Source organism: Mobula hypostoma, chromosome 12 (genome assembly GCF_963921235.1).
Source record: "Mobula hypostoma chromosome 12, sMobHyp1.1, whole genome shotgun sequence".
NCBI classification, from domain to species: domain Eukaryota; kingdom Metazoa; phylum Chordata; class Chondrichthyes; order Myliobatiformes; family Myliobatidae; genus Mobula; species Mobula hypostoma.
This window is the reverse complement of record NC_086108.1, coordinates 22,239,163-22,487,727: the sequence shown is the minus strand read 5'-3', so window position 1 is coordinate 22,487,727 and position 248,565 is coordinate 22,239,163. Positions and strand designations below refer to the sequence as shown.

The 248,565-nt window shown below is 42.9% G+C and overlaps 2 protein-coding genes across 3 annotated transcripts; both read right to left on the bottom strand.

Moving 5' to 3' along the window:
• Positions 1-86,578: 86,578 nt before the first annotated feature.
• LOC134354659 (torsin-1A-interacting protein 2-like) lies at positions 86,579-117,349 on the bottom strand. 2 transcript variants are annotated; one of them, XM_063063744.1, is made up of 8 exons: positions 117,247-117,349; positions 99,881-99,943; positions 96,601-96,645; positions 96,352-96,447; positions 94,645-94,698; positions 93,105-93,161; positions 92,229-92,291; positions 86,579-89,206 (listed from the first exon to the last, which is right to left on the bottom strand). In XM_063063744.1, the coding sequence occupies exons 1-8, from the start codon at positions 117,278-117,280 to the stop codon at positions 88,425-88,427; spliced, it is 1,194 nt and encodes a 397-aa protein (XP_062919814.1). In that variant the 5' UTR covers positions 117,281-117,349; the 3' UTR covers positions 86,579-88,424. The 2 variants fall into 2 exon arrangements, with proteins under 2 accessions (XP_062919814.1, XP_062919815.1); XM_063063745.1 differs by having other exon boundaries at positions 117,183-117,302.
• Positions 117,350-129,757: 12,408 nt separating this feature from the next.
• Positions 129,758-245,237, bottom strand: LOC134354660 (torsin-1A-interacting protein 2-like). The gene is made up of 20 exons (XM_063063747.1): positions 245,029-245,237; positions 235,848-235,922; positions 231,029-231,136; positions 229,863-229,979; positions 228,503-228,607; positions 226,285-226,389; positions 224,381-224,479; positions 181,188-181,235; positions 177,234-177,314; positions 171,412-171,489; positions 169,882-169,932; positions 162,716-162,796; positions 158,091-158,147; positions 157,170-157,232; positions 151,684-151,752; positions 147,738-147,827; positions 146,283-146,372; positions 145,881-145,970; positions 143,697-143,786; positions 129,758-134,349 (listed from the first exon to the last, which is right to left on the bottom strand). The coding sequence occupies exons 1-20, from the start codon at positions 245,066-245,068 to the stop codon at positions 133,571-133,573; spliced, it is 2,316 nt and encodes a 771-aa protein (XP_062919817.1). The 5' UTR covers positions 245,069-245,237; the 3' UTR covers positions 129,758-133,570.
• Positions 245,238-248,565: the final 3,328 nt, after the last annotated feature.

Below are 248,565 nucleotides of genomic sequence, written 5' to 3'. Positions count from 1 at the left end.
TGAGTGTCAGGGAGCAGGGGAAAATGCCATTGTTATTATAAAGGGAAAAGTGCTAGGTAAGCTCAAAGGTGGATAAGTCACCTGGACCAGATGGACTACATCCCAGAGTCCTGAGAGAGGTTGCCGAAGAGATAACTGATGCACTGGTCATGATCTTTCAAGAATCACTCGATTCTGACATGGTCCCAGACAACTGGAAGATTGCAAATGTCACTCCACTCTTTAAAGAAGGGAGGAAGGCAAAATAAAGAAAATTATAGGCCAGCTAGCCTAAGCTCAGTGGTAGGGAAAGTGTTGGACTCTGTTATTGAGAATGAGGTTTCAGGGTACTCGGAGACTAATGATAAAATAAGTCAAAGTCAGCATGGTTTCTTTGAAAGCAAATCTTTCCTGACAAATCTGTTAGAGTTCTTTGAGGAAGTAACAAACAAAGTGGACAAAGGAGAGGCAGTAAACTTTATTTACTTGGATTTTCAGAAGGTGTTTGATAAGGTGCCACACATGAAGCTGCTTAACAAGATAAAATCCTATGGCATTACAGGAGAGATACTGGCCTGGATAGAGAAATAACTCACAGGCAGGAGGCAGCAAGTGGGAATAAACAGGACCTTTTCTGGTTGGCTATCAGTGACTAATGGTGTTCCTCAGGGGTCAGTATTGGGACTGCTACTTTTCACATTGTTTGTCAATGATTTAGATATGGAATTGATGGCTTTGCAGTACAGTTTGCAGATGATACGAAGATAGGTGGAGGGGTAGGTAGTGCTGAGGAAGTCATGCAATTGCAGCAGGACTTAGACAAATTGGAAGAATGAACAAAAAAGTGGCAGATGGAATGCAGTGTAGGGAAATGTACGATAATGTATTTTGGTAAAAGGAACAGTAGTGCAGACTATTATCTAAGTGGGGAGAAGGTTCAAACATCAGAGGTGTAGAGGGACTCAGGAGTCCTCGTGCAAGACTCCCAGAAGGTTAATTTACAGGTTGAGTCAGTGGTAAGGAAGGCAAATGCAATAGAATATAAAAGCAAGTAGATAATGCTGAGCCTTTATAAGATATCAACAATTTTGGGACCCATATCTCAGAAAGGATATGTTATCATTGGAGAGAGTCCAGAGGTGGTTCACGAGGTTTATTCTGGGAATGAAGGGGTTCATGTCTGAGGAGCATTTAACAGCTTTGGTCTGTACTCACTGGAATTTAGAAGAATGCAGGAGATCTCTTTGAAACCTACCGAATGTTGAAAGGACTGGAGAGGATGTTTCCTATGGTGAGAGTATCCAGAACTAGAGGGCACAGCCTCAAAATTGAGGGGCGACCTTTTAGAACAGAGGTAAGGAGGAATTTTTTTTTTGTCAGAGAGTTGTGAATCTGTAGAATGCTCTGCCTCAGACTGTGGTGGAGGTTAAGTCCATGGATATACCTAAAGCGGAAGTTGATAGTTTCCTGATAGTTTCAAAGAATATGCCGAGAAGGCAGGTGTATGGGGTTGAGTGAGATCCAGGATCAGCCATGACGGAATGGCAGAGCAGACGTGATGGGCTGAATGGCCTAATTCTGCTTCTATGTCTTATGGTCTTAAATGCTTCTTCTACATGAACCCTTTCTTTCCCAGGATCTATTTCATAAACCTTCTCTGGACCTTCTCCAGTGCCAGCACATCCTTTCTTAAAAATGGGCCCAAAACTGTTCATAATACTCTAAATATGGTCGGACCAATGCCTCATAAAGCCTCAGAATTACATCCTTGCTCTTATATTTGAGTCCTCTTGAAATGAGTGCTAACATTGCATTTGTCATCCTTACAGTACCGCATGGTAGTATAGTGGTTATCAAATCAAATCAAGTTTAATTATCATTCAAACCATATATGGATATAGTTGAATGAGACAACTTTCCTCTGGGGCCAAGGTGCAAAACATCCATTCAAAACAGCGGAGAAAAAACACACACACATCGTTACACAGAAAAACACACAGATAGTCCAAGACCCTGAGCAACATGCAAACTGATGATACAGCTCCTGGCAATTCAGTCTGTCATTCTACCGGTCGAACACTGGAGGGCAGCCCCCAACCGAGCACAGACGCCACCCATCCGCTGACTTATCTTTCTCCGACCCGACCGCTGGCTCATCTTTCTCCGACCCAACCGCTGGCTCCTTTGACACCCTGGACAGCAACGCCAAACAACTTTAGCGCAACTCTTTACAGTACCGGTGATCAGCGATCAGTTCCCACCATTGTCTCTAAGGTGTTTGTACATTACCCATGACAGCATGGGTTTCCTCCTGGTGCTCCGGTTTCCTCCCACAATCCAAAACCTTATGGGCTAGGGTTGGGTTTACTAAGGCGCAGGTATGCTACTTTGACACTTGTAGTCTGCTACAGCACATCCCTGGGCTGTGTTGGTCTTTGATGCAAATGACACATTTCACTGTATGCTTTGATATTTCAATGTACATGTGACAAATAAAGCTAATATTTAATCGTTACTGAATCAACCTGCACTTAACTTTTTGGGAATCGTACACGAGGACTCCCAAGTCCCTTTGCACCTCTGGTTTCGGAATTTGCTTCCATTTAGAAAATAGTCTACATCTCTATTCCTACTATCAAAGTGCTTAACAATAAACTTCCCTACACTATACTCTATATGCCACTTCTTTGCCCATTCTCCTAATCTGTCCAAATCTTTCAGCGGTCCTGCTTCCTCAACACTACCTGCCCCTCCACTTATCCGCAAACTTGGCGACGAAACAATCAATTCCATCATCTGGATCATTCACACATGTCGTGGAAAGTAGTGGACACAGCACTGCCCCTGCGGAACAGCACTAGTCACCAGCAGCCGACCAGAAAAGGCCTCTTTTATTACCATTTTCACCTTCTGCCAGTCATCCAATCTTCAGTCCATGCTAGTACCTTTCCTGTAATATCATGGGCTCTTATCATGTTCAACAGCCTCCAGCAACTTGTCAAGGGCCTTCTGAAAATCCAAGTAAACAACACCCACTAGCTCTCCTCTGTCTATTCAGCCTGTTATTTCCTCAATGGATCCAACAGATTTGTCAGGCATGATTTTCCCTTAAAGAAACCATGATGACTTTGGCCTATTTTATCATGTGCGTCCAAGTACCCCAAAATCTCATCCTTAATAAAGGACATTAACATGTGCCAACCACTGAAGTCAGACTAACTGACCTATAATTTCCAGTCTGTTGCCTCCTTCTCTTCTTAAAGGGAGGAGTGACATTGGCAATCTTCCAGTCCTCGGGACCATTCAGTGTCTAGTGATTCTTGAAAGATCATTACCAATGACTTCACAGTTTCTTCAGCTACCTCTTTCAGAACCCTGGGGTCTAGTCCACCTGGTCCAGATGACTCCAAGCACCTTCTCCTCATCTTTAGCAACTACAATCACTTCTGGCCCCAGACACTTTCAAAAGTCTGGCATACTCCTGGTGTGTTCTACCGTGAAGACTGACATAAAATACTTATTCAGTTCATACGCCATTTTTCAGTTCTTCTCCCCATTACTACCTTTCCAGTGTCCTTTTCCTGCAGACCAATGTCCATTCTTGTCCCTCTTTACACTTTATATATCTGAAAGAAATTTTGATTTCCCTGTTTGGACTACCTTACATGCACATTACATCTTTTCTCTCCTTGATTGCGCAACCACCAACTGCAACTCCAGCCTTGAACTCCAGGCCGGGTCTTCAAGTGCTGCTGTTGTGACTCCCGTCTCCCCTTCCCCCATCAATACTCTGCAATCCCGTCTCCTTCAGATCCCATCGTCAGCTCCTGGGCCCTCAGAGCCTCCATCTTCCTCTCACCCCAACCCTCCCCTCTCCGACACCCCCAGCCTCCCCCCTCCCCCCTCTGATCCCAGCTCTCATCCGTGCCGGGTCTTTACCATCCCCTCCGACCTTCAACTGTCGGAGGCAGAACGCTCTGTCCTCAGTAAGGGCCTCACCTTTGTCCCTCTTCGCCCACACCCCAGCGAGTTCTGTGTTCGCCACGATGCGGAACTTTTCTTCCGCCGTCTCCAAGCCTACTTCTTCAGCAAGGACTCTTCCACCCCCACCGATGACCCCTTCTCCCGTCTTCAACCCTCCTCTTCTTCATGGACACCCCGCTCTGGTCTTCTGCCTGCTCTGGATCTCTTTATTGCTAACTGCCGACGGGACATCAACCGTCTCGACTTCACCGCACCTTTTCCCCATTCCAACTTCACTCCTTCGGAACGCTCTGCTCTCCACTCCCTCCGCACTAATCCTAACCTTATTATTAAACCTGCCGATAAGGGGGGTGCTATTGTAGTCTGGCGTACTGACCTCTACCTTGCCGAGGCACAGCGACAACTCACGGATACCTCCTCTTATTTACCCCTCGATCGTGACCCCACTAGGGAGCACCAGGCCATTGTCTCCCACACCATCACCGACTTTATCCGCTCAGGGGATCTCCCATCTACTGCTACCAACCTTATAGTTCCCACACCCCGCACTTCCCGTTTCTACCTCCTACCCAAGATCCACAAACCTGCCTGTCCTGACCGACCTATTGTCTCAGCTTGCTCCTGCTCCACCGAACTCGTTTCTGCATACCTCGACACTGTTTTATCACCCCTTGTTCAATCCCTTCCGACCTATGTTCGTGACACTCCTCACGCTCTTAAACTTTTCGATGATTTTAAGTTCCCTGGCCCCCACCGCTTTATTTTCACCATGGATGTCCAGTCCTTATATACTTCTATCCCCCATCAGGAAGGTCTCAAAGCTCTATGCTTCTTTTTGGATTACAGACCTAATCAGTTCCCCTCTACCACCACTCTGCTCCGTCTAGCGGAATTAGTCCTTACTCTTAATAATTTCTCCTTTGGCTCCTCCCACTTCCTCCAAACTAAAGGTGTAGCTATGGGCACCCGTATGGGTCCTAGCTATGCTGCCTTTTTGTTGGGTTTGTGGAACAATCTATGTTCCGTGCCTATTCTGGTATCTGTCCCCCACTTTTCCTTCGCTACATCGACGACTGCATTGGCGCTGCTTCCTGCACGCATGCAGAACTCGTTGACTTTATTAACTTTGCCTCCAACTTTCACCCTGCCCTCAAGTTTACCTGGTCCATTTCTGACACCTCCCTCCCCTTTCTAGATCTTTCTGTCTCTGTCTCTGGAGACAGCTTATCCACTGATGTCTACTATAAGCCTACTGACTCTCACAGCTATCTGGACTATTCCTCTTCTCACTCTGTCTCTTGCAAAAACGCCATCCCCTTCTCGCAATTCCTCCATCTCCGCCGCATCTGCTCTCAGCATGAGGCTTTTCATTCTAGGACGAGGGAGGTATTTTCCTTTTTTAAAGAAAGGGGCTTCCCTTCCTCCACTATCAACGCTGCTCTTAAACGCATCTCCCCCATTTCACGTACGTCTGCTCTCACTCCATCCTCCCGCCACCCCACTAGGAATAGGGTTCCCCTAGTCCTCACCTACCACCCCACCAGCCTCCGGGTCCAACATATTATTCTCCGTAACTTCCGCCACCTCCAACGGGATCCCACCACTAAGCACATCTTTCCCTCCCCGCCTCTCTCTCAATTCCACAGGGATCGCTCCCTACACAACTCCCTTGTCCATTCGCCCCCCCCATCCCTCCCCACTGATCTCCCTCCTGGCACTTATCCGTATAAGCAGAACAAGTGCTACACATGCCCTTACACTTCCTCCCTTACCACCATTCAGGGCCCCAAACAGTCCTTCCAGGTGAGGCAACACTTCACCTGTGAGTCGACTGGGGTGATATACTGCGTCCGGTGCTCCCGATGTGGCCTTTTATATATTGGTGAGACCCGACGCAGACCAGGAGACCGCTTTGCTGAACATCTATGCTCTGTCCGCCAGAGAAAGCAGGATCTCCCAGTGGCCACACATTTTAATTCCACATCCCATTCCCATTCTGACATGTCTATCCACGGCCTCCTCTACTGTGAAGATGAAGCCACACTCAGGTTGGAGGAACAACACCTTATATTCCGTCTGGGTAGCCTCCAACCTGATGGCATGAACATCGACTTCTCTAACTTCCGCTAAGGCCCCACCTCCCCCTCGTACCCCATCTGTTACTCATTTTTATGCACACATTCTTTCTCTCACTCTCCTTTTTCTCCCTCTGTCCCTCTGAAAATACCTCTTGCCCATCCTCTGGGTTCCCCACCCCCTTGTCTTTCTTCCCGGACCTCCTGTCCCATGATCCTCTCGTATCCCCTTTTGCCTATCACCTCTCCAGCTCTTGGCTCTATCCCTCCCCCTCCTGTCTTCTCCTATCATTTTGGATCTCCCCCTCCAACTTTCAAATCCCTTACTCACTCCTCCTTCAGTTAGTCCTGACAAAGGGTCTCGGCCTGAAACGTCGACTGCACCTCTTCCTACAGATGCTGCCTGGCCTGCTGCGTTCACCAGCAACTTTGATGTGTGTTGCCTGTCTTTTCTCTCCTTATTGCCTTTTTAGTTACCTTCTGTTGGTGTTTAAAAACTTACCAATCCTCTAGCTTCCCACTAATTTTGCTAGATTGTACACCCCCACTTTTGCTTTTATGCTGCTTTGCCTTCCGTGTGGACTTCTACGCTGTCTTTGACTTCTCTATCAGTCTCAGTTGCTGTATATTCACTTCAGAATGCTTCTTCTTCTTTAGAATTAATCAATCCAGCATCTTCCAAGTTACTCCCAGAAATTACAGCTGTTGCTGCTTTACCATCTTCTCTGCTAGCGCCTTCTTCCAATCAACCTTGGCCAGCTCCTCCCTCATGCCTCTGTAGCTAGGTTTACTCAACAGTAATACCAATACGCCTGATTTTAGCTTCCCCCTCTCAAACTGCAGGGTAATTTCTATCATATTATGATCACTGTCTCCTAAGGTTTCCTTTATCTTAAGCTCCCTCATCAAATCTGGTTTAAAACACCCACTCCCTCATCAAATCTGGTTCATTACATAACATACAATCAAAAATTGGCTTTTCCCCAATGGGGTCAACCACAAGCTGTGCGAAAAAGCATCTTGTAGGCATACTACAAATTTCTTCCCTTGAGATCTGGCACCAACTTGATTTTCCCAATCAATCTGCATATTGAAAATGCTAGGGCTATCATAACATTGCCCATTTTACATGCTTTTTTTTTTAATCTCCTATTGTTATTTGTAAACCACATCCTGGATATTGTCCAGAGGCCCACATATAACTTTCATCAGTCTTCAGTTTCTTAACGCTACCCACAAGGATTCTACACCTTCTGATCCCATGTCATCTCTTTCTAAGGATTTCATTTTTTACCAACAGAGCCACTCAACTTCCTCTGCCTATCCACCTGTCCTTTTGATACAAAGTATATCCTTGGATATTGAGCTCCCAACCAGAACTTATTTTCTTTTTGATTCTGCACCTTAATTTAATCCCTAGCTGCTCAAATTCCCTCAGCGGAATCTCTTGCCTTGTGCTTTCTACATTGTTATCCACATGGACAGATCAACTGGATCTTTCCCCTCCTACTCTAAATTCCTCTGCAGGTCAGTTGAGGTGATAGTCCTAGCATTTTCAATATGCAGATGGATGGGCATCAGGCAAATAGCACAGCCTTCAGGATTCTCAATCCCTGCAAAAAAGAATTGTGTCTATTCCCCTGACTATACTATCCCCGATTACAACTACATTTCTCTTCTCTCCCCTTCTAGAACAGCTCCCTGAATCACGGTGTCACAATTCAATTCCTCTTATTTCATACAGCCCACTCTTACCCTCACAGGGAGTGACAATCTCAGATCTTTCGGGCAAGTTTAAGGGCTGAGGCTCCTCCAGCACTACCTGTTGGAACCCCTTACCTGCCTCACTCGCAGTGACACCCTCACATCCCGGGCCAGAAAACCGAATTTAAAGTAGTTAATCTAATGGGTGTGACTGCCCAGCTCCCTGAAACACAGTGTCCATGTATCTCTTCCCCTCCCTGATGCATCACAAAGTTCAAAGCTCAGATTCCAGTCTGAGTTCCTCAAGCCACTAAACATGCAGCAGACATGCTCACCAGGAACCACAATGGGGTACACCTGCTCCCACATCATGCAGCTACAACACATCAACTGATCCTGCATCTTGGCTTTGTTTAATTAGATATAATTTGGTATCTTTTAAATTACTATTAAAAAACTTACCCTTCTATTTGCCATTCACCTGTCCTCCTTGCTGCAGCCTCTTGAGCCAAACCCTTAGACCTCAGGCTCCTCCACTAGCCCACTCACACGATGCTCCCACAATGGCTAAGATAATTTAAGAAATGTCATAATATTAAAAATTCTACAGGCCATTTTCACTCAGTGCAATACTAAAAAAATACAGATAAATACATGTCCAGTCTATTCGCTGTTTGAAGGATAGCCCCAGGGTTCTCATAGAATAATGTTTTGGGATCCTTCACTTCCATATAAAAGGGTGGGCTCGGATTACTGTCTTGTGTTATTATTCTTTTGGACAACAGCACTGACAATGCAGCATTATAATTTACCAAATCATACATAGGATGCATTTCCATTAAAGGCAACTGTTTGGAAACACACTTAAACCCCTTCTTTAAACCCCACTGGCTGGTTGGCAGAAGCATCCAAAAGACTTTTTCTTTGAAATTTCAGTCATCACCTACATTGTAGGTGCTACTGGGGAAATAACGTCAATCATGTCAACAATGCAGCAGTTGGCTCCTTGGGCTTGATCAAGTTAATATTATCTCTTTGAAATGGATTGCCGAGTATGTTGGTGTGCAGATTATTGGAGCCTTCAACTGCACTAGAAGATCAAAAAAATTGTAGGCACCAGTAATCTAAAATCAAAACAGAAAATACTGCAAATACTTAGTGTGTTGGGCAGCATCTGCGAAAAGAGAAACAGATGTTTCTAGATGGTGACCTTTCATCAGAACAGGGACAGTGAAAAAAATGTTTACTTTAAGTTTAAAAAAAGAGAGAAAATCTGCAGATGCTGGAAATCTGAGCAACACACACAAAATGCTGCAGGGACTCAGCAGGCCAGGCAGCATCTACGGAAAAGAGTACAGTCAACGTTTCGGGCCCAGACTCTTCAGCAGGGCTGGAGAAAATAAAGCTGAGGAGTAGATTTAAAAGGTGGGGGGGAAGGGAGAGGGAAACTCCAGGTGATAGGTGAAGCTTGGAAGGGGAGGGATAGAAAAGAGCTGGGAAGTTGATTGGTGAAAGAGACAGAAGGCCATGGAAGAAATAAAATTGGGAGGGGTGGGGACAGGAGGAGCACCAGAGGGAGGTGATGGGCGGGCAAGGAAATAAGGTGAGGGAGAGAAAAGGGGGTGGGAAAAGGTGAAGGGGGGAGGTGAGAAGCAATTTCTCAAACTTCCAATAATGGTGACTGACTTCCCATAGCTGAGCATGGCCTGATCCACCTTTAGATGGAAGGTCTTTTCACTCTAGAGTTATTCCACAATGGGACTGAGACTCTCAGCAATATTTGCCAGTAGGCTCTTCACCAATGCATCAGGGAACTCACCCTTCATAGGTAGAGAGTATCAGGTAGCCATGGGCACTTACAAGTGCTGCAGGGTCACTAATGGTTCAGGAGATGATTGACCACATTCACATCATCATAAGAGCCTGCCCCACCAGAGCAAGGGGTTTCATTCAAACACCAGGAATTCTGCAGATGCTGGAAATTCAAGCAACACACATCAAAGTTGCTGGTGAACGTTCGTTCAATATGTCCAAGTATCTGCAACCACAAGCTGAAAATCTTCATTAGCACTGTCTGTAGTGTTCTCATGCAGTGTGTTGAAACTCTGACTAAACACCAAGTTAAACAGGAGCCAATGAAGGCAGAGTCGTAGTAAGGTTAACCATTTACTGTGCACTCTTCCACATTAACATCGTATGGTGAAAACTGTTGATAAAAAAATACAAACATATACAGCATCTGTTTCATTCTGGAAACCAGGCGCGCTCTCTTTTAGCGAGAGTCTCCAGCCGCCCCGAGTAGTGGGCGAGGGGGTCGCGTCAAACCGCCATCGGGCCCGAGCCCACCCCGCGTCTGAAATTGAAAAGCCGCCCCAACAGCCGCATCCTTAACAGAAACCGCGTTAATATTTTTACTTCAAATACATTCTTATGAACTTACGGCGTTGCTTCTATAATGTTTCTTTGTGGGCAGAAACGGAGCGCTTCACGATCACGCTGCACGCAAAGCACCCACCTTCACACCTTCTCCGAGCCGCAGTTACACATAAGACGCGGCGAAACCGGAGGTGACGTCATCACGCCGCGATATACCATAGACAATGAATTTACCTTCGTTAAACTGTAACATAATTATCAACTTTTAACTTTAACTAGAAAATAGTTACAAACAAATTATCTAAAGCATAGACCCAACAAAGTCAAATAAATGCCTTAAGGACAACACACTGTCAAACACCTCATGCACAATAGTGATGTATCTGATCTTGCAGCCACCAAGACAGATTAAAAGCCCACCCTCATATCACTTATGAAAGAAGATGATGCTGGAGGAACTCAAACATAAGAGATTCTACAGATGCTGGAAATCCAGAGAAACACACAAAATGCTACAGGAATTCAGCAGGTCAGGCAACATCTGTGGAGAGGAATAAAGAATCGATGGTTCTGGCTGAGACTCTTCATAAGTACTGTTGAAAAATTTCGGCCTGAAACATCATTCCTTTATTCCTTTCCATATGAAGGGTCTTGGCCCAAAACATCAACTCTTCATTCCTTTCCAGACATCCCACCTCTCCCGGAAGTTCCGGGAATCTCCCGCATATTAATAGTGGCTCCCTGATGCCCGCAAATTATATACAATACCACGGAAATCAATTTTTTTGAGAGCGAACGAGCTTGAGAAAGCAAGTGAGAGCGCAAGAGCAAGCAAGCGAGAGAGAAAGCAAGTGAGAGCGTGAGAGCAACCATGAGAGAGCGAGCGCGAGAGAGAGAGAGAGCAAGAGCGCGCCATGGCAGTAGTGTTCCAAAAAAAAATATAAAATGTACGTCACCCCAGACTACACTAAAGTGCACCCCTGCCTAATAGGGGTCAAAAATAATGACAGTGTTTCTCGCTGGGCTGTTTGCAACAGTGACTTTTCTATTGGCCATGGTGGGTTAAGACTGTAAAAGACATGTAGAGGTGAATTTAACAGGTGTTATTCATTCATTAGCATAGCTAACATTATTTAAACTAGCTGGCTAGCTGCTAAGGAGCTACTCTATTGCAGACATCCCACCTCTCCCAGAAATCAGTTTTTTGCAGGGTGGGATGTCTGCCTTTCCACAGATGCTGCCTGACCTGCTGAGTTCCTACTGAAGGAACTCAGAAGTTTAGGCAGCATTAGTGAAGGTAAAAGGAAAAGTAAAAGAAACACAGCCTTATAGAGCGGGCAGAGTAGTTTGCGGGCTGCGGAGTGAGCCAGGAGCAGAGTGAAGGCTTAAGGGCTTTGGCTAAACGGGCTTAGGCGGAAACGGGCGAGGCGAAGAAGGTTTGGTTTTTCATTTTTTTCCCCCTGTTATTTGAGGAGAGGGGGAAGTATGAGTGTGAGGGCAGCTTGTTGTTCTCAGTGCCGGATGTGGGAGGTCATGGAGTCTCTCAGCCTCCCGGACATCCACATCTGCGCCAGGTGTGTAGAGATGCAGCTCCTAAGAGACCATGTTAGGAAACTGGAGCTGCAGCTCGATGACCTTCGTCTTATCAGGGAGAGTGAGGAGTTGATAGAGAGAAGTTACAGGCAGGTGGTCACACTGGGGCCATGGGAGGCAGACAAGTGGGTCAAGGTTAGGAGGGGGTATAGGAAGAATCAGGTAATACAGAGTACCCCTGTGGCTGTGGCTGTGCCCCTTGACAATAAGTACTCCTGTTCGAGTACTGTTGTAGGGGACAGCATACCCAGGGGAAGCAACACCGGCCGTGCCTCCGGCACAGAGTCCGGCCCTGTAGCTAAGAAGGATAGGGAACGGAAGAGGAGGGGACTCAATAGTTAGGGGTTCAGATAGACGATTCTGTGGACGAAGTCCGGAGATCCGGATGGTAGTTTGCCTCCCTGGTACCAGGGTCCAGGATGTTTCTGATCGCGTCCAAGAGATCCTGAAGTGGGAGGGAGAGGAGCCAGAGGTCGTGGTACATATAGGTACCAATGACATAGATTGGAAAAGGGGAGAGGTCCTGAAAGAAGAATATAGGGAGTTGAGAAAAAGAACGACAAAGGTAGTAATCTTGGGATTACTGCCTGTGCTACGTGACAGTGAGAGTAGGAATGCAATGAGATGTAGGATAAATGCATGGCTGAGAGATTGGAGCAAGGGGAAGGGATTTGGGTTTTTGGATGATTGGGACCACTATTGGTGCAGGCGTGACCTGTACGGGGGGGGGGGGCGGGTTGCACTTGAATCCTGGGGGGTCCAGTATCCTGGCGGGGAGATTTGCGAGGGCTACTGGGGTGACTTTAAACTAGAATGGTTGGGGTGAGGGAATCAAATTAAGGAGACTAGGAGAGAGGAGGTTGATGTAGAGGAAAAATAAGAAAAAGATAACAAGGTTTTTGCTCAATTAAGGATAAACAGAGAGTGGGAGGTGGAGAGTTTCTTAAATGCATCTATTTTAATGCTAGGAGCATTGTAAGAAAGGTGGATGAGCTTAGAGCATGGATTGATACCTGGAAAGATGACGTTGCAGCTATTAGTGAATCGTGGTTGCAGGAGGGGTGTGATTGGCAAGTAAATATTCCAGGATTTCATTGCTTCAGATGTGATAGAATAGGAGGGGTAAGAGGGGGAGGTGTTGCATTGCTTGTCAGAGATTATATAACAGTGGTGCTCTGGCAGGATAGAGTAGTGGACTCGTCTAGGGAGGCTATTTGGGTGGAATTGAGGAATAAGAAAGGTGTAGTAATGCTTATAGGGGTGTATTATAGACCACCTAATGGGGATCGAGAACTGGAGGAGCAAATTTGTAAGGAGATAGCAGATATTTGTAGTAAGCACAAGGTTGTGATTGTGGGAGATTTTAATTTTCCACACTTTAATAGACTGGGAAGCCCATTCTGTTAAAGGGCTGGATGGTTTGGAGTTTGTAAAATGTGTGCAGGATAGTTTTTTGCAGCAATACATAGAGGTACCAACTAGAGAAGGGGCGATGTTGGATCTCCTGTTAGGAAATGAGACAGGGCAGGTGACGGAGGTATTTGTTGGGGAGCACTTCGAGTCCAGTGATCACAATACAAATAGTTTCAGTGTAATTATAGAGAAGGATAGGACTGGACCTAGGAATGAGATTTTTGATTGGAGAAAGGCTAACTTTGAGGAGATGTGAAAGGATTTAGAAGGAGTGGATTGGGAAAATTTGTTTTATGGGAAGGATGTTACAGAGAAATGGAGGTCATTTAAAGATAAAATTTTCGGGGTTCAGAATCTTTATGTTCCTGTTAGGTTGAAAGGAAAGGTTAAAAGTTTGAGAGAGCCATGGTTTTCAAGAGATATTAGAAACTTGGTTCAGAAAAAGAGAGGGATCTTTAATAAATATAGGCAGCTTGGAGTTAATGAGGTACTCGAGGAATATAAAGAATGTAAAAAGAATCTTAAGAAAGAAATTAGAAAAGCTAAATGAAGATATGAGGCTGCTTTGGCAAGTAAGGTGAAAATAAATCCAAAGGGTTTCTACAGTTATGTTAGTGCCAAAAGGATAGTGAGGGATAAAATTTGTCCCTTGGAGAATCAGTGGACGGCTATGTGCGGAGCCAAAAGAGATGGGGGAGATTTTGAACAATTTCTTTTCTTCAGTATTCACTAAGGAGAAGGATATTGAATTGTGTAAGGTAAAGGAAACAAGTAGGGTAGTTATGGAAAGTATGACAATTAAAGAAGAGGAAGTACTGGTGCTTTTAAGGAATGTAAAAGTGGATAATTCTCCAGGTCCGGACAAGATATTCCCTAGGACCTTGATGGAAGTTAGTGTGGAAATAGCAGGGGCTCTGACAGAAATATTTCAAACGTCATTAGAAACGGGGATGGTGCCGCAGGATTGGCATATTGCTCATGTGGTTCCATTGTTTAAAAAGGGTTCTAAGAGTAAACCTGGCAATTATCGGCCTGTGAGTTTGACGTCAGTGGTGGGTAAATTGATGGAAAGTATTCTTAGAGATGATATATATAATTATCTGGATAGATAGGGTCTGATTAGGAACAGTCAACATGGATTTGTGCGTGGAAGGTCATGTTTGATAAATCTTATTGAATTTTTTGATGAGGTTACTAAGAAAGTTGACGAGGGTAAAATGGTGGATGTTGTCTATATGGACTTTAGTAAGGCCTTTGACAAGGTTCCACACAGAAGGTTAGTTAGGAAGGTTCAATCATTAGGCATTAATATGGAAGTAGTAAAATGGATTCAGCAGTGGCTAGATGGGAGAGGCCAGACAGTAGTGGCGGATTACTGTGTGTCAGATTGGAGGACGGTGTGTAGTGGTGTGCCTCAGGGATCTGTACTGCGTCCAATGTTGCTTGTCATATATATTCATGATCTGGATGATGGGGTGGTAAATTGCAGATGATACTAAGATAGGTGGTGTTGTGGATGATGAGGTAGGTTTTCAAAACTTGCAGAGAGATTTAGGCCAGTTAGAAGAGTGGGCTGAAAGATGGCAGATGGAGTTTAATGCTGAAAAATGTGAGGTGCTACATTTTGGTAGAACTAATCAACATACATGGTAAATGGTAGGGCATTAAAGAATGCTGTAGAACAGAGGGATCTAGGAATAATTGTGCATAGTTCCCTGAAGATGGAACCTCATGTGGATAGGGTGGTGAAGAAAGCTTTTGGTTTGCTGGCCTTTATTAATCAGAGCATTGAGTATAGGAGTTGGGATGTAATGTTGAATTTGTATAAGGCATTGGTAAGGCCAAATCTGGAGTATTGTGTACAGTTCTGGTCACCAAATTTTAGGAAAGATGTCAATAAAATTGAGAGAGTACAGTGGAGATTTACTAAAATGTTGCCTGGGTTTCATCTCCTAAGTTACAGAGAAAGGTTGAACAAGTTAGGTCTTTATTCTTTGGAGTGTAGAAGGTTGAGGGGGGACTTGATAGAGGTGTTTAAAATTATGAGGAGGATTGATAGAATTGACATGGTTAGACTTTTTCCATTGAGAGTGGGGAAGATTCAAACAAGAGGACATGGGTTGAGAGTTAGAGGACATAAATTTAGGGGTAACATGAGGGGGAACTTCTTTACTCAGAGTGGTAGCTGTGTGGAATGAGCTTCCAGCAGAAGTGGTTGAGGCAGGTTCTATGTTGTCATTTAAAGTTAAATTGGATAGATATATGGACAGGAAAGGAATGGAGGGTTATAGGCTGAGTGCAGGTCAATGGGACTAGGATAGGGTAAGAGTTTGGCACAGACTAGAAGGGCCGAGATGGCCTGTTTCCTTGCTGTAATTGTTATATGGTAATGGTCAAAGGATTAGGATCAAATGGACAGTCAATAGTGAGGTCAAGATGCAGAGTTGGCTCTAATGCAGAATCTCCTTCTGAAACATTGTCTATCCTGTTGTCTTCATAGATGCTGACCCCACTGCAGATTGGGTTTTACTCCAGATCCCAAGGTCTACAGTCACCAGTGTCTCCTTTTACAAGTTGCTGATTTGCATATTGATTCAGCATGTAAAAGCAGAATATTTTCACATACAAAGTTAGCACACACAATTCTGCTTTCTGAACCACCCTGGAGGTGCACTCTAGTACAGGGCAGACCTGTGAATATATTGCTTCAAAATCTTTGACCACATTGAACCTTGCCCTCCTCTGCAGCTGCAGAATAAATAGAGGGTGAGGGAGAGAATGGAAGATGGTGGCAATAGGGTTTCCTGGTATAGTTGGAATGAAAGGGAAGATTTAGTAACTTGAAGTTCTGTGGGGAAATATAAGATGTGTGGAGTATGATCCTGTTCATGAATGCTCAAGAATGTGTCACAATGAGGTGCTGGGAACAGACCCAAATGCGAGACACAGACACTGAAGTACAAGGAACAGGACTTGACCAGAGTAGGGATGTGACAGGATACAGGCAAGGAGCAGGGACAAGAACACAGGCTTGGGCTAGGGAAGGTGGGACCAGGACAAGAAACCATGGACTAGGAAACAAGGCTTCAACTCTGAGCCCAAGTCCAAGACTGGACAAGGACCCAGAACCTGGGTCTTGCCACGGGCTTGGACCCCAGAACCAGGCAAAGACATGACATGGCTTCAGACAGGACATGGCTGGGGTCTAGAGGCCTGAGCTTGGCTACAGGCTGGGGACTTCAGGCTTGTGTTCTTGGAGCTTGGCTTGGGATCTTCGAGGCTTGTGTTCTTGGAGCTTGGCTTGGGATCTTCGAGGCTTGTGCTCTTGGAGCTTGGCTTGGGATCTTCGAGGCTTGTGCTCTTGGAGCTTGGTTTGGGATCTTCGAGACTTGTGCTCTTGAAGTGTGGCTTGGGATCTTCGAGGCTTGTGCTCTTGGAGCATGGCTTGGGATCTTCGAGGCTTGTGCTCTTGGAGCTTGGCTTGGGATCTTCGAGGCTTGTGTTCTTGGAGCTTGGCTTGGGATCTTCGAGGTTTATGTTCTTGGAGCTTAGCTTGGGATCTTCGAGGTTTGGGTTCTTGGAGCTTCTTCTGGGCAGCATGCGGAACTCCTGGGCAGGACGCAGAACTCCTGGGCAGGATGCAGAACTTCACCCCATGGAGGCAAGGACAGGGAGGGACGGACCCAACAGCAGGGTAACTGCAAACAGCCCTGCTTACCTGACGGAGGCAAGGGACAGGAAAGGACAGAACCAACCACAGGGTAACAGCAATCAGCCTGGCTTACCCAATGGATGCAAGGGACAGGAAAGGAGCTCAATCCAGGGTGGCTCTGAGTCTCGGGGCAGCCTGCAACCTTGACTGGCTACAGAAACAGCCAAATCCATACCACTGACGAGTGGCAACAAGGCTCCATAAAGCAGTGGACCTCCAACCAGTCCTGGAGATCACAAATGGTTTCACTAGCCTTCCATCAGCAGGTTGCTCCAAGGAGGATTGACAAGACAAACCAGCAGCTCACACTCAACCCCAAGGCTACTTATATTCCAAGACTCAAGATGAGAATCAGGTGCCTATGCTTAACTCCATCAAAACAAGGGACAGCTGGAAGACCCGGAGTCCTGAGTCCACGGAATGGACCGTGAACTGGAATGCGGATTTCACAGACCGGACCATGACAGAATGAAGCTTAGTCTATTACCCAGAACAGGGGTTTCTGAACTTTTTAATCCCATAGGCCCTTACTATTAACTGAGAGGTTCGTGGATCCTAGGTTGGGACCCCCAAAGAGGCAGCTATAATTGGTCTAGATAGGGGAAATATCCTTTCTGCATCCAACCCTTTCAGATTCTTTTACCTTTCCATGAGATCTACTCCCATAGTCTAAAACTGTGATCTTCATTTTCCTGGATGAATTCAGATTTAGCAAAACTCAAGAAGCCCCACACTATGCAGAACAAATTAGCTCACATCTGGTCAACCACCATAAACCTTCGCTCCCTCCACCATCCTGTGCAGTTAGACCAATCAACAGTTATTAGCTGTCAGAGAATCTCCAACAGGCGTTACTGAAGAGCCATGCCCTGCAGGCCAAAGTACTTACACTGGAAGGGGCATTATGCTGACTAGTTCTTTCTCAAGGGGCACACAGACCTCATGGGTGGTATGTTCTCTTTAGAACATAAAGTTGTACAGCACTAGAACAGACACTCCCACCCATGTTACAGGTAGAAAGTCTGATGCCAACTTAAGCTAGTCCCTTCTGCCTGCTGTTACGTAATCAGCAACAGTGAATATATAATTGAGTCAGGTTTATAAACAAACAAACATTTAATAAACTCTGCTCAACAATAGCGGAAAAATATTTAAAGGACTAACTTAACCAGAAGTTAACAGCTACACGTCAGCTCTGGAACAGTTCTTAAAGTGGTAAATTCGAAAGTCCAAGTGATTTACACCGTCAATACGGAGAGACTTCTCTGGAAACGGATTTCTTTGAAGACATGACGTTACTGCTGATTCTCCAAAGGATTCATGACCAAGGAAATAAAACGGCTTAAAGGAACTGACCTTTTTTCTGGTGAGTGAACACTGCACAAACTTCCCTGCTCTTGCAGGAGTTATCTCAGATACATGTCACTATTTCTGAACGAAGACTCAATAAGGTCGATCCTATATAAAACCTCCAAACGACTCCAACTTTATTAACTTCTTTCTTCACTCTCCAATCCTGGACTGTAAAGTAAAAATTATAGATGCGACACACAAAACTGGCAGCAATTGGCGAAACTGCCAGCACCAATCTTTGCATCTAAAAATAGAAAAGAAAACTCCGTTTTAAAACGAAACTGCGTCTTGAGACAAATACGCAGCATAATGGAGTAACTGACGAACTAACACAAAACTAAACAAACTAACTGCGTCACAACAGGGTTTCCCTTTATATACCTGTTGAGAACAGGTCATCATGTGACCTCACACTGGCAGGAAAATTACATCATGTGACCTCCACAAGACCATTACATCATGCTCATAAGACAGTCACAAGATACCCACGAGGTATGGAACACTGCACATGATCGATTTTCCTCCATTCCCTCGTGCTTCTGCACCTATCTAAAAGCCACTATTGTCTCTTTCTCCACCACCACCCCGGCAGTGTGTTCCAGAAACCCACCACTCTCTGTGTAAAAGAGCTTCCCTCTCTTGCCTTAACACTATGCCATCTAGTATTAGATATTTCAGTCCTGGGATAAAGATTCTGACCGTCTCCCTTATCAATGTCTTCATAATTTTATAAACTTCTATTAGGTTTCCACTTTATCTCTGATGTTTCAGAGAAGATAATCAATCCTTCTGTGTCTTAAACCCTCTATCATTCTATGACGGCAAGATTCACACCCCTAAAGGATAAAGGGAACAGTTGTGTCGGCACACCAGCATTCACAAGTTCACCTCCAAGGGAAATGCCAGCCTGACTTGGAAATGAATTTTACACCTATCTCTCTGTTCCCCAGGTCAAATTCCAAAATCTGTGCTTTACAGAATCATGAGAGAACCTTCACTGCAACAGACAAAGAGCCAGACTAGGAGGTGGCTCACTGTCACCTCCTTGGGATTATCATTGAATGTTGACCTGCAATGGTCCACATATGATTAGCAAATAAAAATAAATACATTTCTCCTAATTCCATAAAGATTACCTTTGTTTGTCACATGTCCATTGAGGCATTGAAAGATAGTGAAACGTGCTGTCTGAGGGCATGCTGGGAGCAGCCTGCGAGTGTAGCCACGTTTCTGGCACCAGCATACCAGGCTCACAACTTGCTGTGGGAATTACAGACAGTGATGGGAATTGAACCTGCATCCCTGGTGCTGTGAAGCATTTTGCTAACCGTTGTGCTACTGTGGCACCCTTCACCATGTTTCTCATTCTACTACTGATCTTCATTTTCAATGGAAAATCAAATTATCTTTCCAAATCATATACACTAGGCCATAAAATATGACTGTCAGCTCCACATACTATTATTTCCTACCTCTAGTTTAGATATCCGTCTCCGACTCCTACAAGGTTCTGTAATAGCTGCACTAAAGCTTATTGAAGGATTGAAAAAAGTCACAGACCTGTGAGCTCATGTGGCCTAGCCTCAGAACACATGATTGTGTCAGTCATTTGGATGATTTGACTGACAGGCAATGAGACTAGAAGAGTACCAGTGATGTGATCACAAAGCCATCATTTTCAGCAAAGATAGGCAATCCTGTTCTGAGGAGCCACTATTATTCCCCCAGGGCATTAATCCTTGTAAATTGTTGGAATAACTTTGAATAATGCTTTGAACTGTGGTACTCAACATCATGACCTAAACCTGCATGCCATAAGTCTGAATTTCCACTTTGTTTCCATGTTTACCATGGATAGTTTTTGGCTTGGTTGCAATAAAAAACTGAGAAATTGTCTATTAGACTGGGTCTATAAATGTAATTCCCGTCACGTACAAGCTAGGCTCTCTGCTGATGTGTGTAAGACTGAAGAGCTGAGAATTGGATAAGGCTTGCCCTTTTCGTCCTCCCCACCGAATGAAGGAAGTTATATAACGTTTTGAGAGACACAGAAAGGCAGAAAGAGTCTGTTTCCTATGTCAGGCATGTCTAAAACTCAGACATCATTTTAAGGAGGAGGTTGAAAGGGGATCCAAGAGGGAAATCTTTCACATGAAAAGCATTTGGCATCTGGAATGAGCAGCCAGTGGAAGTGGTGGAGACAGGACCAGGACCACCATAAGAGACATCTTGATAGGAACTTGAATGGATAGGGCCTAGAGGAAATATAGAATGAATGCCAGTAGGATTAATATACTGTGGATAGTCATAATGATCAGCATAGACATAGTTGGCTGAAGGGCCTATTTCTATGCTATCCAATGCTACAACTCTATGAGCTTCTTTGTCTCCTAACTTCTTTGCTCAGACCATTAGGGAGGACCTACACGGTTTGTTGTTTATGCCAAACCACCTTTGTCCTATCATAGTGCTTTTCTGAATTGTCTGGAGCTGAAACTGTGTATGGCTTGTGACAGGAATACACATAGATTAAGATGTTAGCTGTCCTGTGGAATCGACAGTTGGTCTGCCACCTGTCTTCAGGAGAGAGAGAGATAAGGAAAACAATGGAGCAGCATTTGGAGATGTGTAATGAAGGGACGGGAGAGAGAGCTGTCTAGAGCGGCTCTCCCTTTGAACCCTGAACTGTTTGAAGTGATGGACAGGCGATACCCCAGCAGGGGGATAAAAAGGGACGGGTTCGCTAAGGCAGGACACACACGACACCCGAGGTAACAAGACCCTGGAAGCGGTGCGTCTCTTACAAGTCGGTGGGAAGTACCGGGCCATAAACGCACAGGGTGGAAAGGTACGATCGGCGGGAACCTGGTGTGTGTCCACCCTTGCCTGGGTGCCAGGTTCAGCGCAGGGAAACGGTCGTGTCTGGAAACGGAGGGGTCACGGTCGGTGACCTCAGATGACATCACAAAGGACTCACCCGAAAGCTGACTGCGAAGGTCTGTGTGTGGAAGCCTTGAATATTCATTCGTTTTTGCTCTCTCTCTCCTCCCCCCCCCCCACCACTGTCCATTGCCACGGCAGCGATTACCGCGAACTGAACTGAACTTTGCGTTACTTTGAAACTGGTCATTTACCCCTAGACAACAATAGAGCTTGATTGATCCTGTTATCTTAATTCTGTGTACATGTATGTTTATCATTGCTGAACTGTTGCATTCATTATCCTTTTGATTAGAGTACTGTGTTGCTTGTTTCTTTAATAAAACTTTCTTAGTTCTAGTAATCCAGACTCCAACTGAGTGATCCATTTCTGCTGGTTTGGCAACCCAGTTACGGGGTACGTAACAGGCTATCCCAGCCGGGGCCTACCCTTACCTCTAGCCCTCTACCCTGTTGCAATGCTAATGATTTATTTGTCAAAATGTCACATCCAAACTAACCACTACTATACGTGCAGTGGCAGGAGGTGAGGAGTCAGCTGCTATTTCGTTTTCCCTGATGCAATGCAAGATATATCAAATTATAAACATAATATCTAAGCACTTCTTAGTTGTAATCTTACTTTGACTGAACATCATGGAGCATTGATGGGGAATCACTGCAGTGTGTTAATGCTGTGCTCTAATTCCAGGCAGCATCGGTCATGGAAGTCTACCTCTGTGTGATACTTCTGGATTTCTAACAGTATGAATCTTCAAGAACCATTCAGCTCTTGAACCAACCAGCACAACCCTGGTCACTGCCCCAGTATAACAACACTATGACCACTTGAATCTCCTTGCACTGCAATGGGCTATGCTTTCTTTTGGTCTAATTTTGTTCTTTCTTGTAAAAATCCTGTATAATTTATGTTTTTGTGTGAATACTGCTTATATGATACTTTGTGATGCTGCAGCAAGTTAATTATTTTATTACACCTTTTCGTATATGCACTTGTGCATATGACAGTATGACTTTGACTTTGACAATTGACGTGGGAGCCATAGTATCAACATGATTGGATAATAGTTAATCTAATCCAAAAATAACACTTTCACTTAAATTGACTTCCAATGCTAACTACAATAAGATTCTAATAAATTGGTAAACTAGTTTGTTACATGCTGAGGTACAGTAAACATTCATTATCCAACTGTTCAGAAATCATGACGGTACATTACAAGCTAGGACATGCACAAGAGAATTGTGAATATTCTTATATTTTTGGAGCGTGGAAGATGGGATCACAGCCTTCAGTTTACTGGAACAGGCAGGTCTGGAATTAAGAACAACCTGAATGAGGGTTTCACTGACAGTTGAGCTAAGTCATTGTAGAGTTGGGTAATACCACAGAGGTGGAAGTAGACAATTTTATTGACATTGTGGATATACAGATATAAACACACCTCAGAGTCAAGTATAATGAGAGGTTGCAAACAGTCTCAGACCGTTGCCAAGGAGACAGGCAGAGTAGGTGACTAGGAAACAGAATTTGTGGCTTTGGCTTTCTCGTTTTTTTGGCCCAAATTTCTATTTAACCTGACTTGGGTGTCTGAATTGTGACAATATCATGACATCAGAGGGGCCGGGGAGATGTCATAGATGTGTGTTGTGTAGCTACTCTGCTCCACAGGACATTGCCAAAGGACAACATCTGAATATCAAGATGTAAAGATTTGGGAGTGGGAAGCTTTATTTGTCACATGTAAGTCAAAACATTGAAACATACTGTGAAAGCATCATTTGGCTCAATGACCAACGCAGTCCAAGTGAGTACTGGGGCTGCCAGCAAGTGTCACCACACTTCCAGAGCCAACGTAGCAGACCTGCAATTCACTGACCCCAGCTCAGACACCTTTCAAGTGTGAGAGGCAACCAGTGCACGTGGAAGAAACCCAAATGGTTACAGGTATAAATCCAAGGATGACCAGCAAATCCAATCAATGAGACAGTTGATCATGTAGTCCAATTTCCAGCAGTAAATTTCTTCAGTAAACTTTTGAGAAAAACAGTGAACATTAAAATGTAGGTGCAATAGGCTATGAAGTCTGCTCCATTATTCAAGAAGTTCAGAACTATCTGCATTCCACTTCATTGCTCAATCCCCACATGCTTTCATTCCAAAACTCTATTGCTCTCGGTCTTGAATATTATCAACATCTAAGCCTCACAGCCTTCTGCAGTAGAAACCTCTGGTGTTAAGAGTTTCTTTGCATCTAAAACTAAATGTGTAACTGCTGATCATTAGACAACACAACCAGAGTTCAAGACATTTCACCTAAGTGAACCTATTTGTTAACAATACACACACAAAACGTCCTGATGAAGGGTCTCAGCCCAAAAAGTCGGTTATTTACTCTTTTTCGTATGCTGCCTGACCTGCTGAGTTCTTCCGGCATTTTGTGTGTGTTGCTTTGGATTTCCAGCATCTGCAGATTTTCTCTTGTTTGTGAACCTATTTGTTAACATCACCCTACTGTCGTCATCGTAGCTATCCCTCGAGGTTGAGGATGATGGTCTTCAATCTGAAGAAGTGGCCCACAGAGTGAAGACGCCTGTGCATGTATTTGTTTAACATGTACTTGATGTTGCACTCCAAGAAGCACGCAATACTTCACAAATCAACCAACTGATTCCAATGGCATGGAAACCATGATGATTGGAGCTGATGGATTTGTTGCAGCCTTCATCTGCCTTCACAGCCGTTGAGTTCGAAGTAACTTCGTCCACCTATTCCACCGCTGAGGTCTCGGTTGGATTGTTCTTTGTCAGGGACCTCACCCTTGACCTTATCGCCATGGGTAACCCTACCAGGAGCATAGCTCCAGACGGCATTGCTCTCGGGATCACAGGACCACACAAGCTTCTCCACCATGACAAGGTGACAATCCACAGAGAAGATCACCCTACCAGGTTATTGTGTACACTTCAATAATCAGCATTCATTCAATTAAACTTGAGAAAATATTGTCCCATTCTACACAATTTCATGCAATCCCTCTCCCAAGCCGATCACAGTAATTGTGTTAATTTTTTGTGACCACTGGCCTTCCTATTTCATTGTTACTGCAGATGCTGGAAATCATAAATGAAAATTAAAACTGCTTGAAAAATGCAGCAGGTCAGAATGCATGTGTGGAAAGAGAAAGTGGGTTAATATTTCAGGCACATATTCAGAACTGGAAAAGAGAGAAAGAAAAAGTCATCTTTAAATTGCGGAGGTGGGGAGAGGAGTAGGTGGAATAAAGGGAGTATCTGTGGTAGGGTGAAACTGGGGTTACCAGGCAGATAAGGAGAGGTCAGTGGTTTAATGGTGGCACTTAGGAAGAAGAGGAGAGCCAGAACTGAGTGACCTACCCAGTGATCCAATATCTGATGGACTTACAATGTATTTGTTGATCTGCTCCCATTTAAAATGCTCCCCATTGCCTTCAACTCCCCTCCCCTCATCTCCATTGCCTATTTTAGCTATAAAACCTTCAAAGCTTCTTTCCTTTTCAAGCATGCTGCATGTCCCCCACTTTACATTGATTTTACTAACTGGCTCAATTCCCATGCTTTGAAATATCAGATACTTAGACAGAAAACAAAACAGCACAGGAACACAATATCAATCCCGAGTTAAAATGCCGTATAATCAGTCTCTTCACTTTAAGTTATAGGTAGGACTTACACAATGAATGGCAGGGCACTGAGGAGTGCAGTAGAACAAAGGGACCTGGGAATACAGGCCCATAATTTGTTGAAAGTGGTGTCACAGGTAAGTTGTAAAGAAAGCTTTTGGCACACTGGCCTTTGTAAATCAATGTATCAATGTATTGAGTGCAGAAGAGGGGATGTTATCTTGAAGTTGTACAAGACATTGGTAAGGCCTAATTTGCAGTATTGTGTACAGTTTTGGTCACCTGTCTACAGAAATGATGTAAATAAGGTTGAAAGAGTGAAGAGAAAATTTACAAGGATGTTGCCAGGTCTGGAGGACTTAAGTTATGAGGAAAGATTGAATAGATTTGGACTGTATTCCTTATAATATAGTAGATTGAGAAAAGATTTGATGGAGCTATACAAAATCATAGATAGGGTAATGCAAGCAGGCTTTTTCCACTGAGGTCGGGAGGGACTACAATCAGAGGTCGTGGGTTAAGGGTGAAAGGTGAAAAGTTTGAGGGGAACATGAGGGGAAGCTTCTTCACTCAGAGGATCATGAGAGTGTGGAATGAGCTACCAACAGAAGTGGTGCATGTGAACTTGGTTCAACATTTAAGAGGAGTTGGAATAGGTACATGGATGGAAAGGGTATGGAGGGTTACTTCCGGTGCAGGTCAATGGGAGGTGGGCCAAAGGGCCTGTTTCTGTGCTGTACTTCTCTATGACCCTACGTAGTTCAGAAATAGATGGGATCCATGCACTAATTCTTGAAACATTCCATTGTAAGTGCCTAACTTAAAATTGATGCTTTATTCTGTTTTCTTAGTGAATCAACCTCTTTTCACATTCATTTATTACCCTCCATACCATGAGTCTTTATCTTGAGTAACGTTTTATGTGACAACTTGTCAAAAAGCCTTTGAAAATCTAAATATATCATGTTCACAGGCATTCATTTATTGAGTTTCAAGACTCATCCTTACAAACTTCTTATAGCTTTATCAAATATATTTTTTTCTGATGAATAATGGTACTCTGCTTAACTCAAGTGTTCAAGGGAATGAAGGTAACCTTCTCTGGTTGACTACTGGTGATTTGAGATGTTCCGCAGGTGTCAGTGTTGGGACTGCTTCTTTTTACATCATATGTCAATGATTTGGATGATGGAATTGATGGCTTTGTGGGGAAGTTTGCAGGTGATATGAAGATGAGTGGAGGGACAGGTAGTGTTGAGGAAGCAGGAAGGCTGCAGAAGGACTTGGACAAATTGGGAGAATAGGAAAAGAAGTGGCAAATGGAATACAGTGTTGGGAAGTGTGTGGTCATGCACTTTGGTAGAAGGAATAAAAGGATGGACTATTCTCTAAATGGAGAGAAAATTCAAAAATCCAAGCTGCAAATGGACCTGGGAGTCCTCATGAAGGATCCTGGGAGACCCCTTTGCTGAACATCTACGCTCTGTCCGCCAGAGAAAGCAGGATCTCCCAGTGGCCACACATTTTAATTCCACATCCCATTCCCATTCTGACATGTCTATCCACGGCCTCCTCTACTGTAAAGATGAAGCCACACTCAGGTTGGAGGAACAACACCTTATATTCCGTCTGGGTAGCCTCCAACCTGATGGCATGAACATCGACTTCTCTAACTTCCGCTAAGGCCCCACCTCCCCCTCGTACCCCATCTGTTACTTATTTTTATGCACACATTCTTTCTCTCACTCTCCTTTTTCTCCCTCTGTCCCTCTGAATATACCTCTTGCCCATCCTCTGGGTCCCCCCCCCCCCGTCTTTCTTCCCGGACTTCCTGTCCCATGATCCTCTCGTATCCCCTTTTGCCAATCACCTGTCCAGCTCTTGGCTCTATCCCTCCCCCTCCTGTCTTCTCCTATCATTTTGGATCTCCCCCTCCCCCTCCAACTTTCAAATCTCTTACTCACTCTTCCTTCAGTTAGTCCTGACGAAGGGTGTCGGCCTGAAACGTCGACTGCACCTCTTCCTACAGATGCTGCCTGGCCTGCTGCGTTCACCAGCAACTTTTATGTGTGTTGCTTGAAATTCCAGCATCTGCAGATTTCCTGTTGTTTAAGGATTCCCTAAAGGTTAGTTTGCAGGTTGAGTCAGTGGTAAGGAAGGCACATGTGATGTTAGCATTCATTTTGAGAGGACAAGAATGAAAAACAAGGAGGTAATGCTGAGGCTTTGTAAGGCACTGATAAGGCCTCACTTGGAGTATTGTGAGCAGTTTGGGCCTCTTATCTAAGAAAGGATGTGCTGACATTGGAGAGATTTCAGAGGAGGTTCATGAGAATGATTCCAGGAATGAAAGAACTATCATAAAAGCAGTGATTAAAGGCTCTGGGCCTGTACTTGCTGGAATTAAGAAAATACTTCCTATGGTGGGGACCATAGCAGAGCCTCTAAATATAAGCACATCCATTTAGAACAGAGTTGAGGAGGAATTTCTTTAGCCAAAAGGTGGTGAATCTGTGGAATTCGTTGCCTTAGGCAGCTGTGCAGTCCAGGTCATTGGGTGTATTTAAGGCAGAGGCTGATAGATGCTTCATCTTTCAGGGTGTGAAAGGTTACAGGGAGATTGGGGCTGAGACGGAAATGGATCAGCCATGATGAAATGGTGGAGCAACTCAATAGGCCCAATGGCCCAATTCTGCTCATCTGCCTTATGGTCATAGTGTCCTAGAATAATACAGCAGGGCAACAGGGCCAGCTTGTCAAATGAGCTAATCCCACTTGCTCACGTTTCATCCATATCCCTCTTCTAAACCTTTCCTGTTGACCTATTTATTCAGGTAATAGACTCCAGAACTTTCTGGCAGCAGACATGAGACGAACAGGCCTGTATTTTCAGGTTTTTCCTTCCTTGAATAGTAGTGTTCCATTTGCTACTTCCAAATTCATCAGGAATTTTATGATCTTACACCAATCCCTCCATTATATCTGAAACAAGCTCTTTTAAAACGCTATGTAGCCAACAGGGCATTTGCCAACTTTTAATCTAATTAGTTTCCTAAGTAATTTTTATACTAAAATTAAGTACTCTACATTCTTCACTCTGATAAGCTCTTTGGTCCCCTGCACAAGTTGGAATGCTTTTTATTCTGTCTACCATAAAGACAGATAGTCTCCCTCTAATCTCCCTGCCAGCACTTATCCCTGCAAGTGGCCTATGTGTTACACCTGCCCATTCACCTCCTCCCTCACCTCCATTCAGGGCCCCAGACAGTTCTTTCATGTGAGGCAAAACTTCACCTGCAAATCTGCTGGGGCCGTCTATCGTGTCCAGTGCTCCCGATGCGGCCTCCTCTACATTGGTGAGGCTTGTCATAGATTAGGGGACCACTTTATCGAGCACCTCTGCTCCGTCCGCCACAAGTGTAACTTCCTGGTGGCTAAGCATTTTAATTCCAATTCCCATTCACATTCCGACGTGTCAGTCCATGGCCTCCTCTTGTGCCAAGAAAAGGCCACCCGCGGAGTGGAGGAGCAACACCTTATATTCCGTCTGGGTAGCCTCCAACCTGGTGGCATGAATATCAATTTCTCCTTCAGGGTAAAAAAAAATTGTTTTCCTCCCCTTCCCCTCATCTTCTACTATTCCCCACTCTACCTCATCTCACCTGCCTATCACTTCCCCCTGGGTCCCCTCCTCCTTGCTTTTCTCCCACAGTCCACTCTCCTCTCCGATCAGAGTCCTTCTTCTCTAGCCTTTCACCTTTCCCACCCACCTGGCTTCACCTTTCACTTTCCAGCTAGCCTCCTTCCCCTCTCCCCTCCCGCAACCTTTTTATTCTAGTGTCCTCCCCTTCCTTCTCAGTGCTGATGAAGGATCTCAACCTGAAACGTCGACTGTTTAGTCATTTCCAGAGATGCTGCCTGACTTGCTAGGTTCCGCCAGCATTTTTGTGTGTTTCTACAGAAAAATGTCTCAGCCTTCTGCACCCAGTGAGCACACAATCATGATCATCAAAGCTAAGCCCGAACTTTTTGGCATCTTCCACAGGTGGGTTTTTATTAAAATTCTCAATGATGTCGTTTTGATGTGAACTCATGGTTGTAACATCACAAAAGCAGCAAGCTGTCAAGCATCGCAAGAAGAGAATGCCAAGTTACGTTTCGGTCATACCGCATGGCTTCTCTGCAGATTGCCACCTTATCATCATGGTGGAAAGCCTTGTGAGTGTCTGAGATCCCCAGAGTGATGCCATCTGGAGTTTAGCCATCCGGCACTTAGTTCCTGGTAGGGTCACCAAATGGTTCAATGGTTCAATTTAATATCACAGTAGATAACCTGAAATCCTTACTCTTCGCAGACATCTACGAAACAGAGAGAAAAAAACCCCAAAGAATGAATGACAGAAAAATGTTAGAACCCCAAAGTCTCTGCCCCCTCTCATGCACAAACAGCTGCAAAGCATCAATCCTCCCCCCACTTGTTCCAGCAAAAAGCATCAGTAGCCCCCCACCACCCGCCAAGCAATAGCAAGCCCCCAGAGACCACGATCTGGGGACCATCACAAACTACTGTCCATCCCACTCTTCAACGTCTCAACAGGCCCTCTCTCTCACTAACGAGGGAGAGGGAAGTACCGCTCCTGCCACAGCGAGAGGGGTGGCAGCAGCTCGCTGTTTCAATGTTACGGTGTCGCTTATTTCGAGCTCCCCCAACACAAGAATCAGAAGACGAGAGAGAGAGAGAGAGAGAGAGAGAGAGAGAGAGAAAGAGAAAAAAAAAATCACTTGAGTGTAAAGGCCTCCAGCAGCCACATCTGCTGTTTTGATGTTTTGCTGACTGCGATGCTTCAGTCAGCAACATCAATGAGGAATCGGGTCATCTACGAGGCCACACCCCGAAGGCACTTGTCTTTCAAGCTGCTCCTGAGATCCAAAATGCAGGCCGCTTGGTGAGTTCTGAACAGCAAGTACCCACCGTCCATGAAGAATGTAAATCTGTAGATCATGGACTCCAACAGGACCCCAGCCACCTTGAAAAGGAAAAAAAAGACATGGGAACAGATTTAAACCGTCTCACGGATGAGCTTGAAGAAGTCACCCAAGTCCACAAAAACCCCTGGCACCAAGGCAGTTAAGATCATGGAAGAAGTTCCAGACAAAGACCTCAACAGTGGAGCTGGCGGATGATAATGACACGTCACAACAGCGAAGGCAGAGGAAGGCTACAGCAGAGAAGGGTCTCCAATCCCCAGACTTCCTCTGCACCCCGACCATGACCTGTCAAGGAGCACGTGGTGGTTGCCTGTGCATCAGCCTCCCCACCTTAGGCAAAGTCACGCACAGGCGTTCTCCATTCATGGAATCCACAACAATGTCCTGGGCAGGTCCCATGGCAATCAGCAATTGGGAAGGGGCAGGGTTTAGATTATGTGGATCCCAGACTGGACTCTACAGCCACCTGAAGAGACAACCCCTTAGGAGAACATCATACTCGACTCGATTGATCACTCTACAGAATGGAAACAAGCCATTTGGCCCATCACGTGCATCTGTCTATATTAATCCCACATTCCAGCATTTGGTCTTCAGGCTTCTATGCCTAGGTGATATAAATGCCCGTCTAGAAGTTTCTTAAATACTGTCATCACCTCTGCTTCCACCACTCTCTCCTGAAGCATGTTCCAGGTACTCAATACTCTGTGTGATCTCTCTCAGATTCCTCTTAAATCTCTTGCCCAAAGTAATGTTGATGGTGGATAAATATTGGCCGCAACATCATGGAATACTCCACAGCTTGAGTTATCTTTTGTGCTTCATGAGAGGTCAATTGAGCATCCTATCTGTCAGTAACAGAGGAATCCCTGGATTCTGCATTGCGATCCCAGCCTACCTTTCGTACTGTAGTAAGGCAGGAATCACGCAGAGATGAAAGTAATATTTACTGACCCACAGCTGACCACTTATGGTTGAACACCATCTTCCCCAGTCACCATAAAAAAGCATATAATACCTATGTCTTCATTCATAACATTGACAATCCAAATTAAAATGATACAACAGGACTGCAGCAGTAAGAGACTTGATGTGTTAAACTCCTGAAGTGGAGAAGTACTGTGGTGAATGGGTTACTGATTGGACAGGGATTGGCTGCATTCCCAGCAGTAACAGCCACTCAGACATGTTTCCTGCTGGAGTAGGTTTTGTACAACATGTCTGGACAGCAGACTGTGTGATAACAGCTATTTAATATAAACCATACCAGGCCCTCAATGGTCTTGCTTTAAAACCACACAATCATTCCCTTATTACACTTTCCTGTCAATCCTCTAAGCATGTGGTAAGTGAACCCGGTGCAGACTCTCCCGGTCGGTTGTAATTCCAATGATGTTACCCATTTTATTTTCTTTTTTTTAAATGGATGTCTCCACAAGCAGAAATATTCTAAAGCAGGTGACACCCACCCCACCCTTCCTCCCCTGCCCCCAACAATTTCAAGCTAAGCCTGATAGGGTGATTACTGCTGTCTCTGTAAGTAACCAGTGTTCAGTCCTGAGCCTTGCACAAACTGGAAATGGCAGTCCAATCCCAGTGCTATTTCCAATACGTATCCACCCATACAACTTTCCAGCAGAGGTTCCTGGATCCCAACAGGGAATGATTTTGCTCAAACCAGATTAGAGTTCCAATAAGAGGAGGTAATACACCATTGTCCAGTTGTTAATCAGGTGCCTGAAAATCATTTCAGAGACCGGAGAGTGTTCTTGGGGCAAGCATCTAATTCAGTGTGTGGGGAGTATTGCATTGAGGGTGCGGTGGGTCAGATGAAGTGTTAAACCAAACCAACGAGTTACAGTCACAGAGCCAGAGAACACAAAAGCAAAAACTAAAGCAGAAAAAAAACACTGGAAATACCAGCAGGTCAGTCTACATCTGTGGGAAGAGGAACAGAGTTAACTTTTCAAGTTAGAGATCCTTTTTCAAAATGAGGCAAATGAAGTTACTTATCTATTGAGATACAACACAGAATAGGCTCTTCCAGCCCTTTGAGCCAGGTCACCCAGCATTCCTCCAACCTATTCCCAGCCTAATCATGGGAAAATTTACAAATGACCAATTAACCTACTAACCAGTATATCTTTGGACTGTGGGAGGAAACTGAAGCATCCGGAGGAAACTCCATGGGGTCATGGAGAGTACGGACAAACTCCTTACAGGCAGCAACGGGAATTGAACCTGGGTTGCTGCTACTGTAAAGCGTTGTGCTAACCATAGGAAGGGTAGAGGGTGGGATCGTGTAAAACCAAGGTGGCCACGGGGATAAGCAAAGTTATCTGGTCAATGAGTGAATGGGAGCTGTTACAGAGTCAGACATAGACAATAGGACATATGCTCTCACTCACCCTCCCTGCAGCTTTACCAGCTTCTCGTCTCCTTTTCAGTCTCTCAGAGGGTCTTTTAACTGAAACGTCGACTCTTGCTATTCCCACAGCTGAAGCCTGCCCCGCTGAGTGTTTCCAGCACGTTCTGTTTTTGTTTTAGATTTTCAGCGTCTGCAGTTTTCTTTGATTTTCACAACACAGAGACAAGTCCTTCAGCTCACCTCATCCATGCTGACCATCAAAGACTTGACTCCACTAATTTCATTGTACCCATTAATCCACAGCAACTTCCCACTCAGCAAAGGGATGATCTGCACCTGCCAATTAACAAGCTAATCGGTGTGTCCTTGGCACATGAGCACCAAGAGGAAACTCATGAGGTCACAGAGAAAACATGCAAACTCCTCATAGCAGCCAAGGTCAGGATCTCTGAAGCTGTGAGGTAGCAGCATTAACCATTATGCTGCCCCATAGACCATATAGTAAATAGTACTATTTACCAAATAGTACTATTCACCATTTCAAGGAATGGGGAGCTCTCTTGAAATCCCAAACAATGATTATCTCTTAGTCAACTCTACTAGTTGGTTTGGTCCTTAGCACATCTTCAGTATGATTAAGGCTACATTTCAAAAATAATTCATTGCCCTCCGCCTCTTCAGGGTGTTCCAGGGGTGTGAAAGATAAGCTATACAGTATAAATGCAATTCTAACTTTCTTTCTTTGCTCCTACTGAAATAGTTAAGTCCCAGGTGGTCAAACTATAATAATGTTGTACCTTGCAACTCTTTTGTTTTGCATCTTGTTCATATTAGTGGAAATCACTGCATTTATCCTGGTTCCTCACAGGTCTGCAGTTCATTTTCATCTTAAACTTTGACTGGAGACAAACTGGGGATGCTCTGAGAGTGAAATTTGTCAGTGAGTTACTCCGCCAGTGGTGGTAGAAATACTAATTGCTGGAATAATACCTACTTGCTCTAAGTAGTCCGTGAAGACTGAATCCACTTCCCACCTGGGGAAGAAATCCATGGAAAGAGAGTGTCATCCTTGGTTCACCCGGGGAGGTCACAAGCTAGCTGCTTTGACAGTGGTCCTGTAGCACATGCTTTGAAGTTGGGGCTGAGGCCTATTGTTGGGTCTCCCTCTGTGCTGTTCTTCATCTGAGGGTACCACACGCCAACTGTGAAACAGGAAATTCAACAGCCTTTCTTACCTCTCGGCCTGAAGGTACAATTTACTTTGTAAAACTAAGTTCATGAGTATATAATTAACACTACAGCATGCTTTCTTTTCACCTCCAACAGCTTTTCACCACCTACTTCCCAGAATTCTTCCCATCTTGGATTTTCTATATTTTTCTTCGAGCTTCAGTTCCATATAGATGACTGGGATTTCTTTGGTACTTCTCTCAATACTGCTGGGGTTAGTTCAGTGATTCATTTCCCCTCTTGGGAAGTCGTATTTCCATACATTTTTCAGTTAGATTTTACTATAATGAAGTAGCTTCACTGCAATGAGTTTGGATGCCTGAGTCATCCATTGTTGAAGATAGAGGGATGGTACAGAAATCGGAAGAGTTACAGGAGGAGTTATACAGGAAGAAAGCATTCACTATCCTCCTCACTAACCCCCACCCCCTGCCCAAACATTGTCTACCATTCTATTAACTAATCTAAATTTATGGTGCAGTTCATTCTATCCATTTTATAAATTTGCATAGAAATAACATGTCACTGAAAGTTTTAAGTAAGTCAGCATCCCCTAGTTTGAAGGAAAGAGTTCCAAATTTCTGCAAACTTTTCTTTCACTAAGTGCTTTGTAACTTCACCCTGGAGGCTAGGGATTCCCAACCTTGTTTACGCCATGGACCCCTACCATTGACCGAGGGATCTGTGGACCCCAAGTTGGAAACCCTTGCTGTAGGCTCTCTCCTAAACCCTAAGATTGTAGCCCAGTGTTATCGCATGGCTTTCCAATGTCTCGAAACTACTTTCCTCAATAACTTCCTGGACAGCCTTCAACCTTGCAACCTCTGTCAACTCTAAGGCAAGTGCTGGTGCTATTAGCCTTTCCTCTGAAGATGCTTCCCCATCCCCACCAATCCTCTCCTCCCACCTTCTTTTGGTTCCTGTCCTAATATCTTGGTACTATTTATCAAACATTGTTGGTAAGGGCCCTGTGAATTTGATTGGCATACCTTCCAATTTAAAAGGCATTTAAGAAATACAAATACTTGCTGAGAGGCAAGAGACTATATCTGTTGGAATCTGGGGCAACAAATTATTTAAAAACGCAAACACGAGGAAATCTGCAGATGCTGGAAATTCAAGCCACACACAACAAAGTTGCTGGTGAACGTAGTAGGCCAGGCAGCATCTCTAGGAAGAGGTACAGTCGACGTTTTGGGCCGAGGCCCTTCATCAGGACTAACAGAAAGAAGAGCTAGTAAGAGATTTGAAAGTGGGAGGGGGAGGGGGAGATCCAAAATGATAGGAGAAGACCGGAGGGGGAGGGATGGAGCCAAGAGCTGGACAGGTGATTGGCAAAAGGGATATGAGAGGATCATGGGACAGGAGGCCCAGGGAGAAAGAAAGGGGGGAGAGGAGAAAACCCAGAGGATGGGAAAGGGGTATAGTGAGAGGGACAGAGGGAGAAAAAGGAAAGAGAGAAAAAGAATGTGTGTATATAAATAAATAACGGATGGGGTACGAGGGGGAGGTGGGGCATTAGCGGAAGTTTGAGAAGTCAATGTTCATGCCATCAGGTTGGAGGCTACCCAGACGGAATATAAGATGTTGTTCCTCCAACCTGAGTGTGGCTTCATCTTTACATTAGAGGACGCCGTGGACAAACATATCAGAATGGGAATGGGACATGGAATTAAAATGTGCGGCTCTGTCCGCCAGAGAAAGCAGGATCTCCCACCGGCCGCACATTTTAATTCCAAGTCCCATTCCCATTCTGATATGTCTATCCATGGCCTCCTCTACTGTAAAGATGAAGCCACACTTAGGTTGGAGGAACAACACCTTATATTCCGTCTGGGTAACCTCCAACCTGATGGTATGAACATTGACTTCTCAAACTTCCGCTAATGCCCCACCTCCCCCTCGTATCCTATCCGTTATTTATTTATATACACACATTCTTTTTCTCTCTCTCCCTTTTCTCCCTCTGTCCCTCTCACTATACCCCTTGCTCATCCTCTGGGTTTTCCCCCCTCCCCCTTTTCTTTCTCCCTAGGCCTCCTGTCCCATGATCCTCTCATATCCCTTTTGCCAATCAACCGTCCAGCTCTTGGCTCCATCCCTCCCCCTCCTATCTTCTCCTATAATTTCGGATCTCCCCCTCCCCCTCCCACTTTCAAATCTCTTACTAGCTCTTCTTTCAGTTAGTCCTGATGAAGGGTCTCAGCCCGAAACATCGACTGTACCTCTTCCTAGAGACGCTGCATAGCTGCTGCGTTCATCAGCAACTTTGATATGTGTGGCAACAAATTATTTGCTGGAAGAACTCATTGAGTCATGCAGCATCTGTGGGAAGACAGGAATTGTCAATATTTCAGATTAAAATAATGTAGGGTTTCATCTTGAAGCACCAACAACTTAATTATTTTGACAGTTGGTCAAAGGAAAACTAAGAACTCACATTTTACTACAAATAAAATGAGGATATAAACACCCTCTGGGTTTGACAAGGATAAGAAAAGCCAAACACTGTCAGATGGACTTTACCCTCAAAATGTTCAATTTTCAACTTAGATCAAATACACTAATGGCAAGTGTTTCTGGGAATAACGCAGAAGGTGCAAGATCAGTTCATTCCAAAGAGGAAGAAAGATCCTAAGGGGAGTAAGGGGAGGCCGTGGCTGACAAAGGAAGTAATGGATAGTATAAAAATAAAAGAGAAGTATAACATAGCGAAGACGAGTGGGAAGCCAGAGGATTGGGAAACTTTTAAAGAGCAACAGAAGGTAACTAAAAAGGCAATACGCGGAGAAAAAATGAGGTACGAAGGAAACTAGCCAAGAATATAAAGGAGGATTGTAAAAGCTTCTTTAGGTATGTGAAAAGGAAAAAAATAGTTAAGACCAAAATTGGGCCCTCGAAGACAGAAACAGGTGAATTTATTATGGGGAACAAGGAAATGGCAGACGAGTTGAACAGGTACTTTGGATCTGTCTTCACTAGGGAAGACACAAACAATCTCCCAGATATAATCCTGACGAAGGGTCTCGGCCTGAAACGTCGACTGCGCCTCTTCCTATAGATGCTGCTTGGCCTGCTGCGTTCACCAGCAACTTTGATGTATGTTCCCAGATATAATGGTGGCCAAAGGACCTAGGGTAATGGATGAACTGAAGGAAATTTATATTAGGCAGAAAATGGTATTGGATAGACTGTTGGGTCTGAAGGCTGATAAGTCCCCGGGACCTGATGGTCTGCATCCCAGGGTACTTAAGGAGGTGGCTTTAGAAATCGTGGACGCATTGGTAATCATTTTCCAATGTTCTATAGATTCAGGATCAGTTCCTGTGGATTGGAGGGTGGCTAATGTTATCCCTCTCTTCAAGAAGGGAGGAAGAGAGAAAACAGGGAATTATAGACCGGTTAGCCTGACGTCAGTGGTGGGAAAGATGCTGGAGTCAATTATAAAAGATGAAATTACGATACATCTGGATAGCAGTGGTCCGAGTCAGCATGGATTTACGAAGGGGAAATCGTGCTTGACTAATCTTCTGGAATTTTTTGAGGATGTAACTATGAAAATGGACAAGGGAGATCCAGTGGATGTAGTGTACCTGGACTTTCAGAAAGCCTTTGATAAAGTCCCACATAGGAGATTAGTGGGCAAAATTAGGGCACATGGTGTTGGGGGCAGAGTACTGACATGGATTGAAAATTGGCTGGCTGACAGAAAACAAAGAGTAGCGATTAATGGGTCCCTTTCGGAATGGCAGGCAGTGACCAGTGGGGTATCGCAGGGTTCAGTGCTGGGACCGCAGCTGTTTACAATACATATTAATGATTTAGATGAGGGAATTAAAAGTAACATTAGCAAATTTGCCGATGACACAAAGCTGGGTGGCAGTGTGAAATGTGAGGAGGATGTTATGAGAATGCAGGGTGACTTGGACAGGCTGGGTGAGTGGGCGAATGCATGGCAGATGCAGTTTAATGTGGATAAATGTGAGGTTATCCAATTTGGTGGCAAGAACAGGAAGGCAGATTATTATATAAATGGAGTCAAGTTAGGAAAAGGGGAAGTACAACGAGATCTAGGTGTTCTTGTACATCAGTCACTGAAAGCAAGCATGCAAGTACAGCAGGCAGTGAAGAAAGCTAATGGCATGCTGGCCTTCATAATAAGGGGAATTGAGTATAGGAGCAAAGAGGTCCTTCTGCAGCTGTACAGGGCCCTGGTGGGACCCGGAGTACTATGTGCAGTTTTGGTCTCCAAATTTGAGGAAGGACATTCTTGCTATTGAGGGAGTGCAGCGTAGGTTCACAAGGTTAATTCCCGGGATGGCGGGACTGTCATATGTCAAAAGATTGGAGCGACTGGGCTTGTATACTCTGGAATTTAGAAGGCTGAGAGGGGATCTTATTGAAACATATAAGATTATTAAGGGATTGGACACGCTGGAGGCAGGAAGCATGTTCCCACTGATGGGTGAGTCCAGAACCAAAGGCCAGAGTTTAAGAATAAGGGGTAGGCCATTTAGAATGGAGTTTAGGAGAAACTTTTTCACCCAGAGAGTGGTGGATATATGGAATGCTCTGCCCCAGAAGGCTGTGGAGGCCAAGTCTCTGGATGCTTTCAAGAAAGAGATGGATAGAGCTCTTAAAGATAGCGGAATCAAAGGTTATGGGGATAAGGCAGGAACTGGATACTGATTGTGGATGATCAGCCATGATCACAGTGAATAGCGGTGCTGGCTCGAAGGGCCGAATGGCCTACTCCTGCACCTATTGTCTATTGTCTATTGTCTAATAGATTTGAGAAAATAACCTAAGATCACCCAGGAGCAATGGATTTGCATGAAATCAGCAATACAAGCAAAGTAGACAAGGCAGTAGCCTGCCTATGACAATTTTCTTGCCTTCCCTGAAGGTGGCAAAGTGTATTGTAATAAGCAGGAATAGCAACATGACATGGCACACAAGACTATATCCAAAACCGTGATATCAAATACCACATAAGGCAGCTGGTGGTGTACAAGGTGAACTGGCCATCACTTTTTATCATGCTCTGTTACAAGCTGAAAAATTTGATTATTCTGCTCAAACATGACAAAGGCATTGTGTAGCAAGAAATTTGAGCAGGTAAGGAGCTTCTAAGAAGCTAAAAGCAGGCAGCAAGAAATTTGAGCAGATAAGGAGCTTCAAAGAAACAAAAAGCAGGCAGATGTTGGGTACCAGGTGCCTGAGTTGGGCCAGAAGCTCTATTTCCATGCTGCATTACTCTAGGACTATTTCTAGCAGATGGTCTTTCGTATCTTAACTTACTCCAGCAGTCCCTTGATCCCACTTTTGTATGCAAAACCTAATGCAACATGATAGGTTATTCCCATTCCTCGTTCTCCTCATTGGCAATTCGTTGGTTAATAAATTCATAAGGATTCATGAATGTGTTGCAAATACGAACAGCTTTTGAAATGCATGCAAAAGGCTCTAGGGCAGTGCAGTAACAGAGCAGTGTGTCAACCAATGACATTGCCTCGCCAGTTGACGTGAACAAAGACCAGAACTGCCTCAAAATCAAATGTGAGTCAGGCATTGAACCACTTCCAGGTCAGTGGGTAGCTCTTTCAGCTCTGAGTCAAAGAGGTGTGGATTTAAGCCCCACTCCAAAGTCATCAACACCAAAATCTTAGTGATAGTTTTGTGCAGCACTGAGGGAGTACTGCACTGGCTGAAAGTGCCTTCTTTCAAAATGGAATGTTAAACCAATTTGAAATTGGTTTCAAATTCAATTAAATTGAATTTCAATTTTCAACAATCTGCTCTCTTGGGTGCACTTCAGAGATCTTTTTAATATTACCTGCATATGTTGTGAGATTTGCTAACTTTGCAGCAGCAGTACAATGCAATGTGTTAATGAGAAAAAAAAACTGAATTACAGTAAGTATATACAGTATATGTATATCAAATTGTTAAATTAAATAAGAAGTGCAAAAACAGAAATTAAACAAAAAGTAGGTGAGTTAGTGTTCATGGTTTCAAAAGTCCATTCAGATATCGGATGACAGAGGGAAAGAAGCTGTTCCTGAGTCACTGAATGTCTGCCTTCTGGCTTTTGTATCTCCTTTAGGGTGGTGACAGTGAGAAGATTGCACGTCCTGGGTGGTGGGGGTCCTTAATGATGGAGGCCACCTTTTTGAGGCACCGCTCCTTGAAGATGTCTAAGATACTACGGAGGTCTACCGAAATAGTTATCCCCAGAACCCAAGGTAATATTTAACTCTCAACCAACGTTCCCAAAGTAGAGTCTTGGGATATTCACTATTTGTGAACATTGCTCTGTTCAAAATGACCTCACTTCCCTCACATTACAATTGAGATTTCATTTCAAAGTACTTAATTAGCTGTAAAGCTTTTGGTATATGTCACTAACACGGACATGTTATAGAAATACAAGCCTTTCTATTTGAGATTGAATAATGCTAAAAAAATTAATTTAAATTTAAGATCTTTTGAATTTTATATAGCTGTAAGGAATCAACCATGAATGAGTGATTAAAGAACAATAAAATCTATACTCAGTCACACTTGATTTGTTTAACAAGCAGAGTACCGGGTTAATCCAAACACTCCTCAAAAGGGTTCCATACCCTGCTGAAGTCTGACCCATTTTTCAAGTGTATATCATGCCCCCATTTAGTCCAGCCAAAGATTATAATTGAAACAAGGTTTATTAAGTGCTGTGCTGTTTTATAGTGCAAAGCATCTGGAATGTGTTCTCTTTTCCTGCAAAACTCCTGCCTAACTACATAGCTACATCCAAGTAGTCAGGAAGAAGCTGAAATTTGGCCACAAGGTCAAAGACTGGCCTGTTTAAGCGGCCTCCAAAACACTTGTGTCGAGCCCCTGTTTCATGCCAGGTAACCCAGAGTAACAGTCCCAAGGCTGGAGAGCCAATTCTAAACACCCAAGAGAACACAGGAGGAAGTGAAATTCCAGATCGTGAAGCCCATTGTTGTTTTTAATTGAAAAGGGAGAGGCATCATCTAGTAGTTTGTCAACAAGCAAAACACATTGCTTTGCTTTTGTCTGCGTCTGAACCAGTGCGAGAGGAGGGGCTGTTGCCCACTCATCCTGACAGAAACCTGGTTTCAAGACACCATTCTAGACTTGGCCATCCAACTAGATGAGCTAACCTCCTTTCAGGGGGGCAGGATTGCTGCAACCCGGCAAGACCCGTGGTGGAGCTCTATGCGTCTACATCAATAAGAACTGATGCAGTGAATGGCTAGGTAATAACCGCCCACTGCTCACCGCAGGTAGAGTTTTTAATGGTGAAGTGCAGGCCCATCGATGTACCGAGGGAGTTCACTAGCATTGTGATTATTGCTGTTCACATACCCCACATGCTAGTGCTGGGGAGGCACGGCAGGAACTCAATGGCACAATCTGCAACCTCAAAGCTGCTCACCCTGACAGTTTCTTCATTGTTACTGGTGACTTCAATCATGCCAACTTAAAATCAGTCCTGCCAAAGTTCTACCAACATGTCAACTTCTCAACCGGAGGGGAAACTATATTAGACAGAGTTCATACCAACTTTCATGGAGCCTACAAGACTATCACCCACACTCACCTCGAATACTTAGACCAAATATCCATTTTGCTGATTCCTGCACACAGAGCATCGGTTAAACAAGTCAAACCAGTTCACAAGGAGATCATGATCTGGCCAGAAGGTGCCACATCAGCGCGGCAGGACTGCTTCGAAAACACAGACTGGGGCATATTCAGGGAGGCAGCTACCTATGATTATCACATCAATATTGATGACCATTGGGATCAGTGACTGGCTATATTAGAAAGTACATTGAGGACATTACTGTGATTGAGCACTTCACTGTCAGGGCAAACCATGGCTGACTGCAGAGGAATGTGCACTGTTTAGAGATCAGAACGCTGTTTTCAGATCAGGGGACAGGACAGCTCTAACATCAGCAAGAGCCATGGTCTCCCATGCCATCAGGAAGGCAAAACATTAGTATGCACAAAAAACCTCACAGTCACCTTTGTAACACCAGGGACACACAGTGCACGTGGTAAGGTATACGTCCACCCGCATGTCAATGACAGTAATGTCTCCCTTCCTGATAGGCTGAATGCTTTCTATGCACAATTTGACTAACTGAATGGTGTGACTTTGAGGAAAGCCCCTTCTCTTCCTGAGGAACAGGCAGCCTGTTTGGCTGCAGCCAAGTTGAGGGGGACCGCAGCCAGGGTAAACCTATGTAAAGCTACAGGGCCAGACAACATACCTGGTCAGGTGCTGAGGGGCAGTGCAGCCCAGCTAACAGAAGGCTTTACAGACATCTTTAATATCTCTCTAAAAAAGTCCAATGTCCCTGCAGGCTTCAAGGCAGCCACCATCATTCCAGTGCCCAAGAGAGCAACGTTAAATGGCCTAAATGATTATCGGCCAGTGGCACTGACTTCAACAATCATAAAGTGCTTTGAACGTCTGGTGGATGGATTGCATAAATTCCAATCTTCCAGCTACATTGGACTCCTTCCAGTTTGTCTACAGTGGAAAGACCCCAGTCAGTCCAAGTTGGCAGCCAACGTCACGCTGAGCACTGATGTCCTCCAGGGTTATGTTCTCAGTCCACTGCCTTTCACGCTGCTGACTTATGACTGCACAACCAGACCCAGCTCAAACCATATCATCAAGTTCACTGATGATGCAACAAAGGTTAGCCTCATCAACAACAATGAGTCAGGATACAGAGAGGAAGTAGAGAGGCTTATCAAAATGGTGCAAGAACAACAACCTGGGTCTCAACATGAAAAAGACAAAAAAGACAATTGGCATGCGTCAACTTCTCTCCATTGCACATCAACACCTTTGCCACGGTGAGAGTGAAGAGCACAAAGTTCTTTGGTGTGCACATAACAGTTGATCTAACCTAGACTCACACCACTTCCTCACTAGTAAGAAGGCACAGCAGCATCTACACTTTCTGAGGAGACAATGAGGGTATGCAAGGCTCTCCATCCCATTCTAACAACCTTCTACAGGAGCACTAAGGACAGTGACCTGTTTAGCTGCATCATGGTGTGGTACTAAGGGCGTCAGACTGAAAAACCCTACAGCTGCCAAAAGAATCAATGGGGTCTCCTTCCCCGTTATTTGTGACATTTATCAGGAGCATTGCAGATGAAGGGCTGAAAGCATTATTGAGGATCCCCATCATCCATCCCACAATCTCTTTGACCCACTACCATCAGGAAGGAGGTATGGAAGCATTAGGACTAGGAGTGCCGGACTGGGTAGTATCTTCTTCCCTTAGGCTGTGAGATTAGTGAATACCCCATCACCATCGAGGTCTCGCCACTAGTAGAGCAAGCTGTTTTCTGTTTACTTGTGCTGCGCTCTACTACATGCATTTAGAATTATTTTTATTAACTTATTGATAGTATGATATTTTTGGATTATGTGCTGTGTACGATGTATGTCATGTGGGTGCACCATCGTCCAGAGGAACATTGTTTTGTTCAGTTCTACAATATATAAGTATGGTTAGATGACAATAAACTTGAACCTGAACTTGAATGGCAATATACAAATCACATATATGCTAAAGTCCCAGTTTCATACAGGACACACAAAGGGGAGGAAAGAAGGGATATCATAATGGTACAAGTGACCCTTTTAATGGTGACTGGGTAAGAGCAAAACAGTCTCTCCTGATCACTATCCAGACATATGTGGATGAACAGAAATTTTCAACAAGAATGAGATATGTAATCAGTATATAGGTTTGCTTGATCAATTCTTTGTTTAGAATGGGCACATCACAGAATTGCCAGCTTTTACCGCCCGACCCTAAATACCCTTGAATACATGGTGGTAGGCCATCACCTTGGGTGGGTTAGAAGTTCCAGAATTAAGACCCAATAATGATGAAAGACAAGCAATATATTTCTAAATCAGGATGGTGTACAACTTGGAAAGGAACTTGCAGGTGAAGGTGTTCTGCTGTCCTCGTCCTTTGTCCTAGAACTTATGAGTTTGGGAGGAGCTGTCAGAGTAGCCTTGGTGAATATAGCAGTGCATGTTGTAAATGGTGCTCACTGCTATCACCGAGAGTCGGTGGTAGAGAGAACTAATATTTAGTGTGGTTGATGGGATGCCAACCAAGCAAACTATTTTATGCTAGATGGCATTGAGCTTGTTCAATGTTGTTGGAGCTGCACCCAGCCCAGCAAGTAGAGAGCATTCCACACCTTGTAGACGGTGATAAAGCTTTGGACATCAGTAACAGAGTCACTTACTCTGATCTGCTCTTGTATTTCCGGAGTTGGTTCAGATGAATCCCCACTCCCCATCATCCCCAGGGAACCTGATGATGACAAGGACGAATGATTAGATTCTTGCTTGTTGGAGGTGGTCAGTGTCTCGCATTTTTGTAGAGTGAATACTCTTTTTGTCACTTTTAGTCCATCCCTTAATGCTGATTAGAGCCAGCTGGTGCCAGCAAAGACTGTTTCATTTGCTCAAGAGTTGTAAATAGAAATGAACTTTCTGAAACCATCTGCGAACATTTCCGCTTGTGATGGCATTGAAATAACTACTGATGGCAGTTAGGATTAGGATTCCTCCCGGAAGAACTCCTGCATTAGGTGTCAAGGGGATGAGATGACCAATCTCTGGCAACCATCATGATGGTGCTTTGTGTAAGGCATGACTCTAACCATCGGTTTTACAATGATTCCTGAAGTCATTTTGTATCATGGGAAGTCACTCTCACTTTACCACTGACAGTCAGCTCTTTGGTCCATATTTCAACCAGGTCAATAATGAGGACAGGACCTGAGACAGAAAAACTGACGTCAGTGAGTAGGTTATTGGTGTCACTTGATAGCACTGGGATGACGCTTCAGTCACATTGTCACAAGCAAGATGAGTAGGGTGATTGGGTGGTAAATACTGGATTAGATATTTCCTGTTCGTTGGCAAACAGAACATAGCCAAGCAGTTGCCCAAGTTGTCAGATAAGCACAGAAAAAATTTGGCTGAATGGTGCAACGAGTTTTATAGTGCAGGTGATCAGTATTACAGCTGGGATATTGCCTGGTGCTGCCATTTCCCCCTGTGTCTAATTCTCTCAGCCATTTCTTGATATTGAACAGAGTGAATTGAATTAACTGAAGATTGGGTTCTGTGATAGTAGGAATCTCAGAAGGACTCCAGAGTCCAACATTACAATAGATCTGGTCTAACATGCCCATGTTGCCACACCAGTTGCTTTGGTGAATAATCTGAAGGAAACTCTGAATGATGTGAAACACATCTTCTCAACAACTAGGCTGACTCAATCTATCAGCTGAATGATAGTCATGCCAAAAAAGAACATGGCTTCTTCAGTCCCAAAGACTTACAAATGAAAATGCTAACCATGGATGAATAGGGTTTAAGTCTTCATGTACCTCAGTATACAAAAGGGCTCTTGATCACACTTGTTGTACAGCATGTTACAGTACTTCACATACCTTTTAGGTGGATCTTTTTGGAAGCATCTCATTTGTGATCAGTTTGCTGTTATATGTTTTCCAACTAAAGCTGGTGAGAACAAGGAAGAGAGGAGACATTTTTTATTTGCTTTGAAGAAATATTTAAAGTAACCATCCAAGACCAGAATTATTACTGACAAGCCTTCTTTTGCCCATACAGCACTGACAAAATTAAATTTCAAAATAAACCATCAAATTTGGTGGAGTCTTTGGAATGGAAAAATTGGACTTGACTTAGCTACCAACAGAGGTAAAGCACTTTAGAGATGCAGATCTTAATTGATGTTACAGGAACTCAATGGTTGTTTGGATTTCCTTAAGACTCAAAAAAATGTTCTGCTTCATCTGTCAAACTGAGCAAAATTTCTTAGAGATTTAATGCAGAGGGATGTATGCCAATAACCTGACTGGTCCAACCACATTGACATCACAGCCAACAATACTTTCTGAGGACATCATGGAAACTCGCCTCCCCTCCAAAGACGCTGTCTACACCTTGTTGCCTGGGTAAAGCAGCCAATGTAATCAAAGACCACATTCTCTCCAGACATTTCCTCTTCTTCTCCATTCCATCAGGCAGAAGATGCAACAGCCTGAAAACGTGCCATCATGATCAAGGTCAGCTTCTATTCCACTGTCGTAAGACTACTGAATAGTTCCCTGGTAAAATAAGATGGAATCTTAACTGCACAATATACCTCAGTGTGGCTTTGCACCTTATTATCTGCCTGCAATGCATTTCTCTGTAAGTGTAACACTTTACTCTGCATTGTATTATTGTTTCACTTACACTAACTTAATTCACTGTTGTAATGAAATGATCTGTGTGGGTGGCATGTAAAACAAAGTTTTACCCTGTATCTTGGTACATGTGACAATAATAAACTAATTTACAAATTTTAGAGACAACAACCAGAGTGACTTAATGTCTTGGTTCAAATGCTTGCCAAACCTTAATCTTAAGGGAAAAGATTGAATACAGAATGTCCAAGGGCGTTAACAACAATGGAGGTGAGAGGGCCATTAATCAAGAGGAATCTTCTTGCATTATGTTCATTATTACTTACCTTGCAGTTTACATGCTCACCTAGAAATTGATGAACAAGGAAATTGATTGTCACCTGTCAGAATTGACAGTGTACAAATCCCAAGATGGTAGTACAGCACTGGTACAGGCTCTCCAGCTCGTCCCAATTTCCTGCATTCGGCCCATATCCCTCTATGTCCTGCCCCTCCACATACTTATAAATGATACTATTGTGTATGCCTCAACCACTTCTTCTGGCAGCTTGTTCCATACCCTCACTACCCTCTGCGTTAAAAGGTTTCCCCTTAGATCCCTTTTAAATATTTTCCCTCTCACCCTAATTCCATGCCTCACAGTTTTGGGCTCCTCTACCCCAGAGGGTAGACTGTTAACACCCAGCTTATCTATGCCTCTCATCATTTTAAACACTTAGAGTCATAGAGTCATAGAAAACTACAGCACAGAAATAAACCCTTTGGCCCATCTAATCCATGCCGAACCATTAAACTGCCTCCTCCCATCAATCTGCACCAGGACCACAGCCCTCCATAACTCTACCACCCATGTATCTAACCAAACTTCTGTTAAATACGAAATTGTGCTTGCATGCACCACTTGCACAGGCAGCTCGTTCTGTACTGTCACCATCCTCTGAGTGAAGAAGTTTCCCCTCATGTTCCCCTTAAACTTTTCACCTTTCTCCCTTAACCCATGAACCCTGGTTATAGTCCTACCTAACTTCAGTGGAAAAAGCATTCTTGCATTTACCCTATCTATACATCTCATAGCTCTATCAAATCTCTTCTCAATCTTCGACATTGCAAGGAATAAAGTCTTAACATGCTTAATCTTTCCTTATAACTCAGGCCAATTTTTCTCTGTAATCTTTCAAACTTATTCTAGTCAGACTCTGTCTAACAATTGCTTGTATATTCTACCCCTCAGAACTCCCTTCAGTAGCTCCACCATTACCCATTTCAGGCTGGTTGGACTATAGTTCCCTGGCCAATCCTTGCTACCCTTCTGAACCAACAGAACAAAACTCACCACCTCCAGTCTTCAGGAACTTCACCAGTAGTTAATGATGAAACAAATGTCTCTGCAAAGGCCTCCACAATTTCCTCAAACACGAGGAAATCTGCAGATGCTGGAATTTCAAGCAACACACATAAAAATTGCTGCGTTCACCAGCAATTTTTATGCGTCCACAATTTCCTCTCTAGTTTCCCACAAGGACTTCTGTCAGGCCCTGGACCACTACCCATTTTGATGTGCTGTCAGACTGAAAATACTTCCTTCCAGATGATATGAATGTTCCTCAAAATATCTCCACTTGTTTTCTTTATACCTTGAGCAACCATAATTTTCTTATCAGTAAAGGGCGGGGAGAAATATGTTAAAATTTTGCCCCCACCCCCACCCTGGCTCGAGGCAGAACCAGCTCTGCTGATCTCTAAGGGGACCTGCTCTCTTGCTAGGAACGCTTTTATTTTAAATACAGCAATATGACCTCTTGGGATTTTCCGTAACCTTACCTGCCATATCCATCTCATAGCATCCCTTGGCTCACCTAATTTTCCAATTAAGAATTTTCTTAATCTTGATTTTGTCGTCAAGGAATTGACTTGATTCTGACCTCCTAAATCCAATGTGTGCTTTCTTCTTTTTCTTAACTAGAACTTCAATATTTCTCATCAGTTAAGGCTCCCTAAACTTGCCAGGTTTACCCTTCACCCTAACAGGAACATGCTGCTCCTGGACACTTGATATCACACTCTCAAAAGCTTCTCACATGCTATTCATTCCAATCTTTCACATGGGTTCACTCAGTCATAGAGTCATAGAAAAGTACAGCAGAGAAACAGGCCCTTTGGCCCATCTAGTCCGTGACAACAATTTAAACTCCCTACTCCCATCAACCTGCACCAGGACCATAGCTCTCCATAACCCTACCATCCATTTACCTATCGAAACTTCTCTTAAACATTGAAATTGAGCTCGCAATCACCACTTGCGCTAGAAGCTCATTTTACACTCTCACCACCATCTGAGTGAAGTTTCCCCTCATGTTCCCCTTAAACTTTTCACCTTTCTCCCTTAACCCATGACCTCTAGTTGTAGTTCCACCCATTCTCAGTGGAAACAGCCTGCCTGCACTTACCCTATCCATAACTCTGTTAATTTTGTATACCTCAATTAAATCTCCTCTTAATCTTCTACATTCTAGGAAATAAAGTTCTAACCTATTCCATCTTTCTTTATATCTCAGATCCTACAGTCCTGGCAACATCCTTGTAAATTTCCTCTGTACTCTTTCAATTTTGTTTACATCTTTCCTGTAGGTAGATGCCCAAAACTGCACACATTCAAATTAACCCTCACCAATGTCTTAAGCAATTTCAACATAACATCCCATCTCCTGTAGTCAATACTTTCATTTATGAAGGCCAATGCACCAAAAGCTTTCTTTACGACCCTATCTACCTGTGACGGCACTTTCAATACGCTATAGACCAGTATTCCCAGATCCCTTTGTTCTACAGCACTTCTCAGTGCCCTTACATTCACTGTGTAAGACCTATCCTGGTTGGTCCTACCAAGATACAACACCTCACACTTGTCTGCATTAAATTCCCCTCTGCCGTTTTTCAGACCGTTTTTCCAACTGGTCCAGATCCCGCTATAAGCCATGATCATCTTCCTCGCTGTCCACTACACACCCAATCTTGGATCTAGTTAACCACACTATCATCCATATCATTGACATTGATGACAAACAACAATAAAGCCAGCACTGATTCCTGCAGCACTCCACTAGTGACAGGCCTCCACAGAGAGACAACCATCTACTAACACCTTCTGGCTTCTCCCACAAAGCCAGTGCTAATCCAATTTACTACCTTATCTTGAATGCTGAGTGACTGAACTTTCTTGACCAACCTCCCATGCAAGACCTTCAAATGTCTTGCTAAAGTCCACGTAGACAACACCCACTGTCTTGCTTTCATCAACTTTCCTTAAAAATTCCTCGAAAAACTCTACATGATTGGTTAGATATGACCTACCATGCATGAAACCATGCTGACAATCTCTAATCAGTCTATGTCTATCCAAAAACTCATATATGCAGTCCTTTAAAATACTTTCCAATAATCTTCCCACTGTTGATGTCAGGCTCACCGGCCTATAATTTCCTGGTTTATTTTTAGAGCCTTTCTTAAACAGCAACACTGGCCATCCTCCAATCACCAGTTGCTAAGGATGATTTAAATACCTCTGTTAGCGCCCCTGCAGCTTCTGCACTTGCCTCCCACAGGGTCTGAGGGAACACCTTGTCAAGCCCTGGGTATTTAACTTGCCTCAAAACAACAAACACCTCCTCCTCTGTATAGGGTCCATGAAGTTGATGCCACTCTGCCTCACTTCTATAAACTTTTTGTCCATTTCCTGGGTAAATACAGATGCAAAAATTTCATTTAAGATCTCCCACATCTCTTTTTGCTCCACGCATGAGTTACCATTCTGATCTTCCAGAGGACCAATTTTGTCCTTTGCAATCCTTTCTCTCTTAACAGATCTGTCGGATGTATAAGGACTCTCCTTCCCCTTGTCTGCTAGGGCAACCTGATCTCTTCTTTTAGCCCTTATGATTTCTTTCTTAAGTGTTCTCTTGCATTTCTTATAGTCCATAAACATCTCCTTTGTTCTGGCCTGCCTATACCTGCATCTATACATGCATCTCCTTTGTTTCTCAACCAGGGCCTCAATATCTCTTGAAAACCATGGCTCCCTACACCTGTTATCTTTACCTTTTATTCTGACAGGCTAATACAGGCTCTGTACTCTTACATTTTTCACTTTTGAAGGCCTCCCACTGACCAAGTACACCAAAAACAGCCTGTCCCAATCCACACTTGCCAGACCCTTTCTGGTACCCTCAAAATTAGCCTTTCTCAAATTTAGAATCTGAACCACAGGCCAGACCTATTTTTTTTTTTGCATATTTACTTTGAAACTAATGGAATTATGATTGCTAGATATAAAGTGTTCTCCTACAGAAACTTCTGTCACCTACCCTGCCTCATTCCTTAATAGCAGATCCAGTATCACACACTCTCTTATTGGGACTTCTATGTACTGATTAAGGAAAGTTTCCTGAACAGATTTGACAAACTCTATCCCATCTAATCCTTTTTACAGTATGGGAGTCCCAGTCAATATGCAGAAAGTTAAAATCACCTACTATAACAACCTTATGTTTCTTGCAACAGTCTGCGATCTCTGCAAATTTGTTCCTGTCAATCCCGCGGAGTGTGTGGCGGTGTGTGATATAGCCCCATTACCTTTCTCATTCCTCGGTTCCACCCACAACGCCTCACTAAATGAGTTCTCCAGTTGGTCCTGAGTGGACTCTGCCATGATATTTTCCCTGGCTAGTAAAGCCACTCCTCCTCCTTTAATCCCTCTCACTCTGTCGTGTCTAAATGGAACGCCAGGATACTGAGCTGCCAGTTCTGGCCCTCCTGCAACCAAGTCTCACTAATGGCTACAATATCATACTTCCATGTGCGGATCCATGCCCTGAGCTCATGTGCTTTTCCTACGACATTTCATGCGTTGAAATATACACAGCTCAGAACATTAGTCGATCCATGCTCAACTTTTGATTCCTGATTTTGTCTGAGGTCTTAACAACATCTGTCTCTACAATCTCTCCTCTATCTGTTCTGGCATTCTGGTTCCCATTGAATTGAATTGAACTGAATTGAATTGAATGATCTTTATTGTCATTATACATAGGTACAATGAAATTCTGTTTGGCTTCCTCTCAGGCAATTAAATAAACCGGTAGATAAAAACAAGACAGTAATAGAAAAACAGTATTAAATAGATAAGTAGCAGAAAATAAGTTGCAGCAGCACCAGAATATCACAGTAATGCACAAAGTGCCATTAGTGCATGTATTTGAATCCTTGTGTGTGCATGTGTGTGCTCACAGTTTCAGTCATTGTTCTGTGGGAGTGGTGTGATGGAGGCCACAGCTCTGGGATCCTGCGACACCAGTTTAAACCCCACTGTGCAGCACTAGCAAACTTTCCCATTTGGATATTAGTTGCCTTCCAGTTCAGATGCAAACCATCTCTTCTGTACAGGTGCCACCTTCCCTGGAAGAGAGCACAATTATCCAAAAGTCTCCTACACCAACTCCTTAGCCACATGTTAAACTGGATGATCTTCCTATTTCTGGCCTCACTAGCAAATGGCAGGTGTAGCAATCCTGAGATCACAACCCTGGAGGTCCTGCCCTTTAACTTAGCACCCAACTCCCTGAACTCACTTTGCAGAACTTCATTAGTCTTCCTACCTAAGTCATTGGTACCTACATGGACCATGAGCTCTCACTGCTCTCCTCCCACTTAAGAATGCTGAGGACTCATTTTGGGATATCCCAGACCCTGGCGCCCAGGAAGCAACATACCATCTGGGAATCTCGTTCTCATCCACAGAACCTCCTTTCTGTTCCCCTAACTAATGAATTCCCTATCACCATAGCTCTCCCTTCTCCCCTCTCCCCTCCTGAGTTATAGAGCCAGACTCAGTGCCAGAGACCTGCCCGCTGTGACTTTCCTCTGCTAGGTCATTCCTTCCCCACCGCCCCCCCCCCCAACAGTATCCAAAGTGATATGCCTGTTGTTGAGGGGGATGGCCACAAGGGTAACTCTGCACTGGCTCCTGAACCCCTTTCCACTTCCTGACAGTCACCCAGTTTCCTGTGTCCTGCACCTTGGGTGTAACTCCTTCTCAATATGTCCTATTTATTACCACCCCCCCCCCGCCTCCAAATTGATCTGGAGTTCATCCGGTTCCAGCTCCAATTTCTTAACCTCTGCCAGATCCTGGCTAACTCCCCAAAAATTACCCCAGCTAGAGTTTAGGACCCTAAGCTGTGGAGCTGTTCTACTGTTTTTCATCACTGTCTTAAAACCAACAGAATTGTGGTCACTAGACCTCAGTGCTCCCTGACTACCACCTCATTTACTTGCCCTGAGGAAAGCCTCAATAGATTGACTCAGGAATTGATCCCTTACACATTTCACAAATTCATTTCCACTCAATCCCTTAACACATCATGTCCCAGTCAATACGAGGGAAATTGAAATCTCCCACTAATGCAAGTCTTACCACTATGAACAATTTCGCTACACACCTGCTCCTCAAATTCAAATCGGACTTCAAAGTTCAAAATTCAAAGTAAAATTATTTTCAAAGTACGTATGCATCAGCATGTACTACCCTGAGATTTATTTTCTTGTGGGCATTCACTGTAGATACAAAGAAATATAATGGAATCAATGAAAAGTGACACACAAATTAAAACAGACAAACAACCAATGTGCAAAAGAAGACAATTTGTGCAAATAGAAAAAGAAACAAATAATAAATAAATAAATAAATAATATTGAAAACATGAGTAGCAGATTTCTTGAAACTGAGTGTATAGGTTGTGGAATCACTTTAGTATTGAGGTGAGTGAAATTATGCATGTTGGCTCAGGAGCTTGAAGGTTAAAGAGTAATAAGTGTTCCTGAACCTCATGGTGTGGGACCTAATGCTCCAGCACCTCCTTCCCAATGGCAGCAGTGAGAAGGGAGCATGATCTTGATGGTGGGGTCCTTGATGATGGATGCTGCTGTTCTGGGCAGTGCTCCTTGTAGATGTGCTTAATGTCGGGGAGGGCTTTGCTGCGATGGACTGGGCTGTGTCCACCACTTTTTGTAGGCTTTTCCATTCATGAGGATTGGTGTTTCCATACCAGGCCATGATGCAAGCTGTATACTCTCCATTGTGCATCTATAGAAGTTTGTCAGAGTTTCAGATGACATGTTAAATCTGCACAAATTTCTATGAACATTAAAGGTTCTGCCGTGCTTTGTTTGTAAAGGCAATTCCATGCATTTCCCAAGACAGATCCTCTAAAATGATAACGCCAAGGATTTTAAAGTTACTGACACTCTCCACACCTCCAATCTCCTTATGAGGACTGGCTTATGGACTTCTGGTTTCCTCTTCCTAAAGTCAATAGTCAGCCCTTTGGTTTTGCTGACGTTGAGTTAGAAGCTCTTGCTGTGGCACCATTCAACCAGGTTTTCAATCTCCCTCCTATATGTTGATTTATCACCACCTTCGATTCTGCCAACAACAGTGGTGTCATCAGCAAACTTAAATATAGCATTGGAACTATACTTGGTCTCACATTCATCAGTATAAACTATAAACTCCAAGTTCAACCCATATGGCCTCACTGGACAATCCTCCAAGGATGTCATTCTTACATACTGTTTTTAGACCTCAAGACATGGATAGGAGCAGAATTAGGCCATTTGGCCCATCGAGTCTGTGCCACCATTCCATCATAGCTGATTTATTATCTTTCACAACCCTATTCTCCTACCTTCTCCCTGTAACCCTGACTAATCAAGAACCTATCAACCTCCACTTTAAATACTTTCAATGGCTTGGCCTCCACAGCCGTCTGTGGCATTGAATTCCACAGATTCACCACTCTCTGCCTAAAGAAATTCCTCCTTATCTTTGTTCTAAATGGACATCCCTCTATTTTGAGGCTGTGTCTAGACTACCCACTACAGCAAACATCCTTTCCACATCCACTCAATCTAAGTCTTTCAATAGTCGACAGGTTCCAATGAAATCTCCACTCATTCCTCTAAACTCCAGCGAGTGCAGGCCCAGAGCAATCAAATGCTTTTCATTCACTGAGCATTTAACTCCCGGAATCATTCTCATGAACATCCTCTGGACCCTCTCCAATGCCTGCACATCTTTTCTTAGATAATAGGCCCAAAACTGCTCAAAATACTCCCAAGTGTGGTCTGACCAATGCCTTACAAAGCCTTTGTATTACATGCTTTTACATTGCAGTCCTCTCAAAATGAATGCCTTCCATACCACTGACTCAACCTGCAAGTTAACCTTCAGGGAATCCTACACAAGGACTCCCAAGTCGTTTTCCAGTGGTCCAACATCCACTTACACCTCTCTTTTACTCTTTATACTGCATATCTAAAAAATCTTTTGGTATCCTTTTTTATATTATTGGCCAGCTTACCTTCATATTTCATTCTTTCTCTCCTTGTGGCTTTTCTTAGTTGTCTTCTGTTGGTTTTTAAAAGCTTCCCAATCCTCTAACTCCCCACTAATGTTTGCTATATTGTATGCCCTCTTCTTTGCTTTTATGCTGTCTTTGACTTCTCTTGTCATCCTGGTTGCCTCATCCTTCCTTTAGAATATTTCTTCATCTTTTGGATGCATCTAGCCTGTGCCTTCTGAATTGCCCACACAAACTCCAACCATTGCTCCTCTGCTGTCATTCCTGCTGGTATCCCTTTCCAAACAACTTTGGCCAGCTCCTCTCTCATGCCTCTGTAATTCCCTTTACTCCACTATAATACTGACATTGTTAATCTGATTTTATCTTTTCCTTCTCAAACTGGGTGAATTCTTTAATATTATGATCACTGTCTCCTAAGGGTTCCTTTACCTTAAACTCCTTAATCAAATCTGGTTCATTACACAACTCCCAATCCAGAATTCCCTCTCCCCTAGTGGGATCAACCACAAGCTGCTCTAAAAAGCCATCTTGCAGGCACTTTACAAATTTCCTCTCTTGGGATCCATCACTAACCTAATTTTCACAAATCTCCCTGCATATTGAAATCCCCCATGACTATTGTAACATTGCCCCTTTTACATGCCTCTTCTACCTCCCAATGTAATTTATATCCAACATCCTGACTACTGTTTGGAGACCTGTATATAATTCCCACCAGGGTCTTTTTACCCTTGCATTTTCTTAACTCTACCCACAAGGATTCTACATCTTCCAAACCTATGTCACCTCTTTGTAAGGAGTTGATTTCATTTTTTTTTACCAACATAGTCACTTCAACCCCTCTGCTGACCCGCCTGATCTTTTGATACAGTGTGTATCCTTGGATGTTAAGCTCCCAACTATGACCTTCTTTCAGCCACAACTCAGTGATGCTCACAGTGTAATATCTGCCAATCTCTAATTCCTCTAATCATTTTTAATCATCGACCTTATTCTGTATACTGTGCGTGTTTAAATATAACATCTTCAATCCTGTATTCATCATCCTTTTGATTTTGCCCCCATGTTACACTTCAACTCATCCCACTGACTGCAATTTTGCCCTATCATCTGCCTGTCCTTCCTCACAGTCTCACTGCACACTGTATCGAGTTGTATACCATCTGCCCCATCCCGCTGTCAAATTAGTTTAAATCCTCCCCAAAAGCTCGAGCGAACCTGCCCACAAGGATGTTGGTCCCCCTCGGTTTCGATGTAACCCATTCTTTTTCTACAGGTCATACCTTCCCTGAAGTGATCCCAATGATCCAGGAAACTGAAACCCTGTCCTTTACACCACTTCCTTAGCTTCTCATTCACCTGTACTATCATTCTGTTCCTGGCCTGACTAGCTTGTGACACTGGGAGTAATCCAGAGATCACTGCCTTTTCAGTCTCTTCCCTAGCTCCCTGTACAAACTACTCAGAACCTGTTCCCCCCTTCTGTGACATTGGTGCCAATGTGCACCATGGCCTCTGGCTGCTCACCCTCCCTTTTGAGAAGATTCTGCAGCTGCTCTGAGACATCCTGGACACTACAGCTGGGAGGCAACACATCAACCTGGCTTCTCTTTCCCGGCCAGAATCTCCTGTACCTCACCCTAACGATTGAGTCTCCTATCAATACTGCTCTGCCTGACTTCACCCTTCCCTGCTGAGCCTCAGTGCCAAACATGATGTCACTGGCCTGGCTGCTGCTGCTGTGCCCTGAGCCCTGAGAGGCCATTTCCCTCCCCCCAACTGTACCCAAAGGGGATACCCGTTGCCGTTTGCAATATCCACAGGGGGACCCTGCACTGACTGCTTACTCCCCTTACGTTCCCATTGGTCACACGTCCACTATCTGAAGCCTGCGATCTGGGTGTGACCACCTCAGTAAAAGTCTCATCTATGAGGTTTTCAGCTCCCAGATGATCGTGAGTGCACCCAGCTCCAGCCCAAGTTCCTTGACCTCGTCAGTCAGGAGCTGCAGTTGGATGTATTTCCTTCAGATGTAGTCATCAGGGAGATTGTAAGGTACCCTGAAATCCCACATCTCACAGGAGGAACATTCCACTGACCTAACCATCATCCTGCCTACACTTGTTATGTCTCTAACTTCTCAAGCTTAAGTTCGAGCCTGTGTCTGTTCTCACCCAAGCCTGTTGAACCAAAGCCTGGCCACTCTAACACTGTTCACTCCAACAATGGCCACTCAGCTTACACCTCACTTTTTATCTGCCCCAGCTGAGTGCCTAAAAGATCATTATGATTGCAGCCCATCAAAAAGTTCCAAAATGCCCCAAGCTCTTTTGAAACCTCACATTGCCCCACCAGGATTGTAGCCCGCCAATTCCCAGAAAGGCTACAGTACCTCCTCACCGACCGTCCCACATGAAGGTGAACTGGACTCAGAGAACGGAGAAAAAGACACTGCTGAGGTGCACTATCACATGCCAATGCTTCCCCCTCCATCCTCCCTAGTTCCTCGATAATGGTCACCGCATCTGAGACACAGCTGTGAGAGGCCGTGCATCCGTCAATAATTGACCATCATGCACCATGTTCCATCCCCCTTCCGCACTAGCTAGAGAGGGAGGTGGCAGGGCAAGTTACTCCCTCCCACAAAAGGGCATCTACAATCTCCCCAGTCTCTGTGGTGCAGTACTGTTTAGTCCTGACCAGCCTCGAGGGGAGTGGAAACACCAAACGCTCACATTTGGCCAAACCCACCAGTACCTTCGCCTGGCCTACCCCAAAGGTAAAAAAAAACTTTACTTGCTTGCAGGATCTACTCCTCAGCATATTCATACCCAGAGTGCACAGGGGATGCTGCCACTGAGACATTCATGGGTACTGGCTGGCCTAGTCCAATGGTCAGCTGCAGGGTAACCTCCCAGCTGGGAAGAAGGGAACCCCCTAAATCCCCAATTGTAACCTGGGACCCCACCATATCGGGGTTACCTGGAATGATTTTATGCTCGCTCACGGTGTTCATTCATCGCTGTACCTTTCCTTTCCTCCAATGTACCTCAATGTGTACACAAAGCCTCTGGCTCCCCCAGCTGCCAAGCATATCCGCAGGGACCCTCAACCTCACCGCTAGGTGAGGGGGTTGGGAAGGTGCCACCCAGCGTTGGACCCCTGCAGCCACTGGAGGGCCACCATTGCCCCTCGTAGGGCCTCCAGTGAGGGATATAGGGAACCCTAATTCCAAGACAAGGAAATTAGCGAGGGATAAAACAAACCCTCATTCGGGTAGGGCTTAGAAGATGATCCCACCACCCCCCCCCCACTTAACAGCTCCCTCCCTTGCCAAATGTCTCCTCACACTGTTCTCTCCACATCACATAGAGGATAAGAGTGGGAATCCCATCGACCTGCCCAAAGCAGTCACACAGCATCCCATGCTCCTGATCTGTTTATCCGGCTTCTAGACCCAGATGGGCATGCCTTCTCCCATGTACTCCAACCAAATCAGTGCACTTACAGTACCCCTGAATGCCAGCCCCATCAAAGACAGCACTACCCCTTTCAAGTGGGGAGCTGCTGTATTAACCAAGTGCCCTACCAAGGCAGGGGTTAGTTCAGAATCCTCTGGTGGTCTATCACTGTATACACCTGTAATTGGAGCCCACTGGCAAGGGCTCTGGTCCCTTCCTCTACTGTGCTTTACTCTGCCTGGGGCTTTATCCCACAAGAACCGAGGAGTACCCGGCCTTGACCACCACTGCCACCCGATCCCAGAAGAATTTATTCCCCTCATGGCAGCGGGCTGCACCCTCAGGGCGCTATTGACCGCTTGTTGGGCTGACAGCCACGATAGGGTGCCATCTCTCTATTTGATAAACTCACTCCAGTACCATTCCATCCCATATCCTCAACAACCATATGGCCGGAGGTTCTCTCAGCTTCTGCCAGTATTTACTCCTCCGAATCCTGCCAGTTCTTTGGCGGAGAACTCCTTGATCTCTGTCGTATCGGAGGGGTCCGTTGTACTACCCCCCCACATTCCTCATTCACCTCCTGTCCCATGAGGGTCAAGAGGGGTCATGGGCTGAAGCCTCTCACGCCAGGTATGGGACCACGTGGTCACCACTCTGGCCTGTATTTCCTCGGGTGCGTGGGGGGGGGGGGAGGTCGATCATTTTGAGGGAGGTTCATAGGAACCTGCTCTACTCTTTCCTCCCCATCCTCACCATGCAGCCAGATATCCCCAGCTCCCACCCTGCTATTTCCAGCTCTCTCTGTGTGGTCATCTGGTGTTAGTGCTTTATGATGGCTGCCAGCAGCCTAAAGGCACCCCTTTAGCTCTCCTTCTTGTCTGTGACCCCTACTTCATTTAACACAGACACAATATTGTGTCTGATCTTCTCCCCGTGGGACTCCAACTTGTCGTCCAATCCCAGTCCGGCGTGCCGTGACTTGCCAGTAGATTGTTGAGACCGCCAAGCCCAGGACTTGGCACTCCTCATACAAGGGGGTACCTCATTCGCTCTTACCCCTGAACATTTTAAATTCCTGTTACACTCACCGAACCCTGTCAACTATGCCATATGTTATGCAAAAGCATATTCACAGATTAGGTAAGCGGAAGAGAAGACACCTACTGTGAGTAAGCACATTAACTGTTCAGTTACAGGCAAACTGTGAAACACAACCGAGCAGCCAAGTCAAACAAGTTCTTATCTAGGCCCACCCTCCAGGTCACAAAACTATAGCACTAAACATTCAATAACATTTCTAACTCAAAAAGGTACTTCCTTAAATCTCAAGTTACAAAGACGCTAAACTTCCAACAAACAGGTACTCAGCTAAGTGTGTACATGGGCCCTCCTTCGACAACACACTTTCCCAATGGTTCTTCAGGCCCAGCCTGAAGGGAGCCCCTAGCTAAGAGACAGACTGTCTTGTGCACACTGTTCTAATACCCCTGGCATGCCCGAAACCAGAAGCTGATGCAGTGGTGCAAAAGCCAGCCAAAGGGAGACAGCATCTGCATACAGCGGAACAGGTCAATCGGCACCCACCACAGGAAAAGTGGCTTCTGACTGGCAAGTAAGCTAACCCCTCGCATTACAGCCCCCTAAAACGATTGAATCTCATCTCAAATACTGACCTTGTCTGAATAGTGACAAGGCAAAAATACTGAGCCCCTGTAGTCCGGCGCATACTATGATACCAAATATGTCTGGCCTGTAAGATTTAGTTTACTGGAGCCAAAGCATCACATTTCCACCATCCTGCCTCCCCTAAACTTGACTTTCCCCAAGAATTCCTTGGCTTTATTCAGACGGGTTTGAAAGGAATGTTTCGGCCTCTCTCGCCCCGGCAGGCAGCTCCTTCACCATGTACAGAAAGAGAATAAGAAAATTTTCTTCACAGAGGTTCTTGCAGTGAGTGATGAATTCATTAGTGTGCCAGATGTTTGCAATTTTTACAGCCAAGGCCATTAATACTTAAGGGTCCATCCAAAGAGAATCAAGCTTGCTCTGATGAATTACTGGTAAAAATTGCAGCTTTAAGTTTCATCCCTGTAATAATTCAAGAGAAATCTGTTATTCCTCTCACCTGTGATAGTTTAGTTACTCTTTACATGCACACTGTCATGAACAGTATCCAAAATACAAAGGAATGCAGCTTTCTTTATGCCAATAAAATTCTCTTTGTATGAAATGTAAATTAGTTTACCAGAGCACTTAAATGCTTGTGCCTGTGTGCTAGCATTATGGGAATTAATGACACTGAGCTACATCCTAGGATACTCTGGGACACATCATGACCGATGTGACCTGGGGTCATTGGGTGTTTCAACATCAGACACCTTCGCCCAGGTTGATCAGACCCCAGCAGCATTGGTCCACGGGTCACACCTCTTGATCCATGGCCATGTGGAGGCTCGTTCAGCAGCCCCTGTGACGGTCCTGAAGGCTCCTTTCTTTGCAACCCCATAATTCCAGAGCGAGCAGCCAGCAAAACATCTACACCCCACCCCACCTCTACATGCTCACATCATGCCCTCCACCCCGGTCTCTGGCACTGCCCTACCAGCTCCTGGGATTTGGCTTTCTTATACTCAAACGCCTCCTCAATCTGGTCTTCCCAAGGCACTGTCAGTTGCTTCAAGGTTTCTGACAGAATGATCATGTCAGGCCTCAGGGATGATGAAGTCAGGAACGTTAACTGGGAATTCAATGATGTTTCATACCCCATTGTCACCAATTTCACACACCTGATAATTTTGCAGCAATTACATTGGTTCTCTACCAACATCACCTCGAAATCAAACCTCTCCTTTGAGACATCTTAGTCATATTTTATTGATCCCGGGGGAAATTGGTTTTCGTTACAGTTGCACCATAAATAATTAAATAGTAATAAAACCGTAAATAGTTAAATAGTAATATGTAAATTATGTCAGGAAATAAGTCCAGGACCAGCCTGTTGGCTCAGGGTGTCTGACCCTCCAAGGGAGGAGTTGTAGAGTTTGATGGCCACAGGCAGGAATGACTTCATATGACGCTCAGTGTAGCATCTTGGTGGAATGAGTCTCTGGCTGAATGTCCTCCTGTGCCCACCCAGTACATTATGTAGTGGATGGGAGACATTGACCAAGATGGCATGCAACTTGGACAGCATTCTCTTTTCAGACACCACCATCAGAGAGTCCAGTTCCATCTGGCTGCCTGGTCAAATCCTGGAACAGCAAGACAGGTAGCCAGCCTTTCCAATTTGTTCTTGTGAAAACTGGTCTGTTCTGATTATTGTATTGTGAACAAAGTCACTGGTCAGACACTGAAGGTAGTGGATTTAGAAGTTTATTCAGCACAACAGGCAGCTACTTGAGAATCTTTTGTAAGCAAAGGCCTTCCAGCTCAGTATTACATGATATTTTTATATGCTTGAGATCAAAGGCTAACGCCCTAATGCAGGGAAATTCTGTCATTACAACGTATCTACGTACAATGCTTCCTTTGAATTACATATCGTTTTCACACCTCCTTCTTCGCTCCCACACTCCAGACACCCAATATGAATGTTAATCTCCACTGATTAACATGGCATGGATAATCTTCACATACAGCCTAGTGTCTGAGGTCTAATTAATCTGAGCTGTGTTTTAAATCCAGTCTGCAATCCACATCCAAATTTGAAGATTGGTTGCTGGTGAAATTAATACTTGTTAGATACCCTAACTCCGGCATGCACCCCAACACTGATGAAAAGTCACCAATATCAATCAGATTTTCTATGCAGAAATGCTACCTGCCTTCCTCTTAACATTCTCTTTCATTTAGATTTCCAGAAACTGTGTTTAGTCCTGCATAGTTCTAGCTTTCTTTATTTTAACTTCTCTCTGTCTTCATTCATCCCATTCTCTTAGAACGTCCTCCAGGCTCATCAACGACAATTAACAAGCCTTCACCACCTTGCTCAGGCGGAACCCCCACCATCTGAATTTCCATTCCCTCTCAGTCTCAGCTACATTGTACACATCCCCTTCGGAATCTCAACCATTCCTCTTTCTGGAAATCAAACACACATATAAAATGCTGGAGGAACTCAGTACGTCAGGCAGCATCTACGGAGGGGAATAAACAGGCGATGTTTCGAGCTGAGGCCCTTCATCGGGACTGGAAACCAGGATACGAAGCTGAGGGGGGGAGTGAGAGGAAGAGTAGAAGCTGGCAGGTGATGGACCAGACCAGGTGAGGGGAAAGGTGGGTGTGTGGGGAAAAGTGATGAAGTAAGGAGCTGGGGAGGGGGGTGATAAATGGAAGAGATAAAGGGCTAAAGGAGAGCACAGTGCATTGTGGAAGAAAGGGGAGGAGGGGAACCAGAGGGAGGTGATAGGAAGCTGAGGAGAAGAGAAGGGATAGAGAGGGTAACCAGAATGGGGAATGGCAAAAAGAGAGAAGGGAGGAGGGGAGAAGAAATTAACAGAAGTTGGAGAAAGCGATGTTCATGCCATCCAAGTTGGAGGCTGCCTGGAACAGAATGTGAGGTGTTGCTTCTCCAGCCTGACAGAGGCCTCATTATGTCAGTAGAGGAGGCCATGGATAGACATATCAGAAAGGGGATGAGAAATCGAATTGAAATCAGTAGCCACCAATATATCCTGCTCTTGGCGATGGACAGAGCAAAGTTGCTTGACAAAGTAGTCCCCTGATCTATGTCGGGTCTATAGAGGAGGCGACACTGGGAACAATGGATATAACCGATGTCCCCAACAGACATCCAGGTGAAGTGTCACCTTACCTGGAAGAACTGTTTGCGGCTCTGAATGGTGGTGAGGGAGGAGGGTAGGAGAACATGTAGCATCTGTCCCACTTGCAGGGATAAGTGCCAAGAGGGAGATCAGCGGAAAGGAACTAGTGCACAAGGGAGTCACATAGAGAGCAATCCCAACTGAAAGCAGGAGGAGGGGCGAGGAGGGGGAAAGATATGTTTAGTGATAGGATCCCGTTGGGGATGACAGGAGTTATGGAAATGATTAGATTAGATTATGAGAACACTCAGTCCTCTTTTATTGTCATTTAGAAATGCATACATGCATTAAGAAATGATACAATGTTTCTCCGGAGTGATATCACAGAAAACAGGACAAACCAAAGACTAACACTGACAGAACCACATAATTATAGCATATAGTTACAGCAGTGCAAAGGAATTCCATAATTTGATGCAGAATGAACCATAGGCACAGTAAAAAAAAGTCTCAAAGTCCCGAGTCGATCGACTCCTGAGTCCCCGATAGCAGGCGGCAAAAGAGAGAAACTCCCTGCCATAAACCTCCAGGCACCATCAACTTGCCGACGCCTTGGAAGCAGCCGACCACAGCCGACGCTGAGTCCATCCGTCCAAAAACTTCGAGCCTCCGACCAGCCTCTCCGATACAGCCTCCCGAGCGCCTTCGACCTCGCCCAGCCGCTGAAACACCCAAAGCCGAGGATTCAAGGCCTTCTGCTCCGGAGATTCCAGTTACCACACAATAGCAGTGGCAGCGAAGCAGGCATTTCAGAAGTTTTCCAGATGTTCCTCCGTACTCTCACGTCTGTCTCCATAAAATCAGAATTGTGCACAGTCCCCTACTTGACAGATAACAGATATTCATCACCGAAGTGGCCGCGCGCGCTGCCGTTGCGCCGTCATCTTCTCCTCCTCACTGTATATGATGCACTGCATACAGAGACTTGGGGGGTGGTTGTTAAGGATAAAGGGAACCCTATCCCTGTTATGATCATGGGAGGATGGGGTAATGGCAGATGTGTAGGAAATGGAGGAGATATGGGTGAGGTTTATTAGGCACTCCAGTACATCTGCTTGTTAATGCAAATATTTAATCAGCTAATCATGTGGCAGCAACTCAATGCATAAAAGCGTGTAGAAATGGCCAAGAGGTTCAGTTGTTGTTCAAACCAAGCATCAGAATGGGGAAGAAATATGATCTAAGTGACTTTGACATTGGAATGATTGTTGGTGCCTGATGGGGTGGTTTGAGTATCTCAGAAACTACCAATCTCATGTAATTTTCACGCACAACAGTCTCCAAAGAATGGTAAGAGAAACAAATAAAAAAACATCTAGTGAGCAGTGTGTGTGAAAGTGCCTTGTTAATGACAGAGGTCAATGACCAGACTAGTTCAAGCTAACAGGAAGGCAACAGTAGATCAAGTAACCATGCGTAACAACAGTGGTGTGCAGAAGAGCATCTCTGAACACACATGTCGGTTGTTGAAGTTTATGGGCTATAGCAGCGGTCCCCAACCACCGGGCCGCAGAGCATGCGCTACCGGGCCGCGAGGAAACGATATGATTTGACGATATGAGTCAGCTGCACCTTTCCTCATTCCCTGTCACACCCACTGTTGAGCTTGAACGCACGCGAGGTCATTACCTGCGCATCATCCACTTCAGCGCGGGAAGGAGATCAACTCCTCGAGCTTGCAAATGATGGCGGGCTGAAAAGTATGTTTGACATAACATCTCTTCCGGCATTCTGGATCAAAGTCAAGGCTAAATATCCTGAGATAGCCACAAAAGCACTGAAAACGTTACTTCCATTTCCAACATATCTCTGCAATGAATGCAACGAAAACTAAATTGCAGAATAGACTGGACATAAGGAACCTCCTTCGAGTATCGCTGTCTCCCATCACCCCTCGATGGGACCGTCTTGTTGCAGGGAAACAAGCCCAGGACTCCCACTGATTCAGCGATACTGGTGTGTTGCAATGATTTTATATGTTCATATGGGGAAAATACATGCTATGTGTTTAATATCCAAACGTTACTTAAAATGTTATGATGCTATTGACTTATATAACCATATCACCATATAACAATTACAGCACGGAAACAAGCGATCTCTGCCCTTCTAGTCAGTGCCGAACGCTACTCTCACTTAATCCCACCGATCTGCACTCAGCCCATAACCCTCCATTCCTTTCCTGTCCATATACCTATCCAATTTTTCTTTAAGTGATAATATCGAATCTGCCTCTACCACTTCTACTGGAAGTTCTTTCAACACTTACTTCAAGCTCCCCTGTCCTCCCCTGGTAATTGACTTATCACTATATTCATGTGAGGAAAATACGTGCTGTGTGTTTAATATTAAATTCATTAGATAAACCCTTTTAGAAACGAAAGTGAGTGTATTAGCCACTTATCACCTATATTCCGGTCGTGATTAACACCCCACCCCCGAACAGAATCGGCAAAAGCGATTTGTAGAAAAAAATCGGCACGTACACGAATGTACAAGTCATGCATGCGCACTTGTGCCCGCGCAAGGCTTCATGGTCATTGTAGTCTTTCTCTGGGTAAACCCAACGTATTTGACTGCTACTCTTGTCCGTTGGCAACCCTACCCTCCACCACCCCCCGCCCCCACCGGTCGGCCGGTCCGCAAGAATATTGTCAATATGAAACCAGTCCGCAGTGCAAAAAAAGGTTGGGGACCCCTGGGCTATAGAAGCAAAAGGTACAAGAAGTATCTAATAAAGTGGCCACTGAGTGCATTTCTGACAAAGGGTTACTGATCTCATTAACTCTGTGCTTCTCTCCACAGACACTATCTGACACAAATAGAACCACAGATTTAAATTCAAATTCAGATTTAAGGTAACTACAATTTTTGTTCGCAAACAACCGGAATTCTGCAGATGCTGGAAATTCAAGCAACACACATAAAAGTTGCTGGTGAACGCAGCAGGCCAGGCAGCATCTCTAGGAAGAGGTGCAGTCGACGTTTCAGGCCGAGACCCTTCGTCAGGACACAATTTTTGTTGTTTTGCTGTTCCCTACTTAAACCAGACCTATGATATATCAATTCACACTTTTAAAATCAGATTTTGCAGATTTTCTTTGCATCCTCTCCAGGGCCTTAAAGATGGGCAAAAGCAGATTTAATACCAACTTTCAAAGCAGAATTACACAAATAATGGAGGATTCTGCAAGGATACGGGGAAACAGAGGGGAATGAGACCAATCGAATAACACATTCAAATAGCTGGCATAAGCCAAACAGGCCAAATGACCTCATTCTAAGCTGGATAACTCACTAACTAACGACTCAATGGGAACAGTATACAAATGCATGAATATAAAGTTCAAATGCTCTTTACTGTACAGCATTTACATATTCTGTACATATATTTTTGTCATGTTAGACAAGGATCGCAAGATCTTACATCCACAGGCCCCAGAGCCTGCCAGCTCTGACGAAATCAATCTCAGTGGCTCCAACACCTCAGGGCATATTCAAAACCCGGACTCCAGCAATGACCATGGACACCTTCAAAGCGATTGCGCAAACACCAACTGCGACTCCAGCCTTGAACTCCAGGCCAGGTCTTCACGTGCTGCTATTGTGACTCCCGTCTCCCCTTCCCCCACCACCACTCTGCAGCCCCGTCTCCCTCAGATCCCACCGTCAGCTCCTGGGCCCTCAGAGGCTCCATCTTCCTCTCACCCCAATCCTCCCCTCTCTACTGACACCACCAGCCTCCCTCTGCCTCCCCCCTCTGATCCCAGCTCTCATCCGTGCCGGGTCTTTACTATCCTCTCCAACCTTCCACTCTCTGGGGCAGAATGCTCTGTCCTCAGTAAAGGCCTTACCTTTGTCCCCCTTCACCCACATCTCAGTGAGTTCCGCGTACACCATGACACTGAACTCTTCTTCCACCGGCTCCGTCTTCGAGCCTACTTCTTCGGCAAGGACTCTTCCGCCCCCACCGATGACCCCTTCTTCCACCTTCAAGGACACCCCGCTCTGGTCTTCTGCCTGCTCTGGATCTGTTTATTGCTAACTGCCGACAGGACATCAAACGTCTCGACTTCACCACACCTTGTTCCAATTCCAACCCCACTCCTTCGGAACGCTCTGTTCTCCACTCCCTCCGCACCAATCCTAACCTTACTATAAAACCCGCAATCATTTTGGATCTCCCCCTCCCCCTCCCACTTTCAAATCTCTTACCATCTCTTCTTTCAGTTAGTCCTGATAAAAGTTCTCGGCCTGAAACGTCGACTGTACCTCTTCCTATAGATGCTGCCTGGCCTGCTGTGTCCACCAGCATTTTGTGTGTGTGTGTGTGTGTTGCATATATTTTTGTGTCTTTTTGAGTAGATAGCAAGAGAGAAAAGCAGAGTGTTGGCATAAAGATGCAGAAATCTAAAATATATGGGACAGAGAAAAGAATAAATAGATGTGGGTATAAAAATAGAGGTAGATTGTATGCAAAACTGCCTTGTGTGGATGAATGAGATTTGGTTTGCATATGTACCATTAGCATAAGGCTTAAATATGGCTTAATGAGAAATTTTGCTCCTTCATCACCTGCAGCACGTGGAATTGCCACTATAATCACCCACTCCACAGAGCTTCCAACACAACCACAGAATCGTAAGGAGAGGCCTCTCAACCCAATATTACGTGATATTCTTATATGCTAAAGATCAAAAGTAACAGCAGGATAATTCTCTGGTTACAATCTATCTGCAATGCTTCCTTTGAATTACATATGGTTATCACACACCACCTTCTTTGCACCCACACTCCAGACACCCAAAGTGACTGTTGACCTCCACTGACACTGGGCCGCATGTGCAGGCGTCTGAGGTCTAATTGTTCTGAGCTGTGTTTTGAATCTAATCTGCAATCCACATTGAAATCTGAAGATTGGTTGCTGGTGAAATTAATATTTGCTGTATACCCTAACTCCCAAAGATGCCTGAACAATGGCCAGAAGCAAGGAACTGGACCCACTGCAGTTTGCTTAATGCTACAGTGGTCTATAGCATTGCAGTATCACTGGCTCTTCACTTGACTGTGGATCACCTGAACAGTAGTAATGCTCATGTCAGCCTGCTGTTCATTGAATACAGCTACAGCATTCTTTTCTTTTTCAATCTTTTTATTAGATTCAAGAACAAACACGTTACAAAAAAGTACGTAATAACTGGGATTGTGTTAATTGATAATAATTATTAAAGTTTACAGTCAGGTAGCAAATAGTTAGAAACATCCCAAAATCAGACAGATTAACAAAAAAATAGAAAGAGTATACATAAAATATAAAATATCGTAAAAAGAGAAAAAGAAAAAAAAACCCTAAAAAAATACCCAAACTAAAGAAAACTATGGAAAAAAAGAAAAGAAAGGGCTATTATGATATCTCAGATAGAACCAATAGTGTCACCACTTCCGCTCCTCTCCCCATATATTGAAATCACAAGATAGATTGACAAGGGACAGATTACATCATGTGGAAGTATTGAATAAATGGTCTCCAAGTCTCATCAAATTTAATAGATGGGTCAAAAATAACACTTCTAATTTTTTCTAGATTTAAACAAGATATAGCTTGAGAAAATCAATGAAATGTTGTAGGAGGATTAATCTCTTTTCAATTCAATAGTATAGATCTTCTAGCCATTAAAGTAACAAAAGCGATCATCTGACAAACTGAAAGGGTCAAGAGATGTTTTTCAATCATTGGTAAACCAAAAACAGCAGTAAAAGGATGAGGTTGTAAATCAATGTTCAAAACAGTGGAAATAATATCAAAAATATCGTCCCAATATTTCTTCAATAAAGGGCAAGACCAAAACATATGAGTTAATGAGGCTATCTCTGAATGACATCTATCACATACAGGGTTTATATGAGAGTAATGACAAGCTAATTTATCCTTAGACATATAAGTCCTATGTACAACTTTAAACTGTATCAATGCATGTTTAGCACAAATAGAGGAAGAATTAACTAATTGAAAAAATTTTTGCCATTTCTCAGTAGGTAAGGTAAGCTTAAGTTCCCTTTCCCTGTCATTCTTAATTGTATTGGAAACATCTGGATTTATTTTCCTTATCATATTATAAATAATTGCTATTGAACCTTTCTGAAAAAGGTTTAAATCCAAAATTTTTTCCAATATATCAAGAGAATATGAAATCGGAAAGGTAGTAAGAACAGTATTTAAAAAGTTTCTGATCTGTAGATAGCTAAAAAAAATGTGATCTAGGTAAATTATATTTATTAGATAATTGTTCAAAAGACATAAAACAATTATCTGAAAATAAATCAGAAAAACATATTATACCCTTTGTTTTCCAAACCAAATATGCTTGATCCAAAAAGGAAGGTTGAAAAAGAAAATTAGATATAATAGGGCTAGTTAAAATGAATTGATTCAGTCCAAAAAATTTTCAAAACTGAAACCATATTCGAAGAGTATATTTAACTATTGGGTTATCCATTTGTTTGTCCAGTTTAGAAAAGTCAAAAGGAAGTGGGGTCCCTAAAATAGAACCCAATGAAAATCCTGAAACAGAATTACATTCAAGATTAACCCATAGTGGACTTGAAACTGTATCCCAATTCCATGTCCAAAATTTTAAATAATGAATATTAATCGCCCAATAGTAGAATCTAAAGTTTGGCAATGCTAAGCCACCCTCCTTTCTGGGCTTCTGTAAGTGTCTTTTACCTAATCTAGGATTTTTATTCTGCCACAGGTATGAGGAAATTTTTGAATCAACATTATCAAAAAAGGATTTTGGAATAAAAATTGGCAATGCTTGAAATAAATATAGAAACTTAGGTACAGCTACAGCATTCAACACAATCATACCCTCAGTTCTAATCAAAAAGCTCCAAGACTTGGGCATCTGTACCTCCCTCTGGAACTGGATCCTTACCTTCCTCACCAGAAGATCACAGTCCGTGTAGATCAGAAATAACATCTCCTTGCTGATAGTTTATACTCGTGCACCTCAAGGGTGCCAGGTTAGCCCACTGTTCTACTCTCTACACCCACAAATGCGTGGCTACGTACATCTCAAGCAGCATGTATAAATTTTGCTGATGACATAACAATTATTGGCATAATTTCAGATGGTGATGAGAAGGCATACAGGAGCTAGATAGATCAGCTGGTTGAGTGGTGTTGCAGCAACGTTCGTGCACTCAATGTTCAATAAGACCGAAGAACTGATTGTGGACTTCAGGAAGGGAAGCTGAAGGAACACACGCCAGTCCTCATTGAGGGATCAGAAGTGGAAAGAGTGAGCAGTTCCAACTTACTGGATGTCAACATCCCTGAAGATCTATCCTCGGCCAAAAATATTAATACAATTACAAAAAGGGCACGATGGTGACTATATTTCAGGAGTTTGAGGAGAATTGGCACGTCACCAAAAACACTCTCAAATTTCTACAGGTGTACTGTGGAGAGCATTCTAACTGGTTGCATCACCGCCTGGTATGGAAATGCCATCTCACAGGATCTAAAAAAGATGCAGAAAGCTGGAAACTCAGCCAGCTCCATCATGAGCACAGCCTCCCCAGTGTCCAGGACACCCTCAAAAGGCAATGGCTCAGAAAGCTGGTATCCATCATTAAGGACCCCATCAACCAGGACTATTGCTGCCATCAAGTTGGTGGTAGGGGAGCCTGAAGACACAGACTCAACATTTCAGGAACAGCTTCTTCCCTTCCGCCATCAGATTTCTGAATGGACAATGAACCCACGAAACCTTCTTCAGTATTCTATTTTCTCCCCTCTCATTTTGCACAACTTATTTAATTAAGTATATATTCTTCTCATTGTAATGTATTGATCTATCATTTTTATTACTACGTTTGTATATATTGCAATATACTGTTGCCGCAAAACAACAAATTTCATGACATATGCCAATGAAATTAAACCTGATTCTGACTCTGGTTCAATGTCTTAAATAACAGGAGGCTGGTGGTTACAAAGGCTTGTGATGAGATAGTCTAAACTGGAGCTGTCCAAAGGCCAATAAAAAAACGAATTAAGTTAATGTCTAGAAGTAGGGCCACTGTTCTTGTGCAGCAGTCATCTTATTCACATAAAACAATTTAGACTGTGTGGTAGTGAAGAAATAGGGGGATGTATGGGTTGAGAATATTCATGAAGCTTCTTACTCCCAGTTGCTCTCTAGGTTCTCCAAACATTTACAACTAAGTGTGACAAGGCTGCAGAGCTTTGATCTGATCCGCTCTCTATGAGACATTTGTATACTGCTAAGCTGCCACTTTTGTCGGACTGGCATGAAGTTTATGATTGCCGAACATCACCTTCCTCAGATCCTTTTGCACTTCACATTGAATCAGAATCGATCAATTAATGTGACAGTAAAGGAAGAGTAAAGAGAGGTTTGGAGTTTATATCCCAGCCAGTAGACAGTGCATTGTGATTCTCTTGCTGATAGATCACAACATTCCATGGAAGCTCAGTTTGAGACATCATACCTGTACAGAAGTTATTCGATTCAGTGCTATGGTAGGGCCACACATCACCACAGCGGGAGATCTTGTTGTGAAAGTAAACGTTTATCTCCGTGTTGACTGCCCAGAGGTATTCAGTGGATAGTACTATCTGCAGCAAATGGATGTTTGAGGACAAGGTGAAATGTGTTTATTGTTCATATCTGCCTAGTCACCATCGAATGCGAACCAGGAGATCCGCTGTACCCTTCAGGAGGCAGATAGCTAAGCATGTAGTGGTGTTGCTAAACCAATCAAAGGCATGGATACTAAATCTTCCACCATGACAGATGTCTCTGAATTTCTATCCTGTAAAACATGACACCACTATTCCATGCGTGCTTCACCACTGGAGGAGAGATAAAAAAGCAAAAGCAATGAAGGACCAAGAGGTAAAGTCAGTAAACTGGATTTGGTCTGAGTTAGGACATAGCTTCAACTTATGGAAGGTGGACAAAAGAGATTGACACTCAGCAGATGGAATCCAAAATAACAAGAATACACAAACAATTGTAGGAGCAGATGATGGAGGTGAGTGATGCTGCAGGCAATTTTCCTGATGGACATAACTATCAGAATAATCAATTGCCATCTTTCTGCATTTCAAAATTAAAGCCAAGCCTAGATCTCAGTGTGAAAGCGTCTCAATTAATACACCATGCAACTAAACACTTCATACCATAGTGATCCTGTTTGGAAATCCAAGCCAGCAAATGCACTACTCAGGAGAGATGACACCTTATAGCTTAGATATTTAATCCTGACTAATAATTTAGCTTTTCGTAAAACATTACAGCAAAAGTCTTTTCAGGGAAAAGCTTCACCAGAATGGTTAGGAAAGGGGCTGCATAAATGATAGATGAAAAAGCCAAAGCACGATCAAAGTTTTAATTATAGCAGTAATCAGAAATCCAAGAGTCAGTTTGGATTAGATTAGATTAGTTTATTATCATATACATACATCAGGGTGCAATGAAATGGATGGTGCAGAGACATCTTACTTAGAATTAAATAATGCATTGGTAACATACTGTGTGTACAAATCACGCAAGTGTGTTAACGTCACAACCGAAGGACAAAAGTGGAAACTGTGAGCAATTTCAAACTCCTGTTTATGTTACGTCTCACATAACCTCTCAGGAAAGCTCACCATTGCCTCTACTCTCTGAGGAGACTGAATAGAGCTGGACTACGCACATCTATACTCATGTCCTTCTACAGATGCACAACAGTGAGCATCCTAACAAATGACATCACTGCACAGTAGGGAAACTGCACCTCTGTGGACAGGAAGGCTCTACGATGGGTACTGAAACCTGCCCAAAACATCACTGGCACCAGCTTATCCGCCACCAAGGACATATTTCCATCGGGGTGCCGGAAAGGGGCCAGTAACATCATGAAGGATCTCACCCACCCAGCTCATGGACTATTTGTCCCACTCCCTTCAGAGAGGAGACTACACAGCATCCATGCCAGGACCACCAGACTCAAAAACACTTACTTTCCCCAGTCAGTCTGATCAACACCTCCACCCACCAATCCACCCCACCACACCCCCAATCACCACTACTTCACTTCTTGTTAGTCACCTTCTGTACAGACACTCCCGTGCCTAGCGTCATTTTATGGATATACAATCAATCTATGTATATATGCTATCTTACAGATTCATATCCATTGTGTTTTTTTTAAATTAGTGTTGTATTCTTTGTCTTGTTGTGTTTTTTAATGCTGCATTGGATCTGGAGTAATAATTATTTCGTTCTCCTTTACACTTGTATACTGGAAACAATATTGAACAATCTTGAACCACTTGGGGCCAATGCTAGTACACAGGACAGAGCTGAGGAACTGGTTAACCACACCCCTCCTTATTTCCACTGGCAGAGGAGGTGAGGGAAGGGGAGGGAAACTAATACAGCCAAACACATCATTTTCCATGAGCTGAATTCTAAAGGAATCATCAATCACACAATAAAATGCAGAGTGTGTCTCACCAGTAAATTGGTTGTCAATGTAACAATGCTTCACACCTTATAATGTAGCTTAATGCCCTGTTACATTCTCCAATTTCCTGGGGAGACTGAGGTCCTTTAACATCTGTCGGTCAATGCTGAGGATGTTCTACAAGTCTGTGGTGGCCAGTGCTATCATGTTTGCTGTTGTGTGCTGGGGCAGCAGGCTGAGGGTAGCAGACACCAACAGAATCAACAAACTCATTCGTAAGATCAGTGATGTTGTGGGGATGGAACTGGACTCTCTGACGGTGGTGTCTGAAAAGAGGATGCTGTCTAAGTTGCATGCCGTCTTGAACAATGTCTCCCATCCACTACATAATGTACTGGGTGGGCACAGGAGTACATTCAGCCAGAGACTCATTCCACCGAGATGCAACACAGAGCGTCATAGGAAGTCATTCCTGCCTGTGGCCATCAAACTTTACAACTCCTCCGTTGGAGGGTCAGACACCCTGAGCCACTAGGCTGGTCCTGGACTTATTTCCCGGCATAATTTATATATTATTATTTAATTATTTATGGTTTTATATTGCTATATTTATACTCTATTTTTGGTTCGTGCAACTGTAACGAAACCCAATTTCCCTCGGGATCAATAAAGTATGACTATGACTATGACTATGTGAGAATCCTTTCATCTCAAACCTTAAAGTGACAGAGGTTAGCATATGATTTCTAGAAGTGAAAGTGAAGTTTGGACTCTTTCCCCAAGAACAATGATGAATATAGTGCCTTCAGCAGACCAGCGCCACGGTAACATAGCGGTTAGCTCACCGCCACTACAGCTCGGGGCAGCAGAGTTCCCCGTGACTGAGTGGGTTTCCTCTGCATGCTCAGACTTCCTCCCACAGCCCAAAGATGCTCCAGTTCAAGATACACATACATCGCCATATACAACCCTGAGATTCATGCTCTTGTGGGCAATCACAATCAATCCAATAACCATAATAGAATCAGTGAAAGACCGCACCAACAGTCAGTGTGCAAAAGACAACAAACTGTGCAAATATAGAAGAAAATAATAATAATAATAAACAGTCAAACAAACAATAAATATCAAGAACATGAGATGAAGAGTTTTTGAAAGTGAATCCATAGGTTGTAGGAACAATTCAGTGATTGGACAAGTGAAGTTATCGTCTCTGGTTGAACAGCCTGATGGTCGATGGATAATAACTGTTCCTGAGCCTGGTGGTGTGAGTCCCAAGGCTCCTGTACCTTCTTTCTGACAGCAGCAGTGAGAAAACAGCATGACACTTCTCCAGCTCTGAATTGTTTTAATGATTTTAAGTTCCTTGGCCCCTACTGCTTTGTTTTCACCATGGATGTCCAGTCCGTATATACCTCCATCCCCCATCAGGAAGGTCTCAAAGCTCTCCGCTGCTTTTTAGATTCCAGACCTAATCAGTTTCCCTCTACCACCACTCTGCTTTGTCTAGCGGAATTAGTCCTTACTCTTAATAATTTCTCCTTTGGCTCCTCCCACTTCTTCCAAACTAAAGGTGTAGCTATGGGCACCCGTATGGGTCCCAGCTATGCCTGCCTTTTTGTTGGCTTTGTGGAACAATCTATGTTCCAGGACTGTACTGGTATCTGTCCCCCCTTTTCCTTCGCTACATCGACGACTGCATTGGCGCTGCTTCCTGCACACATGCTGAGCTCGTTGACTTTATTAACTTTGCCTCCAACTAGATGCTGCTTGGCCTGCTGCCTTCACCAGCAACTTTGATGTATGTTGTTCCACCCTGCCCTCAAGTTTACCTGGTCCATTTCCGACACCTCCCTCCCCTTTCTTGACCTTTCTGTCTCTGTCTCTGGAGACAGCTTATCTACTGATGTCTACTATAAGCCTACTGACTCTCACAGCTATCTGGACTATTCCTCTTCTCACCCTGTCTCTTGCAAAAATGCTATCCCCTTCTCGCAATTCCTCCGTCTCCGCCACATCTGCTCTCAGGATGAGGCCTTTAATTCCAGGACGAAGGAGGTGTCTTCCATTTTTAAAGAAAGGGACTTCCCTTCCTCCACCATCAACTCTGCTCTCAAGCGCATCTCTCCCATTTCATGCACATCTGATCTCACCCCATCCTCCCGCCACCCCACTAGGAATAGGGTTCCCCTCGTCCTCATCTACCACCCCACCAGCCTCCGGGTCCAACATATTATTCTCCGTAACTTCTGCCACCTCCAACAGGATCTCACCACTAAGCACATCTCCCCCCCCCCACTTTCCGCAGGGATCGCTCCCTACGCGACTCCCTTGTCCATTCGTCCCCCCCATCCCTTCCCACCGATCTCCCTCCCGGCACTTATCCTTGTAAGCAGAACAAGTGTTACACATGCCCTTACACTTCCTCCCTCACCACCATTCAGGGCCCCAGACAGTCCTTCCAGGTGTGGCGACACTTCACCTGTGAGTTGGCTGGTGTGATATACTGCGTCCGGTGCTCCCGATGTGGCCTTCTATATATTGGCGAGACACGATGCAGACTGGGAGATTGTTTCACTGAACACCAACGCTCTGTCCGCCAGAGGAAGCAGGATTTCCCAGTGGCCAGACATTTTAATTCCACATCCCATTCCCATTCTGACATGTCTATCCACGGCCTCCTCTACTGTGGAGATGAAGCCACACTCAGGTTGGAGGAACAACAACTTATGTTCCGTCTGGGTAGCCTCCAACCTGATGGCATGAACATTGACTTCTTCAACTTCCGTTAATACCCCACCTCCCCCTCGTACCCCATCCGTTATTTATTTTTTTATTATTAATTTTTTAAAATTATTTTTTCTCTCTCTCTTTCTTCTCCCTCTGTCCCTCTCACTATACTCCTTGCCCACCCTCTGGGCTCCCCTCCCCCTTTCTTTCTCCCTAGGCCTCCCATCCCATGATCCTCTCATATCCCTTTTGCCAATCACCCGTCCAGCTCTTGGCTCCATCCCTCCCCCTCCTGTCTTCTCCTATCATTTTGGATCTCCCCCTCCCCCTCCCACTTTCAAATCTCTTACTATCTCTTCTTTCAGTTAGTCCTGATGAAGGGGCTTAGCCCGAAATGTCGACTGTACCTCTTCCTATCGATGCTGCCTGGCCTGCTGCGTTCACCAGCATTTTTAATGTGTGTGACCTGGGTGGTAGGGGTCTCTAATGAAGGATGCTGCTTTCCTGCACCAACACTCTGTGTCGGTGTGCTCATTGGTTGGGAGGGCTTTATCTGTGATGGACTGGGCCACATCCACTACTTTTGTAGGATTTTCCATTCAAGGGTATTCCACACCAGGCTATGATGCAGCCAGTCAATATACTCTCCACCACACATCGACAGAAGCTTGTCAGAACTTTTAACTGATAGAAGATAGCAGGTTGATTGGTCATCGTACATTGTCCTATTAGGCTAGGGTTGCTGTGTGGCACAGCTAATTGAGCTGGAAAGACCTGTTTGTACTGAATCTTTAATAAAAATACAAACATGCTGTCAATTTAAACTAATTCTATCTGCCTATACACCACTCATACCCCTACATTCCTGGGCTGCTCACACATCCAATTAAACATCTTAAACATTGTTACCATATCTGCTTCTGCCACCTCCCCTGGCACCCACCACTCTGTGCTACACGTTATATACCTCCTCCCTCGCTACCATCCAGAGCTCAAAACAGTCCTTTCAGGTGAGGCGACACTTCACCTGTGAGTCTTTTGGGGTCACTTACCGTGTCCGGTGCTCCTGGTGTGGTCTCCTGTATATCGGTGAGACCTGACATAGATTGGGAGACTGCTTCACCAAGCACCTGCGCTCCGTTCACCAGAACGACCGGGATCTCCCAATGGCTTCCAATTTTAATTCCACTTCCCTTTCCCATTACAATACGTCGATCCATGGCCTCCTCCACTGTCATGATGAGGCCACACTTAGGTTGAAGGAACAACACCATGTATTCCGTTTGGGTAGCCTTCAACCTGATGGCAGGAACATCCGATTTCTCAAACTTCCGGTAATGCCCCCAACCCCTCTCTCCCTTCTCCATTTCCCTCCGCCCCCTTCCCTCCCTCACCTCACCAATCAACTTCTCAGCTCTTTACTTCACTCCGTCCCCTCCAGGTTTCACCAATCACCTGGCGGTTCTCTCTCCCCTCCCTCCACACCTTTTAAATCTACTCCTCGGCTTTTTTCCCCCAGTCCTGCCAAAGGGTTTCGGCCCATAACATCAACTGTGCTTTTAACCACAGATGCTGCCTGGCCTGCTGAGTTCCTCCAGCATTTTGAGTGTGTTGCTTGGATTTCCAGCATCTGCAGATTTTCTCTTGTTCAAAGTACATATATGTCATCATATACAACCCTGAGATTCATTTTCTTGTGGGCATACTCAATAAATCCAACAACCGTAATAGAATCAGCAGGCCAGTGGAATAGTGGTATCCGCACTGGACTTCGAGGCGAGTGTCCTGGGTTCGAATCCGGCCACCAACTGCACGCTTTCCATCCATGCTGGGTTGAGCGTCGAGCTAGCAACTCAGCCTCGTAAAAAAACAAAGACAAAACTGCTAAAGAGGTGCAAAAAGGAAGAACAACAACCTAATAGAATCAATGAAAGACTGCACCAAAGGAGCAGCCAACCAGTGTGTAGAGCCAAAGACAGTGAACAAATACCAAAGAAAAAAGAAATAATAACAATAAATAAATAAGCAATAAGTTTCAAGGACTTGAGAACATGAAATATTCAGTTTAGAAAAGTGGAAACAAACATTTGAAAACATTGATTTCACACAATCCATCTGCATAGCGTCAGCCCCAGGCAGACCCTGCATGCTAAATGATCCGCGGGCGAAGGTGAGCACAATGCAGTCATCTCTCATCTTCTGTTCAGTAGAAAGGCCTTACGGATAACATTCCCCAACAGGTTGAGCAGGAACTTTTCTGAAACTACAGGAAAGGAAAGAGGAATCTCCACTCTCCTCTACATCATCTAAAAAGGCCAATGTTATACTATTGGAGACCAAAAGCTTTTAAGTCTTTTAAGTGCCAATGACGTTCATCCAGAATCTCAAAAGACCTGAAAGAACCATCTGGTTGTATTTTTTTTTATGAGTCCATGTGGCTGAAGAAGGGCCAACAAGCTAGAAACAGACAATCACTATTGCTCATTTGAAGTCAATGTGAACACCAGAGAATGGAACTACCAATCATGTTATCCCTCAGTCACCAGCAGGCTTATGAAATTGTTTGCTCTGCCACCTGTTTGACACTATCACCAATTTCCTCCCAGCACAATAGAACATAAAACATAGAATAGTACAGCACAATACAGGCCCTTTGGCCCACAATGTTGTGCTGACCCTCAAACCCTGCCTCCCATATAAGCCCCCACCTTAAATTCCTCCATAGTAGTCTAGTAGTCTCTTAAACTTCACGAGTGTATCTGCCTCCACCACTGACTCAGGCAGTGCGTTCCACACACCAACCACTCTCTGAGTAAAAAAACCTTCCTCTAATATCCCCCTTAAACTTCCCACCCCTTACCTTAAAACCATGTCCTCTTGAATTGAGCAGTGGTGCCCTGGGGAAGAGGCGCTGGCTGTTCACTCTATCTATTCCTCTTAGTAAAGCCCTAGCTCCCTTAATCTCTGATCATAATGCATACTTTCTAAACCAGGCGGCATCCTGGTAAATCTCCTCTGTACCCTTTCCAATGCTTCCACATCCTTCCTATAGTGAGGTGACCAGAACTGGACACAGTACTCCAAGTGTGGCCTAACCAGAGTTTTATAGAGCTGCATCATTACCTCGCGACTCTTAAACTCTATCCCTCGACTTATGAAAGCTAACACCCCATAAGCTTTCTTAACTACCCTATCTACTTGTGAGGCAACTTTCAGGGATCTGTGGACATGTACCCTCAGATCTCTCTGTTCCTCCACACTACCAAGTATCCTGCCATTCACTTTGTACTCTGCCTTGGAGTTTGTCCTTCCAAAGTGTACCACCTCACACTTCTCCGGGTTGAACTCCATCTGCCACTTCTCAGCCCACTTCTGCATCCTATCAATGTCTCTCTGCAATCTTCGACAATCCTCTACACTATCCACACCACCACCAAACTTTGTGTCGTCTGCAAACTCGCCAACCCACCCTTCTACCCCCACATCCAGGTCGTTAATAAAAATCACGAAAAGTAGAGGTCCCAGAACAGATCCTTGTGGGACACCACTAGTCACAACCCTCCAATCTGAATGTACTCCCTCCACCACCACCCTCTGCTTTCTGCAGGCAAGCCAATTCTGAATCCACCTGGCCAAATTTACCTGGATCCCATGCCTTCTGACTTTCTGAATAAGCCTACCATGTGGAAGCTTGTCAAATGCCTTACTAAAATCCATATAGATCACATCCACTGCACTACCCTCATCTATATGCCTGGTCACCTCCTCAAAGAACTCTATCAGGCTTGTTAGACACAATCTGCCCTTCACAAAGCCATGCTGACTGTCCCTGATCAGGCCATGATTCTCTAAATGCCCATAGATCCCATCTCTAAGAATCTTTTCCAACAGCTTTCCCACCACAGACGTAAGGCTCACTGGTCTATAATTACCCGGACTATCCCTACTACCTTTTTTGAACAAGGGGACAACATTCACCTCCCTCCAATCCTCCGGTACCATTCCCATGGACAACGAGGACATAAAGATCCTAGCCAGAGGCTCAGCAATCTCTTTCCTTGCCTCGTGGAGCAGCCTGGGGAATATTCCGTGAGGCCCCGGGGACTTATCAGTCCTAATATATTTTAACAACTCCAACAACTCCTCTCCCTTAATATCAACATGCTCCAGAACATCAACCTCACTCATATTGTCCTCACCATCATCAAGTTCCCTCTCGTTGGTGAATACCGAAGAGAAGTATTCATTGAGGACCTCGCTCACTTCCACAGCCTCCAGGCACATCTTCCCACCTTTACCTCTAATCGGTCCTACCTTCACTCCTGTCATCCTTTTGTTCTTCACATAATTGAAGAATGCCTTGGGGTTTTCCTTTACCCTACTCACCAAGGCCTTCTCATGCCCCCTTCTTGCTCTTCTCAGCCCTTCTTAAGCTCCTTTCTTGCTTCCCTGTATTCCTCAATAGACCCATCTGATCCTTACTTCCTAAACCCTCATGTATGCTGCCTTCTTCCACCTGACTAGATTTTCCACCTCACTTGTCACCCATGGTTCCTTCACCCTACCATTCTTTATCTTCCTCACTGGGACAAATTTATCCCTAACATCCTGCAAGAGATCCCTAAACATCCACCACATATCCATAGTACATTTCCCTGCAAAAACATCATCCCAATTCACACCTGCAAGTTCTAGCCTTATAGTCTCATAATTTGCCCTTCCCTAATTAAAATTTTTCCTGTCCTCTCTGATTCTATTCTTTTCCATGATAATACTAAAGGCCAGGGAGGAGTCGTCACTGTCCCCCAGATGCTCACCCACTGAGAGATCTGTGACCTGACCTGGTTTGTTACCTAATACTGGATCTAGTATGGCATTGCCCCTAGTCGGCTTGTCAACATACTGTGACAGGAATCTGTCCTGGACACACTTAACAAACTCTGCCCCATCCAAACCCTTGGAACTAATCAGGTGTAGCCCCCCCTGGCCAGCCTCAGGGTCGCTCGGCTCACTGTCGTCTAGGGAAACAGCCCTCGGCCCCGCCAAACTGGGGAATCAGATTGAGTGGATGCTGTGTGATTTACCCCACCCCGCCCAAGTGACAGACAATACACCAGATACGATTAAATGATTTACAGTTTATAGATATTACTGGAACTATATAATTAATAGAGAATAAAATATAAAAGGAAAATCAAAGGCGCCACACTTATCAAAGTTCAATCTCTTCGTGCACAAACAATTGGAGCTCAGGACCCTTCTTCTTCACCCTGCGACCCCTCAGACCACCTCGACCAGCCACCTGGGACCAACAACGATGGTCGACCAGACGCTCCACACAAGTCCATCTCCATCTCCTCTCCTCGCCAAACACCTCACTTGGGGTCCGACCCTGTTAGCGGACTCACAGCACCTGGTCCATCCTCTGTCTCTCTCTCTCCCGCCTTCTGCCCCAAAACCCCACGCATACAATATCTTACAGATACACCAAGAACATAATAACTGTCGCAATTGGTTCATAACATCTTCTTATCCGTAATGTGATTCAAACAAACTGCTAGCAGGAAGGACTTTCTCAGCAGTTAACATAACAAAGAAGCCCTTTCAATTATAACATAACAAAGAAGCCATTTTAATTAGACTACACAGTGACATAAAAAAAGGAAACCCCTTACATCAATATTAGGGAAGTTAAAGTCATCCATGATAACAACCCTGTTATTTTTGCACCTTTCCAAACTCTGCCTCCCAATCTGCTCCTCGGTATCTCTGCTGCTACCAGGGGGCCTATAGAATACTCCCAATAGAGTAACTGCTCCCTTCCTGCTCCTGACTTCCACCCATACTGACTCAAAAGAGGATCCTACTACATTACCCACCCTTTCTGTAGCTGTAATAGTATCCCTGATCAGTAATGCCACCCCTCCTCCCCCTTTCCCCCCACCATCCCTTTTAAAGCACTGAAATCCAGGAATATTGAGAATCCATTCCTGCCCTGGTGCCAGCCAAGTCTCTGTAATGGCCACTACATCATAATTCCATGTATGTATCCAAGCTCTCAGTTCATCACCTTTGTTCCTGATACTTCTTGTATTGAGGTACACCTTCCTACCTTTACTCTGCTTCTCTTTCCTTTGGATTTTGTCCAAAGGAACTGCTATGACAGGTCACCAGCCACAGCAAAGCAGGTTTCAAATGTAAAATGGTAACAGGGATTGCTGTCAGTGTCTTCTGCTTCTGACATCTTTAACACTACCATGTTAGTCACACTTTTTGAAAAGTTACTCTTTTCTGCATTTTCAGTGAATGCCTTTTTAAATGACTAAAGTTTTAAACTGCATCATTGAATGGACTAGCAAAGTTCAGAGACCAACACATCCCAGGCACGTCTCTCCTCACCATTCGTAGTATCTACATCCAGTGCTGCCTCAAGAGGGCAACATTCATAATCATTCTGGCTCTGATCCAGATCTCCGTATGTCACATATCTGTGTCAAGATCACATCATCTAGTGGCTCACTTGGTGCTATAAGGAAATCAGAATATAACCACTTCAGAGCAACAAATTATGTTAGGTAACCCCAGTTGAACATGATGTCCAAAAATACATCCAATATAAACTCATGTCATGAACATGTAGGGATCTTTACAAAGCTGTTTCTGGAAATGAAGGAGTCAAGATTAGACTTAATAGTCACATGTACATCAAAACATACAGTGAAATATGAAATTTGCGTGAACAACCAATAGTCTGCAGATGTGCTGGGGCAGCTCGCAAATAACGCCATACTGAAGAAGTTTGACTGCCCTTTGAAAAGACAGGTCAAATGCAACAACTGAGGCAAGTGGTTTATATACAGTGCCTTGTAAAGTATTCAATATCCAACACATCAATCTGGAAAAGATTCCCAGCCCCTGCTGCTGAAAAGCATCTCCATAGCATGATACTTAACAGGGACGAAGTTATCTGGCTGATGCACAGTATTAGATTTATGCCACACATACTGCTTAGTGTTGGGGTCAAAAAGTTCCACTTCAGTCTCATCCAAGACCACAAGACTTCCTTCCAGATCTTGTAAGTCAGGATCAGAATCAGGTTTATTATCACCAGCATGTGACGTGAAATTTGTTAACTTAGCAGCAGCATTTCAATGCAATATATAATATAGAAGAAAACAAAATAAAATAATACTAATTAATAAGTAAATCAATTACAGTTGAATAAATTAAAAATCGTGCAAAAACAGAAATACTATATATTTTAAAAGTGAGGCAATGTCCAAGGGTTCAGTATCTATTTAGGAATTGGATGGCAGAGGAGAAGAAGCTGTTCTTGAATCGCTGAGTGTGTGCCTTCAGGCTTCTGTACCTCCTATCTGATGGTAACAGTGAGAAAAGGGCATGCCCTGGGTGCTGGACGGCCTTAATAACGGATACTGCCTTTCTGAGACACCACTCCTTGAAGATGTCCTGGGTACTTTGTAGGCTAATACCCAAGAAGGAGCTGACTAAATTTACAACCTTCTGTAGCTTCTTTCGGTCCTGTGCAGTAGCACCGCACCCCCCACCCCCCCCCGCCCACCAGTGATGCAGCCTGTCAGAATGCTCTCCACATTACATCTACAGAAGTTTATGAGTGTATTTGTTGACATGCCAAATCTCTTCAAACTCCTAATGAGGTATAGCTGCTGTCTTGCCTTCTTTATAACTGCATTGATATGTTGGGACCAGGTTAGATCCTCAGAGACCTTGACACCCAGGAACTGGAAACTGCTCACTCTCTCCACTTCTGATCCCTCTATGAGGATTGGTATGTGTTCCTTCGTCTTACCTTTCCTGAAGTCCACCATCAGCTCTTTTGTCTTACTGACGTTGAGTGCCAAGTTGCTTCTGCGACACCACTCCACTAGTTGTCATCTCACTCCTGTACGCCCTCTCGTCACCACCTGAGATTCTACCAACAATGGCTGTATTGCCAACAAATTAGAGACGGTATTTGAGCTATGCCTAGCCACACAGTCATAGGTATATAGAGAGCAGAGCAGTGGGCTAAGCACACACCCCTGAGGTGCGCCAGTGTTGATCGTCAGTGAGGATATGTTATCACCAATCCGCACAGATTGTGGTCTTCCGGTTAGGAAGTCAAGGATCCAATTGCAGAGGGAGGTACAGAGGCCTAGGTTCTGCAACTTCTCAATCAGGATCATGTGGGAATGATGGCAGTAAATGCTGAGCAATAGTTGATGAACAGCATCCTGACATAGGTGTTTGTGTTGTCCAGGTGGTCTAAAGTCATATGAAGAGCCATTGAGACTGCATCTGCCGTTGACCTATTGTGGCAATAGGCAAATTGCAATGGGTCCAGGTCCTTGCTGAGGCAGGAGCTCAGTCTAGTCATGAACAATCTCTCAAATGATGCTTTCCAAAGTCTTTATGGGCAAGGTTATGCTTTTTTTTCAGCCAGGTCTTCTTCCTTGCCATTCTTCCATAAATACCCTTTTTGTGCAAGGCTTTAGAGATTGTGGAGCTGTGAAGTTCATCTCCAGTTGCAGCCACTGACCTCTACAGGTCACTCAGAGTGACTGTTTCCATCACAGTAGCCTCTCTGGTCACTAAACTTAGAGGAACAGCTATTCTTCTTTGGTCACCAAATTTAGAGGGACAGCTGACCTAGGCAGTGTGGCCGTGGTTCTTACTTTTCCCACCTTTTTCACAATGGACTATGATGAGCTGTGAGGTATGCTCTGTGCCCTTGTACTCTTCCCAGATTTCTGCTCCTCCATTACTACATCTCTGGCTTGCCTTGATTTTGTCTTCATTTTGGTTTGGTTGTTGAAAATCTACCATGCAGTTGGACCTTAGAGAGAGGGTATTTATTTAGGTGATCCTCTGATTTTCTAAATCAACAAATTAGGTGAGTTGGTGAGGAAGTACACAGTACTGCACCTGAGGAAAGTTAGCATAGTAATTCCAAAAGGGACAAACTTTTTTTAGCCTCACAATTTTGGTTTTGTAATCTTTCTTTTGATTTGATATGATGCACAATGTTTTGTAGGTTACCTCAAAAATTCTACTTCAATATACTTTACATTCAGAAATTGAGACATTAACATGAAAATAGTTGTGGAAGCTGAATACATTTTCATGGCACTGCTTTTCATAGGAAGTGAAGCGACTGCAGATGAGGAGTAAAGAAGTATGTTGCAAGTTTAAGATGAGATACTGAAAGTAAGAATATAAACACCAGATCAGATTAGTTTTGGTAAATTGGACTATTTGCAGTATATGAGATACAAGCTACTATACTGCAGCTCATATGAAATTGGCTTCACAATTGTTCATCTTTAGTGACAGGGAGAGTGACAAACTGTTGTCACTTGCATAATATGTGTATATCAGCACACACACATATCATCCAATAACAGTACATCCTGTGTTAAGTCTAAGCCATCATTTTTCAGCTGGGGAAGCAATAATCATTCTGCATATTAAATAAAGCACATCATGGGTATTAGTTTTTCATTTTGAATTACTGTTCATCTTGAATTCAAACTAACTTTAAATGTGTCAGCTATATAATGTGTACGTGTATATATATAAAAATAAAAATCTGGAAGTTTGATAAAATAGGCTTATTCTTCAAACACCAAGTGTTTGCATGGACCACGAAGTTCATATGCAAGTCTGTCTAACTAAGTGGCAGGACTAAATAAACATTCAATTTGATAGTGTACTAAAAGAAGATTCAAAGTAAGGCAACATGCCATTCTGAAGCAAAATATGAGTGGATGCTGGAATCTGGGGTCTTCCTCACATAACTCAATTGTGCCCCCTTGTGGCTGTTTTCATGTATATCACCAGTACCAGATCATGCTGCATCAGAAAACGATTTACACAGCCCTTTAATGCAGCAAAATCATACAGAAATACTATTGTTTAAAAATTGATGGTGATGTCAGCAGGAAATATTAAAACAGGTAACCAAATGCTTGAATAGAGATACTTTTTAAGGAGTGACTTAAAGGAGGAAGTTAGATGCAAAAGGTTTTGACCAGTTGCGGAGCAAATACATTTAGATTTGAGGGAAAATGGGTATGGAGTGCAGGAGTGCATATTGTATGGCTGAGAAGATACTAATTTATTTAACCATTATATTTCGGGGAAACAGAATGGAAAAGCAGAATAATCCAACTTCTTACACACAGCAAGGAAGTCAATTCCATGTTATTCTTGATTATCTGTAAATGTCGAAGTCAAGAACCATGGAATATATAAATTAAAGCAATGATCACACTGCCACCACATCTCAGTAATAATCACAAGGTGAAACCCATTTGTTTGTTTAGGCCATTAAACATCCAGCTCATCATGTTTCCTCTACCCAAAATTGTGTTGATAGTCATTAGGATGCAGATTCTGAACTGAACTTGTTCAACTTTAGACAGCAAACATAGAGGGAATGATTCCTGGCTGGGAACTCAAAGACATCCTCCTGAATATCCCCTTGCTCAATTGAAGGACTTTCTTTTCAAATCACCTTTAAACTTCATTCACTGAGACAAATATCACTGGCAAAGGTCACCATCTATTGGCCATAACTCAGCTGCTCTTGAAATGGTGGTAGCGAGTATCTTTAAGGCAACGTAGCTCATACGGCCAAGGTATTCCTGCAAAGCTTTTAAGTACTGTAATTCCAAGAATGTGGCACAGTGACAACAGCGGAACAGCAGGATCTCAAGTCAGGATAACAGGTCTTGGAAGCAATGTTTTTCATTGATTCCTCTGATATCACATGATTGTTCCATTTCTCCTCCAGTCTCTCAAGATCCCCCTTAAAAACAGTATGAAGCTCCTGCTACTGCAGCTGGCTACAATGCATCTGAAACTGATGAAAGCTGTGCAATTCAACATGAAGGAACCAACGCTTTAGAAACCAGCAGATGGACTCATGCTCATAGACTAAGATAAACATAATTTTTTAAAAATACAACTTTTATTTTTGTTAACACAAATTCTTACTACACAAAAATGCAGTCATCGTAAAAGTAGATGTCACATTTAGAGGTAAGGTATCATAAGACTAGAATTCTTATTTCTACGTTTGAATAAAAAGGAGCAAAATTACATGCCGTGAAACTTTCTAGTGTATTTATTGACTGTCTTTCAACAATGAATCTAGTACAAGGCATTTTGAGAAGTCCTAAGAAATTGAAAGACAGGGAACTTCCACAAACAAAAGATTTATAGCGATGGTCTTCAGGTCAACATTTTGCTCCATACATTTGCTGGGTTTAACAAAGCAGCCAGTGCCTAAATAGGACTGTTCCTTTGAGTGTTATTTTACTACATTTGCTTTAAATCTTTTTTCTGTTTTTTTCTTGGGGAAAGAAAATTAAGCCCGCTCAAGTTAAACAGATTAGTAATACTTGCAATTAAAATTCCAGCTTTTGGATTTTTAAAAAAAATACAAATTACTCTTAATTTTGTAGAGGCTGTTACAGAAATCATACTACCATGTAGTAGAGAAAGTTTAAACAGGATTCAATAAAACAGCATGAATGTGATTCAAAATATTTAGCTTGTATGAAAAATTAACATGTAGTTCAATATTGCTGGCAACCCCACCCTGTCTAATCAACCATTGCCACCAATTCCCATTCAACTTAAGGCACGTGCAGACATGACATAAAACATGATCAAGCAAAGGGTTACATTCATAGTGCTGCAAAAATAAAACCATTAAGCTATTGACTTTTCCTGGGGGTTTAGAAGTGGGAGAGGAGAGTGGTTGGTGTGGTGGGAAGGGAGATGGGAACTAACAGTTCACGCATTACCTCTGGATTATATAATTATTGGCAGAGTTCGTAAGTCACAACATGAAGTTGGGGCTTTAGGAGGATTCCTAATTCTCTAAGTAGAATTAAGACTTATCAATGAACAGTGGTCTACTTATTACAGTCTGTTTGATCTGCACTCCACTCTGCTCAACTCCATTTCAAGAAGAATTGGAAGTGGTTGATTGAGCATTGTATTCAATTAGTGAGATAACTCTTTTTGTATGACTGACAACTAGTAACTCTGTTGATCTACTTCCTGCCAATGGTTATTTCTGGGATCAAAGTGGGGGAAAGGTCTATCCATCTTGCCCTTTTTTTAAATCTGTTCCTTAATCTATTTCATGCATCCAACCCAAATGAAAAGCTAGCTGACCCACCAAATCATTCACATCAGCTGCTAGTGTGTCCAATATCACCTATATCCATATTTCTATTTTAAATCACTGCATATTAGTTGAGATGGTCTTTAATGCTGTGATACAACAACTAGCCATCACCACACAAGTAAAACTTGGCATTAAATGGATGCTCATCACCGGCATGAGGGCCCCAACCAAACTGTCTAATGCAAGACTCAGCTCATGGTACATCGGATGAAATAGTGCATTATGAATTAGGAAAGTGGGAGGGTCTGTGCATATAGAACCTCCTTTTTTGTTACAACACAAAGTAGCCAATTAATATTTTAACACATAATATCACAATTTTAATTTGTTTCTAACTTAAGATTTGTAAACTGTCCTTTCCAGTAAAAACAGAAGGCGATATCTATTCTTGTTGACGAGAGGTTTCTACTTCGGTGTTTGCATTCCTGTTCAGTGATACATTTCTGACTGGGATCAGCCTCCCTCACCCATGACTCATCATTTGAGATTTCTGTACTTGTACACCTGACAGAAACAGGTGGAGAGGAAACAGGAGGAGGGAGATTACGGATGAGGAAAAGGCAACCAAATGCAAGTGTTTAAACTTCCCTTTGACTTCACTTCCCATGGATCACTTTCAGTGCCCTTTCAAAACACAACCTCCTTCCTCTATCTCACGAACTGGTGCCACTGGAAGCACAACATGGGCAATGCGACTCCACAGGCCGCTCAGTTTGTCAGTGTCCATGCCTTGACTACCTTCAGAAGCAGAAAACCTCCTTATCAGAAAGTCACGGACCTTCATTTCTAAGACTTTCAGGCTAATGTCTGGTGCCAATTTCTCCTCATCCAGGAGAATAGTGATCAGCAGGGCAACTGCCTTATAGGCTGCGTTCTCATGGTCACAGTACTTGTAGAAGATCAGGGTGGACAATGGGGGAAGATCCTGGAAGTGGTGAATGACCGCTACCTTGCTGCCTTTGTCAAACCCAGATGACAGCTGGGTGTCCACCTCCAGTTTCACACCATCACTGTTTTGGCCACTACTAACAGTTGCGTTGACTTCCACCGCTGCAGTAGCATTGAGGGCTGCGGAGTAAGCATCTGCAATCCGATGAGTGAGGCACCTCATGGTCTTCTGCCCATCCGATGCAGCTACAAACATCAGGATGGCAGGTTTCTCATGCCGGGTCAGATTAATGTGGTTGCACAGTGTGATCCTGCTTCTCTTCCACAGTGCTGACTGCTGCCCGTAGAACAGGGCCTGAACCTGCTCAAACTTGTCTAAAAATACAGTTAGCTTTGTTCTTTTCACCAAAGTAACAGACTGGGGCTTACTCATCAGGAACAACACAGAGAAAACCACCGCTACAATCATTAGAATGAAGATCACACTCCTGTTTGAGGTATCGGCACTCCCTAAAGAGGAATGAAAGAGACAGAAAAATCAATGAATGTTTAAATAGCCAGTCACCTGCACCTTACTGCACAGGACCTCACAGTTAATAGTACCACACTGGCAACTGAAACTGTGTACGTTAGCATACTAAGATTATACCTGCCTGAAGGCATGTGGCCACTGGGACATCTGTACCAGACTATATGGGATGTTAGAATACTGAGACGAAACCGGTACCTCTCAATGCAAGATGACACTTACTCCCAATAGTCAGCCAGAGACCACATATAGAGTAAATGCAGTATGAATTCCTAACCTCCTCAAAGATATTCCCACTCTGTATCAGTTTACTTTTTCCTCATTCAGGTACATGGGGATCACTGAGATTCATAATCACCTTTAGTGAGCTGATTTTTACATTACTGTAGTCGTTGTGAAGGAATTCACTGTTTAGCATAGACATAATTCTAAACTGTAGCATTCAGCTGTTGTTTCAAGTTTAAACTTACCTGGTTACGAGGAAGAATTTCTTTTGCCAGAGGGTAGTGAATCTGCGGAATTCATTGCCACAGATGGTTGTGGAGGCCAGGTTACTGGGTATACAGTATTTAAAGTGGAGGTTCTTGATTGCTAAGAGCACCAGTGGTATTGGGAAAAGGAAGGACAAGAGTGAAAATAAATCAGCCATGGTTGATTGGTGGAGCAGACTCAATGGGTCAAGTGGCCTATTTCTGGTCCTACAGTATGACTTATGATCCATCTACTAACATTTATTAACTTTTTTATTAAACCTGCATCGGTCCCCTCTCTTGAGAGTAACAGCTATGCTGGGGAATGAGGTTACACACTGATGATAAACAAATACACTACTAATGGACCACAACAGTTCGGAGATGTTTGTTTTGAATTGCTCGGTCTGCTCTCCATCTTTTCAGTTTAGCATTGGGGTAATGCTGGTCAACATTAAGGCGGGGCCACAAGCAATGTGTGGCAGTTACCACGACCATCTTGGACTGATGCACTCCCTACATGGAAATATTTAAGGATAAGACAAGATATTACACTCAGATGTACTGTGAAGGAACTTTGGTTGCATCACTGTCTGGTATGGAAACTTAACTGCACAGGAATGTAAAAGGCTAGAGAACAGTGGGCTTGTCAACCACTGAGGACATCTATAACGGGCAACATCCATCTTCAGGGACCCTCATCATCCAGGCCATGCCATCTTCTCAATACTACCAGTAGGTAGGTGCAAGAGCCTGGAGACTCAGTCCAAGTTTCTACAGCTTCCCCACTGCCATCAGGTTCTTGAATAGTCTGAGAAACCTTAACACTATCATGGACTATTACTTTTCTGTCTCTCAATTTTGCACTGGTGTCATTATTTATTTTGTTGTTTATTTTCCACACATGCATAATTTATATTAGTTTAAGTTTATGTTAACTCATGTTTGTCCTCGTCCTGTGCTGGTGCTGCATGTATGCCAATGACAACAATAAACTTGAATTTGATGTTAGTTGTCATAGACTCAAACTGGCAGCCAAATTCTGCAGGATTCTGTCAGCTCAGCCAGCAGCTGCCAACTTAAGTGCAGACAAAGAGAAGGCAAATGCTGGAATCTGGACTAACATACAATCTGCTTGAAGAACTTAGTGAGTCAAGCATCATCTGCAGGGAGGAAAGGTATTGTTGATGTTTCAAGTTGAAACCCAACCTATCTGTCCCAGTTTAATTATGCACTATTAACCTGTAGTAGGTTTCAAATACTTAACAAGGACATTCAAAAACATGAAAAAGAAATTGACAGCTTTGAAAAACAGAAAACCCTGTGCCTTGACAAATAACTTTCATATTATGAATGGACTATTTCCACCTTATCCAAGTGATTAGGTCATAGTACACACAGAGCCAATGTGCAAGTGAGACCGCTCAGTGTTACAAAGGGACCTTTCTATCCACAACTCTCCATTTAACTCCTCCATCCTCCATCCCTGCTAAGTCATCTCCTTCTCAAAGCACTTTTCCACACAACTTAAGGACGTTCAACATTGATCTTTTATGTCTTCCCTGCCTACCTCTTGCAGACCCAAACTGAGCTTCCAGATGAAGTAGCAATTCACATGCACTTTTTCCAATTCACTGTATTAGATCAAGTCCTCATAATGTGATCATGTCCACATCAGAAACTCTAACCACAGATTCGGGTAACTATTTTACAAACCTGAGCTTCCACTGCCTGCCACTTTAATTTTCTGTCCCATGTACATTTTATCTTGCGTTACTGAATATAGGCATGAGGGGAAGCACAACAGTTTCACAAGAGGATGCAATGCAGCCCTGGGGATCAAATCTTGAATTTCACAATTTAATTTCTTAATTTTCCCGTTTTCAATTGCTTATTCCCCACCCCAGATCAAGAATCTGCAGATGCAGGTCAGGCAGCGGCTGTACAAAGAGAAATGGACAAAGTTTTAACCTGAAGACAGTGCCAGCATTTAAAATGCTTGATGGCTTGCCATCTTTGGTCTGCACTCCACCTCAGAACTCCCCACCATCCCTCCTTCTCGCTACAACTCACTCTCTTCATTTTTCTACATCTGATGAAGAGCTTTTGACCTAAAATGTTGACTGTTTCACTCCACACTGATGCTGCTTGATTGTCAATGCAAACAGTTTCCTGCTATTATTTCCAAAAATTTGTTCGGGTCGAATCAACACTTGAAGGAGGCAAGATATTAAAAGTATTACAATTTACAACATCCACATATGATCACGTTATTCTGGGTTTTAAAAAGGAGCATAAGTGACTTGACATAAACAAACAGATCAGTCAGTTGGTGAACTTTCTACAGCTGCAAAATTTCACATTAACTATTGGCTGCTTCTTTCAACAATTACTTACAAACTGCATTATTACCCTAAATTTTAAACACTCCAATCCAGACTTTAAATTCTTGTCAGTGAAGCCCAGGAAACTTTTTACATATCTTCTACTCCTGGCATAAACTCAATATCGAATAATTTGATTAATCCAATACCTTCCTGTGCAAGTCCTCTGCTTCTTTCATCTTTCTTTGGGGAAGGCTCAGTGCAAGGCAGTACTGTAGAAATAAACAACCAAAAGTAAACATGAGGCTGCTGAAAGCAACAAACCGCTGCATTCTCTGTGATATCGCAAATACCATTACAACATCAACACAGACGTACATCCAGACAGTAAACCCAGTTATAATGCAAGATAAACCCAGATCACCAAATCAATTATTCTCTTGTCTGCAATAATTCTCAGTCGCACTTAAAAGTCAAAAACACAACATATATTAGCCAAGTGTAAATCATTTGCCGAATGTCTTGAAAATCAGGAAATGCTCTATGATGAAATAAACCTGGCATGATTTCCTCTTGTTGAAATAAGAACTCCTTTAACCCGTTGGAGTGCTGAATAGTAAACTTATCACAATAGGAGACAGAGATAGACAATTAAAGAAGAACATGAAACTGTAGAGCAACTCTCAGATCTTTATGATACCCCAAATGCTAAACACCCAATGGAGTACAATTCTAAAATTAGAATGTAAACCCAAATTATTTATTTTAATCACTTAATATTGGTTGGAACTCTCTGGTCCAGCATACAATAAATCTGCAGTACAGATCTGTACTAATTAAACTAATTCTAACTAAGATATAATAATGATCTAAACTAATCTGTTCCTAATTAATTCATGAGTGTAACTTTAGGAATCTCAGACAACGGCTTTCCAACTTCCTAAAACTTCAGATAACTGACAGTTCTCAGAAACAAAACACTCACTAACCTGTGCAGTGTCCTGTACTTTAAAAAAATTCTCCTCAAAACTCAACATGAACAAAATAGAAGAAAAAAATCACAACAAAATACTGTTTTGCTTTACCTGGAGGTACACGCTTAGTATTAACTTTGTTTGATGCAGTTACATCATCCTTTTGACCTACAGGAAAAAAATTAAATGGGTTAACAATATTTGCAAGTACATGTATATAATGAAGTGATTGAGATAGTTCAAAGATTTTAAACTTTGAGTACTAAAACTCCTCCTGGGCAATTTCAAGCAGAAAGCTAGATTCAATTTATTACACATTATAGATTAGCTTAATTTTTAAAACTAGTCACAAGCTAACTCAACTGAAAATTTAAAGAAGTGTCGATGCTGGAAATCTAAAACAGAAAATGCTGGAAATGGTCAGCAGGTCAGGCCACATCTGAGAGAAGAAAAAAGCATAGACGTTTCGGACAGGACTTCACCACTGTGCTCATTCTCATTTGCAATGTGTTCAAACATTTGAAAGATTAAACTAAAAGACAGCCAGAAATGTTCCTAGAAAAGAAAGCATTTTGACTCTTGAAACAGATCAAGGGTTTTTTGTCTTAACATGTGAATGTGGGACTTCAGCATTATCTTAACTTATTTTATGTGCAATTTTATGCTTAAGATGAAGAGCCCAATTCTATCCAACTATGCCATCTTTTGTTGAAAAAAGATAAAAGATCCCCCTCCCTCCCCTTCGTATTCCAAAGGCAAATGAAAGTTATTCTGATGCTTGCAATTTAGAGTTCATGAATCTGGTTACCATGAAATAGCCAAAGTTCCAGCATCTCAGGAACACAATCCACTGCATACATCATTCATTCAATCATTCCTGCTTGAAAATATTCTCAAACACAATTTTACCCAGATTTCAAAACTCAATATTGACAAATTTCAACAGAATTTATTTTATAGAATACGGAAAGGCATTATTTCCAATCACAAACAAAGATAGTACTTTCCTATTTAGTTCACCTACCTTTGCCTGATCGCAGAAATTTAACTTGCCCTTGACAGTGCATTCATTATAATGACACAACTATGCAAAAACACTTCTGCAACTTAAACATTCTAGTTTCCATATTTGGCTTTCAGACTCTTTCCCTACAAAAACTTATTATATAAATTATTGAGAGAGAGCCTTTAAAGTTTTATGATATTCCAAGGCACATCATTGTCGATTTAGCTGATAAAATCTGGCACAAGGCTCCATACACTAGAATTAGGAAATGTGACAATTAGCTTGGATAAGAAGATGAAAATGAAATCACATGGAGATACTTATACCTTCTTTTTTCTCTGGCCCTACTTCAACCCTAATTCTGTGTTCTTCCAATTCTAGGCCCCCATTTGATTGGTAAGTTCAGTAATATTTGCGATCTGAATAGATCTCTCAAAGGGTCAGCATGTGCATAGTATGTCAAATACCTCTCTCTCTCTTGTTCTATATGATTTTATAACTTTGCAAACTGAACAGGTTAAACAGTGGTTAGTAATCTGATAAGTAAAGAGCACTTGAATGAGATTTGCTCGGCCATTTCAACACTCAGTGACATCCTCTCTATACAACTATCACTTTACCACACTCAAATAACAAGACACCAACCTCGAGATGAACGAAGCGGTCTTCTGCTTAAGTTAGGCTGTTGGAGATTTTGATCTGCAAAAATATGGATACAAGTTCATCAGCAAGTTAAGCTCAACTGTTTAATTCAAATTCCTGTACATGTACACAGGCATTTGTTACTGAGTTTTCTCAATAGCAATCCACAGAAAACTGAATAAAAGCATATTTCGAGATCTGCCTTCAAGGACATTAAAACTGATAGAACCGGGGAAGGGAAGAGGAGATGGCAGCACGACGCAGTGTGCGTGGCCGCTCCGAAATGATATTGTATTTGTTAAATAGGGGCTGTGCACAATCCTGATTTGATGAAGACAGACGTGAGAAGCACAGAGGAACATCTGGAGAAACTTCTGAAATGCCTGCTTCACTGCCGCTGCTACTGTGCGATCGAGAATCTCCGGAGGGGAAGGCCCCAAATCCTTGGCTTTGCCTACTGCCTGTTGCCGGGACCCGGGTTGAAGCGCTCGGCAGAGATGGTGCTCAGTGCTCGGTGTCGGAGGACTGGTTGGAGGCTGAAAGTTTTCAGATGGACTCAAGAGTCGGACTGTGGTCGGGTGCTTCCAGGATGCTGCATCGGCAAGTTTGCGGCGCTGGAAGCTCATGGCAGGGAAAGTTTCTCCCTTCTACCGTCTGCGTGAGATGATAGGACTTTCAAGAGACTTTGATACTTTTTTTTTTACCGCCCATGGTCTGTTCTTCATCAAATTACGGTATTGCTTTGCACTGTTGTAACTATATGTTATAATTATGTGGTTTTTTCCAGTTTTTTTAAATCTTGGTTTGTCTTGTGTTTCTGTGATATCATTCTGGAGGAACATTGTATCATTTCTTAATGCATGCATTACTAAATGACAATAAAAGAGGACTGCGTGTCCTCATAATCTAATATTAGCCTTCAAAAAGTTAAAAAAGAAAAAGAAAAACATTGGTCAAGAATCTAATACCCAATAGCTATCTGGCAGCTCCTTTTAAAAAATCTAACTCTGTGGTCATCTGTTATGAAAAATAGGACAAGAGTGGTGGCATCTTGTCCACTCGCCAGGATCTGCGCCTGGAAAGTCTTTTCCGTGTTGTGCTGTCGTGGTGAAGCGACGCTGGAGTGTCCTCTCCAGGCACAGGCCTGGGCAAGGTTGTATGGAAGACCAGCAGTTGCCCACGCAGCAAGTCTCCCTTCTCCACAACACCAATGTTGTCCAAGGGAAGGGCAAGGGCCGATACAGACTGGCACCAGTGTCGTTGCAGGAGTTGCCAGAACGAGGTTGAAGGCAACGTCGGACTGCCTTAGGGACTCCAGCTCCGGATTTGTCTTCAGGGTTTACTCCCGCAGCCTTTCCCATTAGTGGGTATGGCTGCAAGGCAGCGGAGGTTTGAAATCTAAGTTTTCCCTCTCTTAGATGGACTGCCTTCCCAGGCTGACGAGCTCCATCTACCCGAAAGAGTAAGGGAGGGGAAATGGGAATTAGAGGGATGGAATGGATAAAAAATGCCACTAAGTCCAAAACCAGCTGCACATTCCTCAAGCAGTGAAGCTGATTGTCCATCAATCTGATTAGGGAGGAAAATCACTGATGTATTGATCCAATGATAAGTTAACACACAATCACCAATAATTCTACTATATACATGCTAGCATCGACACTTGAAATGAAAAAGCCAGTTTTCTGGAGTGAGGCTAAATGTGCTCACTCTGTGAGAATTCTATCCCTGAGGTGCGAGAGCGAGTCCTGCTAAATATTGGTGAATCCCCAGCTGCTCCCAGATCCAAAGGTGAGTCACTGGTTTCTACAAAAAGAGAAAAAAAATCAAAAGCATCAGTATTGATGGATCTCTACTGGAAATTAGAAAGCCACTGATTTCCTCAAAGCCAGATTTTGCCAATAACTAAAGGTGAACATCAGATTAAAAAAGACAAACATTTTATGCACATGCGCTTACCTTCATCTGACTGGTTAGAGTCAGGTTCACTTTCAGGACTCATGTCTAAAAGAAAAGAAACATACTTCAGATGCTGAAGCACATACCAAGGAATCATCAGAAATACAGAATTATACATATATAAAACTTTTACCCAATGACAAGATGATGTGGAAGAATTCACCTAACTTTCCAAACAAGGCAACTACTTAATTTGAGATAGAATTGCAAAAGGGGAGAAGAGGAAGCATATCAGAACATAACTGTCTTTAATGTAGTTACCATTTATTGCTGATACTTTGATCTATAAAAGATCACTTTTGGAAGAAGCTCACGATTCTACTACTTGGTTCAGCATCAGTAACTTGAAGAGTATACAATCGATCGTCTGCAAAATTTCCTCCTGCATTTTTTAAAATCTATAATATTACTGAACACAACTCCAAACATAGTCATTCTGTTTATCAGATGTTATTCCTTCATCCCTCTGGGAGTTTGAGTCAAAGTCAGATTCATACAACACAGAAACTGGCACCTCAGCTATCTTGTCCATGCTAGTCTTGAAACACTCAATCAATACTAATCTCAATTTCCAGCACTTAGTCCATAACCTCTAATGGCTTGCAATTCTAGTCATCTATGCGTCTCTACTTTCACCATCCCCCCGGCACATGTGATATTCCGTCTATCCTGTGGATAAAAAAAACCTTCAAATACCCTCCAAACCTCATATCCCTAACCCATTTCATCAACTGAAGAATATCATCCTGTACCTTGGAATATCCCCTGCACATTACCCATAATTTTCATGTCAACTATGAAATTACTAACTGTACTCACTACATTCATATTCACATTGTTAATACGCAAGACAAATAACAGCTCCAACACTGATCCTTAACTAGTAAACAAATATATATTTATTAGTGTTATGAGCAACGATTCGATCACAGCACGAAAGATCACACTACAGATAGAATGACTTCATATCTTCTACCATGCTTCAACGTGTCATTATTTTAATATATAAAAACAAACACACACACACACACAAAATAAACATAAGAAATTCTGCTGATGCTGGAAATTTAAAGCAACATACAGAAAATGATGAAGGAAATCAGCAGGTCAGGCAGCAACCACGGAGATGAACAGAATAGAAAGTTATTCTGGTATCTTCCCCCTTCTTTTTCAGTCATGAAGAAAGGCCTTTGCTGAAAAGATTAACTGTTCATTTCCGTGGATGCTGCCTGACCGCCTGAGTTCTTCCAGCATTTTGTGTGTGTGACATACACACATTATTAATAGTGCTGTAGAACATTCCATCTTAACCACCATTAATGATTCATTTTTAGCTCGTGTTGATGTCTACCTTTTTAACAATAAAAACTAAATCAATATCCCAGTTTGAATAGCAGATTTATAGGCAGTCTGCAGAATCCATCAACTCCAACTGCTATTGTTAATTGGCCAAGGTCCATCTTGAAGAAACTGATTCAAGTCACTAAAACTAAGAATCTTTTAAGTATCCTTTTCACCACACACAAAATTCCTAAGTTCCAAACAAAAAAAAAACAAATTGCAGGCCATTTATAACTCTCTTAGTCTTGACATCTTACCAATGTTTTGTTCCAGATGTCAGGAGTTATTCTGCTGTGCAGTGAGCGAATGATATACCAAAACTCACATAAAAAGAGACAAATTTAAATCTGTGACTTTATGATAGAATCCCACCATGAATGTCAGAGCTGCCAAACCTTTGTTCTCTCTTTAAGGTTTCTCCATGTCAGATTTAATTTTGTGAGCTCAGAAGAACCAACTCTAGTGAAAAAGAGATAATCTAATCCACTCATTAATTTACCAATGTACCTTAAGTATCAAACTGTACCTTATGTTAATTCTAATGATTATGCAAAATACTCAATAATTGACCAATCATTTGTTCTACATATTTTTCTCTCCATCCGATCATCACAAATTACTCAACCCACGGCTGAGGCCGAAAGAGTTGAGAACTTCCAAGTTCCTGGGGGTGAACATCACCAATAGCCTTTCCTGGTCACATAACATTAATGCCACAGCCCAGAAAACCCACCAACATCTATATTTCATCAGGAAGATAAAGAAATTTGGCGTGTCCCCTTCCAGGTGCACCATAAAAAGCATCCTATCTGTCTTTGATTTGACAATGACGCTGCTTGGGATCATCAGAAACTGAAAAGAACTGTGGACACAGCTCAGTACATCACTGAGACAAGTCTCCCTTCCATGGATCCTGCCTGTATTTCTTGCTGCCCCAGTAAAGCAGCCAGCGTAATCAAAGACCTCACCCACATCTCTGTCGTCAGGCAAATGACACAAAAGCCAGAAAACTCATACCACCTGGCTCAAGGAGACCTTCTATCCTGTTAATATGTATATTAAATGGTTATAGAATATCATAAGTTGGATCCTTGACCTCACAATCTACCTTGCTATGATCTTGCACTTAATAGTTTACCTGCATTGCACTTTCTGTGTAACTTATATTGCTATTGTTTTAACAGTTACTACTTCAGCATACTGTGCATCGAATGCAAAGCAAGCTTTTCACTTTATCTCAGTGCATGTCACAATAACAAATCAATTCCAATCACATTTTGCAACCATGAGATGGTAAAATCTGAAGAAATTGATGGAGAAAACTAGCCACATCAGAAATGTGAGAATGGTGAAAAACTGTGGGTTAAAAGAAGTTGTAGGTTTGTCAGTTTATGCAAAAATACCAGTTTCCAAGAAAACCCAAAACGTGTTTTTACAGACACACATCTTTAAAATAGCAGTGGGAGCACAACTATTGATGAGGAGGCCAGTACTACCCACCACTCCTCTGACATTGCTGATTCCAAACCTAACTCAATAACCAACAGCAATGTAAATGTTTCCCTTCATCAAAAAGGCAGTCAGCTCAAAGGCCATTAGGATGGAGCAGTAAATGCCAGCGTTGCTAGAAGCACCCAGAGTCCAATTAATTAAACTTAACAAATCAAATCTTTCATAATTTTCCAGAGCTTGTCCTTTCCCCAAATGACTGCCACATTTCCACATCACAGCAAATGCAGTCCTTCATTACACATCACAGCAGTCCTTTGTTACCTGTCTTGTGCTTTTGGTATATCAAAATTATCAATAGCATTTTACATTTACTCTACATGTTTCAACCTAGCCAAATAACAGGATCATAATGCATCAACAAGCAATTAAAACATGTATAATTTATAAACTTTACAGTGTATAACAAATTGAAATGTTCAATACATACTCTTCACTGGACTACAATCAACTTCATCTGTCACTTTTGTGTTTGGCGAACATCTGCGCATCTCTGTAAAAGTATTAAGAGCAACAAATTTGATTTCAGCATGAAAGGTCACACTACAGATAGAATAATTTTGTATCTTCTACCATGCTTCAACAAGTGACATATTAAACCACCTATTTGCTAGTCTCTGTCTCCATCTCTGGAGGAAGACTATCCACTGACATCTTTTACCAAAGTATTGATTCTCAGTTACCTTGACCATACTTCTTCCTACCCTGTCACTTGTGAAAATGCTATTGCTTTCTAGCAGCTCCTACCTCATCGGTTCAAAGGATGAGGCTTTTTTTGGGAAAGGAGATGGGAGCCAGAGCAATACATCAAAGGATGGTGCTGTTAGTTGAAAAGTAGATGCAGCTTGTAGACTGACTGTGAGGCAGTAGACTGGGCACAAATTGTTGGATGGGTTGAAATGTGTCAATTCTGATGCAAGAAGTATTAGGAACAAGGGTGATGATTTTAGAGCATGGAATTATGATGTTGTGACCATTACAGAGACTTGTCTGTCACAAGGGCAGGAATGGTGCTGGATGTTCCAGGGTTTAGATGTTTCAAAAGGGACAGGGAAGGAGGGAGGCACAAAGTTCGGTGCTGTGGCTCAGAAGGGAAGGGGGAGAAGATGACAGCAGTAGTGATAGGAGATTCCATAGTTAAAGGAGTAGATATAACCTTCTATGGATGTGCTAGAGACACCTGGATGGCATGTTGCCTCCCAGGTGCCAGGGTCCACAGCATTCTAAAGGGGGAGGGTGAGCAGCTAGAAGTCTTAATACATATTGGCACCAATGACATAGGTAGGAAAAGGAAGGAGAGCAAATTTATGAAGCAAGGTAGAAAGCTGAAAAGCAGGACCTCATGGTAGCAATCTTGATTTGGCAGATGAATGCGTGGCTGAGGAACTATTTTAGGGGCAAGGTTTCAGATTCCAGGATCATTGGGATATCTTCTGGGGAAGGAATGACTTGTACAAAAGGGACAGGTTATACTTGAACCCAAGAGGGAGTTTACTAGAGGGTTTAAACTGATTTGGTGGGGGATGGGAACCAGAGTGATAGGACTAAGGATGGGATAGTTGGTATACAAGCAGAGTCAGTCTGTAGTGAGACGGTTAGGGAGGACAGGCAGATGACAGAGCAAAATTGCAGTGGGTGGGATGAAATGCAGTGTAATAGGGGTCAAAATTGAAAAGGGTGACAAATACAAGGCTGAAGGTGTATATCCGAATACACATAGTGTACAAAATAAGGTAGATAATCTTGTAGCACAGGTACAATGTTGTGGACAACACTTAGTCGTGCTAAAAGAAGATTATAGTTGGGAGCTTAACATCCAATGTTACATATTGTATCAAAAACACAGGCAGGTAGGCAGAGGGGATGGTGTGGCTCTGTTGGTAAAAAATGAAATCCTTATAAAGAACTGACATAGGCTCAGAAAATGTGGGATGATTGTGGGCAGAGTTAAGGAACTACAAAGGTGAAAAGATCATCATTGGAGTTATATAAGTATGATGATTACAGAAGAGGAAGTACTGGCACTTTTAAGGAATATAAAAGTGGGTAAGTCTCCAGGTCCGGACAAGATATTCCCTAGGACCTTGAGGGAAGTTAGTGTGGAATATTTCAAATGTCATTAGAAACGGGGATGGTGCCGGAGGACTGGTGTATTGCTCATGTGGTTCCGTTGTTTAAAAAGGGTTCTAAGAGCAAACCTAGCAATTATCGGCTTGTGAGTTTGACGTCAGTGGTGGGTAAATTGATGGAAAGTACTCTTAGTGATGGTATATATAATTACCTGGATAGACAGGGTCTGATTAGGAACAGTCAACATGGATTTGTGCGTGGAAGGTCATGTTTGACAAATCTTAATGAATTTTTTGATGAGGTTACTAAGAAAGTTGACGAGAGTAAAGTGGTGGATGTTGTCTATATGGACTTCAGTAAGGCCTCTGACAAGGTTCTACACGGAAGGTTAGTAAGGAAGGTTCAATCGTTAGGCATTAATATCGAAGTAGTAAAATGGATTCAGCAGTGGCTAAGTGGGAGACGCCAGAGAGTAGTGGTGGATAACTGTGTGTCAGATTGGAGGACGGTGTCTAGTGGTGTGCCTCAGGGATCTGTACTGGGTCCAATGTTGTTTGTCATATATATTAATGATCTGGATGATGGGGCGATAAATTAGATTATTATGTATGTAGCTGATACTAAGATAGGTGGAGTTGTGGATAATGAAGTAGGTTTTCAAAGCTTGCAGAGAGATTTAGGCCAGTTAGAAGAGTGGGCTGAAAGATAGCAGATGGAGTTTAATGCTGAAAAATGTGAGATGCTACTAATCAAAATAGGACATACCTGGTAAATGGTAGGGCATTGAAGAATGCTGTAGAACAGAGGGATCTAGTAATAATAGTGCCTAGTTCCCTGGAGGTGGAATCTCATGTGGATAGGGTGGTGAAGAAAGCTTTTGGTATGCTGGCCTTTATTAATCAGAGCATTGAGTATAGGAGTTGGGATGTAATGTTGAAATTGTGTAAGGCATTGGTAAGGCCAAATTTGGAGTATTGTGTACAGTTCTGGTCACTGAATTATAGGAAAGATGTCAATAAAATTGAGAGAGTACAGAGGAGGTTTGCTAAAATGTTGCCTGGGTTTCATCTTCTAAGTTAAAGAGAGAGGTTGAATAAGTTAGGTCTTTATTCTTTGGAGCGTAGAAGGTTGAGGGGGGACTTGATAGATTGTGTTTAAAATTATGAAGGGGATTGACAGAGTTGACGTGTATAGGCTTTTTCTATTGAGAGTGGGGGAGATTCAAACAAGAGGACATGAGTTGAGAGTTAAAGGGCAAAAGTTTAGGGGTAACATGAGGGGGATCTTCTTTACTCAGAGAGTGGTAGCTGTGTGGAACGAGCTTCCAGCAGAAATGGTTGGGGCAGGTTCGACGTTGTTGTTTAAAATTAAATTGGATAGCTATATGGACAGGAAAGGAATGGAGGGTTATGGGCTGGGTGCAGGTCGGTGGGACTAGGTGAGAGTAAGAGTTTGGCACGGACTAGAAGGGCCGAGATGGCCTGTTTCCGTGCTGTAATTGTTATATGGTTATATAGGCCTCCATACAGTAGCCAGGATGTGGGCTACGAATTACAATAGAAAGCAGAAAAGTGATGTCAAAAGGGCAATGTTACAACAGTCATGGGATATTTCAGTAGATTGGAAAAATCAGGTTTGTGCTGATTTTGGATCCCAAGAGAGCGAATTTGTAGAATGCCTATAAAATAGCTTTTTAGAGCAGTTATGGTTGAGCTCACTAGGGGATGAGCTATTCTGGATTGGATGTTGCATAATGAACCAGATTTGATTAAGAGCCCTTTGGAAGCGTGATTGTAATATGATAAAATTCACCCTGCAACTTGAGAGGCGAAGATAAAGTCAGATGTGTCAGTTTACAGTTGAGTAAAGAGAATTACTATAGCTGGCTGGTTGTGTAGTGGCATCGGCAATGGACTTTGAGACAAATGGTCCCGAGGTTGAATCTGGCTGGCTCCTTGCATGCTTTCTATTGTGCTGGGTTGACCATTCAGCTAATTACTCGGCCTTGTAAAAAAAAAGGTCAAATGGTACAGGATGTGCTGACATTGGAAAGGGTTCAAAGGAGGTTCACAAAAATGATTCTGGGATTGAAAGGCTTACCCAATGACGAACGTTTTTGGTTCTGCGCCTGTACTCGTCAGAATTTAGAAGAATGGGGGGGGGGGGGGGAATCTCATTGAAACCTATCAAATATTGAAGGACCTAGATAGAGTGGATGTGGAGAGGGTGTTTCCATTAGTGGGGGCATCCAGGACCAGAGGGCAAACTTCGGAATGGGGGAACATCCATTCAGAATGGAGATGAAGAGGAATTTCTTTATCCAGAGGGCCGTGAATCCGTGGAATTTGTTGCCTTAGGCAGCTGTGGCCAGGTCATTGTGATTATTTACCACAGAGATTGATAGGTTCCTGATTATTCAGGGCGTGAAAGGTAGGGGGAGAAGGCAGAAGATTATAGTTGAGCGGGAAATGGATCAGCTACGATCAAATGTCAGAACAGAATCAATTGCTGAATGGCCTATTTCTGCCCCACTGTCTTATGGTCTTAAAAGATCTGGGGAGGCAGCATTGATTACCAGGGGGTGGTATCACAACTGCAGGAAGGGAGGACATTATGAAAGGGCTGTCTACTGATCCAATGTGGGTGAAAGTCAGGAACAGGAAAGGTGTAATCACTCTACTGGGAGTATCTATAGATACCTCAACAGAAACAGCGTCACTGAGGAACAGATCAGGAGGCAAATTTTTGGAAAGGTGCAAAAAAATTACAGGGTTGTTGTATTCAGTGACTTCACGTTCCCTGGTATTGATTGGCACCTACTTGATGCAAAAGGTTTAGATGGGACAGAATTTGTTTGGTGTGCCCAGAAAGGATTCCTTATACAATATGCAGACAGACCGATTAATGCAGAGCTATACTGGATCTGGTACTAAGCAATGAACCTGGTCAATTAATAGATCTCTTGATGGGTGAGCATTTCAGAGATAGTAATCACAACTTCTTGATCTTTACCATAGACTTGGGAAGGGTCAGGAGCAGATGGTATGGTAAAGTATTTAATTGGAATAGAGGGAATTATAATGAATTTGGGAGCATAAATTGAGAACAGATATACTCAGGGAAATATACAAAGGAAATATGCTTAGGAAGCACTTGCATGGAGTTCTGCAAAGGTTTGATTCATTGAGGCAGGGAAAGGATGGCAGGGAGAAGGAACCATGGTTGACAAGAAAGATGGAACATCTCGTCAAGAGGAAGAAAGAATCTTACATAAAGTTTAAGAAGCAAGGATCAGACAAGGTTCTTGAGAATTACAAAGTAGCCAGGAAGGAGCTTAAGAGAGGACTTAGGGAGAGCTTCAAGGGACATGAGAAGGCAAGTAGGATTAAGGAAAACCTTAAGGTGTTCCACAAGTCGTGAAGAGTACAAGGATGACTAGAGTGAGTGTAGGACCAATCAGGGATAAAAGAGGAAATGTGCCTTAAGTTAGAGGAGGTCTTTAATGACATTTGCTTCAGTATTCACCAGTGAGAGAAACTTGTTAAATGTGATAAAATCATAAAACAGAATGATTTATGGAACACTTTGATGTGAAAAAAAGAGGATATGCTGAAACTCTGAAAATCATTACAATATACAAGTCCCACGGTTGGACGTGATATACCAAAAGGTTACTATGGGAAGCAAGTGAACAGATTGCTGTAACAATGGTGATAATCTTTGTATCCTTGGTGGCCATATGAGTATTACCAAAAGATTGATGATGGAAAATGTTATTCTTTTCTTCAAGTAAGGTTTTAGGGATAATCCTGGGAATTATAGACCAGTGAGTAGTGGGCAAACTATTGGAGAGAATTTTCGAAGACAGGATTTATGAGCATTTGGAGAAGCATAACTTAATTAGGAATCGTCAGCATGGCTTTTTGAGGGGTAGGTTGTTCCTCATGAGCCTGAGTTCTTTGAGAAGTCATCAAACAAATTGATTCAGATAGAGCAGTGGATGTCGTGTATATGGATTTAGTAAAGCAAGTAACAAGGTTTCCTAGAATAGGTTTTTTCAGAAAGTTAGGAGGCATGGGATCCAGGGAAACGTGGCTGCATGGATTCAGAATTGGCTTGCCCACAAAAGGCAGAGCATATCTTGCCTGGAGATCAGTGACCAATGATGTTCCACGGTGATATGTGCTGAGACCTCTACACTGTTTTTTATAAATGATTTGGATGAAAAAGTCGCTTAGTAAGTTTGTAATAACACAAAGATTGGCGGTGCTGTGGATAGTGTAGAAGGTTGTTGTAGAATATATCAGCATTCACAGGATGCAGAGCTGAGCAGAGCTTCAGGTGGTGTGCAGTAGCAGGATAGATCAGCTGGTTGAGTGGTGTCACAACAATAACATTGCACTCAACGTCAGTAAGGCAAAGGAATTGATTGTAGACTTCAGGAAGGGGAATCTGAGGGAACACATACAAGTGCTAATCGAGAGATCAGAAGTGGAAAGGGTGAGCAGTTTCAAGTTCCTAGGTGTCAACATGTCTGAGGATCTATCGTGAGCTGAACATATTGATGCAACTACAAAGAAGGCATGACAGCTGCTATATTTCATTAGGAGTTTGAGGGGAATAGATACATAGAACATAGAATAGTACAGCACAGTACAGGCCCTTCGGCCCACAATGTTGTGCCGACCCTCAAACCCTGCCTCCCATATAAGCCCCCACCTTAGATTCCTCCAAATACCTGTCTAGTAGTCTCTTAAACTTCACTAGTGTATCTGCCTCTACCACTGACTCAGGCAGTGCATTCCACGCACCAACCACTCTCTGAGTAAAAACCCTTCCTCTAATATCCCCCGTCAACTTCCCACCCCTTACCTTAAAGCCATGTCCTCTTGTATTGAGCAGTGGTGCCCTGGGGAAGAGGCGCTGGCTATCCACTCTATCTATTCCTCTTATTATCTTGTACACCTCTATCATGTCTCCTCTCATCCTCCTTCTCTCCAAACAGTAAAGCCCTAGCTCCCTTAATCTCTGAAGACACTTGCAAATTTCTGCAGATGTAGCGTGGAGAGCATTCTAACTGGTTGTATCAATGTCTGGTATGGAGGGGCCACTGCAGAAAGTTGTAAACTCAACTAGCTCCACCATGGGCACTTGCACCAACATCATGGACACCTTCAAGGCGGTGATACCTCAAAAGGGGGGCACCCATCATTAACGACTTATATCATCCAGGACATGGGCTTTTCCCATTGCTACCATCAAGGAGGCGGCACCAGAGCTAATTTCATTTTCACTTTTATTGTGTATTGCAATGCATTGCTGTTGCAAAACTACAAATTTCACGACATATGCTAGTGACGCTAAACCTGATTCTGATTCTGAGAAGTGGTAGATGGAGTTCAATCTGGAGAAGTGTGAGGTGATACACTTTGAAAAGTTTGAACTTGAAGGCAGAGTAGCTCATTATTGGGAGAATTCTTAGCAGTTTGGATGAAGAGAGGGATCTTGGGGTCCATGTCCATAGATCTCTCAAAGTTACTGCACAAGTTGATAGGGTGGTTAAGAAGGCACACGGTATGTTAGCCTTCATGAGTTGGGACACTGAATTCAATAGCTGCCAGCTAATGTTGCAGCTCTATCAAACTGTAGTTTGACCACACTTGGAATATTGTGTTTAGTTCTGGTTATCTTATTATAGGAAGGAGATTTGGAAGCTTCAGAGAGGGTGCAAAGGGAATTGACCAGGATGCTGCCTGGACTACACAGCATATGTGGAGTAATTCACCATGTATTCAACCTGAGCCTAAGGCTCCGGAGGGTTCCTGTACTGTGGAAGATGTCCTGCCTCGTCCCTGTGCCGAAGACGCCGTGCCCCAGTGGCCTCAATGACTACAGACCAGTGGCATTGACCTCCCACATCATGAAGACCCTGGAGAGACTTGTTCTGGAGCTGCTCCGGCCTATGGTCAGGCCACACTTAGATCCTCTCCAGTTCACCTACCAGTCCCGACTAGGAGTTGAGGATGCCATCGTCTTCCTGCTGAACCGTGTCTACGCCCACCTGGACAAGCCAGCGAGCACTGAGGGTCATATTTTTTGACTTCTCCAGTGCGTTCAACACCATCCGCCCTGCTCTGCTGGGGGAGAAGCTGACAGCGATGCAGGTGGATGCTTCCCTGGTACCATGGATTCTTGATTACCTGACTGGCAGACCACAGTACGCGTGCTTGCAACACTGTGTGTCCGACAGAGGGATCAGCAGCACGGGGGCTCCACAGGGGACTGTCTGGTCTCCCTTTCTCTTCACCATTTACACTTCGGACTTCAACTACTGCACAGAGTCTTGTCATCTTCAGAAGTTTTCTGATGACTCTGCCATAGTTGGATGCATCAGCAAGGGAGATGAGGCTGAGTACAGGGCTATGGTAGGAAACTTTGTCACATGGTGTGAGCAGAATTATCTGCAGCTTACTGTGAAAAAGACTAAGGAGCTGGTGGTAGACCTGAGGAGAGCCAAGGTACTGGTGACCCCTGTTTCCATCCAGGGGGTCAGTGTGGACATGGTGGAGGATTACAAATACCTGGGGATACGAACTGACAATAAACTGGACTGGTCAAAGAACCCTGAGGCTGTCTACAAGAAGGGCCAGAGCTGTCTCTATTTCCTGAGGAGACTGAGGTCCTTTATCATCTGCCAGACGATGCTAAGGATGTTCTTCGAGTCTGTGGTGGCCAGTGCTATCATGTTTGCTGTTGTGTGCTGGGGCAGCAGACACCAACAAAATCAACAAACTCATTCGTAAGGCCAGTGACGCTGTGGGGATGGAACTGGACTCTCTCACGGTAGTGTCTGAAAAGAAGATGCTGTTTAAGTTGCATGTCATCTTGGTCAATGTCTCCCATCCACTACATAATGTACTGGGTGGGCACAGGAGTACATTCAGCCAGAGACTCATTCCACCGAGATGCAGCACTGAGCATCATAGGAAGTCATTCCTGCCTGTGGCCATCAAACTTTACAACTCCTCCCTTGGAGGGTCAGACATCCTGAGCCAATAGGCTGGTCCTGGACTTATTTCATAATTTACTGGCATAATTTACATATTACTATTTAACTATTTAAGGTTCTACTACTATTTATTATTTATGGAGCAACTGTAACGAAAACCAATTTCCCCCGGGATTAATAAAATATGACTATGACTATATCTTACGAGGGCAGACTGAGTGAGCTATGGCTTTTCTCTTTGGAGTGGAGCAGGATGAGAGTTAACTTGATAGAGGTATACAAGATGATATGAGGCATAGATCGAGTGGATAGCCAGAGACTTTTCCCAGGGAAGAAATGGCTAATCCGAGAGAGGCATAATTTTAAAGTGATTATAGAAATATATAAGGGAGAGGGGATGTCAGAAGTAGCTTTTCTTTTTACATGAAGAGTGGTGGTGGGTGAAATGCGCTGCAGGGCTGGTGGTAAAGGGAGATACATTAGGGACATTTAAAAGACTTTGAGAAAGGCACATGGATGAAAGAAAAATGGAGGGCTAGGACTGAGGGAAAGGTACAATGGATCTCAGAATAGGTCCAAATTTCATCACAAAATTATGGGCGGAAGGGCCTGTACTGTGCTATGTTCCATGCTCTATCTAAAATCTCCTCTTTTTGAAAGAATAGGGGTTTCTGCCCTCAGCACAGCCCTTGTCCGCATATCTTTCATTTCCCACATCTGCCCTTACACAATCACCCACCAACATAACAGTGTTCCCCTTGCCCATACCTACGACCCCATGAGCCTTTGTATTGAGCACATTTTTCTCTGTAACTTTTGCCATGTCTAATAAGATCCGATCACATCTTACCTCTCCTCTCCCGTTCTCCTTTCCGTAGGGATCGCTCTCTGTGTGACTTGCTTGTTAAATCAATTCCTGCAAGTGTGACAAGTGTTGCACCTGCCCCAACAATTCCTCTCTAACCAACATTCAGGGACCGAAACAACAAGGAGGTAAGCAACCTCTCAGAGCGGAGCGACTGAATCAGGCAGAAGTTAGAATCCTCATTGTTCAAAGGCAGGTATATGCAGAGGAAGTGCATTGCAGCACCAAGCAGGAGCTTCTCACAATCTAACATTACCCTACTAAACTCTGTCCCTTTCTTGACTCTGATGAACTACTGCGAGTTGGAGGATGTATTAAGAGAGCAAACTCACTTCAGAAGCAACTCACCCAATCGTCAGTCTGGGTGAGCACTGTGTCACCACTTTGCTTATCAGACATTAGCACGAGCAAGTATATCATCAAGGCTGACATTTTTGAAGCAAGAATGGTTAAAGACTGTGCAGTAAAACTATTTCAAGACATGTCTCTAAGACTGTCCTCCTTTTTTTTGCCAAAGACGTAACGAAATGATAACTTGACTTAGTTTCACTAGTTATGTTTGACATCTGATGGATGTCAGGTAGGGAGTGTTCTGTCTCTCAAGGCACAATTCACTTTGTATGAACATCATTTTCTGTTCTTTAGATGTTTTTTAAAATATCATTTACTATGCAGGTTCATTTCAATTTCGGAAAGCTACTGGCATATTGGCCTTCATAAATCAAAGTATTGAAGTCAGGAGTTGGGATGTTATGTTGAAATTGTATAAGACACTGATGAGGCCTAATCTGGAGTATTGTGTGCAGTTTTGGTCACTGACCTACAGGAGAAATGTAAGATTGAAGGAGTGCACAGAAAATTTACAAGTATGTTGCCAGGACTTGATGACCTGAGTTATAGCAGAAGGTTGAACAAGTTTGGACTTTATTCATTGGAACATAGAACACAGAACCTGGACCCAATGCAATTTGCCTATTGCCACAATAGGTCAATGGCAGATGTAATCTCAAAGGCTCTTCACACAGCCTTAGATCACCTGGACAATACAAACAGCTATGTCAGGAAGCTGCTCATCAACTATAGCTCAGCATTTAACACCAGCTAACCCACAATCCTGATTGAGAGTTTGAAGAACTTGGACCCCTGTACCTCCCTCTGCAATTGGATCCTCGACTTCCAAACGGGAAGACCACAATCTGTGCAGACTGGTGATAATATCTCCTCCTCACTGATGACCAACACTGGTGCACCTCAGTGGTGTGTGCTTAGCCCACTGCTCTAGTCTCTATATACCCATAACTGTGTGGCTAAGCATAGCTCAAATACCATCTATAAATTTGGGGATGGTACAACCATTGTTGGTTGAATCTCAGGTGGTGATGAGAGGGCATAGAGGAGTGAGATATGCCAACTAGTGGAGTGGTGCCACAGTAACAACCTGGCACTCAACGTCAGTAAGACAAAAGAGCTGATTATGGACTTCAGGAAGGGTAAGATGAAGGAACATGAACCAATCCTCATAAAGGGATCAGAATTGGAGAGAGTGAGCAGTTTCAAGTTCCTGGGTGTCAAGGTCTCTGAGGACCTAACCTGGTCCCAACATATCAATGCGGTTATAAAGAAGGCAAGACAGCATCTATACTTCGTTAGGAATTTGAAGAGATTTGGCATGTCAACAAGTACACTCAAAAACTTCTATAGATGTACTGTACCGTGGAGAGCATTTGGACAGGCTGCATCACTGTCTGGAATTGGGGGGGGGGGGGGTGGGCTACTGCACAGGACTGAAAGCTACAGAGAGTTGTAAACTTATTCGGCTCCGTCTTGGGTACTAGCCTACAAAGTACCCAGGACATCTTCAAGTAGAGATGTCTCAGGAAGGCAGCGTCCATTATTAAGGTCTCCCAGCACCCAGGGCATACCCTTTTCTCACTGTTATCATCAGGTAGGAGGTACAGAAGCCTGAAAGCACACACTCAGCGATTCAGGAACAACTTCTTTCCCTCTGCCATCCGATTCCTAAATGAACATTGAACCAGTGAACACTACCTCACTTTTTTAAAATACATATTCTTTCTGCTTTTTATGACTTTTAATCTATTCAATGTATACTGTAATAAATTTATTTTTTTCTTCTTCTTCTTCTTCTATATTATATATTGCATTGAACTGCTGCTGCTAAGTTAACAAATTTCACAACACAAGCCGGTGATAATAAACCTGATTCTGATTCTGATTGAGGGGAGATTTGAAAAACATATACAAAATGATGAGGGGTATAGATAAGATAAATACGACCGGGCTTTTTCCACTGCAGTTGGATGGGACTACAACAAGAAGTCATGGGTTAAAGGTAAAAGGTGAAATGTTTTAAGGAAACATGAGAGGGAACTTCTTTACTTAGAAGGTGGTGAGAGTGTGGAACCAGCTGCCAGAGGAAGTGGTGGATGTGGGGTCAATTTCAACAGTTAAGACAAATTTGGATAAGTAGATGGATGAGAGGGCTATGGACCGTGTGCAGGACAACAGGACTAGGCAGACAAATAGTTCGGCACACTCTAGGTGGACTGGAGGGCTTACTTCTGTGCTGTAGTATTCTGTGACTCCATGTGGGTTGGTGAGAACAAGAATCCGAGCGGGCTCGAGGAGAATGTGGGGAGAATAGAAAATGTGATTAACATAAATTTCAGATAAATAGGTAGCTGATGGTCAGTTGGAATTCAGTGGGCTGAACAGCCCATTTCTTTGCCAATGAGAAAAAACATGAATGGGTAACGTGACAAAGGTTTGCAGGAATAAGGACCACGTACTTGAGTTGAGTGAATAACATCTGAAATAAAGGGTGTTTTATTGGGTAGAAGTGAGGTTGGTGATGGTAACAGAAAGACATTTAATGACAAGTTGGTTGAGAGAGCAGAAAATTAACCTAACAAGGAAGGACAATCAGTTGAGGGCATGAAGGCAGATAAGAGATAACTCAAAGCTATAGTCAGATGAGAGCAATAAGAACCTTTGGCCACACTTGGCTTTGTATACAAGATCAGGGAGTTGAGCAAAAGAGACAACTGAACATGTGGTTTCAATTTCAATTATGAATATGTCCTCAAAGTCTTTCTATGGCTTAGAAACAGAGACAGAGGAAATAGGGGAGAACTGGGGTAGATTTCTGTAATCCAACAAGCTTCTTGGCACCATCATTCAAATCTATATTCCTTGAACTGAAGGAAGAATGACCAAATTAAGAAAAGTTTTACTGGAGCCATGAACATCAAAGACAGTCTGAAGTGTATCATCAAACAATTTGGTAGCGCCAAAAGTGCTATGAGGACTGGAAGGCCAAGCATTTGATATTTTGGAGTCTGAAGGTGCTACGGCAAGAGACTTGGGGGAATCTTTTCCCCCTAGGGAATGATATGGTTGTAACTGACTTCAAGGAGACATTACTACTGAAAGACATAGGAAGTGCTCAGAAATTACCTTTCTTTTGACAGAGAGCATGGGAACAAACACAAATTCATTAAAATCTAAAGGCTGTTAATAGCCTGCAGAGAAATGGAGTCATAGAGAACTGAATTTCTCCTTCGACCCACAACAACAAAATAAAGTTGAACAAAATGAGCAGATTAAACTGTTAACAAAAATAAATATATAAGGGGAATCCAGATTATGAATGAACGAACATGTTTCAAGGTTTTCATTTATGACTGGATACAGCAGACATTTCATTACATTAATTATGAATAGCTAAGGTTCATTGGAACTAAAAAAAAATGATAGTTCGCAAATGTAAAATGATACGATATAGGGAGAAATAGAAGGTGCATGTTTCTGACTTACTGAGAAACTGATTTATGGACAGTTCAATAATTATTGCTTATTTATTATTATCTTCTTTAGTTTGTTGTCTTCTGGACATTGGTTGTTTATCTGCCTTGTTGGTACGGTCCTTCATTGATTTTACTATGTTTCTTGGATTTACTGAGTATGCCCACAAGAAAATGAATCTCAGGGTTGTATATGGTGATATATATGTACTTTGATAATAAATTTACGTTGAGCTTTCAAAGTCCCTACATTTTTTTCAGTTCTTCTTTTAAGAGGTACCTTTTATTCTATATTATTTTGCTTTAGCTTTCTATCTAAACAAGACATCACATTTCTTCACACTAAACTTCACATTCATAATAACCAGGGATTATTTTGCCTTGATTTCAAATGTGTTCTCTGGTGTTTTACTCCTCTGCTAATGTCAATAATGTAAAATGAAATATTGGTAAAAATTTGCACACCAGTATAAATTTCTTCTAAGTCCTCTCTGCTTCATAAACCAAAACCTCCTATTCTCTGGTCTATATTTTTGGAGTTGTACTGTCGAAGTTCTACAGCACAAAAACAGGCCCTTCAGCTCAACTTGCCATGCTAATTAAACTAGTCCCACTTGCCTGTGTTTTGCCCTCAAAACCCTTCCTATCCTTACACCTGCCCAAACTGTAGCTGTTTCTACTACCTCCTATGATAGATCATTCCATTCACATCCTCTGTGTGGAAAACTTGCTCCTCAGATCCCCTTCAGCCTTTCACTTTTCACCCTACTTTTAGACTGTCCGAACCCTGAGAAAAAGACCGTCTATGCACCTCACATTTTTATAAACCTCTACGCTAGTATAAAGTTTTAACTGAATTCTCTCTTCCTTAGGAAATTTCAAGGAAACCTTTACTGAGCCCTCTCCACTGTCTTCACACTTTTTTTCCCAACTGTGATCATAACTGGTTGTAACTTCCTAAAGTTTTTTTGTATTCTATGCCTCCACTTACAAACCCAGAATTCCTAAAATTGTATAGTATCTACCTGTGACAAATTGTTATAGTATCTATCGGGTTCTTGTGGGAGTTGATGGACAGTACAATTTCTGATCTGAAAAATACCACCTCCACCTCTGTACCATCTCCATTATATTATACTTCACTATTTGTTCAAATCTCAGCGGGAGTCAAGTTCTTAATCTCACAACTCAGAAGTATACCGAACCAAATTCTTTTTGCAAAAGCCTTCACATTGACACATAATAGCCGTTTCCAGGAAGAATGAGAAAAACAGCAACAGCATGCATTCTGGATAGTGTTGTAAATGATCAGCACCACTAATGTGAAGAGAAACAAGGCTACTCTCTGCACTGGCCAATATTAATACTTAAACCAACAACACGATCTATTTTGCAACAGGCAGAGACCTCCTGGCTAACCACATTGTGCGAATAAAACAAGAAGATCTGCAGATGCTGGGATTCCAAGCCTCACACACAAAATGCTGGATGAACTCAGCAGGCCAGGCAGCATCAATGGAAAAGAGTAAACAGTCGACGTTTCGGGCCGAGACCCTTCATCAGGACCGGAAAAAAAGATGACAAGTTAGAGCAAGCTGGGGGAGGGGGGGAGGAGGAGGCCTTTTTTGTGGGTGCAAGGGTACAAAGGTGAGGCCTTACTGAGGGCAGAACATTCTGCCTCAGAGAGGGGCAGGTCAGAGGGAATAGTGAAGACCCGGCAATTCTAGCCACTGTCTGTAAGGAATTTGTACACTCTCCCTGTGGCTTTCTTCTGGGCACTCCAGTTTCTTCCTACATTCCAAAAAATGCACAGATTAGGGTCAGCAAATTGTGGACACGCCATGTTGGCACTGGAAACATAGTGACACTTTTAGGCTGCCCCTAGCACGTCCTTGGGCTGTGTTTGCCAAAGACACAAGTGACACACTTCACTGAAAATGTATTATCAAAGTACATATATGTCACCATATACAACCCTGAGGTTCATTTTCTTGTGGGCATACTCAATAAACTCATAATAGAATAATAACCATAAAAGCATCAATGACAGACCGCACCAACTTGGCTGTTCAACCAAAAGGTAACAAACGGTGCAAATATAAAAAGAAAGAAAGAATAAATAAATAAGCAATAAATATTGAAAATATGAGATGAACAGTCCTTAGAAGTAAGTCCATAGGTTGTGAGAACATTTCAATGATGGGGCAAGTAAAGTTGAGTGAAGTTATCCCCTTTGGTTCAAGAGCCTTATAATTGTTCCTTCACCTGGTGGCTGAGTCCTGAGTCTCCTGTACCTTCTTCCTGATGGCAGCAGTGAGAAGACAACATGACCTGGGTGGTGGGGGTCGCCGATGATGAATGCTGCTTTCATGCAACGACGCTCTGTGTAGATGTACAGTGGTGGGGAGAGCTTTACCCGTGAAGGACCAGGCTCTATTTACTACTTCTTGTAAAATTTTCCGTTCAAGGGCATTGGTGTTTCCATACCAATGTGGAAGCGCAGATGCCATCTGGCCAGTTGAGTACACCCAGCATGTTCTGTTTTATTTCAGGTTTCCTGAATCTGGATGCTTTGCTTTTCAGTAAAATAGCAGACATTCAACTCTGAAAGGTGGCTTTCAAGCTGTTTTATAGAAAGGCACTCACACAGAAAGTACACAGCTCACCATTGCTACTTCCTTCTAAAAACTAGCTTTGCCACAAACACAAATTCTTTCTCTCTTTCCAGTTTTTTTTTCTTTTAATTCTGGTTTTAAAATCAATTCCTGCTGCAGCAGTTATAACTTTAGCTCAAGGACTTTGGACATATATTCTTCTTCCTATGTAAAAATGCATTGACACTGTTTTGCTGATCTGTTGAGGTGTGGTTGTAACATTACTGCACCAAATAAATATCTCCAGATACCGTGGATGACAGAATACTTTGTTGTAAACTTCAAAGGCTTGGACTTGGTCCCAATGCCACAGTTCTGATTTAAATCTTGTTTGCTGATCAGTTTCAAAAGGTTAACATTAAAAGAGAAACCTCTTGTACTCCTGATGATCCCCCGCATTACTTGTACACTGAATCTCTCTAGCTGTAGAACAGACTGATACTAGATTTTCTGATAATACATCGGTTTAGGCTCCAAGGACAGGGAATTTATATGCAATGAGAACTTGTCCTGGGTGGTGATGGTCCCTGATGATGGATACTGCTTTCTCGCGATAACACTTTGTGTAGCAACAGTGAGCAACAGTGGAGGGCTTTACTCATGATAGACTGGGCCGTAACTACTTTTTGGAGGATTTTCCATTTAAGAGCATTGGTGTTTCGCTATCAGGCTGTGAAACAAGGATGAGAAGGACCTTTTTCTCAGATAATCATTAACCGTTGGGATTTTCTACCCAGAGAACTAAATCTCTAAATATATTCAAGCATGAGATAAAAAGTTGCTTGAACAACACAACTGTCGAAGGTTAGGTGAACCAGGCAGGAAAGTGTTGAGCTAAGATCACATTAGCTACCATTTTATTGAATAACACTTCTGAAGAGACTGCATAGCCTCATCTCTCTTCCTTATATCCTTGTCTATTTTGTTTTTGCACCATCCATCTGTTGTATTCCTTAACTGTGCAATGAGATTTTGTTCGTGCAGTTCAAGCACAACCATTAAGCTCAGGTAGTGAGCAAAAGTCCCCATATTCGGCTTGTAATCTTAAAAGTTGGGAGTCAGGAGATGAGTGGAATGGAACAAAGTACACGGGCTTGCTTTCCCACAAACAGATTTCAGCATTCTGGCTGTCCCCAGTTTAGGAGCTCCCTACTTGAGCATAAGACCAAACTCTCTTAATCCAATGTACGTACACTGGAACAACAGAACAAGTTACTTTTTCTCTCACTCCCTCCCTCCCTCTGTCTCGCCGGCAGGCCCACTTCCGCGTTTGATTTGCATTCTCCCCCCACGACCCACTCCATATCCACCTCCACTTAACGTCACGTCACGGCAGCCCCGGGCACCGACGGTGACCCTCCAGCCCGTCCTCACCTCTGCGCGCCTGGGTCGGGGAGCCGGGCTTCATCTTGTCGGCTCAGCCAGTTGCAGGGACCGAACAGCCGGAGGGAAAGAGAAACCCTTTCCGGTAGTGACGCCAGCGACCGGAAGTGTCGCTCAGTCAACCGGGGAGGCCGGAGTGGTGGTGCCGCTCGCTTCGGTTCCCGTCCGCTTTACTTCAACGGCACCCATGGTGTTCTGGCTCTCCCAGTGCGAACCGAATGGCCAGGGTAACTCTGGTAACTCCCAGCCTGGACGGCCCCCTCACGCGTTCTGTGCGCCTTTCTCGGGCCATGCTGTGTCAAACGAATGGGTGGAAAGGGTAGTGCAAGGATGGAACAGATGAGCCCCCGGCAATAACAATACAGAAAATGTAACAATGCTCAGGCAGCATCTGTGGCGAGAGATACAATTCGTTTTAACAATTCTGTGTCTCTTTCAACTGACTGACTGTTACCAGCATAATCTTCCTTTAAGGTTCGGTTAACCACAGGTTTTCTTTTATCTTAAAGACTAAGGGTAAATCTCGAGCTCATAAGAGACTGCAGATACTGGAACCTGGAGCAACAGCAAAACTAGGCGACTTAGCTCCTAAGCCTGCCCCACCATTCAATGTGATCATGGCTGATCTATGCTGGCCTCAACTTCTGTACCAGTTTCCCATGGCCCTCAATTTTCTGATACTGTAATTCTTTGAAAATTGTTTCTGAAGCAGCTGTAGTAATCTTACCTCCATAACCACTAGGAAAGAGATTCACAGCTCTCTGTGATAAGATAGATTTTTTAGATGAAAAAAAGTTGCCAAGGCTGTTAGTACACTACCAATGAACTCTTATCATGCGTCGCAATTCTACCCCAACTCCTATCTGTCTAACGTTTGCTAGACAGTGCTCAATGTCTATCCTTAATTCAATTTATAACAAGACAAGTATATATAAGGAGTGATAGACAAAGAAGCAAATGAGATACCTAAACATGAGGAATTCTGCAGATGCTGGAATTTCAAGCAACACACATCAAAGTTGCTGGTGAACGCAGCAGGCCGGGCAGCATCTCTAGGAAGAGGTACAGTCGACGTTTCAGGCCAATTAACCAATGATGTCTTTGGACTGTGGGAGGAAACCCACATGTATACAGGAAGGAATGTCCAAACTTACCTACAGCAGATACTGGAATTGAACTCCAAGCTCTGACACTTTAAGCTGTATTAGCGCCGCACTAACAACTCGCTACCGTGGCATCCTAATAATTTTTTTATATTTAGAGATATAGTGGGGAGTAGGCCCTCCCAGCTCTTTGAGCTGCGGCACCACAGCAACCACCGACAACCCCGACTTAACTCCAACCAAATCCAAGGACAATTTACAATGACCAGTCAACATACTAGGTACATCGTTGGACTGTGGGAGGAAACTGGAGCACCCAAGGAAAACGCCCACATCCCTCAAGAGGGATGCACAGTGACTCTTTACAGAGGACGCCGGAATTGAACTCTGCATTCCAATGGCCTGAGCTGTAATAGCGTTGCGCTAACCTCTATGCTTCCGTGGCACATTCATGGCATTTCCTAATATAATTACACTCACATTATAATATTGTGCAATAGCCCAGCTTGTTCTCTTTTACCTGATACATCATGGTGTACTGCTGTTCCTCTATCGGAAAATATTTACCTCAAAGTTATCATCAGATTTTATGCTACATTGCAGAAAATGTACTGAAATCATAACAAGATTACTGATGACCCACATGCAAAATTAGTGCACTAGTTTTGATAATATTGTTGTCATTTGTTATTTCAGCAAGAAGCACAGCATGGTTTAGACTACTGTCCTTTACCTTACAAAACTGGGATCTGATAATTCAAAGGCATTGAAGTAGCTCTTATTGAGATGTTTGAAAAATTGGGGCAATAATAAAACATATTTACTCTCGTCATCCATCCTGCCAACCCCAATGTACCTTTTTGGAATCCATCCTCCCATTCTGTGCTGTGGCGCTGTATGACTCAATGGCCTGAGAATCAATAAGATCACCTCTTATTCTTCTAGAATTAAAGGAGAATCTTCCCAACTACACAAACTTTCTTCTTGTGTAAAAGGGGGACAGAATTGAAAAGGGTAACAAATATGGGACTGAAGTTTCAATAATTTCATTTACTATCAGAGAAATGTATACAATATATAACCTGAAATCCTTATTCTTTGCAGACATCCACGAAAACAGAAGAGTGCCCTAAAGAATGAGTGAGGGTAAAAACTTTAGAACCCAAAGCCCTCCTGCTCCCCCCTCCCATGTACAAGCAGCAGCAAAGCAATGACCTTCCCCCACCCTCACCCACATACGTAAAAAACATCAGTACCCTCCACCCCACCAAGCAAGCAATAGCAAAGCCCCGAAGACAGACCATAATCTGTAGTACAACAAACTAATCTTCACCCGACACCTTTCACAGCGATAAGGGAGATATAACAAAACAACTCACTGACTTACGATGATAAAGTCTGTTGTGCTGGCTTTTTTTCTCCGACTAGAGAATCAACAGCAAACTTCCCCACCAGAGAGAGAGCATAATTCACCAAGTACAGAGCCCCCAACAGCTGATCCAATGTTCCGTTTTCTCCCGTGTCACTTCAGTCAACGGCACCAGCCTGTCCACGGGGCTGCGAAGCCTCAGAATACGGAAGGTGCGCTTGTCTTCTCAGCTGCGTCCTTGGGATTTCAAAAAGCGGTTGGTCCAAAGAGCCGAAGTCTGGGTGTAACAAGTCAGGGTCTTCAACAAAACCCCATCCACCCTGAACAGGAAAAGGAGAGACATCAGAGGAAGAAATTAAGCTATTTTTGCATTTGAACTCCAAGAAGTCGCCATTGAGTGCCATCATAACTCCGCCTCCACCTGAAGGTCTACATTTGACTGCATGCAGTTAATGAAATAAGGTAGATGATCTTGTAGTGCACTTGGAGATTGGCAGGTATGATGTTATAGTATCATGGAGTCATGGCTGAAATACAATTGTAGTTGGGAAATTAATATTCAAGGATACACAATCTATTGAAAGGACAGGCAGGCAGGTAGGTACAGAAGGTGGAGTAGCTCTGCCAGTAAAAAATGAAATCAAATCCCAAGTAAGAAGTGACATTGGATTGGAAGGTGAATCCTTGTGAGTAGAGTTAACAAACTGCAAGGACAAGAAGACCCTGGTGGAATTATTTACAGACCTCTGAACAGTAGCCAGGGTGTTGTCTACAAATTACAGTGGGAGATAGAGAAAGCAGTCAAAAAGGCAATGTGACATTAGTCATGGGGGATTTCAGTATGTAGATAGATTGGGAAAACTGAGTTGATGCTAGATTCCAAGAGAGAGAATTTGTGTAGTACCTCCAAGATGGCTTTTTTGGAACTGCTTGTGGTTGAGCCCACTAGGAGATCATCAATTGTGGATTGGGTGTTGTGTAATGAATCGGATTGGATGAGGGAGCTTAAGGTAAAGGAACTCTTTGGAAGCAGTGATCATAATATGATAGAATTCACCTTGCAATTTTAGAGGGAGAAGCCAAAGTCAGAAGATTCAGTATTGCAGTGGAGGAAAGGAAATTACAGAGGCATGAGAGAGGAGCTGGCCAAAGTTGATTGTCAGGGTACACTAACGGATGACGGCAGAGCAGCAATGGCTGGGGTCTCTGGGAGCAATTCAGATGGCGCAGGATAGTTATATCCCAAAGAAAGAGAAAGTACTCTGAAGGCAGGATGACATAACTGTGGCCAACAAGGTAAGTGAAAGCAAGCATAAAAGCAAAAGAGAAGGCATATAATTGAGCAAACGTTGGTGGGAAGTTAGAGGATTAGGAAATTTTGAAAAACCATAAGGGGGGAAAAGATGAGATATGAAAGCAAGTTAACCAATAATATCAAAAATGATATGAAAAGATTTTTTCAGATATATTTGGATATATATCCACACATGAGGCTCCTTTGTCTTATGGTCTTATATAGAGGGTAAAAGAAGTGAGAGCAGATATTGGACCACTGGAAAATGACACTAGTGTGACGGGGTCCTGAATTACCCCAATGAACTGTGCTTTTGAAAAGAGAGAGAGAGAGGTATTTGACACCGACATCTTGTTTTGAAAAGAGAGAGATGAATAACTTTTGGATTGTCACTTTAAGGCACGAGGAGAAACTGAGACTAACTTTTTTGCTGAGTTGGAGAGAGAGAGCACCGAGCAGCTCGTAAGTCGCTATGGTGACCGAGGGCGGAGTTATTTGATGGACAATCGATGTTATAGTTTCTCTGGTGGAGCGTGTTTATACTTTCTCCAAGGACATTTGCCTGCTAGTACATTCTTACACAGACAGAGATAGGAGTTATTTGAGAGTCAGTTGATACTCAGTACGGTGAGATAAATAGGAGGTCAGATAATAGACCTCAGGCACATGTTTTAGAACACTGAATGAGCTTTGTTGTGCCCGCAGAAAAAGTGGGTTTTTGGAGGATTGATCAGTAGCTCTTGCAGTGAGAAAAGGGATTGACCGATGGGGATTTGTCCATGTGTCCACCCTTGCCTGGGTTGATGATTCCACCACATTATCATGAATTGAACTGAACTTTACTCATTGTCATAAGACCATCTATTTACCCTTAGACTTGAAGAAGCTTGGTTTTCATATATATTCCACACTTACTTATATATAATCATTGCTAACTTATATAAATCATTTGATTTATCTATATTTATGTTACTGTATTGTGTAGTTACTAATAAATATTATTAGTTAATAGCAATACTGGACTCCAAAGTGTTTTCCATTTCTGCTGGTTCTTTAACCCATCTCGGGGTACGTGACACTAGAGAGTAGTAACAGGGGACACAGAAATGGCAGATGAACTGAATAAGTATTTTGCATCAGTCTTCACTGTGGAATGCACTAGTAATATGCCAGAAGTTTGCTATTACTAGGGAGATAGTGCTTGGGAAACTGAAATGTCGGAAAGTAGTTACAACCTGATGGACTATACCCCAGGGTTCTAAAAGAGTTAGCTAAAGGGATTGTAGAGGCATTAGTAATGATTTTTTAAAGAATCAATAGATTCTGCCATGGGTTCCAGAAGACTGGAAAATGCAGTGTTACTCCACTCTTCAAAAAGAGAGGGTGAGGAATTGAGGATATATAAAAATCATTTTGAACCTATGTAATCTCTGGCTAAAAGAATAATTTTGAACTGAAGTAAATTCTGTCTTCAGCAGCCAGCTAAGACAGACTCATTATAGTTCTCCCTGGTTTGCAGAGAGACATTGAGAGTTTGATAACATTGTACATTGTACCCTCATTTGAGTAGGGGAAGGAGGGCTCACCAATAAGGATAGGAAGGAACATCCATCTATAACTAAGTCAGGGCCTAGCAAAGGGAATAATTGATAAGGACTGGACAGCACATCCACTTGTAATTAAGCCTTGATCTAGCAGACTGTCTTATCTGTAACTAAGTTTTGCACCAACGGACTTGGTGGGTGTACCAGTTCAAATAACATCTTGCAACAGTAATGTATGGGGCTTACTATATATGAATATATGGCTTTAACCTGAGGGAACGGGCCCACTTGTCGGATGGTGGCAGTACTTACTTGCCTTCCCTTTGACAACTGGGTCTCAAACTCCTGCAGGAGGGTGAGCAATAAACTGTTGTAACTATAAGAAGCTGGTCTCCTGAGTTTTATTCAGATTCGACTTTAACAACGGAGGCAGGGAAAAAAAAAACAAAATTATAAGCTAGTTAGCCTGACCTCACTGGTTGGAATGATGTTGGAGTTGATTGCAAAGTATGTGGTTTTGGGGTACTTGGAGGTACATGACAAAATAGCTGGAACTCTGCATGGTTTCCTTCAGGGAAAACCTTGACTGACAAATCTGTTGGAATCCTGTGAAGAAATAACAAGTGGGAGTGGTTGGTAAGTTGATGGATAAGATCCTGAGAGGCAGGATTTATGAACATTTGGAGAGGTATAATATGATTAGGAATAGTCAGCATGGCTTTGTCAAGGGCAGGTCTTGCTTTACGAGTCTGATTGAATTTTTTGAGGATGTGACTAAACACGTTGATGAAGGAAGAGCAGTAGATGTAGTGTATATGGATTTCAGCAAGGCATTTGATAAGGTACCCCATGCAAGGCTTATTGAGAAAGTAAGGAGGCATGGGATCCAAGGGACATTGCTTTGTGAATCCAGAACTGGCTTGCCCACAGAAGGCAAAGAGTGGTTGTAGACGGGTCATATTCTGCATGGAGATTGGTCACCAGTGGAGTGCATCAGGGATCTGTTCTGGGACCCTTATTCTTCGTGATTTTTATAAATGACCTGTATGAGGAAGTGGAGGGATGGGTTAGTAAGTTTGCTGATGACACAAAGGTTGGAGATGTTGTAGATAGTGTGGAGGGCTGTCAGAGGTTACAGCGGGACATTGATAGGATGCAAAACTGGGCTGAGGAGTGGCAGATGGAGTTCAACCCAGATAAGTGTGAAGTGGTTCATTTTGGTAGATCAAATATGATGGCAGAATATAGTATTAATGGTAAGACTCTTGGCAGTGTGGAGGATCAGAGGGATCTTGGGGTCCAAGTCCATAGGATGCTCAAAGCAGCTGCACAGGTTCACTCTGTGGTTAAGAAGGCGTACTGTGTGTTGGCCTTCATCAATCGTGGAATTGAATTTAGGACCCGAGAGGTGATGTTGCAGCTATATAGGACCCTGGTCAGACCCCATTTGGAGTATTGTGCTCAGTTCTGGTCGCCTCACCACAGAAAGGATGTGGAAGCCATAGAAAGGGTGCAGAGGAGATTTACAAGGATGTTGCCTGGATTGGGGAGCATGCCTTATGAGAATAGGTTGAGTGAACTTGATCTTTTCTCCTTGGAGCGACGGAGGATGAGAGGTGTATAAGATGATGAGAGGCATTGACTATGTGAATAGTCAGAGGCTTTTTCCCTGGGCTGAAATGGTTGCCATAAGAGGACATGGGTTTAAGGTGCTGGGGAGTAGGTACAGAGGAGATGTCAGGGGTAAGTTTTTTACTCAGTGGTTAGTGCGTGGAATGGGCTGCCGGCAACGGTGGTGGAGGCGGACATGATAGGGTCTTTTAAGAGACTTTTGGATAGGTACATGGAGCTTAGAAAAATAGAGAGCTATGGGTAAGCCTAGTAATTTCCAGGGTAGGGACATGTTTGGCACAACTTTGTGAGCCAAAGGGCCTGTATTGTGCTGTAGGTTTTCTATGTTTCTATGACAGACAAAGGAGAATCAATGGATGTTGTGTACTTGGATTTTCAGAAAGCTTTTGACAAGGTGCCACATGAGGCTTCTAAACAAGATAAGAGCTCAGGGCATTACAGGAATGATACTAGCATGGATAGAGGATTGACTGATTGGTAGCAGGCAAAGAGTGGGAGTAAAGGGATCCTTTTTGGATTAGCTGCCAGTAACTAGTGGTGTTCCATAGGAAGATTAAAATAGGAGCAGGAGTAGGCCATCTGGCCTGTCGAGCCTGCTCCGCCATTCAATAAGATCATAGCTGATCTGACAATAGACTCATCTCCACCATTAATTCCCCTACTGTGCAAAAATCTACCCAACCTTGTCTTAAATATATTTACTGAGGTAGCCTCCACTGCTTCATTGGGCAGAGAATTCCACAGATTCACCACTCTTTGGGAAAAGCAGTTTCTTCTCACCTCCATCCTAAATTTATTCCCCCAAATCTTGAGGCTATGTCCCCTCATTCTAGTCTCACCTAGCAGTGGAAACAACTTTCCTGCCTCTATCTTATCTACCCCATTCATAATTTTATATGTTTCTATAAGATCTCCCCTCATCCTTCTGAATTCCATTGAGTATGGTCCCAGGTGACTGAATCTCTCCTCATAGTCTAACCCCCTCAGCTCTGGAATCAACCTAGTTAACCTCCTCTGCACTGCCTCCAAAGCCAGTATATCCTTCCTCAAATAAGGAGACTAAAAGTGCATGCAGTACTCCACATGTGGCCTCACAAGTACCCTATACAGTTGTAGCATAATCTTCCTGCTCAATCCTTCTAGCACTGAAGGCCAACATTCCATTTGCCTTCTTGATAGCCTGCTGCACCTGCAAACCAACCTTTTGCAATTCATGAGCGAACACTCCCAAGTCCTTCGGCACAGCAGCATGCTGCAATCTTTTACCATTTAAATAATAATCTGCTCTTCCATTTTTCCTTCCAAAATGGATGACCTCGCATTTACTATCATTGTACTCCATCTGCCAGACCCTTGCCCACTCACTAAACCTATCTATATCTCTCTGCAGACTCTTTGTATCCTCTGCACAATTTGCTTTTCCACTCAATTTAGTATCATCAGCAAACTTAGATGCACTACACTCGGTCTCCTCTTCCAGATCGTTAATGTATATCGTGAACAGTTGCAGGTCCAGCACCAACCCCAGCAGCAGACCGCTCACCACTGATTGCCAACCAGAGTAACACCCATGTATCCCAACTCTGCTTTCTATTAGTTAACCAATTCTTTAGCAACGTTAATAGATCACCCCAACTCTATGCCCAACTTATGGATAAGTCTTTTATGTGGCATCTTATCAAAAGCCTTCTGCAAATCCAAGTAAATAACATCCATCTGTTCCCCTCCATCCACTGCGCTTGTTACATCCTCAAAGAACTCCAGTAAGTTTGTCAAACAGGACCTGCCTTTGTTGAATCCATGCTGCGTCTGCCTGGTGGATCCATTTCTTTCTAGATGCCTTGCTAGTTCTTTAATGATAGCTTCAAGCAGTTTCCCAACTACAGATGTTAAACTAACTGGCCTATAGTTACCTGCCTTTTGCCTATATCATTTTTTGAACAGTGGCATGACATTCACCATCTTCCAATCTGCCAGGACTTGCCTAGGGTCCAGAAAATTTTGGTAAATTATCACCAAAGCCCCGACTACAACCTCTGCTATTTCTTTCAGTACCCTGGGTTGCATTCCATCAGGGGTTTGTGTTGGGACCGCTTCTTTGTCGTTGTATGTTAACAATTTGGATGATGGATTTGATGACTTTGTGGCCAAGATTGCAAATGATACAAAACTAGGTGGGGGGCAGATAAGGTTAAGGAAGCAGGGAATCTGCAGAAGGAATTAGATGGAGCAGGAGAATGGCTAGAGGTAGCAGATGGAATATAGTCTTGGGAAGTGTATGGGCATGCACTTTGACAGAAGAAAGAAAAGCATAGACTATTTTCTAAATTGGGAGAAAATTCAAAAATCCGAAGTGCAAAGGGATTTTGGGGCCCTTGTGCAGGATTCCCTAAAAGTTAATTAGCAGTTTGAATTGGTGGTGAGGAAGGCGAATGCAATGTTAGCATTCATTTCAAGAGGACTAGAATATAAAAGCAAAGATGTAATGCTGAGGCTGTGCAAGGCACTGGTGAGCCCTCACTTGGAGTATCGTGAGCAGTTTTGGGACCCCTATTTAAGAAAGGATGTGCTGATATTGGAGAAGGTTCAGAGGAGGTGCATAAGAATAATTCACAGAAATGAAAGGGTTATTATATGAGCAGCTATTGATGGCTTTGGGCCTGTACTCACTAGAATTTAGAAGAATGAGGGGGAATCTCATTGAAACCTATTGGATCTTGAAAGGCCTAGAGTGGATGTGAATAGGATTATTTCGTTGGTGGCGAAGCCTAGGACAGAGGGCCACAACCTCAAAATAGAGGGATGCCCATTTACAACAGAGTTGAGGTAATTCTTTCACCAGAGGGTGGTAAATCAGTGGAATTTGTTGCCACAGGCTGTTATGGAGGCCTAGTCATTGAGTGTATTTAAGGCAGAGGTTGATAGGTTCTTGATTACTCAGTACATGAAAAGTTATGGGTATAGGACAGGAGAATGGGGTTGTGAGGGAAACGAATCAGCCATGATGAAATGGGCCAAATGGCCTAATTTTGCTCCTATGTCTTATGGTCTTAACCTCTGCATTCTCGGTATCAGCCTTGTGAACTTCTTCTGTACACCCTCAATGGCAGGACATTTTAAATAAGAAGTGCAAACTGTATGTGCTACTCCATGAGCAATCACAATCAGGTTTATTATCATTATCTTATATGACATGAAGTGTGTTGTTTGGTAGAAACAATACAAAGACATAATATTACTACTGTATAAATTACAAAATAAGTATACAGCACAAGGGACTAATGAAGAGTGCCAATAGAAGTTTGGGATTTCTGGCACAATAGTGTTAGAAGGTGGCAGGTGATAGGTGAAGCTGAGAAAGGGGGAGGGGTGGGGAAGGAAAGAGCTGGGAAGTTGAAAGAGGTGGAGAAAGGGAATCTAATAGAGAGGGGAGATAACCATGGAAGAAAGGGAAGGGGGAGGAGTACCAGAGAGAGGTGATGGGCAGGTAAGGAGATGAGATCAGAGAGGGAAATGGGAATGGTGAAGGAGAGGAGGGCGATGCAATTACCAGAAGTTTGAGAAACCACTGTACATGCCATCAGGTTGGAGGCTACCCAAATGGAATATAAGGTGATACTCTTCCAACCTGACTGGGGCCTCATCACGGTAGTCATGGGCTGACATGTTGGAATGGGAATGGGAAGTAGAATTGAAATGAGTGGCTACTGGGAGATCCCACTTTTTCTGGCAACAGAGTGTAGGTGGTCGACGAAGCGATCTCCCAATCTACATCGGGTCTCACGGATATATGGAGGCCACACCAGGATCCCTGGATACAGTTGATGACCCCAATGAATTCACAGGTGAAGGTGTCACCTCACCTGGAAGGACTGTTTCAGGCCCTGAATGGTAGTGAGGGAGGAGGTGTAGGGGCAGGTGTGACACTTGTTCTGCTTGCAAGGATAAGTACCAGGAGGGAGATCAGTGGGGAGGGACGAATGGACGAGGGAGTTGCATTGGAACTGATCCCTGTGGAAAGCAGAAAGTGGAGGGGCATTGAAAAGACGTGCTTCATGGCGGGATCCCTTTGGAGATGGCAGGTTATGGAGAATTATGTGCTGGACACAGAGGCTAGTGGGGTGGTAGGTGAAAATATCCCGCTTTCTATCTCCCTTCTGCTTGTTACACAAGTTATATTCGCTGATTTCCTATCCTCCAGGACTTTCCAGAAGGGGGACTGTTGGTGAACTACAACCATTCTATTTAGTATATCTGCAGGATTGAATACAATCTATTAAGAGTCCAGGGCCTGGCCCTCTTTCACCGTTTTATTTTGCCTGGGACTGTTTTTTTAATCCTTAGTGTAAAGGTCATTTCAGATTTCTCCCTTCTTTCTCATTGGAATATACCTATGCATAGATCCAAGAGATATTGCAATAGAAGTCCTCTGCTTTACTCCTGTAAATTAGTTTCGCAAGTCCATTTTTGCCTGCTTTGTCCTCCTATCGTCTTTCCCATTGTTTAAGATTAGGGCACTGGTTTTAGACTTGCACCCTTAAATGCTTTCCTAAATACTGCCTCGCCTGAATCCTATCTCTGATTTCTGCCTTCTGTTCTACCCTCAGATCCCAACAGCTAAAATTATCGTATAGGGAGCTGCCACTTCAAACCAGATACATATATAAAAAAAAATAAGAATAATTTTTAAAAATGAACGTGACTAAAGATTTAGGTGATCAGAATATTAAACGAGAAGATAGTTCAACAAGGATAACAATAATGCTGATAGGAGATTCTTTCCAATTTTATGCATGTGTACAGTGGTGAGCTTTCTAACTGGTTGCAAAGGGTCAGAAACTTAGCAAGATCCATCACAGCTACAACCCTCACTACCATCACAGATACCTTCAAGTGGTGCCTCAAGAAGGTGACACCATGACTATGGACCTTCAACATCTGGGACGTGTTCTCTCCTCATTACTACCAGTGAGGAGGTAGGGGAGCCTGAAGACCCCACCCAACAATTCAGAAACATCTTCCTCCCCTCTGTCATCAGATTTCCAAACAGTCCATGAACACATAAACACTAGCACATTCATTTTTTGCACTATTTATTTAGTAGTTTATTTTAATTTTGTACTTGCTTTGTACCACTGCCAAAAACAAGTTTCACTTCATATAAGACAATGGTAATAAAGCTGATTCTAATTCTCTTTTGCACCTGAATGGAAAGCAATATTCCCAACAATTAATAAAGACAGTCCTTATATAGAAAAAAAACAGTAAAAGTGACAATTTCATCTTAATCAACTTAAAAGAGTGGGCTAATAATTGTTTGAATGTCAATTTAGTAATAACTCCAATGTTTCATTTACAGAAGTAAAACTTGAAATGGAGATTGAATAGTAGCTATTAGTCAGATTGAAATCTGCATTCAACAGCTAACAACTTCATCATGTTACATTGTAGCTGACCGAGACAAGTAGAGATCAAAACTAGTACATGGCAAAGCAGGTTGATACATAGAGCCAGATAATTTATAAGAGAAATGACAACCTACCTTTAGAAGTTGTGTTCCAAGTGTATACATTGGTTGGGATGTGAATATTGCAGACGCTCTTCACACATTTTAGGGTTTTCCAGAAATAATCATACACTAAAGCTAAACCTTGAAAAATGAGAAAGGTGCAGAAAGATCTTTCATTAGAGGAAATACCTCCTGTACCTAATAAAGTGGTTATGTTTGTAGCCTTCTGCTGTTGTAGCTCACTTCAAGGTGCATTCAGAGATGCTCTACTGCTTGCTTACCACTGTTGTAATGTGTGGTTATTTTGGTTAACATCACCTTCCTGTCAGCTTGAACCAGTCTGGTCATTCTCTGACCTCACTCGTTAACAAGGCATTTTTTTCCAGCATAACTCCAGTCACTGGATTTTTTTTTTGGTTATTCGCTCCAGTCTCTGTAAACTCTAGAGAAAATCTTAGGAGATCAGAGGTTTCTGAGAAACCACCCCATCTGGCACCAACAATCATTCCATGGTCTTTCTGATGTTTGGTCTGAACAACAACTGAACCTCTTGATCATGTTTGTATGCCTTTATTCATTGAGTTGCTGCCACTTGATTGGCCGATTATATATTTGCATTAATGTGCAGCTGTACGGGTGTCCTTGATCCAACCATTCAGAAAACCTGATGGTTCTGTATCTGGCTTAGTTAATGATTGATGTGTCCTTTTCCAGCTCACAGGGGCCCAAGTCCCATGCTCCTTCCAACTTTTAAGGGGTCTTGCTTGTGTCTGTCTTTAAACTGACCAGCATCCCATTTCCCATATTCCCTTTAAACTTATCGAGGAAATTTATTATAATACTGTGCAACAGCTTAAAAAGAAAACTAAAATTTGTTTAGCATTATTCAAATAATATACAGTTGTGCAGAAATTTGCTAATCCACTAGTCCTATTGGAGATATAGATACATATACATAAGTAGATGGAAAGAGAGAGCGAGAGCAGAGAATTGCACTGTACAAATTCTCCGCCATCTAATATACAACCATTCACTGTTTCTTGCTGCTTAGCCAATTTTATCTCCATGCTGCTACAACTTCCTTTCATTTCCCAGCCTTCAATCAAGGGCACTGTGTGAACTTAAATTTCCACTACAAAAATTGGAAAAAAGTAGTGTTTTCATCAAACTTGTTTTCAAAAGAGGAACAAAATGTCAATCATAAGTTTCCTACAAGCTTTTATTATGAATTCTAATCAAATGCAACTTGATGAAAATCTTGGACCTTCCTCAGGGTAACAAATACATAAAATAGCTTTATAAAAATATATACAATCCCAACTCAAAGCATTGCTATAGGTTTCAGAATAAAAGCACCAACGGCTTGCTGAGAAAATGTTGATGCCGCTTTTGATGGAATGGGTTATCAATGACAATATCGAAGTATGCAAGATAGCACCAGGAATAATTGAATTGGATTTTTATTAGATTTGGGTCCAGCAAACCCACAAATATTTATCTGTGAACAAGCTTCTTCTGGTATCTTCTCTCCAATTTTACCGTGGAACATGGAATTACTACAGTCAAGGGGTTACACAAATAGGTTTGCTTTTCAGTCTTGTCCAGGATACTACTAAGGTGCTGATTAACTCAACCCTCCACTCCCAGATTATTCTCACCAAAGTATGGACATTAGTGGTGCTATGCACATAGTTTGGATTAATAACTGATCTCTGGTGAATTATTAACCACTTAGAATGAAAGAGAAAGAAAGCTAAAGGGTTTTAAAAGTATTCTCTCAAAACACTTGTTTATTCATTACAAAGATGTTGAAGCTCTGAAGAAAATGCATCTCTGAATGAAAATTCACTTTCCCACCGGTAACAATAGACACTTTAATAGTTCGATAGCTGGAGGTGAGGCAGTTGGAGCAAACAGTGAGAGTAATGAAAGCTCCAGGAGTCCATCCAGCCAGATTCTCCTTTTATGCAACGCACAGCATAACACAGTGTTGTGCAACAGCCAACATTCAAATTGCATCTTTCATATACAGTGGCATGCAAAAGTTTGGGCACCCCTGGTCAAAATTTCTGTTACTGTGAATAGCTAAGCGAGTAAAAAATGAACTGATTTCCAAAAGGCATGAAGTTAAAGATGACACAATTCTTTAATATTTTAAGCTAGGTTACTTTTTTATTTCCAACTTGTACAGTTTCAAAATAACAAAAAAGGAAAAGGGCCTGAAGCAAAAGTTTGGGCACCCTGCATGGTCAGTACTTAGTAACACCCCCTTTGGCAAGTATCACAGCTTGTAAATGCTTTCTGTAGCTGGCTAAGAGTCTTTCAATTCTTGTTTGGGGGATATTTGCCCATTCTTCCTTGCAAAAGGCTTCTGGTTCTGTGAGATTCTTGGGCTGTCTTGCATGCACTGCTCTTTTGAGGTCTATCCACAGATTTTCAATGATGTTTAGGTCGGGGGACTGTGAGGCCCATGGCAAAACCTTCAGCTTGCGCCTCTTGAGGTAGTCCATTGTGGATTTTGAGGTGTGTTTAGGATCATTATCCTGTTGTAGAAGCCATCCTCTTTTCATCTTCAGCTTTTTTACAGACAGTGTGATGTTTGCTTCCAGAATTTGCTGGTATTTAATTGAATTCATTCTTCTCTCTACCAGTGAAATGTTCCCCGTGCCACTGGCTGCAACACAAGCTCAAAGCATGATCGATCCACCCCTGTGCTTAACAGTTGGAGAGGTGTTCTTTTCATGAAATTCTACACCCTTTTTTCTCCAAACATACCTTTGCTCATTGCGGCCAAAAAAGTTTTATTTTAACTTCATCAGTCCACAGGACTTGTTTCCAAAATGCATCAGGCTTGTTTAGACGTTCCTTTGCAAACTTCTGACGCTAAATCTTGTGGTGAGGACGCAGGAACTTTTTCTTCTGATGACTCCTCCATGAAGGTCATATTTGTGCAGGTGTCGCTGCACAGTAGAACAGTGCACACCACTCCTAAATCTTCCTGAAGGTCTTTTGCAGTCAAACAGGGGTTTTGATTTGCCTTTCTAGCAGCTCTCTTTTGAGCAGCTCTCTCGGAAAGTTTTCTTGGTCTTCCAGACCTCCACCGTTCCTGTTAACTGCCATTTCTTAATTACATTATGAACTGAGGAAACGGCTACCCGAAAACGCTTTGCTATCTTCTTATAGCCTTCTCCTGCTTTGTGGGCATCATTTATTTTAATTTTCATTCTGCTAGGGAGCTGCTTAGAGGAGCCCATGGCTGCCGATTGTTGGGACAAGGTTAGAGGAATCAGGGTATTTATAGCTTTGAAATTTGCATTACCTGGCCTTCCTAACGATGACTGTGAACAAGCCATAGCCCTAACAAGCTACTTAAGGTCTGAGACCTTGGTAAAAGTTATCTGAGAGCTCAAATCTCTTGGGGTGCCCAAACTTTTGCATGGTGCTCCTTTTTCTCACTCTAAAATTGTACAGAACAAAAATAATACATTAATCTTGCTTAAAATGTTGAAAAGAATGTTTCATCTTTAACTTTATGACTTTTGGAGATCAGTTCATCTTCTACTCACTTAACTATTCACAGTAACAGAAATTTTGACCGGGGTGCCCAAACTTTTGCATGCCACTATAAATTGGCTGCGCAAGTTCGGGTTAGAGGTGACAACAATATGCTAAAGAGGACACAGAAAAACCAGTAGTAATAATAATACAAATTCTTATAAGCAGAGCTTCAAAATATATTATTTTTCTGCACCAACCCTAGAAAATACAAGATCCAGATTCTATCTATGATAATATTTATAAAATATTCTCCACAATTGACCTAACCAGACATTTTTAGCAATGTAGTGCTAAAAGTGTATTTCTTTAAATCTCTGGACAGCCCTTAGCTTCAATTTCATTTTCGGGCCTGACTGGGAGCACCACATGGGCAATGCGGCTCCACAGGCCACTCAGTTTGTCTACAGCCACCTCACGGTGTGCAGCCTGGGTGTCAGAGCAAAATTTCTTCTTGAGGAAGTTGTGCACTATTTCTTCTGTGGTTTTAAGAGACAAATCTGGTTTCAGTGTTGAATTATCCAGTGTCACTGTGATCAACATGGAGATGTCCTTGAAGGCTGCATTTTCATGGTCACAGTATTTGTAGAACAGAAGGGAAGAATCTAGTGGCAGATCCTGAAAGTGATAAATAACTGCTGCCTTTCTTCCCTTATTAAACTCAGACATTAACTGGCTGTCCATGGCCAACTTCATTTCATTGCTGTTGAGGTACTGTACAGATCCATCAATTTCTACCACACCAGAGTTGAAGGCTGAGGCATAGGCCCCCGCGACCTCACGTGCAAGACAATGCAAGGTTTTCTGTGCATCCTGAGCAGCAGCAAATATTAGTACAGCAGGCCAAGTGGGTGTTGCTTTGGCTGCATGATTCTTCAATAAAATCTCACTGCGTATCCATAGTTCCTCACATTGATTTGGGAACCTGTTCTGGATCTTGTTCCAATTCTTGAGGAAGCAAACCTCTCTCTCTTTTATCAACTGATGAGCAGTACTTTCAGATGTCCAATGCCAGTATGCAAAGATGCTCAAAATTACAATCAGTCCAATTAGCGTAATTGCAAACTTCCAGAAAAGGAGCCTGGATCCTGAGGAAAGATAGGAGTGAAATAAGTCCCTTTGTGTGTACTTCCTGGAAAAATAGATTGCAATGCCTCACACCACATCAAAACATGTTTTTATAGATCAGCAGTGAAGATTCTCAGTCTTGGATACAATAGGCAAAATTAAATAACATATTTAAAAGAAAACAATTAGAATTACTTCTACGCAAAGCTGTTTTATGGCACTTTGGAGTTCTTGGTCCCGTACATGTCTTCACACTTATGATATTCTAGGAACTTCAGCAGTCTAGGCTCTCACCTCTGGAATTCAAAGAAGATACAGCAGTACAATATTGACAGGCCATTTAAGACTGGTGTTGTGCTGATCTTAATGCTGATTTATACTGCATACTCTCCTGCTGTTTATCATCCATATTCATCCATTCCCTTCATGTTCATGTATCTAAAAGCTCCTTAAAGTGCCTATTCCACTATTACCCTGGTAACCCATTCCAAGCATCTACCACTCACTGTGTAAAAAAATCTTGTTTTTTATGTTGCTCGAAAATTTATGCCTTAATCTGAAAAGCATGTCCAATACATTACAGAATATCGAAAGAAGCAAGTGAGGAGATTGCAGGGGTTTTGACAAGGATCTTTGTGACCTCACTAGCAGCAAGTGAGAACTCGGGAGACTGCAGTGTAGGAAGTGCTCTGCCCTTGTTCAAGAAGGGAAATAGGGGTAATTATAGGCCAGTGAGCCTCATAGCAGTGGTAGGGAAGCCCTTGGAGAGAATACTGAAGGATAGGATTAATGCACACTTTGTAAGGCATGACCTACTTCGGGAAGTCAGCATGGCTTTGCAAAGTCATTTCCTACAAACTTGATCAAGATTTTGAGGAGTGACAAAGGCGCTTGATGAGGGTAAGGCAGTGGATATTATCTTAATGGACTTCAGTAAGCCACTTGATAAATTCCCTCTTGGTAGTTTGATTCCAAGATAAAGCTGCATGGAATACAAGGTGAATTGCAAAATTTGGATTCAAAATGTCCTTGTCTGCAGAAGAGAAATAGTGTACGGGCAGGTGGCTGTTATTCCAATGGAGGTCCGTGATTGGTGGTGGTCTGTAAGGATCGGTGCTGGGACCCTTGTTAGTGATACACATCAGTGATCTGGAGGAAAATATAGATGGATGAATCAGCAAGTTTACAGATGAAACAAATATTGGTGGATATGTAGACATTGTAAAGGATTATCAAAGAATACAAAAAGCTACGGATCAATTATTGCAAATGTGGACACAGACATGGCAGAATCTAGCTAAGTGTAAAGTGTTGCACTTTGGAAATCGAATGAAAGAAAAAATATGTAATTCATTGTATACTCCTTAATAACACTGAGGTACTGCGAAGTCTTGTCCAAGTCCACAGTTCACTGAAAGTTGCTGAGTATCACCATTCAATCATATCAGAATTAGATTTTCACTGATATATGATATGAACATTTCTAAAAGGGGAGGGTGACCAGCCAAAAGTCTTGGTACATATTGGCACCAATGGCATAGGTAGGAAAAGGGAGGAGGTCCTGAACAGAGAATTTAGGAAGCAAGGTAGAAAGCTGAAAAACAGGACCTCCTAGACTGCTGCCTGTGCCATGTGCTAGTGAAGGTAAGAACAGGATAATTTGGCAGATGAATGCGTGGCTGAGGAACTGGTGCCGGGGGAGGGCTTCAGATTTCTGGATCATTGGGAATTCTTCTAGGGTAGGCATGATCTGTACAAAAGGGACGGGCTACACCTGAACTGAAGGGAGACGAATATCCTTGTGGGCTGGTTTGCTAGAATTATTAGGGAGGGTTTAAACTAATTTGGCAGTTGGTACATAACTACGTGCAGTGAGCAGTGAGACTCGTCAGGAAGTACAGGCAGATGATGGGATAAAATTGCAGTCAGTGGGATGAGTTGCAGTGTAACATGGGGACAAAAATCAAAAAGGGTGATTAATACAGGATTGAAGGTGTTATATTTAAAAGCACACAGTATACAAAATAAGGTAGATGATCTTGTAGCACAGTTAGATCTTGGTACAGTAGGTTTGACGTTGTGGGCATCACTGAGTCGTGGTTGAAAGAAGTTCAACCAAGGATCCATATTGTATCAAAAGGGCAGACAGGTAGACAGATGGGGTGGGGTGCCACTGTTGGTAAAAAAATGAATTGAAATCCTTAGAAAGAGGTGACACGGGACTGGAAGATATAGAATCCTTTTGGGTAGAGTTAGGAAACTGCAAGGGTAGAAAGACCTTGATGGGAGTTATACAGAGTCATCCGAACAGGTAGCCTGGACGTGGACTACATATTACAATGGGAAATAGAAAACACATGTCAAAAGGGCAACGTTATGTTAGTCATGGAGGATTTCAATATGCAGGTAGTTTGGGAAAATCAGATTGTTGTTGGATCTTGAGAGACAGAATTTGTAGAATGCCCATGAGATGCTATTTAGAACAGCTTGTGGTTGTGCCCACTAAGGGAAAGGCTGTTCTGGATTGGGTGTTGTTTTATGATCTGGATTTGATTAGGGAACTTAAGGTAAAAGAACTCTTTGGAAGCAGTGATCATAATATGATAGATTGCACCCTGAAATTTGAGAGGGAAAAGCTAAAGTCAGATCTATTAGTACTACAGTGGAGTAAAGGGAATTACACAGACATGAGAGATGAGCTGGCCAAAATTGATTGGAAGGGGACACTAGCAGGGTTGATGGCAGAGTAGCAAAAGCTGGAATTTCTGGGAGAAATTGAAAAGGTGCAGGATAGATACATCCCAAAGAAGAAGAAGTATTCTAAACAACACACACAAAATGCTGGAGGAACTCAGCAGGCCAGGCAGCATCTATGGAAAAGAATAAAGTCGACGTTTTGGGCCAAGACCCTTCAGCAGAACTGGAGGAAAAAAGATGAGGAGTAGAGTTAAAGGTGGGGGGTGGGGAGGGAGAAACACAAGGTGTTAGGTGAAACTGGGAGGGGGAGGGGTGAAGTAAAGAGCTGGGAAGCTGATCGGTAGGAGACACAGGGCTGGAAAAGGAGGAGACTAATAGGAGAGTACAGAAGCCCATGGAAGAAAAGGGGGCAGGAGCACCAGCGGGAAGCGATGGGCAGACAAGGAGATAAGGTGGGGGGGGGGGCAGACACATTACCAGAAGGTCGAGAAATCAATGTTAGAGGTTACCCAAACAGAATACAAAGTGTTATTCCTCCAACCTGAGTGTGGTCTTGTCATGACAGAGAAGGAGGTCATGGATAGACATATCAGAGTGAGAATAAGAAGTGGAATTAAAATGTGTGACCACTGGGAGACCCCACTTTTTCTGGGGGTGGAGCATAGCTGCTTAGTGAAGAGGTCTCTCAAGCTATGTCAGGCCTCACTGATATACAGGCAGGATGACACAGCCATGCCTGAAAAGGGAAGTCAAAAAAACCATAAAAGCATCTAATATAGCAAAAATTAGTGGGTAATTAGAGATTTGGGTTGTTTTGAAAAACTAACAGAAGACAACTGCTGGCCAGAAGAAACTACACTTTACAATGAGTGGATTTGATGAATCAAGGACAAGGGAAGCAGACGAACCAGTTGTCTTTGTTCCCCCACAGCCCCCCCCCCCATTTTGTGGGCTCTGAACTGACTCTTGCTCTTGGATAATCTAATCAGAGCAATTGAATGTGGACACAAGGAGCTTCAGGTAACGGCCGGCTAAACCTGAGACCATTCTCAGATGAGTAGCTATTTATTATGTAAAGTTCCAGACCTACCAAAGAAGCAGTCTGTAATCTCGTTAGTCTCTGTCTGGGCCACTTCATTTAAGGCTACGTCTACATTAGACCGGATAATTTTGAAAACGCTGGTTTCGAGTAAAAACGACAGGCGTCCACACTAGGCGTTTTTCAAAACATCTCTGTCCATATTAAAACGGATATTTGGGCAAATCTACTCCTACTGGGCATGTGCAGACACATCTACAGAAAACAAGCGGAGACGAAACGGTATAATATTTACGTTTCTGTGGCGGCGTTGTGCTATTTCTATTGGTCAAAAACTAGAGTACCAACAACAACAGCGAAAGAAAGTTTTCAACAATGTCTTCGAGGAATACAATGAAAACCTCAGCTGGAAGAAGCAGACTGGACTTCTTCGTTTAGACAGACAATGGAGTCAAGCAAAGCAGTGGAGAAAGTGGAGATGTTTAACTCCAAACAAGCTATTAACGTAGACAATAAAGTAAACAACACACGCATGAAGCTGTCCTCTACCCAAGATCAACAAGAGAGTGGAATCTTCTGCTGCCAGATCTGCACAGTATTTCTGACATTAATATTTTTAAAGATAGACTCAATCAAATCAATTTAGGGGATCTAGTCAAAAAAGCTCACTTTACAATTTAACTCTCACGCCGTTCACACCGACTGCGTGTTATAACAGCCGTCCAGCAGTGCTTGCGCAGTACCAAGCAGAAGCAGAAAAAGCACTGTTGTTGTGGTGTTGTCATGACAACGTTTTAAAATATCTCCGTTTACCCCGTCCACACTACAATGTGCAACAATCGTTTTCAAATTTACACACTCTGGAGAGTGTTTTAGAAAAGCTCCATTTTTGGGGGATGAAAACACCATTTCAATGTGGACGGAGGGTCAAAACGAAAAGAAAAAGCTTCGTTTTCAAAATTATCCGGTCTAGTGTGGACATAGCCTAACTGGTTTGAAGCAGTCAGAGTTAGAAGATGCAAATACACAAGGCTGGGGTGGACAGAACCATGGAACAATGTCAGTTGTAGCCCTGGACAAGAACCAGTAAGAGGGTAACCCAAGTAGGTCAGGTGACATTGAGCCAATGGGATGGATATCCACCAGTTCAACTGCTAAGGAACACGAGAAGAGTCAGGAGCTCCAAATACATAGGGGCAATAACTCTCCAGCAATTAGAGACCAACCATTGTGGATAAAGAGGACCCCATGAACTCGTGGAGATCGGTACCACGAGGGACGCCTGGTCAGCATAGACTCCTTTCCTGGGTAATACCTTTTCTCTTCATTAACTGCTCATGGAGGGTCAGGGAATTCCAATGGGATCCAGTTTGTGAACCCACATGCTTTTTAGTTGAGACAATAAAAGTTACTTGTCGGTAAATACAGATTCACTGTGCCTCACTAATCATTATAACAAGGGGTGATTCTTGTAACACTACTGAAAAAGCCATATGGAGAGAAAAGATGAAACATGAAGGTAAGCTAGCCAATACTATCAAAGAAGAAATACTTTTTTCCAGATAAATAAAGAGTAAAAGAGAGAGAGAGAGTATATATCAGACTGCTGGAAAAATACACCATGGAGGTAGTAATGGGGGCAAAGAAATAGTGGAGAACCTAAATAAGTATTTTGTGCCAGTTTTCACTGTTAGAAGACACTAACAGTATGCTGGAGTTTGATAGTGTCAGGGTGCAGAATTGAGTGAAATTGCTAGGGAGAAAGTGTTTGGGAAGCTGAAAGGTCTGAAGGCAGTTAAATCACCTGGATCAAATGGACTACATCCAGGATTCTGAAAGAGGTAGCTGAAGAGATTGTGAAGGCATTAGTAATGATCGTTCAAGAATCACTAGATTCTGGCATGGTTCCAGAGGACTAGAAAATTGAAAATGTCACTCCACTCTTCAAGAAGGGAGAGAGGCAGAAGGAAGGAAATTATAGGGAAGTTAGCCTGACCTCAGTGATTAGGAAGATATCAGAACCGATTGTTAAAGATGAAGTCTCAAGATACTTGAAGGCACATAATAAAATAGGCCAAAGTCAACATGGTTTAATTAAGGGAAAGTCTTCCCTGACAAATCTTTGAGGAAATAATGAGCAGATAGAATCAGTGGATGCTATGTACTTGGATTTTCAGAAGGCCTTTGACAAGGTGCCTCATGTAAGACAGCTAAACAAGATAAGAGTCCATGGTATTACAGGAAAGATACTAGCATGGATAGAAGCTTGGCTGATTGGCAGGAGGCAAAGAATGAGAACAAAGGGAGCTTTTTCTTGTTGGCTGCCAGTGATTAATGGTGCTCCAAAGGTGTCAGTGTTGGGACTGCTTTTTACGTTATATTTCAATGATCTGGATGACAGAATTGATGGCTTTGTGGCTAAGTTTGTGGATGATACAAGGATAGGTAGAGGGGCAGGTAGTGCTGAGGACGCAGAGAGCCTGCAGAAGGACTTAGACAGATTAGGAGAATGGGCAAAGAAGTGGAAATGGAATGTAGTGTAAGGACTGTATGGTCATGCACTTTGGTAAAAAGAATAAAGGCATAGACTATTTTCTAAACGGGAAAAATTCAGAAATCAGAGGTGCAAGGGGACTCGGGAGTCCTCATGCAGGATTCCCTAAAGGTTAATTTACAGGTTGAGTCAGTGCTGAGAAGGACAAATGCAATGCTAGCATTCATTTCAAGTGGCCTAGAATATAAAAGCAAGGACATAATGTAAAGGCATTATAAGGCACTGGTGAGGCCTCACTTGGAGTATTGTGAGCAGTTCTGGGCCCTTATCTACGAAAGGATGTGCTGACATTAGAGAGATTTCAGAGCAGATTCATGAGAATGGTTCTGGGAATGAAAGGATATCATATGAGGAGCGTTTGATGGCTCTCGACCAGTGAGTACTGGAATTTAGAAGAATGAGTGAGGATTTCATTGATATCTATCAAATGTTGAAAGGCCTAGATAGAGTGGATGTGGAGAAGATGTTTCCTATATTGAGAGAAGCTTAAGACCAGAGGGCATAGCCTCAGAATAGAGGAACATCCATTTAGAACAGAGATGAAGAGGCATTTCCTTAACCGGAGGGTGGTGAATCTGTGGAATTCATTGCCATAGGTGGCTGTGGAAGCCAAATCATTGAGTACATTTAAGGCAGAGGCTGATAAGTTTTTGTTGTCAGGGTGTGAAAGGATACGGGGAGAAGGCAGGAGAATGGGGTTGAAAGGGATTATAGATCAGCCATAATGGAATGGCAGAGTAGACTCGATGGGCCAAATAGCTTAATTCTGCTTCTATCTCTTATGGTCTTAATCTCGACATCATATACTATGAGAATAATCAATTTGTGTGTATGTGCAGAAGGAGTGCACCAACTTGCAAACTACCTTTTCCCTAACGCGGTTGGCTATCAACTGCCCCATCCTATTTACTATCTGCTGTTTCCATATGGGCCTCATAAGCCACCTCAAAACCTTCAAAATCTGAGTGAACACACATTATTCTTGATTCTGAGGGACTGCCCACAACGGAGGAGGATAAAGTACATGAGGTATCTTAAGCAAACTCAGGTAAATCATCAATTAATCTTCTATATTTAATAAATGCAAGTCTAGTCAATGTAATCTCATCTCAGAATTTAATTTTCAATGTGCAAATATAATTCTGAAAATATGTATGTTTTCCAAGGTCACTTCCTCATACCTCAATGCCTTTCCACCATTTATAATGCGCAAGTCAGGAGCATGATAAATTACTTTTCTAACAACATTTAAGAAGCGTAAGATCATCCAGGACAAAACATCCTGTTGAATTAATACCCTATCATGATCCAAAACATTCATTCCCTCCACTGCCAATGCAATGGGTCCAATATGTACCATCTTCATCATGAACTCTAATTGCTTCCCTCATCTATTCAGAGAGCATTTCCCAAACCTGTGGGTGGCTTGAGTAGATCAACAACAGTAGGACAACCATCTAAGCTGCCTTCTCAATGCAACATGGAATTGTATTGAAATTCCTTCACCATTGATGGGTCTAAATCCAGGAACTCTCACCCAGAAACATTATGGTATCACATTCACTGGAAGAATAGTTACAGGAGATGACTCATCAACTCCTTCTAAAGGGTAATTAGGGATGGACTTTCTCAGTGATGTCTAGATCCCCAAATATGTTAAGGTTGGCCTAAATTACATGCACAGTAATTCTCTTTAAACAAACTTTTTATCTGTCTATCTAACAGGCAGAGCATTTTGAAGTCTCACTTTCTCTTCACCTTCCTCAAACCTGGTTTCCATCTGTTCGACACCAACATTCCTATTCCTCTGGGTTTCTTCTTTCTTCTCTCTTGTTTCACCTTTCTATCCCCTCCCTCACCTGGTTCCATCTGTGCATCATCCCCCACTTTTATGCTCTTTCAGCATCTGTAGAATCTCTTGTGTTAACTATCAATTGCACTGCAACTCCTCCAAGTAAAATGTAGAACTGAGGCTATACTTGCTCACTGGTATCTGGTATATTCACATTGTGAATCCTCACTTAGCAGAAACAGCTCCCTTTAAGCCCATAGTTCCTCATGCATCATAAAAGAAAAAAAATCCACACATCTCAAAGAAAAAGAAATTAAAATATAATTGAATCATGAGAAAAACACACTGCCTTTTATTAATGCATTAGTATTTTGTGTTATAATGGAACTCTAACTCAGTTTATTCTTGTGTGCTGAATGTTTGACTCCCTCATCTATAAGAGAGAAGGGATTACAGATTTAAGGATAAACATTAAATATATCACAAAGGCATTTCTTCAAAGATTAAATAGCTAATGTGATAATGTGACATCACTAAGATACAGTATATGAGCCTAATGTGCATTACACCTCACCATAACAATACAGTGCTATTACTTGCTCAAGTGCTGCCTTTTTGAACCCGATTCTTGATTTGGGAGAGGATCTACTTGTCAGGGGATAGGGAAGGGAAATAAAAAGTGTTTGGAGGAAGAGGATCTTGCCTGATTTTAGTCTCCTGTTCCTATTTTTTTATATTGTTATAAGTTTAGATACAGTCTATTTAATCCCTTCTCACACAAAAAATCTGCCATCTCAGAAATCAGTTTCATGAACTCTTGTGCTCCCAACACTGCAAATATTATCTCCTGTTAGGAGACCAGACCGGTAGACAATATTCCATATGCACTGTCATATATAGGACCCAAAATAACTCGAGCAAGTTGTCAGTCATGTTCAACTCCTCTTGCAGAACAGGCTAAGACATCATTTCCTTGCTGTATCTTCATATTAATTTTTAGTGTTTGTTGACAGGAATACACATATCCCCTGAACACCAACAGCCTTCAAACTCTCACTATGGAGTGGAGGGAATATGTGAAATCTGTGAAATGTCTTTCTGTTGTAACTGAAGTGTATGAAGGAGACCAACACTGCCCATCCAAGGCTGCATTCCATCAGCAGATAGTGTTTGTAATCCATTTTTCTAAGTGAATGGAAACTCAGGAAGATCTAATAAATTCAGATTTTAAAAGTCTTTGTGAATTAGCAATGCAACCTTGGCACTTTCACAGTTTGTTACTTACCGGAAACATTTGGTCCGATAAACTGTGAACTTTGCTTTCTGTCAGTGTAAATCTGGGGCTTCGTGTAACTGAAGCGTTGATGACTAACCACTTCAAAAAAAGGAAATGGTAAAGTAATTAAGGGATAGCAAAGCATCCTCCACAAATAACTCACTATCTATAAGACACAAGAAGTGAAAACGGGAGTAGGCCATTCAGCCTGTTGAACCTGCTCTGCCACCTATATGAATTTGGCAATTGGTTTATTATCCTCACATGTACCAAAAAGCAGTGAAAACTTTTGTTCTGCATGCTATCCCATGTAGATCATTTCATCACATTGGGGCATCAGGGCAGTACAGGAAAATATACAATAACAGAATCCCAAAAACGAGTGTTACAATTAAAGACAAAATACAGTGCAAGGCCAGGATAAGACTGTGAGGCCAAGAGGTCCAATTTGTCATCCACCTGGTCATAGCTAACTGGAAACTCTTCATGCCTTGTCTCTTTTCCTGTGACCACTAATTCCCTTAATCACAAGAAATCTGTCTATCACAGCTTTGAATATACTGTACACACATTCTGGCTTTGTGACTCTCTTGTGCAAGTTGTTCCAAAGACTCTCAATCCTCAAAGTAGGAATTCTTCCTGATCTCTGCCTTTAATAGGGATCCTCTTTATTCTGAGAGCCCAACTGCTGGTTTTGGACTTTCCCATGTGGGAAACATCCTCTCAGCGTCTCCCTCATTTTGCCCCTTAAGAAACCAGCAGAAGATATTCCCACATTCTTGTCAATTCCAAAGAGTTATAACCTTCACAACATTTCCTCAGAGGATATCCAGTCATATCCTATAACATCCTAATGAGCCTTCTGTAACAAAAAATATTTTAAAATCCATTCTGAGTTCCATTCTGATTCAACTAAGGGTATTCACATATGTATTGGGAAACAAAGGAGTCACTATTCTCAAGTTAATTGACAAAGAAATCACTTTATCAGAGTTATATAAAACCCAATATCAAAAGGAAAACAAATGATTAATGAAGTAGCAGCAGAGAAAAGAAATTTATCCTTATCATCTAATGAATGAACCAATCTGCAGAATCCTGAAGGGAACCACAGATTCAGACAGCACAGGAGATCAGGACTGAGTGTGGTCACTGGAGCTGTAAGGCAGCAGCTCTGCTGGCTGCACCATTGTTTCACCCTCCTGTCTCAGTCCACTGAACAATTTTAAGGGGACACTCAGTAAAAGTCCAGTAATCCAGCATACTGAGGACTTTGCTAGGTTGGCAGATTTTCTAGACTTGGATATTACTCCCAGTTTACCTGAGACTGTGATGTTACAAGAGTATAATTTTCCACTGAAACCAATGAATTGTAAGAGACCATGATCTAGATGCCAAGTCACTTGAGAATTCCAAACAATTAAATGGTGGATTTACTTTGCCAGGTTTGAACAACTTTTCCATTTGCGGGTGATGTGTAATTGGTTATTGCATTGTCAGTAGATACAGGTTTGGTGGTTTGCAGAGGCATTTGAGAAAGTTAATTTGTCATGTTTAACTTAAACAAGGTTGGAAAATTCTACAATGAATAGTTTCCAAAAAGGACAGGACAGGCACTATGTTGTATGATTGTCCCTCTTGAAACTTTTCATATGTTGTCAGACCATGTACAATGGGAAAATAAATCAGCCATGATTGAACAGTGGGACAGACCTGGTGGGGCAAATGGTCTAATTCTGTTCCTATGTCTTATGGTACGTTGAACCTCTGCTGGAACAGCAGGTGACACAGCAATTCCAAACTCATTTAAGCTTCCACAACCTGCTGAAACTCCAGAGGACATAAGTCTGGACAACGCAGGGAATTTAAGTGCTAGTTGACCACTGTCAACTTTGAAATCGAGGGACAGACCGGAAGTCAAGGCTAGAGCATGTTTCTTCTTCCCGTTGTGCTAAAAACACTCTGGGAAATGTCAGTGTGTGAGAGAATCCAAACTGTGTCCATTGAAAACAATCAACTCTGATTTTGACTGGCTACACTCCGCCCAAAGATAGCATTCACCAGATACCTGTGCACTGTGAAGTATTTCGCAATCCAAATACAAAAGCAAAAAGTAACCAAGCCAGAATTTGAATACCAGCACTGAAGAATCCATGCAAATGCACCACTGCTTAATAGATACTTATAACTTACCAGTAGCATTCGGCCTGTTAAACTGTGAACTTTGTTTAGTATCAGTGAAACTCCAGTGCTCCCTGTATCTTGTGCGCTGGTGGGCACCAACTACAAAAGTGAAAAAAATAAACAGAAAATTAGATTGGGGGGTACTGCGAAACATGAAAATTTAATGTGTTTTCCCAATATATTTAATAATATTAAAGTGTCCCAGTCGTCTGGCAACCTGTAACACAGCGGATCACAACTGCTCCAAGAACATTACAGCTCAGGAACAGGCCCTTTGTCCCATAATGTCTCTGCTGACCACAATGCCAATCTAACTAATCACATGCTGGCGTATGTTCTATTTCCCTCCATTCCCTGCCTGCTCCTGTAACTGTTAAACACAATGCAATTGTATTTGCTTCAACCACTTACCAGAAGCATTTGGCCTAGTTAACTGTGAACTATGCTTTGTATCAGTGAAACCCCAGGGCTCCCTTTTGCTTGAGTGTGGGAGAGCATCAGCTACACAAGGGAAAAAATAGAAAGAAGAAATTAAAGACTGCAACACATTGAATTTTAAAGGGACTTTTTCAAATATTCAACAACCTAAAAACTCCATTTGGCTTTTGAAATCACTCTCTGTGCTGTTAAAAGGCGACCATCTGGAAGACTGATAACTATTACAATCTGTGACTGTAATATCATCTCCCTGTTTTGGGAATAACTGAAGCACAGAATTATTCTTAATTTGGCCAAAATGAGCTCATTTGCAGGTTGTTATTAACATCGGATGGAATCCTTTTTCCTGCAGCTGTCTTTAATAGAGTATATTCCAATGGCTCACTTTCAACACCTCCAGTTACCTTTGCAAGATAATCTTAAAAGTACCAATATGCTCTTTTGACTCCACAGATCAAGGATGCATCGAATCATATACACACCTGATATTCACAATACTCCCTGTATGACCCCGAACTTTAATAACCAGGGACGCTGAGACTAATCTCCTTGTAGCTACCCTAAACCAGATGAGTTAGCTCCTGCAAGATCAACTTTCTCACAACTACTCATGACTCAGACACCATTTGGTCCACTGAGTTAATGCCAGCTCCGAGAGCACACTCGTCAGTGCCATTCCTCCATTTTATTCCCTTCCACCTATCCTCACATACTCATCGATGCACCTGATTTTTCTTTCACCTTCCTATACTGGGAGTAATTTACAGGAGCCAGTTAATCTAGGAACACATCTTTGATGTGTAGTAGAAAACCAGAGCTCCAGGTGGAAACCATACAGACACTTGGAAGCAGGCAAACTACACAAGGTGCCAGGATCAAATCCACATTGCTTTTTGGCAGCAGCACAAACTTGTAAATGATTTTCCTTCAAAAATTTGCCTCCAGGGTGGTAACTTACAAGGCAGCCTTGATAGCAAGTGCCAGCACGTGTTTTGACCCCAATGTGAGTGAGCAGAAGCCACAGCAATGGCCTGTATGCTCTTGCTATTCAGTGAGTTGTCAAAGGGTGATCAGTAAGGGGTCCCCTCTCTCCATTAATTCCACTCTGGAAATATCAAAGATGACTTCTTCAGACACTTGAGAACTGTAGTATATTTTGCAAACCAAATCTACAAGTAACATTGCTAAATCAAATAAGAATTCAAGTACAAGATAGTAACAAATCGTACAACTCTCAAAATTGTAAGTTCAAGTCAAACTCAGATTAGTTTATTGTCATATACACCAGGTTGCAATAAAATTCCATGCATAAGTGAAGCTCATAGATAAAATTACATCCATGGTAATAATAAATACAGCAATGATCTCAAAACATCTGAAAGGTGCAAAGTATAGGCGTGCAAACTAATTTTAACTTGTCAAACTTACCAAAAGTATTTAGCCCACTAAACTGTGAACTTTGTTTTGCATCAACATAGTCTTGTGGCTCTCTTTTGTTCAAGTGATGGCAATCAGCATCTACAAGGAGAAAATAAACAGAAATAGAAGTTAGAGCACAGCAAAACATGAATATTACCTTCTTGTTCCTTTTTTTTGCACTATTTGTTTTGTAATTTACAGTAATTTTATGTCATTGCACGTAGTGTTCTCACAAGACTAGAAATATCACATCAAAGACAATGACAATAAATCTGATTCTAAACAATATTAAATACACTTGTTTTAGTGTAGCTAATGCATGGAACAATTGAATTGAATTGATTTTCTTGCTTACATCCTTCATATACATGAGGATTAAAAATCTTTACGTTATATCTCTGTCTAAATGTGCTATGTGCAATTTATAGTAATTTATAATAAATAGTATGTACAACAGGATAGTCAATATAACATAGAAATACAATTGTATCAGCGTGAATTAATCAGTCTGATGGCCTGGTGGAAGAAGCTGTCCCGGAGCCTGTTGGTCCTGGCTTTTATGCTGTGGTACTGCTTCCTGGATGGTAGCAGCTGGAACAGTTTGTGGTTGGGGTGACTCAGGTCCCCAATGATCCTTCGGGACCTTTTTACGCACCTGTCTCTGTAAAGGTCCTGAATAGTGCAAAGTTCACATCTACAGATGCGCTGGGCTGTCCGCACCACTCTGTAGAGTCCTGAAAATGAAGGAATTTCCATACCAGGCAGTGATGCAGCCAATCAGGATGCCCTCAACTGTGCCCCTGTAGAAAGTTCTTAAAGATTTGAGGGCCCATACCAAACTTCCTCAACAGTCTGAGGTGAAAGAGGCGCTGTTGCACCTTTTTCACCAAACAGCCAGTATGTACAAACCATGTGAAATCCTTGATGTTTATGCTGAGGAATTTACAGTTGTTCACCCTCTCAACCCTAGATCATTGATGTCAATCGGAGCTAGCCTGTCTCCGTTCCTCCTGTAATCCACAATCAGCTCGTTTTTGCGACATTGAGGGAAAGGTTGTTTTTTTGATACCACTGTGTCAGGGTGATGACTTCTTCTCTGTAGGCTGCCTCATTATTATTTGAGATTAGACCAATCAGTGTAGTGTCATCAGCAAACTGGAGCTGTGGGTGGCGACACAGTCATGAGTATACAGAGAGTAAAGGTGGGGGCTTAGTACACAACCCTGAGGGGCACCTGTGTTGAGGGTCAGAGGTGAGGGAGCCCACTCTTACCACATGCCAGCGATCTGACAGGAAGTCCAGGATCCAGCAACACAAGGCAGGGTCAAAGCTTTCTTGTCAAGCCTGGAGGGAATTATGGTGTTGAATGCTGAACTGTAGTCCAAGAACAACATTCTCACATAAGCATCCCTCTTCTCTAGACGTGCAAGGCGGGGTTTGAAGAGCTGTGGTTATTGCATCATCTGTCGATCAGTTGTGTCAGTAGGCGAATTGTAGGGGGTCCAGTGTGGGTGGTAGCACGCTGCAGATGTAGTCCTTGACTAGCCTCTCAAAGTATTTATTTATTATTGAGGTAAGTGTGACAGGACGCCAGTCATTCAGACATGTTACCTTGGTCTTTTTAGGTACAGGAACAATGGTGAATGTTTTGAAGCAGGAGGGCACTGGGAGAGGGAGAGATTAAAAATGTCTGTAAACACACCTGCAAGTTGTACCGCACACATCCTGAGTACCCGCCCTGGGATGCCGTCCGGTCCCACAACCATGCGACTGTCCACTTGTTAAAAACACCTGCATACTTCAGCCTCAGAGATGACCGAGGTGCAGGTCACATCAGCTATAAGTCTTCTCAAGGGCTCACAATTGGCAACATCGAATCGAGCGTAAAAAAGATTTAGCTTGCCTCAGAGAGAGGCAGTGATGTTGGAAACTCCACTGCATCTAGCTTTGAAGTCTGTAATGGTTTGCAGGCCTTGCCATAAACTACATGTGTTGTTGATAGAGAGTTGAGTCTGAATCTTATCTTTGTATCGCTGTTTTGCTGCCTTGATGACTTTGCACAGATCGTAGCTGCATTTCTTGAGTTCCTGCTGATTACCGGCAATGTAAGCTCTCTGTCGCACGGTAAGTGCTGCTCACACGGAACTGTTGATCCAGGGTTCCTGGTTTGAATAGACCCTGACCAATTTCTGGGGGACAACATCCCCAATGCACTTCTGGATGAAACGCATGACCCCATCCATGAATTCTGAGACATCCTCATCATGGAAGACATTCCAGTCGATGTCATCAAAGCAGTCCTGTAGCATGGAGGCCGATTGGTTGGACCAACAGTGTTTGGCTTTAACTATGGCCGCCTCTTGTTTCCGTTTCTGCCTGTACTTTGGCCGCAAAATGGAGGCGTGATCTGATCTTCCAAATCGGGGTGAAGGAGCGCTTTGTAAGTGTTGCGGAAGGGAGAGTAGCAGTGGTCGAGTATGCTGTCTCCCCATGTGCTCACCTGGATGTGTTGACAAAACTTCAGAGAGACTTTAGTCAGCAATGCTCTATTAAAGTCACTGGCAACGATGAAGGCAGCCTCTGGGTGTGCAGATTCCAGGGTGCTGATGGTCTCATACAGTTCCTTGAGGGCCAGGTCAGTATCAGCCTGCAGCAGAATATACACAACTGTGATAATGACAGCTGTGAACTCCCTAGGCAGCCAGAAAGGTCTAGACAGCAGCACCAGGTACTCCAGATCCAGGGAACAAAAGGATTTGATAGCATGCATATTCCAGGGGTCGCACCAGGCATTATTGATCATGAAGCATACTCCCACCTCCTTTACTCTTCTCAGAGAGGTTTTTTGATGTGTCCATCTGGAACAGGGAGAATCCAGAGGGCTCGATGGCGTGATCTGGTATCTCATCCATCAGCCACGCCTCCACGATGCACAAAATGTTACATTCCTTTGTTTCTATTTTAGAGAATATTAAATGATATCTGCACTCAGTCAGTGAATGGAGCAGCGCAGTGTACCTAGTGTATTATGGTGTACATTGTGCTAAATTCTCAAACTGCTGTGTAGCTAACATAGACTCCTCACTGTAGCAGTATCTGAACACAGAAAAAGAGAAGCATTTCTATGAAACAAATATATTTCTAGCATATTACCATAGAGAAGGTGACACACAATTGAAGCTCTCTGGTTTAATATATTATTTCCCAACAAATTAATCAGCAGCTTCTACATTTCCCAAAGTACAGTACAAGTATTTTTTTATTAATTTATTAGAAGTAAATGACAAAACCCATCTGATCAGGCAACCTACACAATTAAATCATCAACTTGTGTAGCCTCTCACACAGCTTCCCCTCATTCTTAGGGACAAAATAACATATGGATTATGGAAGTATTCAAGTAATAACATCTTTCCTGCTAATTGTAGGGTTTTTTGAATTGCTCCACGCTTGTTAAATCATTCTACACATAATTCGACAGATCCTGAATGCAACTAACCTTGGCATTATAGCTAAAGGACAAGAGCAAGAAATCCCTTGAATATAAAGACAGAATAAAATGAGAAATATTCTAACTAAATTGATGGCACAACCCATGCTGTAGATTAACGATAATCAGTACTATTTTAGGCCGAATATAGAACAGAAGAAGGTTGTATGCTTCAGCACAGAACTGAGACAGAGCATACTTGAGTTGAGTGCGAGGAAATCCTTCTCTCTCACACAAACATAAAAAGTCCTTTTCACCCATTTCTCCACCACCTTCCCCCACCACCAACCAAAAAGATCATAGACTTGGACTACTTTCAATATGCACATTTGAAAATAAATAACTCCCAAGACTGTGCAGCAATTATCTGATGTCTGTTCCCAACTATCTGACTTTACGCATAGACCTAGTAACAGTAAAATAGAACATTGTTATTTCACACAAAAAAAGTAAAACATTTAATACCAGAAAACATAGTTGGCCCGGAAAAGTCCTGTACTCTGTCAAACTCCATCTCAGATTCTGCAACAGCATCTGGAAAAGGACCACAATTAGAATCATAGTCATAAAGCATTGAAACAGATACAGACATAGTGAATCAAAGGCTCTATCGTATAACCCATTTCTCAGCACTCGGTCCCCTTCTGTGCATAGACATTTCAAGTGCATGACTTGACATTTCTTAAATGCTGTGAAGGAACCTGCCTCCATTAATTAATTCTTGGTTTCAATGATCCCCTGGGTAAAAACAAAATTCTTTGTCAATTTCCACCTGAATCTCCTATCCCCGACCCTAAACCGTTGCGCGCTGGTTATAAATACCGCAGCTAAGGGGCAAAGTTTCTGACCATCAAGCTTATCAATGCCATTCATAATTTTGTGCTTCTCAATCAGCTCCTTTAACCTTCTCAATGCCAAGGAAAACAAACCCAGAATATCCAATGTCTCCTCGTAATTAAAACATTCTATTCCAGGCAACAATGGTCAATTACATTCTCCCTACAACGTACTGACTGGTTATGCCCAAAATAATGTTTTATATAACTGGACCATAAGCTTCCCACTCCTATATTCCATGCCTTGCCTAATGAAGACGAATGTCCCATGTTACTTTTATAGGCATCCGTTAGTCTTGTGAGACCATGGATTTGCGCCTTAGAAGGTTTCCAGGGCGCAGACCTGGGCGAGGTTGTATGGAAGACCGGCAGTTGCCCATGCTGCAAGTCTCCCCTCTCCAAACCACCGATGTTGTCCAAGGGAAGGGCACTAGGGCCGATACAGCTTGGCACCAGTATCGTCGCAGAGCAATGTGTGGTTAAGTGCCTTGCTCAAGGACACAACACGCTGCCTCAGCTGAGGCTCGAACTAGCGACCTTCAGATCATTAGACTGACGCCTTAACCACTTGGCCACGCGCCAACCCATGTTACTTTATAACTAGCTTATCTGTGCTGCTGCATTCAGTGATCCAGCAGCATGGTGGCATAGTAGTTAGCACAGTGCTTTACAGTACCAGAGACCCAGGGCAATTCCCATGGAATCTGTATATTCTCCCCGTGAATGCGTGAGTTTCTTCTGGTGCTCTGGTTTCCCTCCACAGTCCAAAGACTGTGGTAGGTTACTTGGTCATTGAAGATTGTCCCATGATTAGGCGAAGATTAAACCCCAGGATTGCTGGGCAGTGCAGCTCAAAGGCTGGAATGGCCTATTCCACGCTCTATCTCAATAAATAAAAATAAATAAATAAATAAACTGTCCCTTAGCACTTCAAGGATCATTTTTGAGATAACTAATCCTCCCAAATGCCTATCATACATTTTTCAAAATTAAATTCCACCTGCCATTTCTTTACCCATCTAACCAACTCATGAATATCATTCTGTGACTGAAGACCACCGTATTCATCATCACATCATCACCAGTTTCACCTGTGAACAAGTTGATCATATCTCCTGTATATCTAGATCATTAGTATATAGATCAAACATTAAGGATCACAAACTTACAACTGCAAAAGTAAGCCTCTACCATTACCTCTGGTCTCTCCTTACCAAACCAATTTTAGATCCGTTTTATCAAAGTGCCCTGTGTCCCATTGACTCTTACCTTTTGGACCAGTATGCTACGTGGGACTTTCTCAAAGGCCTTGTTGAGTTCCACGTAAACTTCATCAACCTCACTATCTTCTGTGAATTTTTCAAGGAAGTGACTAAGTGCATCAATCAAACTAATCACACAGCATCTCCCCTAAAAGCCATGCTGACTATCCCAGATCAATTACTGATTCCTAGAGCAGAATAAACCAGCCCCTCAGAATTTTTCCTATAATTTCATTACCAACGTTAGATTTACAGGCCAGAGCCAGCTGGCTTTTCCCTGATGCCCTGCTCGAATGAAGGTATCATATTCACTATCTTCCAATCATTTGGCATTTTTCCTCCCTTGTCACCCCATGCTAGGCCCCAAGAATTTATCACTTTTAAGTGAGCTAAAACATCATCTTTATCGACAAAATTCAGAGTAAAAAAAATTCACCACTCTTCCTGAATCTCCAACTACAATGTCATTCTCCAGATTGAACACAGATTAAAACTACTTAAGATGTTAACCATTGCTTCAGGCTTCAATCACAATTTGCCTCTTTTCTCCCTAATTACCCTTTTAATTTCTCAGGATACCCTTGTGCTCTTAGAATCTTTAATTTTACATGCCATTACCATGTTGTGTCCCCGCTTTTGACCTCTAAATTAAATTAAGTACTTCACTTCTCATTACAGCAGGGGTTCCCAGTGTTTTTTTCTGCCATGACCGAAGGGTCTGCAGACCCCAGTTGTGAAGGCCTGCATTAGAGGGATCACTACTATCCATTCTCTACCCTTACCACAACTGTGATATTTTATCACTCTGGTTTCTTTTTGCCCCTCCCTTGCTTTCTCAGAATAGAGGACATGCCCAGCCTGATCTGCCTGTCCTGTTCTCCTCCTCTGCATTCCATAACTCCCACAAGAGTCTATGTTCTTTTGTCTCTGTTCTCATTCTTTAACGGCTCCTGTTCACTCCCCAACACGCTCCAACCCCTCTCTCAGCTACTTTTGTCTCCTTTTTTCAGTTCTAACAAAGAGTCTGACCCCAAACATTTATTCTGTTGCTCTTGCCAAAGATGCAGGCTGACCCGCAGAATATTTCCACCATTTTCTTTATGGTTTATATTTCCAGTACCTACAGTTTTAAAAAAAACTATTTTCACTCCCTCCATATGCTCTGCTACATTCCCTAAGATTTTTTAAATCTATTTTTGCCCCTTTTCTCATTGGAGTATCCACGTTCTGGCTCAAAAGGTTCTCCTGGCTGTATTGTAAAAATTGCTGTTTCTTTAAGCACTTCACATTAAAGCACCTCAAATCACTACTGCAGAAAGTTGAAACTATCTACTCCTATTACGTTATTAGTTTTCCACTTCTATATAATTTGCCTATACTTCCTTTTCCTGTTGACGATTTGGAGATTGTTTTACACTCACAGTAAAGTGATCACCTACTTTTCATTTCTAAGCTTGGATATCTTCCCTCTTTACAACAATATTGAATGGTTGATTAATAATGCAATTTCACTCCCTCATTTGCCATCCCTATGTCAGATCTAAAGTTTCTAGTTGTGGAATGTTGTGTTGCCAGACCTGTCCTTCTTTCAATCATGTCTCTCTGACAGCAATACCATATTTTCAGATGTTAATCACTACTTCATTCTCCAGCCATACTCAACAGACTCCTTTGACTGAAAATAGATCCAAACCAATCCTGCATTTCTTCCATATGTCTATAGACATCATTTTCCTTCTGTAGTTGTATATTTCTCATCTGCTACTGTACCTCTCTTTTATGTCTCGTTTCCCTGTTAAATTAGTTTAAACACACGCTAATGTTCTAATAAAGCCCCCCGCAAAGATACTATCAGGAGTATCTTTTAATTCCCACATTACTGCAGGCTGAAGAACACCTGGCACTGAGCTCCCCTACTATAACCAGCTTAAATTTTAAAAAGCTCTTAAAAAGTAATCCAGGTAGTATAGATCTTCCACCATCTCCAATGGGGAAACAGCCTCCACATCTAGCACATAATTCTCCACGACTTCCGCCATTTCTAACAGGAACCTACCACCCTACCAGCCTCCACATCCAGCACATAATTCTCCGCAACTTCCGCCATCTCCAATGGAATCCCACCACCAAGCACATCTTTCCCTCCCCCCCACTTTCTGCTTTCCACAGGGATCACTCCCTACGCGACTCCCTCCCCATTTGTCCCTCCCCACTGATCTCCCTCATGGCACTTATTCTTGCAAGCGGAACAAATGCAACACCTGCCCCTACACCTCCTCCCTCACTACCATTCAGGGCCCCAAACAGACTTTCTAGGTGAAGTTACACTTCACCTGTGAGTCTGTTGGGGACATCGACTGTGTCCAGTGCTCCCAGTGTGGCCTCCTGTATATCGGTAAGACTCAACAAGTTTAGGAAGACCACCTCACCAAACTCCTATGCTCCATCCACCAGAAAAAGCAGGATCTCCCAGCGGCCACCCATTTTAATTCCACTTCACATTCCCATTCCGATATGTCTATCCATGGTCTCCTCCACTGTCGTGATGAGGCCACACTCAGGTTAGAGGAACAACACCTTATATTCTGTCTGGGTAGCCTCCAACCTGGTATGAACATCGATTTCTCGATCTTCTGGTAATTCCCCCAACCCCCCCTTCTCCATTTCCCATCCCCTTTTCCCTCTCTTACCTTATCTCCTTCCACCTCCCTCTAGTGCTGCTCCCCACTTTTCTTTCTTCCATGGCCTTCTGTTCTCTCCTATCAGACTCCCCCTTCTCCCCCGCCCTGTACCTCTTTCACCAATCATCTTCCCAGCTCTTTACTTCAGCCCTCCCCCTTCAGGTTTTACCTATCACCTGGTGTTTCTCTCTCCCCTCTCCCCACCTTTTAAATCTACTCCTCAGCTTTTTTTCTCCAGTCCTACCGAAGGGTCTTGGCCTGAAACATTGACTGTACTTTCTTCCACAGATGCTGTCTGGCCTGCTGAGCTCCCCCAGCATTTCATGTGTGTTGCCAAGTAGTATAGATTTACCTTTGAATTAAACTCTTCATTAACCCTCTCAGAAAAAGTATTTATTAACCGTAAGTGGAGAACCATTCAGATGCTACTTTCTTGGCTCAGGATCAGGTAGATAACTGGACCACAGATCTGGAAAGTGCATGAAAACTAAACCTGTCAATTAATCAGTTTAAACTTCCATTGGAAATCTAATTACAAATGAACCCGACTATTCTTAATGCATTAATTACATGTGTTGATGGAAAAAGAACACATGGGTAGTTATCAAAAAAAATAGGGGATCCACTATACCACACATTTGTCTGGCAACACCTTCTCAAACCTTTGACCTGCAATGTTTTCCAGGATCTCAGATTTAATCTCCCACCACCACCCCACCATCCCAAAGGAGAAAGGACAAAGCACAGGCTTTATTGAGAAGACATAGGTTATACAACATAAGGGAGCTTAACTAGCAGAGGATCAACAATAAAGTATTCACAAATCTTGGTTTACACTATCTTACTCAATTTCTCTGCAACTGGATTAGAAAGAATGACACCACAATTTACTAATTCAAGTCGATCTGTACACAACAATGGTTATTTTTGACATTAAAAGTGATTGAGGACATGGCACCTTCTTGAACTGGTTGCATTCATTCACAGAATTTTATTGAGAGAAATAGGGAAACAAAACAAAAATGCTTACATTGGAAGACCTGAAATAGTTTGAGAAAAACTAAAAGTCACAACAATGGCTGTGCTTTGTCCTTTGTCCTTGGGATGGTGGGGCAAATCTTGGTAATGGTCAACTGGGATGTTGTGTACAGGTTAACTTTTAGGAATACTACCTTCATCTGCAGGACTCTCAAGTGATGCCACAAGTTCTTTGTCATCTTCAGCCTGGTTCCCATCTGAAAGCAGATTGCAAACATATAATTCCAGAAGTTGTTCTCATGAAGAACCATTTATCTGAAACCTCTTTAGTTCCTGAACATGAACTATGTCACAAGAGTCACTCACCTTTTGAGAAAAACTCATTTTCATGAAACTACTAGCTGTATGATTTATTGGATAAGGAGTTACTTAATAACCAAGTTAAGACAAATCATATCAGTTAATGCCAATAATACAGAAATATTCAACTGCTAGTTTATCAATGACTTATGATTTTAAAGGCAGACCTTTAAGATCAAGGATGATTTGCTTGACTCCTGATTTGTGGTTTCTGAGGTGACTGATGAGGCCACTGTGGGAATTGCTGACTCTTCCACAGACTCTACTCACGGCTACCCTACACCTGCCCAATTAGCATCTCCTGAGCTGGTGTATGAGTACATTTTGAGGTGGTTGCACTTCTTCCAGCTTTTACACAGAAGCTCTGTATGCGCTTGATGCATGGATAATGTCATCCCAAGTGTTCCTCCTCCATTTTGAAAAGTCATGGGCCAGGAATTCCCAAGAATCAGTGGGGACATTTAATTTTCCCACTCAAGGGAGCTTTGGACACATCTTCACAAAAATAAAGTGTAATAGCAATATGTATCTTAATAGTTAACCCAAAGAAAGATGAAAGTTAACTCAAAAGAGGGATTTTTTTTTTATAGACTACTCTGTCCAACATCAGTTGGGCACTGAATCCTAGCCGTATGAATCAGTTTGCCTGATCTTCATGCCAAAGGTACACCTTTAAAGTTGCAAGAGCTAGGTTACTGATACAGAAATGTAAAGTGAACAAGCTTCAGAATACTGATAATTCAGAAATAGTAAACCTGCAGTGAGCACTGTGTCAAAGCCAACATCATCTGAACAGTCTGTCTTCTCTGGTTCTGCAAGAAAAGGAAATAGAACCTTTAAATATACTGATACATTTGCAAACTCATACAAAACTGCATGGAAATTTCCAGTGTGTTGTGAATGATTGGTACATTACCCACACTTTAACCAACAAGCCAAATCAATGCAGCTATTCAAGAAACAGGTTACCCAAGCAGTCTTGCAAGCCATCTTCCAGTTTAAGCACCAAGGTTATGGCTATATTGAAGTGTTACCCTAAAAATCTTATTTTTATTTTAAATCTATCCCGTGAGCCTCGCACTTTCCTCTCCCTGTAACCTCCTCCAGCCTTGCATCACTCTGGGAATCCTATATTCCTTGATGTTTTGTTCTTTTATGGATTCCCTCCACAGTTGTCCTACATTCATTAGTCAAGCTTTCAGCTGCCTGGGACCCAATCTATAAATAGAAAATACACAGCAGTTCAGGCAGCACCTGTGGAAAGAGAAAAAGAGTTTATGTGTCAGAACTGTGTGAAGAGAGGGAATAGGTTAATTTTAAGTTGCAGAAAATGTGTGACAAGGAGGACAGGACAGAGGGAATATCGCTGATAGGCCAGGGTTGCAATGGTGATAAATTGTAGAGGTGATCAGGCCAAATGGTTCACTGGGGCCGTGAGGACGAAAGAGAAAAATAAGAAGGAAAACAATGAAATGAGACAGTTAAAGAATGAGAGCACTCCCAAAGCACGTAAAATCTGGGAATTGCCAGGTTACAAGATGTACCCATTAGATCAAGTTACACAAGTGGAGACAGACCAATGACATACAACAAAAACACAGTGGAATCAGATAAAATTACAACATTTAGAAAGCATATGGACAGATACTTGAAAAGCAAGCCTGTACAGGGGGACCAGCCAATGATGTGCAAATGGAATTACTGTAGATAAGCATCTCAGTCAGTGTGGATGAGGTGGGCTGAAAGGGCCGATTTCTGTGCTGAGGGTTTAGCTGATGCCTATTTTCATCTAATTTTTATCCCTCATTCTTTGAATTGTCCAGTACAATACACCTGTACTGTATATTTGTATTATTATTAGAACCCAAATACATGGCACAGCAGCCGTGTATGTGAAAGAGAACTGACGACAAGGAAATGAATTAGGGGTGGGAATGGAATTGTTGAGCATCCATAAAGCATTGATCTGTGAGGAAATATGGAAGTTTTTCCGAATATTGAAGCAACTATATGTTAATTAATGGATGCAATACACAAGTGCACTAGCAAATCTTTGGGACGTTGCTTGTGATGATGCCACTGATATATTAGTGAACAATACTAACATTCACCACGTTGGGCAGCAACTGTGGGAAAAATAGAAAGTTAGTGCTTTATGTGAAAGATATCAGAAGCTGCCCGACTACTGAATGTTTGCTTTCCCAGTTATCAACCGTACACACATTTAAAGTGAAATGTCTTGTTAGACATCTATGTCTCTGGGAGAAAACATGGATGATATAATGAGAGGTGCAGGTTTCAAACAGAGTAATTTACTTATGCCAAATTTTCTTTAAAAAACACTTAAAACAATAAAAGCAGAACAAGAACACATTAAGAAAAGGATGCATTTGACATCCATTCAGAGTAAAATTATGTGTACACTTGGCGGTAGAAAACTCTTATCAAATATTATTAGGTGAGATTTATTTGGTGATACAATGAGGAGTCGGCCTTATGGCCCTTTGAGCCATGTTGCCTCAGCAAGCCCACAACCCAAGTGACCCCAACAGGACAGTTTACAATGACCATTAACCTACCGGTATGTCTTTGGACTGTGGGAGGAAACTGAAGCAGCTGGGGAAAACCTACACATTCCACAGGGAGGACGTACAGAGACTCCTTACAGAATGGCGCCAGAATTGAACTCCGATCTTCAGAATATACTGAGCTGAAATAGCATCACACTATCTGCTATGCTACTGGGTTGCCCAAGTGAGTTAACTAATTCAAACACAACAAACAAATGTTCTTTTTACAGTACTGTGTGAAACCCTGAGGCACGTATATATAGCTAGGGCGCCTACGAGTTTTGCACAGGACTGTATTTGTCAACTTGGAGCAGATAATGAGTTTGTAAATCAGGCGGGAACAAAGGACATTGGGAATAACAAGGGCAAATTGTCGCGGGAGGGGTGGGGGACAGGTGGCAGAGAAGGCGTGCCAGGGTCAGGGGGTGGTGGGGGTGTAGCCATGCCCAACCCTGAGACACCAGGCAAGGTCATTTAATTCGAAACAATTGGTTTATTGATCATTGCAGAATGTCTCTCTGGGGCTTCCCTCCCCTCCCGTTTCCCTTTCCTGCCCACTTCCCACTCTCATTCACAATAGAGAACATATGAGAATCAGGTTTATCATCACTCACATGTGTCATAAAATTTCTTACTTTTTGTGGTAGCAATACAGTGCAATACATAAAACTACTGCAGTACTGTGGAAAAGTCTTACGCAACCTATCTATATATATATGCCAAAGACTTTTGCACAGTACTGTGATTTTGTTACTTAATTTCCATACTTACTAAATGGTATGACATCTGTTGTGAGTGTTCTGATTTCTGTCATTTGGTTACATTATATGCTGGGTTTTAGGGTTCCACTTCTCCTTGTGATCCATTTGCCCCCACCCACAGCAGAGACACAGCTTTTAAGGGAATCCGTAGGTCATGTGTAGGATCAGATTGCTTCTTCAAAACTCTGCTTGCCAAAGCTTTCTGTTCCTTTTGCAAACCACCTTCAACTTCCATTGCCCAAATGAATGAAGTCTATCCCAGCTGCTCTGCACGCACTATCAGAATTAATGTTATTTAAAGTTAGGGAAAAAATTGATCTCCTTTTTTGTCTTTTTTCTTTTCTTCTTTTTATCTTCTTTTTTTCAAACCCGCTATAGCCATTCTTTCAGCAATACCCCATGAAGGGATCCTGGTTGGATCTCGCTTCTCCTCAAGGAAAAAAATCTAAGTTCATTGTAATACTTTTGCGACTTCTACTAGAAGGCAATCTAAGCACACATAAAGAACATCAAGATAGTTACTTCACTCAATTCCAGGCATGTGGCATCATGGATTCTTAGAGATAGGATCTATGGGCATTTAGAGAATCATGGTCTGATCAGGGACAGTCAGCATGGCATTGTGAAGGGAAGATTGTGTCTAACAAGCCTGATAGAGTTCTTTGAGGAGGTGACCAGGCATATAGATGAGGGTAGTGCAGTAGCTGTGATCTACATGGATTTTAGCAAGGCATTTGACAAGGTTCCACATGGTAGGCTTATTCAGAAAGTCAGAAGGCATGGGATCCAGGGAAGTTTGGCCAGGTGGATTCAGAATTGGCTTGCCTGCAGAAAGCAGAGGGTCGTGGTGGAGCGAGTACATTCAGATTGTTGGATTGTGACTAGTGGTGTCCCACAAGGATCGGTTCTGGGACCCCTACTTTTCGTGATTTTTATTAACGACCTGGATGTAGAGGTAGAAGGGTGGGTTGGCAAGCTTGCAGACGACACAAAGGTTGGTGGTGTTGTGGATAGTGCAGAGGATTGTCGAAGATTGCAGTGAAACATTGATAGGATGAAGAAGTGGGCTGAGAAGTGGCAAATGGAGTTCAACCTGGAGAAGTGTGAGGTGGTACACTTTGGAAAGATAAACTCCAAGGCACAGCACAAAGTAAATGGCAGGATACCTGGTAGTGTGGAGGAGCAGTGGGATCTGGAGGTACATGTCCACAGATCCCTGAAAGTTGCCTTACAGGTAGATAGGGTAGTTAAGAAAGCTTATGGGGTGTCAGCTTTCATAAGTTGAGGGATAGAGTTTAAGAGTTGCGAGGTAATGATGCAGCTCTATAAAACAACGGTGAGGCCACACTTGGAGTATTGTGTCCAGTTCTGGTCGGCTCACTATAGGAAGGATGTGGAAGCATTGGAAAGGGTACAGAGGGGATTTACCAGGATGCTGCCTGGTTTAGAGAGTATGCATTATGATCAGAGATTAAGGGAGCTAGGGCTTTACTCTTTGGAGAGAAGGAGGATGAGAGGAGACATGATAGAGGTATACAAGATATTAAAAGGAATAGATAGAGTGGACAGCCAGCGCCTCTTTCCCAGGGCACCACTGATCAATACAAGAGGACATGGCTTTAAGCTAAGGGGTGGGAAGTTCAAGGCTGATATTAGAGGAAGATTTTTCACTCAGAGAGTGGTTGGTGCATGGAATGCACTTCCTGAGTCAGTGGTGGAGGCAGATACACTAGTGAAATTTAAGAGACTACTAGACAAGTATATGGAGGAATTTCAGGTGGGGGTTTATATGGGAGGCAGGGTTTATGGGTCAGCACAACATTGTGGGTGGAAGGACCTGTACTGGCTATACTATGTTCTATGGACATTGTTCAGGTACGGTAGCTGACAAGCTGAAGATGTCAATACCACTTTTTCAACTGGCAAAAAGAACTAGGACATGGGGTAGACACCAGGTCAGAACATACAAACATTCACAATTTTAAACTTGCCATAAGTGTGCAAATAATTGAAAATTAATGTTTCACTGGAAGTTGGATATACGAATACCTTGTGATTCCAGACCTTCAAGAATAGTGGGAGGATGTTGTTCCATGCTGATATGGAGATACATCTCAGTTGCAGCTCCATCTTTTAAAAGGGGATAAAGATACAGATATAAGTGTGTACAAGAGCAGGAATAACAATCAAAGACGAGGAACAGAAGACAGATAACAGGCTGAGAAAGGGGAATCCCAGTGGAAAAGGGAGCGAGGTCCAGATAATCAGTAATAGCAACGATCAAAGAAAATCTTCAACAGCCAGCAAATAAAATGATTTATTGTGTGAGGGAATTGCCCCATGGAGAGATTCAACAGACTGGCCCCAAACTCTCTTTAGTTTAGAAAACTAGTTCATCAAAACAGATTTCTGAGAATGTCTAATAGTGCAAATGTAGACATGTTGCTCTTGGTGGGGTGTTAAGAATCAGGGGGAAGTCTCAGAAGAAGGAATCAGCCACACAGGACTGTGATAAAGGGAAATTTCAGCAAATCCATGGAATCCTCTGCCTTAAAGTCACCAAGTACATTCACAGCCAAGAGAAATAGACTTTTGGATATAAAGGATTCAGAATCGAAGGATACAGGATAGTGCAGTAAAATTTCATTTTTGATCTTACTGAATGGCAGAGTAGGCACAAAAGGCTGATTCCTAATTCTATTTCTCATCTCCCTGTGTTTTTGATGTGAATGTACAAAAAGCACAGGGGAAAAAGCAAACACAAGAGTGAAAGGAAGATGGAAAGAATTCAAGAGACAAAAGTTAAGCAGATAATTTAGGAACTATTGGTCTAATAATATCAACCAGATAACAGCCAGATGTTGTTGTCCATGTAGGGACCAATGACGAGGATAGGAAGGAGGAGGAGGTTCTGCAAAGAGAGTTTAGGGAGTTAGGTGCAAAGTCGAAGGACAGAACCTTCAGGGTTGCAATCTCAGGATTGCTATCCATGCCACGTAAGGCTAGAAATAGGAAGATAATGCAGCTAAATACATGGCTAAGGAGTTGGTGCAGGAGGGAGGGCTTCATGTTTCTGGACAATTGGGCCTTGTTGCAGGGAAGGTGGGATCTGTTTCGACGGGACAGGTTGCACCTGAACTGGAAGGGGACTAACATCCTTGCCGGAAGGTTTGCTAGTGCTGCTCCAGGGGGGTTAAACTAGATTTGCAGGGCGAGGGGAACCAGAGTGTTAGAGCAGATAGTGAGGTGGAGGAGGATAAAGGTCATGCGACAACTGCCAAGTATAGTGCATGGAATAAAGCTAGATCTAACATATAAAGAGGCTTTGAGGAAAGAGAAGCAGAATAAAGGGTGTAAAGGTAGTAAGGTAGAAGGGCTAAAGTGCGTGTACTTCAATGCAAGAAGCATCAGGAACAAAGGTGATGAACTGAGAGCTTGGATACATACATGGAATTATGATGTCGTGGCCATTACAGAGACTTGGCTGGCACCAGGGCAGAAATGGATTCTCAATATTCCTGGATTTCATAGATAGACAGACATACTTTATTGATCCTGAGGGAAATTGGGTTTCGTTACAGTTGCACCAACCAAGTGTTTTAAAAGAGATAGAGAGGGGGAAAGGGGAGGAGGGGTGGCATTACTGGTCAGGGATACTATTACAGCTACAGAAAGGGTGGGTAATATAGCAGGATCCTCTTTTGAGTCAGTATGTCTAGAAGTCAGAAACAGGAACGGAGCAGTTACTCTGTTGGGAGTATTCTATAGGCCCCCGGTAGCAGCAGAGATACAGAGGAGCAGATTGGGAGGCAGATTTTGGAAAGGTGCAAAAATAACAAGGTTGTTATCATAGGTGATTTTAACTTCCCTAATATTGATTGGCACCTGATTAGTTCCAAGGGTTCAGATGGGGCAGAGTTTGTTAAGTGCGTCCAGGATGGATTCCTGTCACAGTATGTTGACAGGTCGACTAGGGGGAATGCCATACTAGATCTAGTATTAGGTAACGAACCGGATCAGGTCACAGATCTCTCGGTGGGTGAGCATCTGGGGGACAGTGACCACCGCTCCCTGGCCTTTAACATTATCATGGAAAAGAACAGAATCAGAGAGGACAGGAAAATTTTTAATTGGGGAAGGAAAAATAATGAGGCTATAAGGCTAGAACTTGCAGGTGTGAATTGGGATAATGTTTTTGCAGGGAAATGTACTATGGACATGTGGTCAATGTTTAGGGATCTCTTACAGGATGTTAGGGATAAATTTGTCCCGGTGAGGAAGATAAAGAATGGTAGGGTGAAGGAACCATGGGTGACAAGTGAGGTGGAAAATCTATCAGGTGGAAGAAGGCAGCATACATGAGGGTTTAGGAAGCAAGGATCAGATGGGTCTATTGAGGAATATAGGGAAGCAAGAAAGGAGCTTAAGAAGGGCTGAGAAGAGCAAGAAGGGGGCATGAGAAGGCCTTGGTGAGTAGGGTAAAGGAAAACCCCAAGGCATTCTTTAATTATGTGAAGAACAAAAGGATGACAGGAGTGAAGGTAGGACCGATTAGAGATAAAGGTGGGAAGATGTGCCTGGAGGCTGTGGAAGTGAGCAAGGTCCTCAACGAATACTTCTCTTCGGTATTCGCCAATGAGAGGGAACGTAATGACTGTGAGAACAATATGAGTGAGGTTGATGTTCTGGAGCATGTTGATATTAAGGGAGAGGAGGTGTTGGGAGTTGTTAAAATACATTAGGACGGATAATTCCCCGGGGCCAGACAGAGTATTCCCCAGGCTGCTCCACAAAGCGAGGTAAGAGATTGCTGAGCCTCTGACTAGGATCTTTATGTCCTCGTTGTCCACGGGAATGGTACCAGAGGATTGGAGGGAGGCGAATGTTGTCCCCTTGTTCAAAAAAGGTAGTAGGGATAGTCCGGGTAATTATAGACCAGTGAGCCTTACATCTGTGGTGGGAAAGCTGTTGGAAAAGATTCTTAGAGATAGGATCTATGGGCATTTAGAGAATCATGGTCTGATCAGGGACAATCAGCATGGCTTTGTGAAGGGCAGATCGTGTCTAACAAGCCCGATAGAGTTCTTTGAGGAGGTGACCAGGCATATAGATGAGGGTAGTGCAGTAGATCTACATGGATTTTAGTAAGGCATTTGACAAGGTTCCACATGGTAGGCTTATTCAGAAAGTCAGAAGGCATGGGAACCAGGGAAGTTTGACCAGGTGGATTCAGAATTGGCTTGCCTGCAGAAGGCAGAGGGTCGTGGTGGAGTGAGTACATTCAGATTGGAGGGTTGTGTCTAGTGGTGTCCTGCAAGGATCGGTTCTGGAACCTCTACTTTTCGTGATTTTTATTAACAACCTGGATGTGGGGGTAGAAGGGTGGGTTGGCAAGTTTGCAGAGGACACAAAGGTTGGTGGTGTTGTGGATAGTGCAGAGGATTGTCGAAGATTGCAGAGAGACATTGATAGGATGCAGAAGTGGGCTGAGAAGTGACAGATGGAGTTCAACCCGGAGAAGTGTGAGGCCGTACACTTTGGAAGGACAAACTCCAAGGCAGAGTACAAAGTAAATGGCAGGATTCTTGGTAGTGTGGAGGAGCAGAGGGATCTGGGGGTACATGTCCACAGATCCCTGAAAGTTGCCTCACAGGTAGATAGGGTAGTTAAGAAAGCTTATGGGGTGTCAGCTTTCATAAGTCGAGGGATAGAGTTTAAGAGTCGCGAGGTAATGATGCAGCTCTATAAAACTATGGTGAGGCCACACTTGGAGTACTGTGTCCAGTTCTGGTCACCTCACTATAGGAAGGATGTGGAAGCATTGGAAAGGGTACAGAGGAGATTTGCCAGGATGTTGCCTGGTTTGGAGAGTATGCATTATGATCAGAGATTAAGGGAGCTAGGGCTTTACTCTTTGGAGAGAAGGAGGATGAGAGGAGACATGATAGAGGTAAACAAGATATTAAGAGGAATAGATAGAGTGGACAGCCAGTGCCTCTTCCCCAGGGCACCACTGCTCAATACAAAAGGACATGGATTTAAGGTAAGGGGTTGGAAGTTCAAGGGGGATATTAGAGGAAGGTTTTTTACTCAGAGAGTGGTTGGTGCGTGGAATGCACTGCCTGAGCCAGTGGTGGAGGCAGATACACTAGTGAAATTTAAGAGACTACTAGACAGGAATATATGGAGGAATTTAAATTAGGGGATTATATGGGAGGCAGGGTTTAAGGGCCAGCACAACATTGTGGGCCGAAGGGCCTGTACTGTGCTGTACTATTCTATGTTCTATGTAAATAATTAGTGTGAATATTAACTGTTAGAATGATTTAACGAGGACTGGATAGGCCATGATAGGAGCAACTTCAGACATAACTAATTTAAAAGACGAGAATGGTGAAGTTAAAATACAAGTTTGCAGAATGCAGTTAAAGTCAGCATGATACAGACCAATTAGTGATTTCATAATGAACCAGAACCCACGAGCATCCCTCTTCTTAAAGATGATAGATGTCAACACAAAAATTCAAAGGGTAAACCTGAAGCATTAAGAAACATGATTAATTCACCAAGCTTGGGTGAATTATAATTTAACTGCTTTGATTCAACTTGACATCAAGAAATCCCCAGCACAGAACAAAATCCACAGGACTGAAAGCCTATGCTCCAGAATTTACCCGCACAAAAATGCTTAATTACTGAGGTTAGATGAAAGCTACTATCTTTCATCTCTCGGCAGCTTTGTGAATTCAAGGGCCTCGTAAAATTGAAGCAAATGAGAATCAACAGGAAAATTACATTTCCTGTCATTCCTCATTCATAGTCAATTGGCTCAGAATAATAGATAAAGTTCATAGCTATTCTAGGACTTTGCTGCAGAAGTTCAACCCAGTGTCCTGGAGCCATCAAGTTTCAATTGTTCTGCTAATGACCCACTTTCCAGCACGTGGTCAGAATCAGGTTGACTATCACTGGCATATATGACATGAAATTTTTTGTTCTGTGGCAGTAATACAATGCAAACACATAAAGTTACTACAAATTACATAAATAAATAACATAGTAACCAATTTTCCCCGGGATCAATAAAGTATGACTATGACTAGTACAAGAAAGGAGTAACAAGGTGGTGAATGGCAGAAGGGAAGAAGCTGTTCCTAAAACATTGAGTGTGCATCTTCAGGCTCCCGTACCTCTTCCCTGATGGTAATGAGAAAGGGGGAGGGTCCTTAGGAATGCTATCCCCTCCTTGAGGCACCATCTCCTGAAGATGTTCTCAACGGTGGGACAGGGAAGTGCCCTTGATACAGCCATCTGAGCCTACAACTCTGTAGCCTCTTGCGATCCTGTGCATTTATCAGTTAATGGTGTAATCCATGCCTGCCTCGAGCAATACATGGATGACATTCAGGCATTGCCAAATAAGTGGAATACAGCATTCATGCTTCAAATAGCATTCAAGACAGACAACGTGTCCTTGTCAAAGGGAAGGTAACTTCTGAATAAAATACTCACGAACATCCTGACAGCAAAAAGAACCATAGTTGCATCATGTTTCATGCAAAATACCCAACATGTCATGCAGAAACATCTGTGACAGTCAAATTTTTCACTATCACAAGGGTAGCTCACCTTCCAAATTCTTGCCACACACCATAAAGCTATTTCTACATTACTACCATGTCCTTGGAGGCACTGCAGACCACATTGTACGTGAGCTATATATGGCTTCTAAGTTGAGAACAAAGGCACACATTGGTGTAATACAGCACTCTACAGAGTGGGGACTGGTTTGAGAGTCCAGTCCTCAAATACACTTCATTCTCCTTCATTTTCACTTGTTCATACCCATAATAGGAACGTATAGTGCCTATAAAAACTATTCACCCGCCCCCCCCCATGGAAGTTTTCATGTTTTATTGTTTTACAACATTGAATCCCAGTGGCTTTAATTTGGCTTTTTTGACACTGATCAACAGAAGAGACTCTTTCGTGTCAAAGTGAAAATAGCTCTCTATAAAGAGATCTAAATTAGTTACAAAAATAAAACACAAAATAATTGATTGCATAAGTATTTACCCCCTTCAAGTCAGTATTTAGTAGATGCAGCTTTGGCAGCAATTACAGCTTAAGTCTGTGTGGATAGGTCTCTATCAGATTTGCACATCTGGACACTGCAATATTTCTTCTTTCTTCTTTACAAAACTGCTCAAGCTCTGTCAGATTGCATGGGGATCATGAGTGAACAGCCTTTTTCAAGTCTAGCCACAAATTCTCAATTGGATTGAGGTCTGGACTCCGACTTGGCCACTCCAGGACATTAACTTTGTTGTCATTAAGCCATTCCTGTGTAGATTTCGCTTTACGCTTGGGGCCATTGTCTTGCTGGAAAACAAATCTTCTCCCAAGTTGCAGTTCTCTTGTAGACTGCATCAGGTTTTCCTCCAGGATTTCCCTGCATTTTGCTGCATTCATTTTACCCTCTACCTTCACAAGCCTTCCAGGGCCTGCTGCAGTGAAGCATCCCCACAACATGATGCAGCCACCACCATGCTTCACGATAGGGATGGAGTGTTTTTAATGTTGTGCAGTGTTTGGCTTATTGACAAAGATGATGAAATTTGTTATAAAGTCAGTTCAGCAAGGTCAGATGCTGAAAGCTGTGAATCATGTCTGAATTAAAGTGGTCCTGATGGAACTTTGTATTTGTAATGCAATTTTTTAAAAAAAATTACACAGATTAAAGCATGTCTGCACTGTCACATAAATGTTTCAGGCTACAGCCTTCAGTGCACCACCACCTTTCTCGTTTAGGGCCAGTCATGCAAAACAATGCAATTGGCAGTAACACATTTTGGAGATTTTCTATTTGGAGCTCATACACTTTTACATCTCTCACTCTCCCACTTATCTACTCCCTTACTCCTCTGCAGTGTTATGAATTATTTTTATGGATTTTTGATAATTCTGTGATATAACCTACTCAGACTGCAAGGTGACACGGGGACTCCTGATAACCCCTATCCCAGTTCTCCTCACCTCCATGACAACCATGAAAGGTCACTTTAACTGTGCGGATCTGTTTCTCACCAACCAATTATGTGAGTGGGCACCAACTGCATTACTTTTTGAGCTTGAATCACTGTTCACTTGTTTGCACTTCATGAACAAACCTCTTTAGTTAGAAATGAATTTAACAGTAAATGGTAAGAATGTACCTTTACAAGACTTCTTTTGAGGCTCTGAAGATTCTGAACCAGGTCCATGATCTGAGAAACAAAATAACATGTTGCAAATAATCAAATGCCCATACAAACTGCTGATCAATTGCTTTGTTAAGTATACATTATAGTGATGACATGCTACTGATGGTAAACTTCATTTGAATTGTTGTTCGCTTGTTGTTTACATGATTTCTTCAATACCTCCAGATGGTTATGTTACCTCTCATGTAGTGGAAGTTAATAATACAATGGATGACTCAAGTTTTCCAAATAAGTGTAAATACACAAATATGTCAAAAACAAAAAAAAATCCCCTGCATGAATTAAAATGAAGATTTTTTAAAAGCCCTTTTAAATACCTGACATTTTTACCTTAACGATTTCAATTTTACTGAAGAGACAACTTTCTAATACTATTAACATGGAACCCTCTTTGAGTTCAGCCAGAATAAATTCAGAAGTTTATTATCTTCCATTATGTTCCAGATTAATGAATTTAAAACAGTTCCAATTCTTAAATTTCCCAGTTTCTCTCACACAGAAAGCAGTGAAATCTTCTCACTTTTTTCTACAAAGAACTTTTGCACACAATGAAATGAACAATTGAAGGATGAATACAAGGAGGAGGAGCTTAGGAGGACAATGGCGCCTAACGGAGACTCCTTTGCTTGCATCTTCGGAAACAGCTCTATCTCCATCTTTAATATCTCTAGTTTTCCCTTTCAGGGTTCTTTTGAAGACCCTGACCTGGAGTTACACGCTGACTTCCATTCTTTGCGGGAATGGGAACCGCAGTCGGGGTTTCGTGACTGGCCGTTATTCAATATGCCAAGGATGTGGCCTAAGAGATTAGCTTGCCCTCGGAGTTTGGGGATCTTGTGGCTCTGGAGACGGCATACTGAAGGTCGGTGTCCCGGCAGAAAATCGATACATTGGGAGACAGAAGATCTCTGGCTATATGCCCAGAGACCCGAGCTCTTTGGATACAGAGCTCAGAAAAAGCAACGCAATGGACTTCTAACATCGTAAACCAGCAGGTTGTTTGTTACGTCTCCCCTCTCACTGTGAAATGGAGACACCTCTTTCTCCCTTATTAGGGAGAGGGAGCCTGTGGTATGTCGAATACTGGGTGAACGAGTAGTCTTTGGGCTACTGCAAATCTGTGTCTTTGCTGTTGCTTTGCTGCACGCTTGAGTACTCGGTGGCGGGTGCCAATGCTTTTTATTTTTGCTGGTGGTGGGAGGTTGTGATCGTTGCTTTGCTGCTGCCTATGCGCGGGAAGGGGGGAACTTGGGGGGGGGCTTTGGGGTTCTAACTTTGGGGGGGCTCCTCTGTGTTCGTGGATGGTTGCGAAGAAAAAGCATTTCAGAATGTATATTGTATACATATCTTTGACATTAAATGTATCTTTGAACCCTTTGAAAAAGCACATCCAGTCCTAAAGTATTAAGATCAAATGTCTTGAAGACTAGTTCATAAACTGCTTTGAAGTGTCAACAGAATGAGGTGATTAGCACAGCTTACCAGCATTTCTTTTCCTTGCATTCCTTATCGAAGGACGTGGTGTTACTATCTTGTCAGTCTCATTTGTTATGAAGGAACCTGTGTGTACCAGAGTATCCATTAGTAACTGCACAATTACCATGGATGCAACAGTGACCGAGCCACTTTTTTAATTATACACGACATTCTTTGTTCTTTAAAGACTGGAACAAGTTCTAAAATGAATTGCCTGCACTGGACTTCAGATTAATACCAGCAGTGTAGGTTGCATAATTACAGTGACTAACTTTGTGTGGGCAGGATTAAAAAATAAAACTTCCATTTTTTTCCATTCAGTGCAGTAACCAGCTCATTAAAATTTCCATTAAAAACAGTTAGAAATAAGTATTTTAATTGTGAAATAATTCCAGAATTGTTCTGAAGTTCCAGGGCCAGAGGGCAAGGACAGCACCATGATACACAAGGTAAAAGTCACAAGTTCAGTGAGAAAAGTTATGGTTGTTAAAGACAAAAACAGCCGGAGTTACCAATTATGACCTCTGAGAGCAATCAGTTTCTTCATCAGCTAGACATTTGCATTTCAGCATACAGAGCCACTGCTCTGAAATGCTGAATCCAAAATATAGTGCCATTTTAACTTTAATTATTACTATCAGTGGCAAATGCACAGGAGTACATTCAGCCAGAGACTCATTCCACCGAGATGCAACACAGAGCGTCATAGGAATTCATTCCTGCCTGTGGCCATCAAACTTTACAACTCCTCCCTTGGAGGGTCAGACACCCTGAGCCACTAGGCTGGTCCTGGACTTACTTCCTGGCATAATTTACATATTACTATTTAACTATTTATGGTTTTATTACTATTTATTATTTATGGTGCAACTGTAACAAAAACTAATTTTCCCCGGGATCAATAAAGTATGTCTATGACTAAAAGACAATAAATTACGAACATTCACTTTACATTAATAAGTACTATGTCCAGCTTGATGTGACTTGCATTTCTCAAGGTTTAGTGCAACATGAGGTGCACTAGTGACATTGGTTTCAACGTCTTAAAGGAAGAAAATAGTAGAAAGAAACTTTTGAACAAAAACATCGAATTACGAAAAGACTAGACCATAAACCAGTTTACTCTGAAGTTATTTGAATCGAACATTTACTTTGCATCCTGATACAATCCTTAGCAGGATGGACAAAGGAGACAGACCAGGGGACACCATATGTCTCCAATGATATCAATGAAACAGATTGCTTCAACACATACATAAAAGACTCGAGCTCTCTTTTCCCTTGGATTTTTAGTGTGATCTAGAGAATTGAAGTTAGGAATTATGATGTTGTTACGAATCATATAATCATTCCACCAAACAACTTTGGACACAACATACTTCATACATAAACTCAGAAAATAGATACATTTTATTTTTATGGCAATGAAACAGCATTGTCAATCACCTTGGGAAAAATCCCATAACAATCACAACCTTTTACTGCAAATTAAAGATTCAAATTGAATTGCTCCCCGAGGAGCAGGCACTCTGTGTGGCCGCAGCTGATGTGAGGAAGACCCTAGCCAGGGTCAACCCACATAGAGCTGTGGGGCCTGATAACGTACCTGGCCGAGTGCTGAGGGATTGTGCAGCCTAGTTGACAGAGGCTCTAACAGACATCTTCAAATCTCTCTGGAACAGTCCACTGTCCCCGCAGGCTTCAAGGTGGCCACCATCATCCCAGTGCCCAAGAGGGTGACAGTAACCTCCCTCAATGACTACTGGCCAGTGGCACTAACCTCAACAGTAATGAAGAGCTTTGAATGGCTGTTTATGGATCATAGTAAATCCCATCTTCCTGCTACATTGGACACTTTCCATCTCCTCTATCACTCAAGTAAGTCCACTGATAATGCCAAGCCCTCTGTACTCCACTAATCCTATTCCATGTGGAAAATGGTGCCTCATATGCCAGGCTGCTGGTTATCGATTTTAGCTTGGTGTTTAATACAATCACCCCTTAAAAGCTGAGGAGTAAGCTGACCTCGTTGGGTCTCTACACCTCTCTCTGTAACTGGATCTTGGACTTCTTGAGAGAAAGGCCACAGTCAGTCCATGTTGGCAGTAACATCTTCAGCTCCGTCACGCTGAGCACCGGCACCTCTGGGGTTGTGTGCTCAACCTGCTGCTGTTCACACTGCTGACACATGATTGTACTGCTCGATCCAGTTCAAACCCAATCATCATGTTTGCTGATGACACAACAATGGTTGGTCTCATCAGCAATGACGACTACACAGAAGGGAGTTTGAGCGGCTTGTAGCATGGTGCGAGCATAACAACTTGAATCTCATAGTGGACAAGACCAAAGAGATGCTTGTGGACTTTAGGAAAGTGCAGGTTCATTACTCCTCACTGCATATATCGGCTCCTTTGTGGAGAGAGTTAGGAGTACCAAGTTTCTGAGAGCGTACATAATGGACAACACACACAATATGCTGGAGGAACTTATTTTTCTGCCCAAAATGTCGACTGTACTCTTTTCCATAGATGCTGCCTGGTCTGCTGAGTTCCTTGAGCATTTTGTGCGTGTTGCTTCAATTTGCAGCATCTGCAGGTTTTCTCTTGTTTGTGATTACATAATAGACAATCTCACCTGGTCCCCTACACCACCTCTTTGGTCAAGAAAACACAGCAGCATCTCCACTTCCAGAGGGGATTGAGGCGAGCGAGGTTCCCCCAACCCCTCATTTTAATTATTTTTTGCAGGAGCACCACTAGGAGCGTCCTGACCAGCTGCATCACTATCTGGTGTGGGAATCACAAGGCATATGACCACAAGGCCCTACAAATGATTGCAAGGACTGTTGAGAGGATCACTGAGGTCTCTTTTTCACCCATCAGAGATATTTATCAGGAGTGCTGCATACACAGTGCTCTTGGTATTATTTATACCATCCCTCCCAACCGTCCAACAATCTCTTTGACCCCCTACCATCAGGCATGAACTACCATAGCATTAGGACAAGGACAAAGAAGGGAAACATCTTGCTACCCCAGGCGGTGAGACTGCTGAACTCCCTGCCACCTCCCAGGTCTCATCGTGTATGAACTGCCAGTTGCATCACACTGTTTACATTTTCACTTGTGTCCTAAATGCATCTTGTGGTAATATTACTTTATATGTTGTGTGCAAGTCTATGTACTGTGTTGTGCACCTTGGCCCAGAGGAACATTGTTTCATTTGATGGTATACGTGTGGGGGTGTGGGGTATGACAATAAACTTGAACTTGAAATTCGTAGGACAGCAATGCTGGGTAAAGTTATATTGTGTCATTTCCAGCTGTCTATTCTACTTCTCATTTGCAACTCCTCACAGCTGCTTGCATTTAGGCTATTTAAAGAACATTTGCAACAGAGACAAGAAGTTGAGAGCAGAGTGCTCCCAGAGTGTTGGAAGGATCTGGACAGACTGATGAGAATAGAGCACAAACAAAGGCATGTTCTTTGTGCACAGATTACAGAGATCCTCCAGGGGTACAAACAAGTGGTGTTGGGAGTTACTCCATAAAGTATTACTAAACAATTGTAATCCATGAATGACTGCAGACGAGCCCTCTCCCTGCCTGTGCATTGTGTATGCGCTAAATGAAGTCTTCTCAACCCTTTGAGTAATGAAGCTGAGTGACCTCCTAAATACTACAGTAAGCAAAAATACAGAACAATCTCAAAGCTGTGAACCTCTAGTACCATGATCTCCCTGCACGAAACAATCCAAGGACATTAGTGAGGCTCAATGTGGGGGCCGATGCCGGAGGTAGACAAGAAATACAGTAAGCAGACTCTTTGAAATGCAGTGTTTCAGGAGAAACAATCTGAAACTATCAGGAGAAAGGACCTGGGTCGATGAATAAACAAGATATGTCACTATTTGGCAGGGCAATTCACATGGCAAAGAACCTGTGTATGTTTCACTTCTGAAACAAAAATTTCTGCAAAATCAAGAGGTGAATTTCCCAACAAACAGAAAATATTGCTCAACTCTAGGATAATCAATTTTTGGAACAGAAGTTTCTCAGCCTCAACATATAAAGAGACATCCCGGAATACAGATGCCCAAGAGAGCTACCAGGCTTCAATGGTGCATCACACTTGGCAGATATGTGTTTGAATTTTGAACAGTACAGGTAACTGAAAAAATCACACTTTATGGAGGTGTGAAGAAGGTGTGGGTAAGCTAAGAAGTGGAGATCTTTTGGAAATGTTGAACACTAAAATACAATTCAAGCAGTTTGGAAGCTATTAGACGAAAGACCTGAGTGGCCCCAAAGGCACAAATGGCAAAAGTGGGAGGTAAGGTAGTCTTAGGAGTAAGGGAATTTAAAAAATGTACTGTGTCACATTGGTAAAGAGGCTTACGTTAGATCCATTGTTGTCAAGACTAATGAATTAATCTCTCTTTTTTGCTGTTTACCATGGCTCTCCAGAATCGTTGAGAGCAACTAGCTGGTCCCACAGTGATAATGCCCAAGGGCTATCTATCAAGAAAGCGAGTTTTCTAAAGTACTTTACTGTTCTCAAATGGCTTGGGGTAAATGCCTGATTTAGAAGTCATAGATCATGTATTATTTTTGATGATACTTATAATTTCGCCAAGGATAAGAATTGTAAGATATTCTGCAATTTCACTGGCAAAACTTGTGACTAAAGGTTAGAAATAACAGCTGGAAAATAGCTCTAAATATAAAGTCAGCAGACACCGTGAAGGGTCATTTGTTATTCAAAATAATAGACACTTAATTTGGACTTGAGGAAACTATAGCACATGAGGTGTACAAAAGTTATTTCAATGTTCCCTCTCAAGTACCCAATAATTATATTGTCAACTTTTTTGCTTCATTTCATTTTGTTTAATTATTAATCAGGTAATAAAGCTGCAATATTATTTTAGCCTGAATTGGGTTGTGTTCTATTTTCAAGATAATACACAATTCTTTGCTAGGAACCTTCTCGAAGGAGAAACATTGGCAAAGATTAACTTTATTTGTCACATGCACATTCCAACACCAAAATATACAGTGAAATGCATCAATTGCATCGAAGATGTTCTGGGGTAGCCCAGCGAGCGTGATCGCACTACCAGCGCCATCGTGGCATACCACTCCTAGCAAGTACGTCTTTGGAATGTGGGAGGAGACTGAAGCACCTGGCCACGCCGTCACGGGGAGAACACACTAACTCTTTACAGACAGTAACGGGAACTGAACTCTGACAGTAAAAAGTTACTATCTATTTTGTGATGTTTTTCTCAAGCACAATAGTAATTCAGATGCAAATTCCAAGTCAAAGGTACTTACTATACCCACTGGAGCATCCTAGATGCTACAACGTCAGAGGGGATTATCAGAGTGACCCAACAGTTGGTACTCATCTTCTTTTCAGACAAAGGCAGGATTACAGGATGCAGGATTACTAGGCTGTCTCCTATCCAAAACTAATTAGGCTCCAAATATACCTAGTTTCTAATATTGACAGGTTTAAGTATTTTCAAAGAGGTGCCAGCAGACAACTCCTCGACACGAGTGGGAAATGCATTGAAAGAGGTAGGATCAAAGAGGAAGATTCAGGAGAGACAGTGGTTTGAGAGAACATTTCATCCAGTGCCATCGTTACCCTGTGGATAATGTGCTTGCATCTGCCCTACACTCCCTCAGAGGAAACAAACTTAATTTAATTATCTACCACTCTGAAAATAGAAATCCATGGGACACATCACAACCTCATTCTACAAATTAGAAACTTGCAGCAAGAAATACTAAACCTTAAGGCGACTCATTGTCAGTTACTAATGATTGTCGGTATCCTGAGCTGGTCAGTGCTTTGGCCTTCAGTGGACCTAGCTCTTCTTGATGAGCTTTGACTCATTTCTGTAGGAAAAATGAACTTCTTTTTTAATTAACTTTATATATCTTAATCAATTAAGTTGCTTTGCTAACATAATATTTTCTTAGATACAAAGATATTGTTCTGTAGGACTAACAAGTTAAAAACATAAGATTAGTGGAAGAGGCATTGATCTAGTTCTTTAGCCTGACAGAACTGCAATTTGGAAGTTGCTTTCCTGCCATGTAGGGGAACAACTGGGGAAGAAGGAGAATGAAAAATGTTTCAGAGCTCTAAATATATATACTTTTTAATGCAGATGCTGGAAACCTTCAATAAAAACAGAAAATGCTAGAAAACTCAGAAGGTTAGGCAATGCTTGTGGAAAGAAAAACGAAACCCTTCATCAGAACCGAGAAAAGTGGTGCATTCAAACTCTATTTCAATGTTTAATCGAAGTTTGGATAGGTACATGGATGGTAGGGATATTTAGGGCTATAGTCTCAGTGCAGTCCAATGGGAGTAGTCAATTTAAAAGGTTCAGCACAGACTTAGATGGGCCAAAGGGCCTGATTCTGTGCTGTACTTCTCTATGATTCTAGAAAGAAAAACAAATTAGCAGAAGTAGCTGGGTGGGGGTGGTGGGGAAGAGCAGTGGCTGGAAAAATAAGAAATTTCTCTTGATGGTGAAATAGTTTGGCCACTAAGCAGAAGTCAGACTGAAGTTTGCAATGTACACCATTGTTCAGTTCATGCTGACAATCAGTTAAAATGTACTCAGTGGGACATACAGTGGTATGCAAAAGTTTGGGCACCCCGGTCAAAATTTCTGTTAGTGAATAGCTAAGCGAGTAAAAGGTGAACTGATTTCCAAAAGGCATAAAGGTAAAGATGACACATTTCTTTAATATTTTAAGCGAGAAAACTTTTCTTTATTCCCATCTTTTACAATTTCAAAATAACAAAAAAGAAAAGTAGGAAACTCTGTCACATGGTGTGAGTAGAATTATCTGCAGCTTAATGTGAAAAAGGCTAAGGAGCTGGTGGTAGACCTGAGGAGAGCTAAGGTACCGGTGACCCCTGTTTCCATCCAGGGGGTCAGTGTGGACATGGTGGAGGATTACAAATACCTGGGGATACCAATTGACAATAAACTGGACTGGTCAAAGAACACTGAGGCGGTCTACAAGAAGGGTCAGAGCCGTCTCTATTTCCTGAGGAGACTGAGGTCCTCTAACATCTGCTGGACGATGCTGAGGATGTTCTACGAGTCTGTGGTGGCCAGTGCTATCATGTTTGCTGTTGTGTGCTGGGGCAGCAGGCTGAGGGTGGCAGACACCAACAGAATCAACAAACTCATTCGTAAGGCCAGTGATGTTGTGGGGATGGAACTGAGCTATCTCACGGTGGTGTCTGAAAAGAGGATGCTGTCTAAGTTGCATGCCATCTTGGTCAATGTCTCCCATCCACTACATAATGTACTGGGTGGGCACAGGAGTACATTCAGCCAGAGACTCATTCCACCGAGATGCAGCACAGAGCGTCACAGGAAGTCATTCCTGCCTGTGGCCATCAAACATTACAACTCCTCCCTTGGAGGGTCAGACATCCTGAGCCAATAGGCTGGTCCAATAGTCTTGGACTTATTTCATAAGTTACTGGCATAATTTACATATTACTATTTAACTATTTATGGTTTTATTACTATTTATTATTTATGGAGCAACTGTAATGAAAACCAATTTCCCCCGGGATTCATAAAGTATGACTATGACTATGACTAAAAAGGGCCCGAAGCAAAAGATTGGGCACCCAGCATGGCAGTACTTAGTAACACCCCCTTTGGAAAGTATCACAGCTCGTAAATGATTTTTGTAGCCAGCTAAGAGTCTTTCAATTCTTGTTTGGGGGATTTTCACCCATTCTTCCTTAAAAAAGGCTTCTAGTTCTGTGAGATTCTTGGGCCGTCTTGCATGCACTGCTCTTTTGAGGTCTATCCACAGATTCTCGATGATGTTTAGGTCAGGGGACTGTGAGGGCCATGGCAAAACCTACAGCTTGCGCCTCTTGAGGTAGTCCATTGTGGATTTTGAGGTGTGTTTAGGATCATTATCCTGTTGTAAAAGTCATCCTCTTTTCATCTTCAGCTTTTTTACAGACAGTGTAATGTTTGCTTCCAGAATTTGCTGGTATATAATTGAATTCATTCTTCCCTCTACCAGTAAATGTTCCCCATGCCACTGGCTGCAACACAAGCCCAAAGCATGATCGATCCACCCTTGTGCATAACAGTTGGAGAGGTGTTCTTTTCATGAAATTCTGCACCCTTTCTTCTCCAAACATACCTTTGCTCATTGCGGCCAAAAGTTCTATTTTAACTTTATCAGTCCACAGGACTTATTTCCAAAATGCATCAGGCTTGTTTAGATGTTCCTTTGAACCTTTTGAATAGAACTTTTTGGCCGCAATGAGCAAAGGTATGTGATACTTGCCAAAGGGGGTGTTACTAAGTACTGCCATGCAGGGTGCCCAAACTTTTGCTTCAGGCCCTTTTCCTTTTTTGTTATTTTGAAACTGTAAAAGATAGAAATAAATAAGTTTTCTTGCTTAAAATATTAAAGAAATGTGTCATCTTTAACTTTATGCCTTTTGGAAATCAGTTCATCTTTTACTCACTTAGTTATTCACAGTAACAGAAATTTTGACCGGGGGTGCCCAAACTTTTGCATGCCACTGTAGATTTTATAGTGTATTAAAAAAGAAAATCGCACAAGCAACCCTCCATTATCTTCAGATCTTAATCTATAGTCACGACACAACTGTTGCCCTCATTGGTCTGGGGTCAGCCTCAGCACAGGTGCAGTTGGTGAGTTCAGGTGCTGTCATGGGCGAGGATGGGATGGGGGGAAGAAAAGGTGGGCCTTTTCCATCTGGAGACCCATGTGCTGACACTTCCTCGTCCCTCCAACTCTACTTCCTCCCTCGATCTCTCTTCTGCAGCAAAGTAGCACTGTGCTTGTCGTGGTTGATCTGGATCGGACAGAGTGCCACAATGGAACCAGGTAGATCTGCTCCACACCTCGGGATCCTCATCAATCACTGGCCCAGTTTTTTTCCTCCCCACGTGACCATGAAGAAAAAATTCCAACAGTAGCCCTGTCTGTTTCCTAGAGGGTGGTAGGTAAACAAAATTGCAACTACAGGCTCAAAATGTGTTGGATTTCCACTTTCCTTAAGAGCAGTGAACCACAAAAGTGATTTCTTAAAGAGAAGATGTCACAATATTTGGTGATCCAGGTTTTACATGTGGGAGGGGCAATTGTGGTATCCAATTGGTACATCAAAAATAGTTGAAATTCGGTTTTAAGGGAATTAGGTGGGTCACGAACTGAGGAATGCCACTCTTTCTTTCTCTTTTGCTTGTTATGCAACTGGCATTTAGGGCAGCAATGAAGGTCCTCCACCTTCCGTGGTGTTCAGGGCTTCCTTCATCGTACCAGTGGCTTCCTTTGATTTTCACTACTGTTAGTCCTGCGAATCCTGGGTGGAGACTCAGGGATACCGTCAAACTCAGGTGTAGAATTCTTCATTGCTGTGTCTGTCACAATTTTGTTTTATCTGTCAGGGTAGTTGACTGGGCCTGAGCTGAACCCCTGAACCTGGAGGACCAGTGGACCACTCTTAGTCTGGCCTCTCTCCTCTGGCTGTTTGGCATGGTAACCCCATGAAGAGCCAAAGCGTAAAGTCCTGACACAAGCCAACATAGCTCTCCAGGTCATTAAAACACGCAAGACCCCAAACTACGACAGGGTTGTGGTCTTCTTGGAGGAAGGAATGCCATCAACTGTAAGTTTATTTAGCTTGGTCAATGCTCATATGGTTTCCATGCCATAATCAGTAAAAGACAAAAAAGGTACCTTTGTGAGACTTCTTAGGGTTTTCCGAGGAACTTGAATGTTCTTGATCTAAGAAAGAAATGAGAAGAATTATAAACACAGCAAAACTGACTTTCAAACAATTGAATTTTCACCTGCATTACCCTTCCTTGTACCTGTGAGAAACACAGACAGTCCAGCAGCAGTCTTAAAGCAATAAGAGGCAGAGGTAAACAGCAGGCAGAGATTAGAAGAAACTTGATAGAAATGAGGAAAAGTTGTAGACAACAGAAATAAAGTAATAATAGAAGAAATTCTTTAACATCCCACAAGGAGATTTGATAGAGGTATACAAAATTATGAGGGGTATTGATAGGGTAAATGCAAACAGGATTTTCCACTGAGGTTGGGTAAGATTAGAACTAGAGGTCATGGGTTAAGGGTAAAAGGTGAAATGTTTAGGGGGAATTTCTTCACTCAGAGGGTGGTGTCAGTATGGAACAAGCTGACAGCAGAAGTGGTCGATGCAGGTTCATTTTCCACACGTAAGAGAAAATTGGATAAGTACTTGGATGGGAGGAGGAAGAAGGGCCAAGGTCCGGGTGAAGGTCGATGAGACTAGGCAGGATAATAGTTTGGCATAGACTTCACTCAGCTTCCCCTGCCCATCATTGAAGGGTTCTCACAACCTATGGACTCACTTTCAAGGACTTCATCTCATGTTCTCGATATTTATTGCTTATTTATTTATATCATTATTTATTTCTTTTTGTATTTGCACATTCTGGTTTTTTTACACACTGGTTGAATGTGCAACGTTGAGCAGCCTTTCATTGATTCTATGATGGACTATTGAGTATGCCCGCAAGAAAATGAGCCTCCCGGTTATATATGTACTTTGATGATGACTTCACTTTGAAATCTGACAGGATGGGTCAATGGAGCTGTTTCAGTAGTATTAATGACTCTGAGAAAAACACAACTGCACTGGACAAAGTAAACATGTAAAGGTGTCATCAAGAATGGAAGTGATTTAGAGCCAGCAGATAAATGACTAACTTCCACATCAGTTTATATGGGAAATCAACTGCTAACAAGTGTAGCTCCAACGATGAGTGCCAAAGATTGCACAGAATACCAAAAAATAAGCTACACACTGGTGAAGCTTAAACACGGTAGTACAGAAAGAGCACTTCATCCAGTTTCCATGTGGCTTACACGGAATTACATAACAGTAGAAACATCTACGGTAGTACACAAAGAGCACTTCATCCAGTTTCCATGTGGCTTTACCTGGCAGCAGGGCCTTCAGGTATAAATGTCATATTGTGGGGTAGCCAAAATGAAAAATGCCCACAAATCCACCTGAGTGAAAACTCAGGGCCAATTAAGCCACGCTCACTGGCTTCATCAGCTGTCACGGATTTTGTATGTCTTCAAAAGCCTTCCAACACTGTAAAACTAATTTATATATCAAAACAACTGAAAAACAAAATATTCTCAAACAATGAAATTGATGGCGAATTAAACTAAATATTTTTTGAGATATGAGAATATCTGCAGGTGCTGGAAATCCAATGAAATACACACAAACTGCTCGAGGAATGCAGCAGGCCAGGCAGCATCTATGGAAGAGAGTAAACAGTCGACGTTTCAGGACGAGACCCTTCATCGTGACTGGAAGGAAAGGAGTTAGAGTAAGAGGGTGGGGGGAGGGTGGAAGAAGTACAAGGTGGCAGGTGATAGGTGAAACCAGGCGAGGGGGAGGGGTGAAGTAAAGAGCTGGGCAGTTGATTGGTGAAAGAGATAAAGGGCTGGGGAAGGGGGAAACTGATAGGAGAGGGCAGAAGACCATGGAAGAAAAAGAAGGGGAAGGAATACCAGAGGGAGGTGATGGGCAGGAAAGGAGATATGGTGAGACAGGGAAATGAGAATGGGGAATGATGAAGTGGGGGGGGGGGGGAACCATTACTGAAAGTTTGAAAAATCAATGTACATACCATCAGGTTGGAGGCTACTCAGACAGAAAATAGGTGTTCTTCCTCCAACCTGAATGCGGCCTCATCACGACAGTAGAGGAGGCCATGGATTGACATGTCGTAATGGGAAGTAGAATTGAAACGGGTGGCTACCAAGAGATCCCACCCTTTTCTGGCAGATGGAGTGTAGGTGCTCGGGAAAGTGGTTTCCCGATCTATGTCGGGTCTCACCGATATAACGGAAGACACACCGGGAGCACCAGATTGAGTAGATGACCCCAACAGACTCACAGGTGAAGTGTCCCCTCACCTGGGAGAACTGTTTGGGGCTCTGAATGGTACTGAGAGAGGACATATGGGGCAGGTATGGAGATCAGTGAGGAGGGACGAGTGAAAAAGGGAGTCACATAGGGAGCAATCCCTGTAGAAAGCAGCGGGGTTGGGGGGAGTGGGATCTCTTTGGAGATGGTGGAAGTTATGGAGGATTTTGTGCTGGATGCGGAGGCCGGTTGGGTGGTAGATAGGACAAGAGGAACCCTATCCCTAGTGGGTGGCAGGTGGATGGAGTGAGTGCAAAATGGAAGAGATGCAGTTGAGAACAGTGCTGATAGTGGAGGAAGGGAAGCCCCTTTCTTTGAAGAAGGAGGACATCTCAGTAGTTCTAGAATGAAAAGCCTCATCCTGAGAGCAGATGCGGCGGAGACGGAGGGACTGAGAGAAGGGGATGGGATTTTTACAAGTAACAGGGTGGGGAGAGGTATAGTCCAGGTAGCTGTGAGAATCAGTCGGTTTATAAAAGACATCAGTAGATAAGCTGTCTTCAGAGACAGAGACAGAGAGATCGAGAAAGGGGAGGGAGGTGTCAGGAATGGATCAGGTAAATTTGAGGGCAGGGTGGAAGTTGGAGGCAAAGTGGATGAAGTCAATGAGTTCCGCACAGGTGCAGGAAGCAGCACCAATGCAGTCGTCAATATAATGTAGGAAGAGTTGGGAAACGATATCAGTGTAGGCTTAGAACATAGACTGTTCCACGTAGTCGACAATCAGGCAGGCTTAGCTGGGACCCATGTGAGTGCCCATGGCCACACCTTTTGCTTGAAGGAAATGGGAGGAGCTAAAGGAGAATTTATTGAGGGTGACGACCAGATTTGCCAGGCAGAGGGCAGAGGAGAATGGTGGTGGAGGGGTACTGGTTAGCTCTGTGGTCCAGAAGGAAGCAGAGAGCTGTAAGGCCCTCCTATCAGTGATGAGGGTGTATAGGGTCTGGACATCCATAGTGAAAATGCGATGATTGGGGCCAGGGAGTTTGAAGTAATTGAAAGGATCACGGCTTCCTCTACTGCCACGATGAGGCCACACTCAGGTTGGAAGAGCAACACCTTATATGTTGTCTGGGCAGCCTCCAACCTGAAGGCATGAACATCAATTTCTCCAGCTTCCAGTAACTGCCCCCCCCCACTGACTCCTTCACCATTCTCCATTCCTGTTTCCCCCTCTCACCATATCTCCTTACCTGCCAGTCACCTCCCTCTGGTGCTGCTCCTCCCCTTTCTTCCATGGTCTATCAGATTCTCCTTTCTCTACCCTTTATCCCCTTCACCAATCAACTTCCCAGCTCTTTACTTCACCCCCCCCCCCCAGTTTCACCTATCACCTGCTACCTTGTACTTCCTCCTCCCTCCCTCCACCTTCCTACTCTGACTTCTGTTTCTTTCCAGTCCTGATGAAGGGTCTTGGTCCAACACACACTGTTTACTGGATGCTGCCTGACCTACTGAGTTCCTCTAGCGTTTTGTAAATATTTTTTGCCGACATATAAATCATATTCTCTCCATTACCTGCATATCCATGTGTCTAACAGTCTTTAAAACCCCACTCACGTATCTGCTTTCATCACTCTCGCAGCAGCCTATCACTTTCCCCATCTCATCTTAAAAGTATTTCCCTTGAATTTGACATTCTCTGCTTGAAAAGAGTCAAAGTACATTTATTATCAAAATTTGTATACTATATATAACCTTGAGATTCGTTTCCTTATGGGCAGCCACAGAACAAAGAAACCCAATCGAACCCATTAAAAAAGACCATCAAAAATACCCAAAGTGCGGGGGAGGGGGAATAAATCGAGCGAACAATAAAAGTAAACAAATAAGATTCCGCCTCTCATAATTTTATAAACTTCTAACAGGTAATTGGAAGGTTCTGGATCCAAAGTTTGACAAACAGCAACATTTTAATAAAAAAAAACAGTTGCATAGAACGTGAAAGCACATATGGAGCGAAAATGAGTCATAAAAATATTAGTATAATGCAGCTAAAAAAAAACCGCAACGGGGAAGGAAGATGGAAGACAAAGAGAAACAAAATAGTTACAGCTTATTCTTGTACTCTGTCCAGGATTATAAAAAGGTGTCGAACAAGCTTTCAATGTTTAATTAGTTAAGGCAAAACAGCGATTTTAACTAAAGGTTCAGATGATTAGCGCATTTCGGAAACGTTATATTGTGTGTTCTGATCCCCATGCCATGAGTTGTGTGCTCTATTGGAGACAAAACCGCTCCAGTTCGCATCCTCATGGGAGAGAATTCAGTGTCGAATCGCACCGTAAACAAATAAACAATTAAAATCGATCATTTTCTCGTAAAACCCCAACTACACAATAGAAATACTTTTGTTAATCTGATTTTGGTTACGCACTTTTATTTCTATTTGACCTCCGCTTCATCTTGTCGCCGGTCCGCTTTCCTCCCTTCCCCCGATGGAACGTATCCCCACGGCCTCTCTGATAGGCCCCCGTTTCCCTCCGGACGGGGCGGCGGAACAGCTTGCTGCAACTTCCGCTTCCTGGCACTTTTGTGGGTCATTTTTCCGTGCTAAATGTTGGTGTCAAGTGGGAGCAGATAGCATGAACAGGTCAGGAATCTGCGAGGGTGGCAGGACGTACTTTGTACCAGTGAAGGACACCCTTTAGGATCGCGGCCACTGTCTTCTGCCCAGACACCACCGAACACCGGGGTAGTCTCTCTCTTCGGCATTTTTACCCACAGACCCTTCTGTGGATTGTTTATTGCCCTTATACTCAGTGACTGATGAAGGCTGATGCCACATAGCTGCTTGATCACTGAGATACCGCTTTGAACGAACTGTGCACTCGCCCTCCAAGGTCCCTCTGTTCCATAACACTCCTCAGGGCCCGACCATTCATTGTATGTCCTACCTGAGGTGATTTTCCGAAACATAATATTTCGCATTTATCTGAATTTAAAGCCGTATGCCAGTCCTCAGCCCACTGGCGTAGCTGATCAAATTTTCCCTGCACTTACTTGTTCCACAATCGTCTACGCTTTCTACAACACACTGTCATGTTCTTATTATAAATTATAATCGGTCTGGATAGTGTCTAGAGGTATTTATGAAAGGGAAATCATGCTTAACAGATTTGTTTGAACTTTTTTTTCTAGTAGCTAACAGAACAGAGGGAACCAGTGGATGCCATGGATTTAGACTTTCAAATGGCCTTTAATAAAGTGCTGCACAATTAATTCATTATGTGCATGGCATATGACGTGGGCGATCATGGTCTTGCAATGATAAAGATTGTCTTTTGGCAAATTTTTCTACAGAAGTGGTTTGCCATTCTCTTCAGCTGGGCAGTGTTGTTACAAGACGGGTGACCCCAGCCATTATCAATACTCTTCAGAGATTGTCTGCCTGGCGCCAGTGGTTGAATAACCAGGACTTGTGATATGCACCAGCTGCTCACACGACCATCCCCTACCTGCTCCCATGGATTCCCGTGAAGCTAATGGGGGCGATGGGGGGCTAAGCAGGTGCACATTACCTCTTGCCCAATTTGCTGATGGTACAGACGTTGTTAGTAGAATCTCTGATGGAGATGAGAGGGCGTATAGAAGCGAGATATACCAACTAGTGGAGTGGTGTCACAGCAACAACCTTGAACTCAGCGTCAGTAAGACAGAAGAGCTGATGGTGGGCTTCAGAAAAGGTAAAATGAAGGAACATATAGAGGGATCAGAAGTGGAGAGAGTGAGCAGTTTCAAGTTCCTGGGTGTCAAGATCTGTGAGGATCTAACCTGGTCCCAACACATTGTTATAAAGAAGGCAAGACAGCGGCTGTACTTTGAATATATTCTTCAATGGAGTTTGAAGAGATTTGGCATGTCAACAAATACACTCAAAAACTTCTATAGATGTACCGTGGAGAGCATTCTGACAGGCTGCATCACTGTCTGGTATGCTGGTATGGCAGGGGTGGGGCGGGGTGAGGCTACTGCACAGGACTGAAAGAAGCTGCAGAGGGTCGTAAATCTAGTCAGCTCCATCTTGGGTACTAGCCTACAAAGTACTGTGATGAACTGGGACCGAGGCTTGGGCCTACTCTGGCTACCCCGGGAGCAGATCTGGGGGCTCAGTCTGGTTCAGAATGCTGTTGGCTTGCTTCTATTGTTTGTGTGATTCGTGTTTTTCTTTCCCCTCTTTCTCTGTGCAGTGGTGTTTGGTCTTTTTTTTAAATTGGATTGTTCGGGTTTCTTGCTTTCTGGCTGCCTGTAAGCAGACAAATCTCACAGTGTATGATTTATAAATTTTTGATAATATATGTGCTTTAAATCTTGAATCTTTCATAATAAATTTACTTTGAACTTTGAACATTTTGATAGTGTATGGATAGGAAAGGTAAGTGTATGGATAGAGGGATATGGGCAAGTAGGATTAGCTTAGGTGGGCACCTGGGTTGGCATGGACGGGTTGGGGTGAATGGCCTGTTTCTGTGTTGTATTACTCTGACTATGACTCGATCTTCAGGGAGCGGTGTCTCAGAAAGGCAGCATCCATTATTAGGGACTACCAGCACCCAGGGCATGCCCTATTCTCACTGTTACCATCAGTTAGGTGGTACAGAAGCCTGAAGACACACACTCAGTGATTAAGGACCAGATTTTTCCCCTCTGCCATCTGATTCCTAAATGGATACTACCTCACATGAACACTACCTCACTTTTTAAATATATATTTCTGTTTTTCCACAATTTTTAATCTATTCAATATATGGGTATTGTAATTTATTTACTTTTCCCACCTATCTGGCTTCACCTATCACCTTCTAGCTAGTGTTCCTTCCTGTCCTCCCCACCATTTTTATTCTGGTGTCTTTCCCCTCCATTTCCTGTCCTGTAAAAGGGTTTTGTCCTGAAAGGTTGACTGTACAGTATATTAATTTCTACAGATGCTGCCTGGCCTGCTGTGCTCCTCCAGCATTTTGTGTGTGTTGCTCTATTTTAGTATCATTCCCAAACTTACTAACCATGTTGTGATCAGTCACAACAAAGTTGTTTATATCATAAGCTGTGTCTGTGTGATCCCAGTTGCTGTGCCGTTAGTGAACAATGTTCCTGATGGCTGGTGGTTCCTGAACTGTTAACGTGTGTCCGGACAGTTAACAAAGCAAATGCTGGGGCACCCATGCTTCATGGACTGTTAATGCATCCTGTGCTCACCCACTCCTTGTTCCCGATCCATTAATGAATTGTGCACCCGGCCACTCGCCCCGATCGATTAGAGAACGGTGAGCCTTGCATGGCTGTGAATGAAATGTGTGCCCTGGTTGATAAGTGGCATGACTGCCGTGAGCCGGTTCCCGAGCCATTGATAAATATGCACCAGCCATCAACAAAGTAAGTTTCAAAGAATGTTCCTAAAGGAAGGAAGAGGTTGCGTTGGAATTTCACACCCGACACATTGTTTGTTTCCCTTTGCGTCGAACATGTGGAATATCTCCCAACACTTTGTTTTTATTGAAAACAAGATGAGTCCAGAAAGGTTCAGAGCAGAATTCTGGAACTTGGGGCCTTTAAGCTTCAGGTTAACTGTTGAGTGATGTTAATCAGAGGTCCCATATGTTACCAGATGTGGTGATCTAGAAAGCCAAGGACCTGGTATTTTTAGAATCTGCTTTACACTGCTGATTGTAATGTTGAGTCTAAAAAGGGGCTACTTCTGTGTGCAAATCGGAATCTCACTTTAGGCTGGAGTCATACCAGACTGTCATCGAGCAGAGAGAGGAAGGGAGAGAAAACTGATAAGATGCTTTTGGACACCTGGGGCTCCCTCCAACGCTGTATCCGTTCATTCATTGATTGGTTGATAAGTAATTTTTTATGTATTTTAATTGACTGGTTAATAAGCAATCTTTATTTAATCCTAATAAAGTAGATTTTAAATTTTCAATACATGTATAGTGACCTCTTTGTTTGCAAATACTTCTTGCTGCTGAATCAGGAAAGAACAAGGAACAAATTTTAAAATAATTTAATTTTTCAGGCTACAATTGGAGAATTACAGCGCCTTGTACTGGTATTCAGCCACCTAACTGGGAATTTTGATAATTTAACTCAAAGTTTTTATTTATGAATCACCTGCTTCACAGTAGAGCCCAAAAAAACAGGAAAGCATGAAAAATTAAGAATTCAAAAACTGAAATGTTAGCAGTTCTCTTTCAATATTTTTATTAATATTATATAAATTGCATGAATACAAATACAAAATTCATAAGGATACAAGTAAGTAATATGAATTACATTACATTTAAATCACAGTATCCCATATTCCAAATCAATCATGCAGGAAAAAAATTGAATTATGAAATGAAATAAAATAATTTTATCTTACTAAAAAAAATCTACTCCCACTACCAAAATGAGCTGATTGGTTAAAAAAAAAAGAAGAAAAATGTCTTAGCATATAATATTATTATAATAATGGCAGATCCATACTTTAATAACAGTTCAAAGATTATGAAAATAACTCAAAGGGTCCCCATAATGAAATGTTAGCAGTTCAAGGTATTCATCCCCCTTTGCCTAGTACTTAGTTGAACCATCTCTCGCAGCTATTGCAGCCAGTAGTCTTTTTGAATAAGTTTCTATTAGCTTTGTACAACATGATGGAGCAAGATTTGCCCATTCCTCCTTGCAAAATTGCTCAAGCCATGCCAGGTTAGCTGGGGAGTGGTGGTAGACAGCAATCTTGAGGCCTTGCCAGGGATGTTCGATCGATTTAATGGCAGGACTCTGGGCCACTCAAGGACGTCAATTTTCTTCACTTGAAGCCACTCCATGGTTGCTCTGGCAGAGACTAACAGGTTTTTATCCAGGATTTAGCAGCATTCGACTTGCCATCAATCCTGATCAGATTTCCCGTCCCTGCTGCTGAAAAATATGGCCATAGCATGATGCTACCTCCACCATACTTTATAGTAGGGATGGTATTACCTGACTGATGCGCAGTATTAAATTTATGCCACACATACAGCATTACTGTTGACACCAAAACGTTGCACTTTAGTCTCATCTAACCACGATACCTTCCACATCTTTACAATATCTTCTAAGTAACACTTTGCAAAGTCTTAATGGGCAAGGATAGCATTTTTTTTTTAGCCAGGGCTTCTTCCTTGCCATTCTCCATAAATACCCTTTCTGTGCAAAGCCTTAGAGATTGTGGAGCCATGGACATATCTCCAGTTGCAGCTCACTGCTGATGCCCTCACTGATGCAAAACCAAAAGGAGCCCGTGTCGATGGCTGCACAATCTCACCACTCCCCCCCCACCCACACACACAATTATCAGAGAGGGAGGAGCCAGGGCAGGTAATCAAAACCAAAATATAACATCCACTATCCTGTTCAGGGTACAGTAGCTGAGGGATATTGCTAAAGATATTGGGATACAGTACATCTGCCTGAAATTAATCATAGGGAGCTGTACCAGGCAATTAATTACCAGAGAGCAATACGCGATCTGGATGATGCCGAGGAAAGGAGACTGATTATAAAGTGCTTGCATCTGAACATGCACTCCACTTTGACAGAAGCACAGAGATGTGCTGGGGCACAAATGAGGAGTTAAGGAATGTGATACTGTTACATGTAATACTGTAACAGCAGTGATCCAATAAATGAGTTAAGTAGATGTCACCAGAGGAAAGGAGAACATCTTCCTACATTTGTATCCCGTCTATGGATGGTGTTTCAAGGGGTATATGGATTAACATTAGATCAAGATCATTTAGAACCAGAACCTGCATGGAGATGATTAGTATCTTGTAGCACCAAGAAATCTAGAAAGATGTTAAAACTGTTTGATCCCAGTGACCCTATACATACTGAGGCATGGGTGCTTAGGAAGATGATTAAATCATGGGAGAGGAAGTGCAGGAGCTAGATTTTAACTTTAGAAATACGTCAGAGGCAGCTGAAGTAATTTCCCCTCATGTAACTACATGGGGATTGTGTGGAGAAATGCAGGCCAGGGTCAAAGCCAGCAGAGAGATTGCAGAGAAGTAACACAGCACTGGAGTGCACCTTCACCCAATCAAGTGAAGCTGTTGTTGGGGGCAAACATCCCGGTACAGTGCTCAAATCTGCGTTTCAGCTGTGATAACGTGGAATTGAGCTACAGGTTAAGGTTATGGATTTACGAGGAGAAAGGTGAAATTACAATGACTGATAGAAGAAATAGGCTCAGAACAGTACAAGGAGCACAATGGAGTGCTTACTAAAGACTGAGCATTCTTATGTGAAATTTGCTGTTCTAGGAGGGAATGAAACCAAATGACCCACTAGTTCCATGACCTATGGAGTTACCAGGTAGCTGAAAATGCTCTGGGAGAGGATAAACAAAATGTAAACCTTTAAACACAATAGTTCGCTTAACCCACGATAAAGGAAAAAAATATCTTGTAAGTAAATTCTGCAGGGATCGCTCCCTACACAACTCCCTTCTCCATTTGTCCTTCCCCATTGATCTCCCTGCCGGCACCTATCCTTGCAAACGGGACAAGTGCTACACCTGCCCTTATACCTTCTCCCTCACTACTATTCAAGGCCCCAAGCAGCCCTTCCAGATGAGGTGACACTTCACTTGTGAGTCTGTTGGGGTTATATACTGTGCCTAGTGCAGCCTCCTGTGTATCGGTGAGACCCGATGTAGATTGGGAGACTGCTTCGCCGAGCACCAATGCTCCATCTGCTGGAAAAAGCAGGATCTCCCAGGGGCCACCCATTTTAATTCCACCTCCCATTCCCATTCTGATATGTCTATCCATGGCCTGCCCCACTGTCATGATGAGGCCACACGCAGGTTGGAGGAATGACACCTTATAACCATCTGAGTAACCTCCAACCTGATGGCATGAATGATTTCTCGAACCCCTGGTAATGCCCCCCCCCTTCAGAATTCCCTATCCTCTTTTTTCCTCTCTCACTTTATCTACTTGCCCGCCATCACCTCCCTCTAGTGCGCCTCCCTCCTTTTCTTTCTCCCATGGCCTTCTGTCCTCTGCTATCAGACTCCCCCTTCTCCAGCCCTGTATCTCTTTCACCAATCAACTTCCCAGCTCTTTATTTCACTCCTCCCCCTCTCCTGGTTTCACATCACCTTGTTTCTCTCTCCCCACCCCCCACCTTTTAACTCTACTCCTCATCTTTTTTCCTCCAGTCCTGCTGAAGGGTCTCAGCCGAAGCTTTTCCATAGATGCTGCCTGGCCTGCTGAGTTCCTCCAGCATTTTGTGTGTGTGCTTGAATTTCCAGCATCTGCTGATTTTCTCTTGTTGGTAAATGTTACCATTATCTTTATATAATTGGGGCCTATTGGGGACCATGACAGTCCTATGGGCAGTCAACAGAATAAGAGAAGGATAATGATCCTAATATAAATATCTTTGGATCAAGGAGGGGGGAGACATTGGCCAGAAACAATGGCAATCAGTGAACAGGAATGGAGGCAGCCATTTTATGACACTGTCCTTGCAGTTGCCATTTTGTGAACTATTTAACTGATTCTGGCTCTGGGATAACTTAATCAGAGCAATTGAACGTGGGCACAAAAGTTTCTGCTAATAATCTGGTAAACCTGAGACTATTCTAATTCAGCAGCTGTTTATTGAGTAAAATGGCAGATTTTCAAAGTAACTTTGACATCTGGGCCCACTGTCGGGGTGAGCTGGTTTGATTGGTTTGAACCAGTTAGAGTTGAATAGAACAAAGGAAGTCACCTAACACACAAATTTGAAGGTGAAGGCCATTGAACAATACTGCCTGTAGCCCTGGGCTAGATCTGGCGGGAATCAGGCAGTCAAATCTATTATCATAGATTTACCTAATAAGGAAAAGTATAAAAATAGATTATTTTGGGGCCTCAAGCAGCAATAACTTTCTGGAGACCAACCATCGCAGATATGGAGGAGCCCATGTTGGACATGTGGAGATTAGATCGGAACCATGAGGATCATGCAGACTCCTTTCCCAGGCATTACATATTCTATTCTTTTACCGTTCACGAGGGTCAGGGAAACTTAGTAGTGTGCACACAGGTTGTGTAAATTCACGCACTTGTCAACTGAGCCAATAAAGGGTCAGTAAATGCAGATTCTCTCCATGCCTGACCCATTATTATTACTAAGGGGTAATCCTTGCAACACTTCCACTAGTTTTCCTTGATCTCTTAGAGTTTAGAGAACTGGATCAGACCGTTTGGTCCATCTTGTCCTTGCCAACCAAGATGCCTAAGTGAGCTAATCCTATTACTTTGCATTTGACCTATATCCTCTATATCTTTTCTACCCAAGTAACAGTCCAAATGTCTTTTAAGCATTGTACATATACACACTTATACCTTTTCCCTGGCAGCTTATTCCAAATACTCATCATCCTCTATGGAAAAAAAAAGACCATGAACATCCACATTTCCTACACCTCTCAAGACTTACAGTAGATCATGGAACGGTACTTTGGCTCAGGACATTATGCCTCTCTTTAAATTACTGTAAGATCAATTTAATCCTTCCCTCCCACATAACCCTCCATTTTTCACTCATCTATGTGGCTATATAAGACTCTTAAATGCCCCCAATATTTCTGCCTCTACCTCCGCCCCTTGCGGCATGTTCCATGCAACTATTGCGCTTTGTGTAAAAAACCTACTTCTGACATCCCCCTTATGTTTTCCTCCCAACATAGAAACATAGAAAATAGGTACAGGAGTAGGCCATTCGGCCCTTCGAGCCTGCACCGCCATTCACTATGATCATGGCTGATCATCCAACTCAGAACCCCGAACCAGCCTTCCCTCCATACCCCCTGATCCCTTAGAGTTATGCCCCCTCCTATTAGCCATTTCCACCCTGGGAGAAAATCTCTGACTATCCACTTAATCTATGCCTCCACTGATCTTGTACATCTCTATCAAGTCACCTCTGATCCTCCTTTGCTCCAAAGAGAAAAGCTCTAGCACACTCAACTGTACTCATAAAATACTGTCTCTAAACCAGGCAGCATCCTGGTAAATTTCCTCTTCACTCTAGAGGTTCCAAATCCTTCCTATAATGAGTTGATCAGAACTGAATACAATACTCCCAGGTGCAGTAGTTAGAGATGTAACATTAGCCTGCGGCTCTTGAACTTAATCCCCTGACTATTGAGGGCCTACACACCATTAACCTCCTTAACCACCCTATCAACTCATACTGTAAATCTGAGGGATCTATGGACATGGACCCCAAGATCCTTCTGTTCCCCCACACAATTAAGAATCCAGCCATCAACCCTGGATTCTGCCTCCAAGTACGACCTTCCAAAGAGAATCACTTGACACTTTCCTGGATTGAACTCTCAGCCCAGCTCCGCATCCTATCAATGTCCCATTGTAACCTGTGACAACTTCCTACACTACCCACAGCACCACCAAGCTTGGTGTCATCCAAAAACTTACTAATCCACCCTTCTACTTCCTCTTCCAAATCATTTATAAAAATTTCAAAGAGCAGGAATGCATGTGGAACATCACTGGTAACCGAACTCCAGGCAGAATACACTCCATCCATCTAATACCAGCCTCTGACTTCTGTGGGCAAGCCAATTCTGAATCCACGCAGCCAGGTTTTCCCGAATTACACACCTCCTGACTTCCTGAATCTGCCGAAACAATCTTCTTAATTCTATTGTGCATATCCTGGAGTACATCTGTTCCCAGTTTACACACCCAAGTTCCTGTGTTACAGCATCATAATTTGCCCTCCTCCCAATTAAATATACTTTCCCATACCATCTGTTCCTATCCCTGTCCAAGGTTATGGTAAAGATCAGGGAATTGTGGTTCAAATTCTCAATCACAGAGAGATACGTCACCTGACTAGGCTCATTGTCTATTACCAGATCCAGAATGGGCTGTTACATATTGTGTCAGGAATCCTTCATGGACATACCTAACAATTTTATAAAACTCTATAAGGTTTTTTGGAAAAATATAACAGTTTATAAGAATTTTAAATATCTATACCTCCTACACAGTAAGGAAAAGACTCCCACTTTATTGAGTTTCTCCTTATAACTCAAGTCCTCTTGAGTCATAGAGCAATGCACTTCCTACAAAGCAAAACCCAATAGTATGAATGGCAGCGATACTTCACAACCAGATGAACTCAATGCCTTCTATGCCCACTTTGAAAGGGAGAACACAACTACAGCTGTGAAGATCCCTGCTGCTCCTGATGACCCTGTGATCTCCGTCTCAGAGGTCAATGTTCGGTTGTATTTAAAGAGAGTGAACCCTCGCAAGGCAGAAGGTCCAGATGGAGTACCTGGTAAGGCTCTGAAAACCTGTGCGACAACTAGATGGAGTATTCAACAACATTTTCAACCTCTCACTGCTACGGGCAGAAGTTCCCACTTGCTTCAAAAGGTAACAATTATACCAGGGCCTAAGAAGAATAATTCTTCTTCAGTGCCTAAGAGCTGCTTTAATGACTATCGCCCAGTAGCATTCACATCTACAGTAATGAAATGCTTTGAGAGGTTGGTTATGAGTAGACTGAATTCCTGCCTCAGCAAGGGCCTGGACCCATTGCAAATTGCCTATCGCCACAATAGGTCAACGGCAGAAGCAACCTCAATGGCTCTCTACATGGTTTTAGACCACCTGGACAACACAAACACCTACATCAGGATGCTGTTCATCAACTATAGCTCAGCATTTAATATTATCATTCCCACAATCCTGATTGAGAAGTTGCAGAACCTGGGCCTCTGTACCTCCCTCAGCAAATGGATCTTCGACTTCCTAACCGGAAGACCACGATCTGTGAGGATTGGTGATAACGTAGCCTCCTCACTGACGATCAACACTGGCACATCCCAGGGCTGTGTGCTTAGCCCACTGCTCTACTCTCTATATACACATGACTGTGTGGCTAGGCATAGCTCAAACACCATCTATAAATCTGTGGACGATACAACCATTGTTGGTAGAATCTCAGGTAGTGACAAGAGGATGTACAGGAGTGAGATATGCCAACCAGTGGAGTGGTGCCACAGCAACAACCTGGCACTCAACGTCAGTTAGACGAAAGAGCTGATTGTGGACTTCAGGAAGGGCAAGTCACAGGAACATATACCAATCCTCATAGAGGGATCAGAAGTGGAGAGAGTGAGCAGTTTCAAGTTCCTGGGTGTCAAAATCTCTGAGGATCTAACCTGGTCCCAACATATCGATGCAGTTATAAGGAAGGCAAGACAGCCACTATACTTCATTTAGAGTTTGAAGAGATTTGGCCTGTCAACAAGTACACTCAAAAACTTCTATAGATGTACCGTGGAGAGCATTCTGACAGGCTGCATCACTGTCTGGTATGGTTGGTGGGGGGGGGGGGGCGGGGGTGCTACTGCAGAGGGTTGTAAATTTAGTCAGCTCCATCTTGGGTACTAGCCTACAAAGTACCAAGGATATCTTCAGGGAGTGGTGTCTCAGAAAGGCAGCATCTGTTATTAAGGACATCCAGCACCCAGGCCATGCCCTTTTGTCACTGTTACCAACAGGTAGGAGGTACAGAAGCCTGAAGGCACACACTCAGCGATTCAGGAAGTTTCTTCCCTTCTACCATCCGAATCCTAAATGGACATTGAATCCTTGGACACTACCTCACTTTTATTAATATACACTATTTCTGTTTTTTGCATGTTTTAAATCTATTCAATATACATATAGTGTAATTGATTTACTTATTTATTGTTATTTTTATTTTATTTATTTTTTTTCCTTCTATATTATGTATTGATGCTAAACTGCTGCTGCTAAGTTAATAAATTTCATGTCACATGCCAGTGATAATAAACCCGATTCTGATTCTGGATAAAGGCACTTTAGCCAGTGAGTCCATGTGACACAGCTAATCCCAATCTCCTGCAGTTTACCCTACCCCTCCATGTAGTTATCCAATTCCTTCTTGAATGATTCTATTGTACCTGACTCACCCACTTCCTCTGGCAGTTCATTCCATATCATCACCACCCTCAGCATGTAAAGTAGCCCCTAAAGTCCCTTTTAAATCTTTCCCCACTCGCCCTAAGTTAATGACCCTAGTTTTGGATTCCCCAGCCTTGGAGAAAAGACTGTTACCATCCACCTTATCCATTCATAGAACATTACAGCACAGAAACAGGCCTTTTGGCCCTTCTTGGCTGTGCCGAACCATTTTTCTGCCTAGTTCCACTGACCTGCACCTGGACCATATCCCTCCATACACCTCTCATCCATGTACCTGTCCAAGTTTTTCTTAAATGTTAAAAGTGAGCCCACATTTACCACCTCGTCTGGCAGCTCATTCCACACTCCCACTACTCTCTGTGTGAAGAAGCCCCCACTAATGTTCCCTTTAAACTTTTCCCCCTGCACCCTTAACCCATATTCTCTGTTTTTTTTTCCCTAGCCTCAGTGGAAAAAGCCTGCTTGCATTCACTCTATCTATACCCACCATAATTTAATATACCTCTCTCAACTGTCCCCTCATTCTTCTACGCTCCAGGGAATAAAGTCCTAACCTATTCAACCTTTCTCTGTAACTCAGTTTCTCAAGTCCCAGCAACATCCTTGTAAACCTTCTCTGCACTCTTTCAACCTTATTTATATCCTTCCTGTAATTTGGTGACCAAAACTGAACACAATACTCCAGATTCGGCCTCACCAATGCCTTATAAAACCTCATCATAACATTCCAGCTCTTATACACAATACTTTGATTAATAAAGGCCAATGTACCAAAAGCTCTCTTTACGACCCGATCTACCTGTGACGCCACTTTTAGGGAATTTTGTATCTGTATTCCCAGATCCCTCTGTTCCACTGCACTCCTCAGTGCCCTACCATTTACCTTGTATGTTCTACCTTGGTTTGTCCTTCCAAAGTGCAATACCTCACACTTGTCTGTATTAAACTCCATCTGCCATTTTTTAGCCCATTTTTCCAGATGGTCCAAATCCCTCTGCAAGCTTTGAAAACCTTCCTCACTGTCCACTACACCTCCAATCTCTGTATGATCAGCAAATTTTCTGATCCAATTTACCACATTATCATCCAGATCATTAATATAGATGACAAATAACAATGGACCCAGCACTGATCCCTGTGGCACACCACTAGTCACAGGTCTCCACTCAGAGAAGCAATCCTCCATTACCACTCTCTGGCTTCTTCCATTGAGCCAATGTCTAATCCAATTTACTACCTCTCCACGTATACCTAGCGACTGAATCTTCCTAACTAACCTCCCAAGCGGGACCTTGTCAAAAGCCTTACTGAAGTCCATGTAGACAATATCCACTGCCTTCCCTTCATCCACTTTCCTGGTAACCTCCTCGAAAAACGCTAATAGATTGGTTAAACATGACATACCACACACAAAGCCATGTTGACTCTCCCTAATAAGTCCCTGTCTATCCAAATGCTTGTAGATCCCATCTCTTCATACTCCTTCCAATAATTGACCTACTACCGACGTCAAACTTACCGGCCTATAATTTCCCGGATTACTTCTAGAGCCTTTTTTAAATAACGGAATAACATGAGCCACTCTCCAATCCTCCGGCACCTCACCCATAGATATCGGCATTTTAAATATATCTGCCAGGGCCCCTGCAATTTCAACACTAATCTCCTTCAAGGTCCGAGGGAATATCCTGTCAGGTCCTGGGGATTTATCTTCTCTGATTGCCTCAAGATAGCAAGCACCTCCTCCTCCTCAATCTGTATAGGTTCCATGACCTCACTACTTGTTTGCCTTATTTCCATAAACTCCATGCCAGTTTCCTTAGTAAATACAGATGCAAAAAACCCATTTAAGATCTCCCTCATTTCTTTTGGTTCCATACATAGCCAACCACTCTGAAATTCAAGAGGACCAATTTTATCCCTTACTATCCTTTTGCTCTTAATATACCTGTAGAAGCTCTTTGGATTATCCTTCACCTTGACTGCCAAAGCAACCTCATGTCTTCTTTTAGCCCTCCTGATTTCTTTCTTAAGTTTTTTTGCACTTTTTATACTCCTCAAGCACCTTATTTGCTCCCTGTTTCCTATACATGTCATACATCTCTCTCTTCTTCTTTATCAGAGTTCCAATATCCCTTGAGAACCAAGGTTCCTTATTCTTATTCACTTTGCCCTTAATCCTGACAGGAACACACAAACTCTGCACTCTCAAAATTTCTCCTTTGAAGGCCTCCCACTTACCAATCACATCCTTACCAGAGAACAACCTGTTCCAATCCATGTTTTTTAGATCCTTTCTCATTTCTTCAAATTTGGCCTTTTTTCCGGTTTAGAACCTCAATTGCTCTCATAATTTTAACTTTTATAAGGTCACCCCTCATCCTCCTATGTTCTCAGGAATACAGCCTGGCCAGTCTTACCCTATGATTCAGGCCCTCTAATCCTGGCAACATTCTGATAATTTTTTTCTGCACTCTTTCCAGCTTACCACATCTTTCCACTAACAGTGTGACCATGGTACTCCAAATGCAGCATCACCAACGACTTATACATCTGCAACACCAAACTCAGTGCCTTGACAGACTGCTAAATTCCTTTTCACCACATTGTCTACCTGTGATGCCACTTTGAATAAACTGTGCACTTGTATCCCTAATTCCCCTCTGTTCTATTGCACTCCCTGGATTACTACCATTCATAGTATGACTTAAACACGAGGAATTCTACAGATACTGGAATTTCAAGCAACACACATAAAAGTTGCTGGTGAACACAGCAGGCCAGGCAGCATCTATAAGAGTGTCTGGCCCGCTGCGTTCACCAGCAATTTTTATTATATGGTATGACTTATGCTGGTATGACCTTCCAGAATGGAAGCCCTCACACATAGCTGAGTTGAAATCCATTTGCTGCTCCTCAGCCCACTTCCCTAACTGATCCGGATCCCCTTGTAATCTACAATAACATCCTTCACAATGCCTTGTAAATTCATGTCACCCACAAACTTACTGATCAAGCCTTGTGCATTCACATCCAAATTATTACATAAATAATGAATAACAAGGTTCCATACACTGATCCCTGCGGCACGCCACTAGCCTCCAATTTGAGAAACAATGTCCAACCACCACCCTCTGCCTTCCACCTCTAAGCCAATTTTAAATCCACCTAGCTAACACTTCCTGGATTTCCATGGGATGTAACCTTCCAGACCAGCCAACGTGACGGGATCTTGTCGAAGGCCTTTCTCAAGTCTAAATGACATTCATTATTCTACCTTCAACTACCCTTTTGGTTACCTCTTCAGAAGCTCTAAGGTTCATCTGGTATGACTTCCCACACATAGACTCTGACCAGGAGCTGTCAGCATGGTTTATCTATCCAAGTGCTGGTAGATCCTGTCCCCCAGAATCAGCCTCCATTAACTTCGCCATTGTTCATGTCAGGTTGACCTACTTGTCGTTCCCTGGCTTGTCCTTGCTAGACATTTTAAACAATAGAACAACTTGGCCACCTTTCACTGTTCTACAACTGTACCAGTGACTAACAATAAAGAAAATACCTGTGAGGGCCTCCTCAATTTCCTTTCTGGCCTCCCACAAATTCAGAGTATGCACTTTGTCAGATCCTGGAGGTTAGTCCACCTTAATATGCTGTTAGGCTTCTCCCTCCTCCCTGGTAATATGAATATCTCCAGTTGTTTCCTTTATCCCATTGTGATGGTATTGGTTCCCTGCCACAAAGCCCTAAAATTAAACGAAGACTTTAAGCCCTATCCAATATGCAGACAGTATCTATGGATACCCTTACTGTAGAGAGGTTATACTGTATCAACCTGCTCTTGAGAACTAACATACTACCCTGTCTAGTCTCTGGGGCAAGGTCTAGCTGCCAATGCCCACTGCTTGAGTGGTAGGTTCCTCTCTCTACCAAAGAGGAGATATTTCTGAGCAGGCGTGTGATGTCGGGCAGTGCAGCGCGGCAGATTTCAAAGGGCAGACATCCTGCTTCGGGTTTGATTCGAAGAAGGAGTCTGAGCGTCTGAGTGGGAGTGCCGAGAAAGACATTTTTGAAATTTTCGTTATTTTTTTTTTCCTCCAACGGCTTTCTGAGAGGCGGGACTGCGCAGGCGTGTGACGTCGGGCAGTGCAGCTTGGCAGATTTAAAAGGAACAAAGCCTCATAGAGCGGGCAGCGTAGTTTGCGGGCGGCGGAGTGAGCCGGGAGCAGAGTGAAGACTTAAGGGCTTCGGCTCACCGGGCTTAGGCGGAAGCGGGCGAGGCGAGGAAGGTTTGACATTCATTTTCTGTTGCTATTTGAGGAGAGGGGCATTATGACTGTGAGGGCAGTTTGCTGTTCTCGGTGTCGGATGTGGGAGGCCCTGGAGTCTCCAAGCCTCCCGGACGTCTACATCTGCGCCAAGTGCATCGAGATGCAGCTCCTAAGGGACCGCGTTACGGAACTGGAGCTGCAGCTCGATGACCTTCGTCTGGTCAGGGAGAGCGAGGAGGTGATAGAGAGGAGTGGAAGGCAGGTGGTCACGCCGGGGCCACGGGAGGCAGACAAGTGGGTCACGGTTAGGAGGGGGAAGGGGAAAAGTCAAGTGATGGGGAGTACCCCGGTGGCTGTGCCCCTTAACAATAGATACTCCTGTTTGAGTACTGTTGGGGGTACTGTTGGGAGTACTGTTGGGAGTACTGTTGGGAGTACTGTTGAGTACCCGGGGGAAGCGACAGTGGCCGTGCCTCCGGCACAGAGTCTGGCCCTGTAGCTCAGAAGGGTAGGGCAAGGAAGAGGAGGGCAGTTGTGATAGGGGACTCGATAGTAAGGGGGTCAGATAGGCAATTCTGTGGACGCAGTCCAGAGACCCGGATGGTAGTTTGCCTCCCTGGTGCCAGGGTCCGGGATATTTCTGATCGTGTCCAAGATATCCTGAAGTGGGAGGGTGAGGAGCCAGAGGTCGTGGTACATATAGGTACCAATGACATAGGTAGGAAAAGGGATGAGGTCCTGAAAGGAGAATATAGGGAGCTAGGAAGGGAGTTGAGAAAAAGGACCGCAAAGGTAGTAATCTCGGGATTACTGCCTGTGCCACGCGACAGTGAGAGTAGGAATGCGATGAGGTGGAGGATAAATGCGTGGCTGAGGGATTGGAGCAGGGGGCAGGGATTCAAGTTTTTGGATCATTGGGACCTCTTTTGGCGCAGGCGTGACCTGTAAAAAAAGGACGGGTTACACTTGAATCCTAGGGGGACCAATATCCTGGCAGGGAGATTAGCGGGGGCTACTGAGGTGACTTTAAACTAGAATGGTTGGGGGGTGGGAATCAAATTAAAGAGGCTAGGCGTGAGGAGGTTAGTTCACAACAGAGGGATGGGAACCAGTGCAGAGAGACAGAGGGGTGTAAAGTGAGCGTAGAAGCAAAAAGTACAAAGGAGAAAAGTAAAAGTGGCAGGCCGACAAATCCAGGGCAAGCATTAAAAAGGGCCACTTTTCAACATAATTGTATAAGGGCTAAGAGAGTTGTAAAAGAGCGCCTGAAGGCTTTATGTGTCAATGCAAGGAGCATTCATAATAAGGTGGATGAATTGAAAGTGCAGATTGTTATTAATGATTATGATATAGTTGGGATCACAGAGACATGGCTCCAGGGTGACCAGGGATGGGAGCTCAACGTTCAGGGATATTCAATATTCAGGAGGGATAGACATGAAGGAAGGGGAGGTGGGGTGGCATTGCTGGTTAAAGAAGAGATTAACGCAATAGAAAGGAAGGACATAAGCCGGGAAGATGTGGCATCGATATGGGTAGAGCTGCGTAACACTAAGGGGCAGAAGACGCTGGTGGGAGTTGTGTACAGGCCACCTAACAGTAGTAGTGAGGTTGGAGATGGTATTAAACAGGAAATTAGAAATGTGTGCAATAAAGGAACAGCAGTTATAATGGGTGACTTCAATCTACATGTAGACTGGGTGAACCAAATTGGTAAAGGTGCTGAGGAAGAGGATTTCTTGGAATGTATGCGGGATGGTTTTTTGAACCAACATGTCGAGGAACCAACTAGAGAGCAGGCTATTCTGGACTGGGTTTTGAGCAATGAGGAAGGGTTAATTAACGATCTTGTCGTGAGAGGCCCCTTGGGTAAGAGTGACCATAATATGGTGGAATTCTTCATTAATATGGAGAGTGACATAGTTAATTCAGAAACAAAGGTTCTGAACTTAAAGAGGGGTAACTTTGAAGGTATGAGACGTGAATTAGCTAAGATAGACTGGCAAATAACACTTAAAGGATTGACGGTGGATATGCAATGGCAAGCATTTAAAGGTTGCATGGATGAACTACAACAATTGTTCATCCCAGTTTGGCAAAAGAATAAATCAAGGAAGGTAGTGCACCCGTGGCTGACAAGAGAAATTAGGGATAGTATCAATTCCAAAGAAGTAGCATACAAATTAGCCAGAGAAAGTGGCTCACCTGAGGACTGGGAGAAATTCAGAGTTCAGCAGAGGAGGACAAAGGGCTTAATTAGGAAGGGGAAAAAAGATTATGAGAGAAAACTGGCGGGGAACATAAAAACGGACTGTAAAAGCTTTTATAGATATGTAAAAAGGAAAAGACTGGTAAAGACAAATGTAGGTCCCCTGCAGACAGAAACAAGTGAATTGATTATGGGGAGCAAGGACATGGCAGACCAATTGAATAATTACTTTGGTTCTGTCTTCACTAAGGAGGACATAAATAATCTTCCAGAAATAGTAAGGGACAGAGGGTCCAGTGAGATGGAGGAACTGAGCGAAATACATGTTAGTAGGGAAGTGGTGTTGGGTAAATTGATGGGATTGAAGGCAGATAAATCCCCAGGGCCAGATGGTCTGCATCCCAGAGTGCTTAAGGAAGTAGCCCAAGAAATAGTGGATGCATTCGTGATAATTTTTCAAAACTCATTAGATTCTGGACTAGTTCCTGAGGATTGGAGGGTGGCTAATGTAACCCCACTTTTTAAAAAAGGAGGGAGAGAGAAACCGGGGAATTATAGACCGGTTAGCCTAACGTCGGTGGTGGGGAAACTGCTGGAGTCAGTTATCAAGGATGTGATAACAGCACATTTGGAAAGCGGTGAAATGATCGGACAAAGTCAGCATGGATTTGTGAAAGGAAAATCCTGTCTGACGAATCTCATAGAATTTTTTGAGGATGTAACTAGTAGAGTGGATAGGGGAGAACCAGTGGATGTGGTATATTTGGATTTTCAAAAGGCTGTTGACAAGGTCCCACACAGGAGATTAGTGTGCAAACTTAAAGCACACGGTATTGAGGGTAAGGTATTGGTGTGGGTGGAGAATTGGTTAGCAGACAGGAAGCAAAGAGTGGGAATAAACGGGACCTTTTCAGAATGGCAGGCGGTGACTAGTGGGGTACCGCAAGGCTCAGTGTTGGGACCCCAGTTGTTTACAATATATATTAATGACTTGGATGAGGGAATTAAATGCAGCATCTCCAAGTTTGCGGATGACACGAAGCTGGGTGGCAGTGTTAGCAGTGAGGAGGATGCTAAGAGGATGCAGGGTGACTTGGATAGGATGGGTGAGTGGGCAAACTCATGGCAGATGCAATTTAATGTGGATAAATGTGAAGTTATCCACTTTGGTGGCAAAAATAGGAAAACAGATTATTATCTGAATGGTGGCCGATTAGGAAAAGGGGAGGTGCAACGAGACCTGGGTGTCATTATACACCAGTCATTGAAAGTGGGCATGCAGGTACAGCAGGCGGTGAAAAAGGCAAATGGTATGCTGGCATTTATAGCGAGAGGATTCAAGTACAGGAGCAGGGAGGTACTACTGCAGTTGTACAAGGCCTTGGTGAGACCACACCTGGAGTATTGTGTGCAGTTTTGGTTCCCTAATCTGAGGAAAGACATCTTTGCCATAGAGGGAGTACAAAGAAGGTTCACCAGATTGATTCCTGGGATGGCAGGACTTTCATATGAAGAAAGACTGGATGAACTGGGCTTGTACTCGTTGGAATTTAGAAGATTGAGGGGGGATCTGATTGAAACGTATAAGATCCTAAAGGGATTGGACAGGCTAGATGCAGGAAGATTGTTCCCGATGTTGGGGAAGTCCAGAACGAGGGGTCACAGTTTGAGGATAGAGGGGAAGCCTTTTAGGACCGAGATTAGGAAAAACTTCTTCACACAGAGAGTGGTGAATCTGTGGAATTCTCTGCCACAGGAAACTGTTGAGGCCAGTTCATTGGCTATGTTTAAGAGGGAGTTAGATATGGCCCTTGTGGCTACAGGGGTCAGGGGGTATGGAGGGAAGGCTGGGGCGGGGTTCTGAGTTGGATGATCAGCCATGATCATAATAAATGGCGGTGCAGGCTCGAAGGGCCGAATGGCCTACTCCTGCACCTATTTTCTATGTTTCTATGTTTCTATATCCAGCTAACAAAGTAGTTTAAACAGTTTATTTTATTTTTAATGACGCACAATTAAATTTAATGGTTCTTAACACACATTGAACACTCACAGGAGACTTCAAATTTATTAAAGGTTTACAAACTACAAAGTATTTCCCAACACAGGTACAATCTTTACAAACTAGAAAAATATACGAATGAGTTGCAGACAAACCAGTCGTCCATCACAGAAACCAATGGTTGAGGAATGAATTCTAGTTCTTTTCTGTAACCCCATCTTTCTGTCATTCGCCTTGTCATTCCTAACAACCCAATGCTTCTGATATTTATTCTGTTTTCTACTAGATCACATTATCTGCATGTGATGTTTTCCATATGCCTTTGCTGGGATGGCCTTAAAAGCTTCTGGTGACAGAGATCCCAAACATCCATAATTAACGCTACTGAGTACACAAACATCCTAACCTATAACTATGTTTGATCTGCAAAGTGATATAACCCATATTGCATTGGCTAATGTAGATGAGAAGTCACTTCACCTTGAAAAGCTGTGTCTCCAACTTCTAAGCGATTGCTGCTTGCAATTTACATTAAGATTTGGAGACTGGTTCTTGTATACAACAAAAACACTGAGCAAAGAATATTTGTTAAAAGTTCAACAAAGAAATCTGACCCTTTGGAAAAGTCTTACCGCTGTGCGAGAAAGCTGAGTTTAGCAATAAGCTTCTCAGAATCTGGAAAGTGAATATCCATTACATTTTGAGCAATTATGATATTCTCCACAGTAAACTCAGAGGAACAAAATTCATTAAAAATCCCACCATCTCTTGCTGCTCAAGACGTAGGCAACCCTGCTATTCTCCACCAAAGGGACGAGTAGACGATTGGTGTAACATGAATGTAAGGAAGGACAAGCCAATGATTGGGTACAAATGCAGATAGAACAAAGAGTTAAATTGTACCACAGAGACAAAATTCAAAAAGGCACAGAATGCAGGACTGAAAGTGCTGTATTTAAATGTGTGTAGCATTCAGAATAAGGTGGACAAACTCATGGTGTAATTAGAGATTGGTCGGTATGACATTGTGGGCATCACTGAGTCATGGTTGAAAGAAAGAAGGCATAGGCAGTGGTGTGTCTTTGCTGGTAAGAGGTGGAATTACACCTTTAGAAAGAGGTGGTATAAGGTCAGAGAATGTTAATTTTTTGTGGGTGGAGTTAAGAAAGTGCAAGGGTAAAAAAAATCATGGGAATCATATATAGGCCTCCAAATCGTAGCCAAGATGTGGGGTTGAGATTGCAAAGGGAGCTGGAAAAGGCATGTAATAAGGGTTATGACACAATTGTAACGGGGGACTTAAATATGCAAGGGGATTGGGAAAATCAGGTTGCTGTCAGATCACAAGAGAGGGAATTTGTTGAATGCCTCTGAGATGGCTTTTTAGAGCAGCTTGGGCTTGAGCCTACTCAGAGAAAGGCTATCTTAGATTGGGTGTTGTGTAATAGCCCAGATCTTATTAAGGAACTTAATGTAAAGGAACCCTTAGGAGGCAATGATCATGATATGATTGAATTCATGCTGTAATTTAAGAGGGGGAAGCACGTGTCAGTATCACAATGGAATAAAGGGAATTACAGAGACATAAGAGAGGGGTTTGCCCAGGTGGATTAGAGGAGGATACTGGCGGGGATGACAGCAGAGCAGTGATGGCTAAAGTTTCTGGGAATAGTTCATAAGGTGCAGGATAAATATGTCCCATAGTTGTTCTCAAATGGCAGGGGTAGACAACCGTGGCTGACAAAGGAAGTTAAGGACTGGAAAGGGCATATAATGTAGCAAAAGTGAGTGAGAAGTTGGATGATTGGGAAGGTTTTAAAATCCAACAAAAGGCAACTAAAAAAGTTATAAGAATGGAAAAGATTAAGTATGTGAACAGACTAGCCAATTATAAAAAGCAGGATACCAAAAGTTTTTCAGTTATATAAAGGGTAAAAGGGAGGTGATAGTTGATATTGGACCACTGGAAAACGATGCTAGTGAGGTAGTAATGGAGGACAAAGAAATGGCAGATGAACTTAATGGGTACTTTGTATCAGTGTTCACTGTGGATAACACTAGCAGTGTGCCAGAGGTTTGTGAGCATCAGGGAGCAGGAGTGAGTGCCATTGCTATTGCAAAGGAAAAACTGCGAGGCAAACTGAAAGGTCTTGACCTGGATAAGTCACCTGGGCCAGATGGATTACATCCCAGAGTCCTGGGAGAGATTGCAGAAGAGATAACGGATGCATTAGTCACGATCTTTCAAGAATCACTTGATGCTGGCATGGTCCCGGAGGACTGGAAGATTGCAAATGTCTCTCCACTCTTTGAGAAAGGGAGGAAGGCAAAAGAAAAGAAATTATAGGCCAGATAGCCCAACCTCAGTGGTTGGGAAAATGTTGGAGTCTATTAAGGATGAGGTTTCAAGGTACCTGGAGTCTAATGATAAAATAAGTCAAAGTCAGTGTGGTTTCTGTAAAGGGAAATCTTACCTGACAAATCTATTAGAGTTCTTCGAGGAAGTGACAAGCAAGGTGGACAAAGGAGAGGCAGTGAATGTCATTTCCTTGGATTTTCAAAATACATTTGATAAGGTGCCACACATGAGGCTGCTTAACAAGATCAAACCCTATGGCATTACTGGAAAGATACCGGCATGGACAGCAGAATGGCTGACAGGCAGGAGGCAGCATGTGGGAATAAAGGGGGCCTTTTCTGATTGGCTGCCGGTGACTAGTGTTGTTCCTCAGGAGTCAGTTGGGACCTCTGCTTTTTTGCATTGTTGGTCAATGATTTCGATAATGGAATTGATGGCTTTGTGGCAAAGTTTGTGGAAGATAGGTGCAGGGGTAGGTAGTGCTGAGGAAGCAGTGCATTTGCAACAGGACTTACACAAATTGGAAGAATGGGCAAGAAAGTGGCAGATGGAATACAGTGTTGGGAAATGTATGATAATGCATTTTGGTAAAAGGAACAATAGTGTGGACTATTATCTAAGTGGAGAAAAGATATAAACATCAGAGGAGGAGAGGGGCTTAGGAGTCCTCGTGCAAAACTCCCAGAAGGTTAATTTACAGGTTGAGTCTGAGGTAAAAAAGGCAAATGTAATGTTGGCATTTATTTCCAGTGGAATAGAATATAAAATCAGGGAGGTATTGCTGAGCCTTTATAAGACACTAGTCAGACCGCACTGAAGAGTATTATCAACAGTTTTCGGCCCCGTATCAGAAGGGATGTGTTGTCATTGGAAAGAGTCAGGGGAGGTACACGAGGACGATTGTGGGAATGAAGGCGTTATGGTGTTAGTGTTTGACAGCTTTGGTCTGTACTCACTGGAATTTAGAAGAATGCACGGGGATCTCATTCAAACCTACCGAATGTTGAAAGGACTGGATAGGGAGGACGAAGAGAGAATGTTTCCTATGGTGGGGGTATCCAGATCTAGAGGGCACAGCCTCAAAGTTGAGCGGTGACCCTTTAGTACAGAGGTAAGGAGGAACTTCTTTAGCCAGAGAGCGGACCATCTGTGGAATGCTCTGCAGTAGAGGCCAAGTCCGTGGACATATTTAAGGTGGAAGCTGATCATTTCCTGATCGGTCAGGGCATCAAAGGATATGGTGAGATGGCAGGTATATGGGGTTGAGTGGGATCCAGGATTAGCCATGATGGAATGGCAGAGCAGACTCGATGGGCCAAATGGCCTAATCCTTTTACTTTAAATATATAGAAACAACTCTAAAAAAACAATAAGGTGAGAAAGATGAAATATGAAGGTAAGGTAGCCAATAACATAAAAGGATATCAAAAGATTTTTTCAGTTACTGTTTTGCGGAAGCAGATTTGTGGATTCAGTAAGTGGGATAGAAGACACTGATTGCCAGTAAGCACGTTAACTATTTAAAATAATGAAACGTTCAGCCACGCATCTAAGTCAAATGTCCTTACCTAAGCCCCCTAAGTTACAAAACTATGAAACTAAACATTTAATAACACTTACAATTCAAACAGGTACCTTAAGTCCCAAGTTACACAACTACAACACCAAGCATTGAACAAACAGGTAGTTATCGAAGCGTGTGTGTGGGCCCTCCAATGTGTAGCACCCTTTCCCGATGCCCTGGGTTCAAGCCACTCTGAAGAGAGCCCCGAGCTAAGAAACAGACCATCTCGCATGCACTATTCTTATACCCTGGGGTGCCCAAAACCGGAAGTCGGTGCCATGGTGTGAAAACCCGCCAGTGGTGGAGAACTATCCTTTGAATTGCACAGTCAGTGACTGGCACAGAGGAAGCAGCTTTAGATCAGCAGGTAAGTTAACCCTTCACTTTACAGCCACCCCTCGAAAGTCAAGATTTTATGATAATTCCACCCTCGAGCTAGTGTAACCCCTGTAAACTACATATAGAATGCAAGACTACAATACCCAGTACTACAAGACTAAGAGTCACTACCCAATGTGCTATGGTTGTCCACCAACCTCCTAGCACCCCAAAAGGCCACCAGCTTCCCCTTGGAGTGTAATAGCTATGGAAATGCCACACCCCCCCTCCACTTTCTTAATCTTATCCTCCGCCTGTCGGATTGATCAGCCAGATGGGTGATGATCCCCGAATCGTCAAGAATGTAGGCGTAGCATTATTGATGATCGCAGCACAAGCACAGTAGCAGCTTTCTCTGTGAGCAGGTAGTCTGAGGGCCATACAGGGGAAAGGCTATGCCTCTGTGATACACCTCTTACTACGCCAACCAGGCACTGAAGGTGGTATATGTACGGTACCACGTACTCAGGTAACAACAGCCTGTGGGAAGCCACGGGTAGGCCCAGGCGCCAAATATCCAGTATGTACCATTTAGCTTCCCAGAGCATGCCCGCTCAAACTCGCTGTGCCTCACTGACTGGCTGGACCTGTGCTCATGGTACTGCCTGCAGCAACACTCCTTCCCCTACCCTCTTGGCAGAGGAATTACTCTCCAAGTCAGGACCTTAGGATTAGACAAATTGTACCAGCCCTTAAAATGCTCACTCCACCGGGGGTTACTGAACTTCTATAAGGCCATTCCCATACTGTGGGGTGAGTTTGGCTAGAATCAACTACTCCCTCCCAGAATGGCGAAACCCGAGAAGCTGGACAAGTTCCTCCAACAGTCTTGTTCTTCATCTTTAAAGGGGTTTGACATCAGCGGCACCATATGATGGCACCTTTAAGCAGACCCGACAATGTAAAGCATTGGCGTGGTTCGCAGATTCGTACACCATCGTAGGATCTCACACCGACCCACCATCATCGCCACTGCTATCACCATCCACTACTTTGCCATCTGTAATGTAGGGAGAGATGAACTCATTCTATCCTGGTTAGTCACTGGGTATTTAGACAGACCATTCCGTGTTGCCTCGGTAACACCACCCATCCTGTACCCACGCGCCACGGTGGCTCCTCTGGGTGCTGCACCCAAACCTTTCCCGAACTTCTCCTCCAGTTCCACTTCTTCCACATTGGGATGGTCCGGCGCTGCCAAGTGCAGGGACATCGAGGACTCCCTATGGCCGGGAGTTCAGGGTTGTCCCCTACCTGCTGCTGCACACTCAGCCACCCTGGAAAGCTGTGGGTGGGGGGGGGCAATAACTTCATCTGCTGTTTCAACAGCCAGTTCATGCACTCGATTTGCCCAGCCGCCTGTGGGTACCAGGTGATGTGGAACACCCACATAATGCCGGACTCGTCTCCCCCGCAAAACAAATTTAATCCGTCCTAAAGAACTTTCATAAGTAACTGCAAAATTTAGAACAAACAATCAATTTCCACAGTGGAAAACTTTAATGCATTTTCCAAAGAACAAAGGGAAAGAAAAAAAAACGATTGGGTGGGCGCCCCCGACACACCCACACAGCAGCTTAAAGGCACCGCCCCCTTGAAGGATAAAGAGCTCCTGCAAATTCACTTCACTGAGAAGTGAAATACTTCAATCCGTTACATTTTCCGTTGAAGCACAGGATTATTCAGACACCCTGTCGATACAGATATCAAACACAAGAGAGTTTGGACTCGCACACAAGCGAACTCGTGTGACCTCACCTTATGCAACATTTTTAATAACTCACACCATTCACCATTCCCTCCCAGGCCGCTTGTCTAATTTGCACACTCAGCTACAGGGAGATTCCCCCCAGTGTACTCTAATCCCACCAATAATCTGATGCAGCGTCTATGGTGCCTCCTATCGCTGTCCACATAAAGACAGCACCACCCCCATTAAACCTGGAGCTGCTGCCTTAACCACCCCACCAGGGTCGAGGTTAACTTACTGCCCTCTGGTGGTTTGTCGCTGCCATGATAGGTCCCTATGACCAGAGCGCACTGCCTAAGGGTGTGGTGTTAGAGTGACGGGCTCCCTGGGACACCCATCTCCCTGTTGGATAGATTCACTCCAGCAACCCAGCGTCCCAGATCCTCAGCAACCACATGGGCAGAGGATCCCCTAGCTTCTGCCGTTCCATGGAGGCTGGAGGGGCAATGGGCAGACAGCCCCCTTGCCGGGTCTGGGACCGCCTGGCCACCATTCTGGCCTGTCGTGGTGCAGGTGCAGAGGGGGAAAGGCACTCACTCAGAGGGGAAACCCCAAGGCTCTCTTCTAACTTCACTTCCCCCACCCTTACTATTTAACCAAAGTTCCCCATCCCACTCCACGTGTCGGGGTCACCACCCCACAACATCAGGGCTCAGACTTTAATGAGGTCCAGTGGCCAATTAGCCCTGCAGTCAGCCCTGCACCTCACTAAGCAATAGGCTATCTCTGAGATCTTATCCTCTAACTCTCTGGCCCAGGTCTGTGCTGTCTGTGCAACCTCTGCCATGGTAAGATGCAGCTGGTTTATGAGAATAGGTTGAGTGAACTCAGCCTTTTCTCCTTGGAGTGACAGAGGATGAGAGGTGACCTGATAGAGGTGTATAAGATGATGAGAGGCATTGATAGTGTGGATAGTCAGAGGCTTTTTCCCCAGGGCTGAAAGGGGGTAGCGCAAAAGGGCACAGTTTTAAGGTGCTTGGAAGCAGGAACAGAGGAGATGTCAGGTAAGTTTTTTTACGCAGAGTGAGGTGAGTGCATGGAATGGGTTGCTGGCGGCAGTGGTGGAGGCAGATACAATAGGGTCTTTTAAGAGACCCCTAGATAGGTACATGGAGCTTAGAAAAATAGAGGGCTATAGGTAACCCTAGGTGATTTCTAAGGTAAAGACATGTTCGGCACAGATTTGTGGCCAAAGGGCCTGTACTGTGCTGCAGGTTTTTTTTTTGTAATTTATTTTTTTTAATTGAATTTCATCATCGAACATTTCCATAAGATGTATTTCAGATACTGTACATATATTGTCACAAATCTCCACATAATATTTATCTGAGGTACACACTTATAGAAAGGAGAGGAAAGAAAGAACAATCGAAAGAAGAAAACTATGTACAAAGTTGGGAGTGATTTTTTTTTACAACATATTCATTGACTTGTGAGAATAAAATCAGGCCTATGAGGTGTTATGTAGTTAAACCATTTTTTCCAGTATGAATAAAATTGTTCCAACTCATGATTAACAAATGCTGTTATCTTCTCCATTTTGTAAATCTCCATTGTAATTTCCATCCATACATTTAAAGTTGGGCTCTCCTGTGATAACCATTTCCTGGTAAGGGCCTTTTTACCAGCCACCAGCAGTATATTCATTAAATATTTATCTCTTTTTAACCATTCTTGAGGTATATACCCAAAATATATGGTCTTGCTCTCTAAGGGTATTTCACATTTAAAGATGTCTTGTAGGGCATTATGTATCCCACTCCAGTAGTCTTTGATAATGGGGCATTCCCAGAAAATATGATAATGGTTTGCATTTTGATTTCCACAATTTCTCCAGCAAACAGGGGGGTTACTATCGGATTTCTGGGAGGGTGTAATAAAAATATTTTATCAAGGTTTTCCACCCGAACTCGCTCCATTTCTGTGAACTGGTACACTTCCATTGATACCTCCATATTATTGTCCAGTCTTCCTCAGATATAATTATCCCTCCTTCCTGCTCCCATCTTGTTTCAATGTGTGAAGTCGAATATATTTTAAGATTTGACAAACCCTTATACATGCTATCTAGTGTTTGTTCTGTTTGTCCTGGACGCATAACATACAGTCGGAATATGCTCGTTAACATCAGGGCATACTATGTTGGAAATACTGACGAGTTCTGGTGTGACATGGACAGTTTACGCTGCTACGGACTACTACCCGCTACCAAGCCGGCTGCTTCCCGAGGCAGGAGGAAGCGAAAGCGCTGTGAGAGAAGACAGAGGAGGGGTAAGAGGGCCGGCATCCATGCTCGGCTAAAAGCTAACCCCACCAGGCCAGCGGTACTGTCCCTCCTGCTCTCAAATGTCCGCTCCATCGACAACAAGTTGGATGAGCTGCGTCTGCTGAGAGAAACACGCAAGGAATTTAAAGACTGCTGTGTGTATGTCTTAATGGAATCCTGGCTCCATGACAACTACTGGACGCGGCGATACAGCTAGAGGGAATGACATCGTTTCATGCGGACAGAGAGGCAGCTAGCTCCGGTAAGAGCCGAGGAGGAGGTCTGTGTATTTATATAAACAAAGGCTGTTGTGTGAACGCTACAGTAGCTGCTAAACACTGCTCACCGCTGGCTGAATTTCTCATTGTGAAATGCCAGCCATTCTACCTGCTGAGGGAATTCACCATCATGTTTGTGGCAGCTGTTTACGTAGCTCCCAGTGCCAGTGCTAAGGCTAATGCTAACGAAGCACTGGGAGGCCTACATGAAGCCATCAGTGAGCTACTGACTACACATCCTGACAGCTTTGTGGTGATTGCTGGGGACTTTAACCACACCAGCTTAAAGACCGTGTTTCCCAAGTTCCTGCAATATGTGGATTTCAAAACCAGGGGAGACAACACGCTGGACTTGGTTTATACCAACACACCACAGGCATACAAAGCAGCCCCCCGCCCCCATCTCGGCCACTCTGACCACCTATCTGTTATGCTAACAGCAGCATATAAACCACAGCTTAAACGTGTGAGAGCAGAGAAAACAGAGATAAGGGTCTGGCCAAAAGGAGCAGCCTCAGCACTACAAGACTGTCTTCTGCACACAGACTGGGACATATTCAAAATAGCAGCCTCCTATGACGACCATACAGACATTGAGCAGTATGCGGAGGCAGTAATCAGCTACATAGCCAAATGCACGGAGGATGTCACTGTGATGAAAACCTTCACCGCACGTGGTTATGAAAAGCCATGGATGACAACAGAGGTGCGTTCACTACTGAAGGCCCGTGACACAGCCTACAGATCAGGGGACAGGAGTGTGCTTCGCTCAGCCAGGTCTGCACTTTCACTAGGGATCAGGAAAGCGAAAAGGGCCTACGCGGGCAAAATACAAGGACACTTTGACACAGGTGACACCAGACGGATGTGGCAGGGAATTAAAGTTCTAACGGACTACAAGATCAGGCAGAAAACTGATGACAGCGACACCTCTCTACCAGACAGGCTTAATAATTTCTTTGCCCGGTTCGAAGCATCAAACACTACAGCAAGGGGGAGAGCCAGTCCCTTTTTACCATCCGACCAGCCGGCTCCAATCATTGATCCAGAGCAAACACGGAGGACCCTTGCCAGGGTCAACCCACGAAAAGCCGGAAGTCCCGACAACATCCCTGGAGGTGTACTCAAGGAATGTGCTGATGTATTAGCAAATGTCCTGACAGACACTTTCAACATCTCCCTTAGTCAAGCTATTGTCCCCAGATGCTTCAAAACCTCCACAATCATCCCTGTAGCAAAGAAATCAGTTGTAGCCTGTGAATGATTACCGTCCCGTTGCCCTGACCCCCATAGTGATGAAATGTTTTGAACGGCTTGTCGAGCCTCAGATCACAGTCAGCCTCCCCTCCTCACTGGATCCTCTGCAGTTTGCTTATCGTCCAAATCGCTCTACGGAGGACGCAATATCCACCACACTGCACATAGTTCTCTTTCACTTGAACAACAAAGACACTTATGCCAGAATCCTGTACATTGATTTCAGTTCAGAGTTCAATACCATCATCCCTCAGAGACTAGTGAAGAAACTGTCGCTGCTTGGCCTTAGCACTGCCATGTGTCGCTGGATTCTGGATTTCTTGACAGACAGTCAGTCTGTGTTGGCAAGAACATCTCTGACTCCATCACACTGAGCACCGGATCCCCACAAGGCTGTGTGCTTAGCCCATTGCTGTTTACACTGCTAACACATGACTGTGCAGCCAGATTCAAGGAGAACCTGATCATTAAATTTGCAGATGATACCACAGTAGTGGGGCTCATCAGCAAAAATGATGAGACAATGTACAGGGAGGAGGTCAAACACCTAGAGAGCTGGTGCAGGGATAACAACTTGATGCTTAATGTCACCAAAACCAAGGAGATGATCGTCGATTTCAGACTGTCTCAGCCTGAGCACACACGCCTCAGCATCAGCGGCTCCACAGTGGAGAGAGTGGAAAACATTAAGTCCCTTGAAGTGCAGATCTCAGATAATCTCACCTGGTCCAGGAACACCACTGGGATTGTGAAACGGGCCCAGCAGAGATTGCACTTTCTGAGGAAGCTTAAACAAGCATCACTCCCCACTAACATCTTAACTACATTCTACAGAGGCGTGGTTGAGAGAGTGCTGACCTTTTGCATCACAACCTGGTACTCCAGCTGCAGCGCTGTCGACAAAAAAGCCTTGCAGATGGTGGTTAGGGGAGCAGAGAAGCTTACTGGGGTCTCCTTACCTTCTGTCCAAGACCTCTTTCAGAGTCGATGCCTCCAGAAGACACGGTACATCATTAAAGACCCCTCACACCCTCTCCATGAACTGTTTGTTCTTCTGCCATCAGGCAAACATTACAGGAGCATCAAAACTAAAACCACAAGGCTACTAAACAGCTTCCTCCCACAGGCAGTCAGACTGCTAAATAGCTGCTCTACCTGACTCTGCTTAGACACTTTTAACTTGCACTGGACACTAATAACTTGATTTTAACTGACATGTGGCTGTTGTGTTTTACTATTTATTGTTATGTTTATTATTCAGTGTTGCCTTTGTTATGTTATGATTGCACTGCTCCTGAGAAACGCTGTCTCATTCTGCCCTGCAGAGCTGATGTATGGTTAGAATGACAATAAAGTTTTTTGAATCTTTGAATCTTTGAAATTATTCTACTACCGTTGTCTAAATTATATGCTTTTCTAAATAGCTCTATCAGACATGTACTTGCCTTGGTTACATTTTTAACCGTCCTATTAACATACTGTCGCATCTGTAAATACCGGTAAAAGTCTTCTTTTTCTAATAAGTGTTTCTCTTTGAGCATTTCAAAACTGAACAGTGTTCTTTTCCTAATATTGCAAATAACTGTTATTCCTTTAGCTGTCCAGTCCTTAAATCTAGCATCCAATTTATTCGGCATAAAATCCGAGTCATATGCACACCATTTAAGAATTGCAATGTCTCTCTCTAGTTTATATTCTTTTATAATAGTTTCCATGTTTTAAGAGTCCATTTCACCCACGGGCTGTCAATATTATTTATGTAACTTTGTAGGTTATTATCAGCCAAAATTGCCTGTATGGGGATGGAAAGTATCCTCTCCTCAATGTTTTTCCATTGAGCATCATATGATGGGTTGCACCAGCATATCACAGCTCTCAACTGTGCTGCAAAATAATAATCTCTAAGAGAAGGTAGGCCCCATCCCCCCCTTTCCTTGGCTAACTACAGAGTTTTGAGACGAACCCTAGGCCTTTTACCTTGCCATATATATCTTGATACCATCTTGTTCCATTCATTGAATTGATCTCCATTGGTAGTGTCTAACAGAGATATAGTAGTCTGGGCAGCATATTCATTTTAATAGATTCAATCCTTGAACTGAGACCAAGAAAAGGAATTAGGTTCCACCTTGTTAATATCTTCCTTTTTTTTGTATATATATAGGCTGAAAATTGCATTCTGATAATTTTGCCAAATCTTTTGGCATAATGATGCCCAAATATTTGACGGACTCTGTTTGCCATGCCCAATGATATCTACTTTCAATTTCTCTTGGTGGGCTAGTTATATTAAAGTAGTTGTGTTTTATCTATGTTGATCTTGCATCCTGATAATTGGCCATATTGTTCAAAGGATTGCATCAACTTAGGTAGAGTATGTTGGTTGCCCTAGATAGATCAAAATGTCATCCACGTAACAGGCCAATTTATGCTCTGACCCTTTAATAGCAATTCCCCTGATATCTTCGTTTTGTCTGATGTATTGAGCTAACGGTTCCAGATATAATGCGAAGAGTAGTGGTGACCATGCACAACCCTGTCTCATGCCCCTTTCTAGGGTAAAACTATTAGATAAATATCCATCGATTTTAATCCTTGCAGTAGGCTTGTCATATAGTGCCTGTATAGTTTTAATAATTGTGTCATGTAGACCAAATCTATGTAAAACTCTGTAAAGAAAATTCCTATTAACCGAATCAAATGCCTTTTCAGCATCCACACTTATCACTATTGCTTCAATTTCATTTGTTTTATATGATCGATAATGTGAAGTGTCCTTCGTATATTGTCTTGTGTTTGGTGTTGTTGTATAAAACCTGTCTGATCATTATGTATCAGTGTAGGTAGAAACTCTTCTAATGGTTTGGCCATGATGGAGGTAAATATTCTATAATCCACATTAAGAACAGATATTGGTCTAAATGACCCACATTCCATTTTCTCCTTGCCTTCTTTCGGTATAGCTGAGATTATCGCCTCCTTCCAGCTGGGTGGCATTTGCGCCCTTCTTGGAGCCCAGTTCAGTGTGGGGAGTAAAACAGGAATTAACTCACTTCTAAACTCTTTATACCGCTCTGCCGTATATCCATCTGATCCTGGTTATGCTGCAGGTCTTCTATGTTTATCGATTCTATCTTATTCTTCAAACTATGTATCTCTTTCTCCTTTTTTGAGATTATCTCCAGCTGCTGCTTCACTCCTGCAGCCAGCAGTCAGAAAACATCCCTCTGGCTCCCCTTCCTCTTGGGGAGCCCTGCCTTATCAAGTACAGACATGATGTGGTGTCCCATTTTCACCCCACATGAGTTCCATTTATCTCACCACTCTATGGGCGTCCTGTAGTCCAGCAGTAGGTTGGTGAGACACCCAAATTCCCCATCAACCAAGCACCTAAGTGAAACAAGTCCTTATCTAAGCACCCCCCTCCCAAGGTTAGAAAATTATGACTCTAAACATTCAATAACACTTCTAACTCAAACCGGTACTTTGTTAAGTCCCAAGTTACAAACCTATGACACTAAACTTTCAACAAAGAGGTATTTAGCTAAATGTGTGCATAGCCCTCCTATCTGTAGCACACCTTCCCAATGGTTCTTCAACCCTGGTCATGACCCAGACTGAACGGAGTCCCTAGCTAAGAGACAGACTGTCTTGTGCACACTATTCGCATACCCCTGGGATGCTCAAAACCAGAAGCCGGGGCTGTGACCCGCAAATGGCAGAGAGGTGGCCCATCCTTCCAATGGGCCTAACAGCGACTGGCACAGTGGAAGCAGCTTTTGATTGGCCACTAAGTTAACCCTTCATAATATAGAGATACACAAAGAAAAAAGAAGACAAGAGTGGATATCAGGCTACTAGAGGACAAAGAAATGGCAGATAAAGTTCACCATGGAAAATACCAGCTCTATACCAGAAGTGAGTGTAATCACTATTACGAAGGAGAAGGAGCTTGGGAAACCGAAAGGTTTGAAGGTTGATTGGTCACCTGGACCAGATGGGCTACAAAGAGGTAGCTAAAGAGATTATGAAGGCATTAGCAGTGATCTTTCAAGAATCAATAGATTCTGGAATGTTTTCCAAAAGACTGGAAAATTGCAATTGTCACTCCACTCTTTAAGAAGAGAAAGAGGCAAAATGCAGGAAATTATAAGCCAGTTAACCTAACTTCAGTGGGTGGGAAGATGTTGGATTCCATTATTAAGAATGAAGTTTTGAGGTACTTGGAGGCACACGATAAAATAGGCCAAATTCAGCATGGTTTCCTTAAGAATAAATCTTACCTGACAAATCTGTTGGAATTTTTTGAGGAAATAACACCTAGAACAGACGAAAGAGAGTCAGTGAATGTTGTTCTCTTGGAGTTTAGGAAGGCCTTTGACAAGTGCTGCACATGGGGTTGCTTAACAAAATTAGAACCCATGGTATTACAGGAAGATACTAGCATGGTTAGAAGATTGACTGACTGGCAGAAGGCAGAAAGTAGGAATAAAGGGGGCTTTTTTGGTTGGCTGCTGTTGACTAGTGATTTCGCAGGGCTCAGTGTTGGGACTGCTTCTATTTACATTATCTGTCAATGATTTGGATGATGGAATTGATGGCTCTGTGGCCAAGTTGTGGATGATGCAAAGACAGCTGTAGGGGCAGATAGTGTTAAGGAAGCAGAGAGCCTGCAGAATGACAGCTTCGGAGAATGGGCAAAGAAATGGCAGATGTAATATCGTGCAGGGAAGTGTATGATCATGCAATTTGGTGATAAGAATAAAGTGTAGACTATTTTCTAAACGTGAAGAAAATTCAGAAATCAGAGGTGCATAAGAACTTGGGAATCCTTGTGCAGGATTCCCTAAAAGTTAACTTGCATGTTGAGTTGGTGGTAAGGAAGGCAAATGCAATGTTAGCATTCATTTTGAAGGGATTGGATTACAAAAGCAAGGGTGCTTTACGGCATTGGTCAGATCACACTAGGAGTATTGTGAGTAGCTTTATGCCACTTATCTGTGGAAGGATGTGCTGGCATTGGAAACAGTCCACCAGAATAATCTTGGAAATGAGTTTAGAAGAAAGAGGGTGGATCTCATTGAAACCTATTGAATATTGAAAGACTCAGATAGAGTGGACGTGGAGAGGGTGTTTCCTATAGTGGGGGAAGTCCAGGACCATGGGACACAGCCTTGGAATAGAATGACATCTATTTAGAACAGAGATGAGGAGGAATTTCTTTAGCTAGAGGATGGTGAATCTGTGAAATTTATTACCAAATACAGCTGTGGAGGATAAATCATTGGGTACATTTAAAGCAGAGGTTGATAAGTTTTTAATTATTATGGGTGTCAAAAGTTATGGGGGGGAAGGCAGGAGAACGGGATTGAAGGGGATAATAAATCAGCCTTGATGGAATGGCAGAGCAGACTCAATGGGCCAAATTGGCCTAATACTGCTCGTCTTTTTTTATGGTCTCATGGATCTGCTCAATCCCAAACTCCGAAACCCAAAGTATACTTCCTTTATCTTGACCAGTGCCTCAATGCCTTTCATCAGCCAGGATTCCCTAAACTTGCCAGGTTTACCCTTCATCCTAACAGGAAAATGCTGTTCCTGGACTCTCGCTATCACACTTTTCACTTGCCATTCATTCCTTTCCCTTCAAATAGGCTCACCTAATCTAAAATGCTAGATCCTATCTAGTTTCTCCCAAAATTTGTCCTGCTCCAGTTTAGGGCCCTAACTCATGGAACTTCCCTGTCCTTTTTCATTACTATCTTAAAACTAATAGAATCGAGGTCACTGGAGCCAGGAAGTTCTCTGACTGCCACCACAGTTGCTTGCCCGGACTCGGTCCCCAAGAGGAGATCCAGAATTGCATCCTCTTGTGTAGGAACTTCCACAGATCGACTCAGGGAACCTTTCTTGGCCACAACTCACTAATTCCATTTTTTAAAAACTTATTCTGATTTAACTCAATGTCATAGGAAATTGGTATTTGAAAAAATGTAAATTGTCATAAAATTCCATAAAACATTAATGCAGTTGCAAAAATATTCTTCAGCGGTTGATTGGTTCATTAATGATAAATAAAGAGAACTATGCACAAAGCCTACTAAAACATGTAGCAATCCAGCCAATTTATTAAGCAAAAATACACCAATTTCAGGTGAAATATTTGATCAAAATTCATCAAATCAGAAGTTGAATATTTCATATACAAACTGAACTTCCTACTTATTAGTTCCCTGTGCACATAGTTTCTCACAAACCCAGTCAACATTTAAATTTTTTGAAGTCATTTTTATTCTTGCTTACAGCCGTTTTCTTCAATTTCCCTTTCGGGCCGAACAGGCAAAATGGCGTGAGCTATACGACTCCACAACCCACTGAACTTGTCAACATCCAGAACATCGTATTGTCCACTTTCACTCGAGACGTTGAATTTCATTATGAGGAAATCATGAACTGTCTCTTGAAGAGCATCAAGGCTCAAGTGTGGATCTAGTCTGGGCTTATCGACTAAAACTGTGATCAGTAACGAGACATCCTTGAAGGCTGCATTTTCATGATCACAGTACTTGTAAAACAGAAGTGTAGAAGCAGGCGGGAGCTCCTGGAAATGATGAATAATGGCTGACTTTCTGCCTTCTCTGAAGCCCGATGACAACTGATTGTCAAGATCCAACTTTGCTTGGTCACTGTTTAGAAATTTTTTATCAGTTCCATCAATTTCCAGAATCCTGGAACTGAAGGACAAGGCATAAGCTCCAGCTATCCGACTTGTGAGGCACCGCATGGTTTCCTCTGCATCCCAGGCAGCTGCAAACATTAAGATGGATGGTTCAGAGTGCACGGTCTTGATAACTTGTTTCTGCAACATTATCCTGCTTCTGTTCCATAACTGTTCTTCCTGATTAGGAAAACCCCTCTGAACTTGCTCAAAATTATTCAAGAACACGTGGAGTAGTTTATCATCTGCAGGTTCCTGACTGCTTTGAAAATTCATCAGAAAGTAGGCGAAAAGAGGCACCACGAGGACTCCTATCCAGACAAAACCAAAATCGGATTGTTTCCCTTTAAAAAGATGGAAATTGTGAAGATATGCAGGTACCCGGGATAATATTAACACAATAGCAACAACTCAAAATGTAGTGCGAAGTTGCAAACTAAAAAAAACAGAGCTAGTTCTGTCATATACAGTAAGTTAAATAGTCAAGCACAAAAATATTTCAAACATAAAAACAACACTAATAAATATTTTATTGTATCAAGGTGTTCAGAAGGTCTACATTACACAATAGATGCAAACATATTGCAGAGTTTAATTGGGGTATTTGTATGTTGGAAAACTATTCCCAGAGTGTAACATCTAATGAATCAGCATCAGAGGCAGGTTCGATTTTGTCATTTAAAAAAAATATTGGACAAGTATATGGACAGGAAAGGAATGGAGGGTTATGGACTGAGTGCAGGTAGATGAGATTAGGTGAGAGTAAGCGTTCGGCACGGACTACGAGGGCCGAGATGGCCTGTTTCGTGCTGTAATTGTTATATGGTTATTTCTTATCACCGACACGTGACATGAAATTTGTTAACTTGGCAGCAGCAGATCAATGCAATACATAATATAGAAGAGAGAAAAAATAATAATTAAAATAAAATAATAATAAATAAACCAATTACAGTATACATATATTGAATCGATTAAAAACGTGCAAAAATTAAATACTGTATATTAAAAAAAAATGAGGTAGTGTCCAAGGCTTCAAAGTCCATTTAGGCTGTAGGCAATTACAAAAATACTGAACTTAAAAACAGCCCATTCACCTCCAGCATTCTAGACAAGTAATTACACCTTACTGCAGTAGATAGCTTTCTCCTTTAAATCCTTGTTGGTCCTTTCCCTTTATTTGCCATTCAAACTCATCCTTTATGTAGGTATTCTGGACAAGGCTGGAATTTATTTAGCTTTTCTAATTGCATTCATAAATATGGCGATAAGCTATCTCTGTTACGGCCGAAGTCCACGTAGTGATATTTAGACCCACTGATGAAGGAAGAGTCATATATTCCTCAATTCTGGAATCCATGTGACTTTAACCGGTGCCACTCCCATGCAGCCTTTGCTCGTCTTTCCAGGTTGGGAATTTTGGAAGCGATATCACAGAAACGACAGTGTATTTAGTAGATAGTGTGCAGAACAGCCATAGTGCACCACAGGAAGAAGGAAGGACGAGCTACATGGTTCTTGGGAAGTGAGGGTGATGGCCAAGGCAGCATTAATTAGGCATCCCACCTTTACTTGAGAAAGTGGCATTACATTCTCCTTGAATTACTGCACTGTGTGTTCTGGGAGTACTCCTGATTGAACCATTTCTATCTAGATATTACCCATCCCTCATTGCTGAGTTATTTCAGAAGCCAGATAAAGGTCAACCACAATGGCAGCAGCCAAAGGTCTAAGAAGATAGATTCAGCTCCCCTCTCTTTTAGCTTTTGCTACTTTTTCCTAATTGGAACTTGGTAAATCAGACATCAAATCTCTCTAAATTCCAAATAATCCTTAAAAACAGATGTATTTCCATATTGTTTTTACCTCCATCACTTTGATGTTTGTTGGCTTCTTCAGTAAGATGTGACTTTGGCACACTTTCTATTGAACTCTTGGCATGTTTCCATTTTTCATTCCAGGATTCTGAATGAAAAGAACAAAATTACCAGGCAAGGTTAATTCTAATCAAAGTAATACACACAAAATGCGAGAGGAACTCAGCAGGCCAGGCAACATCTATGGAAAAGACTAAATAGTCGAGCTTTTGGGCCAACACCCTTCATGGTGATTGGTAAAAAGAGAGATGAGAAGTCAGACAGAGTAAGAGGTTGGGGGGAAGGGAGGAAGTACAAGGTAGTAGGTGATAGATGAAACCGGGAGAGGGGGAAGGGTGGAATAAAGAGCTTGGAATTCGACTGGTGAAAGAGATAAAGGGCTGGAGAAGGGGGAATCTGATATCAGAGGACAGAATACCATGGAAGAAAGCGAGGGAGGAGAGGCACCAGAGGGAGGTGATAGGATGGTAAAAGGATAAGTTGAGGGAGGGAAATGGGAATGGGGAATAGAGAAGGGGAGTTGGGGGGGTCAATTTCTGGAAGGTCAAGAAATCAATGCCCAATTCTTGTTAATTCTAACCATGCAGTTTTCCGGTCCTCAACTCGTGTAGAGATCTGCACACAATAAAAAAAACTGATGCTGCAATCTGATCAACTACTTTCAGATAAGTTACACATTTTTCTGTTTAGACATTCACATGAACTTGCATTTATTGTCTGTTCCTAATTGTCCACATGGAAGAGATAGGAAACCACTAGAATCAATACGGCACAAGTTCTCTAGTGCTTTATTAGGGTGTTGAGGAAGTAGATTCCGTAACAATGAGGGCCACAGTCAATATATACAATGCAGACAAGGGAATAATTTGGAGACAGTGGTGTTCTCTTTTTATAACAAATCTCCAAGTGCTCCGGATATTTCAAAGCAGCACAGATCAATCTAACTCAAACCTGCAATATACAAATCTGCCTCCATTTGGCATCCAATTTTTTTCAGTCCTCCTCCTCCACCATCATCCACTATATCACCCTTTGTACTTATCCTTTATTTATTCATCTTTAATTAGCATCCTTCATTATTGAACTCTTCGTACTTCTTGCCACTTGAAAAGATAAGTTTCTGAGGCTGTATGAGCCTTGTAGATCAAATCACGAAGTCCAGGACACATTTTATGACCCTTACTCAATAATTTTATTTAAAGAATTTGTGTGGCTTGATAGCATTGTTCCTCAGGACTGTTTAGGATAGTTCTAATTCATTGCCAAATAAGTGCTACAATTTTAGGGAGATTGTTTGACTCTTTACTGATATGATTTTCTTTAAGGCGAATCTACTCTGAGGATCTCTTCCAATTTTAAGAAGGCTGCATTGCTCAGAGCTGGGGCAATTTGACAGTGTTTGTGATAATCCATTCAGAGGACATTGGAGAAGCAAAGACTAGCAGATAGCTGACAAACTTTAATATTGTTTAGAATGTATTTGCTGCAAGGTATTAATTTTAGACTGGCTTAAACAAAAGGACAACTGAAGCCAAGTGTACAGCACTTGTATTGACAGGTTAACAGGTCATAGATAGCATTAGAATTTGTGACTGAAGACTCATTCTTATCTGCTGAAACTTGCCTATCATTCTAAAGACCTCGGAGATTTCTCAGTAAATTCTATACCACATTCTTGCATTGTTAAAACTGAAAGACATCTGATCAAGAACAGAATATGTTGACCTTAATTACCTATTCACACGGGATGGCAAATAGTTCTTCCAGTGAGAACTGTGCTTACCAAATGGTGTGTAATCTAAAACGGAGCATTTTTAATTCAATGAGAAATGAATTGTTGTGAATACAACAGGCTCAACAGAAGAATGCCTCTGCAAATTCTCTCTATTTTACCTGTATTTGCCCTTTCATTCTGTGTTTGGTCTGGCTTCTTAGCACATTGTGAACTTTCCACATCTCTTACTGGCTTCTTGTCACTGTGGTCTTCAGGAGTGGCTTCTGAGAGAACCAGAATAAATAAAGGCAAGAAAAATCAGTGAATATTCCAAATATTGAGAAGTTTTATGATTATGATCATGATTTTTCAATAAAACAAAGAGTCTGCAGCTTCAAATTCCTGGTCTAAAGGCAGAAAGGATGATTTTTTTGTTTGTAAGGCTATATGAACCGTTGCACTACAAAGTGTGGCAAGATTTATGCAATTTGCTATTACAAGTCATAAATTATTCTGAATGTGATGTCATTGCTGACTTACAAATTGGCAATATTCAAGTGCATACCTGCCAATGCCAAAAAGAACAATAATGTTTATAAGTTGCCAAGCTACACATATCTTTTGGGAGTCATTTCGTAATTGTGTCTGTGGCTCCATCTTAGCAATTGATTCGGCAATGTACACTGCCTAGACTGGAATTTGTGTCCACAATGTTTTAGAGACATTTATGACAATGTCTACGCTGATGCAACATGATCCTGTTCAGTGAGACTGCTCTTCAGGATACAATCGAAGCCTAGTGAAGAATCCTGGTTGAAGGCTTGCTTGTTGAAGGTCTATAAAATAGGGAGATTAGCTGGCACTAAGACAAACAGCAAGCTCACTTTAATGTGTGATAATAATCTTACTTTCACTTTCACATTTCTTTGAAAGGCTGACTGGAACTTAGAGTTAAAGGTATTCAGCAATCCAATACACAAGAGGGACATTATCTGTTGATGCACTGGAATTGGTATTGATCCAGAATAGACTAAAACTTGATGTAGTTGTCCATGTTTCTTTTTCACTGATCAGCCATCCAGTGGTCCCCACCAATGCGATTCTCAAGCCATTGGAATTCTTCTCCAATCTGGAACTACAAGGTAATCTATAAGGTAGTATGTGCGTGTAGGATTTCAACGGGTAGGAGGTTTTGATTAGATCAGGCAAAGTAACTGAAGGTTTTCACATCCTGGTGAAACTTTTAAAAAATTTACCAAGTTACATTTTTGAATTTGGAATGTTGCAAGGCGCCCAATCACAAAACAGAGAACACAGAGAATGTTACTGAAATACATGTAAATGAAAAACAAATCTGCATCTTCTCACTATTTTTGCTGTTAAAAGTCTTTTTGTATCATTTCCTTTCCTGCACAATTTGTGACAATCCACAGAGGGAACATTGGGAAGCAAGGACAAAAAGATTGGTTGGCAACTTATTACAACATCTACAAGGCATTCACTGTAAAACTGTCTTAAACAAAAGGGACAGAATCTAGTGGCCAATTCACATACGACACGTTGAATGATCTTAGCTCCTGAACATTTTTCTATGAAACCACAGAAGGAATCTTGAAGCTGATTGGTTATCAAATAAACAGAACTATCAGCTGAATCGAAAGCCGTCTACAGTTCTGTGGTTCCCTGGACATGGAAGCAAAATTTAAACTTCGATGATGCAATTTGTCAGCAGCTTGATGAACAAGGCCCAGGAACCTATCTGGAATAAGAGCAGGTGATTGGAAATCAATCCGAATTCCATTCAACATACTTTAAATAGTTGAGTATGATAAATCTGTCACTTATCAGTGATGATATAATCCCATAAACAATACTGATGCCTTTCTGAAACTTGCTCTTAATCACAGAACTGCACGATAATCAATATTAGAGCCCATAGATAGGTCACAGTGACAAAAGGCTTTCACTATCCTGCTCAAACACATTTAATATTTGCCGTTCTTTAATATACTATGAATACTTTAGAGATTTAACTGTAAACTGTGTGTCCGCATTGGGAATTTATATTGGGAACATGGTATAGAATCTGGTCACAGATAAAAACAGACAGAACTTTAAGTATACTTGGTCATGTAGGAAGGCAAAGCGTAGGGAGAAAATTTCCTTCCCATTCTCCAAAACCTCGGGTTTCAAATTAGATTGAAAGAGTTCTCAATGTTTAATGTGTCTCTGCAGGGTTTTGTTGAGAACTGAACAGGCATCTGGTAAGGAATGACAAAGTACAAACTCCATAATAGAGTATTTTTGATTATACAACAGATAGGCATGTGCGTGTGGTGGGAGCAGTGTATCAGGCCCAACACAGGCAATTAAGCAACCCTGCTCTTTCCATTTTACCTTTATTCTCTTCTTCAATGTCAATTTCTTTTGGATCCTTGGAGCAATTCAAGTCTTGCGCATTTGTCGGTATCTCATCTTGTCTCCATTTTTCATTCATGGGTTCTAGGGAAACAGAAATAAAACTAAGAATGATTAGCACAGTTCCAAATACAGACATGTTATTAATCAAAATGGTGCCAACTCATAACAATGAACATTCTCTGCAAATATAAAATCTTTGCATAAACATGATTGCTGACTGAACTCTAATCAAGATCCTTTCAAGAACTCAAAAGATTCTGCAGATGCTGGAAATCCAGAGCAACCCACACAAAATAATGGAAGAACTCATGGAGGGAAATAACCATTCGGCGTTTCGGCCGAGACCCTGCCTCAGGACTGGAAAGGAAGGGGACAGAAGCCAGAATAAGAAGGTGGGGGAAGAGAAAGGAGTACAAGCTAGAAGGTGATAGGTGAAGCCAGCCAAGGGGGAAAGTGGGTGGGTGAGGTGAGAGGTGGGAAAGGTGAAAGACTGAAGATGGAAAATGATAGGAGGGGAGGGTAAGCCATGGGAGAAACGGAAGGAGTGGTGGCACCGGGGGGGCGGAGGTGATGAGCGGCTGGAAAGGAAGGGGTACGAGGGGAGCCAAAATGGGGAACGGAGAAGAAAATTGTCTGGAGATTTATTGGCAACTAGACATAAACACAAAACAGGGCTTGACTTGTATAATAGGAAGATGCAACCAGCTGGACAACTAGTAAATCAAGCACAGGAATCCACTGAGAAAAAGAGCAGCAATATGAATTAGTTCCCACCTCTGTTCAAAACTGTTTCACTAATTTGTATGTTAATCTTGTACAACTCAGCAGAAAAGCAGTGTCTATAAAGAGTATTGATGCTATTCTGAAGCCAATTAAATGTTCTACCAAATAGCTGAACTTCATGGAAAATAACAGAGCACAGTCCTGAACCAGATATCAACCAATTAACTGGCTTTACTTACATTCAGGGGCGTAACCAAAATTTCTATCATCTTCAGCTAAAGCTTTCTCATTATTTCCCCATCTGTAATACGTTATGATTACTTTAATCAAAGGTAACTTTCAACCAGATAGCAGTATGCAGATTGCTTGGTAATGCAAGGCAGCGAAAAAAAAGGTGAGAATATCCTCCCTGCTCTTCCTATCCACAGTCTTAAAATGAGATTGACAGAGATCTCAGCATCGAACATGTCTACATTCTTCAAAGTGGAACTCCTGGTGAGGAATGAGAAAGCATCCCAGTGTATTTCTGAGTATGTGAGAGATGGGGGTATGGGAGATGTGAGCACAGGGAATAAAGCTCAAAGACTGGCCCTGCAGCTCCTCTCCATCTTACCTTCATTATCCTCGTCAACTTCAAATTCCTTTGGATTCTCGGAACTTTCTGAATCTTGTTCATCAATCAATGGCTTCTCATCAGATCTCTCTTTACCATTTAGAGGTTCTGAGGAAACTGGTGGAATACAGATAAGAATCATCAGTGATCATTCCAAATAGAGAGAAAGCTTATTCAAAAGATGGGAAAAAAACACTTGCAATGATGAAAAAGCTTAGTGAAAGTTGAAATCTTTGTTAAAAAAAAAAGACAGTGTTCTTGGTAAAGCTGTGATGAGGCCTGGTGTACAACAGGTTACTAGTGAGTAGCTGGCTCTTGAAACACTGTCAACACCACCTTCCATCAGACTGCTGGGGTTTGAGAACAGACTGAAGGAATGGTAATTAGCTGAGTTGAGTAAATCCAGCACTTTGTGAACAGGACATACCAGACAATTTTCCACAATGACAGTGTTGCAACCGTACTGGAACAGCTTTCTAGAGGCACAGGTCTTCACAGGTAAGACTGGAGTGATGTCTGAACCCCTATCCTTCATGCTCCTTGCTGATTCTTGACATCACATGCAGTGAATCAAATTGCCTGGGGACAGGCATCTGTGATGTTCATATTTGATTAACCAGAAAGATAAATGAATCAAAGACGGCAGGCAGACAAGCAGTAAGCTCGCTTTCACCATCTACAATCATAAAGTCATTTAATGTTGACTGGAGTTTGTATATTAAGTGATTAAACAGGATGTGCATTATCTCACTTGCAGAATTGCTGGCTAGACTTATGATGGTTTAGCAGATGCAGTTTGCAGCTAGGATCAGAGAATCGCACTGAAGCAAGTATGAGGTCTACAACTTTATTGTTGAGTGCTTCCATCGAGGTAATACTGTAAAAGCAGGCATCTGTAAGTATAAATACTGTAAAGAATTGTGCTTGATGATGTAAAAAGGGATGAGAATGTTCTCCCTGCTCTCCCAAACTTTGGGTTTCAAATGAGATTGACATGAACTTCAGAATTAAACATAGGGCACCATTCTTCTGCTGAGAATTCTGCATGGCATCTGGTGAGGAATCGGAAAGCACATACTCCATACTGCAGTATTTTTGATTAAATGAGAACTGAATAGACAAGAGACCCAACACAGGGAATGCCGTGCAACTCCTCTCCATTTTACCTTCATTATCTGCTCCGACTTGAAGCTCTTTTGGATCTTTGGAACACTCCGCGTCTTGTGTATCCCTCATTGGTAAACTGTTACATCTCCCATTCTCATTGATAGGTTCTAATGGGGGAAAGAAAGAATCAGAGGCAGGTTTATTACCACCAGCATGTGTCATGAAATGTGTTAATGTTGCAGCAGCAGGACAATGCAATGCATGATAATGTAGAAAGAAACAAAATAAATGTTAATATGTATGTATATTAAATAGTTAGATTAAAAATAGTGCAAAACAGAAATAATAAAGAAGTGATGTGGTGTTAATGGGTTCAATACCCATTTAGGAATCATATGGCAGCGGGGAAGAAGCTGTTCCTGAATCGCTGAGTGTGTGCCTTCAGGCTTCTGTACCTCCTTCCTGACGGTAACAGTGAGAAGAGGGCACGCCCTGGGTGGCTGCACACACTCAGCGATTCTGGAACAGGGGCCACTGTGATGCCAACTCTGAGTGAACTGCGGAAGTCAGCGGCGGCAACTCGAGATGAAGTTTATGGATCCACAATCTTTAAGCTCTTGCACAAAAAGGGGATTTATGAAAGAGTGGCAAGGAAGAAGCCTTGGTTTAAAAAAAAAACAAAGAGCAGATCCTTGTCCTTAAAGACTTTGCAAAGTGTCACTTAGAAGACACTGTAAAGATGTGGAAACAGATCTTGTAGTCAGATGAGACCGAAGCGAAATTTTTTGGCCTCAACACTAAACAGTAAATGTGGCATAAATTAACAGCGTGCATCAGCCAGGTAACACCATCCCTACTGTAAAGTATGCTTTACGGCAGCAGGAATTGGAAATCTGCTCAAGATTCATGGGAAGATGAACGCTGCCAGAAAGCTTAAACTGGGGAGGAAGTTGGTCTTTCAGCAGGACAGCGACCCAAAGCACACTGCCAGAGCGACCATGGAGGGCTTCAAGTGAAAAAAATTGATGTCCTTGAGTGGCCCAGTCAGAGTCCTGACTTTAACCCAATTGAATATCTCTGGCAAGACCGCAAGACTGCTGTCCACTGCCACTCCCTAACTAACCTGGCACAGCCTGGGCAGTTTTTCAAGAAGGTATGGGCAAATCTTGCTCCATCACGCTGTACAAAGTTGGTAGAAGAAGGTATGGGCAAATCTTGCTCCATTACGCTGTACAAAGTTGGTAGAGGCTGATCCAAAAGACTACGGGCTGTAACAGCAGTGAGAGGTGGTTCAACTAAATACTGAGCAAAGGGGGGGTGAATACCTTTGAACTGCCAATATTTCAGTTTTTGAATTTTTAGTTTTCATGTTGTACAATTCTCCAATTTTTTGGGCTCTACTGTGAAAAAAAGAGCATGTGATGCACAATTAAAAATTCACAGTGAAATTGATCAAAATCCTTGGGTGAAATACTCCTAGTCCCATGGGAAGATAGCTTGGAAGAGGCCTTTGAAAGGAAGCTCTCCAAGTACGCAGGACTGGTCAGCAACTGTCAGCAGGCTGGATGGAGAGCGAGGTGTCTCCCAGTGGAGGTTGGTTGTAGGGGATTCGTAGCCCGTTCCTTAGTTAGAGCCTTCAGCATTTTGGGCATCGAGGGAGAGAGGAAGAGGAGAGCCATCCGCAGTACCACCGATGCGGCAGAGAGGGCCTCAAGATGGCTGTGGCTCAAAAGAGGGGAGCCATGGAGTCATAAGTAGCTAGCCATCTGGACACAAGCTGGGGTCTGATCAGCCCCAACTGGGTCACCTGGAGGAGGTTGTATGATGTTGAAAGACCCGAAACACCCGATGATTCCAGGAACATCACTGAAGATGTGTCCAGAAGCATCAATAGATGTATGTACACAGGTGGGACGCCAGCACAACGCTTTCCCGCCGCTGCCTGTAAGGAACGTACGTTCTCCCCATGACCGTGTGGATCTCCTCCCACAGTCCAAAGACATACCAGTTTGCTGACTGTTCATCGACAGAACTAGATTAAGAAACTCACTACGTAACTCGTAATTAATTAAAACTCGCACTTTATTGTCTCTGCACAAACAACAACGTAACTATGTTGAGCCCAGGCCACAACTGAGATCATGACTTCTACTGTGCCCTTTGTACCAGTACTCACTCAGACCACTTCTCCAATTTACAGCACAGAACTGGGAGATGACCGATCCTTCTTCTCCCAGCCCCTGGCGTGGGGGTTCTTCCTTGCGATTGTGGGTCTCTGGAGAGAGTTATCGCTGATAGCACAATCAAAGTGTCCACTTCTATATTATTCCTTACCAATTCAAATGTTATATTCCAATGTCATTGGCTATAAGTCACATGTCTGACCTTTAACACCTTTTTATTGCCTCTTGTTCCCAGCCTACATCCACCTATTGCCCTCTTCCCAGCAAGTGACAATCGGTAATGTACGGCTCTCTGTTCTCACTCAGCAACCAGCTTGAATCACACAACACAGGTTCAGACCCTAACAGTCAAAAACTTGCATGTTATATCCAACCAAAGAACACCTCACAAGTAACTTCTTATTTGGAAATGATCCCTCGTTCAGCAGATTACTTGAGGCACCATTGTGTCAACTTTAAAACACTGATCAAGCCAAGCGAATGATTCACAAAATGGGGTATACAGTATCTTCATAAAATGGCAGCCTCCATCTTCTCCCTCATGGCAAGAACAAAGGCAATTGGTCTGTCTGCTTCACCGTCCTTCATTCGTCTTCCCTATTTTAAATCAAGTTCCGGTTCAGCATCGCAGGCACAGCCATCCCAACCATCACAGAAAAGCCAGTCAAGAGCTTAGGCAAAGTTTTGACAGCTCTTTAAGGGACACAATATCCATTCAGGCAACCTGCACCGAGTTGGATGGCTGGCTGAAATCTGTGGACAAGTCTGGCCTACCTGGGAAGTTTAAAGCCTGGGTGTATCAGCATGGCATTCTTCCCACAATCCTGTGGCCCCTCCTCGTCTATGCAGTTCTGATCTCGACAGTCGAAACCTTAGAGAGGAGGGTTAGCAACCACCTCAGGAGATGGCTGGGGCTGCCAAAGAGCCTGAGCAGCATTGCACTCTATGGACACCACAACACACTGCAACTGCCCTTCAAATCCTTGGAGGAAGAATTCAAGGTAACAAGAGCCAGAGAAGTGCTACAGTATAGGGACTCAAGTGACCCGAAGGTGGCTAGAGCAGGAATCCAAGTAAGTACTGGCAGGAAGTGGAGGGCAGAGGAAGCTGTTCAGGAGACAGAGGCGAGGCTACGTCACAGGAGGCTGGTGGGAGTGGTCACACGAGGCCGAGCTGGGCTAGGATCCTTTCCAACTCCCCAAATGGACACCAGAGGGAAGGAAAGGCGTCGTCTAGTTCAGGAGGAGGTGAGAGCAGTAGTAGAGAAGATGAGAGCCTGCAAGGCGGTGGGAATGAAGCAACAGGGAGCTTGGACAAGATGGGAGAATGCGGTTGAGAGGAAGTGACCTGGGCTGATCTTTGGAAAGCCGAACCACACCGCATCCAATTTCTCATCCAGGCAGTGTACAATGTGCTTCCAAGCCCATCAAACCTGCACACATGGGGCAAGGCAGAGTCATCTGCGTGCCCACTGTGCTCCAAGCGAGGAACCCGGGAGCACATCCTCAGCGGCTGTGCAAGGGCACTTGGTGAGGGACGGTACAGGTGGAGGCATGATCAGGACCTGAAAACCATCGCTGAAGCCGTGAGTGTAGGCGTTGAGTGGGCGAAGTGGTCCCGACCCTCCAAGCAGACCATTGCCTTTGTCAGAGCTGGGGAGCAACCAATACCTGCCAAAAGAACATCTGCAGGCATTCTGACCTCTGCAAGGGACTGGCAGCTGTTGGTGGACCTCGATGGGCAGCTGAAGTTCCCCAACCATATCGCAGCCACCACCCTGTGACCATTGCCCTAGTGGCTGAGTCAACTCAGCAAGTGGTGCTGCTGGAGCTGACAGTCCCATGGGAAGATAGCTTGGAAGAGGCCTTTGAAAGGAAGCTCTCCAAATACGCAGGACTGGTCAGCAACTGTCAGCAGGCTGGATGGCGTGCGAGGTGTCTCCCAGTGGAGGTTGGTTGTAGGGGATTCATAGCCCGTTCTTTAGTTAGAGCCTTCAGCATTTTGGGCATCGAGGGAGAGAGGAAGAGGAGAGCCATCCGCAGTACCACCGATGCGGCAGAGAGGGCCTCAAGATGGCTGTGGCTCAAAAGAAGGGAGCCATGGAGTCATAAGTAGCTAGCCATCTGGACACAAGCTGGGGTCTGATCAGCCCCGGCTGGGTCACCTGGAGGAGGTTGTATGCTGTTGAAAGACCCAAAACACCCGATGATTCCAGGAACATCACTGAAGATGTGTCCAGAAGCATCAATAGATGTATGTACACAGAAATCCACCATGGCCAACAGGTTAGTCGATGAATTGGTGATTGTAAACTGTCCCGAGATGAGATGAGGGTTAAATCGGGAGTTGCTGGGCGGTGCGCCTCGAAGGGCCGGAAGGGCTGACTTCACGCTGCATCTCAATAAAATAAAATAAAATTTTAAAAAATGACATGAACAAAGGGTTGGGGGCTGACCAGTTTTTCAAGGCACTGTGTATAAAATAATATACAATTCATACACACCATTAACTAGCAATTCAAATCTACTTAATTCCTTCTACACCACTTATATCACTGCATGTTCTAATGTTTCAGTTACTACTGCCTTTGTATTTGTGTTTAGTTTTGCTTTACAGCTTGAAACACGACAGGTCCAACATCCATTCTGTTCAACTGGGACCGTGTTCCTCACAAACACACATCTCACCACTTTACCATTCTCAGAAGTGGGCTCCACCTGCGAGATTTCTCCTGGCCTCTGGTTGTATCCACACTCTTCATTTGGGCTTTCTGAAATAAAGACAATATTAATTAACTTTAATTCATACAAAAAGTTACTAAGCAAAATAATTCTCTTCATTACAATAGGACAATGTACCTTTAAATGTTGTTTTACTCACAGGATATGGGCTGCCTTTCTTTAACCGCTGCAGTGGGTATAACTAAGATTTATTTCCAAGTTGGAGCAATTTGTCATTTGGTTCTCCCATGCAATTGCAAACCTCGTCTTTTAGGTGGTAAAGGTTGGGAATGAGGAAGGACTCTTTTGAAATTGGATTGATTTTGACCTTGGAAAAATATATTTTTCCACACTCTCCAATAGGGAAGATGTGCTTCTGTTGGAAAAGTGACTCCAAATTAATGACACTAGTTTTCTTAACAGAAAAATATTACATGCATGAGATGTTTGTGATCATGTTGCCTCATTGATTGGCTCTAAGAGGATATTTTACACTTTGTTATGATAAACAGTGTGAAAGCAGCAAGAGCAAGACTGAATGATTGGGGGGGGAGGGAGAGACACAGACAGACAGACACACACACACACACACTACCTCGCAGCTCACTGCTGTCTGGGTGGAGCTTGGGAAGGGAGGGGGGAAGGGAGGGAGAGACAGACAGACAGACAGACACACACACACACACACACACACAACCTCGCAGCTCACTGCTGTCTGGATGGAGCTTAGGAAGGGAGGGACAGACAGACAGACAGACACACAACCTCGCAGCTCACTGCTGTCTGGATGGAGCTTAGGAAGGGAGGGACAGACAGACAGACAGACACACTACCTCGCAGCTCACTGCTGTCTGGGTGGAGCTTGCACATTCTTCCCATGACTGCATGGGTCAGATCTGGTTCCAACAACCCCGGATGCCTTCACACCACAAATTACATGGCCTCTAGCCTCTGGCTCCAGTCTGGACCTCGGCCACCACCAGTTCAAGGCCAAGAACTTCCTTGCTGCTGCTGGGCCCCAGGCTTCCCTTCCCCCACTGCCACTCTCCCACCCCGGGTCTCTCAGGCTCCCCTGTCACCTCTTAGATTCTCAGAGCCTCCATCTTCCTCGGACACCCCAACCCTCCCCCTCCTCTGAAGCCAACTCTCCTCCTCCCTTTAATCCCAGCTCTAATACCTGCCGTGTCTTCACCATTCCCTCTGACCCTCCCCTTTCTGAGGTGGAATGTTCTGTTCTCAGCAAGAGTCTTACCTTCATCCTCCTTCGCCCACGCCTCAGTGAGTACCACACCTGCCACGACACCAAGCTCTTCTTCCGCGATCTCTGTCTCCGAGCCCACATCTTTGACAAGGATTCACCACCCCACACCGATGACCCCTTCCCCCGTCTTCAATTCTCCTTCCCTTCTTGGACACCCCGCTCTGGATCTTTTCATCTCAAATTGCCGACATCAACCGACTGGACTTCAGCACTCCTCTCTCCCCCTCAGAACACACTGCCCTCCATCAAATCTGCAGACAAAGGGGGTGCCGTTGTAGTCTGGCAGACTGACCTCTACCTTGCTGAGGCCAGGCAGTAACTCTCAGACACCTCCTCTTGCTTACTCCTTGAAAAGGACCCACCCCAATTTTCATCAGAAAATTGTCTCCAATACCATCACTAAGCACATCAACTCTGGAGAACTCCCATCCATTGCCATCAAACTTATCGTTCCCTTATCCGGCACTGCTCGTTTCTACCTCCTACCCAAGATCCACAACCTGACTGACCAGGTAGGCCCATTGTCTCTGCCTACTCCTGCTCCACTGGAATTGCACCAACTTCATTCTATCTCACCTACATCCGCAACACTTCACAAACTCTCAATCTCCTCGACAACGTTCAATTCCCTGGCCATGACCGCCTCATTTTCACCATGGACATCCAGTCCCTATACACTTCTAATCGCCATCAGGAAGGCCTTAAAGTCCTCCACTTCTTTCCCAACAAAGAACCCAACCAGTTCCCCTCCACCACCACCTTCCTCCGTCTGCCACAGCTGGTCCTCATGCTCAATAATTTCTCCTTTGGCTCCTCCCACTCCATGACATTGATGACTGCATTGGTGCTGCTTCATGCACCCATGCTGAGCTCATCAATTTCATCAACTTTGCCTCCCACCCACCCTGCCCTGAAATTCACTTGGTCCATTTCTGACACCTCCTTTCTTCGATCACTCCATCTCCATCTCTGGAGACAAAATGTCTACTGACATCTTCTATAACCCTAACGATTCCCATAGCTATCTTGACTATACCTTTTCCCACACTGTCTCCTGTAAAAATCCTATTCCCTTTTCTCAGTTCCTTTTTCTCTGCTGCATCTGTTCCCAGGATGGGGCTTTCCCTCCCAGGACATCAGAGATGTCCTCCTTCTTCAAAGAACGGGGTTTACCTCCCTCCACGTTGACGCTGCTCTCACCCGCATCTCCTCCATTTCCCAGACATCTGCGCTCACCACATTTTCCCACCACCTTAACAGTTCCTCTCATCCTTACCTACTTTGTGAGGCTCCGCATCCAACACATCATTCTCTGCAACCCCTGCCATCTTTAACAGGTTGCTACCATCAAACCTCCCCTCCACTCTCTGCTTTCTGCAGGTATTGCTCCCTCTGTGATTCCCTTGTCATTCATCCCTCCCCACTAATCTCTGTCCTGACATGGAAAGCAAGAGAAATACTATACCTGCCCATTCACCTCCTCCCTCACCTCCATTCAGGGCCCCAAACAGTCCTTCCAGGTGAGGCAACACTTCTCCTGTGAATCTGCTGGGGTCGCCTATTGTGTCCAGTGCTCCCGATGTGGCTCCCTCTGCATTGGTGAGACCCAACATAATTGGGCGAGGCCTTTGTCCAGCACCTCAGCTCCGTCTGCCAAAAGCCGAATTTTCTGATGGCCAACTATTTTAATCCCTATTCCAATTCCTGTTTTGAAAGTGTTGGTCCATTGTCTCCTCTTCTGTCATGATGAGGCCACTCTTGGGGTAGAGCAGCAACTCCTCATATTCCGTCTAGGTAGCCTCCATCCTGATGGCAGGAACATCCATTTCTCCTTCCAGTAATTTTTCCCTCCACCTTTTCCAGTTCTTCTATTCCCCACTGTGGCCTCTTATCTCTTCTCTTCACCTGCCTATCAGCTCCCCCTGGTACCCCTGCTTCCTCCTATGGTCCACTCTTCTCTCCTATCAGATTCCTTCCTCTGCAGCCCTTTACCTTTCCCACCCACCCAGCTTTGCCAATCACCTTCTGGCTAGTCCTCCTTCCTCTCCCCCACCATTTTATCTGTTTCTTTCCCCCTTACTTCGGAGTGCTGAAGAAGGGTCTTGGACCAAAAATTCAAGTCTTGGTCACAAGGCTGCTACATGCCACAAGAGCAGTCTGGATAAACTTGTTGCTGTAATCTCAAAGGGAAGCAGTCAATGGAGGGCAGCTACAATAAATACCGATCACAAGTTCAGCATACGTGAGACAAAAAGCAAAGTTCAAATTGATAAAATAAATGTAGCCATCATTATTGGGAAGGGATTTCCTCCTACAAATAGCAAAGCCCAAACTAAAGATAGATGTTCAGTTTGAACTAATTTTGGAATCAGAACCAAATCACTGGTGGATAAATTACACGGCCGAGGAGCAGCTCATCATGGTGACCGAAAAAGGAGCTGACTTGGTCATTTAGAAAAGGGCAAAACAGTAAAAGAAAAATAATAAAAGTAGAAGCAAAAGTATTGGCTTACACAAGGAATAAGTAGATGAGTGAAGTGTATCTTATGATAAATAGCAGGAGTAAGGTTCTGTTGACCAGGAAAACAAAGTACAGGAGAGAATTATAATAGCTACGATGCAGGCTCAGAGTCAAAAATCTTCAATTGTTCTATTAAAAAATTGAAGTGCTAATGTTAGCCCATTATGTGGGGTATAGTTAGGGTAAATGCAAGCAGGCTTTTTCCATGTTGGGTGGGAAGACAACTAGAAGTCATGGGTTAAAGGTGAAAAGTGAAAAGTTTAAGGGGCACATAAGGGGAAACTTCTTCACTCAAGGACCATGAGCGTGTGGGACGAGCTGCCATGCAGGTGGTGCATGTGAGCTCGATTTCAACACTTAAGGGAAGTTTGGGTAGGTACATGGATGGTAGGGGTTTGGAGGGCTGTGGTCCTGGTGCAAGTCAATGGGAGGACGCAGTTTAAATGGTTCAGCATGGATTGGACGGGCAGAAGGGTCTGTTTCTGTGCTGTACTTCTCTATGATTCCATTCAGCCTGTTGAGTCTCACCAGCTCTTTGCAAAAAACAAGTCATCTTAACACACTCTCCCACCCAGTGCCCTTGCTCCACATCATATTTCCTATCAATATACCACAATTGAATCCAGCTTCCCTACCACCATGTAGTGAATCGCAGACTTAACTATTCACTGTAAGAACATTCTTCTTTATTTTTTTGTTTCGCCAATCACCTTTGTAGTTGGAAAAGCATGAGTTATTAGGAAAATATTTGTCAAAGGTAAACTATTTCTGACAAGAGACATAACTCTATGATGAAGCAACTGAAAAGGAAAGGCAGGGGATACATGCATCCACTTCAAAAAAAGCATACAGTACTGTCCAAAATCTTAAGACACATTATGTATAGACAGGGTGCCTGAGACTGCTGCATGGTACTGTAGTAATTTTATATATTGCACTGTACTGCTGCCACAAAAAAAAACAAACTTCATGACCAATGTGAGTGATGATAAACGTGATTCTGATGTGGGTCTTTATTGTGGTCTGAGAATGGGAAGGGGGCAGGAAGAGGGGAAACATGGTTGGGAAAGGGGGAAGGGAGAGGGGAGAGGGGAGAGAGCAGGAAAATACCAGACATTCTGCAATGATCAGTAAACTAATTGTCTGTAATCAATTGACTTTGCCTGGTGTCTTAGGGCTGGGTGCGTCTGCACCCACACCACCCCCTACCCCTGGCACTTCCTCTCTTCCACCTGTTCCACACCCTTCCCATGGCACTCCACCCTCAGCATTCCCAACATCCGCCAGACTCTCAAACTCGCTCTCCATTCCATGTTGACAAATACAGTACAGGCACCCTAGCTATATACACACAAACACACACACACATATATATATATATATATATATATATATATATATATACACATACACACACACATACATATAGAAAGTAGCAGGAGCAATGCAATGCAATATATGATAATATAGAAAGAAAAAGTAAATCAAATTACAGTAAGTATATATATGTATATTAAATAGTGCAAAAACAGAAGTAATATATATTATACAAATAGGTAGTCAGGTAGTGTTCACGGGTTCAATGTCTATTTAGGAATCAGATGGCAGAGGGGAAGAAGCTGTTCCTGAATCGCTGAGTGTGTGCCTTCAGGCTTCTGTACCTCCTTCCCGACTGTAACCATAAGAGGGCATGCCCTAGGTGATGGGGGTCTTTAATAATAGACTTTGCCTTTTTGAGGCACCACTCCTTGGCGATGTCTTGGATACTACTACCCAAGATGGAGCAGACTAATTTTATAACTTTCTGTAGCTTCCTTCGGTCCTGTGCAGTAGCACCCATCCATACCAGACAGTGATGCAGCCTGTCAGAATGCTCTCCAAAGTACATCTATAGAAGTTTTTCAGTGTTTTAGGTGACAAACCAAATCTCCGCACACTGCTATCTTGCCTTCTTTACAGCTGCATCACTATGTTGGGACCAGGTTAGATCCTCAGTGATATTGACACCCAGGAATTTGAAATCGCTCACTCTCTCCATTTCTGATCACTATGAAGATTGGTATGTGTTCCTTCGTCTTACACTTTCAGAAGTCCACAATCATCTCTTTGGTCTTACTGATGCTGAGTGCAAGGTTGTTGCTGTGACACCACTCAACGAGCTGGTATATCTCGCTCCTGTACGCCCTCTCATCTCCATCTGAGACTCTACCAACAATGGTTGTATTGTCAGCAAATTTATAGATGGTATTTGAGCTATACCAAGCCACACAGTCATGTGTATACAGAGAGTAGAGCAATGGGCTAAGCACACACCCCTGAGGCGCGCCAGTGTTGATCGTCAGCAAGGAAGAGATATCATCATCAATCCGCACAAACTGTAGTCATACGGTTAGGAAGTCGAGAATCCAATTGCAGAGGGAGGCACAAGAGGCCCAGATTCTATAAACTTATCAATCAGGACTGTAGGAATGATGATGTTAAACACTGAGCTACAGTTAATGAACAGCATCCTGACACAGTTGTTTGTATTGTCCAGGTGACCTAAGGCCATATGAAGGGCCATTGAGATTGTGTCTGCTATAGACCTATTGTGGCAATAGGCAAATTGCAATGGGTCAAGGTCCTTGCAAAGGCAGGAGTTCATTGTAGTCATGACCAACCTCCCAAAGCATCTCATGACCATCAATGAGAGTGCTACCGGGCGATAGTATGGTTGTGGATGGATTTCTGTTTAGACCAGAGCATAACTGGCAGTGGCTTTCCACAGGGTCAATTTTTGGTAAGTATTTTCAACTGTTAAAAATGAGCTGGTGTGGGTGCAATAATTACAGATGATATACGAAAAATTAGCAAAGAGGTAGAAATTAAGAAAAAGTTTCTTATTGGCTTAAGGAGAAAATGAGCAAATGTTTGCACAGAGGAAGCTGGTTGTGATTGCTAGAGCTTAACTATCACATCTAAGGACAATGAACCCCTGGCACACACAAAAATTATGTTGGCGCACGGCTTACAGTGCCACCCCTTGATTCATTAACTGCACCCAGAATAAAAAGATACATAATAATAATCTTTACTAACAAATCAATTTTTACAGGAAATGTTTTCACAGGAAATGTCTCAGGCAAGCTAGACAGTCGTGAGAACACATGACATTGGATAATATGCTTTGAAACCCTTGCACACCTGGTGTACACATCAAGATTTGGACAGTAAATGGTTGGGCCTCTTGGTATTGGCTTTGCTCTGCTTATATTTTTTCTTCTGTTGTTTGTGAGTGCACACTAGATATTCATCTTTGAACAGGTTTTCTAAAATGTTTCATTTACTTAATCTGTCTCTGTTACATTTTATTAATAGTAAAACAATGAATACAGGCAAATAAGTAACAGGGATCATCCTTTCTTCTTAAAAAGTTACATAATTATTGTTACTAATTCATTAATTAATGATAACCCTGGTCAAAGTTACCAGGAGAATTTACATATGTAGAATCAAAGTACGTAGGAGAATTTTTAAAAGCATATTGTCAGTTTGGGCATTTGCTCTCAAACTTGCCACTCTTGTCCGAGGACAACACTGCTACGGATCTCCAAGGCAGTAACCCAGGCACAACCCAAAATCATTTTGTGCTGCTTCCTCAATGACATACAGGCTCCATTCCATTTCACTCACCACCCTGACTTTAAAATATCCTTCTTTGTCACTGCGCATAATGCCCAGAACTTCCTCCCCAACACTGTGAGCACGCCTTAACCAGGAAAGTTAATGCATTTCAACAGACAGCTCACAACCGGCTTCTTAAAAATATTAGAAAAGGACATATAAATGCTGGCAATACTGACAACACCAAGGTGCTGAGTTAAAAGAGATGCAATTCAATGCAGAGTAATGTGGCACGGTGCCCTTTGGGAGAATTAGTAATGGAAAGTTAGTATATTATAAATGACATAATTCTGAAAAACTCTTGGTGAACGGAGACAACAGAAGTAGAAATTGTGCTAATTTTGCTGATAATCTGCAGTAACGTGTTGTGGCTCTGTACATACACCTTATACCGTATTGCCTACCCGATTTGCTTCAGTCAGACACCCAAGTCCTTACAGTCACCTCACTTCAGATCTTCCCTATTGTGTACATTAATCTATCCTTAAAGGTGATAAAACAAATTGAAAACTTGAATTTATAGACGTAGGAATAAACTATAAAAAACACAACAATCAGGTCAGAACTTTGTAAATCCCTCTGGACAGCACACCAAGAAAGACGCTTCAGACTTGGAAAGCCAGTTCACTGGGAATGAAGAACATCTGTTACAAGGAGTTTGAAAAAGTAAGAACAACTAGTCCTGAGGCAAATAGAAAAAATCTGCAATGAAAGAAAATCTGCAATGCTGTAAATCCAAGCAACCCTTGCACAAAATGCTGGAGGAACTCAGCAGGCCAGGCGGCATCTATGGAAAAGAGTCCTGAGGCAGAAGTTTATGAGATTTTCCAACAGAGAAAAATTATTTCTCCAGGGGAACTGTGGCAAACCAATAACTTCAAATCATTGTCAAAGAGGGTAGATGAAGAGATTTTCTGCAAACACCTCCTCCAAGTTTCTTGTAATCAGGAACATCCCACCTTTAAAAGTGATGATTAATAATCCATTGGTCAATTTAATATGTGAATTAAATAGTAGTTCTGGTCGAGGAATTTACAGACTAACATAAATAGTGTGGGAGCATGACTATTTTTTCAACAAACTCAGAGGGTGACTGGCATTCTTCTATGTTGTATGTATTTATAAGTTTACGTTTAGCTAAAAGAGCAGTAACTCTTCTACATAAGGCAGCTAATACTGGATACTATGTATCATCCATGCCACGTAATTCAGGGAAAAAACAGGAATGTGCAAACCAAATGCTTGTGCTGACTAGTTAATCAGCCCACTGCATTCAGAAGCATTAATTCCGCAATAAACATCTATTTTCCACATTCAATCAGGGCAACTGTACAAAACAAATGTTATCAGTTTCTTATATTATAGGTCGTTTTACTTTCACTAGTCGTAACGATCGATAAATTGCGGACATTGTAACGGGGAGGCACCTTGGCCGGTATGTAGAGCGGGCGGTGAGGGCACTTGTTCAACTCTGAGAGCTTTATAAACTCTTGAGAAACTTATGGGTCCCGACAGGGGATCACTTCATTTCCCTTCACCGTCACACCTGAAATAACACCCATGCAAAAATTCGTCCCGCAGGGTTTCCAACATAACTACATAATTTATTTTAACAATACTAACTCCCCAACACTTGGGAACTCCCTTAACCAAACTAGTCTTCTCCTGGACAACTCACTCAAAGCAGCACAACACTCACAGATCACCTCACCTCGCGTCTGCCGGCCTTCACTTCTATTCCATTCGTCCATTTTTCAACAGGAGCTTCCTCAACCCTTCCAGAAATCACTCATTTCATCTCCGCTTTTCCCGAGCCTGGAGCCGCCTGCAAACAACCGCGATGGTAGGACATTCACCGCCAATTGCCAACCCGACGACTTTGTCAGTGGGAACGCTGCAGGGACTAGTGTTGAGGCGAACTGCGGGGCAAAGAGCACTTCCTGTGAACCGCACTGTGGGGCAAACAAACCCTGGCCTCAGGTGCAATGTCTATTACACTGGGCTAGTTACATGGATTTGCACAACTCTTACAAACATGTAAAGGAAAAAACAAAACTTTCATCCACCTGCCAAAAGCGGAACTTCCTGGAGGTCGAATACTTAATTCCGATTCCCGTTCCTGCTGAAGGGTCTCATCCCGAAACGTCAACTGTACTCTTTTTCATAAATGCTGCCCGGCCTGCTGAGTTCCTCCAGCATTTTGTGTGTGTAACCCATTCCGACAGTCAGCCCATGGCATCCTCTTGCGCCAAGCTGAAGCCACCCTCAGGGTGGACGAGCAAAATCCTATATTCCACCTGGGTAGCCTCCACCCTGATGGCACGAATATCGATTTCTCCTTCGGGTAATTTTTTTCCCTTCCCTCTTCTATTCCCCACTCTGACCTCTTACTTCTCATCTGCCTATCACCTCGCCCTGGGCTCTCTGCTCCTTCCTTTTCTCCTATGGCCCACTCTCCTCACCTATCAGATTGCTTCCTCTCCAGCCCTTTACCTTTCCCACCCACCTGGCTTCAGTTTCTAGCAACCCCCCCCCCCCCCACAACCAGGTCCTCCGTCCACCTTTTAATCCTAGCGCCTTCCCCCTTCCTTTCGAGGCCTGAAGAAAGGTCTCGGCCCAAAATGTCGACTGGTGGTTCATTTCCATAGATGCTGCCTGACCTGAAGACTTCGTTTGGATTTGCAGCATCTGCAGAATTTCTTGTGTTTACTTTCATAGGCCAAAGGGGCAGTTCAGCAACAAGTCTACAGATTTATAACCACGTTTAAAATGGTTCCGGCGATGCCATTCAAAAGGGAAGTAGAGACGACAAGAGCCTTTCTCCATGGATTCTGCAGGGAGCGCTCATGGAGTGAGGTCGTCTCTTTGGCTTCGCTCCACTCCCGTTATCCTTTTTTTAACCTATGATCTCCTTGATCTAATCAACTTTAAGTACACCAGATTTACTTTATCTTCTTGATTTACTGATTAACTGATTTCCTTTTGTCAACTGTAACTTTCGAGCTTAGAGAAATGAGTACGAGATCTAGAACTAAAGATGGGAAAGACGCCGATGGGAACGGAAGAAAGAAGAAAGGCGATTCCAAACAAACAAACGGAATTAACTTACGAAGTTATGAAGGAAATGTTTGAGCAGCATCGGATAAAACTATCTGAAAGTTTAACTGCTCAATTTGAACAACATCGTCAAAGCCTCAATGAAGATTTAAAATCAATCATGGATTCTTTGAAATCCCTGGATTCTGATGTTCAAAAACACGATGCAAAAATTTCTGAACTGGATACTAAATCTCAGAAGATGGACACAAAAATTGAGATTTTAGAGAAGAATCTAGCTTCGACTACTAAACAACTTCAACAACTTAAATCCAAAGTTATTGATCTTGAGAATCGATCGAGAAGACAAAACTTACGTTTAATTGGCTTACCCGAGGATGTTGAGGTTGGAGACCCTGCAATATTCTTTGCTCAACTTTTAAAGGATTCGTTCGGTTCAGTTTTTCCCAACGATCCTCCATTACTCGACCGCGCCCATCGTATACTGTGGATAAAGTTGGCAGCGGCTGTTTCCAAACCCAGACCAGTTATTCTTCGTTTCCATTATGTCAATGTTAAAGAATAGCTTCTCCAGACCGCTCGTCGACAAGGGATGATCAAGTATCACCAGCATTCCTTCAGGATAGTTCAAGATTACAGTCCTGAAGTGATGAAGGAACGACTGACTTTTAAACTTCTAATGTCGGAATGCTATCAAAAAAATCTCAAACCGGCACTATTGTATCCTGCACGTCTCAGAATTTCTCTTCCCGATGGAAATCGTCGTGTTTTCCACTCTACAACTGCCGCTCGAAGTTTTTTGGATGATAACTTCCCATCTGATACAGACACCCTCTCTTGATCTGTGTCGGGTGCTTCCAGCACCAATTTTTTTTTTCCTTTCTGGTGTTTCTTTAAAATAAACCTTTTACTACCGTGTGATGAAGGTTTTTTTATAAGTCCAAGATTTTTGTTCTTTGTTTATTACTATAGTTGTTATTCTATAACTTATATAGAATACTTATCTCCTGTGAATAACATCATTCTCCTTTAGTTAACCTTTTGTTTTTACTTTTCCTTTTTTGGTATCATTAATGATCTGATCCGACGATCACTTTTAGTTATATGTTTCCTATTTTTGGTTCTTGCATAATTAAAATGGCGACTTGTATTTCTTTTTGTATAACCTCCTTTGTTTTTTTTTGAGACGCCATGTTCTTATGCTTCTTCTTCCCATAATCCTTTTTTTCCTTTTGGAAGTGATTTTTTATTTACTCGCCTTTAACTAATTATACGTATTGACTAAGTTTTTTATTTTATATATTTTAGTAATTTTTACTATGTAGACTAATTATTATACTGGTTATTTTTTACATATATTAGTCTCTGGGAGGTCACCTATTTAACATATATTTTTGGAGTTGCCCCCTGCAGAAATGGGGTTAGAATTAGTTTTAGTTAGAGCTTTCTTCAGCCTTTTTTGGCTTAGTTTGGGGTTCTTGGGGTTGGGGGAGGGGATAGTCTTTTTCTTTTTAATTTTTTCTATTGGGCTGATTCAGAACTACAAAGATGTCCGCAGTGTCGAGATTTCCGGTTCCTCTCTAATTATGTATTCCTCTTCCGATTTCATGAGCTCACATTATGGTTAACCCCTTACTCACCAAAGGGTTAATTTTCAATTATGGCTCATACTATTAATTTTGTCTCTTGGAATACAAATGGTTTAAATCATCCAATAAAACGGAAAAAGGTTTTCAAAGTGTTCCAAAGACTGAATGCTCATATTATTTTTGCACAAGAGACTCATGTAAGGAAAGAGGACAATCAACGCTTCTTTAAGTTTTGGAAGGAAGAACAATACCGCTCAAATGCTCAGGCCAAAATTAAAGGCGTTTCAATTTTTATTGATCCTTCAATTACATTTATTCATCAAGACATTATTTCAGATCCTAATGGCAGATTTCTGTTAATTACTGGGGTACTTTTTAATAAAAAGGTCGCTATGGTTAATGTTTACGCTCCGAATGTGGATTATCCTGAATTTTTTAAACACTTATTCACTTCCTTTCCTAATTTGAACGAGTATATGTTGATAATGGGCGGTGATTTTAATTTATGTTTGAATCCCATGTTGGACAGATCCATAGCTAGTCCGGCTTTACCGATTAAGTCGGCTACTATTATTAACTCTTTTATGTTGGATTCTGGAATT

Coding starts and splice junctions, on each gene's coding strand:
- LOC134354659 (XM_063063744.1), bottom strand. CDS start 117,280: ATGAAGCCCGGCTCCCCGACCCAGGCGCGCAGAG. Junction 92,292..93,104: donor TACTAAGCGTGTACCTCCAG/GTAAAGCAAAAC, acceptor TTATTTCTACAG/TACTGCCTTGCACTGAGCCT. Junction 89,207..92,228: donor CAGAGGACTTGCACAGGAAG/GTATTGGATTAA, acceptor ATTCCTCTTTAG/GGAGTGCCGATACCTCAAAC.
- LOC134354660 (XM_063063747.1), bottom strand. CDS start 245,068: ATGGACGAATGGAATAGAAGTGAAGGCCGGCAGACGCGAG. Junction 235,923..245,028: donor TGAAGGCCGGCAGACGCGAG/GTGAGGTGATCT, acceptor TCTTTATTTCAG/AAAGCCCAAATGAAGAGTGT. Junction 151,753..157,169: donor TGAGAGTCCTGCAGATGAAG/GTAGTATTCCTA, acceptor GTCCTTTTCCAG/ATGCTGTTGCAGAATCTGAG.